At 33.2% G+C, this 276,365-nt stretch overlaps 5 protein-coding genes and 1 long non-coding RNA gene across 7 annotated transcripts; 2 read left to right on the forward strand and 4 right to left on the reverse strand.

The window, feature by feature from the left end:
- Positions 1-1,001: 1,001 nt before the first annotated feature.
- On the reverse strand, positions 1,002-34,878 carry LOC126889905 (larval cuticle protein A2B-like). Its single transcript, XM_050658621.1, has 3 exons — positions 34,747-34,878; positions 12,772-12,933; positions 1,002-1,357 (listed from the first exon to the last, which is right to left on the reverse strand). The coding sequence occupies exons 1-3, from the start codon at positions 34,759-34,761 to the stop codon at positions 1,052-1,054; spliced, it is 483 nt and encodes a 160-aa protein (XP_050514578.1). The 5' UTR covers positions 34,762-34,878; the 3' UTR covers positions 1,002-1,051.
- A 22,049-nt stretch (positions 34,879-56,927) lies between these two features.
- On the reverse strand, positions 56,928-89,588 carry LOC114334952 (cuticle protein 8-like). The gene is made up of 3 exons (XM_028285090.2): positions 89,507-89,588; positions 70,208-70,429; positions 56,928-58,930 (listed from the first exon to the last, which is right to left on the reverse strand). The coding sequence occupies exons 1-3, from the start codon at positions 89,519-89,521 to the stop codon at positions 58,541-58,543; spliced, it is 627 nt and encodes a 208-aa protein (XP_028140891.1). The 5' UTR covers positions 89,522-89,588; the 3' UTR covers positions 56,928-58,540.
- On the forward strand, positions 72,978-74,683 carry LOC126889906 (uncharacterized). Its single transcript, XR_007700218.1, has 2 exons — positions 72,978-73,170; positions 73,682-74,683. It is a non-coding gene; the product is annotated as an uncharacterized LOC126889906 (long non-coding RNA).
- An 8,212-nt stretch (positions 89,589-97,800) lies between the features above and the next one.
- On the forward strand, positions 97,801-169,702 carry LOC114334951 (uncharacterized). Its single transcript, XM_050658618.1, has 5 exons — positions 97,801-97,974; positions 116,999-117,131; positions 127,343-127,564; positions 153,407-153,586; positions 169,421-169,702. The coding sequence occupies exons 1-5, from the start codon at positions 97,848-97,850 to the stop codon at positions 169,677-169,679; spliced, it is 921 nt and encodes a 306-aa protein (XP_050514575.1). The 5' UTR covers positions 97,801-97,847; the 3' UTR covers positions 169,680-169,702.
- A 3,891-nt stretch (positions 169,703-173,593) lies between these two features.
- On the reverse strand, positions 173,594-193,944 carry LOC114334953 (uncharacterized). 2 transcript variants are annotated; one of them, XM_050658619.1, is made up of 3 exons: positions 193,787-193,944; positions 180,148-180,410; positions 173,594-174,025 (listed from the first exon to the last, which is right to left on the reverse strand). In XM_050658619.1, the coding sequence occupies exons 1-3, from the start codon at positions 193,805-193,807 to the stop codon at positions 173,731-173,733; spliced, it is 579 nt and encodes a 192-aa protein (XP_050514576.1). In that variant the 5' UTR covers positions 193,808-193,944; the 3' UTR covers positions 173,594-173,730. The 2 variants fall into 2 exon arrangements, with proteins under 2 accessions (XP_050514576.1, XP_028140892.1); XM_028285091.2 differs by having other exon boundaries at positions 180,121-180,410; positions 193,787-193,912.
- A 31,422-nt stretch (positions 193,945-225,366) lies between these two features.
- LOC114334954 (cuticle protein 8-like) lies at positions 225,367-247,009 on the reverse strand. The gene is made up of 3 exons (XM_028285092.2): positions 246,842-247,009; positions 242,397-242,519; positions 225,367-230,365 (listed from the first exon to the last, which is right to left on the reverse strand). Exons 1-3 carry the CDS (start codon positions 246,845-246,847, stop codon positions 230,114-230,116), a joined length of 381 nt encoding a protein of 126 aa, XP_028140893.1. The 5' UTR covers positions 246,848-247,009; the 3' UTR covers positions 225,367-230,113.
- Positions 247,010-276,365: the final 29,356 nt, after the last annotated feature.

Genomic DNA, 276,365 nt, shown 5'->3' on the forward strand with positions numbered 1-276,365 from the left:
ATCCCTTTATCATCTCCTAGGTGTGGGTTGTTTTTCTGATATCCCCTTTCCATTTTTTTGCTTCCTGGTAGAATTATCTTATTTCTTTTTTTTTATTTTTTCTTCTATTTCTTTCAGTTTGTTCTCGTTGTATTTTCTCTTTTTGCTTCTACATTTTCTTTTTATGATTTTTCTCAATTCTCTTTATTCTTCTCTATTGTTATCTTCATTACATATTTGTGAGATTTTTGATTCTTATCTTTGTGATTGCTTCTGCTACTTCTTGACATTCTTCATCATACAAATCTTTTGTTTTGTGTGTTCTCTTGGTTTTCGCTAGGATTACTTGACTTGTATTCAAGATTGCTTCTTTTATGTTTTCCCGTTGTTTGTCTGGGTTTCCCGTTTCTTGTTCCCTGATTAGTCTGTTAATTTTTTGATCACATTTTTTAATTTCAATTGGGTTAAAATCGGGATAGGTTCACTATAGTCATATAATATATGCCAGTATAACCAGTATATCTGTAAAGCCAGTATATCTGTTTAGGTTTCACACCAAATGATTTTCCACATATCTTTCGATATGTGCTAAGAAAATAATTTGCTTTGTTAGATATTCTTTTCAGATGGATATTTCCTGTAAGCCGCTTATCTAGTATTACACCTAGATATTTAACCTAATTTTCATTTTTGACAGTTTTTCCATACAGAACAAACATCTTGATGTCTACGTTTAGTCTTCTTGTGAAACTGAGTACTACTGTTTTGCTGGAATTGACAGTTTTTTCCTGTTAAAAAAGATAATTAAAGCGTATTGCAGAGTGCTAGATAGAACATGAAGCGTAGATAAAACATAGAAGTAATTATGGTAAGAGTAGCTCTAACCAGAATTACTAGATAATCCACGTAGACCGGCACTTCTAGCCCTGTGTGTTAAGAAGCGAGATCAGATTATCCAACAGGAGTGCCGTAGGAGGGGATAAAGTAGTGCCTATTAGAAAATGTGACAAACTTTTCAGAACTATTTATACAAACGTTTATTTCTAAAACTAACAAAACAAAATATATATATTTAATAGTGACCATGAGGATAGGCACCTCCATGACCCGCATATCCATAATCGTACGATACAGGAGTATGAGGAACTGGAGCCACTGGAGCGGGTGCTGCATGAAGCGAGGGACCTATCTTCTTCACAACCGCATTAAATCCATTGACATCGTCGGCTGAGTAGTCAACTACACGAACAGAACCATCCGGTTCTACAACAGAGTAGGAACCCTTGACGACACCTCCATCTCTAATCTCAGATTGGGATTTTTGATCACCAGTTAGGCCGTCTGCTACACCATAGTTGTAAGAATACTGTGGATGGGCCTTAAAAAAGCAAAAAAAAATAAAGTTTAAAGGATACCAGTTTTTTCTGTTTGCGTTTTTTTATTATTTTTAGTAAACTCTTTTAGTAAACCAAACCATTTAGGAAAACTGTCCAGTGACAATTTCCAGTTTATTTATCTAAGGTTGGATTTGGGAAACCTAAGTACCTACTGCACAACACTACCCTAACGAATAGTACGATACTATAGAAATATTCGAAAATCTGACTAGCAGATTACATGGAAGATGCCTTCTTTATCTTCGCGGGGCGGGATGTCTCAGGAGTTGAGCCAATGCGTGAGGGTAATTTCTATTCGTTCTTTGGCTGATTTCATTTTAAGATCATAAGCAATAGCATTATTAGTTACGTACCGTGGAACATTTACGATAATCCTGAGTACTTTGTACTGGAATCTATGTTGTAGGTCTGGATCCCGCGTATGAAAAAAAAAGTTAATTAATAGCAAGCTGAAAATTGGTTAATAGCTTAAGGGTGTCTAGTCGGATAAACTTTGATATATGGGAACACTGGAACAGGGACAGTTTTAATTGTGGAACAGGTTAAAAAATTGGAACAGTCAGATCACGAAAACGGCACATTTATTTTGTCGGACAGAATAGACTTAAACTCTTCGAACAGACATTAAACTCTCATGCAAAAATCAGACTGCTTTTAATCACCTGTCATAATTTCTGTCATTTGACATATTCTACATGATTCACTCATTAAAACGCCCATTTGGTAATAAATAGGAGTCTGATTTTTGCATGAGAGTTTAATCTCTGTTCGGAGAGTTTAAGTCTATTCTGTCGGACAAAATAAATGTGCCGTTTTCGTGGTCTGACCGTTCCAAATATTTAACCTGTTCTACAATTAAAACTGCCCTGTTCCAGTGGTCCCATATATCAAAGTTTGTCCGACTAGACACCTTTAAGCTATTAACAAATTTTCAGCTTGCTATTAATCAACTTTTTTTTCATACGCAGGATTCAGACCTATTGGCTTTAGATGTTTCAGTGGAATGCTGTCCAACAAAATTGAATTCCGTAACTTCATTTCCGATTTAGAACGACTTTGTAAACTAGCAATTTATTGCTAACTGTTAATTATTGTGAGTTTCGACCTAACAGCCAGTATAATTTTCTAAGTTTTAAGACCAGTTGCATTCTCTTAGTAAATGTGTCCTCTATGTTAATCGTTGGGACAGAGGGATTCCCAGATCTATTGCATCTTATTTTCTTGCAAGAACTGACCATTTAATGCAACAGTTGGACAGGTATCTCTTTGTGGGGTGTAGCTGACGTGGATATATTTAATTTCATTTGGTTTACTTCGCCAGGTTTTTAATTAAGAAGAAATACATATCATCCAAGTGAGTCTGATTGGAGAAGCAATTACACGATCTTTGTAAGATACCATTACAGCTGTATCATCTACATACTACGTTGCAATGATTCCATTTTTAGTGGTTATATCAATGGCTGATAGGAAGTTCAGCTGTGTAAATGATATAAAGGATTGGACCAAGTTCACTCCCTGAAGCACGCCAGACCTTATTGGATGTAGAGTTCAGATTCCTGCACAAGACCGGGAACAGTAAAAAAATAGTAAACGTAGTGAAGAGTCACCTGGAGTTGATATTGATGATGACGAGTTTTTACCTATACGAAAATTTAACAAAGAACAGGCTACTGAATCGCGAATATAAACTAAAGATATATAATAGATCCTTAACAGACCCTTTCAAGCACTGATGAAAATCAATTAGGATTCTTTAGTGTGATATACTAGGTTTTAGGTTATTCGTATTTCGCGCGGTGTCACTGCCCATTTTTGACAGCATTGACCATCCCACTACACTGTAACAGTATATAAGACAATTGTAACCTATATCGACCTCTTGTAGTACGGTGCCGGTCACCGTAGAAGTAAGACGTGCGAGCAGCAAAAGTGTGCAGCAGAAAAACCGCCTGAAGGAAAAGAGGTAGCTTGATTAGCTGGTCTTTTCAGACCACCGTGAATGTAAGACACGGTTGCGAATCAAGCACTCGGCTTCTAAAGGCCAGAATAGAGGCAAAAACTGGTTTTTGTATGCAGTGAACTTAGGAAATTATTATTGATTTTCTGAGACGCTGTAGATAAGAATCAGTTAGCAGAATAAGCAAACGGGCTCTCGGAGAGCCCGTCGGGATACCTACTGTGCTCCGATAGGGAAGGGGTGTGATTTAAAACATCACACTTCGACACTGCACGGTGTAGTTTGCTAGCATCTACAACGTTGCAGCTCCAGCCCCTTGGCGAGTAGGTTGAGAAAATCAAGAGGATCCCGTATCCAGTTCTGTCTGGGTACGAGAACAACCGCGGATTGTCTAGGGCAGCCTACCCTAAAACCGTGCTGGCAACGGGCCAGACGGCGGCAAAAAAGGTTCTTCAAATAGAGGATTTTCGCCCCAACAAAATGACTGACGGTGCTAGGTCACTGTCTTCTCAATTCCACCCATATGCAGATTCACGTAAAGTGAATCTGAACCTATTTCAGGAATTAGAATCCGACAACGACGGCAAACCAATCAGAAGGACAACAGGACATCTAGTGACACTGAGCGACGGCGGAGGCAAATTCAGAGAGCCAGAGAAGCCAAGGAAGAAGAAAATTAAGAAGAAGGTAGAAAAAGGACCCGAAAAAGACGACTTCACAACAGATGAAGAAATGAACAACACGAGTCAGAGAAAAAATGGACCACGAGACGACGAAGAAATCAGCCACGAAGAGGCAAAGAACTACAGCACAAAATGGCAGCGAAGACGAAAAAACAGAGGAAATAAACTCCCTGATGAAGATTATCCAACAACAAGCTGAAGATATCAAAGCCAGAGACGAAGAAATAAAGAGACTCCATGCCCAAATAGAGGATCTAAAAATCACTATGGTTCAATCAAATAAAACCCTGATAGAACATATGGATTCTAGATTCAATCAACTTGCGAATACACCAACGGAGAAGGCCACGCCTACAACCAGAAAAGAGGACCCGCCTACTGCAACAACTAAGGGGGCAAAAGATACCAAAGAAAACACGCCTACAGAAGCATCTAAGGGGGCAAAACCAAAAATCAAAAAGCAGAATGAAGAATTTCCAGCACTAAAGGAGAAGAAAATGGTTGAAAAACCAAAGAAAAATGAAAAAGATGACTGGGAAAATAAAGCCACAGCGGCGATGAGACCACACACGCCAAACGATGACTTGTACGCGCTTCCAAAGGGAACAATGGAGCCCATACACCCCGCCAAAAAAGCGAAAACTCAAACAGAGGACAAAACAAAACAGCAAACAGAAAACGAGATGGAAATAGACGACCAACAACAAGAAGTACCCGCCAGACAAAATAAAAAACCACCAGTTATCAAACTGCAGTCAGTCAACGAGACTAAAAATATACTGACATTAGCCCAAAACCAAGGAGTGATAACTAGCAACAAATTATCAAGAAGCGGCCGTGAGACGCTGATACAGACGAAAAACATCGAAGACTACAGAAAGATGACACACATCATAGAAGATTACCACAAGGACACGAAACCCATACAACGGATCGCGTTCCCCCTGGAAGAAGACAAAAACGAGCAAAAAATAGTCATCAGAGGACTACCAACAAACACTAAACCCGAAGACATCATAAAGGATCTGCAAGATGAATATGAAATAACAGCCAAAGACGCAAAGAACATGACTTCAAGAAAGCCAGACAAAAAGAACCTACCTATGTTCATAACTACGATAAACAAAGAAGACACCAAAAAAGCCTTGAAAATCAATAACATAGGTTACATGAGGGTAACAGTTGAAACACTGAAAAAACCAGCAGGACCCACACAGTGTTTCAACTGTCAAGGGTACCACCACGCCCAATCGGCATGTCACAAAGAACCAAGATGTGTGAAATGCGGAGATGACCACATCAGCAAAGACTGCAAGAGACCGAGAGAAGAAAAAGCAACCTGTGCCAACTGCCAAGGGAGTCATCCAGCAAACTTCAGAGGATGCTCAAGATACCCTACCTGGGGAAGAAAACCACAGCAGCAACAACAACCACAACAACAGAGACAACAACAAACTCCGAGAGACAGAGTAAGCGGCAAATCGTATGCACAGGCAACGAAGAAAACAACAGAAAGCGTGACAGAAACAATTCTACAACAAACCGACCTAACAGAAATGCTAAAAGATGTAATCACATCTTTAATATTTAAAGCGATAGGTGACCTAAAACTGTCACTGAACTAAGTAGAAACAACAGGGGATACTTGAGGATAGGCTCCTGGAATTCAGGAGGAATAAGGACCAACCAAAACATCTTGGACGAACTGGTCAACAGGTATGAAATGGACGTGGTAGCACTGCAAGAAACAAAAATCACCAACAACATCAATCTGAAGTTTCCAGGCTACGACGTTTACAGGAACGACAATACAGGAAGATCGGGCGGCACAGCTATCCTAGTTAAAAGAGGCATAAAACATACTAGGATCCCAACACCACAACTAGTAAATATGGAAGCCACTACAGTGAGGATACAAATGGAACAGGGAGAAATCAGAATTACCTCTGCATATGTAAGACCACTAGACCCACTGTCAGACGACGACCTGAACGCGTTCCTTGATATCGACGAACCTGCACTAATAATAGGAGACCTAAACGCAAGATCCCCAAACTGGAACGACAGAGCTACGAACAGAAACGGAAGAATTCTGAATCAATACACAGAAAACAGAGACGACATAGAGGCAATGGGACCAATTGAACCAACCAATTATCCACCTAACGGACTTCCTACACACATAGACATAGTAGTAGCAAGAAACATCGATATGCAAACAGAACTACAAACAATAAATGAAGGTACAGTAGGCCACAACCCGATACTACTAGAAATAGGAACGTGGGAAGAAGAAACCGTCACAAAAAGAACCAAAAAGAGGACAAAATGGACAAACTTCAAACGACTAGTTAGCCAAGGGATAAACACCGTTCCTGTAATAAATAGTCCGAGAGACATCGACGAAAAAGTCCTAGAGTTGGAAAGGATAATTCAAGAGGCGCTAAGAAACAGCACAACAGAAGAAGAAATCGAAATACAGACAGGAAGGTTCAAAAATATCACCCAAGAAATAAAAGACATGATTCGGGAAAAGAATAGAGCCAGACAAAGAGCCAGAAGAACAGGACGACAAGCCGATAAAGAGAGAGCAAACAGATTAATAAGAGAAGTCAAAACCGCACTAAACGAACACCGAAGTGAAACGTGGAATAATTATATACAAGAGATGGACGAAGGTGCACCAAATATGCAAAACATTTGGAAACTACAGAGAATACTACGAAATGACAGAAAACCCATCCCACCACTACACGGACAAAACGGTATAGTGTATACTATAGACGAAAAATTAGAAGTAATGAAGTCCACCCTAGAAAGAGAATGTACGCTAAACTACAGACAAGAAGAGGACGTGGACTTCATAGAAGAGGTAGAAAACCAAAGAAATAGGCCAGATGAGCCAGAAGAAGACATCCCTCCAACATCACCAGCAGAGATAAATGTACACATTAAAAAATGTTCACCAAAAAAAGCTCCAGGCCCAGATAACATCACGAACAGAGCTTTAAAATATCTACCTGCGAGGGCTATAGTATACCTAACAAATATAATAAACGGCATATTAAGATTCAAAAAATTCCCGAATCAATGGAAAGAAGCCCATGTCATAATGATACCTAAACCTGGCAAAGACAGCACATTTCCGCAAAACTACAGGCCGATAAGCTTACTTCCAGCAATCAGTAAGATAACAGAAAGAATAATCCTAAGCCGCTTACAAGCCGAAACGAACAGGCTAGAAATCATCCCTGAAGCTCAGTTCGGTTTCAGAGCAGAACACTCCAGCGAGCTACAGGTACTCAGAGTAACAGAGTACATAGCAGCTGGACTAAATGATAAGCAATACATAGGGACAGCATTCCTGGATGTAAGCAAAGCATTCGACAGAGTCTGGCATAAAGGACTAATATACAAAATGCGTGAATATGGATACGGTGAGGCAATGACAGAGCTGATCTCTTCGTACCTGAGCGGCAGGAGATTCAGGGTTCGGATAGGACAAGTCCTGTCGGAACTCGGAACTCCAGAAGCGGGGGTACCACAGGGAGCAGTACTGTCACCCTTGTTGTATACAATATTCACTGCAGACGTACCTAGGTCACACGGTACTATGCTAGGCCTTTATGCTGACGATACAGCAATAGCGGCCAAACATAGAAACATCGATACAACAGTAGAGAACCTACAATCCGCACTAGAAGATGTAGAAGAATGGTGTACAAAATGGAAGATAGCCATAAATGCGGACAAAACACAAGCGGTAATGTTTAAAAAGAGAAGACAACAGCCAGGTGAACATCTAAGACTACTAGACAATCCAATCGAGTGGAAAGATGAGGCAAAATACCTAGGAGTCATATTAGACAAAGGCCTTACCTTCAACAAACATGCAGAAAAAACAATAAACAAAACCAACGCTGCAAGAGCATCGGTAAGAGGACTCATAGGTAGAAAAAGTAAACTAAAAGTAAAAACGAAGATACGACTAATAAACAGCCTAATTATACCGATAATAACTTACGCATCTCTCGCATGGGGGCAAGTATGCACGACAACGAAAAAGAAAATCCAAGCGGCACACAACAGAAGCCTAAGGGAAGCAGTAGACGTACCTAGATACGTAGCAGAAAGGTTCCTATTTAGAGAACTCCAACAAATTAGAGTGATCGACACCATCAAAGAAAGAGCAAGGACAATATTCCCTGAACTAGAGAACCATCCAAGTCCAATACTGCGAGAGATGCTAAGGTACGACGCTTTCCACCGATGGAAACACAGAAGACCGAAACAACAGATAGCTGAATAAAGGTATAAAAACGACAAAACAGACGGTTCGTAGCTCAACAAAACGCAAGAGACAAATCAAAGGTAACTAATTAAGACATATTTATTTAAATTAAATAATAACAATGGGACCAGACCTTAAGTCTGGGACCCAAGCAAGCAAAAACAGTACCGCGGACAAATCACTAGCAGATAAAGCCTCAAAGCGCATCACGCTGGCCTAGTTTTCAAACCGAATAGGACACCACATTAGAATCTTATTACCCAGGATTTTAATGTGAAGAGCATTTGGCTGATAGTTGTGCCCCCATCGCGCATCAGCGTGCTATGGGGGGGAAAGGGATGGCCTGGAGCATTGGAGCGGGGTGGAGTAACTCCTGTCAGTGACACGAGTTAAAACAACTCGCTCCAATGAATTGTTACACCCGAACGTAATTAATAAAGGGTGAACAAGTCTCACGGGTCGGGTTTAATCATAATGCTTGCTTGCATCGACCTCTTGTATGTTACTTCAACTGTACAATAAAACTAGTCCGTTAATGTCCGGCTTTTATTTAAGGTTGTAACGTCTCGAGCACGTGTATGTGTCAGCTGAATAGCTAGCGCTGATATATTACATTGGCGACGAGGATAAACTCTTACTTACGGCCAAACGTGTAAAAAATACGTAGTGAAAAACGTGTAAAAAATAGTGAAAAAAGTGTAAAAATGGCGAAATCGGTATGTGGTCAATTACGCGAGTTCTGTTTGAAGAGTTCAGACTGGTCAATTTTCAAAGAGCGGCTAGGAAACTATTTCGCAGCAAACGGTATCAAAGTCAATACGGAAGCAGAGAAGATGAGAGCTATTTTATTAAACGCTTTAGATGAGGGCGCATATTAGCTTATTTTCGATCTGGTAAGTCCTGAAAAACCAGAAGAAAAAACGTATAATCAGCTTATTGCTACATTGGATGGGTATTTCAAACCAAAGCAGAGTTCGTTTGCAGCGCGATTTAAATTTTACAGTGCCATAAAAGACGTGACCGAATCGGCGAGTGAGTGGACTGCACGCTTAAGAGGATTAGCGGTAGTCTGTGAGTTCGGCAGCGAGCTAAAGGTATGCCTAAGAGACAGATTTTCGTTCGGTTTCGGCAAGGGACCCATGTTGGACCAACTTGTGGAAGAAGAGGTAAGCGCAGATCTCGAAAAAATGGTCAGTTTAGCAGCTTCCAAAATGGCTGCCAGAGAAATACACGAGGAAATGGTAGAGGTTAAGCCAGAACCTCTTAATTACGGCAGTTCTGAAGACACGGGAAGGTACGAAGGTACGCGAAGGTACGATGCGCAGCGACGTTGGAGCAACGCGCAGATTCCGAGAAAATGGGCAACTACAGAGACGCAGAGATCAGAAAACGAGGAGCAGCACATAGGTTACACGCATGACATCTATCCTCAACAACGACAACATGGTGCATGTGACAGATGCGGAAGGATGAATCATAATAAAGATAAGTGTATTTATAAAAATTATTCTTGCAATTTTTGTAATAAAATCGGTCATTTGACCAGAGTTTGTAAAGGTAAAAAGAAATCTTTTTTATCGAATCAAAATTTTTTACAAAATCAAGAACAGGCAAAAAACGTTCCTGATGTAAATAATGATGATGATATTGACCTTTTTAATATATCAGATAGCAATATTTTTGATTCGCAAAGCACAAATACGGATATTTTAGAGGATTTGTTTACGTTGAAGGTATTAGTACACAATCATTATTTAGTATTTCAAATTGATACGGGTAGTAGTGTTTCTTGTTTGTCTAAGCAGTGTTATTTAAAATATTTTTCTAATATTTACATAAAACAAACAAATAGACGTTTTATTTTTTATAATGGGGTACAAGTTGAGCCCCTAGGGGTAATTAACTTGAAAATTTCATATAACAATAAAGAAAATTATTTAGATTTTTTTATTATGGAAAGTGGAGGCCTACCATTGCTTGGTATGGATTTTCTGGTAATGTATAATTAAAGCTTATCAGTCATAAATAATATTAAACAAGGTAACTTGAATGACAAAAATATTGAAAGTTTAATAAAGAAATATAATGACGTTTTTTGCCTGGATTAGGTAATTTTAAAAAAGGGTTAGTGAAAATTAATTTAAAAAACCCCAATGTAACTCCAAAATTTGTAAAGGCAAGGCCTATACCTTTTGCCATTAGGCAACAAGTTGAACAAGAACTAAATCGTCTTTTGTCTTTAGGTATTATATCACCGACGGGTTACAGTCCCTGGGCTACACCAATAGTACCGGTATTCAAGAAAAATGGGCAAATTAAGATCTGCGGTAACTTCAAAGTAACAATCAACCCTAAAATAGGAGAAACAGTTTTAGTCAAAGATTATAGAAATGTTAATTATCCTTGTTATATTAAGGGAAAAATTGTAAAAATTTTAGGTAAGCGAACTTACTTAGTTGAAGTGATCGATTTGCAAAAAACTTGGAAAAGGCACACCAATCAAATCAAAAAGTTTGAAGTTGTTAGTAACAAAGTACCACACATTCCAATAAAATCAAACATTTCAGCTAACGACGTTCAAGAAGACAATAAATCTGACGAATGTCAAAAGGTTCAACTAAAAGAAAACCTTGCTGAAAATGTTGCTAAAGTCATTCCGCAAATTTCACAGCCTTCCTCAGAAAATAACTTTAATGAACACGGCAATCAAAACACGCCAATTTTAAGACGCTCTAAACGTAACAAAAATAAAATATTGCTGAAACTTGTTAAAAATTGATGGTTATATATTTTGTTTTTGTTACGAAACTTACCTAGTTATGTATTATATTAGGCTGATAAAGTTATAGGATAAAAGAAAATTTTTATAGGCGAAGGATAGGCATATATTTTTTTTGTATTTACAGACTCTGAAATTAATATAAAGTGTAACATTATAAAAATTTCATTCCACTCTTATTAAAGAATTAAGCAGGTAATAATTATTTTTTATGGTATGTTAAATTATGAAATATTTGCATATTTTTTTTAATTTTTTTCGCGTGGTGTCACTGCCCATTTTTGACAGCAGTGACCATCCCACTACACTGTAACGGTATATAAGACAATTGTAACCTGTATCGACCTCTTGTATGTTACTTCAACTGTACAATAAAACTAGTCCGTTAATGTCCGGCTTTTATTTAAAGTTGTAACGTCTCGAGCACGTGTATGTGCAGCTGAATAGCTAGCGCTGATACATTACATTTAGAAAGATATTCGAGCCAACTGCATATGTAATGGCAACACATAAAGCACTAAAATGAACCAGAACATCAATGAACTAATGCAAAGTGCATATATGGTCAGATGTAGGAAGCTGTAAAGCCTAAACTGACCTGGACCTCGATTTTTGATCCTTCGCTTCGTAATCGATCATTCGCTATCCGTACACTAAACAGATACGAAGCGAATACGTTTGATAATGAAGCGAAGGGTCAAAAATCGAGTTTTGGTTATTTACATATAATGTCTTCAGTCGTCCTTTATGAATAATACAACATAAAATAAATGCCTCAAGACAGCAGAAATAGGAAAATTCGCTGGTAAATATGGTTGGCTAATATAAAAGAAAATTCAAAAGCAATGTACGTTGGTCAATTCAGAAGAAAACTAGCTGACAGGGCAGAAAGAAAGAATATTTCTAAGCAAGCTAAAACAAATAAATCAGTTTGTATCAAACTGATACCGATCAAATAAAGCATTCACAATTTAACAATGTGACTTCAAAGTTTAATTTCAAAAAAATAATTTAGAATGGCAACTACACTAAATTATTGGTAGCACGTTTTGAGTAGTTAAAAATAATATTATTTAAACTAATTTAAAATCAAAAATTCGATCAAAAATAGAGTAATAAATAGTAGACTTTTTGAATATGAGGAAATTTCTGAGTAACCAACGACTCAATCTGCAAATCCGATATCGGATGGTAAAATATTATATCCAATATATTCCTCTTTAGGGTGTCGAAGCCTAAACTGTTAATGTTGACTCAATGAGAAATCTGGAAGCTTTTAAGATGTGGCTTTTTAGGAGAATTTCGAAAATACCATAGACCGATCATATTATAAGCGAAATGGTGTTGTACAGAATGGTAAGAGGTACAGAATATTTGACCAATATTAAAAGGCGAAAGACACCATATTTGGGAGACATGATAAGTACGAGTGTGCAGCTGATTATGAAGGGCAAAATCGAAGGAAAAGGGGTTTTAGTAGACATCAATTATTCTCCTAGATGAAAAACATTCGAGACTGGACTGGGGTAAACACACAGACGCTTTTAAGAAAAGGAGAAGATAAAGACGGATTTGCAATGGTTATAGCCAACATTCATTAGTGGAGACGGCACTAGAAGAAGAAACTAATCGGGTGTCCGTTAGTTGTTTGGTTCAAATTAAAATAATTTCTTAATACCTACGTAATAATCAACTTCATGCCCATTGCCTACAGCTACAGGTATAGGACCACCGTGACCCAATCCGTGAACAGGAGGTGCTGCATAGCTTGCACCTGATGGGTAACCACCATAACCAGCATAACCGGCAAAACATGGAGCACTGCTAACTGCCAGTAAAAGTAGCTTAAACATAAAATAAATAATTTCTTTAATTAAATCAATCAATTGTCATTGATGTTTTATTCATATAAATAAAAAGCTTTAAGTAAAGCAGTAGATTAAACTGATGTGCAACTTTTCTTTCCTCGCTAAAATATGAAATTTTAGAATAAAATAATCCAAAATTCCAGAATAAAATTTGCTGAGCTAGAAGACCACCCAAACCGGATCCTGTAAGAGATATTAAGGTATGATGTGTGATAGATGGAAGCAAAGAAGACCCAAACAACAAGTATGAGCCAACAGATAAAGTCTAGATAATCGTGTTCTATCGAAGGAAGACAACGCACTCAAGTTCGGCATCGTTGGTATATTTACTAATGTTGATATATAGGCCTTAGATTTATAGAATATGTTTCAGACAGCCCTCAAAAATATACAAGAAACACAAATCAAGAAGGTCCTTTTTTTCTTATTTATGGGGAACTAACTTTCCCAACACAGTTCGTCTAATAAAAGAAAATTCGTTAAATGACTCCTCTGCATTTAAGGATTTTTTGAAAAATATTTTTCTGTTGACATACCAGCGAGAGTAATTCAGAATAGAATTTTTCGCTGATAGGTTAGAACTGAACCTATTCGAAACAAATACCTATTCCAGAAACCTAATGCGAGTTTCTGATTCCGAGGTGAAAAGACGATATATCGATCGCCCTAGCTTGTTCCTAATTATGCCACTATTTTCTTGCGCTGCATCAAATTTAAACGATCAAACTAGTGGGTACCTATAATTTTTTTATTTTTAATCTACCTAGAGGATGTATTTAATATTGATTTTTAAATATATTTATATTTCTTGTTATGTTTTTTCTACAAGTTGTAAATCTATACAGGTCCAGCGATATTTAAACGGATCATAGCCAATACATGTATTTCGGCTCTAGGCGGTAGGCCAACAAAATATTTTCAAATAATTATTATATTATACAAGTACAATACCTCAGTCGACTGCTGGATTCTGAACTAAGCTACGTAAATGCAAAAGCCCGCCTACATTTACCATTTCATTCTGTTTTAAATCAACCGAACGAGTCTAGAGGTGGGCTAATTTACGATAGTGATATTTTATTCATTGTGATTTTTGTCTGTAACTGAATCAGTCATTGTGAAAACAATTCATGTTACAATGTCTAAACTTTTAAGGAAACGTAAAAATATTTTCATTAATAGTTGGATATTCCGAGATAATACAATATTTTATACAGTGAGCACGTAAAGGTTGGAATAAATTCATTTTCTCGAGAATGGACGATTTTGGTAAAAAAACAGGTCAATTTTTATTTTCAAATTGCGACTTTTTGACATATGTATCATACTAGTGACGTCACCCATCTGTACGTGATGACGTCATCTATAATTTTTTTAAATGAGAATAGGGGTCGTGTGATAGCTTATTTGCAAGGTAATTCAATTCTCTATTCAGTAATATAAACATTAACTAATTATTTATACAGGGTGTCCAAAAAAAATTTTTTTGAATTAAATTTATTGACAAAAAGAAGAATTTGTGTAATATATTTAACTTAAAATACATTTTACTGCTGTCAGAAAAAACAGGAAATAATGTTTATTTGACAAATAAATATTGTTTTTTGCATAAACTCAATATTAAAGCCGCCACTCACCTTCCTCTTAACAGTTTGAACATTTGATTTAAGCGAAAAAGAATGATTATTTTCCAAATAAACATTTTTTCTGTTTTCTGAGAACAGTAAAATGTATTTTGAACTAAATAAATTACATTCATCCTTCTTTTTATGTCAATAAATTTAATTCAAAACAATTTCTTTTGGACACCGTATATAAATAATTATGTAAATGTTTATATTACTGCATAGAGAATTAAATTACCTTTCAAATGAGCTATCACACGACCCCTATTCCCATTTAAAAAAATAATCGATGACGTCATCACGCCCAGATGGGTGACGTCACTAGTATGATATATATATATGACAAAAAGTCGTAATTTAAAAATAAAAATTGACCTCTTTCGGGATTTTTTTTTAAATTGTCCATTCTCGAGAAAATTAATTTATTCCAACTTTTACGTGCTCTCTGTATAAGTATTATGGGTTATAAATAAATCTTTCTGAAAGGCAAAACAAGTTTAAATGTTTATGTATAATGTAATTGTAAATTTAATGGCGTTGCAAAGCGTCGTCATTTTACCCAAAATATGGTCTTAGATTGTTTTCGCAATGACCGATTCAATTGTGATTTAACAGAGCAACGAAATATTCGTATATTAAACTCCTAATAAAAAGTGTTACCACTGTGGACCATCGTAAAATTCTACACGTGTTATTATTTTGTTTAGGTCACTATTACAAAATTGGGTTTGCTATTAGAACGCATACCATGCCATTAGTGCCAAACAAAAATAGAAAAATTTAGTAGTTTATGGAACGTTTTTATATAATAGGTCTGGATCCCGCGTATGAAAAAAAAGTTGATTAATAGCAAGCTGAAAATTTGTTAATAGCTTAAGGGTGTCTAGTCGGATAAACTTTGATATATGGGAACACTGTAACAGGGGCAATTTTAATTGTGGAACAGGTTAAAAATTTGGAACGGTCAGACCACGAAAACGGCACATTTATTTTGTCCGACAGAACAGACTTAAACTCTCTGAACAGAGATTAAACTGTCATGCAAAAATCAGACTGCTATTTATCACCTGTCATAATTCCTGTCATTTGACATTTTCTACATGTTCCACTCATTAAAACGCCCATTTGGTGATAAATAGAAGTCTGATTTTTGCATGAGAGTTTAAGTCTGTTCTGTCGGACAAAATACATTTGCCGTTTTCGTGGTCTGACCGTTCCAAATTTTTAACCTGTTCCACAATTAAAACTTCCCCTGTTCCAGTGTTCCCATATATCAAAGTTTGTCCGACTAGACACCCTTAATCTATTAACAAATTTTCAGCTTGCTATTAATCAACTTTTTTTTCATAGGCGGGATCCAGACCTATAAGTGGATGATAATTATGTATCATGCAATATTTGTAAGATAAAGCTTTCTTATCAAACTTAGAGAACTTAGAAAACAAAATTTTAATACATTATTGTTTCCTATAATGCACAAAATGTTAAAGTTGGTACAAAATGATGTGAAAATGAAACATTTTGGATGCTTTGCACACACAATAAATAAACTTTATTGTGAACGATGGCTTAAAGGATGAGGAAATCAGCCACAATTTAACTTAAAAAAATGATTTTATTGACGTTTCAACTTCTACCTCAGATGTTGTTATCAAAAGTGATATAAGAAAATCATTAAAAATTTAACCAAAATAAAAAATACCATTAGCCACTTTAAAAAGAGTTCTACAAGCAACTGCTAAACTTTTAGATTTTGAAAAAATCCAGGAAACGGGAATCCTCTCAAATTACTGCAAGATGTTTCCACATGTTGTAATTCGACATTTTATATGTTGGAAAGATTTATTCAGCTAGAAGAAATTGTTAAGGCTATTATAAGCATAACAAATATGTACGTAAACACTAGTTCAACAATGTATGAGTCATCATTCTCTTTGCCTTATCCCTATGCGGGGTCGGCTTCCCTAATTGCATTTCTCCACACAATTCTATCTTGGGCCATATCAATGTTAATCCCCTTTACCAACATGTCCTGCCTTATCGTCTCCCCCCAGCTCTTCCTTGGTCTTCCTCTCCTACTCCTTCCAGGAATCTGCACTTCAGCTATTCTTCGTATTGGGTGGTTAACGTCTCGACGTTGAACATGACCAAACCATCTTAACCTATGCTCTCTCATTTTGGCATCAATTGGTGCCACACCTAGACTTCCCCTAATATACTCATTTCTAATTTTATCCTTCTTTGTCACTCCACTCATCCATCTAAGCATTCTCATTTCCGCCACATGCATTCGCTGTTCCTCTTTCTTTTTCACTGCCCAACATTCAGTTCCGTACATCATAGCTGGTCTTATGGCTGTTTTATAGAATTTTCCCTTCAGCTTCATTGGAATTTTTCTGTCACACAACACACCACTCGCTTCTTTCCACTTCATCCATCCAGCCCTAATTCTACTGCATGCATCTCCATCTATTTCTCCATTACTCTGTAATACCGATCCTAGGTACTTAAAACTATTGCTTTTTACAATCATTTCACCATCCAAAGATACCATTTTATTTGTAGTAGCTCCATCTTTAAATGAACATTCCAAATACTCTGTTTTTGTCCTACTAAGTTTTAAACCTTTTTCCTCCAGAGCTTGTCTCCACTGTTCCAGTTTTTGTTCTAAGTCTCTTTCACTATTTCCTACTAACACGACATCATCAGCATACATTAAGCACCATGGAATGTTACCCTGTATTTTCGCTGTTATCTGGTCCAAAACTAATGAGAATAAATACGGACTAAGCACAGAACCTTGATGCAATCCTACTTTCACATGAAATTTATCAGTCTCTCCCACACCTGTCCTAACACTAGTCGTTACTCCCTCATACATATCCCTCACAATCTTTACATATTCACCAGGGACTCCTTTCTTATTGAGTGCCCACCACAGAATCTCTCGAGGAACTCTATCATATGCTTTCTCAAGATCAATGAATACCATATGAGCGTTTGTTTCTTTACTCCTGTATTTTTCCATCAACTGCCTTATAATGAAAATTGCATCTGTTGTTGATCTACCCTGCATAAAGCCAAATTGATTCTCGGATATTTCGGTTTCTTCACGTATCCGTCTATCAATTACTCTTTCCCATATTTTCATGGTGTGGCTAAGCAGTTTTATAGCCCTGTAGTTTGTACATTGTTGTATATCTCCCTTGTTTTTGTAAACAGGTACCAGTATACTGCTTCTCCATTCGTCTGGCATTTGTCCAACTTCCATAATTCTATTAAATAGACCTGCTAGCCACCTTGTTCCTGTCTCTCCCAATGCTCTCCATACTTCCCCAGGAATATCATCTGGTCCTACCGCTTTTCCTTTCTTTATTTTTTGAAGCGCTTGAGCCACTTCCTTGTTGGTTATTTTGGTGACCATTGCTGCTACTGTCTCCGTTGACTCTACAGGCTGTCTGTCAAATTCTTCATTTAATAAGCTGTCAAAGTACTTTCTCCATCTCTTTTTGACATCCCTTTCGTGAACTAGTATTTTATTATTTTCATCTCGGATACATCTAATCTGATTAAAATCTTTTGCTTTCTTTGCTCTCTGTTTGGCTATTTTATATATCTTCGTTTCGCCTTCCCTGGTATCAAGTTGATCGTATAGGTTTGAATACGCTTCTGCTTTAGCTTTTGCTACTGCTACTTTCGCTTCCTTTTTGGCGACCATATAGTTTTGAAGATCTATGTCCGATCTGGTTTCTTGCCACTTTTTATATAATTTTCTCTTCTCTTTTATGTTTCCTTGTACTTCATTTGACCACCACCAAGTCTCTTTATCTTCAAACTTCTTTCCTGACGTTTTCCCAAGTATTTCAATAGCCGTCTCTCTAATAATATTGGCCATTTTTCTCCAAATTGTGTTAGGGCTTCCTTTCATGTTCCAACATATTTTTTCTACTATTCTTTCCCTGAATAGACCTTCCTTCTCATCTTTTAGCATCCACCACTTGATTTTTTGTGGTCCTCTCCGATATTTTTGTTTAGTTTCGCTTTTTACTTCGATGTCCAGAACAAGCAGCTTATGTTGTTGGCTTACTGTCTCACTAACTATTACCTTGCAGTCCTTGCATTCACGTATGTCTTCTTTCCTTATCATGAAGTAGTCTATTTGGGATTGATGTTGTCCACTTTTGTAGGTAATAAGTTGAGTTTCTCTCTTTTTAAAGAATGTGTTAACAATCGCCATATCCAATGCTGTTGCTAATTCTAGCAAGTCATCTCCAGCTTCATTTCTAGTTCCAAAGCCTAATCCCCCATGTATTGTTTCATATCCTGTCTTGGCTTGGCCCACATGTGCATTGAAATCACCTCCTATTATAACTTTCTCCTCCGCTGGAATATCACTCAGTATGTCTCCCAATTGATCATAGCAAGCTCTTCTTTCATTCTCACCCAGACCTGTTTGAGGAGCATACACACACACAACATTCAATACCTCTTTATCAATTACAAATTTCACTGACATCATTCTATCACTCGTTCTTACAACATCTACTACGTTATCTTTCATTTCACTATCAGCAATTATACCAACTCCATTTCTAGTGTTACTACTCCCTACATACCACAATTTATATCCATCACCTAGTTCTTTCGCCCTTTGTCCTTTCCACCTAGTTTCTTGAATACAAGCAATTTGGACTCTTCTTCGTTTGAGCGCATCCACTAACTCCAGACTCTTACCTGTAAGACTACCAAGATTCCAAGACCCTATCCTGATTTTTCTAACCTGCAATGGTGTTCCCCCTGAGATAGTCCTCACCCGGAGATCCGAATGGAGGCTCATTTTACTTCCGGAACATTTTACCTCAGGAGATGCCATCATTTCAGTATAAGTTTTTATTTCGTTTGGAGAAGGTCTTTTCATTATTATGGCCTGAAAAGATTTTTGGATATTTGATGCCTGAATGCCTTTTCTATCAGCACCATACCCTGCCCTGTCCTGCACGTTTAGCCAATACACCACCAATGCAACCAAAGTGCAGTATTACCCTACACCCGCCTGCATTTTTCTGTATAGGCCAGGATCCCTACTGTAAGGACTGCCCTATAAGCCAATGTATTGTTGCCCGTATCCCGCCACTAGGAGGCACGTACTTCATTCGGGATACTAATGTATGAGTATTTTATTAAACTGTCGATAAACTGTTTCAACTTTTCTTGGCAGAATAAGGTTTCGACTAATTCCTTTTAAGGATCCAACAAATGCGGAAATAGCACAGAAAATAGAATCGCTCTTATTGCAGAAAAACTTGGAATGGAACAAAAAGATAAAGGATTTACGACTCAAATTTTATTAGAACATGAGAAAACATCTGCAGATCCGGATACCAAATAGTAACTAATAAGTATTTGTAGCAAATACTGGTATTTAAAGTTTACTTTGTATTTCGTTTTTAAGAGGGTAGGCGCAAAATTTCGGGACAATGCTATTTAAATGCATTTATTTCTTTCGAATCCTAAGAAAACTAGTAAGTATTTTTGAAAAATTTAAAAGCAGAATAAAAAATTACATAATTACCGAGTGCTAAAAGTCCCTGAAAACTTCTATAATGTGTTCTATAACTTCTAATATAAGTTACAGCGGTAAAAAGAAGAGAAAATTGAGTGTGATTTTTAATTTCAAATATCTCATTCAAATGACAGTTTTTTTATTCTAATGGACTTTCGGCCCTAGATAATAATGTAATCTTTCATTCCGCGTTTATATTTTTCAAAAATACTTATTATTTTCTTAAAATTCGAAAAAAATTAATGCATTGAGAAAGCATTGGCCCGAAATTTGGCGCCTATGCTCTTGTTAGATTTTCTAATAACAATTAAGACAATGAAAAAAACATGAAATTATTTATTAATGCAATATTATTTTCATTACAAAAACTCTTTTTGAATCAAATTGTTTCTCATTCTAACAGACCTAATTTTATAATCATGACCTAGACTCTAGACAAAATAATAACTATTTTGTTGCTCTGTTAAATCACAATCACAGATAAAAGTTACGATGGGTTACGGTTAGATGATTGCAAATACTTCTAGCCCACCTCTAGGTCAGAATCAGGTATAAGAATTATTATACGACCGGTTCCTATGGGTCCGCCTCGCGATCGCGCCAAGGAATAGAACCGAACCGACCGGCGACCTGACTACATGCAGAAGGCGATTGCAGAATTTGCAGATCCTTCTAGCTTTTTGTGCATACGCGGTACGAATAGATTATTTTATTTTTATAAGTTTAAGTTTATGGATACGTACCTATTTAAAACATATTTTTTCACCTAAAATATTGTCTGAAGCTATTTCTTTGTGGCGTTTATGTAATTTATTATTCTAAATACGAAATAAGCCACAATTTAACTTAAAAAATTATTTCGTTAACTTTTATTTCGAACGTCGTTGTCAAAATACAAAATATTAATAATTTAAAAAATGTTGTAGCTTAGTAAAAAAAATCTTCTAATAATTGCCGATATGAATGAGTTAAAATAAATTATATTATTAGAAGAAATTTTTTTTACTAAGCAACAACATTTTTGTTTAATTTATTAATACTGTTTATTTTGACAACGACATCCGAAGTGGAGGTCGAAACGTTAACAAAATCATTTTTAAGTTAAATTGTGGCTTATTTCCCATTTATAAAAATAAATTACACAAACGCCACAAAAAATAGCTTTAGAACAATATACATAATATTATGTATAATGCCAATCATCACTATCCGTAAATAGATACAAAAACTTATAAAAATAATAACCCATTCGTACCGCGTATCTGCAATCGCCTTGTCTGTGCATGTAGGTGTGGTGGGTTCGGTTCGGTTATATTCCTTGACGCGATGCGGACCCTTAAGTCCGATTATGTACTTTCGGCTCATTCGGCTGGGCTCGCTATTTTAGTAAACTCCCAAAAAGAGAGATAGAAGTAGGAGGTTCTAGTTCAAAGATATTTTCTACATGCCAATGTTAATGTTGCTATGATTTCTGGTTTTAATGTCTGGAACTTTTATATTGGTCCACTATCTCAAATGCAGTTCAAACACTGTGTCTTAAAAAGCTATGTTCCATATTTCTTTAATTTATACTGTATAACAACTATTAAATCAAATTAAAGATTTATAAAGATAAGATTATAGTAATAAAAATAAAAACATAATGCTAAAGAGTCACAATTTTAACAGTTTTAAATGACAACTATACCCTCCATAAATTAGAAATCTGTTACAGCCGTATCGACCTGAAATTATTTTGAAATCATCACATTAAACAGATGTGAGATGTTGGAATCAAAACAGATGCCGCCGATTCGTTTCTCTATGGTATATACCTATTCCGTGAGATCAGTTCAAGTTTCATTTCAAATCTCTTGCCCGGTCGTTCCGGAAAGGGTACTCAACTACGGCCGACGCTGGAATCGAAACCGAACCGTCAAAGTTTTGACACTTGTATGGACGTCACGTGGAATAGTCGATTGAAACATATTCCTACGTACCCGCTCCAGTTCCATCATGCCATCCCTAATCGAAACGAACGTAACCGATGCGTTCCCCGTGGCTTACTACTGTAGCTCTTTCGATGTCTAAATGGCTGTGCTAAATCCTATTCCGAGCGAGAATCCAGTTCGAGTTTATTGTAAATTGCGGATTGCGGTCGATGCGGCGCCGTTGGAATCGAAACCGACGCCGTCGACTTTTTGTCATTGTTGCGTGGAATAGACGATTGGAACCTATTCCGTGGTACCCGCTCCAGTTCCATCATGCCATCTCTAAGCGAGAACGTTCTCCTTGCACATTTTTTTCTAGACACCAATGGCCCCTTTAACAGAGAAGCAAAGTCGAAAAAAGCTTTACGGGCCATCTCCACTATTTCAATTTTTGAACTTGTGAACCAGTTGATCTGACGACCCACTGGTACCAATCGTGCAATCATAAGAAATATTTCTATGGTCGTTCGTTTCTTTTTTTGTCGGTCATTGAGTGTGCTACATTTAAATCCATTTGGGTATGCTTTCGTAACTAGAGAAATTCAAAATACTGCTCTTTTAATCTGTCTTTAGAGCACTTGTTTGGTGGAATATTCTTTCCTTTCATACAATCGGTCTTTATTTCCCCAGGTGATGCTATCTTTTAAAGCGATAACTTTTATGGATTTGTCTGTTTTATTGAGAGTCACAAAAAAGCACTTACGGCGAACAGAAAGATGACTACCATTTATGTAAAAATACTTGTAGGTTGAGAATAGACTCCCAAAAATTGCCCTAGAAAACAACCCGCCCGGTTGTTCCCCCCCCCCCCCCCCCGGAAGACCACCTGGAAAAAAGACCCCCGGAAGACCACCTAAAAGATGGAGGCATAGTAGGCAAACTACCTCCCAGGAAATTAACCAGAACCAGCTTCAGAATTAAACAGATCAAAAGATCTCCAAGGAGTAAAAGAAGAAGAAGACTTGTAGGTTTCGAGGAGAAATTTTTCTTTGTCTGGATCCTCTATCTATAGGTATGTGGCCTCTGCGATTTTTCCTCATGTATAGTGAAAAGATTTTTGTTTTGGATTTAGCTCTGTAGTATAATAATTTAAATATGAAGTTATTAACCTTTAGGGTATTGAACAGACATAAAAACAATAGTTTATAGTTTTGTATCGAATGTTTAATATGTGTGAACTTGAACTATATTTGTTATGATTCATATAGGTATAAAAACATGCTGAGCAATCAGTATGGAGAGAGAGACAGATAATAATTATTATTTGTAGTAGTCAGTATTTAAGTAATGTGAAGGTAGGTGGTTACTGTTATATGTAAACACATTGTTATGGTTAATCGTTGATGGAGTTGATTGTAAATACATATAATGTATTTGAACCAAGATAGAGAGTTTTAATTAGTTTGGACCTAGAAGGCAGTAACATCACACTATTTGCGACAGCTCGGCATAGTGACAGAGTGTTTATTCACAAACGTAAATCGAAATTTTCTCAATATAGTTATTATGGACACATCGCAATAACAGCTATAAAAATGTATATTATTCTTAAATGCTTAGATCCGACGGCAGTATTACAAAACATCTAGATAAATATTTTCATAAAAAGGTGTGTATTTTGTACACACGTAAAAAGGTATACTTCTATTATATGATTTGAACGAAATAAATATACTTTGAGCAGTTTATTTGTATTTTGTTTAAATATTAAACTAATTTTAATACCTACTACTTTCCATAAATTTAAAAAACCAAAAAACAATAGGAAACACGCGGATCTGAACCGGAGACCTCTCGATCTGTAGTCGAATGCTCTACTACTGACCCTATAATCGCAATGTTTACGTTGGATTACAAGATTTCTCGGACATAGGGACAAATAGACCAAGAGAAGTAATATAAAGATGTTTTAATAATTCACTAGAGGAAGACAAATCCAAAGATACAAAAATATAAGAAATATATTTACTAAAGCAATGGAAGGCAATGGAAAGAGCAATGTTAGGTATAAGACTGTCAGATAAAAAGAGAAACGACTGGGTAAGATCAAAACAAAAGTCGAGGACATAAGAACAAAAGTTGCCAAACTTTTGACAAAAAGACCAACGTTGGAATGCAACAATACAACATTGGAGACCTTACCAAAATAAACGACCGAGAGGAAGACCACAGATGAGTTGGGTTGATGGTATTAAATGTGTAGCCGGCACAAATTGGAAATATGTTGCTCAGGATAGAAACCGGTGGAAGGAGTTGGGAGAGGCCTATGTCCAAACGTGGACGATGGAAGGCTAAGAAGAAGAAGAAGAAGAAGAAGAAGAAAAAGAAGAAGAAGAAGAAGATATTTACTAAACACACTAATATATTATTGTGTTTTCAATTTTATCAATCAAAAGCAAAATGAAAATTAAATTGAATTTTTTTTTAAATACCGCGGGCACACAAATTTGATACACCCTGTATATTGAGCTGTAAATATTTATTAGAATTTAGTTTGGATGTAAGTGGATTTCTCTTATAATGAGCTTTCCGATGAACCATTAAAGACTTTTGTGAATAATTAAAGTGAAAAGGACGATGTATTTAGGTTTAAAATGGAGAAAGTTGTTTACTACGGAAACTATAGAATCCACAGCTGGATGTAATTATCATTTTCGAGAAAAGCGGTTTTAAAAAAGAAAGTTTGGAATTTTAATATTTGTTTTAACCCGAGTAAATGTTGTAGAGTTTCCTTGAAAGTAATTAGGATGGCCGGAATAATTTTGAAAAAGACTGTTTGTTTGTCGAATGGAAAAGATTGTTTATGATGCTTGGCAAGTTGGAAGGGGAAAGGTAGTTTGAATGATTGAGAGAGTTTGAAAAAGAAGTCATTATGTTTTTGGCATCGCTGAAGAGCAGTTCGACGTTTTCGTGGATAGATAGTTAGCAAGTACCAGTGGCTGTTTGATAGTGGAGAATAGTGTTGAAAAGTGGAACGAGAGACAGATCAAATTGAGACGAAATACCTCTTTGATTCTGTATTATTGTGGGAAGGAGAGCAGAGAATTTTTGGAGTTTTGTTTGAATCGAGTACGTGTCAAAAGAGGCCCGGCTTGTTGGAGAATTGGTGCTGGTATGCTGATAGTTTTGAAGCTGGAGAACGGAGAGGGCTTTGATGAGTAGCCTTTAACATAGTCAACGAGGGAGAGCTGTTTTTGGGTCACGAGAAGACATCAGAGTGATTGAAGCAAAAGGTCAGTCAATTTATGTAAAAGAGATTTTTATGTTCGGAAACTAAATTTTTGAGTAAAAAGCATATGAATTAAAATTCCAATATTTCAAAAAGTAAATAGTAAATATAGGTAATCTTGCGAACACATAAATTTGTTTTGTTTAGTTGGTTTTACCAAAGTCATCGGGAACAAACCGATAAATTGTTTTTTTTAACTATAATAAATTTAAGTGGTAAAAATTTCATTCGGACATCTGTGTCCACAGGTTTTAGATTTGATAGATTTTTCGAGTATTGATTTGATAAATAAAAGACAATTCTGTATGTTTATTTTATATTTGGCTATATTTCTTTTCCCTATCTTACCCCGATTAGGATCAACTAAGAGATACTGAACCCACGAGAAAAGATAAGTATAACGTAAGATTATTTAGATTTTTTTTTAATAGTATAAAAAGGCACGCTGAGATTTTTTATTAATTTTTTATGTATGATTTGCGACAACTAAATAATTAATCAGATAAATAATAATTAATATAAAATTAATAAGAAGCAGATCATAACAATATACTTTTTACACCTTATTTGCCCTGACGCATACATAACTTGAAATATTTAGCAACTAACTCCATACTGTCTGTGTGCGCATGCACGTGTGGTTTTATATGAATTCACTCCTAACATTTTTGCCAATCGCGCCTAAAAAAGTATAACTTCAAAAAAATTTCCTCTTTTTGACTTATGCGCTTACTCACCTCAGTCACAGTATAGTTCGCCGTTCGTGACAAGCTTAAAGATTTCATTGCTTTGTATTATTCGTCGGTTAAATATGAAAAGTGCCTAAGTCCCAAAATAAGCAAAAATGAGATTTTTGCGCCATCTGATTAATATTTATGGTACGCATGCATAGCAGGACAAAAAAGTTCAAAAAAGTCAATAGATGTCGCTAGAACCACAAAAAAGAATTCTTCCCAACTCCACGGCGGCGTTGGATGAATCACATGAAACTTGGCAAAGTCCATCATTGTCATTGAGGTTAGATGTACTTTTGCTGCGCTGCTGTGTTATATCTTCAAGAAAATTATTTTAAGCTAACATATGGAAATAGTGTAAACTTATTGAAGGTAAGTTCAATTTGATCATATTATTATAGTTTTTGTGTTAACTACATTTAAGTAGCATTATTATGCTTAAAATACTACATTTGTTTTTCTTTTGGGACTGAAGCATTGTTCACAGTATATGTTTGGCGACATTTTACGGAGTTCCGCATATTTCATCATTATTTTCATTATTAAATGTGCCTAACTCCATTTTTAAAGTAATACTTTTTAAAAATAGATCTATCTTTATGAGAAGGACACTATTCTAAGTAACTGTGTCAAATAAGATATAGTTTAAGTCAAAATCATTCAGTTTTTTTCGTCTTCTGTAAAATTTGTTAATTTGGACTTAGGCACTTTCTATATGAGGCCGACGACGTATTGTTGCACATTCTGTGTTTATTTTGCCGAAGTATTTATAAAATATAAAACTACTATTTTAATACTTTACTACTTTAATAAAACTATTGTATTTATTATGCGGTATGATATATTTATATTAATACAATATCGTCGGCTTAATTCGCAAAATGCGTAACTCCACTTATTGGTGAAAATTTTATATTGGTGTTATTTATTCCGGTATTATAAATAGCCGGTAAGACCAAAATTAAATTGCTTTATTTATTATCTGCACAACAGAAAACACCGTAAGTCCGTCCCTGCCAATTTCGCGATAGCAGAATACGGAACTCCAGTAGTTCCCATGTTGTTCTAAATACTGCACATGTGCTCCTAAAATTTAAGTAAATCGTGCAGTAATTTAAGTGATTACATTCGTGAAAACAGTCTTACTAGGTAAGTAACATTGTAAGTTATAATATAGATTAATTTCAATGTTATATTTATTGCCAAATATTGTGTAAATTTCTCGTATTTAGAGTAATTGGAGATAGGGAGTTTTCGTTAAATATAGTTTAGTGATAAACATTCAGAATACAGGAGATACGCATTTTTCCCCGAATTTTTAGCGGGGCGTTAGTTTGAATTACCTAAATTTAAAAGTATAAGTGGTAAAATCTTTTATTTAAAAACTGTTAGCGATGGCGATTAGAACAACGATCCTGATTTTGTAGCGAATTCAGAAGAGTCTAACAGTTCTGAATCGTCCGAAAGTATTTCAGATTTGCAGCATGGTGAAATAAATGAAAATGATCCTCGAGACGAAAGCCCGAGAAGAAAACGGTCTACAAAATATGAAATAAACAAAAATAGTTGGAAAAAGAACCAAAACAGTTTAAATAGAGAAAAGGGAAAGTCTTACCAAGGAAAAAAAAAGAAAACGGAAAATGGAGGTATGACTTATTAAAAGAACCAAAATCCATAAGAGAAAGTTGCAATTATAAGTTAAGTAAAAATAACAATTCCGTCCTAATGTGCACTAAAATAAGTGAACCTGAGAGAAGAAGAATTTTCAAAGAGTTCTGGCAATACACTTGGGCCGAAAATAAGATGTTCGTAAGAAACCATGTATGTGTAAAAAGTACCTCTAGAAAATGAGGCCTGAATGAAGTTTCGAGAAGAACATATTCAAACGAATTTTTCTTAGGTTCCTCTAGGCTAAGAATTTGTAAAACAATGTTTTTAAACACCCTTGGTGTGAAGAATTGGTTCATTAAGAAATGGGCCAAGATCGGACTAGAGGAAAATGTGACTGTGCAAACTCATCAAAATTCTGGTAATAATAATCATGGTGTGAAACAGCTTAAAATATTCTTTGATTCCCTACCAAAACTGGAATCGCACTATTGTAGAGCTACCTCGTCAAAACTTTACCTGGAACCTATTTGGACTAGCAAAAGCCAACTGTACAAGTTCTACAAATCTGATTTCTGCATAAATCAAAATGAGAAAGCGGTATCAATAGCTACTTTTCACAAAGTATTTGAAAAAAATAAACTTTCTTTGTATAGGCCAAAAAAAGATCTGTGCGATACCTGTGTGTCCTTTCAAACAGGGAATATTTCAGAAGATATCTACAATGAGCATGACAAATATAAAAAAGAAGCAAGGGTTGAAAAAGATAATGATAAAGAGTCCCATAATGAAGTGTTTACTATGGATCTTCAATCAGTTTTGCTTTGTCCTAAATCAAATGTATCCAGCCTCTATTACAAAACCAAACTAATTGTGCATAACTTTACAATTTATGACATTAAACGCCAAAAAGGCTTCTGCTACCTGTGGAACGAATCGGAAGGTGAGCTCACAAGTAATGAGTTTACTAGTATTATTGTTCATTTCCGAAACCAGCAGGTACAGTTGTATATCTTGAAAGAAAAAAGCACTGAGGACACTGAAATCATATTATGGAGTGATGGTTGCGGGTACCAAAACCGTAACTCAACGTTATCAAATGGTTTATTAAACTTTGCATTGGATACTGGGTTAACGATAACTCAAAAGTATTTGCAAAAAGGTCACACCCAGATGGAGGTAGACAGTGTCAACTCCGTCATTGAGAGGCAAATTCGAAATAAAAAAATTAATTTTCCAGCAGATTATGTATCCATCTGTAAAACTGCTTGCCATAAAAGTCCTTATGACGTCGAATATCTAACGCACGATTTCTTCAGAAAATATGATCACCTCCAGTTCGTTAAATCAATAAGACCAGGCAAAGCTGTTGTTGGTGCACCCACTGTAAACGTTATCAAAGCTTTAAAATACTCAAAGGATGGTATTTTTTTAAGCTTCGTCACACCGAAGATTGGCCAACCTTACCAGTACGGCTTAATATAAGTATAGCATTACGCTATAATTACTATTTCTGCTAATTTTATTATCTTATTTCTTTTATTATTTTTTCTCAAAAACCAAACAAAGTTAGTCGTTCGAAATGCACATTCAAATATAAAACATGGTTTTAATTCCGGCAACTCACCCATCGGAATATAAGTAATGTTCTGCCTATTAGTTCTATCGCCCTTCCCCAACTACATAAAAATAGACTTAAAATTAAAAAAGAAAAGTTTCAGCACCTCCAGCAATTAAAATTATCGATGGAACGTGATTATCACGATTTTTATGATAAGCTACCCCATGAAACATAGAAAAAAATGTTAATTTACTACTTTTGCTAAATTTTCTATTCACTACTATATTAAAATAAACCTGTTTTTGTAAGAGTTATTATTAGTTTTATTGCTTTAAATAAAGACGTATCTCCAAATTATAGACAAATTTTACTAAGAAAAGTACCTAACTCCTTTATTTTGTTTTTAATTATTTAATATAATTAAAATTCAATATGAGTTCTTCCGCTCTACATTATTTTTGGTAAAAACTTTATACTTGATTCATTTATTCTTTAATATTTGTCGTGTAATTAACAGAAAACAGTTTTTAGCGTTTCCTGAAAAGTCTTACCGATAGGAGTTAAGCAGTTTGCGAATTAAGCCGACGATATGCGACAATAACTCTTTTGTTTTTTTTATTTTAGGTTATACTTACAATTACACACAAACATTTTGTATCCTTCAGTAAAAAGTGAAAAATCTGTTTACGTTCAATTAGATTATTAGTGTTTTCCCACGAGTATAAAATGACAAAGATTCCTAACGTATCGTCTTTCGTGTACCGCAAATAGGATGTGATGTATGTAACGAGATTTATGTGAGTTTAAGTAGAAAATCGTGATATATCATCTTGCACCACCTCCTACTCACGCTTATTTACTGCAATTCTAGGAAAATACGAGTTCGTACCTTCCTGCAATTGATCAAGAAATATATGGCAAAATGCGTGCTTTAAAATCAATAAACTATCGTTGTGCATTATTTATCATCGAAGTGTGACACTCCATGTTTTACTTCACTTAGTATTTTTGAAATAATATGTGTATACATATATTATGTTTTGTTCAAAATTAAAAACGGAGCATCTTACCGAGAGCGTGAAATCCACAACTCTTCATTCTATAATAGCTTACAAACCGTTCATCCGTCAGTACTTTAAATAGTGCAACTTCTTCTGCAATTGATACAACTAGCCAACCGTTTTTTTCTGAGAAAGAAGTTCTGCAACAGCGACAACTTCAGAATCATAATCATCCTCAGATGAAAAACAATCAATCAAAAAATCTAACAAGAATTTAACAGCACTTGCCGCTATTTGATAGCTTAACTGAACTCTATTGATTTGGTATATTTGCGGTTTTCCTGTCTCTCTTTGAACCTAAGATATATACGCCCAAAAAATATGCCATTTTGTATCTACCAAGCGCTTTAGCTGGCTTATGGGTAGTCAAAAGTCACAAACTACACCGGTTCTGAATCGCCCCTGATTCCCTCTTGAAACACAAAAAAAAATCAGATCGGTGTAACTTTTCCACACACATACATACACACAAACATTTTCCCTTTTTAAATAAAAATTGAGTCATACTTCTGAGCTCGGTAACTTTTGAATAGTATAACCGGTTTTCAAAATTATACATGCATTGGAAAGGTAATCAGAGTACTATCAGAAGCCGCAAAGGCCGGACTCTATTAATTGAAATTTGTGGGAGTTTTGGGGACGAGAACGAAAAACAGACCCTAAATGGGAAGGGCCGTAAAATCCACACACTTAGACTAAAATGGAGAGTTGGTATATGAATGGGCGAGTCTTTTCCTAAACTTTAAGATGGGATTTGGACCGATTTTCAATTCTGTCAGATTTAGAAAATCGAAGTCGCATGTTGAGGTATTGTTTGTGCGCCACTGACGAGAACTGCCGTTCTCTGGTAATTATTAGATAATTTTATTTGCAAATTTTGTATTAAAGGGTAGTTTCTAAGAGTTAAAGAATAATTATATACAGGGTGTTTCAAAAAGATATGTCATAAATTAAATCACGCATTCCGGGGCCAAAAATAAATTGATTGAATCCAACTCACCTTAGTACAAAAATGTACACAAAAAAGTTACAGACCTTTGAAGTCACATTTCTTAGAGAAATTTCTTAGAGATTTTTCATTCAAAATGAACATGTGGCATTCTTATGGCAGGAATATCTTGAAAAAAATTAAAGTGAAATTTGTGCACCCCATAAAAATTTTATGGGGATTTTGCTCCCTTAAACCCCCCCAAACTTTTGTGTACGTTCTAATTAAATTATTATTGTGGCACCATTAATTAAACACAATGTTTTTAAAACTTTTTTGCCTCTTGGTACTTTTTCGATAAGCCAGTGTTTATCGAGATATTTTGAATATTTGTCGAATCCACCACATATTTGTATATTATTAGGTACCTATTTTTTTTTTATACCTATGATATACCTGTTAATAATCTGAAAATTTATTTAAAATTTACATTTTTAGGTATATTTTGAAGAAGAAGCCACATCTCGATAAAAGGTAACTTATCAAAAAAAGACTAAGAGGCAAAAAAGTTTTAAAAGCACTGTGTTTACCTAATGGTACCACAATAATAGTTTAATTTAAACGTACACGAATATTTGGGGGGTTTAAAGGAACAAAACCCCCATAAAATTTTTATGTAAACATTTTAAAAAGAAGCCGCATCTCGATAAAAATTGGCTTATCGAAAAAATACTAGGAGGCAAAGAAGTTTTAAAAATGTTGTGTTTAACTAATGGTACCACAATAATGAATAAATTGGAATGTACACAAAAGTTTGGGGGTGTTTGAGGGAACAAAACCCCCATAAAATTTTTATGAAGTGGACAAATTTCACTATAATGTTGTTTTAAGATGTTCCTGCCATAAGAATCATACATGTCCATTTTCAATAAAAAATCTTCAATAGTTTTCGATATATTGAAAAAAATCGATTTTCATTTTGTAACTTCAAAGGGCTGTAACTTTTTTCTTATACACTTTTGTAGTAAGGTAAGTTGAATCAATTTATTTTTGTCCCCGGAATGCGTGATTTAATTTATGACATACCTTTTTGAAACACCCTGTTTGCTCTGAACCCTTTTTCTTCGTTGGAGGACTGTAAAAAGCCAACGAGGGTATTCAGCACTTTTCGTGATGTCCTATCTTTTTTTGCACAATGGTTTCTGCTGTAGGAAATTCACAAGGTTTAAAGATGGTTTGATAGGTTCTTTATTTCAGCGCATTCCACAGCACTAAGCGAACGTAGATTCCACAAAAATATATTTTTTCTCGTTGAAATTATTTGATAGATATGATATTTAATTTTCTGACTGTTGCTCTGGGTTACCGATTCCAAAAACTACTCGTCCCCCGTGAAATAGTATACGTACTTGTTTTACTTTAATTTATATTGACAATTTAAAAATATTTTATACAAATTAGGATCGAACACACCCTGTATAAACTACATTCTCATATTATGATAAACAAATTTTTAAATTCGGATTTACAAAAGCATGAATCTGAAGTTTTTAATTATTGGTAAAAAATGGTAGTTTTCACCATTTAAAAACAAAAACAACACATTTTACCAGGAAGGACTAGGAAGGATCTGTTTTTAGGTGGATGTGAGAGGTGGCATTCGGATTTATGCGGATGAAGTTAGTTGATAACTTCGTTAATAATAATTGACGAATTGATTAATAATTGATTAATAATTGAATATGCTCCTTCTCAAATATGCCCGGAACATTAATAAAAAAAATAAAATATTTAAAAGTTTTAAAACATTTCGTTTTTTTTTCTATTTTCTTTGCTTATAACTTTAAAACGATTCATTTTGGAATAAAGTCGTATAGAAATAAAATAAAGATAATTAAATTTCCTATCAGATACGATTGGTTAAAAATGTCTTAATTTATCACCCTTGCTGCGAAATAGCAATCAATATAAAATAAGGGAGTAAAACAAGCCTATCTTTATTCAATGTTTTTCCATCACTTCAGTTACACTTGGAACCTTCCTAATTCGCTTAGAAAATTTTTGTAATGTGCTAAAACGGTTCACCAAATTTCATTAAAAATGACTTACTAGATTTCGCATAATAATTTTGCAATCTAAACTTTTTTAAAAAATTAAATTTTTTTAAAATATTGCACAACAAAAACTAGAACATACAAAGATTTGTGATTTTTTTGCATATAAATAAGCACTCCACCTATCTAATGCACTTTACAGAATTGAAATCAGATTATTTAAGTAGCCTCAGGAGGCTCAGGAGTGCTGTGGCCAGGAGGGAGTGCTACGGGCTCCTTTATTTAGATGGACTTACCCAAGTTTTTTTTATGTATTTTGACCCGTAGAACACGAATTTTTGGGCAACAGTTGATACGGATGTCGATAAGATTGTTATAAACAAAGTACTTGAGGAATTACGTAACGTCGATTTATCGCAAAATAAAACATGTTTTTGTATTTCTTGATAATTCTAAGCAAAAAAAATGTTCTTACAAGTTTTTTGGTAGGATGCATAGTTTTCGAGATAAACGCGGTGGGACTTTCAAAAAATCGAAAAATTGCAATTTTTGAACGCGAATAAATTTGATTAAAAAATAAAATAGCAATTCTGCTGACAGCATTTGAAAGTTTATGTCAAATTGTACCGGTTTTAATAATCTGCATTGCTAAAAATTCATTTTTTTATTATTAAACAAAGCTATTTGTCCATAAGCCAAAAAATTGTTTATAATTTTAAAACATTTCTGAGGCCCCTTAAATAATCCGATTTTAATTCTGTAAAGTGTGTTAGATAGGTAGAGCACCTCTTTATATGTAAAAAAATTAGCAAACTTCTAAATTGTCTACTTTTTGTTCAGAAAGATTTTAAAAAATTTGAACTTTTTTAAAAACATTTAGATGGCAAATTTATTATGCAAAATCTATTGGTCGATTTTAATGAAATTTGGTAGACCGTTTAAGGAAGTTATAAGAATTTTCTATGCGAATTACTGGTTTTTAAGTGCCACCAAAGTGGTTAAGAAACATTGAATAACAACAGGCGTATTTTGCTCCCTTTTTTGTATTTATTGCTATATTGCAGGAAAGATAATACCTTAAGACATTTTTGACCAGTCGTATATCATAAAAATTTAATTATCTTTATTTTATTTGTCTAAGACTTTGTTCCAAAACAAATCGTTTTAAAGTTATAAGCAAAGAAAGCAGAAAAAAATTGATGTTTTTCGAAATTTTTAAATATTTTAATTTTTTTTATTTGTTCCGGGCATATTTGAGAAGGAGCATAAGTCAATTATTATTACTGAAGGTGTCACCTAACTTTATCTGCAAAAATCAGGATGCCACCTCTCCCATCCAAAAATAAACGTTTTTTACAGATTAGTCCTGGTCTATGAAGTGTCTTATCATTTTTAAAAATAGATTAAACAGTAACTGAAATCTCATTGACAATTTAAAAAAAAAATGTCTACTTACTATCGAACGTCTCATATTAAACCAAAAAAAAAATGACACAAATAGAGCCAATACTAAAGATCTCGCGTCCCCTTATATTGGTTTATATAGTGAAAATACTACTCCTTTACCACGACGTGTACTTCTTCGTCCTTCAGCATTCCTTTTTTTCGACATACAGATCCCATTGGCGTTCGAGACCGATCCGCTTATAGTCTATGAGATGAGGCCTCTCCCGTATGAAGAAATGTCCGATTCGGTTTTTTTGCGAATTCCTGTTCAAAAATGTCCCCTTTAAACAAATCAGAAGGGTACCGGGCGAAATTTATTGGCAGACTTCGTTTAAACAATAATTTTTTTTTTTAATGCAAAAGATCACCATTTTTGCTTCTTAAAATAATTTTTTAGGTTTCTTGGGTAATTCTAAACAAAACAGATCTTTTTTAATTATTCTCAACAGTTCGAGACAGTTTTCGAGTTATAAGCGATTCAAAATGTGAAAAATGCGAAGATACACATTTTCGAGGCTTAAAGACATATGTAAAAGACTAAGTTTCCAATCTAATAGCATAAAAAACAACACCAAAAATGTTGCTCCACATCCTACCAAATTGAAAACAATGGGAACGTTCTCCGGTTACACCTCCGAGGCTTCTAAAATTTGCAAGCCATAACGGATGCTGAGAAGATGAGGGAATTTTACAATTTATAATTCACGTCCCATCTGCTCAGCGCGGTAAAGTTCCAACTAGAACGGTTCCCTTCGTACTCCAATCAGAGTAAACACGAAACTACAGCCGCGCCATATCCCAGTCCAGAGAGTGCCGCAAGCAGCTCTACCGGTTTCGAAACTTATTAGTCTCTCATCAGGAGGCACATATGCTGCTCTCTCTGACCCAACAAGGACAAATCCCGACGTGCAGTCACGAATTGCGACGAACGAAATGGCAGGGATACCCTAGCGGCAACTGCTAGCAAAAGACTAAGTTTTCAATCTAGTAGCATTATTAAACAACACCAAAAATGTTGCTCCACATCCTACCATATTGAAAACAATGGGAACCTTCTCAGGTTACACCTCCGAGGCTTCTAAAATTTGCAAGCCATAATGGATGCTAAGACTAAGGAACATGAGCGAGTTGCTTGCAGTTTCTTTGCTAGCAGTTGCCGCTAGGACATCCCTGCCATTTCATTCGTTGCAATTCGTTACTGCACGTCAAGGTTTGTCCTTGTTGGGTCAAAGAGAGCAGCATATGTGCCTCCTGATGAGAGATTAATAAGTTTCGAAACCGGTAGAGGTACTTGTGGCACTCTCTGATTGGACTGGGATATGGCGCGGCTGTAGTTTCGTATTGCAACGAAATTGAAAATGGTTATTCATTTTTGACTTATATGTAAATTATTATTTTTGAAGTTTGTTTTGAAGATGTGTTTAAAAAAATCACTCAGGAGTAATCTTTCATTTTTCCGACTGTAAATAAGCTACAGTCATAAATATGAAATGTTGTGTTACAGAACGATGCTTACAATGGCATGGACACAAAAGAAAACGAAGACTGAAGTATTTGCGAGAAATGTGCAAAGGATGCGAAATAATAAACACAATAAAAATAGAAAAGTTACAATATCTGGGACACGTAATGAGGAGAAAGTAATATGAACTGTTAAGACTGATAATACAGAAAAAAAAGAGGCGGAAGGAGTATAGGAAGAAGGAGAGTGGCGTGGTTGAATAATTTAAGGGACTGGTTTAAATGCAGTTCTATAGAACTCTTCAGAGCAGCGGTAGATAAAGTAAAGATAGTGATGATGATATCCAACCTCCGACTGGGAGACGGCACTTAAAGAAGAAGAATAATTAATTGAATAAATAAATACATTATTAAAAAAACTCTGTTAGTAATAATGGATTATAAAATTTAAATAAATATCAAGTATTTGTTAGGATTTTTTTGTATAAGTACATAGGTATGTATAATACGTATAAGTTTATAAGTATGATTACCATAATTACGAAGAGCCAAACCGGACGCAGAAGAGGAAAATACTCAATTTGGTTTTGCTTTCCACTTAAGCTGTGTTTTTTTACAATTAATATGAACAACACTAAAAATTTGTCCAGTTTTATTATTCACTCTTGTTTAATATTTTTCACTAGAGTACACTTTCTTCAGAAAATTTTTTTTATCGTGCTTAACTTTGTCATACAATTCACTGCTTGACATGTTGGCTTCCATAATGCGTTCTTCCATCTTCCTCCGATTGTCAGACAGTCAGACCATTTTTTTCATCTGTGAAAATATTGTTTCCACTGGCGCTGAAATACCCAGTAGACAAACATAGCAATCTAAACATTTTTTTTAATATGGCACCTCAATATGCTGCTTGTGAAAATGGGTGAATAACTGGACCCATTTCTTGGGGTTACAAGCTTCATTAGAATTTTGGAAGAAGTCTTTTGTCAATAACACCTAATCATATAGCCGGCCAATCATAATTTGGATTTTAGATTTCCAAGTTTTTGCATTTTATTTATATTTTTTGCTGCTTTTTCATTTTCACTCTAGTTAAGTAAGTTCATTTTTCAAGCAGATTTACTCAAAATCTTCGGCTCCTTCGAAGCTCATTTTTCACAATTATTCTAAATACGAAATGCAGCGTTCATAAAAAGCGTGAACTTCACTCATGAAGTTGTCGACATTGATGGAATCTTTCAATTTATTTAAGAGTTGTTTAGCTGCTTGTGGAAGAAATTTGACCGTTTTGAAGATTAGTTTTTAACTTTGTCAACTCGATACCTACATCTCTTGCAGTTGAGTCTGTGTTCTATATAGACTCAATGGTTTTGTTGAAAAAATTATTTAACTGTTGTGAAGAACTCTCACAATGCGAGAGGGCCGTTTACTTGTACAAGAAAATAAGATTTCAGCCTTCGTATAGGTGTAGGATCTTTTCCGCAGCTGGTAATAAAGATCTTGTGTTTCCATGTTTCACTAATTTTTTGTAATATATGTCTTACAAAACTCTTTTAAGTTTGTAATGCGTACGGTATATATACAAAAATATTTGTATATTTTTACAACGATAGCCTCTAGTTCTGCAGGAAGACCATCAACAACTGCTTGTTGGATTGTGAACGATGTGTGCTACAATCAATGTCTTTTGTGTTAACGCCGAGACTTTCTTTGAGCCTAGAATAGACGTTTTTGGTGCCTCGCTTGTTTACCCCTCCAAAATTCGCCTTACAGTTATCACCACAGGAAGCAGCCAACTTGTTTTCTATTTCACGTTTTGTTGTTATCAACATTATGTGATTTGCCTAGATTTTAAATGTTTCTCCGGCGACAAATCGAAAATCGAGTAACTTTAAAGATACCTCTCTAGTTCAAAGTACCTAACAAATATCGGTGCCAATAATTTATCATATTATCTGTTTGATATATCTGATGACATGCTCAAAAAATTGCATTCTTTTAGCTCGTTGTGTAGTTCATCTCTTGCCATCGGTGCGATCACCCCCGTGATGATCGCTTCGCACTTAGTACGTGCTGACCCTAATTTGGGCTCAAACAGCTTCGATATTAATTTTTAGGAGCAATCAGATGTTTTAAAACTTATATGGTGCATTGCTGTATGGAATGAAAAAGTAGCTTCTTTAGCAGCAATGGTAAGTTCATTTTCTGTGAGTTCGAAATTTTTGAAAAACGATGTTATGGCAGATGAGTTTGCAATGGCACTTGCGCTGACCTTGAGTTTCGAGCTCTTTAGTTGGTCCTTGATCAATGGCCGGCGTGTCGGTGTTGTTTAAGTTTGACCGGGACGCTAATGCAAACCGGCCGGGACGCCGGGGCAGAGATCTCAAACTGGGACTGTCCCGGTGAAAGAGGGATGTATTATAACGCTATTTATAAGTATACAATAACACACTGATGTAACACAAAGATGCAATTAAATCACTAAAGGGAAATAAATCCCCAGGCATTGATTCAATACCATGTGAAATACTACAGTTACTAGGTGACAAAGGATTACATATCATCCATTCTATCTGTGTCGCTGTTTGGAATTCAGGAAAATGGCCATCTGATTGGTGTACCTCAATTTATATCCCACTACACAAAAAAGGAACTACTACCAGATGTGAAAACTACCGCACACTGTCACTACTAACACATGCTAGTAAAATCTTGTTGCATATCATCAAAAACAGATTAAAAACCTATCTACATTACCAAATACCTCAGGAACAAGCGGGGTTTGTAAAGGGTAAAGGTACAAGGGAACAAATCCTGAACCTGAGACAACTCATTGAAAAGTCTAGAGAATTTCAAGTACCTATGATTATATGCTTCGTTGACTACCAAAAGGCATTTGATTGTGTAAGCTGGATAAATCTGTGGTCAATTTTAATAGAAATGGGCGCACCAATGCACCTGGTGACACTTATTAAAAATCTATACCAGTCTAATATAGCGACAGTACGACTAGATCAGAAGTTCTCAAACCAATTCAAGACCGAGAGAGGTGTTAGACAAGGATGAGTGTTGTCACCTGACTTATTTAACATTTATGGTGAACATGTCATGAGGATGGTTTTAGAAGGATGGGCCGGTGGAGTAACAGTAGCTGGTAAGAAAGACAATTATTCTAAATACGAAATGCAGCGTTCATAAAAAGCGTGAACTTCACTCATGAAGTTGTCGACATTGATGGAATCTTTCAATTTATTTAAGAGTTGTTTAGCTGCTTGTGGAAGAAATTTGACCGTTTTGAAGATTAGTTTTTAACTTTGTCAACTCGATACCTACATCTCTTGCAGTTGAGTCTGTGTTCTATATAGACTCAATGGTTTTGTTGAAAAAATTATTTAACTGTTGTGAAGAACTCTCACAATGCGAGAGGGCCGTTTACTTGTACAAGAAAATAAGATTTCAGCCTTCGTATAGGTGTAGGATCTTTTCCGCAGCTGGTAATAAAGATCTTGTGTTTCCATGTTTCACTAATTTTTTGTACTATATGTCTTACAAAACTCTTTTAAGTTTGTAATGCGTACGGTATATATACAAAAATATTTGTATATTTTACAACGATAGCCTTTAGTTCTGCAGGAAGACCATCAACAACTGCTTGTTGGATTGTGAACGATGTGTGCTACAATCAATGTCTTTTGTGTTAACGCCGAGACTTTCTTTGAGCCTAGAATAGACGTTTTTGGTGCCTCGCTTGTTTACCCCTCCAAAATTCGCCTTACAGTTATCACCACAGGAAGCAGCCAACTTGTTTTCTATTTCACGTTTTGTTGTTATCAACATTATGTGATTTGCCTAGATTTTAAATGTTTCTCCGGCGACAAATCGAAAATCGAGTAACTTTAAAGATACCTCTCTAGTTCAAAGTACCTAACAAATATCGGTGCCAATAATTTATCATATTATCTGTTTGATATATCTGATGACATGCTCAAAAAATTGCATTCTTTTAGCTCGTTGTGTAGTTCATCTCTTGCCATCGGTGCGATCACCCCCGTGATGATCGCTTCGCACTTAGTACGTGCTGACCCTAATTTGGGCTCAAACAGCTTCGATATTAATTTTTAGGAGCAATCAGATGTTTTAAAACTTATATGGTGCATTGCTGTATGGAATGAAAAAGTAGCTTCTTTAGCAGCAATGGTAAGTTCATTTTCTGTGAGTTCGAAATTTTTGAAAAACGATGTTATGGCAGATGAGTTTGCAATGGCACTTGCGCTGACCTTGAGTTTCGAGCTCTTTAGTTGGTCCTTGATCAATGGCCGGCGTGTCGGTGTTGTTTAAGTTTGACCGGGACGCTAATGCAAACCGGCCGGGACGCCGGGGCAGAGATCTCAAACTGGGACTGTCCCGGTGAAAGAGGGATGTATTATAACGCTATTTATAAGTATACATATAACACACTGATGTAACACAAAGATGCAATTAAATCACTAAAGGGAAATAAATCCCCAGGCATTGATTCAATACCATGTGAAATACTACAGTTACTAGGTGACAAAGGATTACATATCATCCATTCTATCTGTGTCGCTGTTTGGAATTCAGGAAAATGGCCATCTGATTGGTGTACCCCAATTTATATCCCACTACACAAAAAAGGAACTACTACCAGATGTGAAAACTACCGCACACTGTCACTAATAACACATGCTAGTAAAATCTTGTTGCATATCATCAAAAACAGATTAAAAACCTATCTACATTACCAAATACCTCAGGAACAAGCGGGGTTTGTAAAGGGTAAAGGTACAAGGGAACAAATCCTGAACCTGAGACAACTCATTGAAAAGTCTAGAGAATTTCAAGTACATATGATTATATGCTTCGTTGACTACCAAAAGGCATTTGATTGTGTAAGCTGGATAAATCTGTGGTCAATTTTAATAGAAATGGGCGCACCAATGCACCTGGTGACACTTATTAAAAATCTATACCAGTCTAATATAGCGACAGTACGACTAGATCAGAAGTTCTCAAACCAATTCAAGACCGAGAGAGGTGTTAGACAAGGATGCGTGTTGTCACCTGACTTATTTAACATTTATGGTGAACATGTCATGAGGATGGTTTTAGAAGGATGGGCCGGTGGAGTAACAGTAGCTGGTAAGAAAATCTCCAATTTAAGATTTGCTGATGACACTACACTTATAGCAGCAAATGAGCAAGAAATGTTTGATCTTCTGCGAAGAGTTGAGTACGAAAGCAATAGAGTTGGTCTGAAAATCAATAAAGCTAAGACAAAAATAATGGTGGTCGACAGATTTGACACTATTCAACTGACTAACATATTACAGGAATACCAGATAGTAAACACCTTTGTCTATCTCGGGTCTAGTATAACTAACGATGGTAACTGTGAAGCAGAAGTTCGGAGACGTATTGGTATGGCAAAAAATGCGATGAGTCGCCTAACTAAAGTTTGGAAAGACAGATCTATCTCTCAAAATATCAAGATGAGACTGGTGAATGCCCTTGTATTCTCAATATTTCTATACGGAGCAGAGACTTGGACTCTTCGCGCATGCGAGCGCCAAAAAATTGATGCTTTTGAGATGTGGTGCTGGAGAAGAATGCTGCGCATACCTTGATACCTTGGACAGCTCATAGGACAAACGTTTCCATTCTAAACCAACTCAATATTAAAAAAAGGCTGTCCACAATATGTCTGCAACGAATTCTGCAATTCTTTGGTCACGTAGTTCGCAGAGGTGACGACAGTTTGGAGAGATTAATTGTTTCTGGAAACGTTCCGGGGAGAAGATCAAGAGGACGATCACCAACTAGATGGTCTGACCAAATAAAGCATTCAGCTGGAAACTCATTCTGCGCAGCTCTTAGAGCAGCTGAAGATAGAGACCAATGGAGAAACATTGTTAGGAATATTGGAAGAAATCACGATCCTCAGTAATGGGGAAACGACAGGAGAGAGAGAGATATAACACACGGCTCGGCGGCTTAAAGTCGAGTAAACGCTTGTAAATAACAATTAAAAACAACGGCCTAAATTGAAATAAATCACGATTACTCGTTAGAATCTTGAAATTTAATGTTTAAACTACAATTTAAGAACTTGGCAATCGCAAAAATATTAATTTATGAGTTTTCAAGCCTCGAAAATGCGTATTTTTGCATTTTAAGATTTCTTATAACTAAAAAACTATCTAATCAGCTTTTGAGCAAATGTACAAGAATCCACAAGGAAAAAGTTTTCCTTCAGTTGGCTGTATACCATGTAATACAAAAAACAATAAAATCCTTTATAAAAGGTATATATTTAAAAACCCGAAAAAGGGCTACATCACAGAACTAGTTTCCGATTGGTTAACCAATCATCATCAGTGCTTAACTAAAGTGAATATAACCTGGTAAAATAATGTAAAATAATGATTTGGAAATTTTGACTACGATTAAGAAAAGTTGTAGGCTATACCCACGTGGTCTTACATGCTAACCAATAAGATATAGTATTACAAAAATATGTGGGTAAAAACCCTTTACAAGCAATCCGTCAAGGAAACATCGATTAAAAATGCGAACTTAAGCATGTATGTTTAAAATATTATATTAATACACCCTAGGTAACATCTGAGCTATGATTTGACTTGTTCACATGATGACAGTATGGCAGCAAGTGACAATGAAATTGATGGGGATTCCTAAACGATGACATGACAGAAGTGACAGTTCCACAGGAAGTTCAAAAATTAACCTGTCATATTTAAAGACATATATCTAAGCCTGGGCTTGTGCTTTCTTAATGATACATCCCTCTAGATTATTTAAGACATTTTTACACCTTAGTTACTCCTAATGTGACCTCTTTTTTAAACTTACACAAATTCCAACAGCTACCAATAAGTTAACCCTTGTAAGTAGGTGCTTAGATTCTTACGTAAACAACGGTGCGGGGTGCATCTGCACCCAATCTGTATATCCATTTTTTTATATGTGAACGTCGGGGAAATTAATTTGAAGGATAATTAGGACTCATTTATTATAGTACGAAACATAATTTTACAAAAAATACTCATTTCTTCTTAAAAAGAATTATTATAGACGCAAGAAAATACATGAAATATTTCACAGAATGAGCAACACAAAGTTTTTACACACAATAAAGTTATGCCGGGATATTCGGTTTTTTTTCTCTGACATAAGTAACACCGACCTTGTCCCGTAGCTCTGTTAGCTCCAGGTGGAACATCAGAAACGTCCAATTCAGGATACGAAATTTTCATCATATGCACCCAAAAGTCATTTTTTGAAAAAAGCACGTAAACGCAGAGTTTTAAATGCTGTAATGGGTGGAATACGTTTAGAATTGAATTTAATACGAATAAAAAAATGGACAAAAATAAAAAAATTATTAAAAAAGATAGGTGAGAAAAACGAGGTCTGGGGTGCAGCTGCACGCCGCACCGCCTTACGAGGGTTAAATAAATTCGATAACTTTAAATCAACACAAAATTTCTTTTTTAAATCTTGGTTCTATTAGCAATAATATTTGATTACTGACTTTAGTTTTCGAATAAAAACATTTGTGTAATGTGGTTTGCCTAACCACCTTCATTCATAATATACGTGAATACATTTTTTAACTACAACACCTAGTTTATTTTATTTTAATTGATTATTTTTCACAGTGGAGTGAGTGTTGTTACATCATTTTTTATTTTAACAAGCTGTACACGATACTCTTTAAATATGACAGGATAATTTTTCAACTTCCTGTGGAACTGTCACTTCTGTAATGTCATTGTTCAGGAGTCCTCATCCATTCCGTTGTCACTTGCTGCCATACTGTCATCATGTGAACACGTCAAAACATAGCTCAGATGTTACCTAGGGCGTATTAATGCAATATTTTAAACATCCATGCTTTATGTCGCTTTTTTAATCGATGTTTCCTTGACGGATTACTTGTAAAGGGTTTTTACCCAACTATTTTTGTAATACTATTTCTTATTGGTTAGCATGTAAGATCACGTGGGTATAGCCTACAACTTTTCTTAATCGTAGTCAAAATTTCAAAATCTTTGCATTATTTTACCAGGTTATATTCATTTTAGTTAAGCACTGATGATGATTGGTCAACCAATCAAAAACTAGTTCTGTGATGTAGCCCTTTTTAGGGATTTTAAATATATACCTTAAATATTTATATACATTTAATTATACCCAAAAGATTTTATTGTTTTTGTTTTTTTTTTTTAATTTACAAGAGTGTTTTGTTTAAGATAACCTAGAAAATCCAAAAAACTATCTTTCTGGCCCAGAAAAAGGCAATCTTTCTAATTTGTTTTAAAAAATTGGTTAAACAATTTCTGACCAAAAATTTCGCCCGGTGCCCTTCTGATTTGTTTAAAGGGAGCATTTTTGAGCAAGAGTCAGCAAAGGAACCGATTCAGATATTTTTCCATACTTAAGAGGCCTCACAACATGGACTATTATTGAAATCTATTTTACGTTTTTGTAGCCGATCGCTTCATACTCTATGATCTTTTTACCGTCGTGAAGTGTCTCTAAGATGAATCAGGTCAATTGGTCATTGCTGTTCGATTATGTTGATAGTACCTTGTGTATGGAAATTACCTAATTGGTAATTTGTTAGTTTAATGGATGGTTGGCGGAAAAAGTTATTTTCATTAATATATTTAGAGTTTTCATATCAATAACGAATACATTTACAGGATGTCACAAAAAGGTTTATCTCAAATTATACCACGATTTTTAGGGATGATAGACAATTTGGCCTGACGTACCTATACCTAAGCAAAAGAGTAGGAACTCAGAAAAAGTTACGGATCAAAAATAACTGAGCGTTTAGTTCTCCAAATCTGGACTGAAAAAAAAAAACGAATTATTATATGAAATAAAAATTTTCACAAGAGTCCAATAATGATTTTTTTCAAAACTGATTAATTCTCTAATGATTGAAATTTAGGTACTCTACCAATGTTCACAGTTCACGTTTTAGTACAATTAATATGCCTTAATTTGTAAATTATTAACTAAAAATTGTTTCCTAAGATCTTAGAGCAGAAAAACAAAAAAAAAAAAGAATGGGTGTGTACTTTGTACGCACGTAAGAAGTTATGATTTCAACGAAATTAATATAAACATTTACAACTATTACGTACCTGTCGCTTTTAAAAACTATTTAAAAAGTCAACACAATATTATATACTTACTTGCTTTCTTCTCTGTCATCACAACAATAAAAACTAAGTATGGTATAGTTAGACCCAAACCCAGACATCCAAAGTGAAAGTTATCCTCTAACACCAAATTGTTCTATATGGTCCACATAATGTTCAGAAAAAAGTCATACCATTTTGAGCGTCGGGTTTGGGGGGAGAGGGGGGAGAAATCTGCAAATTCGTAGTTTCTTATGTTTTTCGTCAATATTTCTAAAACTAAGCGGTTTAGCATGAACAACCCTCTACACAAAACTGTTCTACATTAAATTTGAAATAAAAAAGGCCCTATGCATAACCGTTCTAAAATGAACGGTTCCAAAGTTACGGAGGTAGTATAGTATAATTGGTCCAAAAAAGGCCTAACCCAGACATCCATAGTAAAAGTTTTCCTTCAACACCAAATTGTTCTATATGGTCCACATATTGTTCAGTAAAAAGTTACACCATTTTGAGCGTCCGGTTTGGGGAGGAGATGGGGGAGAAGTCGGTAAATTAGCAGTTTTTTACGTTTTTCGTCAATATTTCTAAAATTATCCTTTAGCGTAAAGAATGTTCTATAGAAAAATGTTTTACATAAAATTTAAAACAAAAAAGGTTCCATACATAATTGTTATAAAATCAACGGTTCCAGAGTTACGGAGGGTTAAATTGGAGGTTTTCGATACTTTCTATATTTACCGATTTCTCCCCCCTCTCCCCCCCCCCCAAACCCGACGCTCAAAATGGTGTGACTTTTTTCTGAACATTACGTGGACCATATAGAACAATTTGGTGTTGGAGGATAACTTTCACTTTGGATGTCTGGATTTTTGGTATATGTAGTTATATCATAAATATTGCCCAAAAATATAAAAAGTATCGAAAACCTCGATTTTTCACCCTCCGTAACTCTGGAACCGTTGATTTGATAACAATTATGTATGGAACATTTTTTGTTTTAAATTTCATGTAGAACATTTTTGTATATAACATTGTTTACGCTAATGCATAGTTTTAGAAATATTGACGAAAAACTAAAAGAAACTACTAATTTACCGGCTTCTCTCCCATCTCCCTCCCAAACCGGACGCTCAAAATGGTGTAACTTTTTACTGAACAATATCTGGACCAAATAGAACATTTTGGTGTTGGAGGAAAACTTTTACTTTGGATGTTTGGGTTAGGCCTTTGCCCAGATAGCACAAGTACGTTTTATGGACATCCAATGGACGTACATCTGTGTACATTGGAACGTCCAATGGACGTCCCGCTAAGGTACAATGGACATCCGATGGACGTCCAACGAATGTCCAGAGTTCACAAAATTGGACGTCCATAGAACGTCCGCTACAAACGTACATTGTACGTTGTATTGGAGCTTTCAGTGTACACCTTATGTACATTCAATGTACGTCTTATGGACATTTGTAGGGCACTTTTCAGAAAGCAATCTAGTATCCATAATTTTGTGAATACATAGCAAAAAGCCTTTATAGGAAATAGTTCCTTATAATACTAAACTTATACTTAAAAATATTACACAAAAGACATTTTTTATTTCTCTTTACTATAACTTCATTATAATATGTATATACTTTATTATAGGAATTAGGAACTTCATTAATGCACGACTGCACTTGCACGATAAACAGAAAACACAAATATATCACAGGATGTATTTTCATAAAGACGAGATTCAGATAATGACGCCCTAGGCCCTAGGAAGCATGCACATTAAAAGAGGTTTAATCTGTTCTGTTTCTGTTAAAATATTAGAGGTGCTCTTAATAGTTCAAGTAATGAAGCTTAAAATAGGACAAAACCTCGCAATTTTTACAGAATGGATCGATTTGCTTGAAAATTTGAGGATAAGTAGTGGATAGTCCAAGGATCAAAATCTATATAAGACCGAAAGGCGCTTTTACCATGGGGGTGGTTGCCACCCCATCTCGGGGGTGAAAATTTTTTATTTTATTTTGACCACAAAAGTTGGTTAAAACATTCATTCTAAGCAAAAAACGTTCTATACATTTTTTTGATAAAATTAATAGTTTCCGTTTTATTCCCTATCGAAAGTGTTACTTTTATATCGAAAAAATCAATGTTTTTAATCAGTTTTCTGCTAATAACTCAAGATTTCGTTTTGTCTAAACAGCTTTGCTTAAGAAAAATGTACCTTTTCAAAAAGTAAAAAAACGGTTTTTTAATTTCCTTTAAGACCAATAGTAATCGAGCTATACTTTATTATATGTTAGCTCTTCTTCGTCAAATGCTAAATATTGTAGTTTCAAAGTCAAAAGACGGGAAAACTATGCATTTTTCGAGGATATCTTGTACAAACTAATTTAAAGTATTTAAAAATATCTATCTCCAGAGATAAAAAAATAGTCTCTAACTCAAAAATTAAGTGACTTATATTAAAAATAATGTGAGTCCCCATTTTTTTAGCGAAAAAGTGGTCGGAAACTTCCCCCTACTTACGAACCTCATTAAAATTAGTCATTGACCTTATTTGGTCTTCTTTATTTATATATTGTTAATAGGTTCTGGATGTTTGACCGGCTCAGAATGATCAGTTTTTACAAAAATGGAGTTTAAAGCGAATAACGAATTTTTGTAGTTTGCTAAAAAATGCCATTTTCTTCAGAATAGAAAGATTAGCAACAGAGATACGAAAAAATATTTCAATATAAAATTCTAGCTTATTTAATTCCCAAGAACGTGGTTTGCAAAAAATATTTCTATAGCAAAAATTAAGTGAGCTATTGACAATTTAATCTAGTAATAACATGCAAAAACCACATTTACTAACCCTTTCAAAGTCACCTCTTTTTGCGACTGAGGATTTTAAAAGGATTTAATATTAATAGCTTTATAGACCTTGTAAAAGTCTACAAAATTCTTTTTACCAAACTTTCTAGAATAAAAAATAAAAAGTTAGGGTTAAAAAATCAATATATTTTTTTGAAAAAAAAAAAAAAGTAGAAATCCAATTGGAAGCATAATAATGTAAGTTGGCGGTGTTTTTATTCATTGAGCTTATTCATACTTCTTTACTTATTTATTATTAATATATTCCAAAAGTTTGACTGGCTTAGAGGGATTAGTTTTTAAAGAATTGGAGTTAAAAGGGAATAACGAATTTTTGTTGTTTAGTAAAAAATTCCATTTTCTTCGGAATAGAAAGATTAGCATCAGAGATACGAAAAAATGTTTAAATATGAAATTGTAGGTTATTTAATTCCGAAGAACTTAATTTAAAAACATTTTTTCTACGGCAAAAATTAAGTGAATCGTAAATGAGTATAATATCGAAAAACATTGATTTTTTTGATATAAAACTAACACTTTCGATATGAAAACTATTAGGTAATTTTATTGAAAAAATGTATAGAACATTTTTTGCTTAAAATGAATGTTTTTATCAACTTTTGCGGTAAAAATATATTAAAAAATTTTCACCTCGATATGGGGTGGCAAACACCCCCATGGTAAAAGCGCCTTTCGGCATCATATAGATTTTGATCCTTGGACTATCCACTACTTGTTCTCAAATTTTCAAGCAAATCGATCCATTCTGTAAGAATTGCGATGTGAAAAGCTTCAGTTCCTGGACTATAAACCAAAACCATGACACCCGACGCCATAACCCTTAGTGAAAGCGGTTTCCACACACATAGTGAAAGCGGTGTGTGTGGGCGACACACATAGTGAAAGCGGTTTCCGCTAGCGGGAAAACCGCGCGGTTCTCGCGCGCGGGTATGGTAACACAGTGAAGACGGGTAAAAGCGAGAGAGATCGTTCAAATCTGGCAGTTGCGTCTACTACTTGTAGCAAAATGTCGTCTTCCGATGATGATATAATTGCTTTAGATTCTGTTTTGACTAAACTGAAAAGAAAGAGAGTTGATGTACATTCTATTAATCGAGAAAGATTAATTTATGGAGAATATCTATTTCAAAAATTAAAAGATAATGAACGATTCTTCCAGTATATGAAAATGACTCAAGAGACTTTTAAATATATTTTGGAGAAAGTGGAGTATCGTTAAAAACAATATTAAACGCTCAACTTACAGTCAACCAACAGAATATCGAAAGAGTTGAGAATATACATATCTGGGTACGAATTTAAATAGCGAATATAGCGAATGGGACTACTCAGAAATTAAACAGCGAATAATAAAAGCGAAAGCAGCATACTTTAGAATGAGACCCATTTTCAACAGTCGAGACATATCATTAAAAACAAAATACCGTCTGTTGAACTGCTATATATTCACAGTTCTGCTCTACGGAATGGAAGCTTGGACACTAACTGTTACATCTATGAATCGGCTCGAAGCTTTCAAAATGTGGTGTTATAGGATCATCTTACGTATATCCTGCGTTGACCGAATTACTAACGTGGAATTCCTGCGTAGAATGGGGAAAGAGTGTGAATTTCTCATAACCATCAACACAAAAAAATTAGAATATCTAGGACATGTAATGAGAAATCAAGAACGTTACGGCCTTCTCCAACTGATTCTCCAAGGTAAGGTATGTAAATGGTAAAAGAGGACCGGGAAGAAGACGCATTTCCTGGCTTCAAAATTTACAAAAGTGGTATAATACCACTACCACTGAACTGTTCCGCGCTGCGGTAGACAAAGTCAAGATAGCCATGATGATCGCCAACATCCGGAACGGATAGGCACTTTAAGAAGAAGAAGGAGTATCGTTTAATTAAAAACTGGTGTAATTTACATAAGCAGGCTATCCTTCCGGAAGAAAGGCTTGTTATAACATTGAGGTAAGTAGTTTTGTTGTAAATTTATTTTTCAAGTACTGATTTAGTTAATAGTTAATACTGGAATGGTTTTAGAAATACCTAAGTCACACAAAATTACGGTTTCAATAAGATTGACTTTATTACTTTTGTTTATTATAATGTACAATTATTTATAAAATTAATCCATGGAGAACTATTAATTCTTATTATAAAAGAGCGAATAAACTAAATTATCATTGCAGTAAACATTAAAACCGCGCGTAAAAAACTAAATTCTCATTCTAGCAAAAGCGGTCAGGCGGGTTGAGGCGGTTGGACCGCGCGGACCTGCTTTGACTATGTTCGTGTACCGGGTGTCCCAATAAGAATGGCTCTCGGCCATATCTCAGGAACGGTTTATAGTAGAGCTTTGAAATAAAAAATTTTATAACAAAAGTTATCTCAGGAAAAGCCTGGAAATTATTTTCATAATTGTGGGTCCACCGCTAGAGGGCGTAATTGAATATCTAAAATAAAAAAATCTAAATTTTACAAAATTTTCCTAATGAAGTAGCACTGGAAATCCGATTATTGTATTCTTCATCAAATGCTGCGCATATTTGATTTAACAAGTTTAACTCTACCTTTGCAAATAAGAGGTGGGGGTGAGTGGGAACCTTGTTATGAAAAAATGGCTGTAAGTCCGGTTCTGCTAAATCAAATTTTGAAAACTGAGTCTTGTTGAAGGCAGATCTTTTTCTTCAATGTAAGCGTGATAATTTTGAACCATCCTAATAAGTAATAAGCCAGCTGGTAGGCGTTATTTAATTTTTTTCAGAAATCTAGTTTTCTTTGGAAAATATTAAATAGAAGTATGCATTTTTAATCATGCTTTATAAAATTAGATTAAATTAGAAATAGAATAGCGAAAACCGCATGTCGATACCTTTTGTCTATCTCAAGATATCTCGAGAAACGTGTAAATTTTATACATAATTGTTACTATCACCGGTAAACTAAGTTAATGAAAAGTAGTGTGCTGTGGAAAAAAACAAAATAACATTTTCCAGATGTCAACGTATAAAAATATAATTAATTAAAACAAGAATATAAAGAGAAACAATACTATTAAAATTAAATATAACACAGAACAAAAAGAACTACTTAGTGACGACCTAAATATTCAAATTGTTGCCTATCATACACTACTCTAGAATACATTATCCAGAGAATACTAAACGCCATTCAAAGCATATCGAGAGCAGAAATTGAGACTGCTGTTCAATCTACTCTTGAAAGAGTAAATGTTTGCAACGAAAATGATGGGCAAAAATTTGAACGTTTATGTCATTACTAATTAGTTGTTTTTACTTCTTTGTAATAGGGCTTTTCAACGCTTCTCATTTGTTTCGAGCCTCTGTCATATGCCGTATAATCCGTGTATAATATTAATATACGAGATATGAACGAGGCTCGAAACAAATGAGAAGCGTTGAAAAGACCTAATATACGTTGACAGCTGGAAAATGTTTCTTTGTTGTTTCCATAGCACACTACTTTTAATGAATTATTTCGTTTACCGGTGACAGTAACAGTTATGTTTTTAAATTTACACGTTTTGTAAGATATCTCGAGACAGAAAAAAGGTATTAACATGCGGTTTTCGCTATTCTGTTGCTAATTTTGTCTAGTTTTGTAATATGGTATTAAAAATGCATGTTTGTATTTAATATTTTCCAAGGAACACTAGATTTCTGAAAAAAGTTAAATAACGCCTTATAGCTGGCATATTACTCAGTAAGTTGGTTCGAAATCATAAATTTTACATTGACGAAAAAGATCTGTCTTCAACAAGACCAAGTTTGCAAAATTTGATTAAGTAGAACCGGACTCACAGCCAGTTTTTCATAACAAGGTTCCCACTCACCCCCACCTCTTATTTCCAAAGGTAGACCTAAACTTGTCAATCAAATATGCGTAGAATTTTATGAAGAATACGACGATCGGATTTCCAGTGCCCCTTCATTAGAAAAATTTTGTAAAATTTAGATTTTTTAATTTTTGATATTCAATTACGCCCTCTAGCGGTGGTCCCACAATTATGAAAATAATTTCCAGGTTTTTCCTGAGGCAACTTTTGTTATAAAATGTTTTATTTCAAAGCTCTACTATAAACGGTTCCTGAGATATGGCCGAGAGCCATTCTTATTGGGACACCCGGTACATTTAAAGACGTGCACGTGCATTCTTTTTGAAAACGTTTGAAAGCGGGTCCCGCTAGCGTTGCCCGCTAGCGGAAACCGCCTCCACTGTGTGCGCCGACTTTTACGTGGCGTACATGTCTTTCAACAAAAAACTGTGGATTTCGTCGTTCACCCAGTCGCCTTTTGTCCTTGGCTCGGCCAAAAAAACACTAAATATAAAAAAAGAATGGAATAACCACATAGGCAGAATTCAGAGAGACAAGTGTGGTCAAAAAAGCAAGAGATAAATCACCAATAAATAACGTACAAGAAATATCGGCCGACCGCGCAAAAGATGGAGTGACAACCTTCCATTATCAGAATTATCAATCCGCCAACGAACAAGCAAAATTATTGATTGATTAATATTGATGTACTATACTTAACATTTAAGTAAAATTTAATAAAAAATTTTTGTCTTGGTAAAAAGTATATTAGTTTAAAAAGCCCCTATAGGGCTATAAACATAGAAACAAAACGTTTTCGCTCTGTAACAAGAGCGTCATCAGTGTTACCTAAAATAAGTATAATCATATTAATTAAAGCAAAATGTTAAAGTTAAAATGATGACCAAGGTAAAAGCAATGTTTGATTATACTTACAAGAACATGTTGAATAATTATATTATAATTATAAAGTTTTCACCGACTTTCGACCCTCGGTAATAATTTATTTTTTCATTTTGCCTTTAAATTTTTCAAAAGTAATTATTTGTTTTCTCAGGATTCGAAAAAAAAATGAATGCATTTAAAAGGCATTAGCCCAAAATTTTGCGCCTACGCTCTGAATAAGTTGTTTAATTTTTTCAATACTTATATAATACAATTTTGAAAACCTTACTGTCGTTAAGTAGATAAGTCGTAACTACGTGCCGTTAACTACATTATTATTATTAAAAGAAAATCAAACGTAATAGTGAATGTTCGGTACATGAGTAGGTATTTCAAATAAATCCACCTTTAAGATCAAAAGATAGTTTTCTCACGATTTTCACAAATAGGATAAAATACTATGTAACTTATACCAATTAGGCACTTTTACGTTTTTGTTCAATGGGCCATTTAAATCAGTCCGGGGTAAGTTTATTAAGTCTTAAATTAGACATAATTAGGCCTGGATACCGCCAAGTCGGACCCTGTAGGTTATTTTGCTTCCAAATTTGCAGTCATGTTCGGACATCCTAGGCTTATTAGCCTTGCAAAAGGAATTCAATTACCCAAAAAACAAAAAAGTTATTTTCAAAAAATGTACTCTTTTATTTCGTCCCACAGTGTATATTCACAGTCTTAATTTTTGTTGAAAAAATGGTGCAGATTCATGTTTCAGAACCTTTAATACATACTTTTCGAATGAATTCTGTTCCGATATAAAAAGTGAATAAAAATAATACAGGGTGTAACAAAAATACAGGTCATAAATTAAATCATATATTGTGCGACCAAAAATAGTTCGAAAGAACCTAACTTACCTTAGTACAAATATGCACATAAAAAAGTTACAGGCCTTTGAAGTTACAAAATTAAAATCGATTTTTTCGAACACATCGAAAACTATTGGAGATTTTTTGTTAAAAATGGAGATATGGCATTCTTATGGTAGGAACATCTTAAAAAAAATTATAGTGAAATTTGTGCACCCCATAAAAATTTTATGGGCGTTTTGTTCCCTTAAGCCCCTCCAAACTTTTGTGTACGTCTTATTTAAATTATTATCGTGGTACCATTAGTTAAAATTCAATATTCCTAAAACATTTTTGCCTCTTAGTATTTTTCGTTAAGGTAGTTTTTATCCAGTTGAGGCTTATTTTTTAATATATTTACATAAAAATTTTATGGGGGTTTTGTTCTTTTGAACCCCCCAAACGTTTGTGTACGTTCCAATTAACATATTACTGCGGCACCATTAGTTAAACACAGTGTTTTTAAAACTTTTTTGCCTCTCATATATTCAAAATGTCTCGATAAAAACTGACTTTTCGAAAAAGCACTACGAGGCAAAAAAGTCTTAAAAACAATGTTTTTAGCTAATGGTACTACAATAATAATTTAATTGGAACGTACACAAAAGTTTGGGGGGTTTAAAGGAACCAAACCCCCATAAAATTTTTATGGGGTGTCCAAATTTCACTATAATTTTTTCTCAAGATGCTACTGCCATACAAATACCACATGTCCATTTGTAATAAAAAATCTCTAATAGTTTTCGATCTATTGGAAAAAATCGATTTTCATTTTGTAACTTCAAAGGGCTGTAACTTTTTTTATGTGCACATTTGTACTAAGGTAAGTTAGGTTCAATCGAACTATTTTTGATCCCAGAATATGTGATTAAATTTATGACTTGTTTTTTTGTTACACCCTGAATATTTGTGGACAGTATTTTTTTTATTTGGCCTAATGTCTCGACAACTATTGACTATTGGCATTGTAGGTACAGTTGTTTTCGCAATCGGATAGGTACCTAGTGTAGTGTGTAGTGTGTGTGTTAAGTACCTGTCTTGTTACTAAGCAAAGTCGTAGACTTCAGTTTTTACAAAGAATCGCTGGTATTCGAACGTCTGCGGCCCCTCTGCTGAGCACCGATCCCAAAAGAATAGGAACTATTTTCACTTACTAATTTTAATAAATGAAAATTGTTTCTAATACAATAGATTTTTATTTTATTAGATTTTATACTTTTATTGTTTATTGTTGATGCAATTCCGGATTTAAAGAAATCCTTGATATTAAGATATCAAAGTAACTGTTTTGAATATCAAAGGAATATAAAGATATGATTAATAAGTGAATTACGGTGTTGTTTCATCTAAGTAATTATTAGTTGTTATTTCAAAAATCCTTGAAAGAGATTCGATGGGGGTATTAATTGAATTTATGTCTTAAAATTGTTCAGAACGATTCGAGATTATTTTTTAATGTTTCCCTTATGTATAAATTTAATTAATATTTTCGAAATAAAATACCGGAAAAGGAATAAAAGGCAGAATTTACGTAACAGGCATCAGACCAATACGTGGCAGAAACACGACCTGACACAAAGAGGACAAAAATATTGCGCTCAAAACAGCGGAGATGAAAACCCTTCGAAAAATCGATGGTAAGACACTATGAGACAGAGCTAAAAGTACAGATAGGTATACGACGGAGATGCAAGGTGGAGAACATTAATAACTGGGTAAAAAACAGAAGCGTGGAATGAAATGAATACATAAGCCCAATGACAACAAATAAAATGGTAGTAACAGCTAGGGACGGTTCCCCAATAGGAAGACGACCAGTTGGAACACCATGAAAACGATGGTACGACAACTTATTGGAGCACATTGACAAAACAGAGAGAGTCATGTCTATAAAAAACGAAGAAGAAGAATAAAATAATACAAAGAATATTTACAAAGAGTCATTAGATGTGTAAATTTTACGACTTCACTAATCAGAAATTGACTTTTAATTGGAATACGATTTGCCTTGACTTTACTTAACAACAGCTAGACTGTTGTCTGAGCATAATTAAGCATCTGTCTGGAGACTCATGGACGAAAATGAGAAGAGAAACTCATGGGCGAAAGAAAAAAGCCAAAATTAACCCCGAAGGACCATCAGAAAAGCGAAGGAAAAAGAAGCAATGGAGAGATGCCAAGAAAGTGAGATTCTACTTTCAAAGTATGACAGTTACAATGTAAATAAAAAAGTTAAAGAACTCACAGGTGAACTAAGATAAAAACAGAAAGAAAATCTTACTGATTCTCATGGAAATATCATCTTGTAAAAACGGAGTAAAATAATAACGTGGAAAGAACACCGAGAGAAATTATTTGAAGACCAAAGAGATAACACCCTTTTGAGCTACAAGAAAACGCAAATTAGGGTCTAAGAATATTACAGCAGGAAGTTTATTCTGCAAAATCACAGCTAAGGTATGGCAAAGCAGCAGCCTCGATAATATACATTATACAAGTAAAACTACTTAAACTAATGGACAACGATATATACAATACAACTCTGGAGAAATAACAACAGAATGGTTGAAGTATGAGTCGAACCAGAAGCTAAAAAATGTGACGAATACTGGACGATAAGCCTGATGTGTCATCTCCTAAAATTGTTCCTAAAGATAATCCGTAAGAGAATTTACAAGTTATCTGAAAGTCAAATTTCCCCCAGGAGTTGGGTTCATAAGTGCTGTTGGTAAAAAGGACATCCTGGTTAAAAAACCTCAGGAGCTGGTTTAACAGAATGTCTGTGCAGCTTTCTCGTTCAAACTAAAGAACTTTTTGGGCGTTCGTCGCTCGTCTACTTTGATTGATGTCTAATAATATTGCCTCGTTAAAAAACACTTAAAAAACTTTGTGAAAGCGTAGACGTTATATATTTTATTTCTCTTTTCTGATAAAAAATATTTAATTGAAATAGAAAAAAGAAAATTTAAAAGACTGGGTCATATCAGTATTCTTTGAGGAAAATATACTACTACCAAATGTATAATAATAAAAAGCAGAAATTTTATATTATTTTTAATAACAAAATATGCCAAAAGTATATAAAATACCTAGATAATGAAATACTCCTTTTGTAATATAAATATTAAACTACAATTAAAAATACAAAAATACTATAACGGGTTTAACTTCTATTTCACCTTCAATCCATTTCTTGAGGGTAAAACATAAGTTTATTATAAATAACTTAAATATAGGATATGTTACAACATTCAGTACTCTATCGTTAAAATTATGGGAGAAATCAATACATGTTTTCGGTAAAAGTTTCGTGGGTATTTTTTAATTTTAAATACACTCAGTTTCTCACAATAACTATGCTAGAAAATATTAAATATGTATTAACAAATATAGGTATATTGTAACGGAAAAGTTAATTTCGCTTGACCTCAAATAACGGTTCCAACTCGGAATAATATTCGAGAGAATTCTGCCGAAGTGTGCGAAGTGGCCAGAAACCAAGCCATGCAACGACTAGAGATCGGCCGACCACTCCCGATTATTTTAGAATATTGTATTTTAACATAGATAGAAATGCCCTGTATCATAGAAATATGATTTCTTTTCCGAATGCGATGTTTTAAAGTATCACATAAATGCTATAATCGGATTTAGATCGGATCTGGGCTTAATACTGGCCAGAATAATTTTTAAATTGAATCTCATCAAGGTAAGTATTCACTATGCTAGCGACGTGAAGACGTGCATTAGCACCAATATGACATATTTAATAAATATGGCTTTCAAATGGCAAAACATGATCTTCTAAAATATTTTCAATGTAGGTACATATCAGTAGGCATTCGCCTAATCACCTTCACGTGTTTGGTGTATCCTTTCAAAGCACTACCGCTCCGTAGCACTATGCCGCCACCACCAAAACTAACGCTCTGTATGAGGTTACAACTACTGACAACAACTCTTCTGCAGACGAAATTTTGTAAATCTTGCTTCCACATGGTGAACGGTATGCAAGATGTAACCTCATAAAATATAGAGTGTTAATTTTGGTGGTGGCGGCATAATGCTATGGAGTGGTATTTCTTGGAAAGGAGATACCGAACTTGTGGAGGTGAATGGGTGAATGACAGCTGATATTCACATTAAAAACATTTCAGAAGATCATGTTTTACCATTGGCCATTGGCCAGCCATTGGATAACAAATTCGTGTTAATGCACCATGACGCAGCTCTTCATGTCGGTAAAATAGTGAATATTTACCTTGATGAGATTCAATTTAAAAATTATATTGGCCACCATATAACCCATATTAAATTTAAATCCGATTATACCATTTATATGATCTACATTACATACATTAAAACATGGCATTCGGGAAAGAAATCATATTTCTATGACACTGCGGGCAGCACAAAAAAATTTATTTCACACCATAATTTCAAAATATGCAAGATTTTTGTCTGTGAGTGTATAAATTCGAATATTACGTTCCCAAAATGTTAAAAGTGTTATAAAAAAATATAGTTGATGATGATACTTTTTCTTACAAACAAAAATTCTTATTTTCTCCAATAATTTTAAAAGATACTACTTTAATCTTTGAGTTCGCTTATTTACAAACCATTACGTCCTTAAACTTAATATAACACCTAATGCTCTTCTTCTTCATATTGACTAGCATCTTCAGCTTCCAGATGTCCTTCTTCAACATCTTCTTCCAAAGCCTGTTGGTGTTCCAGTTGATACTGCGGTAAAACATGATCTTCTGCCAAATGATGCTGAGGTATATGTTGCTCTTCTTCGGGTTGGTGTTCCAGATGCCTTCCTTCTATGTGTTTTGTGGGACCTGATTTGCGCACTACTGCGTTAAATCCACTGTGTTTGTCAGCAGTGTAGTCTACAGTTCTGATAGATCCGTCGGGTTCTACAAGTGTGTATTGGCCTTTGACAGTATCTCCGTCTCTGGATTCGTGTTGGCTTTTTATATCGCCAGTGTGGTAGTCGTTGACTCCATATTTGAAGGAATACTTGGCTGGTGCCTAAAAATATAAAAAAAAATGTAAATATAACTTTTCCAGATAATAAAAGAGAAGCCTCATGAAATATTACGATATATTTATACAATAGTTATTTTCCTAACAAGTGCAGAAAGTCATACTTTTCCTCACGCAACTGCAGTTTGCCGAACGACGCGAAGCGGGAGTTCGGCAAGCAGTCGAGTGCGGAAAAGAGACTTTCTGCAAGAGTTAGGAATAATAATTTTCTACGAGCGTTTAAAAAATGACCAAATCTTAATCAATTAATTGAATTAATTAAATATGAAAATACACAAATTAAATTAATTCTTTGACAAGGTTGTCAAAACCAAACTTTCAATATAATTGGTTAGCATGACGACGATATTGGTTTCCATGACGACGATTCAAAACCACTGTTTGTCTACAGATTTGACTTTCGAATATTATGTCAAAATAATTCTATTTCATCGAATTTTCAGTTGTAATTGCACAAGAGCTCTAAAATTCTATATTAATTTTAGAGATCGAGTGCAATTTGTTGCGATTGTTTCATGACTAAAACTGTTCAAAACCTAAATTTTATTGTAATTTATTTATGTAAGTACAAATTAGTACAATTAAACACACAGTTGTTATAAATATTTGACGGTTGAAACTCATCACTTTATAATTTTTAAAACATTAATTGTCATTAATGCCACTGAATGTATTTTTTCGTAGCAACGAAGGGCATCTGACGTAATATACTTGACGACGGGAAATTATCAAAAATTATGAGTTTAATTTAGATTTCTGTAGCTTTCTATTGGTCAGAATCTCCTATGAATGAAATAATCCCGTTAATTTCATTACAACATGAAAACAATAAGATACATTTGAAATAAATTAGTAAATAATATCTAAATACTAGTTTATTGCATGTATAATAATTATTTTAAAATATCTAAATTCAGTGCGGAAAAGTAAAACTTTCCAAACTAAAACGTGTGCGGAAAATTAGACATTTTTGCACGCTCGTAGAAAAATAATATATAATATTAAAATATATAACAGTAGTTATAGTTGATTTTCACTTCAAATAATTGAGATGTTACAAGTAAGAAAATTCAACAGACTTCAAAAATAAGTGTTTGAGGGGATAGTAGTGTATTAACGAAATAACATCAGACAAGTAAGACTGAACAATTTTAACCATTTTATCAAGTTTTACTAAATTAATAATTGCAGAAAATGCGTTCCCAAATTGCAGCTTCAATTTTGAATATTTTGTCGAGATATTTGGCACACATATTCGTAATATAGTAAAGAATGGCGTGACAGAGCCCGATTTAAGAAATATGATAGTATGTGGAAATTACTCTATAATTAAATAAAATATTACAAAAATGAACCTTTACCGCCATTAAGAAGAACAATAAATACACTTTTTTTAAAATAAACTTTTCTATCCAATGCCCAGATTTTGGGTCACATTGGAATTACTAATCTCGATTATCTATAACAAGAAATCGAACTTGACTTACTTAGCAATATTTAGCGCGCCGATGAGCATAATAATTATTATTATCACAATATGCTGCCTTCGTTTTTGATAGTATAGTGTCACATACTGCCGATGCACTGTTGCCGCACTGTTGAAAGTTCGCAGAATTTTGGAAAAAAATATTGATGAAGCGCTGATGTATCCTTTTAAGTCTGAGGTGTTGAACACCTTAGGCATTACCACTTGTATTTTGATATAAGAACCTAATTAGTGCCGATAAAAAATCAAGTATTATAGTAGAAGCTATATAATTTTATCACAAAAATTCAGATCCTGAATTGTATAAATTAGATGGAAATTAAATTAAAATAGTAATTATAATTTTTATTAAAATAGGAAAAATTAATAAAGGTAACAAAGGAACAGTAAGCGAAATAGATACAGATGAAGCAACAAAACGCACGAAAAGAGACGAAGATGAATATTTTTTAAGAAGTAAAATGACAAAGGGAACACTTCTAAAAGAGACATGGAGAGAAAGGAAGAGAAAGAGGAAAAATCAGAGGAAAAATAAACTGAGGAGGTATGCTATCAAAATGGTAAGAAAAAGAATACCACTATGGAGAACGAAAAAATAAGCACACAAGGAGAAATACAATCCAAGGAAATAGTAAAACAAAAATGAATAACCATTTTCAATTTCGTTGCAAAACGAAAACACAGCCGAACCATATTCTAGTCCAATCAGAGAGTGCTGCAAGCACCCCTACCGGTTTCGAAACTTATTAGTCTCTCATCAGGAGGCACATATGCTGCTCTCCCTGATCCAACCAAAACAAACCCCAGCGTGCAGTCCCGGATTGCAACGAACGAAATGGCATAGATGCCCTAGCGGCAACTGCTAGCAAAAAGACTAAGTTTTCACTCTAATGGCATATAAAACAACATAATGCTATTCTACATCCTACCAGAATGAAAACAATGGGAACCTTCTCTGGTTACACCTCCGAGACTTCTACAATTTGCAAGCCATACGGATGCTGAGACTAAGGAAGATGAGGGAATTCTACAATTTACAATTCACGTCCCATCTGCTCAGCGCGGTAAAGTTCCAACGAGAATGTTTCCCTTCATACTCCACACAGAGTAAATGTAAATCAAAATTTGATTTACATTTACATTTACATTTAACCGCGCTGAGCAGATGGGACGTGAATTGTAAATTGTAGAATTCCCTCATCTTCCTTAGTCTCAGCATCCGTATGGATTGCAAATTGTAGAAGCCTCTGAGGTGTAACCAGAGAAGGTTCCCATTGTTTTCATTCTGGTGGGATGTAGAATAGCATTATGTTAAAATAGTAAAAGTTGGGACATGGAATGTGAGAGAAACTTCTGGATAGAGAGCTTTAAGAAAATTATACCAAATTATGGAGAAATACACAATACATATCCTTGCTCTGCGACAAACGAAACAAGTGGGAAATGAAATAATAAAAATACGAAAGAGCACCATGTTCAAGAGTAGGGTGATCAAGAAATATGAAATATTTAAAGTGGGATTCATACTGTCCGAGAAAGCAAATAAAGCAGTTGTAGATTTTCAAGCAATATCGGACCGAACATATATGATAAGTATAGTAAGAGGAAAGTATAGAAAATTGAAGACAAAGATCTAGAAACCGAAACAGAGTTCTACGAAAAGCTTAGCACACTGAAAGCTAAGCACACTAATAATATACAGAAATACGATAAAAAAATAATCATTCGGGAGATGAATCGGAAGTCTGAATAGAGAAAGTATATAGAAGAACAGAAGGACGAATTTTGCATAAGGAATTAACTGAAAACGGGAAAAAATTAATCGAATTTGCTACAGAAAACAAAATGAAATTAGCACAAGTGTTGTCCGTAAAGACATTCATAAACATGGACTTTTCCCAATGGAAAAGTAAAAAATAGGGGAGTGCAATTCGAACGAAAATATGCATTGTTTCGGAATAATTCAAACAAGCTTATATTTTTCTAAAACATTTTTTGTTAGTTTATATACATGTTAAAGTAAAAAGTTCTACTGGCAGATTTAGCCGCTAATTGTTTATTCATTGTTTAAACAATAACAATTATTTTGTGTAAATAATTTTAAAAATACCGTTGAATTCAGCATTTTACTTTGATCAAATATGTTTCTATTTTGTTTTTGGTTATGCTGAATACGAATATGGTATTACAATTTAAAAATTCTTATACAGAAGCTCTTATACAGTATGTTTGCGTAGCTAGGAACCACATGGGAAACTTTTTTATTATCAATTTTACGGAAAAAATTTATTCTTCATAAAATACTCTGGATAGTGAGAAATCTAAAACCGAACCATCAGATATTAAATTTTATCAATTTTATACGAGTTATGTCAAAAATATGAATTTCTTTAAAGAGTAAAGTACCTACCTTTATATTCCAGAATATAAAAAATGCTATTATGAAAAGTTGTTTAAAATTAAAACTATATTTTAATATACAATTACATCATTCTAATCGAAAAAAAAATTAAATTTTTCTCAAATTACGAATACCTATCATCATTTTATTACAATTATTGTAACTATTTTATTATCAATTTTACGAAAAAAGTTATTCTTCATAAAATGCCCTACCTGGTCTAAAATGTAAGATACAACCATCAGATATCAAACTTTTTCAGTTTTATACGAAGTATGTAAAAAATATGAATTTTTCTTAAGAGTTAAGTGCCTTTATTATTCACAATATTTTAATTAGAAGGATGTAATTGAATACTGAAACATATTTTTTTAATTTCAAACAACTTTTCTTAATAACAATTTTCGATATTGTGAATTATAAAGGTACTTAACTCTTGAGTGAAATTCATATTTTTTGACATACCACGTATAAAATTAATAAAATTTTATATTTGATTACACCCAAGAGTAAAGTACCTTTATAATAATTCACAATATTTAAAATTGTTATTAAGAAAAGTTGTTTGAAATTAAAAAAATATGTTTCAGTATTCAATTACATCCTTCTAGGCACTTAACTCTTAAGAAAAATTCATATTTTTTACATACTTCGTATAAAACTGAAAAAGTTTGATATCTGATGGTTGTATCTGTAAAACTATGAAATTTTCAAAAATTACATTTTTTGAGACGTCGTATCATTTGAATTAAATTTTTGAGATTTTTTTTAATGAAATATCGTTCAGTAAGATGTTTGAAAGGTAAGTTGTGCAAAATTGATAGTTTTATAAGAAAAATTGTATCAGTTACATCATTTTTAAACAAAATTCATGTAAGTCTCAATTTTAGCCCACACCGTACTTATTCCCGTACATTCTATTTCTTTTTATTATAACCATAAGATAGCTTAATTATTTTTCTTTCATGTCCCATTTCTAAAATTTCATTTGATCGATCAGTTAAAGAATTACAGTAGAGCGTCGATTATGCGAACTAATTGGGGGACATGGGCGTTCGGAAAACCGATTTGTTCGGATAATCGAACTATATTGAGATTGTCATACATATTTATTAACAAGTGAATAAAAACCATATTTATATAACTGTATATTTGTTTATACCTTGATAATGACAAATAGCAATTAAACAAAAAAGTGCAGTCTTTGCAACAACATATTTTTGGATACACAATTGAAGAAAATTGAAGATATTTTAAGTGTTAGTTACTAACGCTTGCTCAGTACTCGAGTGCGGGGCGCGGGAGTCGGGAGTTCTGATAACCGGTCGTTCGGTTGATCGACGTTCGGATAATCGACGCTCTACTGTACATTCAAATAACTCAACCGTGCATTTAGCCATACGCTAGTTTACAGTGCGCCAATGTTTGTGAGAATGGTGACTTTAGCGTTATAAATAAAAAATTATAGGAGCTACACATTTAATTTTAGAAAAATCTGTATATAAGGTTTATTTTTTTAAATATTCTAAATTTTTCAATGTCAGTTTTTTTCTAAAATTTATATTTTCGAAGTTATTTAAAAAAAAATCTAATTTCGCAGTTCATTTGTTTATTAAAAAAGGAAGCACCCTCTTCTCGAGTAGAACTTTTTGATATGTTGTTTATTAAACATTTCTTAATAGAATTACAAAAAGTTCTATCTTGTTTGATTTTTTCCGAAGTGAAAATCTATATGCACTCCCCTAAAAGCTGATGTCGAAAAGTAATTAGGTGTGAATATACTTACATACTTGAAGTTCTTTATTTTACATAAATAAATATTTACAAACTACTAAGACTTCGAGAAAACATTTTTAATTCATATCAGGATATTAATAAACCGAAATGTTATATAAACTAAAAAATAAAGTAATAAAAGCAATAATTATAGCACTGGTTGAAATAAATTAAGGAAAACACTGTATTTAAGTATTCAAAAAACAAATAAAACTTTAACACGCTTTATATGAACTGGTGCATGACAATATGTACAAACGGATGTATAATACGCACTTCAATTTGGTAATTATCGAAAGTTGCCAAATAAATTAATGGGCGACTAATCCAATTAGAAAAGGAGAAATTAAACAATAAGTTATTACAAAATTGTGCTCATCGAAGAAAGTAAATGACTTAAGTATATATTGCGATAATAATGGAATTTAATAATCGGACTGTGACCATGTGTTGTTCGACCAGAGAAAACGGAGATACATTTAGCACATGTTCGATCTGTCAATTGGGATATTGCAAAAACCAATTATCAATTACCGGCTTTTACTTCTCAAACAAAATGATACAAGTGCAAGATATTGTGTGAAATTATTTACAATTGTAATAGATATAGATGTCAATATCAAATACTTTCTTGAGATATGGCCTCTTTAATTATCAGGTGACGTAACTTAAACATAGCACAGTTTGTATTTTGATAAGAAATGTGGATTGAATAATACTTCCTTATATTGTTAACTATGTAACTACTGTAATATTTTAACAAAAATAGTTTTTATCGAATTGTGCCTTTGCCTCCCATTTCCTTTATCCTTCCTTCAGATTATATTATTGTTGATTGTTCATATTGTAAGTCATTTCTAAAAATGATACGAGCCGTTCATGGTGCTTCGGAGGGTACGTTGGTCCGTTGGTCCTCCTGAGTTAGTGTGAACTTTGACATTGGCTACTTATATCAGGGTGCAATTGGCGCCGGAATCTGTCCGAAAGGATCTCCCTGCAAAAATGCCATACGATTTAGCCATACGGCTCACACTCCCTCTAAGGGGAAAATTGACTCATCCCAAATACCTATGGTATCAAAAGGATTGAGCTCTGGTGGGACTCTTTCCGTGTTATCGAGCCCTAGGTGACTTGGTATGCAGGTGTATCTCCCAAAAATGTTCGTACACATCTGGCCGTTCCGAGTAGTACAGCTTTCTGCATGGTCTTGTAAAGATGTTCATTTAGACCCAGCCTTTTTATGCTTTCGAGGAGGTTCTTCGGAATGACTCCAGTAGTAGACATAATAGGTATCGTCTGGGTACTTTGCATTCTCCATTTTCTTCGTATTTGAATTTCCAGATCTCTGTACTTAGCGATCTTTTCAGTAAATTTACTACGTAGATTATTGTTGTTAGGTATCGCCACATCAATTAGTGTTGTTTGCCTTGTTAATTTATTAACTAGTACGAGATCTGGTCTATTATGTGCCACTGTTTGGTCTGTGGACATAGTGCGGTCCCAGTATAGCTTGTAGTTGCCATCCTCAAGCATACTCTTAGGGACGTATTGATAATATGGGAGATGGTCTGTGTGGAGAAGTCCCAGCTTGATAGCTATCTCTTGATGAAGGATTTTTCCCTTTGCGTCATGCCGTTCCTTGTATTCAGTTGCAGCAAATGCCTGACAGCCCCCTGTAAGATGTTGGATGGTTTCTTGGGCTTGACATCTATATCGGCATCTGTCGTTTTGAACCTGAGGGTCTAAGACGTTATATTTCAGGTAATTTCCGGTTGGTATAACCTGATCCTGAATGGCCAGTAATGAACCTTCCGTTTCAGGGAACATCTTTCCTGATGTCAACCAATAGTTCGACGCTGTTTTGTCGTCATAGTCTTGGCTGACTTCATTAGAATGTCGCCCGTGTAGAGATTTACTCATCCAGGTGCGCATTTTTTCGTCTTTAGTGCGCATTTCTGGTTCCCTAAGTTTATTCGGTGTTGTGTCATCTACTGCGCAAATAGCGCGGTGTAGAGTAGGTAGATGTCTCAGCCTGCATCTGAAAATAAGTTCTTAAATTAGCAATCTGTTTGTCTAATTGCTCATCTATAACCATAAGTCCTCTTCCTCCCAAATACCGCGGTAATGTCGTTCGTTCTACTGCACTTTTAGGGTGGTGTTTTTGTGCCTTTGTGAGGTGTGTTTGTACTTTTCGCTGAAGATTTTCTATATCCGTTTTTGTCCACTTAACAATACCAAATGAATAGCTAAGCGCGGAACAAGCGTAATTGTTTAGTATCTTAAACAAATTTTTACTGTTAAGCTGTGAACGAAGCAGCTGTTTTACCCTTCGTAAAAACTCAGTCGTTATCTCAGTTTTCATTTGCTTATGGTCAATTTTCCGCGCCTGCTTTACTCCAAGATATTTGTACATATCGTTTTCGCCCATAGCCTCAATGTTCTGGCCATTATGCATATCGAATCCACCGGGCTGTTCCTTTTCTCTGGCTATATTCAAAACACGGCACTTGTCTAGACCGAATTGCATACTAATATCATTAGAGAATGTTTCTACAGTTTTTAGCATCTGTTCTAGGTGTACAGATGATTGCGCTTCGCTACCACAGTATTATTGTTTTTAATGCAAAAACCTGAGTCAGTGGAGTTTAAGTGCTGGGAAAGAGGGTTCAAAGCTAAACAGAACCACAATGGACTCAACGAGTCTCCTTGAAACAGGCCCCGGTTGATTGCGATATTTTCAGTTTCGATAATGTTTTCACCAGGTATTTGGAGGTGAATTTTAGTCTACCAATCTCTCATTATATGCCTTAAATAGGTCACTATGTTTTCATCGACTTTGTATATTTTCAATATATCGACAAGCCATTCATGCGGTACTGAATCAAAGGCCTTTTGCAGTCAATAAAAGCAGTAAAAAGGTTTCTTTTTTTAGTGAATGCCTGGTTAGAAATTACTGAGTCGATGATAAGTTGTTCTTTGAAACCCGTGGAACCCTTAGTGCATCCTTTCTGTTAAGGCTCTATGATATTATTTAGAGCACAGTGTTGGTAGATACGCCGGGTTACACAGGATGTAACCAATTTATACAAAGTTGGAAGACAAGTAATTGGGCGGTACTTGGATGGATCTTGGGTGTTATTTTGATCCTTTGGTATTAAATAAGTAGTTCCCTGAGTTAGAAATGATGGTATTTCCTGCTGATTAGAAATAACATGATTAATTAATGTTGATAAGCACTCATGAATACACCAAAACTTTTTAAGCCAGAAATTCTGAACTTCGTCTTGTCCAGGAGATATCCAGTTATGAAGAAGCTCTTTGATGACATTTGAGACCTCTTCAGTCGTGAATGGTTCGTAGTTAGCAGTGACGTTAACATACGTTAACATTAACATAATAAGATACGCTTATTCACAAATCTTCTAGTCTAATTCTTTAATAATACCACTGTAATAATGTTTATGCTAAAAAGGTAAACTTTCATTGTATACCGGGTGTACCAATCAAACTGTGTTTTTTTCTCAAAGTTAGCATCACCCTGTGGAATACTCTAGCATTTATAAAATACTGAAATTAAAACCCAACTATAGCCTCAGGTTTTCTTAACATTATTTTTTTTATTCATTCGTTTATGTTGGATAATAAAAAAGTTAGGTACTTTAACAACTAGACATGTTCTTCATCAATACACGGTGTTTCTAAATAAGTGCGACAGACTTTAAAGGATAATTCTGCATAAAAAAATAATGACAGTTGGCTTTATAAACGTATGTCCGCAAATGTTTCGTTTCCGAGATAAGGAATGTTGAATTTTTTCTTACAAACTGAAGATTTATTTTATTGCTTTAAAACCGGTTGAGATATGCCAATCAAATTTGGTGGGTTTTAAGACGTATCTAGTCATTGTACATTTTTTGACATACAATTAAGAATTCAATATTCACCATTACCGCGCATACGTGTAATATGACCGATCATATTACCCGTATGCAGGTAATGGTGAATATAAAATTCTTAATTTTATGTCAAAAAATCCGCAATAACTATCTCTTAAAACCTACCAAATTTCATGTGCACATCTCAACTGGTTTTAAAGCAATAAATAAATCGTCAGTTTGTAAGAAAAAATTTAACATCCCGTATCTCGGAAACGAAACATTTGCGGACATACGTTTATATAGCAACTATCAATATTTTTTCATGCAGATTTACCCCTTAAAGTTTGTCGCACTTATTTAAAACACCGTGTATCGACGAAGAGCATGTTTAGTTGTTAAGGTACCTAACTTTTTTATTATCCAACATAAACGAATGAATCAAAAACAAAATTTTAAGAAAACGTGAGGCTATAGTTTGGTTTTAATTTCAGTATTTTATAAATGCTAGAATATTCCACAGGGTGATGCGAACTCTGAGAAAAAAACACAGTTTAATTGGTACAGCCGGTATATAATGAAAATTTACCTTTCTAGCAACAATATTATTACAGTAGTATTTTTAAAAAATCAGGCTGTAGCATGTTCAAAAAATCACTGAAATCGGCCAACAGGTTTAAGAAATATGAGACATCAAAAACGACTAAATTTTTAAGTGGGCCGATTTCTATGCACGTAAGTTTAGATACGGTAATGAAAAACAAAATCAGAATTTTTATCTAAGAGGACCCTACATTTTTGTATTGTACCTTTTTTCGTATCACTTAACATTTTCGAGTAGCATGGAGAAAAAGGAAGACTTTTAAGAAAATATAAAAATGCGCTCTATAATTTTTGATCTTATTTTTTACAAAACCATTAATTTTCAACCCTTTTTTGGGTTGATCAAAAAGGAACCAATTCCTTTTTGAACATAGAAATAACACTATAATAAAAGGTACTGTAGAACGAAAACGATACATTTAAATTTTGGTGGATGAGGAGTTAAATATATTTTTAAATTTTTTCCTAAAATACATTAGTCATCAATTTATTTGCACCTTATCTCGCCTAGTTTGAATGTAAGCTATACTTAAACGTCTTTTCAAGCACTACAAAAGGTATTAATGGCATTATACATCTAAAATCGACCTTTTCTCTGTCATTTCAGGTTGAATACACCGATTTGGGCATGCGCCAAAAAATCTTTTTAACCTACCATATCTCTTTTTATATTATAATTAGAAGATTTGTGGAGAAACGAATCTCTTTGATTTTTCATTGGCTACAAAAATGTTTTATATAGTTTTTTTCGTTAGGTGCATAATTTTTAAGGTATTCGCAAAAAACCGTCAGAAAAGGTGTCATTTTTCAATGAAAATGGCAAATTTTCAACCAAGAAAAACTCAAAAACTGTTGAGTTTTCAAAAAAAAATGAACAGTTTTGGCTTAGAATTTATTTTAACCAAAAAATTTTCCATTCCCGAGAAAGGGTGCGAGGCACCCCCAAGGTAAAACGCCATAAGATATAGGGTGGATTTTGTTGCTCGAGTTATTCCCTAGTTACAGTGAAAATATCAAGTAAATTGATGCAGTAGGATGAAATTCGGAGCCGAATACCCTCACTGGCTGCACTAGATGGCCTCTAATATTTAATTAATATTTTTTTAAATGATTCTACGTACGTAATAATCGATGTGTTCCTCTTTGTGCAAACCTTGGCTATGTTCCTCGGGAAACTGGACGGGTTGTTGGAAATGTGCTGTTGTGGCAGACTCTTCGTGACCATAGTAATTGGTGTATTGAACTTGTTGCCCTTCGTGATTATCTTCTTGCTGATGGTCATATATTATTCTGGATGTAACCAGTAGGGACATTTCTATAAGGACTAGAGGGACTAGAATTTTCTGAAACCAAAAAATACCTACATAAAAGTGGGAAAATTTTGAAATTATATAATGTTATAAAGCTGAAGCAGGTGTTTTAGAGCCATAGTTTGATCATTGCCCTCCACACTCCACAGCTTTTGGTTTTTATTAAAATGAGTGATATCTCTTTATTTATCTTTTTTAAGTTTTTCAATGACACTGTAATCTTAGCCGAAAAAATTGGGGATCTTCAGAGGCTGGTGAGCAGTGTAGGTGAGTATGGATAAGAATAAGGTCTAACAATGAACGTCAATAAGACAAAATTTATGAGAATGACGAAAACTCAAAGAAATTACGAGAATCTCTTCATAAACGGTATTAATGTCGAACGAGTAGACCAATATGCACATCTTGGAACAATGATCAACTCCACTGGTGATTACTCCCAGGAAATCAAAGTAAGAATAGAAAAAGCTAGAGCAAATTTTAACAAAATGAGGAAAGTGCTCTGCAAGAGAAATTTTAAGTTGGAGCTAAGAGTTAGGTTGACTAGGTGCTACATTTTCTCCACTTTGTGTTATGGAATGGAAGCTTGGACCTTGAATGCGGCATCAATGAAAAAACTAGAATCATTGGAGATGTGGGTGTACAGAAGAATTATGAAAATATTGTGGACAGACACGTCACAAACAAAGAGGTCCTGAGAAAGATGAATAAAGAAATGGAAATATTAAATATCCGTGCCTTCATAAAAGAAAATTAGAATATATCATCACGATGTAATCATTTTACCTCCATCTTCGATATGGACTTGACCTAGTACCGGCATTTAATTTTAATCTGTTTTGTTCTTTGTCCAGTGTGTGTTATATTATGTTATGTGTTAATTTGCCATTACTTAAAAAAATATACAAATGTTACGACATTCTTCAAGGATACCTTCCTGATTTGACAAAACGCCCTGAAGATGCTCTAGGAGTTAAAGAACACTTGGGCAAGATTTAATAAATTCGGTGCTAGATATTTTTTCCTTTTTATTTCCGTAAAATTTATATATTTAAGCATTCAACCATTTCTCATTTTATAATTTATTTTCCGTCATTTTTTTATATCTGTAGATTCTAGCTGCTTCATTTACCTTAAGGAGGTTAAAGTGCCATTTATTCGCTCCAGCGCTTCAATCTCTCTACATTGTTCTTCCGTCAGTTTATTCTTGGCAGTAGTATTTCATTTCTTGTTTTTTTTTTATTAATTTCGATGTATTTTTCTCTATTTTTATCTTTTACTGATTTTAGCTCTTCCATCATAGATATGATGTCATTGGCCATTTATTTCTTGTTTTTATTAGCTATCTAACCGACCAAAATAATTACCACAACGACCAATCTCAAACTTATCTACAATAATAATTATAGCCCTGGATCACGCGTACTAAAAAAAAGTTGATTAATAGCAAGCTGCAAATTTGTTAATAGCTTAACAGTGTCCAGTCGGACAAACTTTGATGTATGGGAACACTGGAACAGGGGAAGTTTTAATTGAACAGGTTAAAAATTTGGAACGTCATACTACGAAAACGTCCCATGTATTTTGTCGGACAGAACTTCCAATTGATTTGTTACCCTTTCATTAAACTCTCGTGCAAAAATCAGATTGGTGTTTATCACCCACTGTGCATTTTTATAAGTCCGACACGTAGAACATGTCAAATAATAGGAATTATGACAGGTGATAAATAGCAGTCTGATTTTTGCATGCGAGTTTAATGAGAGGGTAACAAATAAATTGGAAGTTCTGTCCGACAAAATACATGGGGATCAAATCCAGTGTACCCATACATTAAATTTTGTTCGACTAGACACCGTTAAGCTATTGACAAATTTTCAGCTTGCTATTAATCAACTTTTTTTGGTGCGCGGAGTCTAGGCCTATTATAGTTATTGTCCTAAACATTATTATCGAAGCAGGTATCTGATAATAAAACATAAATGAACCGTTAAGACCGCATAATAATATAATAATAATTTGTTTTAAATTTTTTTTTAAATGATAAAATGTGTAATGTGAACAACATAGTAACAAATAACAATAAAAAATCCGTTAAGGTCACGACCCGATTATTCTACAATAGACAAGTGAAGTTTATTTTATCATCCACGTCTATGTTAAAAATAAAAAATAAGAAACGAACTGCACTGAATGATAATGTTTTCTATAATCATTATAGACTTTATCTCTGAGACCTTTATCGTGTATCAGTTTCGAAAAAAAACTATTTATTTTGGAACTTATTATGTGATTTTTATGGTTTTTAAGATTCTACATTTGTTAAGCTTAATATATGCATATTGTAACGGTTCACCCGTTATAATATCATTTTTAGCGCTGTAATTATTTTTAAAACAATTATTTTCTCTTGATCGCTTAATCAATTTCTTAATTTTCTCGTAAAGGACTTCTCATGTGACGTCACACTGTACGAAACATAGTTGTTGAACCGTTCCTTGTCATTTAATTCGTGTTCCGTGATAGTTTGACGTTTTCCTCGGCGACTGTGGGAGGAATGAGAGACACTTGGCCGGTGGCTGCGAGGTTGACAGGTTGGTGTTGGTAGTTAGTACCGTAAATGGCGGTTAATTTCTTCAAAATTAATTTTTATTTCAACTAAGTTAAAGTATAGTCGTATAGTGAAAAGTTACCACCACTTGTTTCCTGGAGTACGGGTTTCCTGGAGTAAGGATGGGAGTACCATCAGTGGAAGAGGAATAAAAAATTAACCGGTAAATCGTTTTTTCTACTAATGTTTTTAGTTAACCTTGAATATATGAAATAGTTGGTTCATTGTTAAATTTTCTTAGCCAGCCCTTAGGTGAAGGATGTAGATTATTTCGATCTTTATATTATCTTTATGTCGATCTTTTATATTAATGTGGTTTTTTTGGTTTTACATAACCAAACATTTTTGAATTCCTCAAATTAATATTGGAAATAATTACCATTTCTCTGTACGTTTTAAACCGATTTAACATCCAATATTTTTATAAATTCTATATATTTTTACAGATATTCCCTCAGATAAATCATATTCAAATTTCACATTCATTATTATTTGTTCATGTTTTCAAACTCAAAATAGTTCAAGGTTACCTGAGATTAGTTTTTTGTTCCATTTTTAATGGTTGTTTTTTTTCTATGTTATTGCTTCTAAAAAGTTTTCCTCGATTATTTCTTCTTCTCTTTACTTTTGTTTACCGGTTTATATGAGAAATCAAACGAAGTATATGTTTTTAGCCATTTGGAAGAAAGCTAACCCTCATGTGAAGTCGTACCCACCTTGACCACCAAGGGAAGCCACCTTGACCTTATTGCAGCCACCACCAAGTCAACCTGGGAGTATGTCATTGGGAGCAAGCTTTGGGGAGCATTCCAGCTCAATTTTCGTCTTCGCACCTGGGTTTAGAGGAGGCATGATTTTGCATCATCCTGATGCTCATTTCTGAGGATGCATCAGCAACCTCTTTAGGAGTCGTTTGGGAACAATTAGTGTGGTGATAAGAGTAACTTGGTTTTTTTATATTTCAGACATTTATGTGATACATTATGTTTATTAATTACTTTTTCAGATTTAGCGTACCTTTTTTATATGACATACTTGTATACATATGACATATTTGAATATTAATATTTGGTTCCCAAACTATTGTAGCTCTGGTAAGTTACTTGTGTACACAAGGGTATAAGCCTAGAAAATTAGGTTTTTATATTTTATTATTGGTTTGATATTTATTTTTTGTAATATTACTTGCTTGTTTCCCAAATATTTTCTTATTTATTCGCTTTATTTCATTTGTTCGGTTAATTCGTCATTACTTTATTTTATTGCATTTGCTCGGGTAATTTTGGTCATCGTTTCGGTATTTATCTCAACTTCATTTCTATAACTTTCATTCATTGTATATTTAACTTTGCTTAATTCATTTAGTCTTTTCCCTTAGTTAGGCTCATGCCTATTTATATATATTTATTTGCATTATTTTCATCTTCGTCGGTTTCAATTCAGTTGTACGTAGCAAGCGTACTATAACCATTTGGTAGAAGACTCATGTTAGTTGTACCCTATATGTAAGTGAGAGGTAATTATGTAATTTGTAACAGATTAGTTATTGTAGTTAGCACAAATATAACTTTTGTATAACTTTTGTCATGTTAGAGTCACAGGATATGCACTTTGTGTAACTCAGAGATTGTCAAAAATCTGGTAGTTATTTTTAATAAATATTTATTTATTTTGTATATCATTTATTTTTATTATTCCTTTATGTTCATTATTACAGGTTTAATATATGTAATATTCGACAGCAGTGTAAGATACCTGAGAAAATGATCGAAGATCATTTTCATGGCGCCCATGATTTGTTAGATTTATTTATCTTGTTCGTCTTTAGAAATTATTCATCTTCATTCCTTTTCAGTACCTTATTCTTATTTTATTATTTCACCTTTTAGTCATCATTACTATCTACATAGAGCTACTGTTCTTCGACATGCATGCAAATGAGCCGTATCCATCCTTGAGTGTCAAGTTGCTCTCTTGCATCTATAGCTAGCCAACTCTATTCAGTTTGCCTCTGTCTCTTCCCACTTCCACTTCGATCCCTTCTAATCTCCCTTTCTTCAGTACTACTGCAAAGTAGTATTTTTTCCTACTGCGGCTTCTCAACGTAGAAGCCACTTCACCCTTTTCTTTACACACCCCACTCTCTCTTCATTTTTATTCCTATAGTCTTTTCTACTTTTTCCTTACTTCTGTTGGAGTATATCTTTCTTTTTACTTTCACCCCAACAGAAGTTTTCTTATTTTTGTTACAATATGCATGCTTAAAATATACAAAACAATTTTTTTATTAATTTTCAACCAAGTTGGAGCAGATGATATTCCTGGGAAAGTATGAAAGCATTAGGCAAAAACAAGTTGACTAAAAGGTTTAGAAGTAGGACAAATGCCAGACGATTAGAGAAGCAGTATGTTAGTACTTGTTTACAAAAAAAAAGGATCTGTATAGGAAATCTCTTGAGAAAAAATGTTAAGACTGTGTAGAACAAAATAGTGTATAAGTATATGGGATAATAGATGGAGATGTATTTAGTAGAATTAGTAGTGGATGAGTGAAGTTGATGAAGGAAGCGACCAATATGTTATGTGACAGAAAAATTCCAATGAAGCTGAACGAAAAATAAATTCTATAAGCAGTTGTACGACCAGCTATGATATACTGAACTGACTGCTGGGGAGTTAAAATAAACAGGAACAACGAACGCATGTATCAGAAATGAAAATCCTTAGATAGATAAGGGGAGTTAAAAAAATGATAAATTTAAAAATGGATATGTTGTGGGAGGTACAGGGGTGGCAGCAATTGATGCCAAAATGAGAGAGCATAAATTAAGATAGTTTGATCCTTCTCAACATCGAGAAGTTAATCATTTTTCTACAGAGCAAGATTGCAAGATGCAAGAGCCCGCAGATCAACAATACGAAGAATTGCTGAGCTGCTGGTTCCTGACAGGAGTAGGAGAGAAAGATTAACCCGGGAGCAGTCGCGCTCACTTCAGTAACGTGAACAGTCGCGTGTTAGATTTTATCTCACAATACGAATTTAAATACGAATTTACAACAAATTTTTATTATTTTTATTTACTTGATATGCTAGAAATATTAGTTCTATCAATTATTAAAGCTAATTGGCTTAATCCCCAAAGCCATAAATTCCACAAAAAGAAGAAGAAGAAGAAGAAGAAGAAGAAGAAGAAAAATCTACGCGTTACTACACTCTTACTCGAGGCACTTACGAGTGGAAAGTTATGTTGCAAAATTTTTCATCAAGTTATCGCGAAAAAGGATAAAATGTTAGATTTTTTCTAACGGCGCGACTGCTCCCGGGTTAGAAAAGACCTGGAGAGGCAGGACATACCGGTAAAAAGGGTTGATATTTGTATGACCCAATATTTATAAACTTATGAAGAAATGGAGAAACAACTAGGGAAGTCGACCCCACATAGGTATAAAGTCAATGGGAATGACGATACAAGATTTATAATTTGGAGCTATAAAGAGCTTTATACCAAAGTTATATACATGTAAATTTACACTTCAACTATTATGTCTTTGTTGATTTGGTAGACCCTTTGCGCAATATACCATACTCTAAAATGAAAAAACCCTCTTAGTTTAGTATCATAGAAAAATATTACAGTAAAAGGTCAAGTAAAAACAAAAAATAGTAAAATCCTTTGTAAAAGGTATATTTAAAATCCCGGAACTTTTGTTTTATTGTTACCTAATCAGTTTCTAAGTAGTGCTATTACATATATATGGTGTTCGCAAATAGTTTTCTAGCAGTTTTAAACATTATGTTTTTTCGTTTCCGATGCATTTGGTTAATTTCGTACGTTTTACAGATATACTATCTGAGAAAGCAATGTTCACTGAAAATCACTATAATTATTCTGAGTGTAGTTATCTGAATACCTAAAACTGTTTTTCCATAGCAAACAAAAGGTTTTTACTTGAAAATCCACAAGGAAAAAGTTTTCCTGTAGTAGGCTGTATACCATGTAATACAAAAAATAGTAAAATCCTTTATAAAAGGTATATTTAAAATCCCTAAAAAGCGCTACATCACAATCACATAACTAGTTTTCGACTGGTTTACCAGTCATCATCAGTGCTTACGTGAAGTTTACATGCTTACCATCAAGGTATAATTTACAAAAATATTAGGGTCAAAGCCCTGTAAAAGTAATCCGTCAAGGAAACATCCATTGAAAATACTGACTTAAGCATGGATGTTTGAAATATTTGCTAATATGCCCCAGGTAATATCTGAGCTGTGATTTGACTTGTTCACATGGTGGAAGTGTAGCAGAAAGTGACCACTTGCTGCGTTTTTGACCCCAATATTTTTGTAAATTGTATCTTGGTGGTTAGCATGTAAACTTCACGTAAGCACTGATGATGACTGGTAAACAAGTCGAAAACTGGTTGTGTGATTGTGATGTAGCGCTTTTTAGGGATTTTAAATATACCTTTTATAAAGGATTTTACTATTTTTTGTATTACATGGTATACAGCCTACTGCAGGAAAACTTTTTCCTTGTGGATTTTCAAGTAAAAAACTTTTGTTTGCTATGGAAAAACAGTTTTAGGTATTCAGATAACTACACTCAGAATAATTATAGTGATTTTCAGTGAACATTGCTTTCTCAGATAGTATATCTGTAAAACGTACGAAATTAACCAAATGCATCGAAAACGAAAAAACATAATGTTTAAAACTGCTAGAAAACTATTTGCGAACACCATATAAATATATGTAATAGCACTGCTTAGAAACTGATTAGGTAACAAGAAAACAAAAGTTCCGATTTGTTGGACTGAACATCCTAAAACCTTTAAATGCCTCATACTTTTATATTATTAGTAATCTGGCTTTCGGTATCCTATTTTCAAGTATAATATAATCAAAGTAGATAAAGATGCAGACAAAAAAGACATGAAGTTAGAAAATATTTAAAAAATGTAAAACGTAAGATAAGAAACGTAAGATACGAGTTAATCCCCTTTATAAAAACAATCAAGTAAAAATAAGCTACTGCTTCTGTCAAGCAGTGAATGTACACTATAATATTTTTCGTTTAAAGTTTGTATGCTTAATTTTTTAAGGTAAATAAAGTTATTCACTAACGATTATTTAAACACACTTTGTTGGTCCAATTGGTATTCACCCCCGTTAAGCAGATGCTCCCATTTCAAATGAAAGTGAATTGTGTAATGGACGTATACAACCTTATAATTAATGAAAGTGTATTTGTATTTGTATCATCCTGATTAATTCTTCTAGAATTCCAACGATGAGGCAGTATGTAAAGCGATTCATTAAATACGCTATACTGGCCTATAAAGAAGTTCAAGCGAAAAATGTATCCGTACTCTCTTGGAAAATGCTCAGTCATGTGTAAAAACGGGTTACAATAATATAGGATGCTACTTAATTTCATATACAGTGTTATCTGTAAAATGTTTTTATGTAATCTAAAAAAGAATATAAACCTTTAATTCGAGATTAGAAAAAAATATTCATCAAGATCAGTGATACCTAGATTTTGATGACTATGAACTTATTCGCAAAAATGTATTTGATATAAATAAAAGTTGTTTCAATATTTACGAACAATATAAATTGAATAGAAAACACTGTTTTTTCTTACGATTTTTTAAAAAAATTTTATTGAAGGATTAATTGTAATTTTTATGTTAACATTTTCTAAGTTGTCTTGCAATTTGGTATAAACAACTTACGTGCCAAGAGTTGAAGCGTTTTAGTCTTTAATTGCAAGGGTTTTTTTTTTCATCATCATCATCATCGTCATTCAGCCCTTTTATTCCACTGCTGGACATATGCCTCCCTCACTTTTGTCCATTGTGCTCTATTTTGTTTTTCATTATAGGAATTATTATAGAAATTATATATTTTTTTCGTTATAGAATAGGATGGCGGTTTTTGACAAAACACCGGTTTTCGGTTATACCGGTTTTTTGCTTACGGTTTAACCTGGCGGTTATAACCGGCTAAAAAACGGTTTTTACAAAAACCGGTTTTCGGTTTTTTTAATCCAATAGCTTACAATGTTACATTTGCAATGCACTTTAGTTTGCGATACTCCACTCGACTCGATACTCGATATCAATATGATCAAAATTAGTACTATCGAAAGAACATCAATATCAATATAAATAAAACACAATTTGCCTTTCTAAATAAAACGCAATATTTAATAAAACCATTTTATTCGATTAATTATTATATTTATTTTTTATTTTATTATTAATTTATATTTATTTATTATTATTGAATATAATATAGCGTAAAATTAATATATTACATATTGCAATAATATACAATTTAACCCAACCATTTCAACTTATAAAAAATTTCCCAGACTCTTTCAAATAGTCCAAGTAATGAAGGTTAAAATAGGACAAAACCTCGCAATTTTTACAGAATGGATCGATTTGCTTGAAAATTTGAGAATAAGTAGTGGATAGTCCAAGGATCAAAATCTATATGATGCCAAAAGGCGCTTTTACCATGAGGGTGGTTGCCACCCCATGTCAGGGGTGAAAATTTTTTATTATATTTTGACCGCAAAAGTTGGTAAAAACATTCATTCTAAGCAAAAAATGTTTTATACATTTTTTTGATAAAATTAATAGTTTTCTATTTATTCGCTATCGAAAGTGTTAGTTTTATAGTAAAAAAATTAATGTTTTTAATCAGTTTTCTGCAAATAACTCAAAAAGTTTTTTTTTTATCAAAACCACTTTGCTTAAAAAAATGTACCTTTTGAAAAAATCAACAAAACCGTGTTTTTAAATTTTCTTTAAGACCAATAGTAATCGAGCTATACTTTATTATATGTTATGTCTTCTTCGGCAAATGCTAAATACTGTAGATTCAAAGTCAAAAGACGGGAAAACTATGCATTTTTCGAGGATCACTTGTTTAAACTAATTTGAAGTATTTAAAAATATCTATCTTCAAAAATAAAAAAAAGTCTTTAGCTCAAAAATTAGGTGGCTTATAATGAAAAGAATGTCAGACCCTATATTTTTCAGCGAAAAAGTGATCGAAAGCAAACCCATAATCACCACCCTGATTAAAATTAGTCATTGACCTTATTTCTTCTTCTTAACTTATGTATTATTAATAGGTTCTAGAAGTTTAACTGGTTTAAAATGATTAGTTTTAAAAAAAATGGAGTCAAAAGCAAATATCGAATTTTTGAAGTTTGGTAAAAAATTCCCTTTTCTTCAGAATAGAAAGATTATCATCAGAGATACAAAAAAATATTTAATACAAAAATTGTAGCTTATTTAATTCCTAAGAATTTGGTTTGCAAAAATTTTCTCTACGGTAAAAATTGAGTGAGCTATTGACAATTAAAATCTTGTAATAAAATGCAAAAATCACCTTTACCAACCCTTTCAAAGTCACCACTTTTTGCGACTGAGGATTTTAAAAGGATTTGGTATTAACAGTCTTATAGACCTTGTAAAAACCTACCAACTTATTTTTTAACAATTTCTCTAAGATAAGAATTAAAAAGGTTACGGTTAAAAAATCAATATATTTTTTTCAAAACAAAAAAAAAAGAAATTTAATTGGAAGCATAATAATATAAGTTAGCTTTGCTTTTAGTCATTGGCCTTATTAATTCTTCTTTATTTATGTATTATTAATAGATTTTAAGAGTTTGACTGGCTTAGAATGATTAGTTTTTAAAAAACTAGAGTTAAAAGCGAATAACGACTTTTTGTAGTTTGGTAAAAAATGCAATTTTCTTCAAAATAGAAAGATTAGCATCAGATATACGAAAAAATGTTTTAATATGAAATTGTAGGTTATTTAATTCCCAAGAACTTGGTTTGAAAAAATTTTTTCTACGGCAAAAATTGAGTGATTGGTAAATGAGTATATATCGAAAAACATTGATTTTTTCTATATAAAACTAACACTTTCGATAGCGAATAAATCGAAAAGTATTAATTTTATTAAAAAAATGTATAGAACATTTTTTGCTTAGAATGAATGTTTTTATCAACTTTTGCTGTCAAAATATAATAAAAAATTTCCACCTTTAAAATGGGGTGGCAACCGACCCCATGGTAAAAGCGCCTTTCGGCATCATATAGATTTTGATCCTTGAACTATCCACTACTTATTCTCAAATTTTCAAGCAAATCGATCCATTCTGTAAAAATTGTGAGGTGAAATGCTTCGGTTCCTGGACTAAAATGGGATTTAAAAAAAATAATATCAACATAAATACTTTACTTAAAAATAAATTGGATAATGCAATTTATCTTTTATTTTTACTACCATAAAAAAAATTATCATGTATTTATTTTAACACGTTTGTATATTTATTGTATCATAGGTACATTTTAACTATGGGTGTATCGTTTTGAAAACGTAGGGAAATCCTTGGAGATTCGTATTCGCAATGTGTAATTCGATATTCATAGTCAGAACAATATTTTTCGTAATTAAGAAAAAGTCATTCACCCACTTTCAATGCCAAGAGTCAAGTGTGAAAAATAGATGATGTTTGCGTCTACTTCAACCAGATCACTTCTTATGTAAATATTATGATTACAAATAACTTTTCAACGAAATATTATAATAATACTTAATTGTTTCTGGCTGATGTGAGTTTGCACTTTCAGTTTGCTTTTGTATTTATAAAATAAAATTTGACTTATGGTTTTGTTTGCAATAATTACTTGAGAATAATAATTATGATTGGGATCCAAAATAATACCTAACCTAATCCTAATCACCGTAAAAACCTAATAACCGGTTTTTACCTTAAAAAGAAGAAACCGGTTACAACCGGGACAAAAAACAACCGGTAAAACCGGTTATTGCGAAGTAACAAAACCGCTTTAAGTTTAAAACCGGCAGGTTTTTTCCATCCCTATTATAGAAATAATATATCTTTCTAAAGTTCTATTGCTGGGGCTGCGTATAGAAGCTGTTTTATTATAAAGTCATCAATCATCCTGATTTATTTTTTTACCGACCAAATTAATAAGATTGTAGTTTTTAGTTCGACCTTTTAGAGGTTGTACCTGCCTTTTTGTTTTTAGGACATGTGACTTAACAGGTGAACGAATTGAGTTCACCTATTCACTGATTTAAAGTTAATTGTATAAACACTTTACGTTAGATTTTTATAACTGAATTAAATTTCATGGACCTTTGACTTTGAACAACTCCATAGAAAGAAATCCAGTGGTGTTAAATCACACGATCTAAGGGGGCCAATTCTGATCACTGAAACGACAATTCCGAGTACATGACCAGGAAATGTCTCATGCGTTATTTCAATTGTTTTAAGTACTGTATGGCAAGTACCACCGTCTTACTGAAACCATATGCGTCTTACTGTAAGAAAATAATAAGCTTATAGTGTATTCGACATCTGGTATAAATATCCGATAGGAGAGGTAATTAGCAGCAATAACCGGAGGTCTCTCAGGTCGTTAGCAAGCGAAATCCCTACGATAGAATAAAAATTAAAACGTGTTTAAAATTGATTTAAAATAATTAAACTTCAGACATTATCTGTATCATCGGTATCAGTTGACCAGATTCTGATCACAAATATTACAAACGCGACATATTACAAATTACACATTATAACTAAGGCTGCTCTAGATCTGTGACCTTTGCAGATCTACTGTGCTTCCCTTCGTCGCATAAAGCTCCTCGTTCAGACCTATTCCCTTAATGAGGTTTCACAGCCTTTAGAGGTGTCCTTTTATAGCGACCGATGGTTTTAATATTTATCTACAAATTCTATGTCCAGCAGCCTTGTGATGCCTTCACATTGACATAAAACGCATGGAGTGGTTTCTACTTCTTCTACACAGGACCTACAAATATCCTCCTCTGTCATGCCCATACGACTCATTGATGAGTCTACAGTGTCTTCATCAGCCCCAATATCACCTTCAAAGTATTTTAATTTTGGGTCATAGTCAGGTGATAGTGAAACTATTAACCACGTATTTCATATTATATTCATTGACGCAACACTGTTCCAACTTTTTAGACGTAAGGTCTATCAGAGGAGCAAACATAGATACTGATCAGTATTTGTTTTTTTTTTTTTTTTTTTTGGCCTTTGGGCTAAGTGCCCATTCAGCCAGTAACAAATGTGTAACCTATTCTACAGTATTTGGTTAAGTTGCAGTTTAAAGAAAGAATATCCAATCAAAAGAGGAGATCGGAAAAAGGAAATAAAAAATAAATATTTACAAACTAAAAGTTGCGTACATAACAAATGTATACTTATAGAGAGCAAACAGAAGATAAAATAAGGACAGAAAACATAGAAAAAGACGGAGAGGATAATATCCATCAATGGATAAAGCTACGAAAGATTTTATTGCAGAAATCATTTGAAGTATTGGGCAAAAGCAGGGCAGAAAGAGAGTCAATGGTTTGACAATGAGTGTGAAATGCCAAGAAACGGCAACAACGCAGCATATCAAAAAACTAGTCTTGAAGCAGATTGCACACGGAGAAAAAAAAGAGTATAGAGGCCCCAGAAAATGGGAAAATTCTATCCACCGACTTAAGAAGAGCGAGTAGGAAAAGAATATGTAATTTATAATAATTAATTACACCTTTTATTAGTATAAATTAATGATTATTAAAATATTAATTTAATTATTAAAATAAGTAAAATAGTAATTTAACCAGGAATAAAATGTTATAGAGATATTAACTGTGAAATTATACATAAAAACATACAAATTCAGATCTTAGTGGGCAAAACATTTTAGCGGTCACTTTAATTTAGAGTACTTATGTCGGAGAAGGCGGCATATTGCCGCCTTAGAAAAGTAAGCATACATTAGCAACTACACATTGAATCACCAATAAGAGAAGAAGTGTCCAATGCCATACAAAAACTTAAAAACAATACAGCCTCACTAATCGACGAAATCAGCTCTATAATGTACAAGGAAGGTGTGGACCACGTTTTGGCAATAATCCATAAACTAATAGCATCAAGTTTTGAAGAACTACAAACCATGCTAACCGAACTAGCAAATGAATCCGAACAAATAGGTCTAAACATGAATTTTGTCAAAAAAAAAACAATGACAAACACACAAGAAAATAGAAACGTAATACTAAACGGCACCACAATAGAAGCGGTTAATGATTATATATATTTGGGACAGATGATAAAAATAAATAAGGAAAACCAAACAGCGGAGGTAAAAAGAAGGGTCAGATTAGCCTGGGCAGTATTTGCAAAATTAAAATGGGTCCTAAAGAATCAAAAATACAACAATACTTAAAAACAAGAGTGTTTGACCAGTGCATACTCCCAATTCTCACATACGCATGCCAAACATGGACCTTGACCAAGGCAAATATGGATAAAATAATAAAGACACAAAGAGCCACGGAGAGAGCAATGCTAGGAGTAAAATTGACAGACAAAAAGCAAAACAACTGGGTCAGAAATAGAACAAAAGTCAAAGACGCAGGCCAACATATAGCCAGGCTAAAATGAAGCTTCGCAGGTCATAACGCTAGACAAATGAACAATAGGTGGAATAGCATGATACAACAATGGAGACCATGGACAGGAAAGAGAGCAAGAGAACGACCCCAGATAAGATAGGGAGACGACATTAAAAAGATAGGAGGAACGCACTGGAAAGAGAAAGCACTAAACAGAAGCGAATAGAGGAAACTGGGGGAAGCCTATGTTCAAAATTGTTCGAATTAAAGGGCAAAAGAAGAGATACAGCAGAACGAATTAATACCAGAGGAGGGGCTACAGTGAATAATATGTCCTCTGTGCATAAAAAGGGTGATGAACTTGTTAGTATATGGATATAAAATATCTGTCAACGTATTTTTGAGATATTTAACCTCTCTACAAAAGATGTGGTTTGATAAAAATTACTGGATCCTTTGTAAAAGATATATTTAAAAGACCCCAATAGGGGTTACATCACATCAAAAAACGTTTTCAAATTAGCAAATAATCCATCATCAGTGTTAAAAAACCAATAGCATGCGTGCGTGAGCCACCAAAATATTATGGGTAAAAACCCTTTAAATGTTACAAGATCTTAAATGGTACATATTGCTAATAATAATATTGGATGTTGCAAATATTCCTCACTCCTTATTCAGAGATAATGATAATGGTTCAGTTGAAGACGACCATACAACAAATTAACTTAATTCAAGTATACGCACCAACAGCTGATAAGAATGAAGAGGGGATAGAACATTTTTACATGGAGTTAGACACAATTTTAAGATCTATTAGAAAAGACGACATTACGATAGCAACGGGGGACTTTAATGCTAAAATCGGGAGAGGAAAAGTTGACGAATATATTGGGGAATTTGGACTGGGTATCAGAAACGAAAGAGGGGATAGACTCGTGAATTTTTGTCAAAATGAACATTCTGCAGTAATTAACACAATGTTCCAACTACCCGACAGAAGATTGTACACTTGGAGATCTCCTACAGACAACAAAGACCGCATCGTCAGAAACCAAATAGACTATATGCTGGTCAAAAATAGATACAAAAATTCAATTAAAGCAGTAAGGACGTAAGCCGGAGCAGATGTCAACTCAGATCATAACCCGCTGATAGCAGTAATGCACTTGAAACTCAAAAAGATAGTAAGACGTAAAAATAAACCATCACTTGATTATACGAAATTAAGAAAAACAGAAATACATCAAACAATGATCCAACAAGTCAATTCAAATCTAACACAAGTAGAAGAAGAAATTTTAACATCAGAAGATGTCAATGAAAAATGGAATAAAATACAGAAGGCATTGCTAAAGGCTGGGGAAGACAATTTAAAGCCTGCAAAGATAAATAAAAAGCAGAAGTGGATGACTTCGGAAATTCTAGCATTAATGGAAGAGAGGAGAAAAGCCAAAGGGACAAATGAGCCAAAATAAAATGAACTACAAAATAAAATTAAAGTAGAGATAAAAAGGCCAAGGAAAAGTGGTTAACAGAACAATGCAAAGAAATAGAAGAGTATGACAGAAAATACGACAGTTTTAATATGCATAAAAAATAAAAGAACTAACAAGTACCGAAAAGCGAGCACACTATGGGATACTTAAAGATGATAACGGTAAACTCATCGCAGACATCAAAGATAAATTAAGGTTTTGGCAGGAATACATAATGAAACTATTCGACGATGAGAGAATGATACAAGAAGAACCACAGGAACAAACAGGACCGAAAATAGTAATGTGCGAATTAGAACAGGTAATTAGAAATGCAAAGACCGCAAAAGCAGTAGGCCCAGATCAGGTACCCACTGAGCTAATTAAATGCATTGACGAAGAAACACTGCATATACTTTTAGATCTGTTCAACAAGGTATATAGAACAGGAGTAATACCCCAGGATTGGTTGATGTTCACATTTGTAACACTACCAAAATCAATACATGCAACAGAATGCTCCCAGTACAGAACAATTTCTTAAATAAGCCACACACTTAAGATATTCCTCAAAATAATACATGGAAGACTATACAAAAAAATAAGATATATGTAGATGACACCCAGTTTGGTTTCAGAGGAGGACTAGGAACGAGAGAGGCTCTGTTCGCTTTTAACGTTCTCGCGCAAAGACGACTAGATATGAACCAAGATCTCTATGTCTGCTTTATAGATTATCAAAAGGCTTTTGATAGAGTACGACATCAGAAACTCATAAGAGTTTTAAAAGAGAAGAATGTGGACAATCGAGATATACGGGTTATTTTCAATCTGTACTGGAATCAAAAAGCAACGGTTAAAATCGAAAATGTAGAAACAGAGGCTATAAAAATCAAGAGAGGTGTTATACAAGGTTGCGTGTTGTCTCCATTGTTATTCAATCTGTACAGCGAAGCTATTTTTAAGGACGCAATATCAGAGAAAGAACGGGGTATATCAATAACCGGAAAAATCTTGAACAACATAAGATATTCGCAGACGACACCGCTATTTTTGCAGACAGTTTAGATGCACTGCAACTATTAGTAAATAGATTACATCAAGTCAGTATGGACTATGGACTACAAATGAACGTTAAGAAAACCAAGTTCATGATTATTTGTAAGCAACATACAGTAGGAAGGTTGGATATCGAGGGAAAACAAGTAGAAAGAGTGAATAACTACAAATATCTGAGAACCTGGGTAAACGAAAACAATGACCAGGGTAGAGAAATCAGGACACACATTGAAATTGTAAGACAAGCATTTATAAAAATTAAAAAGATGTTTGTTAATCGAGATCTTCCTCTGGAGCTGAGGATAAGAGCCTTAATATGCTACGTATTCTTGACTTTGTTGTATGGAGTGGAAAGCTGGACACTAAAAGTAGAAAATATAAAGAAGTTGGAAGCCTTTGAGACGTGGTGCTATAGAAGGATTTTGAAAATACCATGGATCCAATGAGTTACAAATGCAGAAGTGTTCAGAAGGCTCCAAAGGATTGCGAGGTGATAACGAACATCAAAACAAGAAAGCTAGAATATTTAGGCCACATTACAAGAGGTGCGAAATATGAGATATTAAGGCTCATAATGCAAGGTAAAATAAAGGGTAAAAGATCTATAGGTAGAAGAAGAATTTCCTGGCTGAGAGACTTAAGAGAGTGGTACAGTTGCAGCTCAGTAGATCTTTCCGGAGCAGCCGCGAATAAGGTACGGCTAGCTGTGATGATAGCCAACCTCCGATAGGAGAAGGAACTACAAGAAGAAGAAATATTCCTGGATATTACCCAGGGCAACACAGGATTCTAACCCTCGTGGATGTAATGTGAAAGGGATGAACTTCAGTTACTGAGAGTTGAATGTTAACTAAAAGTAACTTTTTAACTCTTAATATGTGTGGTTCATCCCTTTCACATGATATACACGTGGGTTAAAGTCCTGCATTGCTCTGGGTAATATCCAGGAATATTTGTAACATCCAATAGTATTATTAAAAATATGTACTACCATTTAAGATCTTCTAACATTTAAAGGGTTCTTACCCATAACATTTTGATCGCTCACGCATGCATGCTATTGACTTTTAACACTGATGATGGATTATTTGTTAATCCGAAAATGTTTTCTTAATGCGATGTAGCCCGTATTGGGGTATTTTTTAAATACATCTTTTACAATGGATCCAGTATTTTTTTGTGATTTATGGTATACAGCTACAAGAATTTTATTTTCCACGTGGATTTATATGGTTGGATAGTCACGATGCGGATTCACTGCCGGAAAGTCAACTATACACGAAATACATTATGTGGAAGAAGATCCTTAAGATTTCAAGGGTTAAAAGATGGACAGAAGTTGCTAGGAATTGCGACGACAGTGGCGATTACTCTGCGAGTAGGCTAAGATCCACAAAGTTCGAGTCAATTTTGATGATGAATACATGGATACAAGGAATATAAGTAGAACGAAAAAAATGTATTGATAAAAAATAAGCAACATAGAATAGTAAGGATATCTCGAGATCAATTCTCAATAGAATTTAAAAAGATTAGTATATAACAATATTTAACACAATCACAAAAGCATCAATTATAACGACATAATTTAACAGATATATCTATTACGATATAATCTTAAAACGCGGAAAAGAATACAACAATAGTACTGGACGTGATATTTTAGATCAGAAAGTTTGATAGATTTGTTCATACTGGTTTTATTATTAAAAGATATAAAGTAAAAAATGTTCCTGTTAAGAAAAATTTCTAATTATAGTAGTGAAAATAATGTCAGTGGTAATTAGAAGAGAGCTTTAAAATTATCGATTTGTATCCCGAGTGACACTTTGATAGTTTTAATTTCACGACCCGTAGGGGTGTGAAAAATGAAAAGACAGTAAACATGCATTTTTGGAAAACATAACCTGTACCACGTCTATTTACAGATAATAAAAAAATTGAAAAAAGAGCGCTTCAAATTTATCAAATAAATACACGTGACCCAAAAACAAAGTGCGATAAAAGAAGCTAATTATACTAAAATCACAATAAATATGCATTAGAAATAAACAAATCAGGACACGTTAAATATTACAAGCAGCACTCCCAAATCATGATTTATAATGTATATATATTGTAAATCCCAAATAATGATTTACAAAATTTATACATTGTAAATCATGACTCTCTCTTGGTTTGTTTATTTCTAGTGTATCTTTATTGTGATTTTAGTATAGGAAATGAAAACGATGGAACTTACTAGAAACACATTGAAAAAAGTCTATACACATGTCTATACAAAGAGAAGAAGAAGAAAAATTACTCACTGTTAACTTAAAAAAAACTAATTTGAAAAATTTAAGCCATACCTATATTGATTACATAATATTGCCATTTACAATTATTTAAATATGAAAAAAAACCAAATTTATAAAAATTTTTTAGTAAATTTTTTTATTGGTTTCTTTTAACTAAATAAAATTACGTACTTGACCGAAACCCATCCTGTCTTAACACCGATAAAACACCACAATCACTATTTGAAGAAGAGTGCGTTTAGGAGAAATTGCACATTATTTATATGCTTTCTTCTCTCTCCTCGGAACGAGATGAGCTATACGCAAAATTCGCATGATAGAAAGAGAAAAAGTAGGTTACTGGATCTGAACATCAATAATTGTTCGAACCATTAAAGAGTTTTTCCATATTGTTTACAGCATTTCTGAATATTAATATTACCCTGATGTGATGACTGATGACCGTGACGTAATAAGGATATTATTTTTAATGAATAAGAGGAATTAATGTAGGTTTAATGCTCGCTAATTTTATATGGATTATTTAAAATTGTATAAATAATTTAAGGCAATTACTAAAAATGACTAATAAAAAAAAGAGAATTTTGTAAAGAAAAATAAAAATACAATAATACTAATTTACAAAACAGGTTCCAAAATAATATTTTACGGGATGAGCAGGAAGTTTCCAGGACGAATCCCGCAAGTGGAAATGTTTTATTATATTTGGACCGCAAAAGTTGCTATAAATTACTTCCAAGCAAAAAATATTGTATACATTTTTTTGATAAAATTAATAATAAAGTTTTCGATTTATTTGCTATCGAAAGTGTTAATTTTATATCAAAAAAATTAATGTTTTCAATAAAATTTCTGCTAATAACTCCAAAAGTTTTCGTTTTATCAAAAGAACTTTACTTAAGAAAAATGTACCTGTAGAAAAAATAAACAAAACCGTTTTTTTAATTTTCTTTATGACCAATATTACCTAATCGAGCTATAATTTATTATATGTTGGCTCTTCTTCGTCAAATACTAAATATTGTAGTTTCAAAGTTAAACTTAAAGTGCTTAAAAATATCTATCTCCAGAAATAAAAAAAGTCTCTAGCTCAAAAATTAAATGACATAATGAAAAGAATGTCAGTCCCTATTTTTTCAGCGAGCAACCCCCTAATCACCACCCTAATTAAAATTAGTCATTGACCTTATTCGATCATTTTTATTTATGTATTATTAATAGGTTCTAAAAGTTTTACCGGCTTAGAGTAATTAGTTTGTAAAAAAATGGAGATAAAAGCGAATAACAAATTTTTGTAGTTTGGAAAAAAAATGGCCTTTTCTTCAGAATAGCAAGATTAGCACCAGAGACACGAAAAAAATGTTTAAACTTGTAATGGTAGGTTATTTAATTCCCAAGAACTAGGTTCGTCATAGATTGCCATCGAGAGGCGCTCCGTTGCCACAATTATCTCAATATAATACAATGTATGTATTTATGTATCTAAATATTATATTATATACAATGTTCGTTCCCTATGTCCAGCTGAACGATTTACGTACTGTATGAAAAAAATGCATAGGACATTACTTGTAGCGAAATTAGTCTCTAATTCTGTATAAGTTTTGTTTTTAAAAAATGCATAGGTAATGAGAAAATCGTAAAAACATGCTCTCCAAGGGTTAGGGGTAGTTTCTGCATGGATGTTGTAAGAATCATATATATTTATGAAAAACCCTATTGATGGAGCATATTATGTCCATATGGGTCAAAAAGTAAAAAAAAATTTCAACCCCCCTTTATTTATTTTTTTTTGGCTACAGGGGTTGCATCAAGAAATCGCTTTTGGTATCCATGCATGGATTATAAGAATTTGCCCAAAATGATATATGAAGCATTTTAAAAAAGGGCATATCACTTTCTTTATTAATTCTCCTTTTTTGGGCTGGTTCCGGAAAAAAAAATAAGGGTGCATTATAGAAATTTGTAAATAACACCAGTACATGGATAATCTCTGAAAGATTTTTTACTTTAGCATAGGCGGTTCAGGTGGTATAAAAAGGGATTTTTAAAATGTAACACCCTGTAATTAAAAAATTTGCAATTTCCCTTAAATGAAACTTATACGCCGCAAGGTGTCTTCTTAATTTTCATAACAGTTAGGGAAATTTTTTTTTAAACATCTTGTTTAAAAATTTGTCAACTTTGGGTGCCACCCAAGATAAACGGTGGGTGATAGACATATGCTGTCGGGAAATAAATAGTAAGAAATATAGTCTTTTTCATTTTACTATTAAGTAAATTTTTTGCAAAACGTACAGGAAGGGCTACGTTTAGCAAAAACCACAAATTACCCCTTTAAAGGGGTAAAAAGAGGGGTTCCGGGGCGAAATTTTTTAAGAAAAAGTTAGTCTCATAATAAGCACCCCTTGATATACCAGAAAAAAAAATAAAACCGGACTTGTGTCCATTTTGCAAGGTTCAACCTCTGTTTCCTACTGTAGTATCTAAGTAGAAAAATTTATTTATAGTATATTAGGCCTGGATTCCGCGTGCCAAAAAAAAGTTGATTAATAGCAAGCTTAAAATTTGTTAATATGTAGCTTAAGGGTATCTAGTCGGACAAACTTTGATGTACGGGATCACTGAAACAGGGGAAGTTTTAATTGTAGAACTGTTTAAAAATTTGGAACGTCAGATTACGAAAACGCCCCATGTATTTTGTCGGACAATACTTTCAATTATTGATTTGTTACCGTTTCATTTAACTCTCATGCAAAAACCAGAGTGCTATTTAACACCAATATATGTAATTCCCGCCATTTGATACGTTCTTCGTGTTGGACTTATTAAAACGCCCAGTTGGTGATAAATACCAGTCTGATTTTTGCATGAGACTTTAATGAAATGGTAATAAATCAATTGGAAGTCCTGTCTGACAAAATACATGGAACGGTTTCTTAGTCTGACGTTCCAAATTTTTAACCTGTTCCACAATTAAAACTTCCCCTGTTCCACTGTTCCCATACATCAAAGTTTGTCCGACTAGACACCGGTAAGCAATTAACAAATTTTCAGCTTGCTATTAATCAATTTTTATTTGGGACGCGGGATCCAGACCTATATGAGTAAGTATATTTATTAAATAAATCATTTATTAAAGAATCGCATAAAGTAAAAGCGACTACGAAAAAACGTGTTCAAGAAATCTTCACAAAAGTACCAATTTCTATGCAAACAATCAATACCACAACAAATAGAAGTCTAAAAATACGTGTTCTACGATTTAATTAACGTGATAAGCATATTGAAGATTTGAAAGAAGCACTAATAGACTGATGGCATCGGAAGTTCAGAGCTGACTCAACTGAACTGTATCTTTTATGTAATTCAAAGTTGTGTACCGAATACTAACATAGTTTGAGTATAGTTCAAAACCATAAGTTAACGAGAGAAAGTATTTATTTTTAATAATTCTAAAGGCTATGCTTAAATTAACAATTTTAATATGGTTTAAATTTGTGTCTAAATAAGTTCGTTTTGGTACTATACACTCACCGGCACGAAAAACGGACACCATTATGATCGAGGAACTGAAACTGAAAAAATGGCAAAACCTCACAATTTTTTCGTCCAGCATCAATTTGTACAAAATTTTGGGATTAGGCTCATTTCACCATCTAGTTCATTTTCTATATTGAGCCGTTGTAATTAAGAAAAGCGATAATGAGAAAAACATAAAACAACAAAAAAATTAAAAAAAATAAGTGTACATAATATGTACATATGTGCATAATATGTATGTACATTTATTCAAAATTATTTTTTAAAGAAAATAATAGTAATAAACTTCTGGAAAAAATTATCTGTGGGTAGACTTTTTTACAGGCGCCGGTTTGTATCAAGAATAGGAATCAATCCCCACACTGTTGTTTTCGACTGCTAGATGGACTATGATTACTTTGTAAAGAAATAATCCGTCCAAGAAAATCTTTGAAAGTGTTTCAATATAGAATTGACACCCACCATCTGGCAGTGAATCTTTGATGAATGTACGAGAAAATAGAAGAAAATTCACTTTGCTTATCTGGATAACGTTTCTAAGCACACAGCTCAAAATAGACGAAAAGAGCAGAAGAGAAGGAAAATAGATTTTGTTGCAAGTATCATATGTTGCACTAAACAATACGATAATATATTATTTTTATTGGCTTGGACTATAGTCATTCAGCCAGTTTCAATCAAAAGCAAATGTATTAAAGATATTGCCATTAGTGAAACATGGTTATTATAATAATATTACAATTTTATTTTTACCTACTCATTACAGCTAATGTACATACTATGTTAATAAATATTATAAATATATTATACTTACTATTTATCAAGAACACATGTCATAGTGTATACATTTTACAAATAAAATTATTAATGTTAATATTTAAAATAAATGCATTCTTTTTTGTATTTCTTTTTGTTTTTTTTTTGTTTTGCTTTTTTGTTTTTTTTTTGTTTTTTTTTGTTTTTTTTTTGTTTTTTTTTGTTACTACGATAAGATGTCAACCCGGTTCAATCCCTCGGAGTTTTAAATCCTATTAGTGATTTTTTTTCTTTAAATTTTTTGTTTATTTTTTTTAGTTACTAGATTATTATAGATAGTAGATTTTTTTTAATTTAATAATTTTTTTTAAATTTTTTTGTTTCATTTTTTTATTTTTTTTTTCAATTTTTTTAAATTTCTTTTAAACATATTTTACAAATACCTGTAACTAATTACAATATTTTACTATCCGACAAGAAAGACACCAAACAGTCAAAAATTTTCTTTTTATTCAGTGACAGAATAAAGAGAATATTTACAGGGAGTGGGATGTTCTGGTCTATAATTCTTTTAATTATGGTAATTCTTTTAGTTAGGTGTTTATGCTTCTTACATTCAAAAAATATGTGGTTCAAGTCACTTTTAACGTCACATTCTTGACAAATATTCGAATCTAATATGTTTATATTAAATAAATGTGCAGGATAACATGCATGTCCAAGTCTAATTCTACTGATGGTGGATATGTATTTGCGAGGGAGGGTGAAATTATTATACCAAGATTTTTCCGGAATAATCGGTTGTATCAAACTGTATTGTGTTGTTGATATGCTACAGTACCTTTCCCAGTGTGTTTTCCAGTTTTTCATCTGTTCAGTTCTTAAACAAGCAAAAGCATGTAGAATGCAGAGCTGATATTTGGTTACTATTCCATGGATGAGGAAATTTTTAGCTAATTGGTCTACATGTTCATTATGTGTAAGTCCTGAAGGTGCTTTGATCCACATAAGTTGTATTTTTTGGGTGTGTTTATTAATTTCAAATAAGATTTTTTTTATTAAGAAAATGGATGGATTAGAAGTACTACAAGGTAGTTGAGGTGTTTGAATAGCAGTAAGCACAGATAATTAATCAGATAAAGTTACTGCAGAATTATAGGATGCTAACTTGAAATAAATTAAAGCCTCATATACCGCCGCAGCCTCGGCACTAAAAATGGAGAAATTTGAGGGCAGTTTAAACATTTTTTCTATAAATTTATCTTAAATATAAAAGGTGCAACCAGTACCATTTGAACTTTGGATGCATCTGTATAAATACAAACAGATTTTGACCAATATGTAAGGTAGTTTTTTAAAACAATAGTGTTTAATAAAGAGTGCTCATGATAATTGGGTTGTATTATATCTACTTGATTTAGTAACTCAAAGAAATCTTCGAAATCTACCACTTTATTTGCAACTGCAAGTTCAGTATTATTATTCGCAGAGTTTCGAAATGAGTCACATAATGGTGGCGAATTTTTGTGAGCCCAATATTTATTTGTTAAATCAAAATAATTTAAAGTACTAATTTCTTTATACAGTGAGCACGTAAAGGTTGGAATAAATTAACTTTCTCGAGAATGGACGATTTTGGAAAAAAATCCCAAAACAGGTAAATTTTTATTTTTAAATTACGACTTATTGGCATATATATCATACTAGTGACGTTACCCATCTTTGCGTGATGACGTCATCTATGATTTTTTTAAATAAGAATAATAGGGGTTGTGTGATGCTAATTTGAAAGGTAATTCAATTCTCTATTCAGTAATATAAACATTACCATAATTATTTATACAGGGTGTCAAAAAAAATTTTTGAATTAAATTTCTTTACATAAAAAGAAGAATGTGTGTAATTTATTTATTTCAAAATACATTTTACTGCTATCAGAAAACAGGAAAAAATTTTTATTTCGCAAATAAGTATTGTTTTTTGCTTAAATTCAATAATAAGGAACCCACCCACCAGCCTCGTGACAGTTTGAACATTTAATTTAAGCGAAAAGCAATGATTATTTTCAAACAAACATTTTTTTCAGTTTTCTGAGAGCACTAAAATGTATTTTGAATTAAATAAATTACATACATTCTTCTTTTTATGTCAATAAATTTAAATAAAAAAATATTTTTTTAGACACCCTGTATAAATAATTATGTTAACGTTTACATTAGTGAATAGAGGATTGAATTAACTTTCAAATGAGCTATCACATGACCCCTATTCTCATTTAAAAAAATCATCTATGACTTCATCACGCCCAGATGGGTGACGTCACTAGTATGATATATATTCTAAAAAATTGCAATTTAAAAATAAAAATTGACCTGTTTCAGAGTTTTTTCCAAAATCATCCATTCTCGAGAAAATGAATTTATTCCAACCTTTACGTGCTCACTGTATAAACAAGTGTTGTATTGTCCTTTTCATGAGCATTTTTCAGTGCGTAACAAAGATAGGAAAAAGGGTAAGTCCGTGATAATACACATTTATGACATTTATTCTAACATGACATTTTAGTTAAATCTGAGAGTTGTCACATTTTATTTTCAATTTGGAATAAAAACAAATCAAATGTGTTTCGCATTTATAAAATGGTATTTTCTTTGATTTGTATAGTCTTATAAATTATACAGATTATATTTGTAATATTATTATCTAATTAAAAAAATATATTTTTTTTATTATGGCGCCATCTATCGACAAATAGAATAACTAGAATAAATGTTGTAAATGTCTGTAATCACGGACGTGCCTTTTTTTCTGTCACATACAATTTAATGCGTTAAAAAGAAATCGAAAAACTGTGACGCACTGAAAGATGATCATGAGAAAAAGAATAACATCGAATCTTAAGAAGAAATTTTTGACTGAGATATTCCCTTCTGAATTTAGTGGGCGGTTTCATTGTTTCAACATAAAGTGGTTCAATAGGGGTAGATCTCATAGCACCTATGCAACAACGCAATACTGTGTTTAGAAAAATATATAATATATTTAAAATAATGATAATTAACCATCGCATTTGTTCAGTTCGACGGTTCTATACTCAGTTTTTAAACCAGGAGGAGTAATTAAAATTTACTGCGCCGTAATCCTTGTTTGTAATTAGTCCATAGGTTAATTATTAAGCTATATCGGCGATTTTTGTGTTTTATCCGTTATTGATTTAATTTTTAGATTTTTAGTCTACATTTATATAAGTTTAGCGACGTATTAGTATAATATAATATTCATGGATTACCGTCGAAGGCCGATATGATCAACCAAAAAGAAGATATATTTGGTGATTTTTCTAGTGACTTTCTTAGGTATGAATTAGTCTTTTTAGTTTACTCCTCTTGGTTTAAAACAAACCATAGGAGGTATTTGGTAACACCCAGGCTGACATACTGGCAAAAATAGGAAGAGACCTGAATGTACCAATGGAAGTACAACTGAATTCCCAGGATGCCCTATCAATCATCAGAGGAAAAATTACAAAAGAGTACCAAGAAAAATGGAAATCTTTAGTCCAGAAGAAGACTTCGCAATACAAAACAATTCAAGACTTCTTTCCTACAAAACCTTGGTATTCAAATTTTCCATATAGAAATAGAAGACACACTACCACCATCATTAGAATGCGCACAGGCCATTGTTTAACAAAACAACATCTGTATAAAATGAATATAAAAGATAATCCTTTTTGTGAATGTGGTCGTCTCGAGGATCTAAACCACATCTTTTTTGAATGCCCGATTAATGTGATTCCTGTGAATTAATTAATGTGAATTAACAAAATAAGCTTACAAATTGCAAGGCTCAACTGTTTATATGTATCCGTGTTATATTATGTTGCTATTTGTCATTTAATTTATGTTTTAATTTTTAATCATACTGAACCTGACCCAATTAATCTCATTTAATCATAATCATCACACCTCATCAAAAGCTTCCTTACAAGAACATAGTCAGCGATTTTGGTATGGCTTAGAGCCAGACTACGTCAAGATCGCTTATAAATCGTGCTGGTAATCGCCTTGCAGCGAAACCAAAAACAAAAAAAGAAGAAGAAGAAGAACCATAGGAGGTAAATTATATATGTCAACATATTTTCAATAATTATGTCAGGACATGACATTTTAGCGACGTATTTGTGAAATTTTTAAAATTAATCAGATTCATAATGAGTAAGTTTGGAGATATATCAATATGTGTGGGGTGCCAAGAAGAATGTTATAAAACAGAAATGATAGAAGGGAGAGACCATGTACCTTACTGTGCGGATTGTTTTAAAAGTCTTTATTGTGCAGGTAAACTATGCATATAGGTGAACTCTTAAACTCTAACATAATAAATTAAAAGGGAGTGTTATTATTATCTCTTGTTTTATAAGAATTCCGTCATCAGCCTGCCTTTTACATCCAAAGTTGTTGTTTGTTTGGGTGTATATGACTGCGGACATTAAATCCATTCGCCAATTTTACAATTGATCATAAAATATGTCTCGCCAAATTTCTTCAAGCTCTATCAGTATTTAGATTTCTGTAGCCAATTCCCAGCGATTTCTTCGACGTCGTCTGCCCATCAGGTAGGTTGTCTACCTCTACAGTACTTGGTCAAATTATTAGGCCAAGCAAAGAAAAATTTACTATATACAGGGTGAGTTTTTAGTGCGGGATCGGTCGATAACTCTATTATAGTATAAAATATCGAGAAAAGTTATTTAAAAAAAATGTAGGCAATGATATTCTCCACGCTTGGAAAATATGTCCATTTCTACAGGGTGATCAGTAACTGCGTGGTATATCAAACATATAATTTTTTAAATGGGACACCCTATATATTTTTTCATATTTATATTCCCCTCATAATTCTTGTTCATATAATATGTGGTTTTGCATTACTATACAGAGTATTTAACAAGCTATGACCATTTTTATTTCGAAATCACTATGAGATTAGCACCCTGTATATAAAGAAGTAATTCGTAGACAATAATTTGTTTTATGTAATAAGATAAAAAATATACTGTAGTTTTTAAATTAAGTCCAATTCACATCATTGACGAATATTTGTATACAGGGTGAACTACAAAACCAAATTACGATTTTCTCTATTTTTTTAAATGGATCACCCTATATTTTATTTTTCAACATTATTGTCTTTAATATACTCTTTCATTTTTATATAGCATTCCCCTATATCTAAACTTATTACTTTCCGAGATATTTTTAGTTTTCTTCAAATTTCGGGAATACATTCAATTTTTTCTAGTAGAAATAAGTTAATATTGAGTGATAATTAAACAAACTTATTTTTATTAGATAAATAACTAACACAAAATATAAACCATAGCAATATGCAGTGAATATACTATTTAATAAATGTGATATTAAGAAATTATAATATTTCCGTAATATAAAAAATCGTAAAATTCCTACAAAAAAAACTTTTTATTGTATATAATAATATAACAAGATAATTTTTATTAAATAAATAACTTACATGAAACATAAATCAAAACAATATAGCACTGATGTAACAGTTTTTAGATTGGTATATCAACAGCATGCTAAGCCAAGAATTTTTTAGTAGAACATTCATTTTTATAAGCACTTTTAAACTACAAAACCAAATTACGATTTTCTCAATTTTTTTTAATAGATCACCCTATATTTTATTTTTTTTGAAATATTGTATTTATGATACTCTTTCATTTTTATATAGCATCTCCTATACCTAAACTTATTAGTTTCTGAGATATTTTTAGTTTTCTTCATTTGCCGGGAATACATGCAATTCTTATAAATATAATAATAACTTAACAAATAAGTATTATGCAATAATATAACAAATATTTTCATTCAATAAATAACTAACAAAAAATAATAAACCATAACAAAATTTAATGAATGTACCAATTAATGTGATGTTAAGGATATAAGTCTAAAGTAAATGTTGAAAATGAGCACTTTCAACGTCTATGCAATTTTGTAACCGATATTCAAATGACCGAGCCACATTTCTAACATTTTTGTAAGTCAATATTATTAAAAGCTTCTTTTATTCTATTTTTCATATAATCAAGCGTTGTTGGATGCTTCTGGTATACAAGGTTTTTTATATAGCCCCACTTGAAAAAAATCAATTTTGGAAAAACTGGAGCACCGTCGTATAAAAACCTGAACCGTCAAAAAATGTGGACCAATCACATAATCTCTAACAATATCACCTTAAACATTTATAGATCACCTAATTTGAGTGTTAACAAAGTAGGGATTTCTTGATGCATATTAATGAAATTTAATATGAAAATTATATTATTAATAACTGCGGGTCACAATCTGCAATTAGGAATGTGTTACTAAAAACTTCTTGGCTTAGAATGCTGTTGATATAATAATCTAAAAACTATTAAATTAGTTGTATATTGTTTTGATTTATATTTGTGTGAGTTGTTTATTAAATAAAAATAATCTTGTAATTTTATTATACACAAGATACCTAGGTATATTTTTTTGTAGGAATTGTATGATTCTTGAATATTAGGGAAATATGATAATTCCTTAATATCACATCTATTGATACATTCATTGCCTATTGCTATGGTTTATATTTTGTGTTAGTTATTTATTGAATAAAAATAATTTTGTTTAATTATCATTCAATACCAACTTATTTCTACTAGAAAAATTGAATGTATTCCCGAAAGTTGAAGAAAACTAAAAATATCTCCGAAAGTAATAAGTTTAGATATAGGGAATGCTATATAAAAATGAAAGAGTATAATAAATACAATATTTTTGAAGAATAAAATATAGAGTGATCCATTTAAAAAAATAGAGAAAATCGTAATTTGGTTTTGTAGTTCACCCTGTATACAAACATTCGTCAATGATTTCAGTTGGACTTAATTTAAAAACTACAGTATATTGTTTATCTTACTACATAAAACAAATTATTGTCTATGAATTACTTCTTTATATACAGGGTGTTAATCTCATAGGGATTTCGGAATAAAAATGGTCATAACTTTTTAAATACTCTGTATAATAATGCAAAACCCTATATTATATGAACAAGAATTATGAGGGGAATATAAATATGAAAAAATATATAGGATGTCCCATTTAAAAAATTATATGTTTGATATACCACGCTGTTATTGATCACCCTGTAGAAATGGACATATTTTCCAAGCGTGGAGAATATCATTGCCTACATTTTTTCTAAATAACTTTTTTCGATATTCTATACCGTAATGGAATTATCGACCGATCCCGCACTAAAAACTCACCCTGTATATGAAGTTATTTCTCTCATGATTATGAATATTTGAAAAATACCGTTTAGTTCCTTTTTTGTGAATATGTTTTAACTTTAAGGTGCGTATCCATTAGGTTTGCTGCTCCGCGCTCCCTGTAACTGCTCTAATCGATACGGCATGCGCTCCTCTACATATAAACCGCCACCGATTGAAGCGCCGAGGCGGAGCGCGCACTGTTGCATGGTCCAGGAGCGCCAACGTATCCACTATGTGGAGCAGTTGCAGGAGCGCGGAGTGGAGAACCTCATGGATACGCACCTTTATATGTAAAGGAGCGCATGCCGTATCGATTGGAACAGATGCAGCGAGCGCGGAGTAGCGAACCTAATGGATACGCACCTTAAGTGTTAATATTCACAAAAAAAGGATAGAACAATATTTTTTCAAATATATTCATAATCATGAGAGAAATAACTTCATATAGTAAATTTTTTCTTGCTTGGCCTAATAATTTGGCCAGGTACTGTAAATATTCTGTGTTATTGTGGTCTCTACACTGTAAGTTTTTGGGTCCACCGCCCGTCATTCATTCTGGCGACGTAGCCCGCTCATTTCCTATTCATTCACGCTATGCTATGTAAGAGATCTCTGATGCCTGTTTTACTATTATGTCCTTGTTTCTAACCCTGTATCTGAAGGTACGTATCCAGACAAGGGTGATCCGCGCTCGGTGTAGCAGCTCCACATAGTAAATACGTTGGTGATCGCCACTCAGCGCTCACCCTTTTCGATTCAACCGGTTTGCGGTTTATACAGGGTGTTTCATTAATAATTGTCCATATAGTAACTGGAAAAACCTTAGCACAAAATATGAAGATTTAACGCAAAACACTTAAATAAAATGTGGTTCCTTACTGAGTTACAGGGTGTTTCATCTAAAAATTTAAAAAATTTTTTTGCTCAGCATTTTAAAACTAGTCGACCTATCCTTTTAACACTTGGCAGGAAGTATAGGTACTGTGCAAGCTATTAAATTATGTTAAACAAACGTTTCTGGCTATTACCAGAGGCGTACGAAGGGGGAAAGTGAATGGTTGGCCCTTTCCAAATTCTACGCCACTGGCGGAATTGCTCTTTTAGTTCAATTTTTGGATTCTCCAATACTTTATATGAAAATAATATACTCTTCATCCGTAATTATAAAGTCGTTAGTTTTAGAGATATTTGAAGTTAAAAATGAAACGACACGGTTATTTTGATTAATGTATTGTGTCGCTTTATTTTTAATTTCAAATATCTCGAAAACTAATCATTTTATCGTTACGAATAAAGAGTATGTTATTTACATAAAAAGTATTAAAAAATCAAAAAATTACACTAAAATAGCAATTTCGTCAGTGGCGTAGAATATGGGAAGGGTCAACCAGCCACTATCCCCTGTCGTACCCCTCTGGTAGTAGCTAGAAACGCTTATTTATCTTAATTTAGTAGGGTGTGCAGTACTTACACTTTCTGCCAAGTATGATAAGGATACGACAAATAGTTTTAAAGTACTGGGTAGAAATATTTTTAAAATTTTAATCATATGAATCATATATAATAAATTAATCAAAATAACTGTGCCGTTTCATATTTAACTTCAAATATTTCGAAAACTAATGACTTTATCGTTACCAATGAAGAGTATATTATTTACGTAGAAAGTATTGGAGAATCTAAAAATGGCACTAAAATAGTAATTCCTACAGTGACGTAGAATTTGAGAAGGGTCAACCATCCACTGTCCCCTGTCGTACGCCTCTGGTAGTAGCTAGAAACGTTTGTTTATCATAATTTAGTAGGGTGTACAGTAGTCGCACTTTCTGCGAAGTATGAAAAGGATACCTCGAATAGTTTTAAAATGCTGAGCAAAAATAATTATAAAATTTTTAGATAAAACACCCTGTAACTCAGTAAAAAACCACATTTTATTTAAGTGTTTTAGGTTAAATCTTCGTATTTTGTGCTAAGGTTTCTCCAGTTACTATATGGACAATTATTAATGAAACACCCTGTATATAGGGGAGCGCATGCCAGATCCATTTGAGCAGCTACACCGAGCGCGGATCACCCTTGTATGGCTAGTATGGTATAACTAGACCCAAACCCAGACATCCAAAGTGAAAGTTATCCTTCAACACCAAATTGTTCGGTTTAGCGTGAACAATGTTTTGTACAAAAATGTTCTACATTAAATTTTAGACAAAAAAGGTCCGATGCCTATGCCTATTCCTCCTAAAACTAATAGGCGAGCGGCAGCAACCCCTAAAATGACGATATAACGACCACGAAAATGAACTTTCAGGTGAATGACCAATTTTAGTCATTCTTTATGTTTTCGAGATCGCTGAATCCGAATATGAAGTTTATTTTTATCTAAAATTAGTGAAACATGTTCAAAAATCAAATTTTATGCAAAAATTGGAAAAATCAATTTTGATGATTTTTCAAATTTAACTGGCTGTATCTTTGGTCTCTGTAAACATTTCTTTTTGAAAATTTTAATGTCTCATCTTTGAGGTATTTACATAACAATGAGATTTGTCAGAAATGTTTAGAAAAGTTAAAAGGGGAGTAGTTAATTTTTAAACATTTTGTCGTCAGATTTCGTTAGTTTCATGTTTACTTAAAAAAGTTGAGTGATAAACTTTTTAGTTTGTAATCTTAACCAAAACAGCATTAAAACATATCTCATGAAGAAGTTTTCTGGAAAATTTTAAGTCAAAATATACAACAAGAAAAAAGTTTTGTGACTTTATAGACGAGGGGGACTCCCCCAAAACACGCGTATTTCTCGAGATATTGACCACGGTATGGTGAATGGCTAATTTTGGTCATACGTTATGTTTTTGATAGTGCTGAAAACGAAAATGAGGTTTATTTTGAATTATAATTGGGGGAACATTGTCAAAATTGCAATTTTACCCTAAACATAAAAAAAATGAAATCAGGTTTTTCTTAAAATTAAAAGTAGTACCATTTTCAAATTTTAAATTTTTTTAAATTTCAAATTTTGTCACTCAATTTTTGCGATCAAACTTTGAAATTAAGGAATCGGCGCCTTTAACTTTAAAAAATTCATATCTTGTATTATAATCAGACTGAAAGATTAAAGCAGGTCCCTTTGTCTTCAGAAATGTGGGAGATATGTACTGTAAAAATGTCAGAAAAAATATTAAAATGGAACAGACTTGTAGCGAGTTAAAAACAAAAAAAGGAGATTTAATTTTTTTTATTTTTAGGGGAAAAACTGCGATTTTGACAATGTTTCCCCACATAAAATTCAAAATAAACCTCATTTTAGTTTTTAGCACCATCAATAACATAAAGTATGACAAAAATTAGCCATTCAACACACCGTGGTCAGTATCTCGAGAAATAAGCGGTTTTTGGGGTGTGCCGCTCGTCTATAAAGTCATCTAACTTTTTTCCTATTGCATATTCTGACTTGAAATTTTCCATAAAACTTTTTCATGAACTATGTTTTAATGCCATGTTTGTTAAACTTATAAACTTAAAAGTTTGTCACTCAACTTTTTTAAGTAAACATGAAACTAACGACATCCGACGACAAAATGTTTAAAAATGAACAGCTCCTCTTTTAAATTTTGTTAAGCATTTCAGAAAAATTTCATTGATATCTAAATACTTTAAGTATTATACAGTAAAATGTTCAAAAGGAAATATTTACAGGGACCAAAGATACAGCGAGTTAAAAATGAAAAGTCATCAAAATTGATTTTTCGCAATTTTGCTTAAAATTTGATGTTTGAGGATATTCCACCAATTCTAGATAAAATTAAACTTCATATTCGGATTCAGCACCTCGAAAACATAAGGAATGACCAAAATTTGCCATTCACCTATCATGGTCGCTTTTTCGATTTCTAAGCCTCAAATTAGGGGTGTGCCGCTCGTCTGTAACGGTTCCAAAGTTACGGATGTAGTATAGTATAATTGGTCCAAAACAATGGGCTAACCCAGACATCCAAAATAAAAGTTTTCCTCCAACACCAAATTGTTCTATATGGTCGTCCACATATTGTTCAGTAAAAAGTTACACCATACTGAGCGTCGGGTTTGGAGGGGTGAGGGGGAGGAGATAAGAGGTCGGTAGATTAGTAGTTTTTTACGTTTTTCGTCAATATTTCTAAACCTAAGCATGCCTAAGCGGTTTAGCGCGAACAATATTCTATAAAAAATGTTCTACATTAAATTTGAAACGAAAATTTTACTGATGTATGTGCCTCCTGATGAGAGATTATTAAGTTTCAAAACCGGTAGAGGTGCTTGCTGCACTCTCTGATTGGACTAGAATATGGTGCGGCTGTATTTTCGTTTTGCAACGAAATTGAAAGTGGTTATCCATTTTTGAAAATTCTACTGTTGGAAAGATATTCATGCGATATTGTCCATAGAAAATTCAGAGTGGGTTTCTTCGTACCAAAGATTTATATAGCCTAGGCCTGTAGAAGCCTCTTGGAGGTGGTGAAGTTGACGTTCTTTCAAGAACTTATCAGTAACGTACCACCAGCCATTTAGACCAATAACAAATTATATTTAGGAAACACAATCCTGTTAAAAAATTAAATTCCTCAGTAATAATATTTTAATTTGCCCAAAGAATGTAGAAAATATGGAAAACCTCCACATTACACCCTCCGTAACTCCGAAACCGTTGATTTTAGAATAATTATACATCGGAACTTTCTCGTTTCAAGTTTAATGTAGAACATCATTGTATAGAATTTGTTCACGCTAAACCACTTACGTTTAGAAATATTGACAAAAAACGTAAAAAGCTATTAATTTATCGACTTCTCCCCTCCCCCCTCCCACCAAACTTGACGCTCAACATGGCGTAACTTTTTACTGAACAATATGTGGATCATATAGTCGGTGTTGGAGGAAAACTTTTATTTTGGATGACGGGGTTAGGCCTTTTTTGAACCAATTATACTATACTACCACCGTAAATTTGGAACCGTTCGATTTAGAATAATTATGCATAAAAACTTTTTTGTTTAAAATTTATTTTAGAACATTTTTTTTATAAGACATTGTTCAGGCTAAGCCGCATAGTTTTAGAAATATTGCCGAAGAACTTAAAAAACCATATGAATCCTGTTTGATCGGGTTTGACGCGGGTCTGGATCCCGCGTATGAAAAAGAAGTTGATTAATAGCAAGCTGAAAATTTGTTAATAGCTTAAGGGTGTCTAGTCGGACAAACATTGATATATGGGAACACTGGAAGAGGGGCAGTTTCAATTCTGAAACAGGTTAAACATTTGGAACGGTCAGACCACGAAAACGGCACATTTATTTTGTCCGACAGAACAGACTTAAACTCTCCGAACAGAGATTAAACTCTCATGCAAAAATCACACTGATATTTATCACCAAATGGGCGTTTTAATGAGTAGAACATGTAGAATATGTCAAATGACAGGAATTATGACAGGTGATAAATAGCAGTCTGATGTTTGCATGAGAGTTTAATCTCTGTTCGGAGAGTTTAAGCCTGCTCTGTCGGACAAAATAAATGTGCCGTTTTCGTGGTCTGGCCGTTCGAAATTTTTAATCTGTTCCACAATTAAAGCTTCCCCTGTTCCAGTGTTCCCATATATCAAAAGTTTATCCGACTAGACACCCTTAAGCTATTAACAAATTTTCAGCTTACTATTAATCAACTTTTTCTTCATACGCGGGATCCAGACCTATCACTAATTTAGCGACTTCTCGCCCACCTCCCCTTCCCGCCGAAACCCGTCTCTCAAAATGGTGTAACTTTTTATTGAACATTATGTGGATCATATAGAAAAATTTGCTGTTGGAGGAAGACTTTCACTTTGGATGTCTGGGTTATGCCTTTTTTGGATCAATTGTATCATACCAGGATATGTACCTTAAGATTCATTCCAAGTAAAGATCACCCCATTCTCTTTGGGCTACTCTGAATTTGGTTGGTATAGTCTGGGTTAAAAAAATGTTTCGGCGTCGTAAGTCATGACCGGAAGCACACATTGGTCGGACGTTATATTCATATAATTTGGCATGCTACTATGTTGCTTTTGAAGTTGTCTTTAGAACTCCAAATTCGCTCCATGCTGGTAATTTGCATTTCATGACCAAAGTATTTATAGTTGTGAATAATGCGATTTCATTGCAGTCGACTTTGAGGTTTTCACTTGGTACCAGATTTGTTATGTATTTGGTCTTTCCAAAATTTATGCTTAAACCAACTTCCTCACATGTAGCGTCTAACTCAGTAAGCGTAGTTCCAATCTCTTAAGTTAGGTATCTGTTATTATAAGCATGAAATGCCGTTGATTCCTTTGGCGTCCCATTCCAATGTTTAAAAGCATGTACTTAAGTTAAGAGTACATATTGCATGTACATATTCTGTACAAACAAACGTATAAGATAACGTATGAAAACTGTACATTAGAAAATAGATTCCAAATTGCGATATATTTTAAATAACACACTTTCAATTAACATGCTTAGGTAAACAGTGCACTGGAATAACTGTTCCCCCCCCCCCTCTCCTCAAACTTATTTATTTTTAGCACATTTACGCTCGGACAGGTCGACTTTTAAAATTATTCATAGTATATTATACCATCAATATTTCGAACTGTACGCGATCCCTCTTCAGGTGACAGTCATAAATTTGATTATTTTTAATAGGAAAGTACAAAAGCTTTTGAAATACTGATTTCAAAAATGCATAATACTTTGATTCGAAAATTTACAGAATTTATATTATACGACAAAGAATTTTAATGCGTACCTTGCAACAATTTAATTAGTTTTTGTTCGTGTGAGTTTATTTTTGTATAATAATCATTACCAATAATGGTTTTTTTACCAATGATAGTTTAGTTGCTATATAACGGAAGAAGGTCATTAGGTAAGTTTTTTGACCAGGTCTAAAGGTATGTAAGTACATTGAAACTCTTTCTCGCATAATTTAGATTCTGTAAATTTTCAAACCAAAGTATTATCCATTTTTGAAATCAGTATTTCAAAAGCTTTTAAATGAGGGTCACATGATGCACTTTTCCACTTAAAAAAATCAAAGTTATGACTGTCACCTGAAGAGGGATCGCGTAAAATCCACAAGGAAGAATTTCCTGTAGCGGGCTGTATACCATTAAATACAGGTAAAGGGCCTAGCCGGGTAAGATAGTGAAAAGTGCCCCAACCCAATTTAAATTCCATATAGGCCACTTTTTAGCACATATAGAGGAACTCACTTTCTGAAATTTTTAGCCCCCTAGGTGGTCACGTGATCCCCCTAGAGCCTAATTAGGCTTTTTATGTTTTTATTTTTTCTCTCAGCAGCATCAAGAGCTAGCGAAAAACTTTATTTAAAAAAGTTGTAAGTTTCAAAAAGATCTAGATGAAAAAATTTGTTTTTATTTTTTTGGCAGGAAATTCGAATTTTTAGAACAATTTTAAACTTTTAAATACCTCTGAAAAAAAAACTAAGACACTCGCTTTTACGAAAATTAATTATAATGTGTATTTTTGAACAATCTTTCACTCTTAATTTTTTCAGATTTTTAAAATTGGTGAAACGTACCTTTAAAAATAAAAAACCGCATTTTTTCGGTTTTTGATACAATTTTATACATATTTTTCAAAAAATTTAACACCGTCACTAAAATAGGTAAAAAACTGAAAAATAATTGGGGTTTGCTTAATAAAAATTTTTTGTAACGATATCCATTTTCAAGATACAGGGCGTTGAAGAAAACAAAATTTTACATATTTTTTACGATTTTGCCGAAACTACTGGCAACATTGTAATAAAACTTGGCGGGTTTTAAGAGGTAGTTATTGTGCATGTTTTGACATACAACTAAGGATTTGATATTCATCATTGGCGCGCATAGGGGTAACGGTCTGAACTTTTCAAAGAAAAAAAGATAGTACGCCACTGACATATTTCAAATTAACAATCATTTTTGGATTCCTCGTTCAATTTTCAATAAAAATCTATCTTCTCATTTTTTCATATGACGCGCCGTTTTGCTGCAAAAAATAAAATATCTTAACGCTTCCAAAGTATTCGAATTAATTTTGATAATAATGGATGTACGAGTTTATTATGTAGATGTAGAAAGTACTAGAAGTTCGAATACTTTGTAAGGGTTAAGAACTTTTATTTTTTGAATAAAAATGGCGCGTCGGATGAAAAAAATAAGAATATACATTTTTTGTCACAAATTGAACGAGAAATTCAAAAACCATTGTTAATTTGAAATATGTCAGTGGCGTACTATCTTTATTCTTTAAAAAGTTCAGACCATTACCCCTATGCGTGCCAATGATGAATATCAAATCCTTAATTGTATGTCAAAACATGCACAATAACTACCTCTTAAATCCCGCCAAGTTTTATTACAATGTTGCCAGTAGTTTCAGCAAAATCGTAAAAAATGTGTAAAATTTTGTTTTCTTCAACGCCCTGTATCTTGAAAATCGATGGCGTTACAAAAAATTTTTATTAAGCAAACCCCAATTATTTTTCAGTTTTTACCTATTCTAGTGACAGTGTTACCTTTTTTGAAAAACATGTATAAAATTGTATCAAAAAACGAAAAAAAAAAACCGAAAAAACGCGGTTTTTTATTTTTAAAGGTACGTTTCACCAATTTTAAAAATCTGAAAAAATTCAGCGTGAAATATTGTGCAAAAATACACATTATAATTGATTTTCGTAAAAACGAGTGTCTTAGTTTTTTTTTTCAGAGGTATTTAAAAGTTTAAAATTGTTCTAAAAATTCGAATTTCCCGCCAAAAAATAAAAAAAAATTTTCGTATAGATCTTTTTGAAACTTACAACTTTTTTAAATAAAGTTTTTGGTTAGCTCTTGATGCGGCTGAGATAAAAAATATAAACATAAAATGCCTAATTAGGCTCTAGGGGGGTCACGTGACCACCTAGGGGGCTAAAACTTTCAGAAAGTGAGTTCCTCTATATGTGCTAAAAAGTGGCCTATATGGAATTTAAATCGAGCTGGGGGCACTTTTCACCATCTTACCCGGCTAGGCCCTTTAATGAAAAATTCGTCTCGGTAAAAGGTATATTAATTTAAAAAGCCCCTAAAAGGGCTACTAATACAATACAGAACCTTTTCGCTCTAAAAAGAGCATCATCAGTGTTCTTGCAAGCTTTACATGCTAAGCCACCAAAAATACATCGGTTAAAACCATTTAAATGTGGACTAAATGTCTTACAGATTTAATATTCTAATGTAAGACATTTTTACTCGACATTTTTAAACGGTTTTAACCGATGTATTTTTGGTGGCTTAGCATGTAATGCTTGCAAGAACACTGATGATGCTCCCTTTAGAGCGAAAACGTTCTGTTTTGTATTTGTAGCCCTTTTAGGGGCTTTTAAATTAATATATCTTTTACCAAGACGAATTGTTCTAACGGGATTTTTCTAAAATTAATATACCTTTTACGCAGAAGATTTTACTTCAATTTTTGTAATTAATGGTATACAGCCAGCTACAGGAAATTCTTCCTTGAAATATACCTTTTACGCACAGGATCGCGTAAAGTTCGAAATATTGATGCCATAATATTCGAGGATTGCTTTAAAAATCGGCCTGTCTGAACGTTGTACTTATGTGCTAAAGTTAAATAAGTTAATAGGAGGGGATAACACTCCTTCCAACTAACTGTATAACAAGTTTTCACTAATAGTCTGGGCTGATTATCGGAGAATAGGCCATTTTTGGGAAAAGTTATTTACTAGCAATTTTATTGCTGGAATCGAATCTTATGATTGTATATATTAATAATAGATATGCAAAGTCCGCAGATAGTGTGCTACTTTTTTTATAAACAAAATGGCGCCCGAAAATCGTGTTTTTTTCAATTTTTGCTCTATAACTCCAAATATTTTAACTTTAGACCAAAAACACTTAAATAAAAATTCACCACAATTAAATTCTGCATAGAGGCGTGTTTTTTCCGATTTACTTCGACGAAAACTTTCCCCGGAAAAAGCGGGTTTTTTCAACAAAATCTTTAATTTTCAACTAAACTTTTAGATAAGTAGTTGTTAATCAATGATTAAATAACTTGGTAATGTAAAAGCCCTTTCCGTATATATTATAATTCCAGAAGCCGATGGAAATTGAATGAACAGTTTAGCAACAATTGAAATGTTAATTAAAAATTTACGGTCGCTATAATAACGACAATAATTATGATGCATAAGAATACTATACTTATATATATAAGAATACTATATTTATATATATAAAAGATACTATACCTATCTAATGTACTTTACAGAATTGAAATTGGACTATTTAAGCGGCCTCAGGAATATTTTAAAATTATAAACAATTTTTTGGCTTATAAACAAATAGAATATCTCGGGAAATATTAAACTAAATTAAATTGTGAAAACGGTATTCGAAAGACAGCGGCAGGACGCTTCTTTTAAAAGAAAAAACATTTAATTATGATGAGTGGCTCCTGAGATGCAACCGGTCAAAATTCACCTAAATTTACGACAATGATATAAACAATAGGATGATAATTTTCAAACCATCACCTTTTTATTTTTGCTCTCTTTCTCCTCACCAATTTTCATATCTTTAAAATCCTCATAACATATATTATTATAATAAAAACTATCGATAATACGTGTGAAAATTGTCAAAAATAGCAAAATTCCAATAAAAAATTAGGTTGGAGAAAATGTAACCCTCAAAGTTCAAAATCGGTATACGTTAAAAAAATGCATTTTCTCGGCTTTCCATGGGGCAATTTCCTTAATTCTTTTTTTGTTCCCAAGTAACTCGAGTAGAGCCATCGAACTAACGCATTATTAAATGTCAAACTTGCTTTTGTTTTGTTATAATAAATTAATTTATTTATTATAACACAATATTTTAATTTGTTTAAATAAAAATTGTTTAAATAATTATACAGCTTTCAAATGAGAAGATTTATATTTTTAACTTTAAAAGGTACACTTGTAGTAAGTTTATCTAAAAAAAGCCTACAACTGGAAAAAATATGTAATTTTCTGTCCTTATAAATAAATTAATATATTATAACAAAACAAAAGCAAATTTGACATTTAATAATGCGTTAGTTCGATGGCTCTACTCGAGTTATTAGGGAACAAAAAAAGAATGAAGGAAATTGCTCCATGGGAAGCCGAGAAAATACATTTTGTTAACGTATACCGATTTTGAACTTTGAGGGTGACATTTTCTCCAATCTAATTTTTGATTGGAATTTTGCTATTTTTGGCAATTTTCACACGTATTATCGATAGTTTTTATTATAATAATATATGTTATGAGGATTTTAAAGATATGAAAATTGATGTGGAGAAAGAGAACAACAATTAAAAGGTGATGGTTTGAAAATTATGATCCGATTGTTTATATCTTTGCCGTAAATTCCGGTCAACTTTGACCGGTTGTATCTCAGGAACCACTCGTCGTAGTTAAACTTTTTTTCTTTTAAAAGAAGCGTCCTGCCGCTGTCTTTGGAATACCGTTTTCATAATTTAATTTAGTTTAACATTTCCCGAGATATTCTATTTGTTTTTAAACCAAAAAATTATGTATAGGTTTAAAATATTCCTGAGGCCGCTTAAACAGTCCAATTCCATTTCTGTAAAGTACATTAGATAGGTATAGTATCTTTTTATGAGAAAATTGTAGCTATTCTTATGCATCGTAATTATTGTCGTTATTATAGCGACCGTAAATTTTTAATTAACATTTTAATTGTTGCTAAACTGTTCGTTCAATTTCCATAGACCTCTGGAATTATAATACATACGGAAAGGGCTTTTACTCTACCAAGTTATTTAATTATTTATTAACAACTACTTATCTAAAAGTTTAGTTGAAAATTAAAGATTTTGTTGGAAAAACCCGCTTTTTCCGGGGAAAGTTTTCGTCGAAGTAAATCGGAAAAAACACGCCTCTATGCAGAATTTAATTGCGGTGAATTTTTATTTGAGTGTTTTTGTTCTAAAGTTAAAATCTTTGGAGTTATAGAGCAAAAATTGAAAAAAACACGATTTTCGGGCGCCATTTTGTTTATAAAAAAAGTAGCACACTATCTGCGGACTTTGCATATCTATATTATTAATACATACAATAATAAGATTCGATTCCAGCAATAAAATTGCTGGTAAATAACTTTTCCTTGTATTTTGCTAATTAGCCCAGAGTATAAATATTGGTTGAATTTAAGGTTTGAATAGATTGGTTATTTAATTTTTTACAGCACGATAAGTATACAGTGCTAGTCAAAAGTCCGTACCCCCCCTCCAATATTTTGAACGGTTATACCTATAATAGGGGAATTTTGAGGGAGGAAATAAACGGACGTACGCTTCTTACTAGTCATGACAGGTGACGTAATAGTGGCAGATGACGTTACAGAGCCACTGTGACCGATAATTTTAAATGGGACCTTATGGCAAGTGATACCTCGTTTGAAAGGTATTCAAAATTTCTATTCAGTCATACTAATTTTTTTGGGTTTAAGTTGATTTTGATTTTGGTGAATAAATTAAATAAATATAATATTGTAGTTTCGCATTTAATTAATAAAAATTCAAATGTCAGCCTATGTTTTTTTTGTCAAAAGTTTTTTGTTTTTTTTTCAATTCTCTAGTAGTTTTTACGTCAACGTCAACCTCTTTGAAAAGTATTCATAGGCGGAATTTTGAATTTTTATTAATTAAATGCAAAACTACAATTTTATATTTATTTCATTTATTCATCAAAATTAGCTTAAACTTAAACAAAATTAGTATGACTGAATAGGTATTTGCAATACCTTTCAAACGAGGTGTCACTTGTCATAAGGTCCCATTTAAAATTATCTGTCACAGTGGCGCTGTAAAGTCATCTGTCACTATTACGTCACCTGTCATAACTAGTTAAGAAGCCTACGTCAGTTTATTTCCTCCCTCCAAATTTCACTATTATTGGTGTAACCGTTCAAAAGATACGAGGGGGTACGGACTTTTGACTAGCACTGTATGTATATTTATGTACACGAACGGTCATGATTAGACTTAGGCAAATATGCAAATAAAAATGTATGAAATATGCGCATAAATATGCAGTATTATACCCAAAAATATGCACGTTTATCTAGAAAATATGCAAATAAACTATTTTTAATGGGAAATAAGCCACAATTTTACCAAAAAAATGATTTTATTAACGTTTCGAAGCCCAAATCGGGGTTCGTTGTCAAAATACAAAATACTACTAAAATAAACAAAAATGTTGTTGCTAAGTAAATAAAATTCTTCTAATAATTTATTTAATCTGACTCATTTATATCGGCAATTCAGACGTATATTATACATTTTAAAGTAGAATACTTTAAAATGATATCGCCAATATTTATGAGTTGCGTTCCTGGGACGACTTTACTAAAAGATAGTTCTTTCGATTACATGAAATCAATCACAACTCAAGAATATCCGTCACAAAAAAATCATAGCATGTGATCTGTCTTTAAAAAGACAACCAAATGCAACGATGACAATAAAATTATCGCGTTAGAAATTCCATAGTAAAACACGAGGGAAAACCAGGAAAAAACCTGGTGATACTATCCCGACATCGTAAGTATTTGGTCTTACATTTAAATTACTTTCAAAAAACTAATACCAAATTCTGACTTTAATATGTTTAAATTATAAATAATATTAATAATATATAGATATACAATAAGTCATACTAAAATGGAAAAAGAGGAATTGGTCGAAAGAAATACTCATGGCTCCGAAACCTTCGTCAATGGACTGGCTTATCAGCAGATCAATTGTTACATGCCGCACAAGATCGAGAACGATATCGGCAAATTGTTGTGGAAGCTACCCACGCCTAAAAATTTGGGCACGGTACTTAAAGAAGAAGATACTAAAATATAAAATTTGTACTTACTCGATATGTTATTGACTTACTAATCGTGGTATTTTCTTTCTACTGACTTTCTCTTTCAGTATGGGTAACCACATCCTACTGCATTCTACCGAGGAATTTGCGACACAATTGGTTTCATTTAGCATAATTATAGCCGCTTCTTTGATTTTTCTCTTTTAACTATCTGATTCTTTCAGGACTATACTGGAATCTCTCCACTGAACTCTATGTTCATTATCCCATGCGTGTTGACATATTTGAGATGTATCAAATTTTCTATTTTTAATATAAGACTGATGTTCACTTGTTCTAACGTTCAATGGTCTTGATGTTTCACCTAAATAAAATGGTTCGCATTCACAAGGTATTTTATAAATGCAATTCTTTGTTCTTTCTTGTTCATTGTTAGGTTTAGTTCTAGATAGAATAGATCTCAATGTGTTTGTTGTTTTGAATGTTGTTGAAATGTTGAATTTATTTCCTATTTTTTAAGTTAAAACAATATTATTTTTTACTTAAAACAATAGGAAATGAACTATCTTTTAGTAAAGTCATCCCAGGAACGCAACTCATAAATATTGGTGATATCATTTTAAAGTCTTCTACGTTAAAATGTATAATATACCTCTGAATTGCCAATATAAATGAGTCAGATTAAATAAATTATTAAAAGAATTTTTTTACTCAGCAACAACATTTTTGTTTATTTTAGTAGTATTTTTGTATTTTGACAACGAAACCCGATTTGGGCTTCGAAACGTTAATAAAATCATTTTTTTGGTAAAATTGCGGCTTATTTCCCATTAAAAATAGTTTATTAAAAAAATGCTACAAGGAAATAATTTCAGAACAACATTAAGAAAATATGCATGTAATTAAAAAATATATTTACAATATTTTTTATTTACAAACATATTTCCAATATCTGGACATGGTGTATTAATTAACATGTATATATTTTACTAAGCTAATTAATTCAATATTTAAGTATTAAAGTATTTTAACAAATAAATAATTGATATTACTTATTTCGAATTGTGGTAACAATAAATAATTATCAAATGCTGTTCAAATTTTTCTAACAAATCCTTATGGCTTCTATGTGATTACATAGAAAAACTTCTTTCGATATTAACTGATATAATTAGGGCATTGTTCAAATTTACTATAATAGTTGGTTCTAAATTAAGTGCTTCGAAAAATGTCAAAGCTATTACTTGAACCACTTGAGAAAGAATCTGGTAATAACCTCTGTTTTTTTTTCATGGTCGCTTTAAATTTTTTTAAAATTTCCTATCCAATATGTATCACTTTTAACGTTTTGAAACAATGATTCAAATTCTTTTATTTAAAATTTACTGTCTAACAAAGATAATTATTTGGAGGATTCGAATTGAGTAATAGTTTTCTGAACAAAACGATACTTTGATTTTATGGATGACACCACGACACTGAACTGTCTATTTGCGGCATTTTCAAAGCACAATAATTATTCACAATTACGAAGACACGTGTTCACGGCTTATTTTACAACAAAAGCGAAATGGGCCGTCAAAATAAAAAATTTTACCTAGAGATAAAAACTGGCTGATTTTGGAACCTTTGTAACCAAAACGTGACAAAACTGTGTACATATAATAAGCCGATCTTTTATTAGTTACTACATTCATGTACCCAAAATTTGAATATGCACCAAGAGATTATAATACAAAATTAAATATTGAGATTTCCAAGTTACTTGTTACAGTAATATAAAAATATATGTATAGTTACAACCAAAATTTTAAAATTATATGCACTTTATGCACACTTATATAAAAATATGCAAAATTGGAAATTTTTGCGTTTTTTATGCATTATATGCAAAATATGCAATTTGCATATTTGCCTAAGTCTAGTCATGATATTTCAATTTTTTTTCCTGTTCCGTTAAAATGAACATGAGATCATCTTTAGATTTTCTTCATTTTCTGCTACCAGAATAGTATCGTCACCATAACTTACACTTTCTTTAGATTGTAATTATATGTACATTGTCAAAGTTTGCTAAATAAATAGATTTTTAATTCTATTTTAGCTTCAGGAGATTCACAATCAAGCGAACTTGATTTCTCTGAGAAATTGATTCCATATCCAGAAATATATATGCAAGCAAAGAAAACATTAAATATAGGTTATCGTAATCCCAGCACTACGTCTTTATCGAAAAGGTACGGAAGTTTTTATTTAACATTTTAACTTAAGTACTAGGAGGTTTCGTTATATTATGTTATTGTCATTTCGCTCTGATACAAAAAATCGAATAAACTTGAAATTAAAAAACAAAATTGAATATTCACAATATAAATAAATATATGTATCTCAATGCTAAGAATATATACATGGTGGCCCATCTTACAAGCGTCGGTCTCCGTATGGAAAACGACTTAAGATTCAAAGATTTTTTTCCTCGTATGAAACATAAAGTGTCATTAACAACACAACATAAAAATAATGTGAATTATACAGGGTGCTCCAAAACTATTTGTGTAGGTAAGATTTGCTTATTTTTAAATTAACAACAAAATTCCAAAAAACTTTGGAAGGTCTGCATCTTATTTTCTAGCATCATATCGATGGTGAAAGTTCCCAACCTTCTATGTCAATTTTTTGATATTTTGTTTTGTTGCCCTTAAATTAAAGAGAAATATGTATTTTTACTGTTTACAAGCTCCTATGTTGTTATTTCATATATGGACATATATAAGCCAATTAATGAAATAACGACATAGGAGCTGTAAATACATAGTAAAAATAAATATTTCTCTTTAGTTTAGGGCAACAAAACAAAATAGCCAAAAATTGACATAGGAGGTTGGGAACTTTCACCATCGATATGTGAGAACATTTTCGAGCAATAATTATTTACAATTTTCGAAGGGGATTATCCTAACATTAATGGCTATCTGAATCCGTTCCTGTATTTAGGAATAAAGATTCACACCAGTTAAAAATTTCCCGCTGCTATTGCAAATTTCAACGTATTCGCTCCAGTCTCAGAGACGAATCTCGGCTAGGGATGGCGGTTGTTGACAAAACACCGGTTTTCGGTTAAACCAGTTTTTTTAACTTACGGTTTAACCTGGCGGTTATAATCGGCCAAAATCCGGTTATTCAAAAATCCGGTTTTAGGTTTTTGAATCAATATTCAATACTCAATAAGTTACAACGTCACATTTACAATGCACTTTAGTTTGTGATAGTTGCCATAATTTCTATTTTCAATATAAAACCTCACAGTTTTCGATATATTGGAAAAAGTCAATTTTCATTTGTACTAAGGTAAATTAGGTTAAATCGATACATTTTTGGTCAGAATATGTGATTTAATTTATGACCTAGCTTTCTGTTACACCCTTTAAAATAATAAACTAACCCATTGAAAGTTTCGGGTCCAAATAATACCAAATAATTGAAAATACAAAAGTAGTGAAATTAGGTACTTATTTGTAACACCATAAACGTATTAATGAAGTAAATAAGACAATAAAGTGTACGTAACATATATATGAATTATAAAAACCAAAATGTAAAATCAAAAATAGTAAAAATACTAAAAACAATGAATCATTGTTAAAATTTTGAACTGGATGTATTATTGTCCTAAATGTTCTGCAAACTTGTTGTATATCCAAAAAAAACACATTTTATACAAGATACATACAACTATTTTATTTTTTTAATTTTTTTAAGTGATTCCACAGACTTATTTTTGTAGGCATAGCATTTATTATAAATCATACTACTATGACTTCACATTCTGCACAGCACACAGCTGATTAATATTGATACTAATATCTTAATACCTGTTTTTATTAGTATCCCCAATTCAGCAAACATGACCTGTTGATTCTTAAGTTCATCAAAATAGATACTTTAGTTTATCACATTTCTTAAACATATTTCAGTGAGCGTGAGAGTCATTAACGAATATAAACATTAAACAAATAAAAAATTATTGATAAATTTAAACAAACAGTATTCTTTCTCGGATTCATTGTTTTTTTATTATCCGGTAACCATTAAGGTTTTATTATCTAAGGTAAATTACCCGATTTTTAATCGGTTATTACATTAAAAATAAAAACCGGTTATAACCGTCACAAAAAACAACCGGCAAAATCGGTTATTGCGAAGTAAAAAAACCGGTTTCAGGTTATAACCGGTAGGTTTTTCCCATCCGTAATCTTTGCCAGGTCCACCTTAAACAGCAGTCACACAGCAAAACATCGATGCGGTCCGTCAGCTAATTAAGGATGATCGCCGTGTAACATATCGGAAGATAGAGATACCTTTGGGCATTTCAAAGACCTCAATCCAAAAGTTACTAGGTACATGAAGAACTGGGTGTTAAGAAGTTGGTTTCCCGTTGGTTCCCTCATTTGCTCAGAGCAGAGCAAACAGCGGTTCGCGTCAGCTGGTGTCGAAAAACATTGAAACGGTTCAACAAATGAAACTCAAAAAACGTTTATAGCATTGTTATTGGCAATGAATCTTCAATTTACTCCTACAAACCGGAAAATAAACACCAATCCGCAGTGTGGGTACTTCATGATGAGGGAAAACCAACAAAATTGATTCGTTCTCAAAGTGTGTCAAAGAAAATGGTCGCAACTTTCGTGTCAAAATCTGATGATGTGGCAACAATGGCTTTAGAAGATCTGAGAATAGTTACTTCTCATTGGTATATCCGGTTTGTTTACCAGAGGACATCGCGAAACTCTGACAAATCAACAGACGACGCCGAATTATCCTACATCAGGACAATGCAAGTGCTGAAACTGCAAAAAAGACAATAGAGTTTCTGGAGCTTCAAAACCTCGAATTGTTAAACCATCCACCGTGTAGCCCTGAAATAAATCCCAACAATTTCTTCACGTTCCCAAAAATCAAGAACTCAATGCGTGGGCAGAGATTCCAGTCTCCAAAGGAAGCCTTCGATGCCTTTAAAACAGCAATTTTGCAGGTGTCCACTGAAGACTGGAATAACTGTTTTACCAAGTGGGTTGAACGTATGTAAAAGTGTGTCGATCTTGGTGGAACATTTTTGAGATGCAATAAAGTACTTTAAGTCTTTATATTTTTTGTCTTTATGGCTATATGCAAAACTAAAAAGACAAGCCTCAAACCAGCGAGCTAAACCCCAGACTGGAACGTTAGAAAATGCTAAAACTCACTCGTACTGATACTGATATATCTTCTGGTCCAAGTAATGTCCAAGACGTTCTATCAATTACTATTTATTTTTACAACCAGATCACTCATTTATTGGCTGTGACAGAAATTTTGGCAACGTTGACAAACTCGTAAGGATTTTCTCTGTAGAGGAGTATGAAGACTTTCATGTCTTCATTTACTTAAAAAAATATATGCCGGGCATGTTGCTCACGTACATTTGATGTACATTGTACAGAAAGTACACCAGTACTTGCTTTTAAAAAATGGAGGCTAGATTTCTTTAAAAAGAAAGTTTTGTCTACTGACTAAATAATAGGGTTCTAACATCTTAAAACTTCTTATATTTCATAATCCTTGGTGCCCCTCAGAGTGTCGGATGGCGTCTTAAAACTAAAATTCTTAAATAACCATTCCAGAATAGAAAATATCTAATATAAAATTAATTTATAATTTATTAGATTTATTCCCCAAACAAAAAGTAAAGAAGAGTAAGCAATATATTGACAATAGATGCCTAGTTGTGTGTTGACATAATAAATAAATTACAAGAGAGTTTCAAATCTTTCACCTGAAACTAATGCTTTTATGTTGTGTTAACCTTTGACTTTGCAATATAATGAACAATGGCACAATTAATATTACTCGTTTTTATCACCATTCCATCAGAGGTATAAGTCGTGCCACTAGTTTAGACTTTTTGTAGGGTTTTTTGAATAATAATTAATAAATGGTATTATTCTCTTATTACAATAATAAAGTAATAGTTATACAACGCAATGGGCAGGCCAAATAAAGACTTTGTTGGGGAAATCCCTACATAAAACCGTGTATCTAGCACAGGATCGCAGTCAATGGAGACAGTATGCTAATAATATTTAGAGTGTCACCAAGCCATGAGAAGGGCTCAAGCAACGAGAAGGATAATCATCAGCCACTTAGATAGATATATTTAAAAAGTTGGCCTTTTGGTCTATTTCACTGCAAGCGTTTCAGCTCTATTATGGTCCTCTAGTCCTAGATTACATTCTCTAGCCTGACCCTTTTTAAAAGGTCTAATATCTTCGAGACTGAACCTTCCATGCAGCTATTTGCTGGTGGATTTTCTTCTCCTAATGCACAGAACCGCACATTTTCCAGACTGTCAGACTGACATATAATGTGCACTGCTGTTTCTTCTTCCAGGTGACAGAATCATCATAGGTCATCATCTGAAAATCCCATCAGCTTCAAGTGCCTATTCAGCTCACAGCGCCCTTTTAGCAGACCCACTATGGCTTTGACTTGTCTTTGCTTATTAGGTCGACTGTAAATTTTGGCGAATGTTCATCAGTCACTTAAAAGCAGTTAGCTTGCGTATTCCCTTCTCATCCGTCATCATTGCCACGTGATCAGCCCTTTTTCACTTCCATCTAAGTGCTCTCCACAAAATCTCGAACTCTGTTAGTGTGTTGGAGGTCTGCATTTTTGATCCTGTCTTTTAGTGCTACTAATAGCATTGAACTATGCTATTGTTTTGTCTTGTTTATGCTATTTTTAGTTATGAGGAATTGTTTTTTTGTTAGGGTCAGTGACAGCAAATACACTGTTTGAAGAACGCTCCAGATTTATCAGTATGCTACCATCTTTAAAAACGTTTTTAAGAGTAAAAGTTTTTAATGTAAATGGTTTTCGTTTTAAAAAAATAATTTTTATGTTTAAAAAAATAATAAAGATTACTATTTCACTAGACTGTTTTTAACTGATAAAACGGCATAGCAACGCATCGTTTCCTATTGACAAAACTCCTTAACGACGTGAAATCTCAGCGACAAAATTATGACAGATCCGTCACGAAAGTGTCTGGTAATAACAAATAAATAAAGATTATATTTCGTTGATATGGTGCATTAATTGTCTCGTGAAATAGTCTTGTCGAATATCATTCGAGAGAAAATTATTTCCGGCAAAATTTTCTCCTGGTTTCATTCAAGTTCGTTGCCTTTTGGTAATTTTCGGTTATGAAATTTTGACAAAATCACTCGACTGACGTCTCGTGATTTAAGTCAAAATTTAATTCGCGAAAATTGCCAGGCAACAAACTTTCATAACAGTCGAAAATATTGCCGGCAAAATTTTCTCTCTTGTGATATATACGAAGAAATCCAACGTAATACAATTAATATTTTATGCACCACTTTACTACAGCCGGACACCGTAAGGTTTGTTTTTCAGTCACGTTTTCCCGTTTAAAAAAATCAAATTTAAAACTCCAGAAAATTTAGGCACTAACATAGCATGTTCTCTTAATTAAGTACGGAAGGAAAGCGTAAGAAAAATGAAAGTATATAAGAATATAAAAAACGAAGAGTTTCAAGTTGATGAGAATATGGATGAACCGGGATTCATAATAGTTCGAATATTTTCTAGGTTTCGGCAAGCTACAAAACACCAAATATTCATTTTCTACACGGTTGATGAAGAAAATGATGAAGATGAGCCTGCACAAGAACTGATTCGCGGGTCAATTCGCGAGAACTGTGGGTACTTGTGCTCATATAACCAGTGTGTTATGGTTTTTAGGTTTTGCAAGACACCAATCCAATGTTAAGTATCCTGCAAAATCTTAACGTACAGATAGTCGAAAAGATGACTTAAACTCGATTTCTCCATATTCAATGGAAATTAATATTTAGCGTATATTGACTACCACATAGTTTGTTTTTTTTTGTATTGAGATCAAGTCCATGTGTTCTCTACTTGTCTTATATCTAATATGGGGGACAAGTTTCATATCAGCTAATGTATTTTTTATGTTTCAACAATTTTTTCTTTAGTTCTGGACTTTGTTACGGGGGCAATTCCCCTATCAACCCTAGATCCACCACTGCTCAGTAGTTTTCTAAAGATAAGGTGGAACTGCAGCCTTGCTGGTATTGCCCAACTGTGAAGCATTCATGAAAACATCATTTTATATTGCTCTAGCAGCACATTTTATATCGCATTTCTTTAGTTTTCTAAGGACCTTTCGGAGGTTTTCTGAAGACTAAAATACGATGCATCTATTTTTGACCACGAATTCATATACAACATGGAAGTACCCATGAAGAAAATTAGTCTCTCTTCTTCCAATAATAAATAGTTTCGTTCATTTGACCGTGAATTAGTGCACTTAACGTAAACCGAGCACTCGAATCCAATAAATTCTGAAGGCTGTATTATTGACCAAACTGTCGTTAAATTTGACCGGGACCACTTTTCCATAAGGAGTGTTGCGGGGTCCATTATTTGTATTTAATGGTATATAGCCGTCTACAGGAAATTCTTCCTTGTGGATTGGTATACAGGGTGAGTCACCACTAACGGGACGGAAGATTACAGCGAAATGGTAAAAGATTAAAAAAAAATCAAATTAATAGTTTGTAAGTTGATAAAAGCTAAATTTTAAAATTATTTTGAAATATACAGGGTGTCCCAATAAATGGCGGCGTATCAAAGTTATATTTATTCTTATGGAACACCCTATATTTTATGGCATTTTTTATTTGTCCACAAAAAATAAGGTATAGTTTCATAAGGCTTCCCTATACCTATGCACAGAGTGTTCTGAGTTATGTTGACTTTTCTTAAAATGTAGAGTTTTAAAAAAAGAATTATTAAGTTATTTATGAAATTATAAAAAAAATACTTTTACATCTAAATAGTTGGATATTGGTTGAATGTATTCCATGATTGATTATTACACATTTATTTACAGGGTGTTCAAAATTTACAGTTCCATTATTGGATTATTCAATGTGTCCTATGATGCTTATTTTAAATAGCATGTATATGCATATTAGTAAATAATTATACTAAACGAATTTTCCTCTTTCGAATGGTATATGGATGTCCTATACCTAGGTCTCATAGTTTTTACGTAATTTACAATTATTTAAATTCTTAATCTGTAAATCGATTTTAAAACAAAAGATGTAGTTAATTAATGTCATTGAATCGCATTGTCATTTTATGACAGTACGGTCTGGTAAATATCTTATATTAATGTATTCCACGATTGATTATTATCCCTTTATTTACAGGGTGTTCAAAATTTACAGTTTCATTCAATGTGTTATATTATGATGCTTATTTTAAATAGAACACCGTATGGCGTATATTAATAAATTATTATACAAAACACAGGTTCCTCTTTCGAATGGTATAAATATGGATGTTCTATAATATATAACTAGGAGTCATAGTTTTTGCGTAATTTACAATTTTCTTAAACGGTAAATCGATTTTAAAAATATTTATTTTAGAGCCACTCCCGATTTTTAAACCCATCATCTTGGCACAGTATAAACGAGTGTAGTTGTAAATAAAAATGTTTACTTTTAGTTGCTGATTTGAAAAATAAATTTTTTCGTTATTGAAAATAATTAAATACATAACGAAACAAACAATTTTATTAAAACAAATAGATAAATAATACAAAATGAACCACAACTTACTATAAGTAAAAAATTATCAGTTATGTAATAGATGTTCAAAATGTTTGCTTTCTTGTGCAATACAACAAGCGATTTTATCTTCAAATGATTTGCTTACATCATTTAACATACAGTCGGAAAAATTAAAGAATACCCAATAATAATTATTGTTACATGTACTTGCACTGGGCAGTTTTCGTTGTGACACGGTGACAGGAAAACACAGCTTGTTTTATATGTTCGTTCATGGGCATTCTTTCATTTTTCCTACTGTAGGTGGTGTTATAGACGCAAAAGCGTTCGAAATTGTTAATTTCATATCATCTGGAGTAGTAGCAAGTGTAGCATATTATAACATTTTTAATATAACCCCATTTAAAAAATCCATCTTTGTCAATCCTGGTGACCTGGGTGGCTTTCGTAGATAGCGTGATTGTTCATGCTGTTCATACACGGTTGTTCATACACGGATGTTTATATTTTTGATTATTTCATTCATAAGAGATTCTGACCAATAGAAAGCTACAGAAATCTAAATTAAATCGATAATTTTTGATAATTTCCCGTCATCAAGTATATTACATCAGATGCCCTTCGTTGCTACGAAAAAATACATTCAGTGACATTAATGACAATTAATGTTTTAAAAATTATAAAAGTGATGACTTTCAACCGTCAAATTAATATTTATAACAACTGTTTGTTTAATTGTACTAATTTGTACTTACATAAATAAATTACAATAAAATTTTGGTTTTGAACACTTTTATTCATGAAATAATTGCAACAAATTGCACTCGATCTCTAAAATTAATATAGAATTTTAGAATTCTTGTGCAATTACTACTGATAATTACCAGACCATACTGTCATAAAATGACAATGTCATACAATGACAATAATTAACTACCTACAATTTGTTTTAAATCGATTTACAGATTAGAAATTTAAATAATTGCAAATTACGCAAAAACTATGAGACCTAGGTATAGGACATCCATACACCATTCGAAAGAGGTAAATCTGTTTAGTATAATTATTTATTAATATACATGGTGTTCAATCTAAAATAAGCATAATATGACATATTGAATAATCCAATAAGGAAACTGTAAATTTTGAACACTCTGTAAATAAATGCGTAATAATCAATAATAGAATACATCCAACCTGTATCCAGCTATTTAAATGTAAAAGTAATTTTTTATAGTCTCTTAAATAACTTGCAAAAAAGCCTTCTTTTAAAACTTTAAATTTTAAGAAAAGTCAACATAACTCATAACACTCTGTACATGGGTATGGGTATAGGGAAGCCTTGTAAAACTGTACCTTATTTTTCACGGACAATTAAAAAATGCAATAAAATACGGGGTGTTTCATAAGAAGAAATATAACTTTGATACGTCGCCATTTATTAGGACACCCTGTATATTTCAAAATAATTCTAAACTATAGATTTTATCAACATACAACCTATTAATTTAAAAAAATTTACAAATCTTTTACCATTTTGCTGTAATCTTCCGTCCCGTTGGTGGTGACTCACCCTGTATACTAAATTTACAGTCAAGATACAGTAGACATAAACAAACCAAGACACGTTAAATGCTACTAGGAGCACTCCCGAATCGTAATATACAATGTATAGGTATACATTGTAAATCCAAAATCATGATTTCCAAAGTACATACAGTGAGCACGTAAAGGTTGGAATAAATTCATTTTCTCGAGAATGGACGTTTTTGGAAAAAAATCCCGAAACAGGTCAATTTTTATTTTTAAATTGCGACTTGCTGGCATTTGTATCATACTAGTGACGTCATCCATCTGGGCGTGATGACGTCATCTATAATTTTTTTAAATGAGAGTAGGGGTCGTGTGATAGCTCATTTGAAAGGTAATTCAATTCTCTATTCAGTAATATAAACATTAACATATTTATTTATACAGAGTGAACAAAAAAAAATTTTGAATTAAATTTATTTACATAAAAATAAGAATGTGTGTAATTTATTTAACTCAAAATACTTTTTTATTGCTATCAGAAAACAGGAAATAATGTTTATTTGACAAATAAATATTGTTTTTGCTTAAATTCAATATTAAAGCCGCCACCCACCTTCCCCTTGACAGTTTCAACATTTAATTTAAGCGAAAAGCAATGATTATTTTTCAAATAAACATTTTTTTTTGTTTTCTGAGAGCAGGAGAATGTATTTTGGACTAAATAGTTTACATGCATTCTTCTTTTTATTTCAATAAGTTTAATTAAAAAAATGTTTTTTTGTACACCCTGTATAAATAATTATGTAAATGTTTATATTACTGAATAGAGAATTAAATTACCTTGCAAATGAGCTGTCACACGATCCCTATTCCCATTTAAAAAAAACATCGATGACGTCATCACGCCTAGATGGGTGACGCCACTAGTATGATATATATGCAAAAAAGTCGTAATTTAAAAATAAAAATTTACCTGTTTCGGGATTTTTTTCCAAATTGGTCCTTTCTTGAGAAAATGAATTTATTCCAACCTTTACGTGCTCTCTGTATATTGTAAATAATTATGATTCGAAAGTGCTCCTAGTAGCATTTAACGTGTCTTGGTTTGTTTATTTCTACTGCATCTTGAATGTAAATTTAGTATAGATTATTCTAGTGTACATATTAACTAGTGATAATTAAAATAAGTTTATATTTTTCTGTTAGTTTCTTATTTCATCTGGTCTAAGTTAATGAAATGATTTTAGACCAATCCAGTGCCCAAAAGCCAACTGCAACAAATTCGTATCTCTCTTCACGTTGGGCGCTCATTTCAAATACGAACACAAGGAAGTGCCCATTATACTGACACAATTAGACGCCCGCAGCGCTCTAGAATTTTATCCCAGAGACATCGCACACAACGTAACCAAATGCATTGTTCTGCTGAACGTTATCAACTACGATTTTTCTAATATTATTCAAATAAGGTAAGTAGCTCATAGGCGTAGTTAAAACAATTATATTTTCTTATGTAAATAAATTTAAAAATGAAATCATTTATTAATCTCTTGAGCCATCTAGCCTAATAAATGCCTTAAGACGACACATCCAGCGGAAACGCAGTTTGTGCTGGACGGTAAGTCCTAGCGTCACCATGGAAATAAATCTTAACTACCAAACTGACAAACTTGAACCGACATATCTGACTTAGTTAACACTATTAAGCATCGAGTTAAAAATCAGTGGAGTCAATCATGGCGAGATCTTTGTAAACAATCCAAATCTCAGTATTCACTGATTCAACCTTCTGTTCCAAATATATATTGGTTTAAAAATTATGTAGTACCTCGAAGATATATAACAACATTAATTATGTAGAATGAAGTTTGGACATGCATGTTTCCCTCTACATCTAGCAAGAATTAAAGTTTTTGATTCAAATCTTTGTACAGAATGTCAGAAGGTTGGTGACTTAAATCATACTTTCTTTGAGTGCGCAAAATATATTCCATGCACATATAATTTAATCCAAGATTTAATAAAATGTAATGTTTTTCCACCTTTCAATGTATCCTATCTATTGTCTCTGAACAGCAAGAACATATATTTATGATTGTTTGATGAAATTTATCTGTGAAACTAAAATTAACCTCTAAACTTATTAATCCTGATAATTTGGTATATTATGTACATATGAAAAAAGAAGAAGAAGAAGATACATAATGGAAAATGTGGTGAGCAACTTGGACAGTCCATAGCGGCCAGCTTTTAAACTGAGTAGAGAGCTGTACAAGAGTTTGCTATGGAACTCTAAGTACCTCATTGCCTTCCTTATGTATGAACAGAGAACAAAAAAAGTTGTGACTGGCTAAATGACACCCAAGTCTATGCCATAAAAAAAAACCTGGCAAACTGACAAACATGAGCTACTTGCCAAACTTGAGCTAGGCTGGGGTGAAAGCACGCCAAATAGAATTCTATTTTAGTGACGTCACGTTGCCTAGCAACCGTCGATTCTGCCATTGTGAAATTCGATTTTGTGACGTCAGCAAAATAAAATTCTTTTTGGCGTGCTCTCACCTCTGGTTTTTGTCCATAGATTAATTTCATAAGACGAGTTCACGCCAAAGTTGAGCGATTCTCTAAAAGTAATTTATTTGTTATGAAAGTTGTACAACAGACTAAAATATCATTTCAACCTACTGAGTCTTAGTCAATCATATTTTGTCCTTGGAACGATACGGTTGATTTATTGCTAATTCATTCTACAAATAATTGATGATTCAAATATCTTTGCTCGCAAATATTAGTACTTCATCAGTTATTAATTAATTATTTGTTCACAAAATTATGGCCAATTACGACAGCAATTATGGAAACAAGACATGACACCACAATTTCAAAAAGACTGAAAATAGTCCGAGATATTATAGGAAAATCATTATGCGACAGACAACGTAGCACAGAAAAAAGAATGGTATAGCCATTTAAGGAGAATGGGAGAAGGAAGACTGATCAATATAGCACGAGATCACGGCCGTAACTACCATTGGGGCAACCGGGGCAGCGCCCCGGAGCCCCTGGTCAAGGGGGACCACTTTGGTTGGCCGTGCATAGATTTTAACGAGGTCAAATAAACTTTTCAAAGTATTTTCAATCAAGTTCTTCTAACAACTTTAATGATCGATTTTAACCTCTTTCGTTCGAAAGCACTGAAGTCCTCATTCATACCAATTGAAAGATGTTCCTTGAAAGTGCCTCTAAAACCTATCAATCCAAGACGCTGGGCTGGAAGATTTGATGCAGTCAATGCATTGAAATACAGATTTTGCGATGTTTTGAAGTGCCTGTTAAATTTAGTACTGATAAGTAACAAAAGAAATGAAAGAGACGAAACAGCACACCTGAAAAAGAAACTAGAATCATTCAAATTTGTTTTGTTATTAGTTGTGCAAAATAAAATACTTGAAATCCTAAACATGGTCTCGAAAACACTGCAATCAGAATCTTTGGACCTTCTAACAGCTTACAGTTTACTTGAAGAGAGCCTCTTAAAACTAACTGAAACGAGAGGGCAATTTCAAACCTTATTTGAAGAGGCTTCAAATATTATGTCAACGTTGGGGAATACCAGTAGGGTTCACTCCAAAAGAATGCAGAAGACGAAAAAACATTTCGATGAACTGTGTGAAGATGAAAGACTTCAATACCCCAAGTCATACTTGAGAGTAACCGTGCTTTACTCAATGACACATTATGCCACCAGCTAGACACTCGCTTTCAAGGAAAGAAAGCAGTGTTAGATACGTACCGAATTGTTTAACCTGGTTTTATTTTGAATGCAAACGAACAAGACCTTCAAAACGAAACAATCAACTTCGTAAAACGTTTTCCAGATGATATTTTTTCATCCTTTTCGTCTCAAATCTTATGAGTGAGGACTACGTTTAAAAGAAATCTCGGGAAGGTCACCAGTGTTAGAGAAATGTCAGACATGTTCATCATAGATCAGAACATGTCTTCAACCTATCCTGATGTTTGTACAGCTTGTGTAATGTATCTGCTCGTCTCGTATAACTGTGCCCAAGGCTGAGAGGTCATTTTCTAAATTAACATTAAGAGGAAATAGTAGCGATCAACAGGTAGCGAAAACGCGTTCCAAGATTGCGGCTGTAATTTTGAATATTTTTTCGAGATATTTGGCACACGTATTCGTAAAATATTAACCCGCCGTTACACGCGTCTTCTATTGTGACGTGGTTGCACGCGTATGAGCGTCGCCCTCACCTACATCAATTCGACTTATTTCGAGGACGAATGAATGTAAACATGTATAATTGTAAAAGGGTTGTACTCACATATTATAGAAGGTCTCGTAAACCAATTTTTTTTTATTAATTTAACAAAACAAAAGTAAAAATAATACATATAGATCAAAAGCAAGTTTTCCTTATTTTCAATTTCAGGAAGCCACTGAAGTAATTGGCGTTCTTCACGCGAATTCATTTTACTAAAAATACAAATTAAAATTAGCAACTGTTCTGAAGCTATTTCTTTGTGGCATTTATGTGATTAACTATTAATATTTTGTATTTTGATAACGACGTCCGAGGTGGATGTCGAAAAGTCAATAAAATCAATTTTTAAATTTAAATTGTGGCTTATTTCTCAATTAGAATAGGTTAATTTAAAAATGGGTTCTTATCCAGTTCTTATCTTATCTGGCGCCCCTAGAATTTTCCTCGGGGGGGGGGGGTTGGCTTGGGTACCGAAAGTTTTTTGTATTATTTGTGAAAGACAAGTTACATTTTCCTAATTTTCCTACTTTCTTTTATATATATTTCTATATGCTCTGGGAGGGATTTTAACCCCCAAACCCACCCCCCTCGGTGCGGCACTGTTCCTAACCTAACCTAAACAATAATATTTTAATTAAACCTACCCAAACATTAAACAAAAACCTAAAAGTTTCTTTGAGATAACAGAAACGAGATTTCACCGAGATTGCACGCGCAGTGAGGAATTCTCTCACTTGAAGAGGGATGTCACTTCTTTCAAGTATCACAGAGCACACTGACCGCCTGAAAATATTCTATAACTTTTTCATACCCTCTCATGAACGATGCTAAAGGCATTCCTGGGTGCTCAAGGGTATCGTATTAGTTAAGACGATTTTATTGGTTATAAACAAATATGGTGAGGTATTCCCTCATAGCGCGGGTAATGGCGGGTTAAAGAATGGCGGTACAGAGCCCAATTTGAAAAATATATTAATATGTGGAAATTACTCTGTAAACAAATACAATATTAAAAAAAACGAGCCTGTACCGCCATTAAGAAGAACAAAAAAATACACTTCCTTCAAATAAACTTTTTTATCCGATGCCTAGATTTTGTCATTTTGGAACTACTAAAATTTTTTATTTCATTAGTAGTTCCAAAATGACACAAAATCTAGGCATCGGATAAAAAAGTTTATTTGAAGAAAGTGTATTTTTTTGTTCTTCTTAATGGCGGTACAGGCTTGTTTTTTTAATATTGTATTTAATTAGAGAGTAATTCCCACATATTAATATATTTTTCAAATTGGGCTCTGTGCCGCCATTCTTTATTATATTACGAATACGTGTGCCAAATATCTCGAAAAAATATTCAAAATTATAGCCGCAATCTTGGAACGCGTTTTGGCTACCTGTTGATTGCTACTGTATCACCTTAAGCAAGAAATATCTTAGGAATTCAATGAGACAAAACCGATTTTGCAGCTTAGCTCTACTTTGTGTTGAAAATGAACGTGCCAAGAGACAATATAATGCGTTGATAATCGCGTTATACTGTCTATAGGCAATATAACGTGATTACAAACCTACATTGTAGCCGAACAATGTAATTAACATTATATATAGTATATTTTTTATGAAAACAGAAAAGATGTCATATTAATGGTACTTGCAAAATTATTTAGCTTAAAATAAGGTGGTTTCAAATTAAAATGCGTTTTCATGAAAACTTGTTAAATATCAAACATTTTTTGGGACCCCTCCTTCTGCTGGGAAGTGGGTAAACCCCACCAGACCCCGATAGAGGGCCCAAAGATCATGTTTGCCCCGGGACCCCCAAAACCGTAGTTACGGTTCTGCACGAGACAGATCACCAAACGGCAGAAGAAGTACCTATATAGGAAGGCCAAGGAAGAGAAGGAGTGACAACCTGTATATCTGATGAGGAGTCATCCGAAGATAGAACAGGCGCAAGCCTACTAAGGAAGCTGGAAGAAGAAGAAGAAGAAGACAAAATTGGGAAAAATACTTATCACTGTAATTTTAACGTGAGATTTTTTAAGCAAAATAATTTAAAGCTTTAGGTTACTTTATATTTCCTACACGCAAGAAGTTTATTATTTCAAAAATTAAATTTTAATTACTTTAAGCTAGAAAGCTTTCGGATTTTAAATAAGCTAAGAATGCTCGAAAAATGGAAGTTAGAACTCAACAAAATGAAGAACAATTAGCTCAAGAAATGTAATCTAAAGCTCACTACACACTATGCACAATTCGCGATTCGTAATGCGCGATGCCTGATTTATCTATTGTTTGTCGGTACGTGTGGATGCGCAGCCTTAGATGATCCTTACTTTACCGCTCATAAGAGCGAATTACTGTGCACACACAAATAATGTTGTTTACAAATCGATTTTTAACGAACACGATCCTACACACTATTCGTGCACTGCCCGCGAATCGCGCATCACGAATCGCGAATCATGCATAGTCTGTAGTGAGCTTAAGAGGCAACGTCACGAATAAGTTCTGAAGCTACATTTAGTATGCAGCGGCGAGAAGCCGCGTCACAAACGACACGAAGATCATTGAAAGATGACGCTAAAAGTCAAGATCGACTAGATCGATATTCGGTACTTCAGCAGACATGCCAATGTCAGAAAACTACAGAGGACGCCCCCAATAGAAAGAAGGGTAACTTGGTGCGGCTTCGTCGACATCAAGATCTGAATACTGAGCAAGAACCACACGCTAGATTGGCTTGGTAGGCACAAATTCGAGAAGAGCGATCGAGAATTAGGGAAAGCCAGAAAAAAATGGAGGGAGATACCATAAAATTTAGCGGTCCCAATTTATCGTCGTATAGATATATCAGGTCCGATCCTGTAGTGACGAATAAATTAAACGTATGTGTTATATTGCGAATTTTTTTTTACATATCCCACGGTCTGTATATTATGATATGATATATTTTTCGTCTGCCGTTCAAGTATCAAGTAGAGCATTTGTTTATCTTCGGCGAATTATCAAAAGAATTTAATGTTTTTTGAGACTGAATTCTGTCTACTGGAGCCAGAATGTTTATAAAATTCTCAAATGTCTTTGAATTTTCAAGATTAGTCGTTAGATCTAAGCTAACATTTTGGCGAAAACCGAAAAAACTGCTTATGGGTATTGAGTATTTTCGTATTGGTTTACAACTTTTAATGGGATGTTCTTATGAATATACCCTGGCTATTTTATTGGCAGAAGAAATTTTTGGTTTCTTTTAATTGGATAATTATCTGGTGATTGCAGAGTGGGAGTGTATTTTTCTGTGTTTGAGAGGAATCTGGTCTTGAATTAGGACAAGAACAGAAGTCAAGATTTAGCTACGACAGAGTAAAGTCGCGGACCGATTTGGTCTAGTCCGCGGACAGTTTTGGTTTTGTGAGTTATCAGATGGAGTAATCTCCTATTTAGTATGTTTTCTTGGTGAGAAAACGAATGTTGGTTACAGTTAATACCACGATACTATATTTTGTGTCTAGTTGTCTAACGTATTAGAAGGAATAGCTTCGTTATGTTGTTCTTAGGAAGAAATTAATACAAGTTCGTGGAGCGAGCTTCTCCAACGTTATAATAAGATAAAAAACTCATTTTTTTTACAAAATCTCATTATGTTTAAATGAACAGTGTTGACATCGTTCCAATGGAGAATGTTCCAATAACAATCAATAATTATTAGCAGTTACCTTTTTGCTAACATAAAACAAAAACTTTGGAATTTTATTCTCATATCATAAAATGTTGTGAAATAGTCCTCTGGTTCAAACAAATGTAAAGTGTTAAGTGAAAAGTGTTGACAACTTATAGTGAAAGAAAAGATCGAGAGAAGAAGAAGACTAGGAAGGAAAAGACTATCGTGGCTCAGAAATATCCGACAATGGACAGGGCTAAATTTTGAACAGCTAATAAGAACAGCTGAAGACAGAGAAGAGTTTGCAATTGTAGTAACTAACCTCCATTGAGGAGGCGCCATTTTAAGAAGAAGAAGAAAAGTGTTGGACGACAATAGTTCCTGCTGAGCTATACCAGATTCACGTTGGCTCTAATCATCAATGCAGTCCAGGTCACCAGGTACTCGTAATAAAATGTTTATTCTTTCTTTTGTACAATCATACTCGCGGAGGACTTAATTTTATTCATTCATTTCAATTCATTTTTACCTTCTTAATTTTTTTAATTAAAGACTAATATGTTATAACTTTTTTATTAGTATTTTTTTCTTTTGCACACTACATCTCTTATCCTTATTGTTGAAGAGGAGTACAGACAAATTTACGACTGCCTTGGTAAGTACCAACCTAAATCAGATGTTACGACATTGCAAGTTCCTTTCTTTAATTTTGGATAAGCAGATTGCAGTATTCTTATTTTGATTTATTAATGGCGCCCAATAATATCTTTTAATAATAAATGTCCTTTTAAAAAACCCACCCCTTTATACTCTGAAGACCGTAGCTTACCGGGGCATCCCAAAAAGAAGCATCAAGAACATCATGCCTATGACCTACATAAATTTTGCACCTGTTTAGGAAACTACACTGTTTGAATATATTTTTTGTTTATTTAATTTAACGTGTCTAGGCTGGCTACAAAATAAGAGGGAGCCATAAAAGGAGCTATTCAGTGGAGTGACTGTGAAGGCAATTGATTGGATCCCCTATCATGATCATTATTTTTGTCTCCTTACAATTTAGTTTTAGGACGTACATGGATCACGTTTCTACGACATTATCCATTATCCTTTGGAGCCCCATCGCATTATCTGCCAGCAATACGGTACGTCTGCACATCTATTATTACTGTAATACCGTCTTCTGATTCGTACAGGGCTGCCTCAGGGTTGAGGCAGGATAGGCGCCTCCCTATCGGAGTCCTGTCTGGAAAATTCTTGATATCCCGTTCTGCATTCTAACTGTTGAGAGTTTGCATTTCTGCAATTCTGCATTCTCGACTGTTTAGAGGGTTGCTTTCACCAATTTCACTAAGTGTATTGAGATATTTAGTTCTACCGTGCCTTTGTATAGTGCGTTTCTGTCTATACTGACATAGGAAAATCTAAAATCAAAAAACAAATGGTAAGTATCTATTCCATATCACGTGATTTTCCAATGCTTGCCTTAGAAGGAGTATTTGATGGATAGTTGACTTTTCTTTGCGAAACCCACACAGGTATTTGTCTATTATGCTTTTCCAACATCTTGACAGTCAATCGTAAAGAATGCAGACAAATATTTTGTATGTCACGTTTAAAGTCTAGTCGCAACATAGGGGGTCCCGTGGACACTTTTATTTCGCCGCGATTTGATGGTGGTATTATAGGTTTTTTGGGTCTTATTTAGATAGGTCAAAATATGTTCTTATTTTGTTAATAACAAAATAATAGTTTATTCGCCAAATAAATAATAACAAAATAATAGACGGATACGTGAAGAGACCGAAATATCCGAGAATCAATTTGGCTTTATGCAGGGCAGATTAACAACAGATGCAATTATCATTATAAGGCAGTTGATGGAAAAATACAGGAGTAAAGAAACAAACGCTCATATGGTATTCATTGATCTTGAGAAAGCATATGATACAGTTCCTCGAGAGATTCTGTGGTGGGCACTCAATAAGAAAGGAGTCTCTGGTGAATATGTAAAGATTGTGAGGGATATGTACGAGGGAGTAACGACTAGTGTTAGGGCAGGTGTGGGAGAGACTGATAAATTCCATGTGAAAGTAGGATTGCACCAAGGCTCTGTGCTTAGTCCGTATTTATTCTCATTAGTTTTGGACCAGATAACAGCGAAACTACAGGGTAACATTCAATGGTGCTTAATATATCGCACACCTAGTTCAATTGTGCCACAACTGCAAAAAATTCGAATTTTGGGTTAAGGCTGTAAAATATTGCTTATATAATGGCCCATCTAATTCAATACAGTCTGAACTAAAATATTGTTTTGGATAAGTATAAAGTAAGTTACTTCGGTATTTCACTGTAGGGTTTTTGGAGGTTTTGAAAATGCAATATGGCCGTAACTGGGAGATGTGGCGATAATATACACTGCCACAATACACCCGATGTAATGCAATACGTTCAATATGGCCACAACTGCAAAAATCAAGAGAGATGTGGCGATAATATACACTGCCACAATACAACCGATGTAATTCAATACAGCCACAACTGCAAGAATCAATTGCTTTTTTCATTATATTGCCGCCGTATCTCCTAGGTATCGTTTTATAAATGACTTTCTTCACAATGCAATATCGCCATAACTACCAAAATTATAATAACGTTTTATTTTTAATAAATTGTAATAAGATCCAGCGAATAACTGTATAATATGCTACCTAAATTGTAATTTCCAAGCCAGTCATTCTCAAAATAAATTATTTACAGGGCATAACGCGTTTGCTACAGAACGTTTTGCTCATTTCTCGAGAATATTGTGTTTTGCACTTGTGGCACTATTGAACTAGGTGTGCGATATGCTGATGATCTCGTGTTAGTAGGAAATAGTGAAAGAGACTTAGAACAAAAACTGGAACAGTGGAGGCAAGCTCTGGAGGAAAAAGGTTTAAAACTTAGTAGGACAAAAACAGAGTATTTGGAATGTTCATTTAAAGATGCAGTTACTACAAATAAAATGGTATCTTTGGATGGTGAACTGATTGTAAAAAGCAAAAGTTTTAAGTACCTGGGATCGGTATTACAGAGCAATGGAGAAATAGATGGAGATGCATGCAGTAGAATTAGGGCTGGATGGATGAAGTGGAAAGAAGCGAGTGGTGTGTTGTGTGACAGAAAAATTCCAATGAAGCTGAAGGGAAAATTTTATAAAACAGCCATAAGACCTGCTATGATGTACGGAACTGAATGTTGGATATTGAAGAAGAAAGAAGATCAACGAACGCATGTGGGGGAAATGAGAATGCATAGATGGATAAGTGGAGTGACAAAGAAGTATAAAATTAGAAATGAGTATATTAGGGGAAGTCTAGGTGTGGCACCAATTGATGCCAAAATGAGAGAGCATAGGTTAATATGGTTTGGTCATGTTTAACGTCGAGACGTTAATCACCCAATACGAAGAATAGCTGAAGTGCAGATTCCTGGAAGGAGTAGGAGAGGAAGATCAAAGAAGACCTGGGGGAGACGATAAGGCAGGACATGTTGGTAAAGGGGATTGACATTGATATAACCCAAGATAGAATTGTGTGGAGAAATGCAATTAGGGAAGCCGACCCCGCATAGGGATAAGGCAAAGGGAATGATAATGATGAATATTTTATTCGCCGAAAAGCTCGAAATGAGCTATCTACAGCAAGTTTGTAGCCTTTTTCATAGTACAGTCGAACCCGCTTATTAGCGTACCGGTTATAGGAATATCCCGGTTTAAGGAATAGAAATTTGAGGTACCGGAACGTTTCCATTTACTCCTTAATAAATTTATCCGCTTATAGGAATACGTTTTAATGAATTGATACCGGTTAATCGAATATTATTCAAGTGGACGAATAACTTTTTATTCATATTTTCCAAAAAAATTAAAACTATGTCTGGTATATTAATATTTTTCAGATAATAAATGCTTTATTACGCACCAGTTGGACCCTTTTACGAAATACAACAGGCCATAAAATACCGACTTTTACGTATCTCACAAAACTTGTAAAAATTTCTATTGCGACCCACCTCGTTGCAGTCATAAATTTTATTGGTTAATGGTTTATTGACTTCGACAATACAATGGCAGACAAATGTTCTCTTAGTTATTGATAACCTGTCCATAAACCTGACATGAGTTTGAATATTTTAACAATCCGTTTTTTGCCTGCCAATTCATCAAAACACAGAAATCGACAAAATAAAGGACGAATATTTTTAAGAGTTGTTTCTTTTGACGATAATTTGTTAGACGTTTTGACGACTATCGGTTTTCGAAGATACTGAAGATACAGAACAAAACACTGAAACCACGCAACTCAATATTAAAGCGAAAGATGAGGCAAAAGATGAAGATTTTTTCGATTTTGTGGATATTTCATCCAATTTGGCAAGTCCTAACCGTCTGTAATATTGTAAAAAGATTTCTGGAGGGCAAATTCAATGTAATTTTTTCTAATTTGTATACCTTCAAGATAACTGTAAGATTTTTCAAAAAAAAAATGAGAAGTAATTTTGGCGTATGCATTTTAAATAAGATAATATGTACATGTCTACATATTGCACACATTTTATGCTTATTAATGGATTTATGCACAGAAAATGTAATTTGGTTTTTTAATAAAATGAGTTACACTGCTGTATCATTGACAGAAAAGGACTTAAAACCATATAAATATAATGTAAATGTAGGTACATACATAGTATGTACTATTATTATGTAGGTCTATTCAGTAGGTACACTTATTTCTACCAGCCATCAATGATCGGTTATTAGAATATCCCGGTTATAGGAATATTTCTGCTTGGCACGAAGGATATTCCAATAAGCGGGTTCGACTGTATTTTTATACGCTAAATCGATTGCACTAGTCGTGATAGCTTAAACCACGTTCCGACTTTGTTATTAATAAATTATTGCAAAAACATTGGTTTATAGTACGTTCACTCACGGTTTTTGCTATAAATTTTAAAAAACCACTTGGATTGACATGAAATTTGGTATACAGGTAGCTAACATGTCAAACAAAACAAGTGATATTGTGCCGATGTCTGTTTACCTTGGGGGTGATTCTCACTCCTTTTCGGAGGTAAAAAAAGAAACCTTTAAAATAAGTCCGGAAGTGGATAAACTGACTAATTCTAAGCAACTGTTGTTCTATACAGTTTTTTCACTAAGTCAATACTTTTCGAGTTATTTGGTTTTTTTTGTTGAAAAATTGTCATATTCACTCGCAAATAACTCGAAAAGTATTGACTTAATGAAAAAACTGTATAAAACAAACGTTGTTTAGAATTAGTCAGTTTATTTAATTCCGGACTTATTTTAAAGGTTTCTTCTTTCACCGCCGAAACGGGGTGAAACTCACTCCCAGAGTAAAAGCACACATCGGCACAATATCACTTGTTTTGTTTGACATGTTAGCTATGTGCATGCCAATTTCGTGTCATTCCAAGTGGTTTTTTTAAACTTAGAGCAAAAAACCGTGAGTACACGTACTATAAGCCGTTATTTTTGCAACAATTTATTAATAACAATGTCGGAACGTGATTTAAGCTATCACGACTAGTGACAATCGATTTAGCGTATAAAAATACTATGAAAAATACTACAAACTTGCTCTAGATAACGCATTTCAAGCTTTTCGGCGAATATGCAATTATTCTGTTATTAACAAAATAAGAACATATTTTGAGTAATTGCATTCGATTCAGCGACCAAAAATACACCAGAGAAGACCTTAACACTATCAATTTATTTACACGGCTTCTAATAATTTCTTAAAAAACCTATTTTTACCATAATTTGTTAATAACAATTAAACTCACCACATTTGGGCTTTGCAGACCACTTCCATTGGATTCAGCGACCCAAAAAACCTATAATACCACCATCAAATCGCGGCGAACTAAAAGTGTCCACTGGGCCCCCTATGTTGTGAGTAGACTATTAGGAGAGTAATGTTCTGTAGTTATAATAAACTGTTTGGTGAATAGGTACAATTATAATATCTACGTTCCAGTCTTCTTGTAGTTTTGCCAAATGAAAAAATAATTCTGGGAGTGAGGACGTTTCGCCTATTTTAACGATGGTGCCCTTTGTTCACAACACCGATAATAAATAAAACGAATATGTGGTACTAATTAGTATATCTGTAGTCTTATAAACGTTTCGAAGCTCAAATCGGGTTTCGTTGTCAAAATACAAAATACTATTAAAATAAAACAAACATGTTGTTGCTAAGTAAAAAAATTCTTCTAATAATTTATTTAATCTGACTCATTTATATTGGCAATTCAGACGTATATTATACATTTTAAAGTAGAAGACTTTAAAATGATATCGCCAATATTTATGAGTTGCGTTCCTGGGACGACTTTACTAAACGATAGTTCATTCGATTACATGAAATCAATCCCAAGAATATCCGTCGCAAAAAAATCATAGCATGTGATCTGTCTTTAAAAAGACAACCAAATGCAACGATGACAGTAAAATTCTCGCGTTAGAGATTCCATAGTAAATCACGAGGGAAAACCAGGAAAAAACCTCGTGATACTATCCCGACATCGTAAGTATTTGGTCTTACATTTAATCTACCTTCAAAAAACTAATACCAAATTCTGACTTTAATATGTTTAATTATAAATAATATTAATATTACATAGATATACAATGAGTAATACTAAAATATAAAATTTGTACTAACTCGATATGTTATTGACTTACTAATCGTGGTATTTTCTTTCTATTGACTTCCTCTTTCAGTATGGGTAACCACATCCTACTGCATTCTACCGAGGAATTTGCGACACAATTGGTTTCATTTAGCATAATTAGAGCCGCTTCTTTGATTTTTCTCTTTTTACTATCTGATTCTTTCAGGACTATACTTGAATCTCTCCACTGAACTCTATGTTCATTATCCCATGCGTGTTGACATATCTGAGATCTATCAAATTCTCTGTTTTTAATATAAGACTGATGTTCACTTATTCTAACGTTTAATGGTCTTGATGTTTCACCTAAATAAAATTGTTCGCATTCACAAGGTATTCTATAAATACAATTCTTTGTTCTTTCTTGTTCATTGTTAGGTTTAGTTTTAGATAGAATAGATCTCAATGTGTTTGTTGTTTTGAATGTTGTTGAAATGTTGAATTTATTTCCTATCGTTTTAAGTTTCTCGGATAGTCCTTTTATATATGGTATTGTTATTTTAATCAGATAGTAAAAAGAGAAAAATCAAAGAAGCGGCTCTAATTATGCTAAATGAAACCAATTGTGTCGCAAATTCCTCGGTAGAATGCAGTAGGATGTGGTTACCCATACTGAAAGAGGAAGTCAATAGAAAGAAAATACCACGATTAGTAAGTCAATAACATATCGAGTTAGTACAAATTTTATATTTTAGTATTACTCATTGTATATCTATGTAATATTAATATTATTTATAATTAAACATATTAAAGTCAGAATTTGGTATTAGTTTTTTGAAGGTAGATTAAATGTAAGACCAAATACTTACGATGTCGGGATAGTATCACGAGGTTTTTCCTGGTTTTCCCTGGTGATTTACTATGGAATCTCTAACGCGAGAATTTTACTGTCGTCGTTGCATTTGGTTGTCTTTTTAAAGACAGATCACATGCTATGATTTTTTTGCGACGGATATTCTTGGGATTGATTTCATGTAATCGAATGAACTATCTTTTACTAAAGTCGTCCCAGGAACGCAACTCATAAATATTGGGGATATCATTTTAAAGTCTTCTACTTTAAAATGTATAATATACGTCTGAATTGCCAATATAAATGAGTCAGATTAAATAAATTATTAGAAGATTTTTTTACTTAGCAACAACATGTTTGTTTTATTTTAATAGTATTTAGTCTTATAGTCTACCTTTAATCTACCTTTAGTAATATTTAGTCTATCTTTCATCTCTCTACCTCACTGAATAGAAGTGTGATTAAAGCTCAATTTGAATATTTATGACAAACATTTTCTCTAACACTATTGTATTGGTAACATGGTAAAAAAATAGAATGAAAAAAATTTAATCTTACAGGAAATGTATGCATTTTTATAGGTATTGTAAGGCCGATAATTCACATTAGAGTTACCAATTCCTTATCTGTTTTATAACACGTATGTAACACTCATTAACAGCTTTAATGATTGCCTGACTAGCCACTATAAAACATAAACCAGTGTATCATCATAAACCGAGTATACCGGGTGTGCAAAAGAAGTGGGACGGTGAAATATTTCGCAAATTTACATTGGAACAAACAAGTGAACGACGGGTGTTGAAAATTTTACAAAAATCTGTCGACAGACATCAAACATGACCCCCCACCCTACCTCTTGTGGGTAAAGTGTGGAACAAATTTAAAATCTGAAATGGAAAACCCTTTTTTAAACGCTTTTCTTTACTTCAATAGTTTGCATCAAATCTTTAGACGTTAATTTGACTGACTTTTCTTCAATGCAAATGAATGAAAATTTGCAGACATATGCATTCGCTGGAACAATACACGAATAGTCAATAAAAAAAATTGTATGTTTATTAATTCTTTAAATAAAAAAAAAACAATTTTAACGGAAAATTCTTAAATTCTCTTGTTTTTTACAATGAAGAAAATTAAAACTTTTACAGATTGTAGCTAATTATATGAACTATACATAATTTCACTTTTTACGTTAATTGTTTACGTTATACTTCATAAATAAACAATAAAGTTTCAAATTTTTTGCCGATTCCGACTACTTTTCATGTTTGTACATCATATGTTTTATACATAATTTAATAAACATGACGATATATTTTAATGTTTGAAAAGTTTAAAACTAAAAAGTAAAAAATAAAAAAAATACGAAAAAAATATTTTTAAGAAACGCTTTTCTTTAGTTACGAGTGACTAAAAATAAACATATTATAAAAAAATTAACCAAAAAGCAAAAAATAAAAAAAAATTGAAAAATCTAACACATTCGTTAAAGAAATGCGTGATGAAAAAACCGTTTATTCGACGAAGACGCACCACGCTTTTCTTTGACGAATGTGTTACACTTTTTCAATTTTTTTTTTTATTTCAGTTAAGCTTCTTAGCTTAAGCTTTTTAGTTAATTTTTTTATAATATATTTATTTTTTTAGTCACTCGTAACTAAAGAAAAGCTTTTCTTAAAAATATTTTTTTCATATTTTTTATTTTTTTTTAATGCAGATTTGGATTTTACGTGAACAAGCGTAAGATCATTAGAGATCTTTTATTGTAGCATAGCTCTGTAGATGGCTTTATAAGCCGAAAGCGCTAAGCTAGGATTGAAATTTTTTACGAATTTTAAAAGTACTCTTCTCTCCCTGTCATTCAGTATTTTGAATTTTATTTTAATCAAAACGTGATACTTTTGATCTTTCAAATGGTGCTTTTTAAATTGCTTAATGGTATTCAAGTCCACCGAATTTGAAAAAAAGGGCTAACCCGGGTTCTAAGGGTCATAGGACATTGTATTTTTTTATTTCGTATAAACATGCCATCGTCTAAAATAAAAATAAATTAATTTCCTACATATTAGTGCATCTGTGTTATTTTAATGTTTATAAGATTAAAATCGTAGTACTGTTTAAAGCTATTTTACAATATTTGCCATAAACTTTTTTCATTGTTAAATTATTGAATTTGATGATTAAGACTTTCACTTCAATCTGGCCTTTCAAGATTCTTCTTACTCATGCAACATTGATTCATGGACTCAGTTAAGGCTATGGGTACATAATTCGCAAATATTTTACGTGTATCCCTACTTTTTCTGTCTTTACACGGCAAATTACGTGTAGTAAAATTCACACTGGTGTGGATATGTAAACATTACTAGAATGTCATTCTACTTGAAAATGTCATAATTAATTTAAAGAGATGGCTTTTGAATGTTCTTGGATAACTGTTATTTTTATAATTGCAAATTATTAATTCAGTTAATAAATGTGATAATTTTTTCACTAACTATGTTTTCAGTGATTGTAATAATTTATTTGTACAACAAAAACTAATAATCAATCGAGAAAAGAGGAAAAGTGTTAAAGTGATTTTTTAATAATATGTTGTTATTTTGGAACGCTTACAATTTTGAACATCTCTAACAACAAAATACTTGGATCACAGGATATATCTGATGTATTTTCTGCTTGGATCTTTCACAAATAATACACAATAAATAACTTTTTATTAAGTTCACGTCTTAAATCAATTATTTATCAAATACACTATATATCAATAATATTTAATCAATTTCTCAAAATATTCCCGATGCAATGTCAAATATTTAAAATTGTCACTGATTGTCAGTGTCTGACTAACAATATATGCTGACAATATTATATTCGGTTGAGTGCGTTGTAAGACAAAGACAGATTTGGAAAATATTACCACGGCATTGTGTTCATTTTTTTCAAATCCTGAAAAAACCAATAAATATTTTTGAAAAATTTAAACGCAGAATGAAAGACTAAATTATTACCGAGGGCCGAAAGTCCCTTAGAATAAATAAAAAGTTTATTTTGAATGAGATATTTGAATTTAAAAATCACACTAAATTTTCTCTTAGTTTTTTCACCCCTGTAACTTATTAAAATAAACATTGTAGAAGTTCTCAGGGACTTTCGGCCCTCGCTAATAACGTAATCTTTCATTCTGCGTTTAAATTTTTCCAAAATACTTATTAGTTTTCTCAGGATTTGAAAAAAATGAATCCCCATTTGAATAGCATTGCAGCCGAAAATACGTTCCGATCCTCTTAAGCATAATAACGTTGTAGGTAAAAGCTAACAGCTTTCTGGAATAAACAATTTCAATTTTGCAATAATTGCTAAGTGAGCCTTCTTCAAATTTAAGTAAGCTCGGTTTACAATAATTCAGCAACAAATGAATAAAAGCAACTTTTCAATCTTTCATTTTAAAAGATTTTCATGCTTTTTAAGTAAAAACGTCATTACCGAGTTCATGGCATGAAGTGCGTTGTACGGTGATAGGCACTTCATGCCTTAAACTCGCTAATGGCGCTGAACTTGAGTTGAACTTGGAATGAGCAAGCGGGCGTTAGTGTTTAAAAGCAAATACCGGTCTTACACTGTTTATAAATAAAACATTGCGTTCGGTGTTTTCAATATTTTGTTATTACATGTTATTATCACCAAAGGGCCTAGCCGGGTAAGATGATGAAAAGTGCCCCCAAGTCGATTCGAATTCCATATAGGTCACCGTTTAGCATATATAGTGAAACTAACTTTCTGAAATTTTTAGCCCCCTAGGTGGTCATTAGGGTGGAGCGCTGTTATATGGAGAAAAATGAAATAATAATTTTTACAAACGCGGGGTGCGGAATCGACGCTACTGTGGGAAAGGATTGGAAAAGTTAATTGTCATTTTTTTATATTATGACTGTAACATCTGCCCCAACGTGATTCAAATTTTGAAATTTGAAAAAAAATTTTTTTTGCATTTTTACCTACGCGGGGTGCGGTATCAATTCACTTCTAGGATATGAATCGAAAACTTCAATAACACTTATTTCTATTTTCATCAGAATAACTGCCCCAGCGCTACTTAAATTGATCTATTTTGAATTTCGCGCCAACCCCCCGACCTAACGCAACAAAAGAGTTATAACCTGTCACAGGAGTCAACCTTCACCCTCCCACTCAATTTTAATTATAAGTAAGTAGAACACAAAACAATATTAGCTAGAATTATTATAGTTTTCCACGATACGTATATAATATTATTGAAACCTTATGAAGGCAGGAATGATGAAGACGGTTACAAAGAGAAGCTATTAAAGTTTGGTGAGGATAGCAAGAAATTGTTTGATATTGCAACTTGCAAATGTTTAGAGTTCAGAGATTGCAACTGTCCTAGAAACCGAAAGATTCCAATACCGGAAGGAAATTTCTTAATCGACCAACGAACTGACCATAAAATAATGATTATCAGTTTAGATCGTGAAGCGACCAAAAAATTGAGATGGATTTACATATATTACACCAACAAGAGCAACGTGAAGAAGAAATAGTCTTGCAAATAGGGGTGGAATCCATTCCTAGTACTTCTAGATTACCTACAACTTCAAAGATACGACCGAATGTTCAACAGCCAGATACATTAAACAAAAGCGGTGAAATTGAGAACTTCCAATCGCAATCGATTATTTCCACTTCTTCACTTACAATGACTGATGTCACATTTCCGGTTGTTGCCAGAACATTAGATCGGTTTGGGGTTTCAGATTGTGCTGGAGTAGCAATTATTTCTGTAGCTTTTCACGACATTGGTCTCATTACTGAAAACGATTTGCTCGAAAAGCTCGTTCTAAAGGTAGGACTACTTTGTAATTCTATTCTGACATTTCTTTCCTCGAACTCTATTGATGTAAATCAAATAATGGCTGTTGGTGGTGATGGGACTGTCGTTAACCAAGGAAACAAAGGTGGCGTTATTCGTTTATTGGAAATCAAATTTTCACCTCCACTCTAATGGTTCATATACCAACTACACGTCAATGAACTGACATTGCGTCATCTTTTTTAACATCTAGATTTCACTAGAAGTGGACCAAAAGGTTTCACAGGTCCCATCGGCAAGGCAGTTACTAACTGTGAAGTATTACCCATTGTTCCGTTTCATGCAATTAAATGTACGTTGCCCGATATTACCAAATCCATACAGGAATTAAGCACCGATTAACTATATCTACTACAAATATGTCAGTGTATCAATAGTGGACATTGCGATGAAAATTTTGTGAAAAAAAATCCTGGTAAACTAGTTCACCCTAGATAGTTGACAATGTTTAATCTGATATTGAGATTATATGTCTCAAGCCAAACTCCGTCAGAAAACCTAATTATACTAAGCACATTTATTTTAACGGTCTATGCTCCTATGTGGTTCAGGATCAAGACTAGGCCAATTTGTATTTTTGATGCCAAAACATTTATATGATACGATAAAACTGTCGCGCTATTTGCCAAACCACCTGAAGAATGTTATTGTCCCAGTCATACAGAGAAATGCATTCTTTGGACATTCAGAGAATCTACTACTAGGAATGTTAGCCGAAAACAGACAGTACTTGAGAGAAGTTGCACTCCGCAGAATATCGAAGATCAGAGAGACATCATACATAGGAGCCTTACATATGTTCCAAGTACCTACTTTAAATATGGATGCCGATGATTACATCGATATGATAGATTGGAAAACCAAGACAGAACCTCCACTTTGAAGAATTTAAGTACTGAAAGGATATCTCAGGCCATCATAAGCCATCACGGAAAAATTTCGTGTCACACACAATATTCTGAAAGGTGAGTCAAATTAGTTACAGAAGCAAGTGCTGCTCTCTGTGGGTCACGGAGGAGAGGCTGATTCATTAAGAATAAGCTCAAATTATGCCTTTTGATGCCTAAATTTTATACTAAGAAAGACTGTTGTTCACAATGAGTTTTTATGTTATTCTTCAATTTGTAATCATTTTTTTTTTACTTTATATTGACTATTTTTCTTTTTATTTTTCTTTATATTATAGTCCTAATAACTTAAATAAATGAACAAAACATTATCGTTGACTCTAGTTGACTTTATCGAATTTTTTTTAGATTCTTTTTTTACAAAATTCCAAAATTTCAATCACCTTGGGGCACTTTTCAGACTGAAAATACGAAAAAATGTCATCTAAGTTTTTCATTCGAAAATCAAAGACGCATTAATTCCGCACCCCGCGAAAATGAAATTCAAAAAAATAAATTTGCGCTCCACCCTAGTGGTCATGTGACCAAACTAGAGCCTAATTAGGGGTTTTATGCTTTTATTTTTTATCTCAGCCGCATCGAGAACTAGCGAAAAACTTTAAATAAAAAAGTTGTAAGCTTTAAAAATTTCTGTCCGAAATTTTTTTTTTTGGTGGGAAATTTAAATTTTACAACGATTTTAAAATTTTAAAAGAGTATAAAAATAACTAAGACATTCGTTTTCACGAAAAAAATATATAACGTGTGTTTTTGCACAATGTTTCACCCTGAATTTTTTCAAATTTTTAAAATTGGTGAAACGCACCTTTAAAAATAAAAACCGCATTTTTTCGGTTTTTTTTCCTTTTTTGATACAATTTTATACATATTTTTCAAAAAAGGTAACACCGTCACTAGAAGAGGTAAAAAACTGAAAAATAATTGGGGCTTGCTTAATACAAATTTTTTGTAACGCCATCCATTTTCAAGATACAGGGCGTTGAAGAAAACAAAATTTTACACATTGTTTACGATTTTGCCGAAACTACTGGCAACATTGTAATAAAACTTGGCGGGTTTTAAGAGGTAGTTATTGTGCATGTTTTGACATACAATTAAGGATTTGATATTCATCGTTGGCGCGCATAGGGGTAATGGTCTGAACTTTTCAAAGAAAAAAAGATAGTACGCCACTGACATATTTCAAATTAACAATCATTTTTGAATTCCTCGTTCGATTTGCGATAAAAAACTATCTTCTCATTTTTTCATGCGACGCGCCGTTTTGCTGCAAAAAATAAAATATCTTAAAGCTTCCAAAGTATTCGAATTAGTTTTTATGTATAATGGATGTACGAGTTTATGCAGATGTAGAAACTACTAGAAGTTCGAATACTTTGTAACGGTTAAGATGTTTTATTTTTTGAATAAAAACGGAGCGTCGTATGAAAAAATAGGAAGATTGATTTTTGTCACAAATTGAACGAGGAATTCAAAAGCGATTGTTATTTTGAAATATGTCAGTGGCATACTATCTTTTTTCATTAAAATGTTCAGACCATTACCCCTATACGCGCCAATGATAAATATAAAATTCTTATATTACAATGTTGCCAGTAGTTTAGGCAAAATCTTAAAAAATGTTTACAAAATTTTGTTTTTTCCAACGCTCTGTAACTTGAAAATGGATGGCGTTACAAAAAAATTTTATTAAGCAAGCCACAATTATTTTTCAGTTTTTTACCGATTCTAGTGACGGTGTTACCTTTTTTGAAAAACATGTATAAAATTGTATCAAAAAACGAAAAAAAAACGAGAAAATGCGGTTTTCTATTTTTAAAGGTGCGTTTCTCCAATTTTAAAAATTTGAAAAAATTCAGGGTCAAACATTGTGCAAAAAACACTTTATATTTTTTTTCCTAAAAACGAATGTCTTAGTTATTTTTTTATACTCGTTTAAAATTTTAAAATCGTTCTAAAATTTAAATTTCCCGCCAAAAATAAAAAAAAGTTTCGGACAGAACTTTTTAAAACTTACAATTTTTTTATTTAAAGTTTTTCGCTAGTTTTCTATGCGGTTGAGATAAAAAATAAAAACATAAAAACCCTAATTAGGCTCTAGGTGGGTCACATGACCACCTAGGGGGCTAAAAATTTCAGAAAGTGAGTTTCACTATATATGCTAAACGGTGACCTATATGGAATTCGAGTTGGGGGCACTTTTCATCATCTTACCCGGCTAGGCTCTTTATCAAAATCAGTTTTAGAGGCCTGTACCAGAGAGTGTCTTAGGATAGTCGTTACTTCTCTAGGTTGATTATGTATTATTAGGCCACACACATAGCAAGGTTGATATTTTATACAGATGACAGGGAGACGGCGATAAAGGTTACACACAGCAAATATTATAAAGGTGTTTTAGTACTTATATTAAATTAATAATAAAGATGACACCTATAATCATATTATAAATAGATAATGATCTGTAGATAGATGGATGCATTGATATAACGGACATTGCTTATCCAGTTTAGAGTAAATTTATAATGCTTTCAACTAGCCTACGCCTGTTTTATACGAAGACGTTGTTTTTATCATAACATTATGTAATTTGCATATTTTACTGCATGTTTGTATAAACCTTACAAATTCAATCTAGGTATTAATAAAAATGAAATTGTATGTTAAGTATTAGCATAATGTTCTATAAGTCTGACAGTTAACATTTGCACATAAAATAGAGAATTAACCTAAACTACATGCAGCAATATTTTTATCAACCTTTTAAATTTTCAAGTAAATATCAGAAGAGTAGGCAGCATTATGGTCATGTTATTTTTCATTTTAAATTTACATTTAAAAAAATAATCCGTTTTTTATGCTACAAGGTAAGAATGCAAGTTTTATGTGGATATTTTTATGTTCTTTTTATTGGATTTTTATTAGCTCTAAAGAGAAAATAATTTAATACCTACCGTAGGAATCAACTTGAACAGAAACTGTTATAAAAAGTATGCTTGTAAATAATACTTATAGGTAAATAAAAATTTCTTAAAATTTCTTAAAATAAATGAATGGGAAAAAATGTATGAAAACCACTATTTTTAATTACTATCTAAAAGCTTTCGGCTTAAACAGTCATTTTCAGAGATATGGTCAAAAACTATAAAGTTTCATGCTGAAAAGCATGGTTCAGGTGCAACCACGCATCATCTGAAATCGAGATGACTGTCAGCATCCTCGACTGGGATCCTTGACTCGATAGGGAGAAAAACTCTGTAAATCCTAGTAAAACAGTAGTAGTCAGTTGTAATATGCATTTATGTAGAACTATCGTGATTTCTCTAGTTTTCGTTATTTTCAGTGCCTCTTCGATATCCCTATAAAATAATTCAACTTCTTCTTCGTAGACATTCGAGGTAGGAGCATACACTTGTATCAAGTTCAATTTGGCGTGAGATGTCACTAACTTTAATACCATTACTCTTTCTCGAATAGGAAAAAGCCTTTCACTGCCCTTTAGATATTTTATTAACTATTACTGCCACGCCGTGTCTATGTAGATTGTCCTCGCTACCGGAATAATATATTATGGCTTCATTTGTTGAAAATCAACCTGAGTTAGGCCTCCTGGCTTCACTGATACCTAGAACATCAATATTCAACCTGCTCATTTCTTGCATAATATTGTGCATCTTACCAGGCTGAACTATACTCTGAACGTTTTTTAAGTTCCAATTCTAGTGTTTGACAGTCTTATTCTTTCGCCTCCGTTCTTCTGACAAGGAATTCGCTGATTAACGATCTGAGAGGCCCTGTCTTTTCCTTCCCTGCCGGATCTTGGCTTCCGAGGGCCATAATCAGTAACGCCGTTGTTGGTTACTAAAACCATGATGATTTTACTAGGGATATCCATAGGGACCTTTAATGTATTGGTTTCTCCTTGCCTTCTACATCCTTATGTCTTAAACCATGCTTTTGATTCCTCTACCTTCGAGACCGATTTCTCAACCCCAGGACAAAAGGGTGCCCTACTACTTTCCAACTCATCCGCCTAAAGCCGTTTAGTCAGAAAGTGGGGGATTGCTTATACCGGCAATCATTCGGTGAATAGGAGTAGGATATATAGGTGGTGGAAATTGGGGGTGTATGAGAGGAGAGGTTAGGGACCTGACATCTCCTGGAACTTGGGATAGAGTAAAAAGCCAGTAGCTAGCGTAGGGCAAGTACGCCTCTCCTTGTAGTAGTCTGTCTTCTACCGGGATCGTAGAAAGTGCTACCCGCTACCCGTAATTTTCTAATTACATATTACTAATTATTTAATTTATAATATAGTCAATGTCTTCAGAGCTACAATAATTTGATCTTTAGAGAATAGTAGTAATAATATTAAAGTCCTCCTCCTCCTCCTCTATCTGTTCTCCTTCGTAAGGATGTAGTGGCGTCATGTAAGTCCTTTGACTATTTTTGTCCAGTTTTTTCTCTCCTGTGCGTGTTGTTTTGCTTCGGAGAATGAGTCAAGTCATGTCCTTTATTTGGTCCGACCATCGTAATGGAGATCTTCCTCTGGATCTTCTGCCCTCTACGTTGCCTTCAACTATCATTCGTCCCATGCCATCTCTTCTTCTAGTTATACGTCCAAAATATCTTAGTATATTTTGGTTGATAGTTGTGCTGAGTTTAGTTTTTATGTTAAGTTCGGCTAATATTGAATTATTTGTGCGATGTGCGGTCCATGGTATGCGCAAAATTCTCCGGTAGACCCACATTTCAAATGACATTATACGTTTTGAATCTGCTTTTTTGATGGTTTAAGTCGCTGAAGTATTAAAGTAATAGAATTAAATTTCTCTCCAATTTGTACTACTATTTTAAAGCATTTTTTGTACCAGAACTAAGTTGAAATAAACCTTAAAGTGTGTAGGAGAGAGCCAGAAACCTATATCCAATATATTTCTATGAGATAATGTATATTTGTATAATAGCGCAACCGCTGAGAATGAAAAGACAGGGTAGACCAAGGCTAAGGTGGATATTCGGGGTAACACAATAAGATCGGTAGACCAACTGAAAATCCAAGCAAGAGAGAGAGCATACTGGTGCAGGAAACTAGAGATGGTCAAAGCCCACTAACATCTGCAGCACCATGCTGATGATGATTTTATTTTTTTTTTATATGTAAATAAGTAGAAAAAATAATTACCCTAACGCAAAGATATATGTCTCTGGAGAAGAAATCGAATAGCACAAGCAATTTAAATACTTGAGTTGTTTGCTAAACGAGAATTGGGACCCTAAAAATGAAATAAAAATCCAGAAATGCTGCTTTTTTGGGGTTTCGTAAAGTAAGATTGCAAGTTAGATTTCAACCTCAGACACAATATGCTTGAGTGTTACGTTTTGCCTATGCTGTTGTATGGAATGGATGCATGGATGTTAAAGGCCAGTTCCACTAACAAACATGAAGTGTTTGAAATGTGGTGCTCGCATCGAATGCTTAGAATATAATGCACGGACAGAGCCAGAAATGAGGAAGTACTAAGAAAAGCGCGCACAGGGGAAATTTTTAATATGTTAAGAGTGAGAAGACTGCATACTTAAGGAACATATTACGACGAGAAAGATACACTTTTCAGCAACTGATATCCGAAGGAAAGATAAAGGGTAAGAGGGGTCTGTGACGTAAAAAGATGTCTTGGTTGCGTAATATTCGCCAATGGACAGGAATCCACATTTATGAAATGCTTCTCAATGTTGCTAAAAGCAGAATGATTTAATCCTGACTATCTAACATCTCACCTCATAAGGCAATGTACGGTGGACGCCTACGCAGAAATGCACGGCATCTTAAGAAGCACGTGTAAATTTATGTAGAATAGCTACATATTATATAAAATGTTTTCGTATATTTTTAAAATTAACTTGCATATATTTTTATTAGTTTATTACGATTTTTTCAATCCAGATGTTCCCAATGTAACATAAATTTCACACCATAAATCTAAATCAAAATTATTTAATATAACAGTATTTTTATTGTTTTTAGTCATACCAGTTCCACAACTATACAGAGTTTGGACTCAGGGCCACTTATGGTATTGCAAGCGATAAAAATTTCAACAGATGATTTAAATGAATCTGAAGACGATCTTCTCTCTACCTCTGATGTTGGCAATATAGAGTCCGTTTCATCGGTTACTTACGTTGAAGATGGTCGTGAAATAGGGTAATTTATAAACCTAATAAAATTTAACGTATTTTTTGTTACAACTAATGTTTAGCTTAAAGAATCACGAATAACTCACAAATTAAAGCACTTAGTTATAGGGAGTGCTTAAGAAATAAAAAAGTATCATAAATATCATTTCATTATAATACAGGGTACTCCATTTAGGAAAGCTCGGAAAATACTCATTCTAAGTTTCTACCAACCCTCTATACCAAAATGAAATATTTCGATATATTAATAATTTTAAACAACAGTAGATTATATACGAATTTACAATATTAATTGCTACGAAATTAATAAGAAAACGTAATTATCTTTGAAATTAGCTCGTCTAACATTGCAAAACCTGCGACTAGCAGTATACAGGGTGTTCCATTAAAAAAAAGATAAGTTTGTTCCACCCAGTCAATATGGGTTGCCGTCTATATTTGAAAATATTATGGAAATAGACACTGACATGCGTATCCTTCCGTTGCCTATTCTCCTTTGTTTTTAATATGAGTTTGTCTAATATCACTTTATTTGCTTTTTACGTCAATATAAACATAAAAATAATAAACGTATAATAAACATATAAACAAAAAAGAAAATAATCGTTTCGTTTTGATTCAATTCGAGTCTCTTGCCATCCTCTGACACCTGATATTTCTAAATCTATTCCTGGTCAAAAAAGCTTTGTAAAAAGACTGAATTAGACCATAACGAAACGAAGAAGATGGTGCAAATACTAAAATATTATTATTAGACGCATATTGGAGTGTTCTCCTAGCGGTGCCGCTTGGTACTCTGTACCTCGGTTAACAGATAACTTGATTCGTGGTCGAAATTATTTTTCACTCATTTCATCGTTCCTCGTTAGAGGACAGTCTAACCATACTCCGGTGCAAATATTTTAATATTTGCACCATCTTCTTCGTTTCGTGATGGTCCAATTCAGTCTTCTTGAAGTTCTTGGAAAGCCTCTTTGACAAGGAATATAGTCCGAAACATCAGGTGTCATAATATGGCAAGAAACTCGAATTGAATCAAAACGAAACGATTGTTTTCTTTCTTGTCATACCATACTCTGTATTAGAGTACAAAATGACCACGTTTCATATAAGTAATCTGCGACGCATTATTGGAGTGTTCTCCTAGCGGCGCCGCTTGGTACTGTGTACCGCTGTTAACAGATTACTTGATTCGTGGTCGAAATTATTTTTAAGTCATATAAAAAATAAACTTTAATTTCTCATGAAAATTATAAAGGCATACATGATATTAAAAAATGGTGGAGGTTCTTAAAAAAATTTTATAAACTGAATTGCAAAACAACTAGTAGTGTTAGCTAAAAAATAGTAAAACAGTGTTGAAACTATTTCAAAGTAGAACAACTGGATGTACTTGCTGCCATACTAATATTGAAAGAATACTGAATGGACTACTTAACTATAGAAACGTAAACACTGACATGCGGTAGGTACGTGATACCGCAAGGAAACTTTACTTCAACTTAGCTGAAAGACTAAACCATACTAAAACTGCAGCACAGTACACAGTTGGTAATTCAGTCAATTTTTACTCTACGAGCTCCCCAGTGGGAAAGTTTTGGGGTAGTTCTGATTTCTTTTTTTATACATGTATTTTGGGCTGCTGAATCCGTATATGAGGTATGAGAAAATCTTGGACAAAATGTCTTGACGGAACATTAAAAAATCGCGAAAAAAGCGAAAAATTTCTGCTTTTTCCGCTTTTTTGCCCAAATCTTGAAAACTTTTTACTTTTAGTAAATGGTCTGTTAACAGGAATTAAAGTACTTAAAATTCTCTACAAATATCACTAATTACTTTTTTTTTTCAAACGAACCGTTCGGTCTAAAGTGCAAGTTGAAAATTGTCAATTTTTAACGGTCTCGGCAAAACCCACTTTTTATATTCCAAAACTTTATTTTTTATTAGAATGCTGTCATTTGATAAATTTCTCCTAGTTTTCTATACAAATAATAAATGCACACACGGTCTGGACAGCGAGACACCGATTTAGATCGGTGCCTTTATGTCTGGAACACATTTTTTTAGGACACAAGTCCAAAGTAAAGTAAAAAATTAATTTAGTCATTAATAGGGAGAAAAGCTCTTCTAGCTACCCCTAAAACTAGGTGGCTTAACCACATGAAGTAATACAAAGGATGTCCCATTACCCAGGGCATCCAAAGTAACGTTAAAGTCAACGCCTCCCCATTCGGTATGTCCTTCGATGTGGAGGGGTGGAGGTATAGCTTGGAGGTCAGATAGGTACCACTCTATTACGGGGTGTGACCGGTTTGATCTTCGGACATGTGGGTTCCACTTTTCCATGGGAACACACATGTCCCCGGGGGCTGGGGTTGATACGAGCATGTGTGTGTGTGTGTGTGTGTGTGTGTGTGTGTGTGTGTGTGTGTGTGTGTGTGTGTGTGTGTGTGTGTGTGTGTGTGTGTGTGTGTGTGTGTGTGTGTGTGTGTGTGTGTGTGTGTGTGTGTGTGTGTGTGTGTGTGTGTGTGTGTGTGTGTGTGTGTGTGTGTGCAAATAATAAATGTTAGTTCATAATATGAATATGGTATGTCTCTTGTCACAGCTTCCATGAATCCATTCCATTCTAAAATACCGAGAATATCTCTGCTTTTCCCTTAGAGCCACAGAAGATCAGGCACAGATAGAGTCACAGTTTCAGTTGGTCTGAACATTCCCTTCAGATCAGTTATCTTGATTTCTCATAAACCTTGAGGTTTTGTCCTTTCAAAATGTATTAGTTGAACAGCTCCCTTACTTCCATAAACCTCAGGCGCGGGTTTAGTTTTTAACCGAGGAAAGGATTGGTTAGGAGCCACTGCATGTTTTGGTGCAATACAAGAAATGCCACCCATGACGTGAAAAGTGTGGTATCCGTCGATTGTGTGTACGTTAAAATAAGTGTTATCGTACACGTGTTGTGTAAAGCATGGCTTGTCAATTTTCTGTGGATCGCCCGCAATTGCTGACACTTCCAGACAAGCAACACGCTTGCTCAAAGTCTTGTAGCGCCAGTAAGGTCCAGATAATTCGTCTCACCATTCCTTGCAGGGTTGGCCGTTTTCTCTACAAAAAGTACGGCTCAAGAAAATAGGTTGATGTAGTTTCCTCTTTGGGGTTTTGTTCATCCTATACAGATGCTGTTTGCCTGGAAGTGTCAGCATTCGCAGACGATCCGCAGAAAATTGACCTGCCGTGTTTACCAGCAGGTGTACGAAAACACTGATTTTAACGTACATAAAATCGACAGATACCATACTTTTCACGTCATAGGTAGCATTTCTTGTATTTCACCAAAACATGCAGTAGCTCCTAACCAATCCATTCCTCGGTTAAAAACGAAACCCGCGTCTGAGGTTTATGGAAGTCAGGGAGCTGTTCAACTAATTTATTTGAAAAGGACAAAACCTCAAGGTTTATCAGAAATCAAGATAACAGATCCGAAGGAAATGTTTGCACCAACTTAAACTGTGACTTCATCTGTGCCTGATCTTCTGTTGCTCTAAGGGAAATGCAGAGACATTCCCGGCCTTTTAGGATGGAATGGATTTATGGAAGCTGTCACAAGAGACATACCATATGAACTAACATTTATTATTTGTGCAGAAACTAGAAGAAATTTATCAAATGACAGCATTCTAATAAAAAATATAGTTTTGGAATGTAAAAAATTGGGTTTTGCCAAGACCGTTAAAAATTGGCAATTTTCAATTTGCATTTTAGACCAAACGATTCGTCTGAAAAAAAAAGTAAATACTGATGTGTGTAGAGAATTTTAAGTATTTTAATTTCTGTTGACAGACCATTTACTGAAAATTAATTGTTTTAGAGATTTTAGCAAGAAAGCCGGAAAAAGCAGAAATTTTACGGTTTTTTCGCGATTTTTTCCATGTTCCGTCACGAAATTTTGTCCGGAAATCACACACTCGGATTCAGCAGCCCAAAATACATATAATGGAAGAAATCAGAACTACACCAAAACTTTCCTAGTCAAAACAAAATTTTATTGAATTATGGGAGAAGGTACAATTACACACCACTTGAAGGACACAGATGATGCTGGAAGAAATCTTTTATATAACAAATTTTACAACAAAATATATTTTCAGCGACGCATGACATGCCGCATGTCAGTGGTTAACGTTTAACAATTTGTTTCGTATCTCTTACGACAAACGAGATATTTGACTTTTTCGTACTAATAGCATCCTCTGTAATATTTTGTTTTTTTTTTTTCATTAACAATCTTAAGCTGTGAATAATTTTAATACAATAATTCATAAAAATGAAAATGTAGCTTTCTCATGAGTGTTACATGAAGTTTACCTTAAAATCATGTTATGACAGTGCATTTTTGGAAGCCATGAAGTTTTAATTAGCTTGGTGTCGAAAGTATAATAATATGAATTTAATTAATAATTAAACTAAATCTAATTTAATTGCTAAGAACTTATTCCGTAACCATTCATTTTCTTTCAAATTATTAGAGATTGTTTTTTTTTTTTTATTTACAATTTGCTTCAACCACAAGGGTTATTAGCAATGAACTGTATTTACATCAAATTACAAAATTTAGGTATATTAAATTTGGTTAATGAGTCCTATAGTACGTAAAAAATTAAGAGTCTTACATGAATTACTTTCACTTAAACAATCTTTAATTGTAGTTGGTAACTGTTGATGTTGCCGTTCTATAACGTAGAGGGGACAGTCTATTATTATATGTTGCACTGTTAGTTCACTATCACACACATAACACATCGGGGGGGCTTCCTTCTTTAATAAAAAGTCGTGGGTGATCTTCGTATGACCAAGTCGCAATCTGGACATGAGCACTTGGTCTCTTCTCTTTGTAGGATGTTTCGACGGTGATATACTTTGTTTGATCGTTCTTAATGTAGAGTTTGATTCGTTCCAATTTGTTTGCCATTTTGTCATGATCTTGTTTTTAAAATATTGCTTTAGATCAGTATGAACGCAAGTAGTTATGATGTCTGTTAAGGGATTCTCACTCGCATTTTTTGCTAATGTGTCAGCTTTATCATTTCCACTTATCTCGCAATGTGATGGTACCCAGAGGAACTGAACTAATCTTTGATTTTGTTGGCATATCAAGAGTTCCGCCTTAATTAAGAGGAGGATAGGATGTTTGGGGTATACCCGCCTCAAGGCCGTTAATGCACTTAGGGAATCGCTAATGATTATTGAGAATTTGATGTCATGTGTGTTAACAAACTTTAATGACTGGAGGATAGCAAAGAGTTCAGCTGAGAATATGGAGGTTTGGGGAGGGAGCTGGTAGGAACTGTTATAGTTATCTGTTGTGAAAGCCGCTCCTACTCCATTTGCAGATCTGGATGCATCGGTATAAATATGGATGTGATCATTAAAACCATTTAATATCTCTAATAATCTCTGATTGAAGATTTTTGCTGGTGTGTCACCTTTCTTGAATGCAGATAGGTTTGTATTACAAGCAGGGAGAGCAATTGTCCATGGTAATATGTGTTGGCTGACTTTAAAAGTATTGTAAGTGTGTGGAATTATTGTGTCTAAGCTCTGTAACGTTGCTCTCACTCGATGATAAAACGGAGGATCCAATCTTTTCCCACAATTAAATGTCGATGGAAATCTATCTGTAAATGTGTTTTTATAAACAGGTACATGTGGGTTAGTTGATACTCTTAAGGCATACATGAGGCTAAGGTATTCTCTCCTGAGTTGAAGGGATGGTTCGCCTGATTCAACATACATACACTCAACTGAGCTTGTGTAGTGTGCTCCCAGTGCAATTCTAATTGCTGAATTATGAACTGTGTCTAGCACTTTCAATAGTGAACCTTTGGCTGAGTTGTAGGCAACAGCAGCATAATCTAGTTTTGAACGAATTAGGGTTTTGTATACAGTCATAAGAGTTTGGAAATCGGCACCCCATTGTTTATGAGAGATACTTTTCATTAAGTTAAGGCCGTTTTGAACTGACAGACGGAGAGAGTGGATGTGGTCTTGCCAAGATAGTCGGCTATCCAGTTTTACTCCCAAGAAGTTGATCGATTCTGAATACTTTATTGGTAAATTTTTTAGGAAGAGTTTCGGTGGATTTACTTGTTTCTTTGGAGTTTTACTGAAGCTCATTGCTTTCGTTTTAGTGGGTGAAAATTCTAGGCCAGTAGTATTCGACCAATTCTCTAGTTTGTAAATGGCTTGCTGTATATGGGTCGTCATTGTTGATATATTTTTACCACGACAGAATATAACAAGATCATCAGCAAATAGACGGGCTTTGACTAATGGGCTAAGTGACTTAGCGATGTCATTGATGGCAATAAGGAAAAGTGCAACACTAAGAGTAGACCCTTGAGGAATACCGTTTAATTGGATTTTAGAGTCTGAAAGAAAGTTGTCTATTCGAACTTTGAAGTTTCGCCTATATAAAAAATTATTAATAAACTTGATAATATTTCCTTTAATCGACCAACTTGACAGGATTCTTATGATATCTGATCTCCAGATTGTATCATATGCACGCGTTATATCAAAAAATACAGCCAGACATTCTTGACCACATCCAAATGACTCATGAATTACAGATTCAATATCCACTATGTTGTCTAATGTAGATCTGGACTTTCTAAATCCACTTTGTATAGGGCTAAGTAGCTGTCGATCTTCTAGGTACCACATTAGTCGGTTGCTTGCCATTTTTTCAAGTACTTTGCACATATTAGATGTTAGGGAGATTGGTCGGTAAGACTCTGGGTCCGATTTATTCTTGCCCTGTTTAAGAACTGGTACAATAATGGAATCGTACCAATCAATGGGGAAAACATTATTTGTCCAAATGAAATTATAAAGATCCAAAAGATATTGTTTTCCTTCCGTTGGCATAGCTTTTAAAAATGTCGTAGGGATGTTGTCAGGCCCTGGGCTAGTGTCTTTAACTTTGTTTAAAGTTTCTAACAGTTCATCCATCGTAAATATGGCATTTAGAGGTAAATTATTGTGGTCATCAAGATTTATACATGCATTATTAAATTTATTTTTATGGGCTAGGAAACTTGTAGATAGATTTTCGTCACTGCTATGTTGTTGGTATACGTTTGCTAGTACGGAGGCTATTTCTTGCTTAGTTGAATAAATATGGTTATGATGTTCTAGGTAATGAATGGTGTTAAATGATTTTTTCCCGTACATTCTGCTTATCATTTGCCAAACCTCAGAAGTCGGGGTAGATGAATTTAAAGATGATACATAATTTTCCCAGGCTTCTCTCTTACTCTTCTTTAAGGTGTATCTACAATACGCCCTTAATCTTTTGAATTCTAGCTGGTTATTTAAAGTTGGGTGCCTTCTTAATTTATAAAACGCCTTTTTTGACTCTTTAATTGCTGCTTCGCAGTGGGAATTCCACCACGGGACTGGAGCACGTTTTTTTGGAAATTTTGAATAACCTATGGACTCGTGAGCTATTGACGTTAAAAACTGTACGAGATGGAGTACTTTGGAGTTAATATCAATGTCTGTATCAAAGGGCTGAACCAACTGAGAAATTTTTTGTGAAATTAAAGAGGAATATAGAGACCAATCTGCATTTTTCAGACACCATTTATTGGATGGAATTGATGAGGAGATATGGTTATTGTTCGTAATTAGGATAGGAAAATGATCGCTTCCATGCAAATGGGATGTCACATCCCACGACAGAGTTGGTTGTAAGACAGGGTCACAGAGGGATAAATCTATTGGGGATCCATTGCCGGTGGAAATATTGAACCTTGTGATTCTTCCATCGTTAAGGATATTCATATTAGAATCTGTAACAATTTGTTCGATTTTACGTCCCAAGGAATCTGTTTTTTTACCTCCTCAAAGTATATTGTGGGCATTAAAATCGCCTAATATAATACGCGGTTCTGGAATTTGATTGAAGAGTTCAGTTATTTCTTTTATGGACGGGTCTAAGTTCGGAGGAAAATAAATATTACATATATTGACTTTGTGGGGGCCTTTTATAGATACTGCTGTTGCCTCCAACTCAGTTCTTAAACGTATTACTTCGGTATTAAATGAGTTATGGACATATATTACTACTCCCCCACTAGCATGGCTAGCAGTTATTCTGTTCTTATAGTACGGAGTATAGTTTCTTAAATTATGACAGTTATCTTCTTTGAAGTGGGTTTCTTGTAGGCATATTACAGATGGTTTAAACTTAGCTATAATTAATTTAAGTTCTTCTAAATGGGTGTAATACCCATTTAGGTTCCATTGCAGTATACAGTTGAATGTTGTTTTAAATTTCAGCAGAGGCGTCGCTGCTGTATTCACTGTGATCAGTAGAGAAAGCGGATAATAATAGCTGTTTATTAATCTTAGTTTTTAATCTTGTACAGCGACTTTTCAGATACTTGGGAGTTAATGCTGGATGGATTTTAGTTAAAAAATTGAGTAGTCCTTCGATATCTTCTGTATACGTTTTTGCAATGCTGAGAGGATCTGCAGAGCCGTATGCATTTTCAAAGAAATCAATTAGTTCTTCCTGGGTTAAATATCCGTTGTCAGAATTATCTTGGAAAAAAGAACTAGTGCATTTAATAAGATCTTCTTCTAAAGTCTTATTATCTTCAGGAATAGTTTTTGCTTTCTTAGATTTACGCAGAGGTTCTTTAAATGGGTTCTGGTCTACTGATGTTGAAGGAGACGTTATTTCTGACACCGCTCGTTTAGACGATTGAGTGTCAGAGGGTGTAGGAGGTTGATTTTGGCTGTGATTATTCATTTCAACATTATCTGGCTGGATAGGTGTTTGAATGGGATTTGAATCAAATAGAGAAGTATTGGTTGTTTCTTTTGATTGTGGACTGGTGGATTGTTGCGAAGATTGTGAAGGATGGATAGTTGGCTGAGCATCTGTTATGATAGGGTGGCAATTTTGGATATAATTTGGTTGAGCAGTAGGTGATGAATTTTCGATAGATGTTTGAGTGTTTGTATTTTTTTTGCACTGAGAGGCTAGATGACCTTGTTCTTTACAAATGTAGCAAGACTGTTTTTCAAGTGAAAAATAAATTCGATAATTGATTTGTTCATAGTTAATTAATATAGACTCAGGAATATTTTCCAGATTTTTAGGAGAAATGTAAGTATAGCGTCGGAAACTCAAGATATGCTTAAATAAAGAGTTAGTTGTACCTATTCTTAGAAAATCCAATGGAGTTATTTGATGAATTGCAAAATTTTGTAGTTGAGTCTCTATAATACTGTGAGGTATTGATGGGGGGACATTAGAAATTATCAGTTTTTCGCTTGGTGTGACTAACTTCCTGGCTTGGATACGTTCCTGATTGATTACTATTGTTCCATTATCTGTTCTTAAAAATTCGGTGACTGTTTCTTCAGTAGTAAAATATACGCAAATACGATCATTTACAATCCTGGAAATGGCGAGAATTTTATTGGGATCGACTTTAGTTGCTATGGCATTTAAATAATCTTCAATTTTTGTATTTGGAAGTGAATTGAATAAAATGGCTTGGTTTTTGCTTGCGAATTTTTTGTTAGGTTGAGTCAGAGCGGTTGAATATAATTTTGATTGATTGGATGGATTAATGACATCTTGAGAATTTTGAAGTTCAGAAGATCTCTCCTCTGAAATTTCCTGCATATTGGGCCTATGTTGCCTGATTACGGCCCTTGTGCTTGGACAGGTTCATTAGTAATTAAGCTACTTAATTACCTCGTTACTGGTATTTATAACCGTTGTTTACTGTTTGTTGATTAAAAAATAGTAATAAAGATGATCTAACTTACAGTTTGATCCCAAAATCGGATTAAGCACTATATAATACACTATTATACCAACTTTGATAATTTTCTAACAAGTAAAACCACCTTAATTTTGATAAAAACTAAGAGCTAATCGGAAACACTGTTTACTAGTTAAGAAACCAGTTTCCCTTTTCATTAGAGATTGTTTGCTTTTTAGTAGGTTAGGTAAAAAGGTATCTATCTTTGTAAAAGTTTCTTATCTCCGAAGACACGCGTTCCTTTAATGTGTATGTACATCATTATCAAGCTGTACTTGGCTTTTGATGAATGTGAGAACAGATTCTGTTAGACCGTATGAAATTCCTTTTATACTGGCGATATCACGTACCGTGTATCTCCCATATAGGCTATTGATTATGTATTTTAGAAAGGAACTACAACGTTAACGGGGTTTTATTGTTTCATATAGTCAATGGACCTCTAAATATGAAAAAACCGCGGAGTGCTACAATTTAAAGGGGTGCATTTTTGAGAAAGGGGTGAATTAGTCCCTGGGCGTAGAGCCAATTAGGGTGAGTTCTATGCACGTTTGGTAGAAACACGTCTACAGGAAAAATTTTCCAGGTTAAATTTACTATCGAAATATCACATTTTAAAGTCAAAAATATTTTTTTTACAAAAACATATTTAAAATAAAAGCAAGAAAAAAACACGAAATGTAGCATCTTTGTTTCTTGCCCTTTCCACGGGGACGTAGGTATAGGCGTTGCTTCACAGACAAAAAAGTTCCATCCTTCCTCTTTAAAATGACGTTTGGTGTAAGTCTGTATGATTTTTAGTTTCCAAAATATGATTTTTCTAATTTCGCTACTCACAAAAATTTGGGCCATTTGTATTGTTCTTCGCAAACATTGTTCTGCAACTTTTCTTTACGCAGCTTTAGGTATATTCAATGTTACATTTAGTAGGAAGGAAAGTCAATTACCTTTAAAATGGTCTATAGTAGAAGGCCGTATGACTATTTTTAAGTAAGATATGGTTTTTCAACATTTTATATTTTCAATGATTTTTGATATATTTTACGATTATTTTAAATTTCTCATTATAACTTTTTGATTGTATATTTAGGTATATACGTTGTGCAATAAAAAGGAAAGCTTATTTTATTTACTTTAAAATGGTGCATTGTAAAAAATTTTAGGTTAATTTTTAAACAAGATATGCTTTTTAAAAATTTGACATATACACATGCAATACGTCCCACTAAGTTGGAACCATATGGAAAACTTTTTATTATTAAATTTACAAAAAAAATTATTCTTTATAAAATGCTCTGCGTAGTCTAAAACCTAAGATGTAATCATCAGATATAAAATTTTATCAATAGTCTACGAGGTATGTTAAACAATATGAATTTCACTCAAGAGTAAAGTATCTTTATATTTCACAATATCGAAAAGTGTTATTAAGAAAAATTATTTGGAATTAAAAACTATGTTACAATATGTAATTATATTCTTCTAATAAAAAAAAATAAAAAAATTTAAAAATTTTTTTAAATTACGGATAGTCGTGGATATCCTACGGATATCTTGTTTAAAAATAGTCGTAGTGGTAATTGAAATACACCATTTTAAAGTAAAGAAAATAAGATTTTTTTATTCCAGAATGTATATACCTAAATGGGGTCTACCCCAAACTCCCGACAGGCCAAAATCCCGACAGGCCAGAATCCCGACAGGTTTGATAAGTTTCTTTTTAACATATAATTACATTTATTTCTTGTTTTTTGTTTATGGCCATCTGTTTTTTATTTGTTGTTACTAAACAAAAGTATTTTGTATTAAAAGTATTAAACAAAATTCGGAATTTTTACTTATGCGTGGATTGTTGCATGTCGGGATTTTGGCCTGTCGGGATTTTGGACAGCACCGACCTAAATGTACAAGAAAAAAAATCATAATGAGAAATTTAAAAAATAACCATAAAATATATCAAAAATCATTAAAAGTATAAAATCTTGAAAAAGCATAACTTGTTTAAAAATAGTCGTACGACCTTATACAGTAGACCATTTTAAAGGTAATTGACTTTTCTGTCTACTAAATGTATCATTGCATATATACCTAGAAATACGTAGAAAAAAACGTACAGAACAATGTTCGCGAAATAATGGGGAAAATGGCTCAAATATTCTGTGAGCGGCAAACTTTGAAAAATCCTATTTCGGAAACTATAAACTCTAGAGACTCTACCAAACGTCATTTTAAAGAGGAAAGATGGAAATTATTTTTCGGTGAAACAATGCCTATACCAATATCCCTGTGAAAAAATTATGGGGCAAAAAACAAAATTGCTTTCTTTCGTGTTTTTTTCTTACTTTTCTTTTAAATGTATTTTTGTAAAAAAAAATACTTTTGACTTTAAAATATGATATTTCGATAGTAAATTTATTCTGGAACAATATTCCTGCAGAAGTGTTTGTACCAAAAGTGAATGGAACTCACCTTAATTCACCCTGTGCCTAGGGACTAATTCACCCCTTTCTCAAAGACGCACCCATTTAAATGGTAACACTCTGCGGTTTTTTCAAATATAGGGATCCGTTGACCATATGAGACAATAAAATCCCGTTAACGTTGTAGTTCCTTTTGGCTCTCTTATTTTGAACATAATCAGTAGCCTAATAGGTACATCAGGGTCCTCAATAGTGTTTATTCCAGTGATAAATACATCCAATCTATATTTCTTCTTAGATTCACACCTATGTGTAAACAATCAAAAAGAGAACGATCTGAACTATGATTTCCTTGAGTGTGCAAAATATTAAGCACAGAATCAAAATTTATTGGGTGCCGAATGTGGGTCTGACCAGTTTATGTTAGCAGCTAAAGCTATTATTACATATAAAAGGGATACAGCACATATACATGATAAGACGAAAATCTAGAAACTGTAGATAAAATAGAAAAGCAGATGAAAAGTACTGGTAAGTGAAAGAATGCCAAACAAATGGTAAGCTATGGAATATTTGGACAAGATCAGAAAAGAAAATACTCTTAATAAACAATGTCTCAATAGATTGGAAGCTTTTATGTGGACATATCGAAGAATGCTGAGAATCTCCTGGATTGACAGAATAACCAATGAACAAGTATTAAAAAGAATAGGGAACGGCAGGGAGACACCGGATTTCCATCAAAACATGAAAACTTCAATACTTGGGTCATATAACACGTGGTGACAGATATGAACCCCTAAAATTGATAATGCAGGGAAAGATTCAAGGAAGGGGTAGCATAGGTAGAAGAAAAATGTCCTCGCTAAAAAATCTCAGAAAATGGTTTGGAGGCAGCTCAACTGAACTCTTTCGGGCTGTAGTGTCAAAAGTTAGAATAGCAATGATGATTGCCAACCTTCGTTGCACTCCAAGATCTCCCCTATCCTCCTTTCCGCTCTTAGGAAGGTGAGGATAGCATAGCAGGGCTTATGCAAATCTTCTTGAGATTTACTTATAGACCGCGCGGAATATCCCTATGTATCGTTCACTAATGAACACGCCCAGGGATGTTCCGGGTCGGAAAAGGGGATGGCATGGGCACATGAGGTGCATGTAAGAGTATAGATGGATAAGAAATACTTTTGATTACACTCCATCAAGAAGGACAAAATAAGAATGTATTTAATTTATTTAATTCGAAATACATTTTACTGCTTTCAGAAATCAGAAAAAATGTTTATTTCACAAATAAACATTGTTTTTGGTATAAATTAGACGTTTAAACTATCAAGAGGCAGTTGGGTGGCAGTTTGAACAATGAATTTGAGCGAATAGTATTGTTTACTTGTTAAGGACATAGGCGCAAAATGTCGCCTGTCAAAATGTTTAATGTGTTTTAAATGTATTCATTTTTTTCGAATCCTGAGAAAACTATACATATGTAGGTTTTCTTTAAAGACAATCGTAGTAAAAGTCCGTTTGATGTTTAACAGTTTTAATTAATAAAATAGATGACTAAATTATTGTATACTATTAAATTGACGAAATGTAAAAGTGTAAAAGTGTGTAATTGCCACCAAAATCTTACGTGTTCTTATTCTTACAAAAACGAAATGTATTTATAGATAATTTGCGTCTAATCAATATAATACCCGTCTTAATTCGTCTTTTGTAAGTATCTAAGAGCGCGTCTGTCGTCGCTGTGATGTTACAATCGACTGACTATACAACCAAAACAGCCTCCTGTCTTCCCCTCTTTATGCTTAAAATCCGAAACTATTAAAATTCTACTGCAATAAATTTCGATCCCTATTAGTAATAAAATTTGGTTCACAGTGGCGAATGTTATTCTTAAATATAAGGTTAAAAGTAGTCCGCTACCTTCGTAATCCCCAATTAGTTCCACCCATCTGTGCCAACGTAGGTCCATATGTGTGAAACTCTTATCCCGTTTTCGCACTAATAATTAAGAAAAATGATATACAGGGGAATTTAAAATATAAGGTAAACTATTTACAATCCTACACATATTTTTGAAAAATTTAAACGCAGAATGAAATATTATATTATTACTGAACCCTCGTAAGGCGGTGCTTAGATTCTTATGTAAACAACGGTGCGGGCGCATTTGCACCCCATCTGTATATACATTTTTTTATATGTGAACGTCGGATAAATGAATGTGAAAGATAATTAGGACTTGTTTATTATACTATGAAAGATAAATTTTACAACGTACTCATTTCTTCTTTAAAATAAAATGTTATCGTTGCAGGACAAACACATGAAATTTTTCACAGAGTGAGCAACACAAAGTTTTTACACATAATACAGTTATGCCAGGACTTTCGGTCTTTTTTCTCTGACATAAGTAACACCGACCTTGTCCCGTAGCTCTGTTAGATCCAGGTGGAACATCAGAAACGTCCAATTCAGGATATGAAATTTTCATCATTTGCACCCTACAGTCATTTTTCCAAAAAAGCACGTAAACGCAAAGAGTTTTAAATGCTGCAATTTGTGGAATACGTTTAAAGTTGAATTTATTGCGAATAAAAAAATGACAAAAATAAAAGAAAAATATTAAAAAAGATAGGTGAGAAAAACGAGGTCTGGAGTGCAGCTGCACCCCGCACCGCCTTACGAGGGTTAAAGGGGTTAAAATAAATAAGAAAATTTAGTGTGATTTTTCGGTCCACAGTACCTAATAACGTAATCTTTCATTCTGCGTTTAAATTCTTTAAAAATATTTATTAGTTTTCTCAGGATTCGAAAAAAATTAATAGGTTTAAAACACATTGAACATTTCAACAGGCGACATTTTGCGCCATTCTCCTTAAATAAAAATTTTTCTCGCAGCAGTAAAATGTATTTGAATTAAATAACTTACATACATTTTTCTTTTTGTGTTAATTAATTTAATTAAAAAAAATTTTTGGACACCCTGCATAAATAATTTTGTTATTGCTTATCTTACTGAATAGAAAATTAAATAACCTTTTAAGTAAGCCAGTACACGACACCTAGATTACGCACAAAAATCATCGATTACTTCATCACGCCTAGATGGATGACGTCACTAGTATGATATAATATGTAAAAAATCAAAATTTAAAAATAAAAATCGACCTATCTCGGGATTTTTCCTTAAAACTCGCCAGTTTACGAAAGAATGAATTTATTTTATTTGGCTTTGTCACACTTGTAACAAAAGATAACTTTTGACCGACCCTCGTATAACAGGTCCCTTCTCCACACATGCATTTCACGTCGATCTTTCTAGATAAGACGCGATGAAGCGGGGCGGAAGACGATCAATTCTCCGAATGTGGGGACAATAACTAGAGATGGGCAGAATATTCGAGAAATAACGGCTGGGCTATAAATAGGAACGGATTTTGTAAATAAGTTTAGTTTAAGCTAGAGTTTGTAAAAGAAAACATGTATAAATAAATTAATAAAGTCGTATATAAATACGAATCGTTCGTTATATTGTTACACGCTGCATATTATCTAACAAATATTTCATTTTAGTCTACGACACAATGAAAAAATTATGATTTGGTTAGCATCCAACGTATATACCAGCTTGAGTTATACAGTAGCAGCATCCACACTTTCGAATAAGATAAGACAGAAGTATTATGGCCCACTGCTAACTCTTGGTGATACTGCGGCTGATCTTTGTAGAACTGGAACATGTTTAATGCTTACCTACTACCACGTACGTGTTATGTCAGAAAATGGAACTAAACCGTTGTCTTTAGATATTGTTATCCACAGTCCTGATTAAATATCTCAATATTGAAGTTATAAGTTATTATTAATTTTTATAAACCGTAAATATGGAACACAAACAATTCCTATAAAACCAATCCCTGGAAAGTCTTACGCTCGCGCTTTTACAGTAAAGTATACATACCACCTTATTCGTCTTATTCTTTGTTTTCTATCGGCATGACACTGTCTGTTTTCAATGTATCTCCAGTAAGTTGTTGTTCCATTGTTTTCGTGCTCTTCCCACTGATAATCATCTCATTGAGGAACCGTGTTTTGTCGTGTTTTCTACTCTATTTGTTATCAATTGTCTTATATGATCGTTATATTATATTTTTCTATTTCTTACCCTGTTCTTGATAGTCCTTCTGTACAATAGTATCTTACAATCAATTTTTCTAAAGGTTTTCATCTCTGCTGTTTTTAGTATTTTTTTGTTTTTTCTGTAAGACATTGTTTCTGTTGCGTAGCTCATTATTGGCCCTATGACTGTTTTGTAAATGTTAACTTTTCTGGCTGTTATATTAATAAATCGGTGGGCATACATTGTTCATCTTTCCTTTGGGAGATTAATATTGCTTCGTTTGCATAGCAGATTATTTTAAGTTGTTTTTCTCCCATTTGATTTCCATAAGCATACGACCTTAACCTTTAACTACCCGCGCTCCGGAATCTCGCGCAACTACCCGCGCGGTGTATTCTATACACCACATTTATTAATATCACATTGAATACATACGAAATATTTATATTAATATATAGGGATAAAAAACATGAGGCCTTAATTTTTTATGCATTTTTAATGATATACATATAAATTAAAATATAAAATTGTTTAAAAAAGACAAAACCTTAACAGAAATAACTCAAGAAAAAAAATAAAAAAAATTGAAATCAAAACACTGTGCTCTACACATGTGCTAAATATGTGCTGAATATGTGCTGAACAAATAAAAGCCCTTAAACGGCACTTCATTATAATTAGATATCTACCCGCGGGGTGAATTTGATTCACCAAACTGTACTGCACTAAGGAAGTGATAAATAGATCAACTAACTCTTTAGCTATTACACGAGCGACACACCCTCAAAAAAGCGCTTAGTTTTCGAGATACTGACCACGGAGGGGTGAATGGCTAATTTTATTCATACTTTATATTTTTGAGGGTGCTGAAAACCAAAATGAGGTTTATTTTGAATTTCATGTGGGGGAACATTGTCAAAATCGCAATTTTACCCCAAAAATAAAAAAAAATACAGTCAGGTTTTTTTGGGTTTACCTCGCTACAACTCTGTTCCGTTTTATGATTTTATTCTGAAATTTTTACATTATATAGCTCTAACATTTCGAAAGGCAACGATATGTGTTTTAAGCTTTTATTCTTATTCTGATAAAGGTTATGAATTTTTCAAAGGAAAAGGTGCGGATTTGTGCATTGCAAAGTTTAATCGCGAAAGTTGTTTGACGAAGTTTAAAATTTAGCTACTTAATCACGTTTGTGTTAAAATAGAGAGTACAAAGAAATTTTCTGGTAAGTTTTAGATCAAAATCTTTTATAGAAAAAAATAGTGCAACTTTTAATGTCGACATTAGAAATCCCCAATATACCGCTTATTTTTCGAGATACTGACAATCGGTGGTGAATGGCTAATTTTGGCCTTAGATTATGGTTTTGACCCTGATAAAAACGAAAATAAAATTTAGTTTAAAGTTTAGGTGGGGAAATATTGTCAAAATTGCAATTGTGCCCTAAAAATAAAAAAAAAATGAAATCACGTTTTATTGCGTTTAGCTCGTACAACTCTGGTCCGTTTTAATATTTTTTTTCTAAAGTTTGTACACTATAATATCGCTAACTTTTTTGAAGACAAAGGTTTCTGCTTTAAGCTTTTAGTCTTATTCTAGTAAAAGTTATAAATCTTTTAAAGTAAAATTAATTATTTTTAAAACATGAGTAAAAGAAGTTTTCTGGAAAGCTTTGGATTAAAATATTTTATAGAAAACAAATGGTGCAACTTTTAACGGCGACGTTATAAATCCCCAAAATAACGCTAATTTTTCGAGATACTGATCATTGGTGATGAATGGCTAATTTTATGTTTTTGATGGTGCTGAAAACGAAAATCAAGTTTATTTTGAATTTTAGGTGGGAGAACATTGTCAAAATCGCAATTTTGCCCTAAAAATAAAAAAAATTAAACCACGTTTTTCTTAAAATTAAAAGTTGCACCATCTTTTTCTATAACACATCTAGATATAAAACTCCCCATAAAACTTCTTTGAATTTTATGGTTTAACATAAACTTAATCCAATAGATAAGTTTTACATCTTGTAACTTAATTTTTGCGATTTAACTTTGCAATTGAGGAATCTGCACCTTTGATTTTTAAAAATTTTTAACTTTTATGAAGAAAAGACTAAAAGACTACAGTTGTTTTCATAGTCTTCAAAAAGGTGAGAAATATGTGCTGTAGACATTTCAGAAAAAAATATTAAAATAGAACAGAGTTGTAGCGAGTTAAACGTAAAAATTCGTGACTTCATTATTATTTTTTTTAGGTTAAAATTGCGATATTAACAATGTTTCCTCACATAAAATTCAAAATAAACCTCTTTTTCATTGTCAGCACCATCGGGAACATAAAATAAGACCAAAATTTACCGCCCATGGTCTGTGTCTCGAAAAATAAGTGTTATTTTGGGTATTTATAACGTCTATATTCAAAGTTGCGCCATTGTTTTTATATAAAATATTTGTAACTTAAACTTTCCAGAAGACTCCTTTTGTACTGTATGTTTTAACATAAATGTGATTAATAAGACAAATTTCAACTTTTGTGATTAATCTTTGCAATTCACGAATCTGCACCTTGTACTTTAAAAAATTCATAACTTTTACCAGAATAATACTAGAAGCTTAAGATAGATACCATTGTCTTCAAAAAAGTGAGCAACATATAATATGCAAGCCTTAGAAAATAATATTAAAATGAACCAGAGTTGTAGAGAGTAAAACGCAAAAAAGCGTGATTTCACTTCTTTTTATTTTTAGGGTACAATTGCGATTTTGACAATATTTCCCCAGCTAAAATTTAAAATAAATTTAATTTTCGTTTTCAAGAGCGGAAAAAACATAATCTAAGACCAAGATTAGCCATTCACCGCCCATGTTCAGTATCTCGAAAAATAACCGTTACATTGGGGATTTCTAATGTCGATAATAAAAGTTGCACTATTTTTTTTCTATATAACATTTTGATCTAAAATTCTCCATAAAACTTCTTCGTACTCTCTACTTTAACATAAACGTGACTAAAAGGCTAAGTTTTCAATTTCGTCACTCAACTTTTGCGATTAAACTTTGCAATGCATAAATCCGCACCTTTTCCTTTGAAAAATCCATAACCTTTATCAGAATAAAAATTAAAGCTTTAAACAGGTATCGTTGTCTTCAAAAATGTAAGAGCTACTACCTATATACTGTAAAAATTTCAGAAAAAAAAATATTAAAATGGAACAGAGTTGTAGCGAGGTAAACGCAAAAAAACGTGATTTTATTTATTTATTTTTTTATTTTTAGGGTAAAATTGCAATTTTGACAATGTTCCCCCACATCAAATTCAAAATAAATCTCATTTTCGTTTTCAGCACCGTCAAAAACTTACGGTATGTCTAAAATTGCCCATTGATTCACCTCTCCGTGGTCAGTACCTGGTCATTTTGGGGTTGCCTGCCGCTCGCCTATATCAATGTGTAACTATGTGTGCGCCTAGTAAACACATCAGTCCAAGGTTACATAGAGTGTAAAAAGTGGTGGATACAGAATTTGGAGTTTATCGCTGTGTTAGTAGAAATGGTGTACTTTATACACCAGCGCGGGTAGTTAAAGGTTAAATACTGATTTTAGCAAAAAAAATGAAAGAAAACAAAATTGTATAAAATATAATTATCTCTATAACTAATTTAATTTTAACAGAATAGCAAAAAATAAATTAAAAGCAGTGTTCAACATATTTTATATACAACTATTAAAACTAATTTTAATGTTCAGTTCGATATTATGTGCTAATAGGAAAAAAATATCCTTTTAGGCTCAATATAATCTTCTACATATCCTTTTGGTAGTAAAAAGTTTGGGTCATATAAATATTCGGACTCTCCATTATGACTGTTGATTTCCTGGAAGTTAAAATTTTGATCTATTGGTCTTAAGTGTTTCTCGTGAGTAGATGGACGATTCATGTACTTTAGAGATTCTATGGCATGCTCTAGAATAGGATTCTCTTTCGGAAAGTCAAGATCGTTAGGTTCTATTTCTCCATATCGTTTAGATTCACCTTCGGATCCCTCGACGCTGGCTCTTAAAATAAATAATAGAAATATTAAAGACCAATATTAGTTTAAAAACAAACGCTATATCAAAATTAGAGAGTTAATTAAATTGTTATATAAAATTTGTCTGCTACATTTTAACAATATTGAATAAGGTGACGAATGAGGTGAATCATGAAGCAGTTTATACGAAGTTTAATATCTTGAGCAAACCTTCCTCGAAAACCCGACGTTTAGGCAGGATTTTTTCCACCCGGAACTTTCGTAATTTCCAAAATTTATGCTTAACCTCTGAGTGGCGCTTTCCTGCTATGGACGTGGATAATAATTTCAGTACTTTTTTGGATAATCTTGTCCGTATCTTCAATAAAGCATTTCCTTTAATTGCAATTAAGCCAAAACATCGCAAACCCTGGACTACTAAAGGTATCCGAATATCTTCCAAGAATATGCGTTCTCTTCTCTATATCAGGAAATTTACTATCAACGTTTCTATCACTGAATATATCACCAAGTACAGGGCATCCTATCTTAAACTTATAAAATCAGCTAAAAAAGACTACTACCATAACCGTTTGGGAAGCTCAAAAAGTGTTGCAAAAGAAACTTGGTCCATAATAAACGATCTTCGAAATAAAACCCACACTGCTAAAACAATTTCCCTTCCAGACCCTGAAAATCTAAATGAATACTTTGTTAATGTGAGTAAAAATATTACATCAACTATTTTGCCACAACAAGATCCCATTGCTTATCTCCCTAATTCAAGAAAGGTCTCGAATTCGTTCTTTATAAAACCAGTCGATAAATCTGAACTGATCCAAACAATCAATAGTATCAAAAGCAAATCCTCCTGTAGTACTGATGGTCTATCGATAAAAATTTTTTCTAATCTCCCAGAAAATGTGTTAGAAGTCCTCATCTCATTAATTAATGATTCCTTTGAGAAAGGTAAATTTCCAGAGTGCCTGAAGACAGCCATCATTATTCCTCTTCATAAGGGTGGTGAAATATCTAATACCTGCAATTATAGACCTATTGCACTACTACCGGTACTCTCCAAAATTATTGAGAGACTCATAAAAGCCCGACTTATGTCCTTTCTAGTTGAAAACAACATTTTATCACAAAATCAGTTCGGCTTTTTAAATAATAAATGCACCACTGATGCCATCTTTTCTGTACTACATGAGGTTTATCAAGCACTGAACAATAATCTTCACACTGCCACCGTTTTTTGTGACTACGCCAAAGCTTTTGATTGTGTAAATCATAACATTTTGATAAGAAAACTAAATTTCTACGGAATTCGAGGTATTTCTTTAGATTGGTTCCAATCTTACTTGGATGATAGGAAACAACTGGTTAGAGCAAATGATACAGACTCTAGTCTCAAAAACATTGTATGTGGGGTACCTCAAGGTTCAGTATTGGGTCCTCTACTTTTCCTTATCTTTATTAATGACATCACTAGTTTAAAAATCGATGGAAAAATCTTTCTTTTTGCTGATGATACCAGTATCACTTGGAGCAACTCAAATATTGCAACTCTTCATGCTACTATAACTTCTGATCTACTTACAATAAAAACCTGGTCTGACTCTAATTTACTCTCGTTTAACGTAGATAAAACAGTAGCATTGTCTTATAAAGGAGTCCTTCAACCCTTACCTCTTAATAACAGCCAGATCAGTACCGTTGATTCTGTGAAATTTCTTGGTATTTTTTTAGACAGCAACCTTAAATGGTCCCACCATATCGATTTGTTAAGGAAGAAACTATCCTCAGCTTGCTATGCTATAAGATCTGTTTCGAATGAACTCAATTTAGCATCTTCCAAAATAACATATTTTTCTTTGTTCGAGTCACATCTTCGTTATGGTCTTCCTTTTTGGGGTTCTGGTACAGCTGCCCAATTCGATGTTATTTTCAAATTACAAAAAAGAGCAATTAGATATCTGTTTGGCCTCAGAAGAACAACACATTGCAGAAGTTACTTCAAAGATCACAGAATTTTAACCCTTCCATCTTTGTATATTTTAGAAACTGTTTGCTTAATTCGTAAACATCTACATGTCTTTCCACCAAGACCTAATCATGACTACTTCACGAGAAATTCTACGTTTGACGTCTATATGCCGACCCCGTCCTCTGAGTTAGTAAAGAAATCTATATTATATTTCGCAAAAAAACTTTACAATCATCTCCCTCTACAACTTAAATCTGCAGCATCTTTCCCCAAATTCCGTAAACTGACAAAAGCCTACCTATCTGAAAGACCATATTATTCAGTAGAAGATTTTCTTAATCAATAACTAAGAAATTACAGTACCCTTTGCACAAGTAGTATTTTTATTATCATTTTTTTTTGTGTATATTTGGGTGTCATATGCAGCAGCTTAACTTTTAAACTTATTAATTACTAGGTAGACTATGCATTTGCAATTTACTTAAATTTTGCAATTGACTACTTCTGTTTAACTTCATTATTATTGTTATTATTGTAAATATATTGACGATTTATGTAATTTTAGTAAATTGGATTGTTATTGTTTTGTTGTCTTGACTTTTTATAAGCTTTGTCGATAAAATTGTACAATTTTTCATGACAATAAAGCATATTTCTGATTCTGATTCTGAATAGCTTAGAATAGCGGGTAATATGAGCCGTCATATTACTCATATGCGTGCCAATGGTGAATATTAAATTCTTAATAATTGTATGTCAAAAAATGTACAATAACTACCTTCCTCTTAAAACCGACCAAATTTCATTTGCCTATCTCAACCGCTTTTAAATTAATAAATAAATCGTCAGTTTGTAAGAAAAATTTCAACACCCCCTATCTCGGAAACGAAGCATTTTCGGACATACGTTTATAAAGCAAATAGACCAGGACCCCGCGTACCAAAAAAAAGTTAACTAATAGGAAGCTGAAAATTTGTTAATAACTTAACGGTATCTAGTCGGAAAAACTTTGATGTATTGGAACACTGAAACAGGGGAAGTTTTAATTGTGGAACAGTTTAAAAATTTGAAACGTCACATTACGAAAACGTCTCCTGTATTTTGTCAGACAGAACATCCAATTGATTTGTTACCTTTTCATTAAACTCTCATGCAAAAATCAGACTGCTATTACTAACCAACATGATTCCTGTCATTTGACATGTTCTTCGTGCTCCACTCATTAAAATGTCCAGTTGGTGATAAACACCAGTGTGATTTTTACATGAGAGTTTAATGAAATGGTAACAAATCAATTGGAAGTTCTGTCCGACAAAATATATGGAACATTTTCGTAGTCTGACGTTCCAAATTTTTAACCTGTTCCACAATTACAACCTCACTTGTTCCAGTGTTCCCATACATCAAAGTTTTGTCTTAACAAATTTTCAGCTTGATAATAATCAACTTTTTTTGGTACGCGGGATCCAGGTCTAAAACTATCATTATTTTTTCATGCATAATTAGTCATTAAAACTTTTCATAGGTACTTATTTAAAAACACCCTGTACTGAATAAAAACATGGCTAGTTGTTAAAGTACCTAACTTTTTTATGGTCCAACATACGCAAATGAACTAAAAAACAGAATGTTGAGAAAACATGAGGCTATAGTTAGGTATAAATTTTAGTATTTTACAAATGCTAGAATATTCCACAAGAACACAATTTGATTCGTACACCCGGTATACAATAAAAATTTACCTGTTTAGCAACAATGTTATTACAGCGATATTGTTAAAGAATAAGGCTATAAGACATTAAAAAAATCACTTAATTTGGTCAACAGGTTTAGGAAATACGAGACATTAAAAATGATCCATTTTCAGGGTGGGCGGTTAATTTTGGCCCAGAGTGTATACCAACATAAGCGGATTTTCAGAGACATAATATCATCTATATTTATACGTAATACATCTACAACACACACAATATATAAACAGACAATACACAAAGACATAATGTTGTTCTGAAGCTATTTCCTTGTGGCATTTTTGTAATCAACTATTCTAAATGCCACGATTTAACTAGAGAAATGATTTTATTAACGTTTTGACGTCCACATTGGATGTCGTGTCAAAATACAGCGTATAAAAAACAACGTATTTTGAACACGACATCGGATGTGGACGTCGAAACGTTAATAAAATTATTTTTTAAGACCAAGTTTTCAATATAATAGCACATAAAATAATATTGAAAACATTACTCTACATCCCACCAGATTTAAAACAATGGGAACCTTCTCTGGTTACACCTCCGAGGCTTCTAAAATTTGCAAGCCATAACGGATGCTGAGACTATAGAATGTATATAACCAGATAAGATTCCCATTGTTTTCAATCTGGTGGGATGTAGAGTAATGTTTTTAATATTATTTTATGTGCTATTAGATTGAAAACTTAGTCTTTTGCTAGCAGTTGCCGCTAGGGCATCCCTGTCATTTCGTTCGTTGCGATTCGTAACTGCACGCCGTCCTAGTTGGGTCAGAGAGAGCAGCATTCATATGTGCCTCCTAATGAGAGACGAATAAGTTTCTAAACCGGTAAAGGCGCTTGCTGCACCCTCTGATTGAACTAGAATATGGTGCGACTCTAGTTTCGTGTTGCAACGACATTGAAAATAGTTATTCATTTTTTCAATTTTTTTTTATTTAAATTGTGGCTTATTTCCCATTTAGAATAGTTGCTTATAAACACATAATGTGTAAACATAATTAAATACACAAAACAATCAAAATTTGATATCATACTGAGGGTATAAACACCACCCTCAGAATTGTCAACTAAAAGCATGGCTATTTGTCTACAAGATCATAGCCAAGTAAGTCACCTGTCAATTTAGATAACTCAACTGTCAAACAGATATCGGTTATAATAAAAGTTAACCAATTTAAAATAGTATTAATCTTCTATAATCCTATATAATATACAGGGTGTAACTAAAATACAGGTCATAAATTTAATCACATATTCTGGGACCAAAAATAGTTTGATTGAACCTAACTTACCTTAGTACAAATGTGCATATAAAAAAAGTTACAACCCTTTGAAGTTACAAAATGAAAATCGATTTTTTCGAATATATCGAAAACTATTAAAGATTTTTTATTGCAAATGGACATATGGCATTTTTATGAAAGTAGCATCTTAAGAAAAAATTATAGTGAAATTTGGACACCCTATAAAAAATTTATGGGGGTTTAGTTCCATTAAACCCCCCCAAACTTTTGTGTACGTTCCAATTAAATTGTTATTGTAGTACCATTAGTTAAACACAATATTTTTAAAACTTTTTTTGCTCCTAGTACTTTTTCGAAAATTCAGTTTTTATCGAGATATTTTGAATATTTGTCAAATCCACCACATATTTGTATATGATTAAGTACGATTATGGAGACTTGGTAAAAATATGAAAATTTATGTATGATTTACATTTTTAGGTATATTTTGAACCGTATTAAAAAAGAAGTCATATCTCGATAAAAGTTACCTTCTCGAAAAAATAAAAAGAGGCAAAAAAGTTTTAAAAACATTTTGTTTAACTAATGGTATCGTAGTAATAGTTTAATTGGAGCGTACACAAACATTTGGGGGGTTTAAAGGAACAAAACCCCCATAAAATTTTTATGTAAACATATTAAAGAAGAAGCCGCAACTCGATAAAAACTGCCTAATCGAAAAAATAATAAGAGCCAAAAAAGTTTTAAAAATATTGAATTTAACTATTGGTACCACAATAATAATTTAATTAAAACGCACAAAAAAGTTTGGGGGGTTTAAGGGAACAAAACCCCCATAAAATTTTTATGGGGAGCACAAATTTCACTATAATTTTTCTTTAAAATGCTCCTGCCGTAAGAATGCCCCATATCCATTTCCAATAAAAAAATCTCTAATAGTTTTCGATATATTCGAAAACATCGATTTTCATTTTGTAACTTCAAAGGGCTATAACTTTTTTCATGTGCATATTTGTACTAAGGTAAGTTAGGTTCATTCGAACTATTTTTGGTCCCAGAATATGTGATTTAATTTATGACCTGTATTTTTGTCACACCCTGTATAATATTTAAAACATACGATAACTACTGATAACCGTAATCATTTGATTTACCTGAATCCCTTCTGATCTGCAACGTACCTAACCATAATAATATTACCATCAGGTTTTACCCAACCATAGCTTCCAATTATTGTACCATCGGCTTTCCTTTCTTCATCTCTGAACTGAATATTTTGCGTATCTGGATCTTCAATTTCGTAACCAAAGGAATAAGTACCTTGACCATTAGGTTGAAAGCTATTATAGTTTGAATAGTCCAGGACAATGCTATCTTTGTTTTGTGGTAAAAGAGGGGATGCTTCAATCCATAACACATATGACAGTATTTGAAGCAATATAAACTAAAATCATACATATTACGTTAGGTATACTGATATTGAAAGAAGGCTTTAGTTTATTCAAATTTTTACTTTAACTATTATCAATATATTAGTCCTGTCGTCAGAGACAAAAATGTCACCGAAACTCAAAAAATCAGACAAATAAGCTGAAGCTTGCTAAAAATGTCAATTTTGGAACCCCACGAAAGATGCAAAAATGTTTGCTACTACTGGATTTTCTACTAAACCACCCTTCGGAGGAGGGGCGATGAAAGGAAATCATCGATATATTAAGAGTCTATACGTAGTCGAAAAAAAATGTTTCAAACAAGAAATTTAGCTGAGATAATTTGAACCAAAATTATTTATTAGCACGTTTTCTGTAGAGTGAATCGTTCTCTCAGAAACAACGCTTAAAGGGACCGGCGATTATGAATGTCAGTTGTATCAACCCGACGAAAAAAATTCGATATATTTTGATCAGAGTGTCATATCGATAAAAATAAAAATTCCACAATGCCCTTCTTTGCACATTTTTTATTGCGACCTATTTTTCATTATTTCTGTATAACAATTATTTAGAGATACAAATTTTCTATACAATTCTATCAATCTTACTTCACATCCATTTTCCAATTTTATAAACAAACAACGAATCCAGCTCTTTCAAAATAAACATTTTTATAAATTTTCAATTAAATTTATAAATAACGGAATATTAAAAATATGAAGATTTTAAATAAAATTGATGAGGTAATTTAATTCAGAGTGGGCGACATATTTTTTATTGATCCCAAGGTAAAAATGAATATTCAAACACCAGAGGTCGATAATCTGGCCAATTTTATCTGCATAATATATTTAGAAAACTTCAAAAAAATCTTATAAATATGCATTATTAGGACTATTACATATTTTTTATTTATTTTGAACCTTATTTTCCTATAAGACAATTTGCAGTAAGGTATAACAATATACAGTGCGTCCATAAAGTAACGCATAAATTCATTATTTCGTAAACCGGCAACTTCAAGGAAAAATACCAAAACAGGTCGATTTTTATTTTTAATTTCCGACTTTTTGTCATATATACCATACTAGTGACGTCATCCATCTGGTCGTGATGACGTAATCGATTATTTTTTTAAATGAGAACAGGGGTCATGTGATAGCTCATTTGAAAGGGTATTTTTTTTTTTTTATTTGCTAAGTGCTACAATCTGGTCTTTGACCAATGAGTAACTTTTTATCTATCCTATCTTACTAACTACTTAATATCTAAGAGTCACCCTTTGATGTCTTCTTAGTTGTCTTTATTATTACTGGCGCACCAATGAGTAACTTTTTATCTATCCTATCTTACTAACTACTTAATATCTAAGAGTCACCCTTTGATGTCTTCTTAGTTGTCTTTATTATTACTGGCGCACTTTTTGATTGCGCACTATCACACAAAGCGCTGCTTTTCACTTTATCACGCACTACACCAACACGTTGCTTGCACACTAGTCGCGCAATGCTCCGCTATTAGCTTTGTCGCACACTACACCAACTCGTGAGGTTTGGTCCTCTTCAGTCTTCTTTTCTGGTTTGAGTTGTCCAGGAGCTGGATGGCCTCAATATTTTCGTGGAGAAGAAGTCTTTTTTCATGACTTTCTGCGTGTTTTCGGATTTCTTTGTCGACGGGCTCTATATGATCCTTGTGGATATCGTCATTACGGATGTACCAGGGTGCGTTAACTATGCCCCTTAATACTTTGTTTTGAAAAGTTTGTATTATTTTCAAGTTTGTCTTTTTTGTACATCCCCACAGTTGGATACCATACGTCCATACTGGTTTTATAACTTGTTTGTAGATTAGCATCTTGTTATACGTTGACAACCCTGAGTATCTTCCCAGTAGCCACTACAATTTTTTATATTTAATATTTAATTCTTCCTTCTTTTTCTTTACATGGGCTTTCCAGCGAAGCTTCGTGTCTAGGGTTAAGCCCAGGTATTTGGCTGTGTTGGCATACGGAATGTCTTGTCCATTAATTTTTATTGGTGTGTACAGAATTTTTTTACTAGTGAAATCAACATGTACTGATTTGCTTTCATTCAATGTAATCTGCCACGTCTTAGTCCATTTTTGGAATTTGCTTATCGCATTTTGTAGTTTATTGGCTGTTTCTACGTTATCTTTACCTACTGCTAATATGGCGGTGTCGTCGGCAAAGGTAGCTAAACAGTAGTTATCGAATTCTGGTAGATCACATGTATAAAGGAGATATAGGACCGGGCCCAATACGCTACCCTGGGGGACTCCGGCTTTTATTTCTTTAAGTTCAGAATAAGCATCATCTTGCTTGATTCTGAAATATCTATCAGTTAAGTACGATTTAATTATGTCTGTGTATGATTTTGTAAGAATAGTCTCTAATTTATGAAATAGTCCTTCATGCCAAACTCTGTCAAATGCCTGGGCAACATCTAAGAATAAAGCTGAACAAACTTTTCTTTCCTCTAGTGCATTTTCTATAATATCAGTGACTCTGTGGAGTTGGTCTATAGTTGAGTGTTTTTGCCTAAAACCAAACTGGTGATTTGGAATTAATTTTTTGTTTACTATAATTGGTTGCAATCTTCTGAGGAGAATTTTTCAAATAATTTAGACATTGTGGGTAGCAGTGATATTGGTCTATAGGAGTAGGTTATATGTGGTGGTTTGCCTGGTTTTGGTATCATTACTATTTCCGCCACTTTCCACAATGAAGGAATATATTTTAATCTGATCGCAGCATTAATAAATAGGTCAACTTGACAATTGCTTTTCTTGGGAGCCGTTTTAATATTTGTCCTGTTATTAAATCAAAGCCAGGAGCTTTTCTCGGGTTTAAATTATACTTGATTTCTTTTATTACTTCTTCTACAGTTACTGGCATTATGTTCTCTTCTTCTTGCAAGATGTTGCTCTGTAATGCTTCTTCTTCTTCTTGTTGTTGATGCGGTTGAAATATTTTTTCTAGATGTGTAGCAAAGCATTCTGCTTTTTGTTCGCTGCTTCTGGCCCAAGTGCCGTCTTCTTTTTTTATGGGTGGTATTTGTATCATTGGTCTTTTTAATCCATTGGTTGCATTCCATAGTGAGTATTCTGTGGATCTTTCATTCGTTAGGTTGTTTAAGTATGTCCTAATGGATTCTTCTTTAAATTCTTTTATCTCTCTTTTTAGTTGTTGGGTGAGATTATTTACAATAGTTTTATCTTGAGGAGCTCTACTTTGGAACCATTTTCGTCTTGCTTTCCGTTTTTCGTATACCAGCGTTCTAATTTCTGCCGGGTAGTTGCATCCTTTTAGGCGTCTTTTGATGTCTGGAGTACATTCCCTAGATATTCTTTGGATGTCTTTATTGAATTGGTCAACTTCTTTTTCAATGTCTTTTACGGTTCTAAGAGAAACGTTTAAATTAATTGTTTCTTCTAGCATTTGTCTGAAGCTGATCCAGTCGGTGTACTTATTAGTTAGCGAAGGGTTATTTTCTTTATATATTATGTTTTCGCTTAGTGCTAGTGTTATTGCTGTATGGTCAGAACATAACTTATGACATTCGTCTATTTTCAGGTAGTTTTGCGATATATTTTTGGTTATGAAAAAATCAATTAGGTCAGGTATCTTGTTGGGGTCAGTAGGCCAATAAGTTGGCTTCCCTGTTGACAAGTTTATGGCTCCGTATTCATTCACAGCTTTTAAAAGTTCTCTGCCTTTTGTTGTGGTTAACCTTGAGCCCCAGTGGGTATTTTTAGCATTATAATCGCCTCCTACTATAAATCTGTTTCCCAGCTTGGTAAAGAGGTCAATATATTCTTCCTTACTTATTGCATGTTTCGGAGGACTATAGATTGCTGCCACTATCAGTGGGTATCTAAGAGTTCTAAGTGTTACTGCAGTTAACCGCACTTTTTCTGTTACGTAGTTGGCTTCTTCGTAATGTTGTAAATTTTCTTTAATTATCACTGCACTTCCTCCTTTTGCATTATTATCAGGATGAATCACATGATAGACTCTATAACCGTGAAATTTGTATATTTTCTATACATCTATATTTTCTGTCTGTAGAACTAATTGAAGCTCCTGCTGGTGGTTCAGGAGTCCGTTTGCGTTCCACACTAGTACCTTAATTGAATTAATGTTTCGATTTAGGTATAGCTCCTTTTGCACTATATTCTAATCTTTTTAGCCTCTCATCCAGTGTTGTTATGATTTGTTCTTGATTTTCTAGCTTCGCTAATATGAGTTGCAGACTTTGTTCTATATTATTAGTTCGTTCCTCCTTTTTGCCACTTTCCTTTTGGTTGTTTACTGCATTGGCAAATGTTAGATTTTCGTTAACTTGCCTGCTTACTGAAGAATGTTTATTAACCCCCCTTTTTTTATCTATTGCTCTATTCCTCATGTTTTGTAATTCAATAGCCACTTTACAGCCACGATAGTTAGCTGGATGCTCTTGTCCACAGTGTACGCATTTAGGTTTGACATCTTTTGATTTGGTACACTCCTTAGTATGATGCTTCCCTGTGCATTTGACACATCTCGCTTGTCTGGCGCAAAATTTTTGGGTATGCCCATATGCCTGGCAATTTTTGCATTGAGATATTAATTTGGAGGATTTAAATGGTTGGATTTCGACTTTACATTGTAGTATATGCTGTATACTATGTATTTTATTTATATCTTCGCTATTGTCAAAAGTCACTATGAACATGTCAAGTGGTTCCTTAGTACGCCACTTAATTTTATTTATAGCATTCACTGCTTTAAAACCTCTCCTTACCAATTCTTCAATTATGTTGTCTGGTTTGCACGAATGCGGGAGATATTTGACTATTACCTTAATTGGTCGGGTTCTTTTATCTTCGTATGTGAACCAACTGTGTGGTATTTGCTCTCGTAGTATTTTTGTCACGCCACGATACGTATCCTCATCGTTGGCTTTAATTTTGAAGTTCTGTTTATTTACCATTTGGATTATAAATTTATTTATACCTATTTCCTTTGTGAGCAGTTCGATAAATTTATTATATTCTTTAATTCCTTCCACTATTATTGGTGGTGGAGGTTGGACTTTTTTTTTGTTTAGGTTCAAGCCTATTGGTTATTTCTTCATTTTTTGTAGGAGTAGGTGGAGAAAATGAGGTATTCATTATTTTCCTTTTTTTTTGCCTGTTTCTTACCCTTACCCATTCTGTTTCTTTAGCCAGTTCCTCTTCATCAGTCTCGTATTCTTGCCTGGGAGGAGGCGTTGCCTCAGTATTTTTAGCGTTATTATTTGATTGATTGCAAATCTGTTTGATTTGATTTTCTAGCATACTTATATGTGTTTGCATTTGCGTGATCATACTATGTCGTTGATCTTTTTCATTGCTGACTTTTACCCATTCTGTATATAATAATTGTTCGTTTTGGGAACGTTGACAATTTTCTTGAAATAAATTATTATTTTGTTGCATTAAAAACGCTTCGTTTATTGTAGTCGGTTGCATTCCTCCTGCAGCCATATTTATATTTTATTCTTTATCCAAACACGGTTAACCTGTATTTGTTTTGAATTTAACTTTAATCAACATTTTCGATAAATGTAATTCTTAAATTATATTATTTAAAATAACCACTTACCGACCTGAATCGAGTGGTCCACAAAAAGAAGTTTCTGTCCAAGTAGTAGTTAAGCACTTAATGAGTTTTTAATTTACCGCACTTAAACTACAATCGTTTGTAAATTTCGCGTATGAAGAAATTTTGCCCACTTCGACAAAAGGCGCAGATTCCTTCTTAAAAACACTATTATTCAGTTTGTTTTATTATAATTAATAACTTTAATTTAAAGTCTAAATAACTGTTTCATATCACAACAGATTTATTTTAACACTTCAAATACATTAAAGTATAATTAGGTATTAATGGGAAACTGATAACAGTAATTATTATTTTTAGCACAGGTAAATGCTTTATATACATCCGTTCTCGGTCAAGTTTTGACGACGACTATGAAAGGGTATTTAATTCTCTATTCACTAATGTAAATATTAATATAATTATTTATACAGGGTGTTCAAAAAAACATTTTTTTAATTAAAATAATTGAGACAAAAAGAAGAATGTATGTAATTTATTTCATTCAAAATGCGTTTTACTACTGTCAGAAAACAGAAAAAAAATTATTTGACAAATAAACATTGATTTTCGCTTGAACGAAATATTCAAACTGGCAAGAGGCGGGTGGGTGGCAGCTTTAACATTGAATTTAAGCAAAAATAATATATATTTGTCAAATAAATATTTTTTTCCTGTTTTCTGACAATATTAAAACGTATTTTGAATTAGATAAATTACATACATTCTTCTTTTTGTCTCAATTATTTTAATTATAAAAATGTTTTTTTGAACACCTTGTATAAATAATTATCTTAATGTGTATATTAGGGAATGGAGAATTGAATACCCTTTCAAATGTGCTATCAGATAACCCCTATTCTAATTTAGAAAAATCATCGATTACGTTATCACGCCTAGATGGATGACGTCACTAGTATGATATACATGCTAAAAAATCGGAAATTAAAAATAAAAATCGACCTCTTTTGGGATTTTTCTTTAAAGTCGCCGGTTTACGAAATAATGAATTTATGCGTTACTTTATGGACGCACTGTAGAGTAATTTATAAAAAGTGATTTTTGGTGATAGTGATTTTAACTTTTTGTACACGTATGCATAAAAATTGAATACTAATACCGATAAGAGAAATAGATATATTGTTAACTACTACATATTTACTGTCATTTAACAAGCGTGCAGCAAGAAGAAATCAAAACCAGCTTTATCTTAATCACTAAACTTTAAAAATATATTTAGGACTATTGGTAAAATATTTCATTTCTTCCTAAACGTTTCCAAAAATTTCTTCCTCAGACAGACTGAACACTATTTATTACGTCTAAAATTAATGGTTCGCATTGACGATAGTCCACGGGACTTAATAAATAGCTTAGTCGAAAACTTTAGGAATGAGCAAGATTAAAATTAAATGGAGTACTTCTTTCTGTGTACCTTTTATTCAAAAAGCACTATACTAAATTTAAAATCAAGATGCAGTAGAAATAAACAAACCAAGACATGTTAAATGCTACTAGGAGCAGTCCCGAATTATAGTTTACAATGTATATAAATTGTAAATCCCAAATCATGATTACCAAAGTTTATATATTGTAAATTATGATTCGGGAGTGCTCCTTATAGTATATAACGTGTCTTGGTTTGTTTATTTCTACTGCAGCTTGATTGTAAATTTAGTATAGTTGACATTTAATATATTCACCAAAATATCTACAAATGTCAGTATTGCGGAGTCATCTAACGAAAATAATTGAAGGAGATTTAGGCAGCAATGGACTGTGTGTAGAGCATCATCTTGCAATTACGAACACGTTTTATCAACACCACCCACTTAGATTATACAGATGGCGTAACCCAGATGGACGAACAAGAAATTACATCCTAATAAGATCAAGATGGAAAGCCTCGCCCATCAACTGTAAAACATACCCTGGTGCGGAGTGTGGAAGTGACCACCAATTTCTAGTACTAAACGTCCGAGTTTGTTTTTAAGACCTTAATAGGAGACCACTAGGAATAACAACCACGTCCTTAACTCCTCAAAAATTAATTAATCATATTAAGATTGAGAAGAAAACTGTGGATAACTAATGACACTGGGACTCCGATTCAACCCAGAAGAGAACAGAAATCTGGATTTGGAACAAGCGATGAATACAGAGGCATTATCGAAAGAAATAAGAAAGCAATGTGGATTATATCTCCCAAATACACAGAGATATACTCATTGTTAGACAGTTTAATCGTAATCTCTGATGGAAAAGAAAGGTAACCTAAAGACCAACACTGCCGAACTATTGGAAACGTGGAAATCCCTTATTGGAAATAAGGAGATTTTAGCTGAAAATCTATGGCTGTGGTCTTCAATAAATACCGTAGGTTGCGTACAGCGTAAGAAATAACAGAAGTAGCGTTCATAGACCTAACTGCCGCCTATGACACAGTTAACCATCAACGGCTACTCGCAAAACTCTACGAAACTACAAAGGATTTCCAACTAACAAGGTTAGTGAAATGTCTCCTCCAGAATAGACGCTTCTACATAACGTTCCAGTCCACGAACAGTCGGTGGAGGGACCAAAAAATTGGCTACCATAGGAAAGTGTCCTTGCGCCGATTCTATACAACATATACACCAACGAAAAACCCATACACCAGCAAACAAGGCAATTTATTTACGCTGATGATACAGCTGCGGCAGCTCAGGGAAGAACCTTCAATGAAGTCGAAGTGAAACTGACAGATGCCCTGGTAGACTTAGCTCTACACTACGATAAAAACCATCTGAAACATAATCCCACAAAAACCCAGGTATGTGCTTTCCACCTTAGAAACAAGCATGCGCGAAGGCTGCTGGAGGTGGAATGGCGTGATCAGATGCTGGAACACAACGAGACGCCAAAATACCTTGGCGTCCGTCTGGATAGAACTCTGTCTTACCGATACCACTGTCAAGATGTCAAGAAGAAAGTAAGTGCCAGAAATAATATCATGCGCAAGCTAACTAATACAAAATGGGAAGCACAACCACACACTCTCCGCACTTCTGCCTTAGCATTATATTTTTCGGCCGCGGAGTTTGGAGCACCAGTATGGGCAAACTCTGCTCACGCAAAGAACGTTGACGTGGCTCTAAATGAAACGCTTCGTATAATATCGGGTTGCCTGAAACCGAAACCAATCGAAGAGGTATGCCCCATAGCTGGTATTGCTCCACCACCTATCGGGAGGAAGGTCACTTCAGAAGTAGAACGAAAAAGCAGGAGACGGCGAATACACCTATGGCAAGCGTCAGCTACCGCGACACATTTTTCTCCCTCAGAGGAAATGGCTGCTAGACACAATTTACCGTATCCGACTTGAAAAGCGCTAAACAGAGTTAAAACCGGCGTTTTACGTTGTGCTAGTAACCTGAAAAAATGGGGATACCAGGAGGACCATACCTGCGACTGTGGCGCTGTTCAGACGAGCCGGCGTCAACTATCATGTACAGAGATGAGAGAGACCTGCACAGAAAAAGACTTAATTATAGCAAATGACAGGGCCATCTATGTGGCCAAGTATTGGAAATAGAGAATTTAAAGTTGTTGGTGGTCCGGACACGGAAAGTAAGTAGCGAAATGCCGTAGGAAAATTGTTCATATCCGTTACTTTTAATAAACTTTGAGTGACAAAAATTATCTTAATACCCAAAATAGATACAAAAGAGTAATTCTAAAACAAATTAAAATTACGGGGTGAATTGTAGTGACCACGGATTTAGCAGGTGGTAACCAATAGACGCCTAGGCTACGTATAGCGTGTATTGGAAACCATCACCTTAGGCCTTCTGAATACCGTAGACTACCTACTGTCTTGCTCTCTGAATTTGAATATGCAATTAAATAGCTAAACAGAAATAAATCCCAGTAATAGACACAATACCAAGAGAAATTCTGCAGTTGCTAGGTGACAAAAATTACATATGATCCATTTTATCTGTGTAACTGTTTGCAATTATATATTTGTTACTGTATTATACGTATTTCAGCATTTTGAAATCATCGGATGCCATTTGCAAAGGAAGACCTGATAAGAAACTTAAACCTATACCTATACGATACAAGTTGACAGGTTTTGTACTAACCACTCATAAATCCAAATGAAGGGTCAGGGGGAAAACGCTTTTAGTCCAAAAAATCGAAATTCAGTTTTTGGCGCTTTTATTATAGTTCAGTGCTGTCTCTTTCAACCACGAAAAACAACACAAACAAAAATGCTCTCAGTTCGATATAATAGAAGAAGAAAGATACTGCATAAGCGAGAAGAATGATTTGAGTCACAGCGCGCAGATGACAGAACGATCAGATTATTTTTACACTTTGTTTTTGGAATCCTGAAAAATTTTGCTATATGGACTAAAACCGTTTTTCCCCCTAACCCTTCAAATGTATATGTTTCTCAACTCATCAAGGTGTTTATGATGATGCCAGAAGGCTAAAAAATGTAGAATACAGTGTCAAACATACGAGGTCTAAATATTTCTGTTCGTATATTCTTAGCAGAACTAGTGTAGGAAACAGAGGTTCAACCTCGCAAAATGGACACAAGTCCGGTTTTATTTTTTTTTCTTGTATATCGAGGGGTGCTTATTATAAGACTAACTTTTTCTTTAAAAAATTCGCCCCGGAGCCCCCCTTTTCATCCCTTTAAAGGGGGTAATTTGTGGTTTTTGCGAAACGTAGCCGTTCCTGTACATTTTGCAAAAAATTTACTTAATAGTAAAATGAAGAGTACTATATTTTCTACTATTTATTTCCCGACAGCATACGTCTATCACCCATTGTTTAGCGGGGGTGGCGCCCCAAAGTTGACAAGTTTTAAAAAAATATTTAAAAAAATTATTTTTCCCTACCTGTAATGAAAATTAAGAAGAAACCCTGGGGAAATTAATCACATCAAAGTGGCTGGTTTTTTGGTACAGGTTCCATTTAAGGGCAATTGCCCGTAAATAATTACATGGTGTTACATTTAAAAAAAAACCCTTTTTGAGCCGCCTATGCTAGAGTAAAAAAACTTTCAGCGATTATCCATCTACTGGTGTTATTTACAAATTTCTATAATGCGCCTCCATTTTTTTCCGGGATCACCCCAAAACAAAGGGAAATTAAGAAAGAAAGTGATTTTGTTGGAATCCTTTACACACCATGCCCTTTATTAAAATGCTTCATATATCATTTTGTGCATGTTCTTATTACCAATGCATGGACACTAAAATCGATTTCTTAACCTTCGTAAGGCGGTGCTTATATTCTTACGTAAACAACGGTGCGGGATGCATTTACACCCCATCCGTATATCCATTTTTTTATATGTGGACGTCGGGGAAATTGATTTTAAAGATAATTAGGATTTGTTTATAATACTATGAAACAATCTTACAAAGTACTTATTTATTCTTAAAAAAAATTATTATTATCGTTGCAAGACAAACACATGACATTTTTCACAGAGTGAGCAACACAAAGTTTTTACACACAATAGAGTTATGCCGGAACTTTTGGTCTTTTTTCTCTGACATAAGTAACACCGACGTTGTCATGTAGCTGCTCTGTTAGCTCCAGGTAGAACATCAGAGTCGTCCAATTCAGGATATGAAATTTTTTGGTGTAATGCGGTGGAATGCGGTTAGAATTGAATTTAATGCGAACATAAAAATGGACAAAAATAAAAAAAATATTAAAAAAGATAGGTGAGAAAAACGAGGCCTGGGGTGCAGCTGCACCCCGCACCGCCTTACGAGGGTTAGTGCAATCCCTGTAGCCAAAAAAAAATAAATAAAGAGGGGGTTGAAAAAAAAACTTTTTTTTGCTTTTTGACCCATATGGACATATGCTCCATCAATAGGGTTTTTCATAAATATATATGATTATTGCAACATCCCTGCGGAAACTACCTATCCTTGAAAATAAACTGCAGAAACTGCCCCTATCCTTGGAGAGAATGTTTTGACGATTTTTTCATTACCTATGCATTTTTTTAAAACAAAGCTTGTACAGAATTAAAAACCACTATTTTCTCTACAAATAAGGTCCTATGCATTTTCTTCGTATAAGCAACCGTTACGTCACAGTGGCGCCGTAAACCTCAGAAATGCTTTGGCGGGCTCCAGATTTTGTTTTATTTTCGTCACCTATTCATTTTATGGATAACGTGCTTATAGAAAATAAAAGCACAAACTGTCTGCTACACATTATGACCTATGCATATTTTATTTTCTTTGCACCCTAAAGCCACAGTTGTGGCCCAAAATCAATTTTTGATAATTTTTTTTATTAATTCTCCTTTTTTGGGTGGTTCCGGGAAAATATGGGGGTGCATTATGCAAATTTGTAAATAACACTAGTACATGGATAATCGCTGAAAGTTTTTTTACTCTAGCATAGGCGGTTCAGATGGTATAAAAATGGGTTGTTTTTAAAATATAACACCCTGTAATTAAAAAAATTTGCAACGCCCTTAAATGAAACCTATACCAAAAAAATCAGACACTTATTTGTAATTAATTGCCGTAGGGTATCTTCTTAATTTTCATTACCTACAGTTAGGGAGAAAAAAAAAATTAAACACATCTTTTTTAAAAATTTGTCAAATTTGCGGCGCCACCCCCGCTAAACGGTAGGTGATAGACATATGCTGTGGAGAAATAAATAGTAGGAAATATAGTCCTCTTCATGTTACTATTAAGTAAATTTTTGGCAAAACATACAAGAAGGGCTACGTTTCGCAAAAACCACAAATTACCCCCTTTAAAGGGATGAAAATGGGGGGTTCCGGGGCGAAATTAAAAAAAAAACGTTAGTCTCATAATAAGCACCCCTTGATATACCAGAAAAAAAATAAAACCGGGCTTGTGTCCATTTTGCGAGGTTCAACCTCTGTTTCCTACACTAAAATATGTTCCTAAAAATTTTTTAACTAAAAAAATTTTCATTCGTCTCATTTTCCACCTATGAAAAAAATATATTATCAGCCTATCTGCCATTAAGAAACATAAGCTTTATGCGAAATATGCAGGAACTTGACCACTTATTCATCGATAAAAAAATATATTATTTAAGATAGGGATATACAGATCCCAAATTATAACAGAGATATTACGTCAGTACCAAGGTTACTAAATTCTAGATTGTTTATATATCCATTTATTTCCCTTGACCACCACGTGTAGCCCATAATTTATTCCTCTCATAATTTCGGTCAATTATAAAATTTTCGGGAGACGTTGAAAAGTAGTGGTTATGCCTGATGTCTCTTTTGAACGTTTTTGTTTATTTATTATTGAAGAGAGTTATTGATAAATGAAAAAAACTGTACTAAAGGAATCAAAGGAATGAATAATCTACAATATCTCTATGTTCAATTACTTAAAACCACCCTGTATTTCTATTGAACTTGTGCTTAAGACTAGTTAAAAGCTTATTAAATGATTGTAGAAAGTTTGTTTTCTGTGTGTAACAGTTAAACTCAAAATATACTTCGTTATTTTGTTTCACCTCAGATGCAAGCACGCATTTGAAAATGTATCTTAAATATTTTTTTTTTTGACAAAAGTTATGTATTTTTTAATTTGCGTAATAAAAATATAACTTTACAATAATATCAAAATGCGATAAATTCAAATAGAACCAACATTATATTAACAATTTGTAAATGAAATGATTATAAAAACTCTAGAAATTATTGAAACAATATTAAATACATACCGGAACCGTCAAAATATCCATTTAGAGAATCACAACACAAGATATTAGTGCCTGAACGATTGCAACATTTGCGAATTTCATAGAGAGGTCACTTCGGCACACTTTAGCGTCTTATATTCCTCCTACTCTTTCAAACCTACAAGATAAAGAAATACCACAAAATTACTTCTCATTTGGGCGTATCGAAGTTTATCAAAATCAAGATGTACATAATACAGTGATGAGCGCGCTAATAACCGGCAGAATAACGCAAAAGACGAAAAATATTAAATTTTGAGATAAACAGAAATGAAACTAGTGAAGGTGGGAAATTTAGCGATTAAAACCTATAAATGTATATTATATTTATATTTATTGTCTCCCACCTTTAAACGTATCGAACGAGTTTGGCAACTGCCACTGTCACAGTGACAGTTTTAGTTGACATACTCCTCAGATATACGTGTAAAGATAGGAAACAATAAATATACTAATTTTTTTTGTATCAGTATTAATTATTATTATCAACATGATTGTATCTGGCTAAATAGTTAAGTGCTAAAGCCACAAATAAAAAAAAAAGTAAATATTTATAATAGGTATAAATTTTTAGGTTTTTATCGCTAAATTTCCCATCTCGTCCATTTTCATTTTTTTATCTCACAACTTAATGTGTTTTCCCGGCTAATGTGTGCTAAAAACCGGCAGCATAACGCAAAATATGGAAAACATAATACATTGCGAAGTAAAGAGAGATGAAACTAGATGAGGCGGAAATTATCGGTATAAACGTATAAATTAACATTACAATATATAGTATCCCAACTTTAGACGTATCGAAGGAATATGACAACTGTCACTGTGACAGTAGAATTTTATAAAATACTCCCGTCAAGGAAGTCTAAGGGCCGGTTGTTCGAACGCTAATCAACAATTTTATCATTATCAAATATTTAATTACTGTCACCAAACTGTCAATGTCAACTTTGTTTGGGTTGCTGAAAACATAATTAATTAAAATTATGAGATTTATTATCAATTATGTTAATAATTATTGTTATATTAATTGATTATAGTCTCAGAATTGTAATCAATTATGTTTTTAGCGACCCAACCAAAGTTGACATTGACAGTTTTGAGAGTAATTAAATATTTGATAGTGATTATTGTTGATTAGCGTTCGAACAACCGACTCAAAGGGCCGGTTGCTCGAACGCTAATCAACAATGATCATTATCAAATATTTAATTACTGTCACCAAAACTGTCAATGTCAACTTTGGTTGGGTTGCTGAAAACATAATTAATTACAATTATGAGATTTATTATTAATTATGTTAATAATTATTGTTATATTAATTGATTATAGACTCCACAGACTTTTTAACAACCCAAACAAAGTTGACATTGACAGTAATTAATTATTTGATAATGATCATTGTTGATTAGCGTTCGAACAACCGGCCCTAAAGGTGTGAAACTCTGTAATGTAATGTTAATTTATACGTTTACACCAATAATTTTCAATTCTACTAGTTTCATCTCTCTTTACTCCGCAATGTATTAAGTTTTCCATCTTTTACGTTATTCTGCCGGTTATTAGCGCGTTCATCACTGTATAGTGTATAAAGGTTTTCTGGACAGCTTGTATCTTAGTGCACCCTAATAATACTTATGTGTAGATTTTGACATTGAATTCGAACATCACATGTAACACCGTTGTCATATCCTCTATTTTTTCATACTTTCACATTACATAAAGTTACATTTAAAAAATAGTTTTAGTTAGTAGGTAAGTAAAGTTTTTTATGTTTTTGTTTTCACCAATGTGAAAACGTTGAATTATCCACATCCGTCGGTCCGTCCGTCCGTCTTGTCTGTCTGTTTGTAAACTCAACTCCACCGTCACTATACCAGGTAGCACGACAAATGAGGTGTCAAAGGAAAGCTTAAAATCCAGGGATGGTACTAAAGCTACGGCTCCACGGGCGAGAAATTGACGCTAGCAGTAGCAGTAAAATGAACTTAAGGTTCCGCGGAACGGAATAGAAATAGCCGAACTGTACCGACTACAGGACTTGTGCGTAGTCGGTTCAGTTCGGCTATTCCCATTCCGTTCCGTGGAACCTTAAGTTCATTTTACTGCTACTGCTAGCGTCAATTTCTCGCCCGTGGAGCCGTAGCCTAAAGGTGAGAAATTTGACACAGGCTGTCTGTCCGCCTGTCCGTCCGACCGCGAATATAACTCCTCCGTCACTATACCAGGTATAATTACAAATGAGGTGTCAAATGAAAGCTTATAATCCAAGGATGGTACAAAAAATGAGAAATTTGACATTGGCTGCCTGTCTGTCCGACCGCTAATATAACTAATAAAAAATAACTTCAAATTTTTCGTTCCATCCCTAGTCAGTGAAAAATTATCAGAAAATCGCATGCGCATTTTAAAATAATATAAATAATACCGTTAATAGATAAATATACAAGGTATATTTACTACGAATTAATATTAATAATTAATTATTCATATCAATTAATAGTAAATATACCTTGTATATTTATCGATTGACGGTATTATTTATATTGAGGTTAGGATAAAGTATATGACGAAGGAGTTATATTTGCGGTTGGACGGACAGACGGACAGACAGCCTAGGTCAAATTTCTCACCTTTAGTATCATCCTTGGATTATAAGCTTTATAAGCTACCTGGTATAATGACGGAGGAGTTGAGTTTACAAACAGACAGACAAACGGACGGACGGAGAGAAGGACATGGATAATTCAAAGTTTTCACATTTTTTTAAAATTGGGTTCAATTTAAACTTTCTTATAAAATTATTCTATTATTCTTGTAGGTACATTTAACATTGATTGAAATTATGAAAGAAATAAAGAAAAAAGTATGGCAACACTGTGACGCACAAATATAAGATTCAGCTGTAGGTTACATAGGGTGCACTAAGATACAAGCTGTCCGATTTTCTTAAGCCTTAACACCACTTAATGTATAATCAGTGACAAGAAACGAAGAAACAGGGTAACATTTGTCAAACGGGGATTACTTATTCTACTCAAATCTTGTAAAATGTATTAAAAAAAATATTTGTTGTAATATATGAATTTTTGATATAAAAACACTAAATAAGTTTTTTATTCTTATAGTACAGTCTATCACGGTAAAAATATGGTATAGCCTCTGATTTCCATCAACATAAATATATTTTGATGAAATTTAAAATCTACCCTATGTCGAATTGTGCTTAATATTATGAGTGCTCAAAACTACCCCTTATTGCAAAAATTAAAAAAAATAAAAATTGATGCATTTAATAAGATGAAAAAGGTTTATAAAATTTATAGACTTTAATTAATGTATGTTACTGTAATATACTATTTATGATTTGTCAACAGCTTTTGATTTGTTTTAACCCCTATTAATTTTTGTGTCAATTTAAACATTGAAAACAATACAATGTAGCGAATTTGTAACACTTTATTTATATCAAATTTTAATTTTTTCACAGTGTAACTGAAATATTACTAAAAATTTTCAACCCTTAAAAATCATACCCTATTGCAAAAAAATGGAAAAATTGCTTCGAGCGTATTTGTACAGGCGAAATAAAAAAAAGACAAGGATGCAAAGCTAGATAAATTGTTAGAACTAATGGAGGTTACGAGGATCGACATCAAAAATGAAATAAAAGAGATGAGGCAGGATACGGCAGAACAAAAGAAAGAGCGACAGAATCTTAGCTATGAGGTCAAAAAACTTAAAAATGTAATAAAAATCAACTATACGAAACGATCAAACTGTAAGAAAATAGCTGCAGAAAATGAACAAATAAAGACAGAATTAAGATAAATGCAAAAAACAATTGAGTGGTTACAAAAATAAAAACGAGATAAAAACATTTTAGTTAATGGATTAAAAATGATAAAGGTCGTGTAGAAATAAAAAAAGGTATAACAGAATTCATAAACCGACACCTGACCGACAAAAGTAAAGACAGTACGAAAACTGGCAGAATATAAAATACATGTCTGATAGAGTTAGAAGATGTTTTCGGAAAAGAAAAATTAATGGAAAAATTAAAAAAGAAAATTCTTAAAATTCTTAATTAAAAAAGAAAGGAAAATGCAGAGCATGATAAGGCAAAGAGCAATCGAGGAAAGTGAAACTATAAAAATAGAAAACAAGTAAAAATGGGCTTTAGTAAGATAACAATTGAAGGGCAGGTATGGAAGTGGAACAGAGAAAATGAAAAATTAGAAAAAGCAAAACTAAGGGTCGATATCACAGATATAAAGGAAACGATCCAAGCAAGGAACAAGGTAATGATTACTGGTTTTACTAACTTAGAAAGTATAAATATGAAAAATAATAGAAAAGAGGAAACAAGAGAACCGGTAGGGGACTTTAAAAAGAAAAAATGCACAAACGAGATTACATGGAATATTAGACGGTCCTTTTATGAAGGAGCCTTAAAGAGCCATCCAATGAGATAAATAAGTACAAAATAGACGTTTTGGCTTTACAGGAAACTAAACAAATCGAAAATTAAATAACAGAACTTGAAGGCATAGCACTCTTTAAGAGTGACGAGAAAGATAGGATGTTGGGAACAGGCTTCTCAGATGGAAAAATTTTTATAGAGAAATGTATGTCTTTTAGACCTATCTCAGACAAAATATGCGTAATACGAATAAAGAGAGAAAAAAGGAATATAAGTGTAATTGACATACACTTCCCATCCGAGGAAAAAGATGATTAAAGAAAAGACATATTCTACGAGAAAATAATGGATCAATATAAGCATATATCAACACATGACATAAATATAGTAATCGGCAATTGCAATGCAAAAGTGGAAAAAGAAGCTATGTATAACACAGTAGCTGTAGCTGGAATACATAGCAAGCATGAAGTGACAAATGATAATGGCAAAAGACTAATCAGTTTTTCGATGGAAAAATATGGTGGTGAGAAGCACCCAGTTAGAAAGAAAAGAATTACATACATAAGAGAACCTGGATGTCTCCTGACGGAAGGACGGTTAACCAAATTGATTACTTATTGGTGGAAAGAAACCACATGAATTTTATAAAAAATATAAGAAGTATGAGAGGGGCCGAAATGAATTTAAACCAGTTTCTGGTTAGAGCCATATGTAGAATGTTGCAAAATAATAAAGAGATGGGAAAAACAAGTTCAAAGATAAAAAATCGGAATGGTATAAAGAACTCCTAGGCAAGTTGTACAAAAATATAATCAAAAACCATTTGGAAGCAGAACTAGAGGAGAAACACGTCATTTCGGCTAGGTAATACTAGGCTAGGTTTCAGAAAGGCACGGTTGGCGTATTCCGGTAGGTGTGGGTTGACGAAATTAATTAAAAATAATAAAAATAAGTTAACGATGAACAGTAAAATATTTATTTATTTTGGTAACAAAAAGGTGTTTTGCTTAGGTCTCGGAAGAGAGCGAGAGTCGGGTGTATCCGCGTGGCTCACATGCTGTGAAGAGACTGTCAAGAAAGCCACAGACGCTAATCTGTTTGTGTTTCTACCCTCTGACCAGATGAGCAATAAATTATTTAGATCTGGCGTATAAAAACACAAACACTTCTGCAGTTTTAAAAACGAATGCGTGTTCAAAGTGAGTTGTTGACATAATGGTCTGATATGGTAATTAATTTATGGGGACTTCAGTTTGTTGAACTGAACACTCCAAAAACATATGGTTAGGGGATGCATTTCGTTTCGTTATACCGTGTCTTTCTTAGCATCTGGTTTGTATATATTAACTGTGACTTTTATATGACCCATATTATTTCGTTTGGAGAAAAATTATTAAAATTAAAAGTAGCAAAAATAGTAATTAAAGCGTATCGCTATATACCCCCCTCCGAGAGAATAAGACGATAGATAACATAATATATACATATGATGAAAAATTGAAAATAACAGAAAATAAAACAACGCAATGTTTATACGAGGAGAAAGAAAAATCACTGAATTCACTGTTAACCTACACTTTCTTGATAACTTCCAGTAAATCTTGCCTTTCTCTTAGGTCTGCTGTTTGTTTTGTTGGATACTGTCATTTTTTATGGTTCGTGATGGGTACTTTCGTGAAGCTCATACGCTGGCTTCAATCTGTCTATGGAAATTGTTGTTTCTTTTCCATTTACACGGACGACAAAAGTCCGAAAAAGGACCGTGATATGGGTTTTCTAAGCTACTTTTGATTGGATCACGGCGGATGAAAACGTGAGAGGTGGTTTTCATGTATTTGAAAATGAAATTGCTTTTGGATCCATGATGCGGCGGTTGCGTAGGACGGAGGTTTTCGAAATGGTTTCGAAGCGTTTTTAGGTATATGTGAGACTATCGTCGGTGTTTCTTTGCGACGAAAGCAATAGTTCACCTGGCAAACACAATGGTTCTCCGTACACGAGTTCGGCGGCTGAAGTACCTAAATCTTCTCTCCACGCTGCTCGTATGCCCAGTAATACTGAAGGTAGGCTTTCGTTCCATCGGATGTTTTCATGACATCGAATTGCTGCTTTTAACTGTCGGTGAAACCTTTCTACCATACCATTTTCTTGAGGATAATAGGCGGTTGTCCTTAAATGGGTAGTTTCAGGTAATTTGCAGATTGATTTGAAAAGATGCGATTCGAATTGTCGGCCTTCATCTGTTGTGATGCGCTTGGGAGTGCCGAAACGAGCTATCCAACCAGAAAAAAATGTTCTGGCTAATGTGTTTGCTTCTTGCTTAGGCATCGGGAAAGCTTCTGGCCAACGTGTGAAACGGTCGACGCATGTTAGACAGTATCTCTTTCCTTCTGAAACCGGCATCACTATAATGTCTATGTGGACATGTTCGAATCGGCTGGAAGGTGGTAGAAAACTTCCAGTAGGTGAAACAATGTTGCGCGATATTTTCGATTTTTGGCACTGTATACACGCTCGAGTCCATTTCCTCACATCTGATTTAATGGATGGCCAAACATATCGCTGTGTGATCATCTTCACAGTACTGTTGACTCCGGGATGTGCTAGGTTATGCATGGTGCGAAAAATTGCCATTCGAAGTGGTTTCGGTACAAATGGTCTGGCTGTAGATGTTGATATGTCACAGTACAAACTTACGTTTTGTTCGGAAAAGCGTATTTTCTTTATTTGCAATGATGCTCTCTCACTTAAAAAAGTTTGCAGTTCTGGATCAGTTTCTTGTGCGAAAGCTAAGCCCATGATGTCGATATCTTTCTTGATGCTATCGACTCGAGATAGTGCGTCTGCCACAATATCCAGATTTGTTAATCCAGAAATGTGCTGAATGTTAGTGAAAAACTGTCCTATATATTCTAAATATCTAAACTGTCTAGGACTACATTTATCTAGCTTCTGAGTAAAGGCGAAGGTGATTGGTTTCTGGTCTGTGTATATCGTTATGTGCTTGCCTTCGATCATATGTCTGAAGTGTTTTAAGGCTAGATATATAGCTAATAGTTCTCTGTCGTATGCACTATATTTCTTTTCGCTAGGTGAGAATTTTTTAGAAAAGAAAGCTAAAGGTTTCATACCTGCATCCGTTTTTTGTTGTAGTAAACAGTTCCAGCACAAAAATCAGAAGCGTCACAAGTGATGGTGATATCAACATCGTTTACAGGGTGGCTCAGTATAGCAGCGCTAGCTAAACTGTTTTTGCAGTCGTCAAAGGCTTGGATTCGCTGTGGTGTCCATTCGATTGGTGCTTTTCCTTTGACATTACCTTTTAGGGCATCATGTAGTGGTGCTTGTAGCTCAGCTGCATTGGGTATGAACCTTCGGTAGAAGTTTAACGTACCTAGTACTCTGCGTAGGTCTTTCACTGTTTTTGGCTGAGTGAAATTTTGTACAGCTGCTACTTTTTCTTGTGAAGGTGTAAGTCCTCCATCTAATACTGTGTATCCCAAAAAGGTAATCTCGTTTGTGCCGAATTGACACTTTGCTGGGTTTATCACAACGCCGAACTGCTTGAGCCTTTTGAAAATTTCTTTCAAATGCGACATATGCTGCTCTTCGGATTCTGATGCAATGAGAATGTCGTCGATGTAGGTGTAGGCGAAGTTTAGACCACGTAAAATCTCATCTATGAAACGCTGGAAGGTCTGCCCTGCGTTTCGTAAACCAAAAGGCATATATAAATACTCGTACAGCCGAAACGCTGTGGTAATGGCGGTCTTTGGTATGTCTTCGGTGGCTACTGGTATCTGGTTGTATGCTCTGACTAAATCTATTGTAGAGAAGATTGTCTTACCAGCTAGCGACTGACCGAAATCCTCGATGTGCGGAATTGGATATCGATCTGGAATTGTTCTTTGGTTTAAACGTCGATAATCTCCGCAGGGTCTCCATTCATCACCTTTCTTCGGGACCATATACAGTGGAGCAGACCAGTTACTTTTTGATGGTCTTATGATGCCTAGACGCAGAAGATTTTCAAACTCTTTTTTAGCCCATTGCAGTTTGTCAGGTGCTAATCGTCGCGGCTTCGAAAAAACGGGTGGACCTGGTGTTGTATCGATGTGGTGCTTGGTTTGACTTTGAATGACTTTTACGATACCGGCGGGTCGCGTGATTTCCGGAAATCGTAGCAACAGTTCATGGTAACGCGACACTTCCGCGATAGTCTTTACGCTGCCATCGAAACACTCTTTAACGAGTCCCTTTGTTCGAAGGATTGTCGTACTGTCTACTAAGCACTGGTTAGCAATGTCCACTAGAAGAGCGAAATGGGAAAGAAAATCAGCTCCAATGATAGACTTTGATATGTCCGCCACTACGAATCGCCACGTAAAATCACGCCGTAGTCCTATGTTTAAAGTCAAATTCACATACCCGTATGTCGCGATTTTAGTGTCATTGTTCGCGTATAGTTCGTATGAAGTTTTTTCGCGTACACCCCGTATATATTTCCGCGGGAAACGCACAGATCGGTACCGATGTCGATTAAAAATTGTTTTTTAGTATCATAGTCTGTTACGTAAAGGCGGCGAGACTTTGGGCTTCGATCGGATGCCGCACTTACCGACTGTCCGCGATGTTTCCCTGACGTTTGCACGGAGGAGAGCACTTTTGAGCCTGGTCACCAAAACGGTAGTGAAACCAACAAATGTCACTATTATGTTCCCTGCAGTAGCTCCTGTCTCTAGGATAAGGTCTGTCTCTTGAGTTGCTGCGGTTACGACGGTATGTGTTAGTTTGTGCTTGAGCCTGCGACAAGCTAGCTAGCTGAATTTTCATTTCAGCTAATTCGGCTGTAAATTTATCAATGGTACTTTCGCGCGCGTTGGAATCTTCTGAAATATGGACGCTAGGACGTTTGAACTGCATCCAAACTAGCTTTAGCTTGAGTAGCTAGAATAGCCTGTGTAGACGATGGCAGTCTACCTAACCACAGAGATCTTACAATATTATCTGGAACTAGTGTGCTTGCTAAATACTGCAAATGTCGTAAGAATTGGAAAGGCCTTCGATCGCCTAATTCTTCATGCTCAAGTAGTCTCTTAATTTTTTGTTGCTGTGATGCACTAAGTCTCTTAATTAACTCTGACTTTAATTTTACATACCCCTCTGTAGCTGGTGGTGGCACAATGATGTCCCTAACTTCTGATATGTAAGCTGTTTCGAGATTAGCAACTATGTAGTTAAATTTTGTGGCGTCACTTTTTATGTTTGCCAGTGTAAATTGATTTTTCACTTGCAGGAACCAAATTTCAGGATCTTTGGGCAAAAACGGTGGGATTTTAACTGAAATCCGATCAACTGAAACACTGTTATCCTGAAGCACTGTTGTTGGCACTGGTACTGTCCGTCATTTTCGATGCTCACTGTATTTAAAAACCGGCAAGAGTATATTATTAGCACTAATTTGTTAAATTTTCGCGGCGTTTAAAATGTTCTCGGGGTCACCAATATTCCGGTAGTTATGAGTTGACGGAATTATTTAAAAATAATAAAAATAAGTTAGCGACGAACAGTAAAATATTTATTTATTTTGGTAACAAAAAGGTGTTTTGCTTAGGTCTCGGAAGAGAGCGAGAGTCGGGTGTGTCCGCTTGGTTCACGTACTGTGAAGAGACTCTCAAGAAAGCCACAGACGCTAATCTGTTTGTGTTTGTACCCTCTGACCGGATGGGCAATAAATAATTTAGATCTGGCGTATAAAAACAGAAACACTTCTGCAATTTTAAACGAATGCGTGTCCAAAGTGAGTTGTTGACATAATGGTCTGATGTGGTAATTAATTTATGGGAACTTCAGTTTGTTAAACTGAACACTCCAAAAACATATAGTTAGGGGATGCATTTTGTTTCGTAAAACCGTGTCTTTCTTAGCATCTGGTTTGTATATATTAACTGTGACTTTTATATGAGCCATATTATTTCGTTTTGAGAAATATTATTAAAATTAAAATTAGCAAAAATAGTAATTAAAGCGTAACGCTATAGGCGGTTAATGCAGTCAAATACATCGTCGACGGCGTAGAGAATACAAGGAGGTGGGCCGTGGTCGACCTTCAGAAATGCGTTTAACTGTACAAACTGGGGTTATATTATACAAAAAATTGAAGCCGCCAATATTTCAGAACACCTAATAAATATTGTTAAAAGCTATCTCATAGATTGGTATGTAACTGTGGAGAAAAATATAGATAAAGCTAACCGCCGGGGTACCGCAAGGCTCGGTACTCGGCCCAACTTTATGGAATATTCTATATAATAGTCGATGACTTGGCCATTCTCAAAACTAGTGACATGTATTGGGTGCTAGTTGAGACCGTAGAGGATTACTCCAAGAAAGTGAATGACTGGATGACCGACCTTGAACTTGCAGGTGGCAAGACAGAGGTCGCCATTCTAAAAGCCTGGAAAAATGGGCCAGACTTTTTGTTCCACTTAGGAAATAACAACGTTCAGGCGATGCACTGCGCTAAATATCTGGGTATAGACCTCGACAAAGGACTGAGACTCACTAAACATATGGAAAGGGTGGTGAAGAAGGCGCAAGTGCAGACGACGTCCCTTCAAAAAATTACACCTAATATTGGAGGACCGAGCAGTTCCAGTAGAAGGCTGTACCTACATGTCGTTCAGTCTACCCTTGTTTGCAGAATCTCAGTCTGGTTCGGGGTACTAAGTTACCAAAAGTACAGGGATATGATAACAAGAGGGCAGCGTAAACCTCTACTGAAAGTCACAAGTGCATATAGAACCACTTCTACCAAGGCATTGCAGGTGATAGCGGGCGCGCCCCATTCACCTATTCGCCAAGGAACGGCAATTATTATATGAATACGCCAATGGTCACTTACCGGAAGTAAGGTAGACCGCACGCGAGAGTATCCTAGAAGATTAGCAAAGGGAATGGGAGGCAGAGAATACGAAAGCCCAGTGGACTAAGGGCTTGTCCATATGTGGGCGGTTTGCCAACGTCGACTGCGCGGTTTACCTGTTTTACTTGATCTTACCCTAATGCCGCCTTTGAAGTGTTACCCTAATGCCAAGAAAAACAGGGGGAAAACAGGTAAACCGCGCAGTCAACGTTGGCAAACCGCCTGCATATGGACAAGCCCTTAGAGACTGATTCCAGATGTAGGGACGTGGTACGGCTGCAAGTTCAAGCGTGTCAATTATTATTTTACACAATTTCTAACAGAACACGGGTCTTTCAGGTCATTCACTTTCGCAATCGGGAAATCAAACGATGACACGTGTCAAACCTGCCACGTGAGTGAGGATGCGGAATACTGTATCTTTAGATCAGTGATTCCCAAAGTGGTCCAGGTGGACCCCCAGGGGTCCACGAGGGACTCAACGGGGGTCTACGTTGGCGAGAAATAAAAATGGGGGTTCACAAGTTGTAAGTGGGGGTCCACGAAAGTTTAATAGTGATTTGGTATTTATTTAAACAAATTTCCATTTTTTTCGTAATATATTAATGGAAATCAATGGAAAAAATAATGTTTTAATAGTAGGGACACAAAATAGTTATTTTTCTAACAAGTGCAGAAAGTCATTCTTTTCCGCAAGAGTTAGGAACAATATTTTTTCTAAGAGTCTTTAAAAAATTACCAAATCTTAATCAATTAATTTAATTAATATGAAAATACATACACAAATTAATTCTTTGACAAGGTTGTCAAAACCAAACCTTCAATATAATTAGTTAGCATGACGACGATCTTGGTTTTCATGACGATGATTCAAAACGACTGTTATTGTCTACCGATTTGACTTTAGAATATTATGTCAAAATAATTTTATTTCATCGAATTGTCAGTAGTAATTGCACAAGAGCTCTAAAATTCTATATTAATTTTAGAGTTCAAGTGCAATTTGTTGCGATTATTTCATGAATAAAACTGTTCAAAACCAAAATTTTATTGTAATTTATTTATGTAAGTATTAGTACAATTAAACACAAAGTTTTTATAAATATTTGACGATTGAAAGTCATCACTTTTATAATTTTTAAAACATTAATTGTCATTAATGTCACTGAATGTATTTTTTCGTACCAACGAAGGGCATCTGACGTAATATACTTAACGACGGACAATTATCAAAAATTATCGATTTAATTCAGATTTCTGTAGCTTTCTATTGGTTAGAATCTCCTATGAATGAAATAATCGCATTAATTTCATTAAAACAGGAACACAATAAGATATATTTGAAATAAATTAGCAAATAATATCTAAATATTAGTTTATTGCATGTATTATAATTACTTTAAGGCCACATTAACATATCTAAATTAACACGCGTGCGGAAAAGTAAAAACCGCGTGCGGAAAAGTAACACGCGTACGGAAAAGTGAAACTTTCTAAACTAAAATGCGCCTAAACTAAAATGTCATTATAACGCATTATAATAAGTTATTTTGATTAAAAATTTTATTTTTGTGTAGAAAACCTTAAAATACCGTTTTCTATATTTTGCTCTATTCCCAAAAAACATGTACTTAGATTGAACTCAAAATTTGCCCACAGATAGCCAAAACACAGGACTTTAAGTAGTTAAAATTTTTAAAAAACCGCTGCTATCAAACCAATCAGGTCTTATGCTCGCGCCTTTACCGCATACGTAGGTACTACCTGAAATATTGATTTTAGCAAAAAAATGAAAGCAGAAAAAATTAAATAAAATTTAATTCTGTTTATTTTTGTATATATATATTTTTGTTATAAAACTAATAATAAACGAGATAATTCAATAATTAGGCTCTAATTGTCACTATTTCCCCTCATAACTCGGAAAATATCGACGGCACAAAAAAATTTATAATAAAAGAAATTACTTATAGGAAATCAAATTTTCAACAATTTCAGTCCTTACACTTTTTGTCGGAAAGTTAAAAATAGCGGAGATATTGAGTAAAAACGGTTCTCCTTTAAAATGAAGATGGCGGCTAACGCAACGACAGAATTCATTCGCGATTTTAAATTTACACTACTATTGACCCCCTAAAGCTTAGAAAAATAGAATCTTGCTTGGGTAGCTCGTCATGCAAGATCAAATGCTAACCCGACTGGACTATATAATTTTGACTCTGATATTAGTGCATGTAACTTTTCTTGTGTTGTAAAGCTATACAAATTCTTTTAACAACTTAAAGTCCTGTGTTGTGACTATCTCTGGGCAAATTTTCAGCCAAGTAGAAGAACATGTATTTTGGGAATGGAGGTAAATGTAAAAAAAAAACAGTATTCTACAGATTTTCTACCGTAAAATTTTATCAAAAACATGTTTTAAATAAAGAAACTTGTTATAATGCCTAATAATCACATTTTTGAGTCCCTTCTATTAAAACATTATTTTTTCCATTGATATTTACGATAAAAAAATGCAAGGTTTAAATAAATTCCAAATCACTGTAAAATCGCTTGGAATGATATTTTGAGAAAAAAAGAAGAAATAGACGGTTCGACCTTCATTAATGTCTTATTTTTTTCCACCCAAGTTCCCCTCACGCCCAGGCAATTTTCTAGACCCGCCACTGACGTGCACAGCTACGAAATACCACTTCTGCTGGGGGTCCACCGAAACCAGTAAATTTTTAAAAGTGGTCTACGAGAAAAAGTAGTTTGGGAACATCTGCTTTAGATGCAATGTTTTCGCTCGTGAGCAGGGCACCCTGCGAAATAGGATAAAAAAGTATTTTTGTCAAATAATCTTTGCAAAAAATCACCATTTATGACTCCAAATGGGGGGGGGGGCGTCATAAATAGTCATAAAATTTATACTCTCTGAGATGATTTTTGTAAGATTTTTGATAAAAATATTTACAATTAACTGGCAATATTGTCCAACAAATTTTGTAGGGTACTCCTGTTGTCGGATACATCAAAGTTTATATATTGACGAAACACTCATTCCTGAAAATTTTCCGAAATAGAAAAGTTGTCAGACTCGACATGAATAACTGAATAAAAAAAGTCTCATGAGGGAAGTAATATTTTTTTAGTGTAGGCCTAAGACCTCTATATGTAAAGTCATTTATCAGCTAACACTAATTTTGAATCGTTTTAGATGGCTCTGTTTGGTTATTATAAATTGTATATATTTTTTAATATAGCTAACATAATTGTAAATTTAAAAAAGTTGCTACACCTGTCTTTTTAATTTACACAATAAACATCATCCTAGCATCTTTAACTAATTAACAGCTAGCGTTAGTTATAAAACACAGTAGTAATTTATCTTTTATCTCTTAATCAGACACATTAACGTTCTTCTAGTTATCTGTGTAGGATGCAAAAAGCAATAGACATATTTTAGTAGTAACCTTTTACAGTAGAGGAGGAATCAATTAAAACTGTTCTTCGGCGGATTAAAAGTAGATGCGTATTACTGCGCGTACAGTGTGTCTCTTACTGATGCGAGAAACGAAACCTTAAATTTGATAGTTCTGAATCTGTTTTCTTGTGGCATGTCTAAGTTAAATGTAATAATAAAAATATCGTATGTCATTTTTGCCAGGGAGATCCCTTCTGACAGGTCCCGGCGGCGAATTTACAAAAGCTATACTAATTCAGTCATGGGGGCGACTGAATTCGAGTAGGTTTTGTATACAGAATATTAGTTGCATATTCTATACCTATACTATTACGATCCACAAATTAACTGTTGGTGTAGGATTTGTAAGCAAAATTTTTGATTAATATTGAGTAAATGTCTACACTATTGTAGTCTTGGACGTATAAATAAAGATTTATACGTTTATATAAAGACAATCATCGTCATCATCAAGATACAATCATCAGATATCAAATTTGATTAATATAGTATACGAGGTGTGTATGTCAAAAAATATTATTTTCTCTCAAGGGTAAAGCACCTTTATATTCCACAATATTGAAAATTGTTCCACGAATTCCACGAAAGTTGTTTGGAATTAAAAATTATGTTCTAATGCGCAATTACATTCTAATAATTTCTTATCCCTGAGGTTAGACGCGATGCCATCACAAGCAAAGTCGAAAGGGAGATTAATAACCAAGAGCTAGTTGTGGATCAAGTCCCTAACGAAACAGATGAGCAGATTCCTGAGCCTGCCATACAGGAAACTCGACATGAGAACACACAGGAGAACAAAAACGAGTTGCGCGATAGCCTGTTAAACGAAATGGCACGAGCCGTACAAGAGTTTAGTGGAACAAACATACTTAGCAAACCACCGCTACCAAGAATAAACTCTTGTAAGAAACTAGGTGCGCTGTTACAAATTATGAACACCGAAGTCCTACCCAATTATGTCGTAGCTCAAACATTAGAATATTTGCATATGCTGATCTACTGTGCAGCGACAGCAATTGCTAATGTAATGGGCATTAAGATCAGAACACGACGGGGTACTAAAAACGGAAGGACTGGTGACAGAATTGCATCTTGTGAAAGACGGCTGAAAGAAAAATTGAATCGTTGCGTAGGGATATTGGTCAAATAGCGGAATATATTCGAGGAACAACGAATAGAAAACTAATTAGAAGAGCTGAAGAAATAATGTAAAATACGCCGAGACATTCACAGCATGATCCAGAAAACAACACAGCTCAACATTGCCTGGACATATTAAAAAAAAACTCTCCGTTTATTCAGACCGTCTAAGGAGATACAAAGTCAGTAACAACCCAAAATGCGACAATATACTCTTTGAGCATTCAGAGAAGGCGTTTTATAGGAAGCTTAACTCCACTGTAGAAAATGAAAATAAAGCATATCCAAGTCAAGAAGAAATTCATGGGTTTTGGGGAAACCAACTTTCAACGCCAGCTACTTATAACAACAATGCTGGATGGATTGAAGATACTACGAACAACTGTCAACATTACAATAATATTCCTTACGAACCCTTCACCACGAAAGAAGTCTGGAATACTATTAAAGAGCTTCACAACTGGAAATCTCCTGGACCGGACGGAGCTCAAAACTTCTGACTAAAGAAGCTTTGGAGTGTTCATGAGCGATTGTCAATTTTAATTAATTATGTTGTTTCTAATCCGCAGGAAATACCATCATTCCTTACAAAGGGAACCACTTATCTAATACCGAAGGATCAAAATAACACCCAAGATCCAGCCAAGTACCGCCCAATTACTTGTCTACCTACTTTGTACAAATTGGTCACATCCTGTGTAGCCCGGCGTATCTACCAACACTGTGCTCTAAACAATATCATAGAGCCTCAACGAGAAAGGATGCGCTAAGGGCTCCATGGGCTGTAAAGAACAACTTATTATCGACTCGGTCATTTCTAATCAAGCATATATCAAAAAACGAAATATCTTTAATGCTCTCATTGATTACAAGAAAGCGTTTGATTCAGTGCCGCATGAATGGCTTATAGATATATTGAAAATATATAAAGTCGATGATAATATAGTGACCTTTTTAAAGCATATAATGACTGAGTGGAAGACAAAAATTCACCTCCAAAAATTAACCGGGAGCTTTTCCAGAAGGACTCCTTGAGTCCACTTTGGTTTGGCCTAGCAATGAACCCACTATCTCAGCTACTGAATTCCATTGACTCAGGCTTTAGCATCAAAAATAATAATACTGTTGTAGCGAAGCTTAATCATTTGTAGTATACGGATGATTTAAAATTAATGGCTTCCACTAGAAAACATTGAGATCAGATGCTAAAAACTGTAGAAAAGTTCTCTAATGATATTAGTATGCACTTTGGACTAGACAATTGCCGTATCTTAAGTATAGTCAGAGGGCAGGTTCAGCCCTGTGGTTTCGATATGCAAAATGGCCAGGACATTAAGGCCATGGGTGAAAATGACATGTATAAATATCTCGGTGTAAAGCAAGCGCGGAAAATTGATCATAAACAAATGAAAACCGAACTAACTTCTGAGTTTGTACGAAGGGTATAAGACAGCCCTTAATCGGTCATATCTCAATAGTAAAAATTTGTTTAAGGCATTAAATACATATGCATTTTCCGCGCTTTGCTACTCATTTGGTATTATCAGGTGGTCAAAAACGGATATAGAAAGTCTTCAGCGGAAAGCAAGAACACTTCTCACAAAGGCACAAAAACATCATCCTGGCAGTGCAGTAGAGAGAACAACATTACCGCGGTATCTAGGGGGAAGAGGACTCATGGACATAGGTGAGCACTTAGATAAACAAGTTGCTAACTTGAGAACTTATTTTCAGGCGCAGGCTGAGACATCTACTTTACATCGTGCAATCTGCACAGTAGATGACTCAAGGCCGCTTAAACTGAAAGAACAAGAAATGCGCATAAATCACCTATCTAAGCAAGAAAAAATGAACATCTGGATGGGCAAACCCCTGCATGGGCGGCATCTCTATGAGGTTAACCAGGAATATGTCGACAATAGAGCGTCGAACTATTGGTTGATATCAGGAAAGATGTTTCCCGAGACAGAGGGTTTTCTACTTGCCATTCAGGATCAGGTTATTCCAACTAGAAATTACCTGAAGTACATTGTGAAAGATCTTCAAGTCCGAAACGACAAATGCCGATAGGGATGTGAAGCCAAGGAATCCATCCAACATCTTACCGGGAGCTGCCAGGTGTTTGCCGGTACTGATTATAAAGAACGCCACGACTCAGTAAGAAAGATTATTCACCAAGAACTAGCTAGCAAACTTGGACTTCTCCAAACCGACCATCTCCCTTATTATCAATACGTCTCTGATAGAATGCTTGAAAATGACAACTACAAGCTATACTGGGATCGCACCGTGCTCACAAACCAAACAGTGGCACACAATAGACCGGATCTCATACTAGTTAATAAACTTACTAGGCAAACAACATTAATAGAGGTGGCGATACCTAACAACAATTATCTGCGTGTTAAGCACAAAGAAAAGATCGCCAAGTATAGAGATGTCGAAATATAAATAAGGAGACAATGGAGAAGGGAAAGTACCCAGACAATACCTATTACTCTTTCTACTACTGGAGTCATTCCGAAGAACCTCATAGAAAATATCAAAAAGCTGGGTTTAAATGAACATCTTTACAAGACTATGCAGAAAGCTGTGCTACTCTCAACTTACAGATGCGTACGAAAATTTTTGGGAGATACTCCGGCATACCAAGTCACCTAGGGCTCGATAACACGGAAAGAGTCCCACCAGAGCCCAAATCTTTTTGATACCCTAGGTATCTGGGATGAGTGAATTTTCTCCATTAGAGGGAGTGTGGGCCGTATGGCTAAATCTGGTTCATAATTTATATTATTCATTTTAATTTTCAAAATATATCTAAATTTTATGATATAATAATAAATCCATCTAATTAAATACTTAATTAGTTTTACTTACATGACTGAAACAATATAGGCATTTACTCAAAAATAATAAAAAATCTCGCTTACAAATCCTACACCAATACAGTTAATTTGTGGACCGTAATAGTATAGAATATGGTAACTAATATTCTGCATACAAAACCTACTCGAATTCAGTCGCCTCCATGACTGAATTAGTATAGCTTTTGTAAATTCGCGTCCCGGTGCCACTTGCATATTTAACCCTGTTTGAAGTAGCTAGTGTCGATGCTACACTAGCCCAGGTGTACCGACGGCTTAAAGTACCCTCTGGAGTACTTTTAATCTAATCGATTTTACTAACCTTCTCTCCGTTTTTATGAGTAGAACTTTTAGTTTAGACTAAGCTTTGGATCATCCCGTGCTGTTTCTCCACATGTAAAAAACATTATAATGGATCCTGAAATAGTTTATTCCAATAGACAAGTGTGCCATCAACATTCCGGGCTTATATATTTTTTGGAAGTTTGTAAAAGATTATAAGGTATTTATCTAAAAAATCTTCCTACAAGATACTCTTTCAAAAATTTTTATTCAACTAAATATTAAACATGGATTTATTACAAAAACACTGGGATTTTGGGAGTATATATTCTTAATGGATAGGATGGAGGATAGTGAGCCAGTGCAGATTGCAAGGTTTTTGATTTTGTTGGTTGGACAACTAAGTGCTTTCGTGATGGCATATGGTTCGGCTGTGTAGATGCTACAGTAATATGGAAGAATAAAAAATAAAACGGGATAATACCCGAATGTTGGCTGTATACCATCTAGTTAAATAAAATTAACATGAAATAAAACTCCCTGGTGTAGTTGGTATATTTAATAAAAATTCTAAAAATTTTTAAAAATCTAAACGGATGACGTTCATAACGTTTTCGGACTTATCAGTCCATCATCAGTGAACCTAAAAGTAAGCAATCTCACTTAATAAAATTGAAAAAGGGTGAAATTTTAAATGTTAAAAAATTGAAAACTGTGGTTAAGATTACTTACTCTCTGTCCTTGCTAAATAGTCACTCTAGTTTTACTCTACAAACCCCCAGTAACACCAACATAACTAATTCACCCTTTGCCATTTTCTCACGCTACTTTTCCCTTTATAAATCATTGACCTTATCTATTTGTCTATTCGCCGCTTGGGTCTTCACTTCGTTCTTTGGTCTTTTCCAAAATGTTTTACTTCTCTATTAATTTAATTCTTTTTATACAGGCCCTCTTTCCTTTTTATTTTCTTAAAAATTCAAAAATTTTAATCTGCTGCATCTAACTTTCTAGCTACTCCAATATTCTAACTTACCAACTTTATTCTTGTTTTACTATTAACTTTTAATTATTTTCCAAATACAGTTTGCGTTTTGTGCATCCGGCTGACAGACCTCTTTTGAATCTTTTGTTCATTTATATATTTTATCAACTTTGATTTAATTTTTAAAATTCAAATAATTCCTTTTTTTTATACATAATTTTACAATATTTTCCTATATGTTTGACTCTAACTAACACATTTTCACATTCCGTTAATTATTTATAGTGTTTCACCTCACAATCTCATATCAGTTACCTAAATTCTCACCAATTTTTCCAAATAGCTATTTTCATACATAATCAATATCCTACTAGACTTATACAACCAACATTACAGTTAACAAATTTACCTTGTCTATACACACTAAACAACTTCTCTATCAATTCAACGTTTTAACTTTTACCCCCAAGGCTATATACAAATTTTTTTTTTACTTTCATTAACCACTAATTCAATCTTACATTTTGTTTTCATTACCATATTATGACAATAATTTCGATCAAATTTAATTTTATAGTCAATTTTATAATAATGGTTGTAATATTTAAAAAAGTAAATTAAATTCTAATATTAAAAATTAAAATTCCAACGCAGACTTAAACTTAAATTTCCGTAATCACATTGGATCTTGACCTTGGTTAATACCTTAAAAATTGCCCTTTCCTGGATGTCAATGTCACTGACATTTGAAGTATTTCTACTTCCTTCTAAATCATTGACAGACTAAACGTAGTTTAATGTAGACCTATTCATAAAAAATCTCTTAATTAATGGAGTAGAGCATCATGTTCCTAGTAGTAATCCGTTGGTATCCAATGTAAGCCAAATTATTCTACAAATTTCACCATGTAGTTAGAACATACATCTTGAGCAGTGTTTGGCATTGTGGCTATTTAGCAAGGACAGAGAGTAAGTAATCTTAACCACACTTTTCAATTTTTTAACATTCAAAATTTCACCCTTTTTCAACTTTATTAAGTGAGATTACTTACTTTTAGGTTCATGTTCATTAGGTTCAGGTGATGATGGACTGATAAGTCCGAAAACGTTATGAACGTAATCCGTTTGGATTTTTAAAAATTCTTAGAATTTTTATTAAATATACCAACTACACTAGGGAGTTTTACTTCATGTTAATTTTATTTAATATAGAAGACTCTGAAAAGAAGAAACCTAGGCCCACCGATGGTGGTGACTTCCAAATCGAATTAAATCCAAAGCTTTCTTTCCTTATTTTATTTTACTAATAGTACTAAGGATGCAGAATTCTGTTGGAATTTTATCTAGGTAAGCGGATAGGTGACGAATAAACAGGGTGTCCCGGAAAGATTGGTCATAAATTATACCACATATTCTTGGGCCAAAAATAGTTCGATTGAACCCAACTTACCTTAGTACAAATGTGCTCATAAAAAAGTTACAGCCCTTTGAAGTTACAAAATGAAAATCGATTTTTTTCAATATATCGAAAACTATTAGAGATTTTTTATTGAAAATGGACATGTATCATTCTTATGGCAGGAACATCTTAAAACAAAATTATAGTGAAGTTTGTCCACCCCATAAAAAATTTATGGTGATTTTGTTCCCTTAAACCCCCCACCCCAAACTTTTGTGTACGTTCCAATTAATTCATTATTATGGTACCATTAGTTAAACACAACGTTTTTAAAACTTTTTTGCCTCCTAGTATTTTTTCGATAAGCCAGTTTTTATCGAGATGCGGCTTCTTTTTCAATATATTTACGTAAAAATTTTATGGGGGTTTTGTTCCTTTAAACCCACCAAATGTTTGTGTACGTTCCAATTAAACTATTATTGTGGTACCATTAGTTAAACACAGTGTTTTTAAAACTTTTGCCTCTTAGTATTTTTTTCATATAAATTGGAAAAGACTGTAAGACTTGTACACACTTCTAAGTAGGTCAAAAAGGCAAACAGGTGTATGTTCTCAAAAAAATTGATAGTGTGTAAAAAATGTTTTATTATCAGCTAAGTATTTTCAACATATAACGTGCCATCATCAGAGCTTCCTAAAAGGACATTTACGATAAGATTTTTTATATAAAGAATGATTGAAAAACTTACGTCCTCTTATAAAACCTTCATAGAAGAGCAATTGCAAGAGCAAATTACATCTAATTTCTTTTTTTTATTTTAAAAAGACAACATGGTTGAGTCAAACCATGTTGAGCCCACGTGAACAGCTGAGGAGGACTGCCATTCATTAAAATTATAAAGAAGGAACCACTATCCTATGCGACCTCTATATTCGTAAATAATAATTAAAAATTAATTAAATTTAAAAATGACTAAAATGTCAGATATTAAGTTCAGATATTAAATTTTAAAGTTAAATTTTCAAAAAAATACTATTATTAATATTGAAATGAAATGTTAATGTGTAAATAAGTTATCAAAATTCTTTTAAAAACAAAACTGTTTTAGTTTGACCAAGTGTGGAAGAAGTTAGATGAATCAAACCTAGAAGAAATCTTATTTGACAAGTTCAAAGTTCGAAAGCTGTTATTTTATAAAATTAGCAACGTTATTAATTAATTTAGACAAATCTCAAATATTTTACTGGTTTACAAATATTTAATCAATGATAGAAAACTCAAAAATACATAAAAAGTAATGTTCAAAAAACTTTCATAAATTGTTGGGTATACTGTATACTAAACCAAAATTATTAAAGAAATTTCTTAAAGATAGGATTAAATTTGTAATTTAATTGAATCTGGGTGTTAACACAGTTTTAAGGGTTTCTTTTCATTTCTCTGCTTATTTCTAGATCTAGTAGATTCATTTTGGTATAGTTATTTTTAGATATGCTATGTAGGATCCTACTATCTCTTTGGGGACTAAAGCTATGTTTCGATGCATGCAAATGATGACCAAAGTTAGATTTATCGATCTTTGATAAATGTTCTTTGATACGTGTATCCAAAGGTTGCATCGTTCTACCCACGTAGGTCACAGGGCAGTCACCACATGACAATTTATAAATGCCACTTTTTGAATTTTTTTTAAATTTGGCCCTAGTATGAGAAAAAATAGACTGAGAGTTTTCGATATATGAAAAAAAATCGATTTTCATTTTGTAACTTCAAATTGCTGTACCTGTTTTTGTATGCACTATTGTATATAGATAAGTGAGGTTTAATCAACCTATTTTTGACCCCAGAATCTGTGGTATAATTTATGACCAATATTTTCGGGACACCATGTATATTGTAGATTCTCCCATTGTCCGCTATTCATCGCCCTACATGCTTTATACATTATAAAAAGCTGAAGCAACAGGATAGTCACCACAGAATCTTCATTCCGACCTAGAGAGAAGTTTATCTTTCTCTAGATAGATGTCACTAACGCGTCTTTGCGCATATAATATTTTATTATTTTGCCTAATGGGACATCCAGAATTAGTTAGCTTCTGGATACACCACAGCCCAAACAGCACAAGTACATCCCTGGGACGTACCCGGGATGTACCACTAGGACATTCGTACCTCCTGAGGACGTACGTTTCAGGTCCTGGGAAATCCTCGGTACGTACCGAGAACGTCCGATGTTACAAAATCATCCGTGCCCAGGACGTCCGACCGAACTCTCCTGGGGACGTCCGACTAAAACCTCCTTGGGACGGTCGTCCAAAACCTCCTTGGAACCTCCGACCACACCTTTTTAGGGCATTATGTAAAATGTTTTCAGAAATTTTAAACATGGCGTTTAATTACTATTAAACAATGTTGAAAAATCTAAAATTATTTTATATAAATTTACTCATAATTTTTAAAGATAAAATCTGCATTTAAAATGAAAAAACACATACCTATTACCTATATATCAAACAATTTTTTATTAAAATTTAACAAACAATAAGACGTCTTTTTATGTTCCTTCTCCAAATTTTGGTAATTCTTTTACCTACAATCGTAGATAAAAGAATATACCTAAGTTCCTACCTTATATAAAAACACTTATGCCATGATTAAAATCGGGTTTTTGCTGAAGTATTGTATCTAGCTGTATAAATTGTTCCTCTGCTTGCATTAGAACGTTGTAGAATCTTTTGTAGAATGGATAGAACCTAACATTTCCTTCTATAACGCCTATAACGGTTAATCTAATCCCTATCCTATGATTGGCCACTTGGCCAGGCAGGGTTCTAGCTTGACATAATATGACACCGTTGCCGTATCCTCAATTTTTTCACAAACATAATCACGTCACATAAAGTTACATTTAAAAATAGCTGCTTTAATAGTTTTGAAGCACCAAAAAAATAAAGTTTGGAAAAGTAAATAGGACAATATCAGTGTAAATACTGGATAGAAAAAACTCAAAAGAGGCATTTTAAATCAAAGTTCATTAAAATTGTTACAAAAAAACATAAATAAAGATCAACTGAATAAATGTTTTTAAATCAAAAGATAATTTAAATTCTTTTTATTAATGATTATTATTATATGGAGGCAGAAGAACAGGCGGGTTTTAGAGCTGGTAGATCGACCATAGACCACCTTTTTTGTATCACTCAACTTATAGAAAAAAAGGTTGCTGTAGATCAAGAAGTCCACTTTTTGTTTGTTGATCTAAAAAAGGCCTACGATAGCATCCCCCAAAACAAGTTATGGAACACTCTAAGACAAACGAACATCAACTCAAATCTCATAACAGCAGTGGAAAAACTATATGATAACGCCAACGCCAAAGTTAAAATAGGAACGAATGTTTCCAAAGGTTTTGTAGTAGACAAAGGACTGAAGCAGGGATGCTGCCTATCGCCGACACTTTTCAAAATATATCTGGAACAAGCATTAAAACTTTGGAAGCGGAAGTGCAGCGGCATGGGTATACAATTAAATAATAACAACCTGTACACTCTATGTTTTGCTGATGATCAAATTGTGATTGCCAACGAATATGACGATCTGGAATACATGACTCGGAAATTAATCGAAGAGTACAAAAAATGGGGATTAGAAGTTAACATAGAGAAAACAATGTACATGAACATCGGTGACAACGAACAGAATCTAGTTTTAAACGACGGACAACACATTAAGTACAACAATAAATATTCTTATTTAGGAGTAGAAATCACGGACGACGGCAAATCAGATCAGGCTATAAAAAAACGAAACACTCAAGGTAGAAGGGCCATATCTCAACTAAATAGTATTATTTGGGATCAACATATATCCAAAAAAAATAAACATCGAATATACAACACTATTATAAAGAGCATAGTAATGTATGGAAGTGACGTGTGGCAGTTAAAGACAACTACTGAAAGAACACTACAAGCCACGGAGATGGACTACTGTGGACGTGCCGCAGGAAAATCAAAACTCCAAAGAATTAATAACGAACGTATACGAGAGATTATGGGAGTCACACATACGATTGTCGAAGATATAAGAGTACAACAACTAAAGTGGTATGGACATGTGCAGAGAATGCCAGAACACCGTCTGCCAAAACAGATTCTAGATTGGTCACCACATGGAAAGAGAAAAAGAGGCCGACCCAGAAAGAGCTGGAGAGAAGGAATAGACAGAGAGATCCGAGAGAGAGGTTTAGACGAAGACCTTTGGGAAGATAGAGATGCGTGGAGATTGGGCATCGGAAGACGTCGGAGGACGTTTTAAACCGATTATATATATATATATATATATATATATATATATATATATATATATATATATATATATATATATATATATATATATATATATATATATATATATTATTAAGCCATTAATTGAAATTTAAATTATTCAGTAGATTATATTCAAAGTTAACCAACACTGTTATAAAAAGGAAGATCAACTGATAAATGAAGATAAACTGTATAAATTTTGTTTAGATTATAAATCTATCTCTATATATTAATCTTAATATTCTTGTATATTATACCATTGATTGGAATTATACAAGAATCAAACAATTAAAGTATGGCAACACTGCAAATGCCAAATAACTGAAGGTTATTAGATCCATTCCTGAACTGGTCTGGATTCGTAATTCCTAGGGACGTCTGTAATCGTACTTCCTGGGGACGTCCGATTAAGGTCCCATTACATTCTGACTTAGCGGGACCTGAAACAGACGTCCTGGGGACGTCCGTAATCGTACTTCCTGGGGACGTCTCTGGGAACGTCCGATTGAGGTCCCCGTACATTCGGACTTAATTGGGACCTGAAACGGACGTCCTCGGGATGTCATGTGCTATCTGGGAGGCGACTCTGAAAACACTGAAAAGAAGAAACCTAGGTCAGTCGATGGTGGTGGTCCCCGAATCGAATTAAATCCGAGGCTGTCTTTCCTTTGTATAATTGTTTCCACGAAAAATTAGTTAACATAAGTATCAACTGTTTAATCTATGTGTACATCCTGTATAACACATTCTAAATTTTTGCATATTAAGAAAATAATTCAATGTTAATAAGGTGCTGTCAATAAAGTATACTATTAATGCTAATTCTTGAATACATTAGAGTTTCATTGATAAGTAATTTTCATAAAGGTACAAAAATGAAATAGAGATTTAACTAAAAATGCTCACCTTTTTGATTAGTCCCCATCAAATTTATTCACACCTAGAAAACTTGTATTGGTTTAGTTATCAACATTCGATATTTATCTAAAAAGTACTAAATCATCTTAAAGTCTTATGTTACATTAACAATCGCAATGTCGCTATGCGGTTATCCTCTATTTCTTCTGCCTCTGCTTTTGAGTCAATCATAGTCTCTTAACACGTTAATAAATTGTACAATAGTGTGGTGTGGCTCGTCATAAATGGTATATCTTCGACTATAGTCTATAGTCCATTTTTATGTACCTAAATACATAAAAAATTTCCATCAAAAATACCAAGTAGTATTTCCTTATTTCGCGATAAAATCCATGCTTCGGTCCTATATATTACATACTGCCCAATACAGACACTGTACCAAAACCAGTGTAGCTAAGGTCTTACACATGTCAAAACTTTAGATACCTACTCCAAGCTTTAGGTTTTTATTTCTCAGATGTGTCTGAAAACAATTGAGAATATCATTTGCTACTGCTATGCGCCTTTTTACTTTGTCGCTCATGTTTACGTCCAAGTGTTTACCCTAAACCGTCAATGTTCACATCGAAAAATATATGAAAAAATGTATACAGTACATTAGAATATACAGAGGGTCAAGTGCATACACATATCACTTTATAATAATTGGAATACAAATGAAGCAGCTTATATCAAATCTTAAAACCAACAGAAAAAGTATATAGGAACTAAACCTGTTGTTCTACTGTCAGAAGAATAGTTACCAGGGAATTAGAGAACATTGCAGAAAATGGAAATATTGAAAATATGGATGCAAAATAAAACTGTGCATGGTCATAGCAGCGCAAGCCAGTAATAGAAACATAAGAAATGAATACAAGGAATAGGAATGTTTCGACGAGGAATGTATAATAGAACTAGACGAACAAAATAAGTTACAAATTAAATTGATGCGATAAAAATACCAGAGATAGAGAACAAATATAACGAACAAAGGAAACGAGCCAAAATAATCATATGATCAAAGAAATGAAAATACAATGAAGGTAAATTGATAGATATATAAGGAAGCTTTAAAAATAGAGAAATTAGAAAGTTGTATTAAAGGGTAAAAAATGAGAAAAAGTGTTACCAAGGTAAACCTGTACACTACAAAAGCAAACATGGAAGAAATTTAAAAAGTGGCGAGGAAGTACTGAACATGTACGTTCAAATAATACTTCCAGGAGCTTCTAAATGAAATACCTGCAACAGAATATAAAGGAGAAAAACTGGAAGACAATACTTATCAAGAACTAACAGGGGAAAGACCGTCTAATGAAAAAGAATAATATAGAGAAACTAAAGAAAAAGAAGAGTCCACGAAAAGTTGAATTACCAGCTTAAATAGTCAAATATGGAGGACCAGTAAAAATTTGGTAGATTATATTTTAAAAATTTCTGAAAGAATAATGGAAGCAAGAAGATATACCAAAAGAATAGACTGAAGCCATACTGTAACCAATTCAAAAAATGGCAACAAATGTATGTGCCATATCTACTGGATAACAGCATTACTATATTGCATCATATAACATGCTTAAAATATGTAAAAGATAAGGTATCACAAATCAGAAGAAGACGAAGAACAGTATAGGTCTTGATCCCGCGTACCAAAAAAAAGTTTATTAATAGCAAGCTGAAAATTTGTTAATAGCTTAACGGTGTCTAGTCGGACAAAGTTTGATGTACGGGAACACTGGAACAGAGGAAGTACGAATTTTATACACTAAAGAATTCAATTAATGTTAACTCAATGAGAAAGCTGGAAGCTTCTGAGATAATATGGCTTTTAATGGGAGATTTGAAAATAACGTGGAACAATCATATTACGAACGACATGTTTTTGTACAGAATGGAAAGAGACAGATGACTTTTGATCACCATTAAAAATAGAAAGACAGAAAATTTGTGGCAGCTGATTATGAAGGGTAAAATCGAACAAAAAAGGGGTCTTGTTAGACGACAAATATCCTGGCTGAAAAACATTCCCGACTGGACCGGGTTAACCCATCCGCTGAATAATGGGTTAAACTAGTGTTGCCCAAAATCGGTCTTGGTCTTGCAGTCTTGGTCTTGTTCTTGCGTTTTCGCAAGATCAAGAGCAAGTTTCAATGGTTATAAAAGTTATAACCAACCTCCATTAGCGGAGTCGGCACTAGAAAAAGAAAAATTAAGTCAACCAATATTTACAAAAATAAACATTTATTAGATAATGGTACAAAATACAAAATATAAGCGAATAAACTTAACAAATACATGAGTATGAATATAAACATATGAACGTATATGAGGCGGTAACTATAACAATTATATTATTAAAATGAAATTATAAACCATACAAATTTATAAAATCTATACGAAAATACGAAGCAAGCTTTCAATCCTAATAGCAAATAATTAATATTGAAAAATATCAAAAATTACTAAAAGATTTTTAAATTGAAAACTTACTGGTACATCCCCATGTATACACCACCAAGACTATACATGGGGATGTACCAGTAAGTTTTCAATTTAAAAATCTTTTAGTAATTTTTGATATTTTTCAATATTAATTATTTGCTATTAGGATTGAAAGCTTGCTTCGTATTTTTACGGCCAGATGGCGCTAGCCACCCAATACCATCATTTTGGCTGCAATATTTGGAAAAACATTTCGATGCGATTTGATTGGATTAAGGAGAACAGTGCCTACGTTCCTTCTGATGAAGCTCCAATAAGAGCAGAAAATTGCAGTTAAAGGGACTGGCTGCACTCCTTATTCTAATTAAAAAGTAAGATTGTTTTTCCTTCGTATTGCAGCCGAATATATAAAAATGGTACACACATTTTTATTTTATAAAATCTAATATAAAGACAAAAATAATGAATACCAAGTAATATAAAATTAAATTACCCAATGAAGAAAATTTAAAGCGAATCACAGTACCTACAAAAATGTTTCAGTCGTATTTCATAAAAATTCACTAAATTAATTGGATAATTTATTGTTTAGTTCCTAATCGATCAAGACATGAAACACTAGAAATTTATTTCAAGAAATACAAAGTAATGTTATTAAATAAAAATCAAAATTATAACTTTTTTAAAATTGAATACATTTATCAACAAATCAACCAAAAGGAACCTTGTAAGTCACATTTTTATAATAGGTAGATATAATATATGTATTTATCTGATATCAAATTTGTTTTTCAGAATTAGTCGGACGTAATAAAAACTGTAATACCTATAAGAGGACAATAGGTACATATTTGGCAGCAATTGATATGTAGACTCTGGTTTTTTATGATATTACTTGTTCCGATAGGATTCAATAAGCGTTCAAGATGCCGCGAGAATTCATCAACTAAAATTCGCAAATTCATATTTTTATTGCAGCTGCTTCAATTTTATACTGCATTGAGTCACTTTACCTTTTGTAATGTTTGACGACTTTTTAACTGGACTGAATCTAACGTGAAATTCACACTGGGATTGCAGTATGGTTAAGGTAGGAATGCGCATTCAGTGTTGCCACAGTTCTTGTGCGACGCTCTTGAGAGATCAATCAACAACTGATGAAGACCGAGAGCCCTGTGCGTTTATTCCCCATTAGAAATGTATTGCCCTATCTTAGCCGTACTGTATTCTCGGTGTGAATTTCCCAATAGAACCAAGTACCAATTATTAAACTACTTACTCGCTCTGATGTGCGTTATGCAGCTGAACTGTCATGTCGACAGCAAGTAATGTTCGGCATGGTTTATGTTGGGACGACAGTCTGATCAAGTCTGAGCTTTCTTGCGTTGTTGTTAAGGTCCAAAATGACGTGTATAGAGGTCATAAGACAAGTGTGTGGAAAACATATATTTTGATATTGACTAGCTAGTAGAATAATGAATTACCTCCATGTTTTGATTCGTTTTATACACTCACATATTAACAAAGATTTGCTGATGACACTACACTTATAGAACCAAATAAATGAGCACTATTCTGCGAAGAGTTGAGTTGGAAGAAATAAGTTTGGTGTTAAAATTAATAAAAACAAGACGAAAATGATGGTGATAGACAGATTCAATACTAGTATATTCAGGCAAGTAACCACAATATATACACACAAATTTATATTTAAAACAAAAACAATCTATCTATTCTGAAGCTGAACAACAATAAAATATAGTAAGGCCCGTCATTTGAAGTTATATGAAATATAGAAATAATTATTGAAATAAGGAGCTAGTCTAAGTACTAAGAATTGGCATGAATCTCATGGCAAATCTCAGGAACACAGAATGAGAAGAGAATAAGGTTATATTGACGAATTTCACTTTTAGAGCCTTTAGATCTTGTTGTAATAAAGCGGCTATTCATGCTTATTTATTGTCGCTTTTAATTCTGTAATAGCAGCACAATCAAGTAGAACCTAAGGACGTTCGATTATAGATATCAAATTACACCTATTACACCTAGGTTTCATTACCTTTCTCTCCAGAAATAAAAAATATAAAACAAAAACATCCATCATAAAGGAACTACTGAACTGAATCCCGATACTATACTTCCAAATATAACAAATAAAGTATAATCACCAGAACCAGGATGAAGCTAAGTAATGGCCGAAATGGTGCAGCAACGAGCATGAGCAGTACAACGATTAAAAGGTTTAAGTACCTGGCGAAGCAAAGTCTCAAATCAAAAGAGGCTAGACAGTAGGTATTCAAAACCTATTCGAAATCTACACAAATATGGTAGATATTAGGGTAAATAGATGTAGGATAGACACAAAAGGTCTTTGGAATCGCATTGTGGAAATTTCTACAAGGTTAAACAACTCCTTTATCTACAATCTATAACTATAATCTACATTAACTGGATCATTGACTATTGCATTAATAGGTTGACGCAATCCATTGATCAATATATTTTACTATTTAGAACCGATCTACGAGTACATTACATGTTTCTGGTAGTATTTGTTTATATAACTGTTTTATGACAATACAACTTTAGAGAAATACCAACAGAATGGCTGAAGTCTGAGTTTATTGTAATTTTGTAATTCTAAAAAAACAGCAGCCAAATGATGAGTAGAATACCGTACAATAAGCCATCATGAGTCATGTTCTAAAATTGTTCCTAAAGAAAATCCGTAAGAAAATTTGTAGTCTGTGTGAAAGTCAAATTTTCCCCAACCGTGAACACATCGAATATGTGAGAATCAGAAGGTTTACACGCAACCAAAAAAGGCAATCTACTAAACAGGTACCGGCTAAATAGCACCAGATATGCAGATGATGAATCCATAGTATTGTGATCTTGGTAAAACTTGTAAAACCACGTATTACAGTCAACAAAATGGACTCAATATAAACGCAAAGAAGACAAAGCTCATGATAATTAGCAAAAAAAGAGACCAGAAGGTCAAGTCTACTTCAAGCAAACCCCTATATAAAGAGTCAGAACTACCTCGGCACCATAATAAATAAAGAATGTACCAACGACCAGGAGATAAGAGTGCGCATCGAAAAACTTGATCCATCTTTATTCGGTTAGGAACCTTTTTTAAGTTCGACAACCTATCTCTTCTTATACAAATAAGAAAGCTGCGATGATATGTCTTCTACGTCATTTTTTATCATGTTGAATTGTAAACAGTGACCGAAGATATATGCAGGAAATTAAAAGCGTTTAAGATGTGGCTATATTGGAGAACGATTTAGACTGACCGAGTTACAAATGCGGTCACAAAGTCCTCAGAATAATGAAGAAGAACCGAAAGGTACTGACCACCGTCAAATCTCGTTACTGCAAGCTACTACTCTCGTTACTACTCGTAATCCTGCAAGTAAAAATATTTGGAAATCAAGGAAGAAGAACATCCTGGTTAAAGAACCTCAGAACCTGGTTCAACACAACATATTTGCAGATTTTCCGTTCTTTTGCAGTTAAGATAAAAAATGACATGATGATCGTTAATATTCGTCACAGATAGGAAGAAAAACCTCTATCAAACAGCTAATCACAAAGAACTGGAAACACCAGGATTAGAATCGGATGAGAAAACAGAAATTAAAGAGGAAGATATAAAGAACGCCTTAAAAAAAATGAAAAATCGAAAAGCTCCTGGGAAAGATGGAATAGCTAATGAAATTTTAAAATACGGAGGAGATAGACTTCACAAAGAACTGAATATCCTTATAAATAAAATAATAAATACAGGAAGAATTTCCGAAGAATGGAGAACCACTGAAATGATAGCGTTATTTAAGAAAGGTGATAGGGCAGATCCCAGTAACTATAGAGGGATAAATTTACTGAGCACTATACTGAAACTCACAACAAAAATATTTATGGAGAAAATAATGGCGTGCATAAATATATCGGATAAACAACAAGGATTTAGAAGTGGAAGACCATGTAACGATGCAGTTTTTGTGATAAGGCAAATAGCGGAGAAATCATTAGAATATAACAAACCAGCCCTTTTCTCTTTCATAGACCTACAGAAAGCGTTTGATAGAATCCAATTAAAAGATGTGATACACCTACTACATGAGAAAAATTTACCACTGGATATCATAAAACTGATAGAAAACATATTTGTAAGAAATAAAATAGAAATGAAAGTCAATGGAATAATAACAGAACCCATAGAAACAAACACAGAAATCAGGCAAGGAGATTCACTAAGCCCTCTACTGTTTAACATAATATTGGATGCAATAATAAAACAAGTGAAGAAAAAAAGAGGTTACAAAATGGGCAATAGAGAGATAAAAATACTCTGTTACGCTGATGACACCGTGTTAGTAGCAGAGTGCGAAGACGACCTACAAAGATTATTGCACGAGTTCAACATTAACGCAAAAGAAATGAATATGAAAATATCAGCCCAAAAAAACAAAAAGGTTAGTAATTGCCAAAGAACCAATAAGATGCAAATTGGAGTTAGACAATCAAATTATACAACAAGTAATGACTTTCAAATATCTGGGAATTAATCTATCAGCCGACAACAATATCGAAGAAGAGGTAAAAGACCAAATAATTAAAGCCAGTAGAACGGCCGGATGCCTAAACGACACAATTTGGAAAAACAAACACCCAAGATTGGAAACAAAGGCCCGCATATATAAGTCAGTTATTAGGCCAGTTATGACTTACACGGCCGAAACAAGACCAGATACAAGCCAAACACGAAGACATCTGGAAACCAACGAAATGAAGATCTTAAGAAGGATTGCTGGAAAAGGACTACAGGATAGGGTAAGAAGTGAGGAAATCAGACGCATATGTGGGGTAGACAATATAAATACCTGGGTAAAGAATAAATACCTGGGTGAAGAAGCAGGATGTCTGAATCAAGAATAGTAAGAATAGCCAGGGACAAGTCACTGTTAGGCAGAAGAAGTATAGGACGCCCAAGGAAAAGATGGAATAACAACTTAGGGGCAGAATGAAAGGCACCGTTGAAGAAATACAGGCAGTACTGCCTATATAAAAGAAGAAGAAGAAGAAGCAGAAGAAGAAGAAGAAGAAGAAGAAGAAGAAGAAGAAGAAGAAGATTAGAAAAAGAAGGAGTTTGTTTATAGTTCATATAATCCTAAAACGTTTTTTTTTTTCATTATGCCAAAAAATATATAACAATAAACTTAAAAGTTTGCAGAATATCTAAATAAGCAGAAAAAATAGACCAAGATGATGTGAACTGTGACTGTGGGTGGAGAGACACAGAATCTGGAGAATCTGGAACATCTTCTTACATGCAGAAGCTTTCCCCATCGGTGTAGCTTCGAAGATTTGTGACTCGCTAACATAGATGGAAAGACGTATCCCGATACTGGGCCGAAATTCTATGAATAACATCTCCGGACACGATAAAGTAAAGTAAGTAAGCAGAAAAAAGAGAATAAGGAAAGCAAGATAATAACCTATAACCAAGAAATAGAAAATAAATATACCTATGCTATATTTTGTAGTAAGAAATGGTCATAAACTATAAGTAATTGAAAAATAATAATAAATATGAAATTGAAAAAATCTAAATTAAAATTAAAGCTGATATCAAGCAAACTCAGATTAGACTGAAAACACAGGCTTTAATTACAGAGGCTGAACGAGTTTCCTGAAGTGTGTCTACATTTTTTGGTTTAACATTTACAGTTCTCCATCAAAAATTCAATTAAGCTGTTATTGGAAAATGGTATCCAAAATATGACTCTATGAGATTACTATTTTAATAAATAGTCATTTACTTGCTGTGAACTCGTAGGTAGAGGGATAATTAAAAGTTCGTGAGCGCCACTAGTGACAAGTTGGTGAACTTCGGTTGGAAATTTTGACATAAATGTGAAACTGAATAATTTAAAACCTTGCAATTTAAAACATTATAAAAAAAAATATTAGTTGGTCAAAGCTTAAGCTGGTCAAGCATTTTTATCTTAAATAGTAAAATTTTGTTTTTTAACATTTTATAATATAATTGATATATTATTCTAGCGCCATCTACACGATAATTGTGAAATTATCGGAAGAAGGAAAGAAGTAGGTAAACTAATTTTCCCGCATTAGTTTAATTACACAAAATACAAATAAACTGTTCAAAAAATATAATATCGCTGAAATCATATAATAAACAATAATTATTTGTTATCATTCGAAACACGTTTCTCATTAAATTTCCAACTGAAGTTGCACTAGTAATTCGCTATTTGGGGGTACCAGTGAAGCTTACAGCGAACAGACAGCAATAATAAAACAATATAAAATCATGTTGCAGATATTAGTTTCCTGTTTGATGAATCCAGATAGCGATAGCTTAGTGTGGAAACCTCGTATCTCATTTCACAGAAAATTTTACAGGAGAGATTTTAAACTTAATTTCTGCATACTATAACTTAAAACAAAAAGCTATCTTTACATATTTTTGATTCTGAGTACGTTTAGATCATTACACATACATTTTTCATATATATTTGAAATAATTTTTTGAATTTATTTATTGAAATAATTTTTTTTGTTATTAAGTTTTTAAATTGGTAGGCGCAAAATCTTGATCCAATGCTATTTAAATGAATTCATTATTTTCGAATCCTAAAAAAACTAATAAGAGTTTTTTAAAAATTTAAAGATTTCTTAGGATTCGAAAAAAATGAATGCATTTAAATAGCATTGGACCAAGATTTTGCGCCTATCCCCTTAATAGATGTCGCTGTAGCACCTTCGGTACATTATTTTTAAAAATAATGGCTAATATGCCAGATTTTATTTTAATCAGAGAGCTGACTGCAAGTTCGCTCTGAGGATTTCATAAGGATGAAATACGTATAAGCAAATGATAGTGCTCTATATTGACATTAAATCTTGAGTGGCTTTCGTCTCTTTAATTCGTTTACTATAAACATGTAACTGTAGAAAGGTTCCTTCGATATCAAATAAAATAACAAAATAAACATATAGATATGGATCTAAAAACATAATCCTGTACATAAACGGTAAAATTCGTTTATTTCCTAACCTTAAAAATCTATACTTTCTATATCATATGGCAACAATGAACGGTTTCCTTATTAGTGATGGTAAAGCGGAACTGCAACTTTAACAGGCGCTGGAGGATGGACTGCGTGTCCTGACCTGGTGACAATGGCATTGAAGCCGCTGTGGCCGTCGTCTTCGTATTCTACTTTGCGGACGGTACCATCGGGTTCGACTAGCGAATATTCTCCCTTGACGACGTGGCCGTCGCGTTCTTCTGATTGTTCTTTGATGTCTCCGGTGTGGCTGTCTTTTACGCCATATTCAAATTTGTACTTTGGGTATGCCTACAATAAATAAAATATAAGTCTACAAAAAAATGTAAAATGTTGTTTATAAACTAAATTGTAAAGAATGAAATTCAATATATATTGGACAAACACAATAACGTCTACATAGGAGGGTTGTTGCACACAAACATTGTGTACAAACCAAACCAAATTAATTAAACATTACAGCCTTAGCCAAACTTTCTATAGAAAATAACCATGCTTTTGGCTTTGAAAATGTACATATTTTAGAAAAAGGACAGAACTACAAAAAATTGGGGATGATTGACATAAAGGAAGATTAAAATTGTATCAATAATAAGACCTATATCAAGAACCTCTTCAATAAATATCACAACAATAAACTAATTTGATTTGTAAATGCATCATTGGCAGATACTTTAAATACGACTCTATTGAAATACCTGCCATATGGCTTTAGGGTCATTTTCAAGTTTACATTCCAACGCAAACCATCATTCAGTGCAAACATATTTATATAATATTGTATAATTAAATGTTTACTAAAATTCTTATTGAAAATTGCAAACAGCTAATTTTAGTAATAACAAAGTGTTTTATTTATAACAGAGCAGTAAACCAAGGAATTAAAAGAAATTCATATTAAAAAAATCTACAGGTACAGAATAGTTATTTTCCTAACTAGTGCAGAAAGTGATACTTTCACGCACGAGACTGCCGTTGACCCGAACAACGCGATAGCCGAGTTCGGGCAAGCAGTCGAGAACGGGGAAGACACTTTCCGCATGAGTTAGGAACAATATTTTTACTAGAACGATACGTTTGGAAAAAAGTCACAAAAAATAGAAGTATATAAATTTTTATTTAGAAGTGAAAATACACAAATTAATTCTTTGGCAAGGTTGTCAAAACCAAACTTTCAATATAATGGGTTACCACGACGACGATATTGGTTTCCATGACGACGATTCAAAACAATTCTAATTTTTTACTAATCTGACTTTTAAATATTATGTCAAAATAATTTTATTTCATCGAATTATCAATAGTAATACCACTAGTGATTCAATTTTCGCGATAAGTCTGTCGATTTACTTCTAAACGAAACTGAGTTGCTTGAAAACACCACGAGTCCGTAGGACGAGTGGTGTTTTCTTTAAGCTGAGTTGCTTGAAAACACCACGAGTCCGTAGGACGAGTGGTGTTTTCTTTAAGCAACTCAGTTGAGTTTAGAAATAAAAGACAGACTTATAAGATAAATTAAATCACGAGTGGTATTTTATTAGACTATTTCACGAACAAAGTGATAGGTAAAAAATTCAGTAGAATGAGAGGAAGGAATTTAATAATAATATACATTTGATCTAGGTAACTCAAATCTACCCATTTTTTAATAATTCACAATTAGTCATAATCATGAAATATTTATTACTACCATCAATTTTTCGCATGTTGAAGGCCCAGTCTTTTAGAATGAATGCTAGTCTTTCGTTGTTATTTTCTGCATCTAATTTGTAGTTGCGATCCACACAGAACATCATAAATTGTCTCCATATATAAGATTTAGATGTTCTTGTGTTACTCGGTATATTTTCTTCAATCTCTTGGTTTATAACTTCGTTTGAAGTACCACCGAAACGACTCATTTTGACGTATACAGTTACAATAATTTTTTTTTGGCAAACGTCAAACTTTGCTTTGCGATCGGTATCCATGGTTACGTCGTTGAAAACACGAAGCTGATAGACCAATTCGAATTGAAAGACAGTTGGTGTTTTCGCGATAACACAAGCTGTCTTTGGTTTGTGATTGGTCAGATTATGTGAAAATTTTAAGATGAGTGAAATAGTCGCGCTAATTCCATTAAATCATGAGAACAATTAGATAAATTTGAAATAAATTAGTAAAGAATATCTAAATGTTAGTTTATTGCATGTATTATAATATATTATAATGCCATATTACAGGGTATTTTACTTTACCGCACGCCGTGCGGGAAAATATACTTTCACCCACGCCGTGCGGGAAAGTGCAAATTTCGGAAAAGAAATGCGTGCGTGAAAGTGGCTCTTTTAGCACGGCCGTAGAAAAAATTTTACAGTTATGCTTAAAAAGTATTAGTATGATACAATAATTTATCCAAATAATGCCATTACCCAGACATCCAAAGTGAAAGTTATCCTCCAACACCAAATTGTTCTATATGATCCACATAATGTTCAGAAAAAAGTCACACCATTTTGAGCGTGGGGTTTTGGGGGGAGGAGGGGGAGAAATCGGTAAATTCGTAGTTTTACGTTTTTCGTCAATATTTCTAAAACTATGCGGTTTAACATGATCAACCTTTTATACAAAAATGTTCTAAATTAAATTTGAAATAGAAAAGAACCTATGCATAATCCTTCTAAAATGAACGTTTCCAATGTTACGGAGATAGTATAGTATAACTGGGCCAAAAAAAGGCATAACCCAGACATCCAAAGTAAAAATCTTCCTTCAACACTAAATTTTGAGCGTCCGGTTTGAGGGGAAGATGGGGGAGAAGTCGGTAAATTAGTAGTTTTTTTAAATTTTTCGTCAATATTTCTAAAACCATGCATTATTGTAAACAATGTTCTATACAAAAATATTCTACATGAATTTTAAAACAAAAAAGCTTCTATACATAATTGTTATAACATCAACGGTTCGAGAGTTACGGAGGGTGAAAAGTAAAGGTTTTCGATACTTTTTATATTATTTGGGCAATTGATGATGATTTTGAGTGGTGAGATTGACGTTTTTTCAAGCGCTTATCACTAACATACTATCGGCCACTGAAATAGCAAATTTGATTTAAAAAACACAATCATGTTAAAGAAAATTTTTTTAATCAGTAATAATATTATGAACTGCCCAAAAATATAGAAAAAGTATCGAAAACCTCCACTTTTCACCCTCCGTAACTCTGGAACCGTTGATTTTATAACAGTTATGTGAACGACCTTTTTTGTTTTAAATTTTATATAGAACATTTTTGTATAGAATATTTTTTACGCTAAAGAACAGTTTTAGAAATATTGACGAAAAACTTAAAAAAACTACTAATTTACCGACTTCTCCCCCATCTCGCTCCCAAACCGGACGCTCAAAATGGTGTAACTTTTTACTGAACAATATGTAGACGATATAGAACAATTTGGTGTTGGAGGAAAACTTTTACTTTGGATGTCTGGGTTAGGCCTTTTCCTGGACCAACTATACTATACTACCTCCGTAACTTTGGAACCGTTCATTTTAGAAGGATTATGCGTGAGTCTTTTTTATTTCAAATTTATTGTAGAACATTTTTGTATAGAAGGTTGTACATGCTAAACCGCATAGTTTTAGGAATACTGACGAAAAACGTAAAAAACTACGAATTTACCGGTTTCTCCCCCTCTCCCCTCCAAACCCGACGCTCAAAATGGTGTGACTTTTTTCTTAACACTATGTCGACCATATAGAACAATTTGGTTTTGGAGGATAACTTTCACTTTGGATGTCTGGGTATGGGTCTAGTTAAACCATACTATATACCCGATTGTTTTAAATCAAATTTAATACATCTCTACATTTTGTCGAGATATTTGGCACACATATTCGTAATATAATAAAGAATGGCGGTATAGAGCCCAATGTGAGAAATATATTAGTATGCGGAAACTACTCTGTAATTAAATATAATATTAAAAAAACGAGCCTGTACGAAGACGAACAACAAAAAAATACACTTTCTTCTAATAAACTTTTTTAGCCCATGCCTAGATTTTTTGTCATTTTGGGCCTACTAAATTTTTTTATTTCTAACAAGAAATCGAACATATTATAACTAATAACTAATTAGGTAATATAGAGAAATTGTCACTGTCATTTTGACAAACCTGCGTCAGATTTTCTCTTATCTGTTATCTTTATCGATATCTGTTCAGTGCAGTAGTTTTCATTCATTTTAAGATTTCGTTATTGTTGTTTCATAGGAAAGTAGTGTTTATTTATAGTTAATTTATTATATTTTTGTGCAATAGAACTAAGTTGTTAGCCTATTTGAAAAAATAGATTATTGTTAATTGTGACTTTTATTTATATGCATGAGTATATTGTATGTAAAAATATTTCGAATTCTAATGCGAGTATATAAAGTTAAAGTGCCTTTGGCGCTCTATAAACTAAATAAAATGAGACGGCTCTTGTTTCTCTTAACAACGAAATGATTATTTATTATTATTATTTAGTGCAAATACCTATGTTAACATAAAAGTTTCATCCATTCTCGTTTATTTTTATAAATATTTTTTTAAATATTTAATTGTACTTTGCTTGCAGTACTGCATTTTAATAACTAATTTTATTTACTACATACAATTGTTTACGTTTGCATAACATAACCTGCATCTTATTTTTTCTTCTTATTATTTTTTTGGACTATGGCCTTGACAATAATTATCCAGCAACCAGGACTAATATAATTGGCCAATATAATTAAAAGTGCGAATAAAAGTACAGAGCGTAGAAATAGAGGTCGCTTTGCCGAACTTGCACGGTCCCAATACTCTTAAGAAGTAACTACAAGGCGTCAGCCAAATTTTGATCGTCAGTGTTGAATCACGGTTGCTTTTTGGGCGTCATGCCAAAATTTGGATTTTCATTCGCTTCGTAATCCATCGCGATACGCCATCGCTTGATGCCAAGCCATCATGCCATCTGCTCGTGAGTGGCGATACACCGCGTCATGACATCGCGCCACGCTCCCGTCAATGTCCAAACCCACGTCCATTTTCCGTTCATTCCACGCTGAGACGTGCGGCGCGCCGCATTGCTTTGTAGAGAAGAGGGAAACACAACAGGCACAGAGTAGAATTACTGACCAACATGACGTCCGCACCTGATTCAATAATTGAATCTATCGATAAGTACAAGGAACTGGAATGCTTGTGAATGGTGTCAGATAAGGAACATAAATAAACAAAACCTTCATATAATCCTGCAATATGCCAAGAATTCCTTCACATGTCTCTGGTATTATTACTACCAAAAGTTGCGAAGATATTACTGGAAACTTGAGTTCCTCGTAAGTCATACCCGACGCTAAAAAACCAAGGGATGCACAAAGCCTCTCATGAGGACTTACAGCTTTTCTCATATTGGTGTCTTGTTTCTTTATTAGTGAAGTAACGAGCTCTAGTTATTTGCAGTATTACCATCCTCAGGTAATTTCTCCAATCACTTGGCTCCAAAGAAAATTCGTTTAATAAGTTGACATGTGTGAAAGTTCTCCTTTTTCTCAACCAGTCTTTGCACCATTTCTTTTTCTTTTTTTATAATTATGTTATGACAAACAGCAGCCGCACAAAGTAGAAGTTCTTCTTCGGAATCCGACATTGGGCATCTTCTCTGAACCACGTCAAATACGTTCTGAAGCCAATACCTTCACGTTAACTGAAGCCATTTGGCTTGGCTCCAAATGGATTGACCGTGAATGCCCAGCTGAAAAGCAGTGTGATAGTGATGTTGATTATAGTTACTTTCGAGTATTCGTTACAAATCGTTACTTTTGTATAAAGTAATCATTTACAGTATTCGTTACTTTGATTACTATGATTGCTATTGTTACTTTTGTATTTGAGTACCGGTAATCATATCTAGAATCGTATTTCTCAATGGGTAGCTATTTTGTATAGGTATTCCGATATAACAACGACCTTCACCGATCTGTTTAAGGGATAAAAATAATTTGATTACTATGATTACTTTTGTATTTAAGTACCGGTAATCATATCGAGAATCGTATTTCTCAGTAGGTAGATATTTTGTATAGGTATTTCGATATAATAACGACCTTCACGAAGTACGAAATAATATCAGAGTAATCAAAGTAGATACAATAGTCGTTACTTGCTCTGTTACGATTGGTACGAAGTAATCAGCGTAATCAAAGTAATCAAAGTAGATGTAATAGTCGTTACTCGCTCTGATACGATTGGTACGAAGTAACGAAGTAATCAGAGTAATCAAAGTATATACAGTAGTCGTTACTCACTCTAATACGATTAGTATGAAGTAACGAAGTAATCAGAGTAATCAAAGTAGTACAATAGTCGTTACTAGCTCTAATACGATTGGTACGAAGTAACGACGTAATCAAAGTAACGATTTTCCTCTCTGTATAGTAATCGCTACTTTCGGTATTCGTAAGTAACGAGTAATTTGTAACGAATAGTTACTTTTTCAACATAGTGTGAGGCTACTTATTCATAGAGTCGAAACGGGTAGCCAGACGCTGTGCGCAAAAGGAAGTATTATTATCATATCTTTCGCTAAATATGGCCATGTCATAACTAAGTTGATCTGTAGATTCACAAATGATGTACATGTTCGGCAATCAGGTTGACTTTGTCACCGTAGCTCATGGAAAACTTAAGTGTAAAGTCAGAGATATTAAAAAGAGAAGTTTCAAACTGTAAATACACAATGAAATTTCGACGTATGTAGGTCTTGGAATCGTCAAATTTTTCAACAAATCTCTTACCAATTTGATGTTTAGTGAACACTTGTTTTCCAGTTAAATAATATTATAACTGAGAAACAAGTGCCCATTATATGTACCTACATAAAATTCGTAAGAGATTTGTTGAACAATTTAGACTATAACGGAATAGACGCTTAGTAAAGATACATCACTTCAGCAAGGCACTGAAAGGCTTACACAAAATAATTTTATGGAAGTGTAGAAAACAAAAGCTTTCGATGTCATCTTCGTAGATAGAATGAACTTCCATCAAGTATCGGTAAAAACCATCACTTATCTTAAGTATTATTTTCTATGTTTATGACAATTTACATAACTTTTACTTAACTCGTCAGAGGATGCATAACATACTCGTTTACGATTTCAAGAGCTGTACTGTTCATTCACAATAACAATATTATCGACGTAAATAAAGAATGTGTAAACACATTTTCCCAACTTTCTAACGCCTCTTAAGCAAACCAGCCATACACTCGGACAGCCAAAGACGGAAAAGAATGCAATAAATAAGAAGAGATGTGCTTTTTTCAAAGATCAGTCGATTTGGAAAGCTAATTAGTGATTGTTAAGGTAAAACTATGCATTACGACAAATCGGAAAAATTAAATATTGGGCAAGTAGAAAAAAATGTCATTAAGTAACAACACAATAAATTCTATAACAAATTTCTAAAAAAATAAAACATGATATGTCTGGATCCCGCGTATGAAAAAAAAGTTGATTAATAGCAGGCTGAAAATTTTTTAATAGCTTGAAGTTGTCTAGTCGGACAAACTTTGATGTATGGGAAACACTGGAACAAGGGAAGTTTTAATTGTGGAATAGTCAAAAATTTGGAACGTCAGACTACGAAAACGTCCCATGTATTTTATGGGACAGAACTTCCAATTGATTTGCTACCCTTTCATTAAACTGTCCTGCAAAAATCAGACTGCTATTTATCACCAACTGGGCATTTTAATGAGTGGAACACGTAGAACATGTCAAATGACACGAATCATGACAGGTGACAAATAGCAATCTGATTTTTGCATGAGAGTTTAATGAAAAGGTAACAAATCAATTGGAAGTTCTGTCCGACAAAATACATGGAACGTTTTCGTGGCCTGACATTACAAATTTTTAACCTGTTCCACAATTAAAACTTCCCCTGTTCCAGTGTTCCCATACATCAAATTTTGTCCAACTAGACACCCTTAAGCTATTAACAAATTTTCAGCTTGCTATTAATCAACTGTTTTTTCATACGCGGGATCCAGACCTATAATATAAATACACAAATAGTTCAGGGCCCAGAGTACGCCAAATAGAATTCTATTTTGATGACGTCACAAAATAGAATTTCATAATGGGAGAATCGACGGTTGCTAACCAATGTGACGTCACTAAAATAGAATTCTATTTTGCGTGCTCCCACTGCAGATAACAACCGGTGAGTTAAGGGATGCTCCCAAAAGATCGAAAAACGATAAGGCAGCAGGACCTGGAGGGGAGACATCCCAATTGAGTTGGTAAAGTACGGACCAAAAATATTACATGAAATGTTAGTTCAACTATTTAATGGACAAAATATCCCTGATGATTGGAATGTTGGATACATCTGCTCAATATACAAAAAAGGGGATAGACGCGCATGAGCTAATTATAGGAAAATAACTGTTACGAGCTCAGTAGGGAGGTTGTACGGTCGAATAATAAAAGAAAGAATAGAATCAGAATACGAAGACATGGAAGAACAAAGAAACACATGCAGGAAGATCGTGCACTGATAATATATTCGTTCTGCAGCATGTAATAGAAACACGGAATGCAAGGAATCTATCTTCCCACCTACTGCTTGTAGATTTAGAGAAGGCATACGATACGATACCTTTGAAAAAACTGTTTCAAACATTGACGAAAATAGGTCTCAGTAGAGAGTATAATAATATGCTATTATTATACAGGTTGTCCGGAACAAATTGGCTATAAATTATACCACAGATTCTGGGGTCAAAAATAGGTTGATTTAACCTCACTTACCTATATTATACAATAGTGCACACAAAAAAAGTTACAGCTGTTTAAAGTTACAAAATGAAAATCGATTTTTTTTTCATATATCGAAAACTCTTAGAGATTTTTTATTGAAAATGGACATGTGGGATTCTTATGGCAGTAATATCTTAAAAAAAATTAAAGTGAAATTTGTGCACCCCATAAAAATGTTATGGGGGTTTAGTTCCCTTAAACCACCCAAACTTTTGTGTACGTTCCTACAACTTGTTTGCCTCTTATTACATTTTCGATAAGCCAGTGCTTATCGAGATATTTTGAATATTTGTCGAATCCACCACATATTTGTATATGGTTAAATTTGATTATAGAGACCTGTTAATAATCCGAAAATTTATTTATAATTTACATTAATAGGTATATTTCGAAAAAGAAGCCACATCTCGATAAAAAGTGACTTATCAAAAAAATATTGATAGGCAAAAAAGTTTTAAAAATACTGTGTTTAACTAATGGTACCACAATAATAGTTTAATTGGAGCGTACACAAACATTTGTGATGTTTAAAGGAACAAAACCCCCATACAATTTTTATGTAAATATATTAAAAAAGAGGCCGTATCTCGATAAAAACTGGCTTATCGAAAAAATACTGAGAGGCAAAAAAGTTTTATAAACGTTTTGTTTAACTATTGGTAACACAATAATGAATTAATTGGAACGTTCACAAAAGTTTGGGGGATTTAAGGGAACAAAACCCCCATAAAATTTTTATGGTGTGGACAAATTTCACTATAATTTATACTATAAGAATGATACATGTCCAGTTTCAATAAAAAATCTGTAATGGTTTTCGATATATTGAAAAAAATCGATTTTCATTTTGTAACTTCATAGGGCTGTAACTTTTTTTATGAGCACATTTGTACTAAGGTAAGTTAGGTTCAATCAAACTATTTTTGACCCCAGAATGTGTGGTATAATTTATGACCAATCTTTTCGGGACACCGTGCATATTATATTATACTAATATTATACATAATAATATGTGGATGCCATCACAAATATATACAAAAATGCAAGAAGAGTCGCTTTCTTTCCAGAAGGAATTTTTATATCTGAATCATGTCCAATAACAAAGGGGCTTAAACAAGGACGTCTGTCTCCGACCTTATTTAAAATATATATTAAATCTTGCAATGCTTTTAGTCTGATTTTTTTTAGCGACATATAATACAGATAGGTTCAAAATTATGGAATAAATTCATTTTCTCTAGAATTGAGAACTTTAGAGAAAAATCCTGAAACTGGTCAATTTATATTTTTAAATTATGATTTATTGACATATATGCCATAATAGTGACGTCATCCATTTGAGCGTGATGACGAAAGCGATGATTTTTTAAAAGGGAATAGGGTAGTGTGGTATCTCATTTCAAAGGTCATTTAATTCTCTATAAAGTAATATAAACATTTATGTCATTATTTATATAGACTGGGCAAAAAATATTTTTTGAATTAAATTAATTGATGCAAAAAAAAGAATTTATGTCATTTATTTAACTCAAAATATATTTTACTGCAGTCAGAAAATATAAAAAAATGTTTATTTAACAAATAAACATTGCCCATCTCTTAAATTAAATGTTTAAGGCTATGGGTACATAATTCGCAAATATTTTACGTGTATCCCTACTTTTTCTGTCTTTACACGGCAAATTACGTGTAGTAAAATTCACACTGGTGTGTATATGTAAACATTACTAGAATGTCATTCTACTTGAAAATGTCATAATTAATTTAAAGAGATGGCTTTTGAATGTTCTTGGATAACTGTTATTTTTATAATTGCAAATTATTAATTCAGTTAATAAATGTGATAATTTTTTCACTAACTATGTTTTCAGTGATTGTAATAATTTATTTGTACAACAAAAACTAATAATCAATCGAGAAAAGAGGAAAAGTGTTAAAGTGATTTTTTAATAATATGTTGTTATTTTGGAACGCTTACAATTTTGAACATCTCTAACAACAAAATACTTGGATCACAGGATATATCTGATGTATTCTCTGCTTGGATCTTCCACAAATAATACACAATAAATAACTTTTTATTAAGTTCACGTCTTAAATCAATTATTTATCAAATACACTATATATCAATAATATTTAATCAATTTCTCAAAATATTCCCGATGCAATGTCAAATATTTAAAATTGTCACTGATTGTCAGTGTCTGACTGACAATATATGCTGACAATATTATATTCGGTTGAGTGCGTTGTAAGACAAAGACAGATTTGGAAAATATTACCACGGCATTGTGTTCATTTTTTTCAAATCCTGAAAAAACCAATAAATATTTTTGAAAAATTTAAACGCAGAATGAAAGACTAAATTATTACCGAGGGCCGAAAGTCCCTTAGAATAAATAAAAAGTTTATTTTGAATGAGATATTTGAAATTAAAAATCACACTAAATTTTCTCTTAGTTTTTTCACCCCTGTAACTTATTAAAATAAACATTATAGAAGTTCTCAGGGACTTTCGGCCCTCGCTAATAACGTAATCTTTCATTCTGCTTTTAAATTTTTCAAAAATACTTATTAGTTTTCTCAGGATTTGAAAAAAATGAATCCCCATTTGAATAGCATTGCAGCCGAAAATACGTACCGATCCTCTTAAGAGGTCCAAGTGCCAAGGGCCAAGGTGAATGTGCCAAGAGGCAGGTGGGTGGCTGTTTGACATTTAATTTAAGAGAAAAGCAATATTTATTTTATATATAAACATTTTTTTCCTTATTTTATGATAGCAGTATAATGTATTATGAGTTAAATAAATTACATAGATTGTTGTTTTTGCGTCAATTAATTTAATTCAAAAATTATTCTTTGGCCACCCTGTATAAATAATAATGTTAATGTTTTATACTAGTGAATCGAGTGAATTATACCTTTCAAATGAGCTACCACTCGACCCATATTCTCATTTAAAAAAATCATCGACTACGTCATCCCGCACAAATGGATGACGTCACTATTATGGCATAATAGTGATATGTCAAAAAATCATAATTTAAAAATAAAAATCGACCTGTCTCGAGATTGAAATGAATGAAATGAATGTCGACTCGATTGCTCGAGATTGTTCTCCAAAGTGGCCTAGTCTGGAAAAAAATAATTTATTCCATAATCTAAATAATATTAATATTGTAGATTAATCATATATTTAAAATAAATATCTAATAGTTAAGATACAAATAAATAACATATTGTCGGAGAAAAACTTATACACAGTTGAGTCCTCGAGTCTTTACCCGTGCGTCATTAATACCTGGCAATATAAAACATATATTTGATAACTCAAATTTTAACCCGTAATAGGAGCAGCAGCTACTTCCTGTCACTTGTTGTTGCGTTTAGTAAATTTTTAAATTTCCGACTTATCATCGACTTATTTCGTATGCTTTAAATGATGACGTACGGTTGAAGACTCGTGGACTCAACTGTAGGTCTACTTACTACAGGTTCAGCTTTAACAGCATATTGCGCAACTGGAGCATGCTGTAATAACGTCAAACCATGGCCTCCGTATTCTACAGGATAACTGCTAGCAAGGCCTAGGAACAGCACAATAAATAGCACCTAAAAATTGTTACTATTTAATTCCAATCTAAAGTTTTAAATTTCAGCCATAAAAATGCATTTACTATTAAAAGTTTTAAATATTGAATGCATCTATTTTTATTTTTATTTTCTAGTATCTCATTAACAAACGTTTCATCATCATTATCATCATCCTCCAGCCTTTTTCGTCCACAGCTGGACATAGGCCTCTCTCATTTTTGTCCATTGTGCTTTATTTTGGGCACTTTGTATCCAATTTCTCGACATTTTCTTGAGATCGTCAGCCCAACGAGTAGGTGGTCTTCCTCTACTTCTTTTGTCTAATCTCGGCCTCCACTCAAGTAATCTCTTTGTCCACCTCACATCACTGATTCGGGCAACGTGTCCGGCCCAGTTCCATTTCAGGGTGGCAATTCGGGAAATTACATCGGTAACTCCTGTTCTTCGTCTTAAGTCTTCATTTCTAACTGGGTCACGAAGCGATATACTCAGCATTGACCTTTCCATTTTCCTCTGAGCTATTTGCAGCATTTTAGAAGTTATAGCTGTCAATGTCAAAGTTTGGGCACCATGTCATCACAGGCAACACACATTGGTCAAATGTTTTACGTTTTAAAGAAATTGGTATATCTCTTTTAAAGATGTCTTTGAGTTTTCCATAGGCTGTCCATGCTAGGTTTATTCTTCTTCGTAGTTCGCATATAGAAAACATATATACAGTACGCTGGAATAAGTGTTACCCCTTCCTATTAACTTATTTATTTTTAGCACATAAGCAAAACGCTCGGACAGGTCGATTTTTAAAATAATCTAGTATGTATTATCAACATCAAAAACCAACCAAATATGTGGGTAAATACTTGCTGTCTTGGTGAGCTCCCTATGCACGAATAGGTATACGCAGGTTATTTCTGTTCTTGACATAAATGCACTTTTTTTTTTCTTTTTCTTTTATTATTAAACGTTTTTTTTTTGTTTTGTTTTTATATGTATACGTTTACACCTTAAAATATTTATAATATTTAAATTCTTTACGTTTTTCCTTTTTTTTTGTTATTTGATTTCAATATAATCGTTGTAATAATGTATAGAAACATGTAATTAGGCTTTGCCTGTTTGTTTCTTAAATAAATAAATATTATAGCATCAATGTTTCGAACTTTACGCGATCCCACTTCAGGTGACAGGCATAACTTTGATTTTTTTAAATGGGAGAGTACATCCTGTGACACCTCATTTAAAAGCTTTTGAAATACTAATTACAAAAATGTATAATACTTTATTTCTTTTTGAGTACGTAGGCGCAAAATTTCGATCGAATTATTTTTAAATGGAATCATCTTTTTCGAATCCTGAGAAAATTAATAAGTATTTTTGAAAAATTTAAACGCAGAATGAAAGATTACATTATAACCGAGGGTGAAAGTCCCTTGAAATAAATAAAAAGTTTCTTTTGAATGATATAATTATTTGAAATATTTGACACTCAAGTTTCTCTTTTTTTTTTTCACCCCTGTAACTTATTAAAATAAAAATATTATAGAAGTTCTCGGAACTTTTAACCCTCGGTAATATCGATATCTTTCATTCTGCGTTTAAATTTTTCAAAAATACTTATTAGTTTTCTCAGGATTTATATTCTTATAGCAAATAAATGCATTTAAAAATAATTCGATCGAAATTTTACGCTTACGCTCTCAAAAAGGATTAAAGTATGTATTATACATTTTTGTGATCAGTATTTCAAAAGCTTTTAAATGAGGTGACACAGGATGAAGTCACCTGAAGAGGGATCGCGCAAAGTTCGAAACATTGATGCTATAATATACTATGATTATTTTAAAAATCGACCTGTCCGAGCGTTTTGCTTATGTGTAAAACTAAATGAGTTAATAGGGAGGGGTAACACTTATTCCAGTGCACTGTATGTAGGTTTGCTTTACATAGGACTATAATAACTAAAACATTCCAATGCCTGAGTTATGGCAGTCCGGATCTACGTCTTTTTTTGCTTATTTCCTTGTAGTCTATGTAGTAATACCAAAATCGATGCAATAGAGATGAAGCAATAAAAAATGGCGGGAAAAATAAAACATGATATAAACATTAAAACATTAGAAAAACAGCAGGAAATAATAAACTTTAGAAAATGTTTTACAGTGACGAGTGCGCTAATAACCGGCAAAATAACTCAAAAGATAGAAAACATAATACACTGTAAAGTAAAAAGAGATGAAACTAGCAGAGGTGGAATCTACCGATATAAACGTATAAATAAACATTACATTACATAGTTTCCCACCTTTATACGTATCGGAGGACTATGACAACTGTCACTCTGATAGAAGAATTTTATAAGAATACTCCTGTCACAGATGTTTAAAGGTGGGAAACTATGTAATGTAATGTTAATTTATGCGTTGATGTCGACGATTTCCACCTCTACTAGTTTCATCTCTTCTTACTTCACAATGTAGGTATTATGTTTTCCATCTTTTGGGTTATTTTGCCAGTCATTAGCGCGCTCATCATTTTATAAGAGAAACTGAACTTAACTAGTATGACCACGGTAACAAAATATTCCCGAAAGATTTGAAGATAACATTTGCATATATGGAAACAACGCGAACAAAATGGTCGCATACCTATACAACAAAATAGATAGTAGTTCAGAGAAATAAGAAAAAACTATCCTGTTGGTGACACAACTCCCTCCATGCCGAAACCAAATTGTTTGAGTAGTATGGACGTATATAATAATAACGTATTTCCTGTATACAGTGATGAGCGTGCTTATAACCGGCAAAATAGCGCAAAAGATGGAAAACATATTAAATTGTGAGATATAAAGAAATAGAACTAGCAGAGTTGTTAATTTTAGCGATAGTAACATATAAATTGACATTATATTGATTTTTTCCCACCTTTAGACATATCAGAAGAGTATGTCAACTAAAACTGTCACTGTGACAGTGGCATTTCTCAAATTCGTCCGATACGTCTAAAGATGGGAAGCAATCAATATAATGTCAATCTATAAGTTATTATTTCTAAATTTAACACCTCCACTAGGTTCGTCTCTTTTTATCTCACAACTTAATATGTTTTCCATCTTTTGCGTTACTTTGCCGGTTGTTAGTGTGCTCATCACTGTATAATAATGTGTCTATAATAATTTCCTGTCTAATAATAACGTTTTTCCTGCAGCCGATTTTGATGATATACATAGTTAAAAACAAATAAATGTCAAAAAACGGTAAATTTTCGTTTTTTCGTCTATTATCAAACAGTTAAGCATTCTAAACAAATTTGAGACTAAGAAACTCATATATCGTATAAAAAACTTCGATATGTCTATCCTTATTGGTTGCTTAGAAAATTGCAAAATAAATCATAAATTTTGAGTTTTTATAAATATTCATAACTTATGTAAAAATTAACTTAGAACCTTCTTATTACACGGAGTGCTGAGACTTCTGGTGCTTAAATGATACCCTAAATTTCAAAGCAATTGGTAAAATAGTTTAAAAGTTATTTAATTTGTTTATCCCAAATTCATTTTTTTTGCAACACTATAAGTCAGAAAATGATGAAGTTACAGTAATACTTTGGATAGTTTATGAAATAAGAAGATTTACACTATTAATTTAATTTAAAAAAAAATAATCTTTTGATCGTTTGATCAAAGGTTTTTTGATCTTCATTTGTTTATAACTATGTATATCATCCAAATCGGCTGCAGGAAACATATAGGTTATTATTATAGATGTCCATACTACTTAAAAATTTGTATAGAAAAGTATAGAAAAATAAAGAAAAAATCTCTAGGGTAATTAAAAACATCGACAAAACGATTTAAAAAAATAAAATAATTAAGTAAAAGTAAACCAACATTCAAATCTGAGGTTATAAAAGTCATAAGGAAATGAGAACGCCAAGAAGTCGGAAAATATAATTACTAAAAATAAAATACCTTTTATGAGACTAAAAAGCGAGCTTATACAACAGGTATATGCCTAATAGATGAAAAAGAAAAATTTCCTAAAATAGTATTTTCGAAAAATAAAATTAGAAAATTTTTATTCTTACTAAAAACAGAAAAGGTTAAAATATATTCTCAGAAAAGTGGTTAATAATATTTTGGAAGCTTTTCAATAATTAAATCAATGAAAAATAGGATAATAAAAAGTAGAGTTAGCCGATTTACAATTAAGTAATATTTTTGTTATGTTATCCTCATATGCACTGAGAGAATATAAACTTTCACCATACTGTACGCTTCACAATGTATCACTTTATAAGATCACACTATATTTAGTAAAATCGTTGGTAAAATGTACCTGCATTTTCTTAGGAGCGTTTGTAAGTGGCAAAGAGATACTGGCAATCAGGTGAAATCAAAATTGCATTTATATTCAACCAGGATAATTCTTTCCCACCTTCCAGTCCCCATCCCCATTCGGTATTCCTTTGAAGAATTGTTACATCAGAATACGTCTTAAAACTATTTGTTTTCTGCAAAAAACTAAAGTAGATTTATATGGAGCTATAAAATTTGGTCTTTTATAAATAAACTTAATAAACTTTTTGCAGTTTTAATTAATTGGTATTATATAACATTAGCTCATTTAAAGAATAAACTGGCAATATAAATTCTTTAAGCTTACCCGATGGGTTTGTTATCAGGTAAATAAAGAAATGTATACCAAGCATTATACAATATTTTTTATAAAATGCCAGTTATTTGAACATGTTTAGCTCTAGATTATATTATGTATTTGGGATAACTATCAATATACACTCCTCGACAATTGAAATGGATATTACTAGATTTTCAAACTATTGTAGCCAGGAGTTGACGTTAGTGATGTTGAAAAAGTAACTATTCGTTACAAAGTACTCGTTACTTACGAATACCGAAAGTAACGATTACTATACAGAGAGGCAAATCGTTACTTTGATTACTCTGATTACTTCGTATCAATCGTATCAGATCGAGTAAAGACTATTGTATCTACTTTGATTACTCTGATTACTTCGTTACTTCGTACCAATCGTATCAGAGCGAGTAACGACTACGACTATTGTAGTTGTTATATCGGAATACCTATACAAAATGCCTACCTACTGAGAAATACGATTCTAGATATGATTACCGGTACTCAAATACAAAAGTAACAAAAGTAATCATAGTAATCAAATCATTTTTATCTCTTAAACAGATCGGTGAAGGTCGTTGTTATATCGGAATACCTATACAAAATACCTACTACTGAGAAATACGATTCTCGATATGATTACCGGTACTCATATACAAAAGTAACAAAAGTAATCAAAGTAACGAATACTGTAAAAAATTATTACTTTATACAAAATACCAACCTACTGAGAAATACGATTCTCGATATGATTACCGGTACTCAAATACAAATGTAACAAAAGTAATCATCGTAATCAAAGTAACGAATACTGTAAATGATTACTTTATACAAAAGTAATGATTTGTAACGAATACTCGAAAGTAACTATAATCAACATCACTAGTTGACGTACAATAACCTGTAAAAATCACTTACTTTTACTTACTTTTTGAGTCTGGAGGCTCCAGACTCAGTAGCGTACTGATAGATCCGCGGGCCCTGGTTCTAATTGGGATGCGGGCCCCCGCCCAATAAAAACAAATTGTATATCAAAAGTTTTTTAATAATTAAATATAAACCATCATATTTATATTTATAAAAACTGAACCTAATTTAAAACGTAATCCATTATTTTTTTGAAATGAGAATAGGAGTCGTGTGCAAGCTAATTTGAAAGGATATACAAGTCTATTCAGTAATATAAATATTAACACAATTATTTATATAGTGTGACACAAAATTGGCACAAAAAGAAAAATGTAAGCAATTTATTTAATTTAAAATACATTTTACTGCTGTCAGAAAACAGGTAAAAATGTTTATTTCATAATATACATTGTTTTTTCTTTAAGGGGAACGGAGCAAAATCCAAATTTTTACGCATGTTAAAATTTTCAATGTGTTTTAAATGTATCCATTTTCATTTTCATTCGAAACCTTAGAAAACTAATAAATATCTTTGAAACATTTAATCGCAGAATGAAAGATTACATCATTACCGAGAGCCGAAAGTCCCTGAAAACTTCTATAATGTTTATTTTAATAAGTTACAGGGGTGAAAATAAAAGAAAATTTAGTATGATTTTTAATTGCAAATATTTCATTCAAAAGAAACTTTTTTTATTATAAAGGACTTTCGGCCCTCGGTAATAAAGTAGTCTTTCATTCTGCGTTTAAATTTTTCAAAAATTCTTATTACTCAGGATTCTAAAAAACTGAATGCATTTAAAACACATTGAAAATTTTGACGTGCGTCAGAATTTTGCATTTTGCTGGGTTCCCCTTAAATTCAATGTTCAAACTGCTAAGAGACAGGTGAGTGGCAGTTAACATTGAATTTAAGCGAAATACAATATTTATTTGTCAAATCAACATTTCTTTCTGTTTTCTGACAACACTAAAATGTATTTTATTACATACATTACTCTATTTGTCTCAATTAATTTAATCCAAACAAATGTTTTTTGGAAAACCTGTAAAAATAATTACGTCAATTGTTAATGTTTATATGTTTATATTACTGAATATACAATTAAGTAACCTTTCAACTAACACAAGATCCCTACTCTCATTTAAAAAAAAAATCATCGATTACGTCGTCACGCCCATATGTATGACGTCACTAGTACGATATATATGCCAAAAAATCGTAATTTAAACATAATTCTCGACCTGTTACCCGATTTCTCTCGAAAAAGAAATAGTAACGCAATTTTCATTAACAACTGCCAACAAGGCGCCAGCGCAAATTTCAATGCATCCATTTTTTCGAATCCTGAGAAAACTAATAAGTATTTTAAAAAAAATTTAACGCAGAATGAAAGATTACGTTATTACCGAGGGCAGAAAGCCCCTGAAAACTTATGTAATGCTTATTTTAATTAGTTAAAGCGGTGAAAAAAAAAAGAAAAAAATTAGTGTGATTTTGAATCTTAAAAATATCTCATTCAAAAGAAACTTTTTATTTATTCTAAGGAACTTTCGGTCCTCAGTAATAATGTAGTCTTCCATTCTACGTTTAAATTTTTCAAAAACATTAGTTTTTTCAGGATTCGAAAGGAATGGAAACCATGTCTGTTGTGATATTTTGCAAACCGAAAATTCGCTATCTTTGTTATACAACGCACTCAGTCGAACAGAATGTGGTGACAAGACAGCGACAAACAAGGTTACTAAATAAATATTTGACAATGACACGGCTTTAGGAATATTTTGAGTTGTTTATTTTTTTTTTTTTTTTATTGAGAAATTCGCATCAACCCGAAGGTTATTAGCGAGGAGCAGATTTACAATATTAAATATTATATATTTACAAAATTAATAGCTTTTAAATAGTTTAACATATTTGAGAACGAACAATTTGCACCAAGTGCTTTCTCTAAGTTTGTTGGAATACCGTAAATTCTTCTTGCTGTGGAGAAAACTGGACAGTCTACAATTATATGTTTTACCGAGAGTTTAACGTTACACTGATCACATTTCGGTTCAGGTTCTTTTGTTATTAAGAACTTGTGTGTGGCACTGGTATGACCTAACCTAAGGCGGGTTATTGTCACTTGATCCCTTCTTTTGGTGGGGAAACATGTCCATGGTTTAATGTTCGGTTTAATATTCCAAAGATTGGACACTGAAAATTGCCACCGGTTTTGCCACTCACTTAGGATACGCGATTTGATAACACTTGAAACATCACTAGTTGTCACATATTGCACGATAGTAGAGTCAGCTGAGTTGACGGCTTCACGCGCACACTTATCTGCTTCTTCATTGCCTCTTATACCAATATGTGACGGGATCCAGATGAAGATTACCTCCTTATTACGATTTTGTATCTCGATCAGATTTTGTTTTATTTTTCCCAGAATGTAATTCTCTGGGTATATTTTTCCTATGGATTGTAGTGAGCTTAGTGAATCAGTCAAAATGATGTATTTCTGATTTGGTGAGGATATAATATATGTCAGTGCCCCGTATATGGCATATAATTCTGCATTAAAAGTACTGCAGTCTATTGGCAACTTATATTTTTGGCACATATTCGAGGATATAACTGCTGCTCCCACGCCATCTGTTGATTTTGAAGCATCTGTATATATTTGAGAGAAGTTTGTATACTTTGATAATAAGTCTTGCAGATTTTGATGTATTATACTATGGTTAGTAGTATGTTTGTCCAATGAAGTTAAGGTGGTAATTATTTTTGGTACTCCCAAATTCCATGGCGTAGCAGGTTCAAAACTAACAGGATAGCAAGGAGGTAAGGTGGTGTTAAGAGATGAGAGATCCATTTTGATTCGGTGGTAGAAAGGTTTGTGTAGACGTGGTTTATTGGAGAAAAATGTTGATAATCGGTTAAGGTGATCATATTTGAAGGTGTGGTTATTAGGATTTGCATTTGATTTAATTGCATAGGTTAACTTTAAGTACATTCTTCTGTAATACAGTGATGGTTCAGCTGCTTCACAATACAGGCTTTCTATTGGTGTGGTTCTGAAAGCTCCCAAGGCAATGCGGAGTGCAGTATTGTGGATTGAATCTAAAAATTTAAGAGAAGACTCAGTAGCCGATGAATATGCTATCGCGCCATAGTCTAATTTAGATCTGATTAGAGTTCTGTAGAGAGAGAGCATAGTTTGTCTATCTGCTCCCCAGTCTTTTTTTGACAATGATTTAATGATATTAAGTCTTCCTTGGCATTCGATTGCCAGTTTCTTAATATGTTCTTTCCAATTTAGATGTTGGTCGAATGTCATTCCTAAAAATTTTACAGTATTTTTCCGAACTAACGAATTGTTATATAGTGAGAGTGAAGGGTGATTAGGGCAGCTTTTCTTTGAGAATAATATAAATTGTGTTTTTTCTGTAGAAAATTGAAACCCACAACTTTGCGACCATTTCTCTAGTTGATGTAAGAACGTTTGTAGCATATTCGTGATGTTTTCCATATTTTGACTTCTCGCATAGATAACAAGGTCGTCTGCGTATAAGAGACCTTTCAGTGGTAAGTTCATATTGGTTAGGACATCATTTATTGCTACTAAAAAAAGTGTAGGGCTTAACACTGATCCTTGTGAAATACCATTCTCTAGTTTTGTTTTTGGTGATAGCATACCATTAGTTTTAAGTTGGAATGATCTATTGGTAAGGAAATTGTTAATGAACGCTAGGCAGTGTCCCCTGATATTTAAATTATGTAGTTTCTTGACTATTAGGTGTTTCCAAGTGACATCATAGGCTCCCCTGATGTCAAACAATATAGCGACGCATTTTTGATTGACAGCAAAAGCTTCAAGTATGTCATTTTCTAATGCTAAAATATTGTCTATTGTTGATCGATTTCTACGAAAACCACTTTGATTTGGAATGATTAGGTTTCGATTCTCAAGAGTCCATAAAAGCCTTTTATTTACAATTTTTTCCATTAATTTACCCATAGCACATGTCAAAGATATTGGTCTATATGCATTTGGATTACTTTTTGGATTGTTTGGTTTTAAAATTGGTATAACAATAGATTCTGACCATTTTGGTGGAAATTTATGTTGAGTCCAGATTAAATTAAATAACCTTAGTAAGTACTGGTGAGCGTTCGAAGGTAAATTTTTTATAAATTTTACCGGAATATCATCAGGTCCCGCTGCCGAATCTTTAAATGAGTTAAGGGCTTCGTTGTATTCTTCCATTAAAATAGGAGAGTTTATAGGACTTTTATCTATCTCATCGAAGTTAATTAGATTACGTTCTTCATGTTGCTTAAGTGTAATAAAGCTCTGGTTATACTGGGTATTACTAGATCTGTGTTTATAAGTGTTAGCCATTTCTTCTGCGATTTCGTTGTCGGAGGTAATAACCTTATCTTGAATATTTAGTGAGTTGATTTTTAAATTTAAACTTTTTCCCGATATTCGTTTTATCTTCTTCCATATGTCACTCATAGGAGTAGAGCTGTTTATTTTAGAAACATAATCAATCCAGGATTGACGTTTAGCTGTCTTTATTGTCAATCTAGTTATGGCTCGAGTTCTCTTATATTCTAGTTGGTTTTCAAGTAATTTATTTCTTTTATATTTATTAAAGGCAGTTTTACTTTCTCTAATGACCTTTTTACAAGACTCGTTCCACCATGGAACTGGTGTTGAATGTTTCGTTGGAGCTGTTTTACCGATTGAGTTTTCAGCTGCCTTAATAATTATTTGGGTCAAATTGTCTAGACATTCTTCGACATTAATTATTGTTGTCGAGCACTTGTTTATATATGATTCTATCTGTTGGGCGAAATGCTTCCAATCGGCTTTATCTATTTTCCATTTGGGAGAGAAATGGGTTGTGCGTTTATGTTGATTGTTTTCTATAATTAATGGATAATGGTCACTGTTGTATGTGTACTGCATTGGATACCAAGACAAATGTGGGTAAAGATCACTGTCACATATTGTTAGATCAAGTGGTGTAGCTTCTCCAGTTCTTATATTAAATCTAGTCGGGCTTCCGTCATTTAAGAGAGACAAATTAAGATGATCTATAATTTCTTCAATGGCGGTACCCCGTTGATCTTTATATGCGGATCCCCAGATGTGATTATATGCGTTTAGGTCACCCAAAATGATTCGAGGAGTAGGAATTTGTTTAAAAAGATCCTCTAGTTCGTTTCTGGAAATTACTGCTCCAGGAGGTAGATATATGTTGCAAATGTTTATATTAGTTTTCCCAATAACGGTGACAGCAATGGCCTCTAAGTTAGTATTTAGAGGTATTCTTATCGAGTCATATGAATTATTAATTAAAATTGATACACCGCCACTAGCAATGTTTTGGTTAAGTCTTATTTGATTATGACAAACATAGTTTCTTAAGATTATATTTTGATTTGGTTTAAAATTGGTCTCTTGTAAACATACAAAATCTGGATTTTGTTCTGAAAGAATGATTTGTAGCATGGGTAAATTATTGAAATAGCCATTTATATTCCACTGTATTAATTTATTAAACTCCATTTTAATTTATTAAATTTATTTATTGATTTGTTTGTGAGGAGTCACTTTCTGTATCGGATACTAGGTCCTGTGGGATTTGCATCTGTAAGTGTTTTAGAAGAATTTTCCTTAATTTGGTATTTCGGGTCTTTGTAGATCTGTCTTGAGTATAGGGATATATTTTGTTTAACATATCGATGAGAGCTGTAAAGTTATCTGTATAATTTTCAACGGTAATAAGTGGATCGGGTGAACTCTTTATGTTTTCGAATAGGTCTGTTATCTGAACATAGCTTAGAACAAATGGTGGCGACTGCTGGTTTATGAATGCTTCTAGAGATTTTCCTTTATTTTGCTTTTTCTTTTTCTTGGGATTAAGTGCTATTTCTGCTGGATTGGTAAACATCGGTTTATCAGTGGTATCATTAGGGGGCGGGGGAGGACTTAAGGTATCGTCAATCGTTCTTTTTGAACTATTTTGTGAAGACTCAATATTCATATGTAAGGTAGTTGATTCGCTCTCAGTTTCTTTGGGGTTCAGTTGATTGTTTGTAGTTGGGGTAGCTGATTGAATTGAAACAGATGCTGGTGTGATGGTTGATATTTCTGGAGGATTTAATATTGGGTTTTTTCTGCTGTGGTTGGAGCAATAGGATTTGGTTTTGGATTGATAGGTTCTGGTATGCTGGTTGATATTTCTGAAGGAGTGAATGTTGGGATGTTTTCTACCGAGGTCGAAGCGATAGGATTTGAGTTTGGATTGATAGGGTTTTTGCAGTTAGTTGCCGTATGACCATTTTGTTTACAGTTGTAACATGTCAAGTTGCCACTCGATAAGAATATTCTGTATGAAGTATTATCGTAGTTGATTAAAAACGATTCTGGAATTGTGAGGTCTGTTGGGCTGATAAAGATTTGCCTTCTGAAGCTCATTATATGACTAAATTCAGGTAACAGTGCACCAATTTTTAAAAAGGACATTGTAGATTGAATAACAAGTCCCATGGACTCGAGTTCTTTAATTAATACATCATGAGGAATTGATGGACAAACATTAGAGAGAATAATTCTTTCGGAAGGAGTTATATACCTTCGAGCTTGTATAATCTGATTATTAACCACAATGTTGCCGTTATTTTCAGTCATGAATTTTTCTACGATATTTTCAGATGATAAATACAAACATATTCTATTGTTTGATAATCTAGAGCAGAATAGTATATTTTTTGGATGGATGATTTTTCCCAGCGGGAGGAGGTAATCTTGTATTTTCGCATCTTCAATGGAATTAAAAATGATTGCCTGGCGCTTAGAGGGATGTTTTTGTTGAATAAGGGCGGTAGAGTAACTTCTTGGTGTAGAATTATCCATTTGAGAATTTCCTGGTAAATTTATTTCACCGCTTTGTGACATCTTGATCGATTTTTAAACATTTCTAAGTACGGACCTGTCCCCGGCTGGGAAAAAAGCCGAGTGGACACACAGGTCGATGGTAATTAAATGTTTTTGTTTAACGTCAAGCAGATTTCGATATAAAAATTTACAATAATGTTAAATACTAATTAGATGTTTTCTATGGAAATTACAGTAAAACTGTACTTACAAATTTGGAAAGTTGAGATTCAATTGATCACTAATAATTTCACCAAGTTTGGTTAAATTTTGAAAACTTATTCTCACTTAATTTGAACTATTTTGTAGAGCCAAAATAAACACACCGTTCCGACATACAGTCAGGATCGGCCTCCAGTTGTTTATTAAATAATATGGATATATAATACTTAGTGTATTTCATGAATAATTGATTTAAGACGTGAAATTAATAAAAAGTTATTTATTGCTTATTATTTATGGAAAATCCAAGCAGAGGATATTCTGTGATCCAAATTGTATTCTGTGAAAGTAATAAAAAGTTATTTATTGTTTATTATTTCTGAAGGGCGCAAGTTCTGATACGAACCTGTTAGTTCAGTTGTCCTCACTTTTGTCTATATTTAGAATTTAATAATTTCAGTTATTACAGTAAAAGCTTATAAAAGTAACTGAAGAATGAGGGTGTTATAAATGCGAACAAAAGATGCATCGACCGTCCAGTCTTGGGATTATGCATTTTTATAACCCTCCGTAAACTACTATTCATGAATTGTGCCGATATGAACACAAGTGTACGTATAGGCGGAAACAAGAAGTTTTAAAACCAGGTGCTTCAGTTGAATCAGGTATACAACAATGTTCCCCGTGTTTCTTAATTTTGTTTTCAAATTTTTTGATAAATAGGTAAATATTCTTCCTTTTTTTATTGATAATGTACCTACACAAAAATAAAAATTTATTACGCAGTTACATTTCCTAGTGTGTACTTGCGTAGTTAAAAATGTCCCCATCAAATTAGAAAAAAAGAAACAAAAAGCGTGTTAGAGCGGGCCCCTACAGGGCCCGGGCCCTGACAGTACGCCACTGTCTGGAGCCGACAATCCGATTACATTTTTTCTGCCCAATATCGGGCAACGTCTACACTTTACACCCTTTGTATTTGCCAGCCACAAATCATCGAGGGGTCACTGTGATAGACAACGTCGCATAATCTGAAGTGCTCCACATCCTGTATTTCCCAACATTCACAAAGTGCGTCGTTATCTGTCTTTATATCCCATTTTAATGAATGAAGTTTTGTTTTTCAAGGGAAACGCCGGTGCGAATATATACGGTTCAGTGTCCACTACGTTCTCCAGTCCAGGTTCATTCCATTGGATGGTTCTGGGTGTAGAGGGAACATTTCGGGTAGTCCGACTCTGACGTTTCTCATAAACTTTTTCCTTGGTTTAAGCCGGCTGATTCCTGGCAGTTCGTCAAACCCGTATAATTAGTACCGTTCATAGAAAGTTTTCCTAAACTTCTCCACATATTGCGAGGCGCATCTTCTGTCTTCTGGTGATGCAAATCCAGCTGCCCGGTATAGTAGGGATAGAAAGGTAGATTTCATACAGCCGGTAGTTATTCTACATTTAATGCCGTGGTGACTTGTTGGGCTTTCTAGATCTGCCCTTCTGAGAAACATAAGGCCTCAGCTGTTGACTAATTAAATTCATTGGCTTTTATTTTAACAAAAACAGAATAATATCAAGTTGCATTTGGAAACAACAATTTATGTACTTTGTTAACTGTCAGTTGAGATTTATTTAGTTTGAAGTTTTCCCTTTAAGAAGTCGTATAAATTAGAAATTAGAAAAAGTATGGTACAATTGCAAGTTGTTTAGGCGGATACTCAAGCTAAAATCTGTGGAATACTTCAGAATGAAAATATTTCACGCAGAACCATTTAGAGAACAACAGCGGAATGCGAGCAGGAAATACCATAGTTGAATCTACCAAAACGTGGAAGACCACGTGCATTTACTGCACAGAGGTTAGAGAAGAGAAAAAACCAGATGGAATGTCAACTAGGAGATTGACTCGTCAATACAGATCTTCTAAGAGTACAATATCGCTGGAACTGTGGAGGAATGGTCTTAAATATTTTCATAAGGCTTCCTATACCTATGTACACAGTGTTCTGAGTTATGTTGATATTTCTTAAAATGTAAAGTTTTAAAAGAAGGCTTATTCAAGTTATTTAAGAAATTATAAAAAAATACTTTTAAATCTAAATAGTTGGATATTGGTTGAAAGTATTCCATGATTGATTATTACACATTTATTTACAGGGTGTTCAACATTTACAGTTTCATTATTGGATTATTCAATGTGTCACATGATGCTTATTTTAAATAGAACACCATGTATGTTAATTATTAATTATATAAACGAAGTCACCTCTTTCGAATAGTATATGGATGTCCCATACCTAGGTCTAATAGTTTTTGCGTAATTTACAATTATTATTTCAATTCTTAATCTGTAAATCGATTTTAAAACAAAAGATGTATCTCATTGTATGACATCGTCATTTTCTGACAGTACGGTCTGGTAATTATCAAAAATATAAACATCCATGTATGATATTCAAATTTAATTGTTCCTAAAAATGAATAACCACGTTATCTACGAAAGAGTAGACATGGTACTTTGCATTGGGGAGTGTTTGCAAAATTGTATCTTACTTTCTAAAGTTTACGCTCAAAAGTAGGTATCCTGATAGAAGACACCCAAAAAAGGACGTTTTTGAGAAATTTCGGAAAGTTAAATAAAAATAAACCAGTTATTTATGATCACGTCAAGGAACTGATGTCCTGCTTTCTGTTGCAGAAAACCCAAATACTAGTAAAGAAAAAATTTAGGGTAAATCAGTCAAACGACTGTTTTACTGAAAACTGTGTAAATCAGTCAAACGACTGAGAAACCACTATTATCCGTATAAAACTCAACTACACCAATATTAGACCGAACAGGATTATGGTAAATATTTAACTTATGGGCTTTAGACTGAAGCAGATCCTGACTTTTTTTTAAATGTATTGTATACAGACCAATCTACCTACTTTTCATAATAATGGTCAAGTAAATAGACATAATTTTCATTTCGTTATGATACAGTACACAAACATTTATTTCGTACAGTTTAAAAATCAAGAGTGCATAAATATTATTTTTAAAATCAATTTACCGTTTAAGAAAATAATTGTAAATTACGCAAAAACTATGACTCCTAGTTATGGAACATCCCTATACCATTCGAAAGAGGAACCTGTGTTTAGTATAATAATTTATTAACATACATGGTGTTTTTTTTTAAATAAGCATCATATGACACATAAGTCTGGATCCCGCGTATGAAAAAAAAGTTGATTAATAGCAAGCTGAGCATTTGTTAATAGCTTAAGGGTGTCTAGTCGGACAAACTTTGATATATGGGAACACTGGAACTGGGGCAGTTTTAATTGTGGAACAGGTTAAAAATTTGGAACGGTCAGACCACGAAAACGGCACATGTATTTTGTCCGACAGAACAGACTTAAACTCTGCGAACAGAGATTAAACTCTCATGCAAAAATCAGACTGCTATTTATCACCAAATGGGCGTTTTAATGAGTGGAACATGTAGAATATGTTAAATGACAGGAATTATGACAGGTGATAAATAGCAGTCTGATTTTTGCATGAGAGTTTAATCTCTGTTCGGAGAGTTTAAGTCTGTTCTGTCGGACAAAATAAATGTGCCGTTTTCGTGGTCTGACCGTTCAAAATTTTTAACCTGTTCCACAATTAAAACTGCCCCTGTTCCAGTGTTCCCATATATCAAAGTTTATCCGACTAGACACCCTTAAGCAATTAACAAATTTTCAGCTTGCTATTAATCAACTTTTTTTTCATACGCGGGATCCAGACCTAACATTAAATAATCCAATAATGAAACTGTAAATTTTGAGTACCCTGTAAATAAATGTGTAATAATCAATCATGGAATACATTAATTATAAAAGAATTACCAGACCGTACTGTCATAAAATGACAATGTCATACAATGCCATTAATTAACTACATCTTTTGTTTTAAAATCGATTTACAGATTAAGGCTATGGGTACATAATTCGCAAATATTTTACTTGTATCCCTACTTTTTCTATCTTTACACGGCAAATTACGTGTAGTAAAATTCACACTGGTATGGATATGTAAACATTACTAGGATGTCATTCTACTTTAAAATGTCATCATTAATTTAAAGAGATGGGTTTTGAATGTTCTTGGATAACTGTTATTTTTATAATTGCAAATTATTAATTCAGTTAATAAATGTGATAATTTTTTCACTAACTATGTATTCAGTGATTGTAATAATTTATTTGTACAACAAAGACTAATACTCAATCGAGAAAAGAGGAAAAGTGTTAAAGTGATTTTTTAATAATATATTGTTATGGAACGCTTACAATTTTGAACATCTTTAACAACAAAATACTTGGATCACAGAATATATTATTATCCTGATATTCTCTATCCTGATATCCGGTGTTCTCTGCTTGGATATTCCACAAATAATACACAATAAATAACTTTTTATTAAGTTCACGTCTTAAATCAATTATTTATCAAATACACTATATATAAATAATATTTAATCAACATATTCCCGATGCAATGTCAAATATTTAAAATTGTCACTTACTGTCAGTGTCTGACTATATTCGGCTGAGTGCGTTGTAAGACAAATATAGATTTGGAAAATATTACCACGGCATTGTATTCATTTTTTTTGAATCCTGAAAAAACCAATAAATATTTTTGAAAAATTTAAACGCAGAATGAAATACTAGATTATTACCGAGGGCTGAAAGTCCCTTAGAATAAATAAAAAGTTTATTTTGAATGATATATTTGAAATTAAAAATCACACTAAATTTTCTCTTAGTTTTTCACCCCTGTAACTTATTAAAATAAACATTATAGAAGTTCTCAGGGACTTTCGGCCCTCGCTAATAACGTAATCTTTCATTCTGCGTTTAAATTTTTCAAAAATAATTATTAGTTTTCTCAGGATTCGAAAAAAATGAATCCCCATTTGAATAGCATTGCAGCCGAAAATACGTACCGATGCTCTTAAGCATTTTAATAATTCTAAATTACGCAAAAATTATGACACCTATGTATAGGACAACCATATACCATTCGAAAGAGGTAGATTTGTTCAGTATAATTATTTATTAATATACATGTTGTTCCATTTAAAATAAAAATCATATGACACATTGAATAATTCAATAAAAAAACTGTAAATTTTGAACACCCTGTAAATAAATGTGTAACAATTAATCATGAAATACATTCAACCAATATTCAGATATTTAGATGTAAAAGTATTTTTTTTATAATTTCTTAAATAACTTGAGAATAAGCCTTCTTTTAAAACTTTATTTTAAGAGAAGTCACCATAATTCAGAACACTCTTTACATAGGTATAAGGAAGCCTTATGAAATTATACCTTATTTTTTGCGGACAATTAAAAAATGCAATAAAATATAGGGTGTTCCATAAGAAAAATTATAACTTTGATACGCCATTTATTGGGACACCCTGTATATTTCAGATAATTTTAAAATGTAGATTTTATCAACTTACAAACCACTAATTAAAAATTTTTTTCAAATCTTTTACCATTTCGCTGTAATCTTCCGCCGCGTTAGTGGTGACTCACCCTGTTTAATTTTGCGGAATATGGTTGTCACTTGCAATGAAAAAAACCGTTTTACAAAATTCAATCCAAATTTATACAGTCGTTTCAGTTTACTTTGTATTCAACCCATATTTGCCGTTCAACGTCGAGTTGTATTTGTGTTGCAGAAGGCAAGGTGGTTCATTTTCCCACATACGTCTTGTCAATTTAAAATTACTTCCTAAGCGACCACTATAACGTTTATGCAATTGTAATGGTCTCTTTGCAATTGCAACAGAACGCACTACATTCTTGAAATAATCAAGTTATTCGATCTTGTGAGAGACTGAAAGTAAAACTATTTATTTTTTAAAACCTGTTTTAAACCAATTTCTCTAAAATATACGAACATTGTTGTTTATTTTTTGTTTGCAAAATAAAGTTTTTGACAGTAGCCCGATCAAAAAACAATCTGATCCCAAAAAAAATAAAGGAAGGATGAAAATTTGGGAATAGGTAGCTGAAATTGTCTGTTGTTATATAAGAAAAAGTTTACAATTCTACCTCCCCCAATTTTACAAAAATTGTGAAATACCCCCTTCTCGGGGGTGAAAGTTACACTCAAAATATTGTTGGTCCCGTTTATTTTATGGTAAAAAGAGTCGCGAAAATCACCCCCTAATTAGCATCCCAAATAAAATTAATCATTACCGCTTCATAAGTTACTTTGTTTATTGATTCTTATATGATCTGTAAGTTTAATCGGTTCAAATTGCTTATTTTTGAAAAGGCTGTAGTTAAAATGGTTTGAAGGAGTCACTAATCACGAGTGTATGCAAATTATGAACAGCCAGAGCATAACCAATTTTTGTCTAACGTGAAACAAAAATCCAAAGTATTCAGAAAAGCTAAACGTAAATTTAATTACTCTTTGAGATTTTTGGTATAACTAATTAAAATTTCAAGTTATTTTGAAAAAAAAAGGATTTTTTTCAAAATTAAAAAAAAATAATAAAAGACTAAGTTTTCACTCTAATGGCATATAAAACAACATAATGTTACTCTACATCCCACCAGACTGAAAACAATGGGAAGCTATCTGGTTATTCATTAAAAAAAAATAGTTTAAAACCAATTTTTTTTCAACAATGAGCACTTTCAACCAATGAAACTTATAGATCATAAAGTGATAAACAATATTATATTAAATAATATTATATTATAAACAATACATAAGTAAAGTAACTTGTGAAGCGGTAGCGATTAGTTTTATTTGGTATGCTAATTAGGGGATGATTTTCGCGATTCTTTTTACCAAAAAATAAAAGGGGCCAACAATATTTTGAGCGTATCCCACTTACTTTTAATGTCAGAAGATTTTTTTAAAAACAAAAATAAATGTTTTTTAAACACTTTAAAACAGTTGTAATGAGTTTTCTTCGAAAGGTGCTCCGTTTTTTGGTTATTTCACGTTAAAATATTCGATTTGGAATTTGAGGAATAAGAACCTACTTTTCATTAGCTACAGATCTGCTTCTACTGGGCCTACAGACTTCATACATACACAATTTTTTTCACTTTTTTATAAGCTACCTATATTTTTGCTAAGAATATTTTTGTCGATAAAATAGATACTTTTTGAGTTATTTGCGAAAAACCGTCCAAAATACATGTGTTTTTTGTTAAAAATGAAAATTCACTCGCAGATAATTCGAAAAGTATCGACTTAGTGAAAAAGCTCTGTATAAAAAAAATTTAAAGCACTCATGGCAGTGCCGACAGAAGTGAAAACTTCTTATAGTATATAAATTACAAGCTCAATGCTTTTCCACATCCAAAAAGAAGTGCTATACATATATTATAATAGCGTTGCGTACGTTCTATGCTATTTATGTATACATACTCATAATATACAGGGTGAGGCAGATAAAGGGCCTATTAGAAATATCTCGAGAACTAAAGCTAAGAGAATAATGAAAATCGGAATACAAGGGTTTTGAGGTATAAACTATTTAATGAAAATATTTTGGTCTCTTTGCTACTTCCGGTTATACCGGAAGTTGATTGTAACTTCGTTTTTTAAATGGGACACCCTATATATTTTTACATTTTTGGATTCTCCTCGATTTCATCTTTCTTAAAATATTAGGTTTTGTAATATTATACAGGGTAGGTTAAAAGATAATACATAACGTTTTCTTATTGATTTCCTAGCAATATTCACACCCTGTAGGGTTGTAGTAGTTTGACATAATAAACTCTATTAATGTTCAAATGATTTTTAATATAGTCTACTATTGTTAAGAGTTATTGGTATAGTTAAATTTTTCATTTTAGTATACAGGGTTGGTCGCAACTCGGAATGAGTATTTTCTGAGTTTTCTTAAATGGAACACCCTGTATTTTAGTATTGTAATGAAATGGTATTTTATGGTACTTTTTAATTTTTTAAGCATTCCCTATACCTAACTGCTTTAATTTGTGAGTTATTGGTGATTCAATCTAAACATTAATTGCAACACAAAATAGGTGAAATTGTATTAGTCTGGCCGTAAAAATATTCAATCACAAAAGATTTTTTGGAAATAAATACATATTAGTCTAGACTGATACTTAAAATTGCCAATAATGGTTGAGGTATCAAAATACCGTTGAAGTTAAGATTGTTGGTGCGATTAACAATTAAGCACAAATTAAAGCAGTTAGGTATAGGGAATGCTTAAGAAGTAAAAAAGTACCATGAAATATCATTTCATTACAATAATAAAATATAGGGTGTTCCATTTAAGAAAACTCAGAAAATACTCATTCCGAGTTTCGACCAACCCTGTATACTAAAATTAAAAATTTAGCTACACTAGTAATTGTTAACAATAGTAGACTATATTAAAAATCATTTGAATATAAATAGAGTTTATTATGTCAAACGACTAGAATCCTACAGGGTGTGAATATTGCTACGAAATTAATAAGAAAACGTAATTATCTTTTAACCTATCCTGTATAATGTTACAAAACCTTATGGTTTAAGAAAGAAGAAATCGAGGAGAATCCAAAAATGTAAAAATATACAGGGTGTCCCATTTAAAAAAACGAAGTTATAAACAACTTCCGGTATAACCGGAAGTACCAAATCGATGAAAATATTTTCATTAAATAGATCAGTCTTCAAAACACCCTTATTCCAATTTTCATAATTCAGTTGCCTTTAGTTCTCGAGATATTTCTAATAGGCCCTTTATCTGCCTCACCCTATATATTATGTACCTACGTACACTTCGCGTCAAAAAAAAACTGGTACAAGTCTTATAACCGAAAATCGTGTTTTTCTAGTTGTGTAAATTGGTCTTATCACATATGTCATTCTTATTTCTAGGCAACGTTGCCAGTTCAACTAAAATATTATATCAAACCAGCTAAAAGCAGGGCTGTGCGGCAGACCGCAAGTTTCTAATAGGTTTACTAAAAATTAAAAGAACGTCGAGAATTCTCGATTAGTCAGTCGCATTTATTTAAACATGCATCCTAAAAAATTCTCTTATTAATTTTGTAATGTTCCATCATCTCAATTAAGTATGACATGAAGGACAGATAATAACTCTAGACATGACATTAAATTATTATGTTTAATTTAAAATCGAGAAGTGTGAAGGGTTTCTCGTAAAGTGTAGCACAAAACTCTTTCAGAGTTGTGGGATACTAGTAAATAAAACACACTGGAAATATTAAAATTTGAAATTAATACAAAATGAATAACTTTTACAGTGAACAGGTGTGGAACTTAAATATTATGTATTACAATAAAATTCGAAACTGCTGAAATATTAAGGACATAGGTGGAAAATGTCGCCTGTCAAAATGTTCAATGCGTTTTATTAAACACATTGAATTCTGACTAGAATTCTGAGTTCTGTCTAAAAATTTTGTACCGGATGGTGAATTGGTGGGTCTAGGACGTTTCATCGCCGCCGTTTCGATGCCGCCAGTTCGATGCCGATGCCGGCCGATTCATCGCCAGTCAATTAATCGCTATCTGATATATTTCCGAATTTTCGACAGTTACAATTATTAGTTATTTTTAGTATTAATTAGGAATTCTAGGAAATGCGAGATATGACGGCGATGAAATGGACTGGCGATGAACCGGCGGCATCGAAACGGCCGGCGATGAACCGGCGGCATCGAAACGTCCCATTCCGTGAATTGGTTGAGGCCATATTCAATGTAAAAACTGTTGAATTCCTGCTTCCCTAATTATTTTATATAAAAACAAATAAACAACTATTTCTGGAGGATTGAAATCTGTATTGAAAAAAGGTGTTAAAATTGTTCTACGAATTAAACATATTCCAAAATTTTGTAAAAATATAATAATTTTTCACAGAAATACGCCAAAGTTAGGCCACATACACTACCATAATGTGTATCGGTTGCGTTCGGTCACACTGAAGTTATTATAAATATTGACAATTTGAACTGTCAAAATTTTTATTTTATCATTTCTTGTTTAAAAAATAATAAAATTGATAAGATAGCCTCCGTTGAGGAGAAACTAATAATAATAATAAAGATGTTTTGTTCAGTCAATAGTGTGCGAACAATCAGGTAAATAATAACGTGGGCCTAACTTTTACACACCTACCTACTGTGGCAAATGTAGGTATTTTTCAAAATTTTGGAATGTGTTTAAATCCTAGAACAATTTTAGCTTTTGTTTTTAATACAGATTTAATCCTCTACAAATAGCTTCTCATGACTTTTGTTGTAAAATTATTAGAGAAGCAGGAATTTAACAGTTTAGAATTTTACACTGAGTTTCCTATGAGTTATTTTTTGTATTTAGATTTAGTGCAATTCCATTATCTGTGCTGGCAACAACGCCGTGATTCACGAGCCATTGTGTCCAGTCTGAACACAGGTTTACATTGGGAAAAAAAAGTGTACCAGTTTTTATTGACGCGAAGTGTACGAAATTTATTTCGGCATAGTGATGATGGTCGCAAACTCAATACTTTTTTCTTATCTAAAAAGTGCACAACGTCCCTACAGAAGTTTTCATTTGAAAAATTTATTTCGCCGAAGCGATGACGGTCGCTAATACAACACTTATTCCCCATCTAAAAAGTGTATAACGTCGGAATCCGCAATTAACACCGTGTCATCGGCGTATCTAATGCAGTTGATATTTATGCCACTCACTTTGACTCTATCCTTGGAATCCTCAGTGTATCTTTACATAGAAACGGAGTAAAGGTTAAACAGCAGGGGTGACAGAACACATCCTTGTCTAAGTCCCCTCCTAATTTATATTTATGTGGATGTGAAACTTTCGATCTTAACTGTGGCATTTTGGTTCCAGGACAAGCTTTTTTAGTAATTTGATGTCTTTTCCATCTAAAACGACTTCTTACAAAAGTTGTAATAGTAGGACCTGTCTCACTCTATCAAATGCTTTTTCAAAATCTATAAAGCGTATATAAATATTTTTCTGTTGGTCGTAGCATTTTTGGGTCAGAACTAGTAAACTGATCGTCTCCGATGATTGTTTCGCACTTTTTACAGATTCGGTTATGTACGACTTTTTATAAGACTTTTACTGCATGACTCATAAGGCTTATCAGACCAATTTCATTGCAGTGTTGTGGATTTGGGTTACTTGGTAGCGGGATAACTATTTGCCCTAGTCAGTCTCGAGGTATTTTTCCTGTATCATAAATGCGGTTGAATAATAAGAAAAATATTTAGATATTTTCTTCACTAATTAATTTTATAACGTTTCTGGGTATATTCCAACTGGACCTGGGCTCTTACTTGTTTGGAGTTAAGACATTTATATATTTAGATTTTAGAATTGCTGGTCCTTCGTTGTTGTTGTCCAATCTTGTTGGTTCTTCTCATGAGCCGTTAAATAGAATTTTGATATAATTTTCCCATTCTTTCAGTTTATCTTCCGTTGATTCTAGCAGTTTGCCATCCGTGATCAGTATAAACCTGTTCACCTCTTGTCTAAAATATCTATGATAATAATAGGCAACCTTCGAACTAGTGTATATTCCATGAACGTAGAAGCTCACTGGAAGCTTTTATACGCAAACCTAACAAAACTGTACAGGAAAAAGATAAGTCCCTAAAACCGATAAATCTGATGTCCTTACTTTGTACTCAAACCCAGAAAAACTGCTTGTAGTATTATTTTAGGATGGTGTATTGGCTGAAAGTTCAAAACATCAGGGGATTATATAACATATAGAGCATCTGGTGCAGTGGAGTACGTTCTGGAAAACAAAAAAAGTCATGCTGAATGCCTTTCCCGATATAGAGTCAGCGTTTGGCAGCATCTTCTACACAGCAATCAGAAGAACGATCCGGTTGAAAGGAATATACGAAATAATCTGAAAGTTTACAGAAAACTTGCCGAAGAACTATGCTATTTAGGGAACCGTACTGGAGACCTCCTCCAAGGCTATCTCCAAGTAGAGCCTTTCCCCTTCTCTTGTAGCGTATATCCATGGATGAGCTGAAACAATCTATTAATCTTACTAGATGTTCCTTCGACTCGCTCAAAATAACATTTACTACATTTCTGCCATTTCCGTTTGCACTACTTTATATTAACTTGCATCCATCTACAATATCTCTCGATTTTTTCCTCTGAATGAAATCGGCGATCTCACTTCTTTTACCTGTCATATTTCTGACGTTGAGGGTTGAAATCCCCAGGCCTACCTCATTTTGCCAGTTCTGTATTCCGTATTCGTTATTTTCATGGTTTTAGCAAGGTTTTTACTGCCGGATGACCTTTCTGACGCAAACCCTCCTCCTTTACTCGGGATTGGAACCGGCACTGACACTTACTGTGCTACTAAATCCACCCAGTTACTACTCGAGAAGTAGTTATAAGAAATACACTTTAAAATATAATAAACTAGCTGACACTAAATATTAAAACGAAATAATCGAATTTATTCGATTATTATAAGTGAAGATTTGAGTATCAGAAATATATCAAATACGAATGTATAGCGCAGTTATTTTTAAGATTACAAAAATGTTAAAAAAGTCAAATACCTCCAGCCATTTTAAGACTTTTTGCCTATTTACTAACTAAGAGAAACTGATGATATTGCACATTGCACCTGTTGTATTTACTTTTATGTTGAAATGACCCGTAAGAAATAATTAATTTACTAAACATTTATTAGTACCTACTTTAACAGGGTTATTAAATTTATATTTGCACAACTTCTATATTATGACCAATAAAATAGTAATTCACGTTTAGTTGTGATGAAATAATCCAGTCTAGACTACTATTTCTGTAAGCAACACTTCTCGAACAATATTTTACTTAAAATAAAATACCAAATACTACAAGGAAAGAAGGCGAAAAATATCATGTTCGGGACACTGACCTAGCCAGGTTACAAAAAATGTCTTTAATGGGTATTATACAGAGTTGGGATAAAGTATGGAACCAAGCAAATATCTTTGAAACGAAAAGAACAATATTTATGAAACTTTGCATGCAAATACAGTGACGCAAAAGGCATCTGATGCCATATTTTTTGTTACTACTCCACTTCCGGTTTCACCAGAAATACCCTTAACTTATTTACTTTAAATGGGACACCCTGTATATTTTTGCAGATCTTAAAAGAACTTGTTATTTTTAATTCATACATACCAAGTTTGGAAGAAAAAACTATTAAAACAAGAAATAAATCTCTTTACAGTTAAAAAATAGGTTAATTTATTTACGTTAGACCAATGATATTCTTCTTCTTTTTTCTCGAAACTCCTTATGCCCCTTAGGGGCGTCGGAGGACCAATGATATTAAAAATTAAAAAAAAAATAATTTCAAATGTTGAAAATGTTGGCTGTTCACCTCCTGACAACGTGCAAGCCTATAAATAAATTCGTGAGTCACTTTTTGCAAGATTTCTCCACGTATTAGTTCACATTCATCAATTATTATTCTTTGTCTCAAATCCTGCAAGCATGTTGGCCGCCTAACGTAAACACGTAATTTTAGATAACCCAAAGAAAAAAATCTAACGGGTTGAGGTCCGGAGAACGAGCGGGCCCCTCTATGAATCCTCTACGTCCAATCCATGGATTTAGAAAATTCACCATAACCTATTATCATTAATATTTCAATACGATATTTTCCACTTAAATGAACCATTTTTAATACAACTTATCTCTGTCAATTAGTCCAGTAACAGTTTTACCTACTATACTAAATTCAAATAAGTCATGCAGTGCATGTAAACAACAATTTTAGTCTACAGTATAGATGGTAATACTCGTTTATTTCCTGTCACGTTGTATTAATACAAAAAATTATCTACACACTTTTTAACAAATTTTCTCTACCAAATTTGGTATGTATGAATTAAAAATAACAAGTTCTTTTAAAATCCACAAAAATATATAGCGTGTCCCATTTAAATTAAATAAGTTAGGGGTATTTCCGGTGAAACCGGAAGTGGAATAGTAACAAAAAATATGGCAACAGATGCCTTTTGCGTCACTGTAGTTGCATACAAAGTTTCATAAATATTGTTCATTTCATTTCAAAGATATTTGCTTGGTTCCATACTTTATCCCAACCCAGTATAGCTAATACATTATAATATATAAATACAAAAATGCCCATCACAGTTCGGAGGCATATAATAGTTAAGAACAAATTAGGGTCAAAATGGCAGTTTTTTGGTTTAAATCGCTACAGGTAAAAATAGGATAAATAAATATATTATTTAGAGTATTCATCTTCTAGTAGATGTGCAAAGGTTTAAAATGGCACTTTTTGAATTTTGGTCCGATCATTTTGAGCTTTGATATTGCATGAAAAGTTGATTAATGCAGTCCTTATAAGTAATACACTTAGGGCCGGTTGTTCGAACGCTAATCAAAAATGATCATTATCAAATAATTAATTACTGTCAATGTCAACTTTGTTTGGGTTGTTAAAAAGTCTGTGGAGTCTATAATCAATTAATATAACAATAATTATTAACATAATTAATCATAAATCTCATAATTGTAATTAATTATGTTTTCAGCAACCCAAACAAAGTTGACATTGACAGTTTTGGTGACAGTAATTAAATATTTGATAATGATAATTGTTGATTAGCGTTCGAACAACCGGCCCTTAGGGCCGGTTGTTCGAACGCTAATCAAGAAGTTGATTATAATCAATCATTTATTGTAATCAATTTTCTTGATGGAAATCAAATCGCGACATGAAAAATACATGTAAAACACTAATCAGTTATTGATTGTAGGTAAAACAGTAATTAAAACATAGCCGCAGCTCTTAAATTATTAAAAATTGCTTATTATTATTATTGATTTGTAAGTAAAAACAAGAAATTAACATCAGAAAGAGTTTAATTATGTTTTATTTTAAATTAAAACCAAAATAATAAAATAAATCAGTCAACATAACCTCAAAATGCGACATCTGTCAGAAGTACGCTTAATCAAATATAATTGTAATTAAATATTTGATAATGATCAGTTTTGATTAGCGTTCGAGCAACCGGCCCTAAAAATTTCAAAACGATTCGATATTTCGTTTAAATTTTATTCAATTTGTATTTTCCACATACTTTTTTTGCAATGTTATTGCTCAGAAAATAATAATGATCCAATGATTCTGCGGGTGCTAGGTGAAAGAAGATCTATGTTTTCAACATATTTAAAAATAATAATAAAAGCAATTTTACCATTGCAAAAACATTTTACCAATGTAGAGTCCTTTTGGCTTATAAATAATTTGAATAACTCTGGTTTAGATTAAATCTACTTTGATTTTGAAGGTGGTATTTTTACACGAATTAAAAAAAAATCGCCTAGATCAATAAGGGACAAAATTAGCCATTTTTTAATTTAATTCAAAGCTACTTTGTTTAAAACAATTAAGCAACCTAACTAGCGTCATTTTCAAGATCAAGGTTTATATTTTATGTTTAAAAGTTTGAGTAAACTTTGAACTTCAACAGAGCGAAGCTTTAAAAATTAAGTCCTAACGAAATCTACTCGTGGCTAGTGGAGTGGGGGGGGGGAATTATAAAATCCCTGCACTAAGGAAAGAGAATTGAGATTTTTCAAACAAATGCTGCTTTTAATATCGCCGGAACTTTTTGATGGATTTTGAACATTCTTTTTTAATTTGGATGTACAGTGGAGCCCCGATAACCCCGAAGTCCGGCTAACCCAGACAGATTTTTATCAGACAAACATTTCAAGAATAAAAATGTATGTAATATAATATTTGAGAGATAATGGGTATTTGTGTAATTTGAATTACATATACGATAGTCAAAATGATTCAGGGCAAACGAAGTTTATTGTCGTGTTATCGGAAACAACAGGCACATGTAGTATCCTTTATTTATTTAAAATTGTCTTAGCATTGTTGAAAAAAGACTAAAAGACTATTAAAAAATTAACAATGATCTTAATCTTCACTGTTATTAAATAACATAACATCGTTGCCATTTAGACCGTATTGTATGTAGTACAGTCGTATTATTCGCTTCCGTTCTGTAATCGTTCGTAAATCTATTCAGATTTTGTGTTTGCGTGTATTTTTGTCTACGTAAGGGCAACAACACGTAAACATGTTGTAGTGACAATGGAAAATAAACTAGAAGCGTTAGGTAGAATTGATAAAGGCGTAATTTATACGTAATTTAGATGTGTACTGTGCATATATATTTCATGTTCTGTATTTCAATAATAACGGAGTATATCTGTAAGTATAGCATATTTTATTAATTTTTACCATTTTCTCCGGCTAACCCAGATTTTCGATAACCCGGATCGGCCGCGGTCCTGATTAATCCGAGTTAATGAGGTTCCACTGTACTCGTATAAGGATTACAGTAGAACCTCGATTATCCATGAGGGCACCGGACCAAGGGTATGACGGATAATCGAAAAGACGGTTAACAGAACATAAAAATAAATTAAAAATTCATGGTACAACTCTCAAATTTCATTTGTATGTTTTGTTTGACAATATAAGAGGGATTTGTGTTCATACAATCGTATTTAAAATATTCTGAAATCTTTGTTTGTTTTACTGTTGCTACACATTTTGCGACGGCTGAATTTCTTAATCGGCATAAGATCATTGGACATAATCTACTTTATTGGCTTCTTCTTGTCGAGAATTCTCTAACTCGATGAATTATTGCATGCAGCTTCTTTAGATTATTTACGCAAATCTTTGTCAGTTACAATAAGTTCATCAACATATCTACAGTCAAATTCCAAGTCTGTGTCAGCTTCTGAATCTGTTTGGTCCGCCTTTGTTGCCATTTCAACAATTTCTTTATCCGCCAGCAATGGGTAGCCGTTTGTGTCCTCATCACAAATCAAATTAACTTTTTTTTTATTTTTTTACATTAAAATTTTTGCTTATGTAGTCAACCCAACGTCTGAATGTGCCGTGACGATTAACAGAGGTGACAGTTAATGGAGAGACGGATAATCGAGGTTCCACTGTACTTGACTCTAATTTTCATAAAATATAAAAGTCCTAAGTTCATAAGGCACAATTAAATCCTAAAAATAGACTAGAATATATTAAACCGAATATAACAAAATTAAGTTTGGCAAAATTGTGTGAAGACCAAGTCTTTTCGGATATCAACAGAACTGTAGTTTAGTCCAAATTAATTAATATATTTTTTTGCCAACAAAAATAAAAGTTTTTAACCAAATAATGTTTCAAATATGATGTGCAAAATAATTTTGAATTCTCTTTCGCTAATGGACTTGTTTTTTGTTCTTAAAAGTAGAAAAAAGTTTAATTTCTCTTGCTTAATATTTAATGTCTAATTATTTTAACTGTACCAATATTCAATATATTATACTGTTAGTTCTAAAATGACTAATTTACAATGATAAATCGGATGTTAAAATGTCGGCGTGTAGTTATTTTTAAAGAGCGGCTACTCATTGATACCGCCACTTTGTTGCGTATTATGGCCGATTTCCGTTTCTTTTATACCCAAACAACCCATTTTCAACCAGGCTGGGTCAGTGTTCCGACAAAAAACAAATTTTCTTGGACTATAAACCTTATTCTTATTTGACTACATCTGCATAAACATATTTTGTTCTATCAGCCAGTTGTATAATTTTAACATATTACTGAACTTACGTGATATGGCTACCTACTTGTAGAAATTTATCTTTGAAACTTGTAATTTATGAGTGCAGTACCAAGATGTTAAACCAAATTTGGAGCGCATAAAAGGTAAGTACAGCATGAAAAATAAAATAAGGGTGACTAGTTTATTGCAACCAGTTTGAAACAGTTCTATATAGCTGTTATGTAAGATCGTAAGGAGTATTTTACGAGAAATGGTGAACCGTTATTTTATTATTTAATTTCTAGTTTAAAGTGAGTAAGTATATACGGCAGGTTTTCATCATTTTGTTTCTAACTGCATTAATAAAAAGTCAAACAAGATTTCATAAAAAAAAATAAGCATTGACGTACTCGACCGTTATTACTTAAACAGTGGCGGATCCAAGGGGGGGCGATGGGGGCGATCGCCCCCCCCCTCTCAAACGAAGTGATTTAATTTTTTTTCCAAACAGATAATTAAACATTTTTATAATATTGACTAAGATATATGTATTAAATACATATATCTATATAAATATATATCATGGGCAAACTGCAAAAAGTGACCAAGTCAAATATCATGGTTTCGAGATAATTGATGTTGAATATTCTGTAATTATTTTTGAATTTTTTTTTAAATCATTTTAAAAGGATATGTATTTTTTCTTTCCAGGTATTAAATGGTTGAAGTAAGTGATTCTAAATAGCTCCAAAAATCGCAATAACCTTTTTGTTTTTCGAAAAAAAAATTAACTTGGTCACTTTTTGATGCAGAAATTTGCTCATATATAAATCATGGTCACAAAAAGATGGTTATTGATCAATAATAAAACGCAAAGAAAACATTTCTAATTTTATTTATTTACAGTGTAAGGCTGAAGTTTCAAATAAAAACATTTATTTTATTTTTTAAATTGAATAATAATAACAAAAATGTAAAAGTTTCTCTACTAGAATTAATCTGCTTCTATTCCGAATAGGAGAATTTGAACTAATCTAAATCCGAATCAGACAATACTGATGGCTCTGGAGCAACATATTTCCATTCTCTGATGGTATTGACTGGTACGAAAGGATGGAATTCAGAGGGAGTTGTTCCTGTCTTACACAATTTTAGAAGATCCTGCTTTTTAAGTTTAGAAATAGGAATTTCTTTGGAGTATAATACATAGTAGTTAAATCTTTTATAGGATTTACTTATAACTCGTTTAGTACGTCATTGAATATAAGAAACTCTGGATCACTATAGTTGTACTTAAATAATATATATAGGGTGTCCCAAAAGTAGTGGAACGGTCGAATATTTCGCGAACTAAACATCGGATCGAAAAACTGAAAAATACATGTTCAATCATTTTCAAAAATCTATCCAATGACATCAAACACCTACCCCCAATACACCCCCTGGAGGTGGGGTGGGGGGTAACTTTAAAATCTCTTATGGAACCCCCTAGATTTTCTTGCAGATTTGGATTCGTTACGTAAAAGTAAGCAACTTTTATTCAAGACACTTTTTCGAACTGTGGATAGATGGCGCTATAATTGGGAAAAACGATTTATCCTGATACCATAGGTAAATTATAGAGACGGTCTAATATCTCGAGAAATACACTTCGAAATGAGAAACCAAACAAACAGGTTTTTAATATTTTTCGAAAACCTATCGATAAACACCAAAAATGACCCTCCAACCCACCCCCTGGAGACGGGGTGGGGGTAAATTTAAAATCTTAAATAGCAACCCCCACTTTTTATTGTAGATTCGAATTCGTCATGAAAAATTAAGCTACATTTATTCGAAACATTTTTTAAAATTGCTGATAGATGGCGCTAATAAATCGTATTTTCCAATTAAAGCGCCATCTATCAACAATTCTAAAAAATGTTTCGAATAAATGTTGCTTAGTTTTTCATGACGAATCCGAATCTGTAATAAAAAGTGGGGGTTGCTATTTAAGATTTTAAAGTTACCCCCACCCCACCTCCAGGGGGTGCGTTGGAGCGTCATGTTTAGCGTTATTCGATAGGTTTTCGAAAAGTATTAAAAACCTTTTTTTTTTGGTTTCTCATTTGGAAGTGTATTTCTCGAGATATTAGACCGTTTCTATAATTTACCTATGGTATCAGGATAAATCGTTTTTCTCAATTATAGCGCCATCTATCCACAGTTCGAAAAAATGTCTTGAATAAAAGTTGCTTACTTTTACGTAACGAATCCAAATCTGCAAGAAAACCTAGGGGTTTCCATTTGAGATTTTAAAGTTACCCTCCACCCCACCTCCAGGGGGTGTAGTGGGGGTTGGTGTTTGGTGTCATTGGATAGATTTTTGAAAATGATTGAACACGTATTTTTCAGTTTTTTGATCCGATGTTTAGTTCGCGAGATATTCGACCGTTCCACTACTTTTGGGACACTCTGTATATTGCGGTTTATCTGCTTCATATCGCATACATTTAATTTTTAACCAATTAACACGATTTCAGTTTTTGTGAATGGTTCTATTTTTAAGAATATTAGCAGCTGGGGTATTTATATAGAAAATCATTATACCTTAATTCCTGCACATTATATGAATCATTTTTTTTGTTTCGGCCTGTCTAAAAATGTGTTACCAATCATGCATAGTACTGGAACATTATTTTTAGCATTTTCTAGGGCATTGAGCATGTAATCTACTTCCATGTAAGAATGACCAGATTCAAAAAAATTATGCTACACAATATTTAAATTTCTGTTTTATACGATAAAATGAAAGATAAACTTAATATATATTTTTCCAACACGTGATCGTTCAACAAATAAACATACAACGTATACGTAACACTAAAACATCAAAAAGTGACCAAGTTATAATATCCAATTGTCGCAGTTCAATGTTGACATGAAAAAATATCAATCATATTTCATGCAAAAGTGACCAAGTGAACATGTTCATTTCTTCCAGTCTATTGATACTCATACCCAGACATAGACATTTGTATGTTATGTGTGTTGCGGCATCAAACCTTATAATTTTGCCTTGGGCATTTTTTCAGGTATTCGGTTACTTCTTTCGAGTGACTTGGTCACATAAACTAAAAATCGATAAAAATTGACTTGGTCAGTTTTTGCAGTATACCCACGATATATGTAAATATAAATGTTATATTATATGAAATATAAATAAATTTTATTAGTACAGGACAAAACGTTCACCTCAGTCTCAAGCCGTAGTGGAGGATGGATAGCAATGTTCACCTCGAACATCAGCCCAAACAAAGACTGGAAAAGGATCACCTCAGAGAAATTGACCAAAACGCCTCAGACCCTCTAGTGCCGAGGTAAAAAAGGAGGAAGGCCAGGAAGATACCTACGGGAGCCACCCATCCCTCTCCAGCCCCTCCCAAAACAAAGGTGAAGGTGCCCGCAAACCGACAGGCGCCGATGTGAAGCGCCTTCACCCAAGCACTTTCACGGAAGGCACGCTGCAGAAGTACAAGAAAGAACGCAGCAGCGGAAACGCCA

The sequence above is a fragment of the Diabrotica virgifera genome, chromosome 8, assembly GCF_917563875.1.
Source record: "Diabrotica virgifera virgifera chromosome 8, PGI_DIABVI_V3a".
Taxonomy (NCBI): domain Eukaryota; kingdom Metazoa; phylum Arthropoda; class Insecta; order Coleoptera; family Chrysomelidae; genus Diabrotica; species Diabrotica virgifera.

What these genes read in the sequence shown, in the direction of transcription:
- LOC126889905 (XM_050658621.1), bottom strand. An exon ending in GGCATGAAGTTGATTATTAC is followed by an intron (nt 1,358 to 12,771) that starts GTAGGTATTAAG and finishes TGCTTTTTTAAG; the next exon opens with GCCCATCCACAGTATTCTTA.
- LOC114334952 (XM_028285090.2), bottom strand. An exon ending in AGGAACACATCGATTATTAC is followed by an intron (nt 58,931 to 70,207) that starts GTACGTAGAATC and finishes TTATATTTTTAG; the next exon opens with GCACCAGCCAAGTATTCCTT.
- LOC114334951 (XM_050658618.1), top strand. Translation starts at nt 97,848, where the DNA reads ATGAGTAAGTTTGGAGATATATCAATATGTGTGGGGTGCCAAGAAGAA. An exon ending in ACTACGTCTTTATCGAAAAG is followed by an intron (nt 117,132 to 127,342) that starts GTACGGAAGTTT and finishes AAATGATTTTAG; the next exon opens with ACCAATCCAGTGCCCAAAAG. An exon ending in GAAGATGGTCGTGAAATAGG is followed by an intron (nt 153,587 to 169,420) that starts GTAATTTATAAA and finishes ATTTCATTTTAG; the next exon opens with TCTACGACACAATGAAAAAA.
- LOC114334953 (XM_028285091.2), bottom strand. Translation starts at nt 193,807, where the DNA reads ATGGATATTTTGACGGTTCCG. An exon ending in TGGATATTTTGACGGTTCCG is followed by an intron (nt 180,411 to 193,786) that starts GTATGTATTTAA and finishes GTATGATTTTAG; the next exon opens with TTTATATTGCTTCAAATACT. An exon ending in GCAGATCAGAAGGGATTCAG is followed by an intron (nt 174,026 to 180,120) that starts GTAAATCAAATG and finishes ATTTATTTTAAG; the next exon opens with AGCCAGCGTCGAGGGATCCG.
- LOC114334954 (XM_028285092.2), bottom strand. An exon ending in CTGTTAAAGCTGAACCTGTA is followed by an intron (nt 230,366 to 242,396) that starts GTAAGTAGACCT and finishes TATTTATTGTAG; the next exon opens with GCATACCCAAAGTACAAATT.